The sequence below is a fragment of the Haliotis rubra genome, unplaced genomic scaffold, assembly GCF_003918875.1.
Source record: "Haliotis rubra isolate DU_JTF1 unplaced genomic scaffold, ASM391887v1 Scf76, whole genome shotgun sequence".
Taxonomy (NCBI): domain Eukaryota; kingdom Metazoa; phylum Mollusca; class Gastropoda; order Lepetellida; family Haliotidae; genus Haliotis; species Haliotis rubra.
The window spans coordinates 138,163-426,520 of record NW_025767479.1 but is presented as its reverse complement, the minus strand read 5'-3'; the positions used below and the strand labels follow the sequence as shown (position 1 = coordinate 426,520).

The window sequence follows — 288,358 nt, the reverse complement described above, 5'->3', positions numbered from 1 at the left end:
CGATGTTTCTTTATGTTCGGCTCGCCCATCGGGCTCAGGGAACATAAACAAAGATCGAGGGTACATCAGCCCATGTCCCCCTCGAGACCAGTGAACAACTTATAATTTATAGTTCAGTCATGTATGATGTCACTTCTTCTCATATATGACCGCCTCCGTGGTGTAGTGGTTAGAGCGTCCACCCGGAGAGCGGAAGGTCGTGGGTTCGATCCCAGACCGCGTCATACCAAAAGACGTTAAAATATGGTACTTGTTGGTCCCTGTCTGGCGCTCGGCATTAATGGGTACAACAAGGACTGGTCGGCTCGGAGTCAGTATAATGTGTCTGAGTGGGGTATTCGTGCTTCACTGCGGCATGGTATCTCAGTGGGCTAGCACTATAAAACCAGCTTCAGTCTGGGCTAGTACAAGCAGCCGCACATACACACGCATGCACGTCGTCATATGAGCGAAATATTCTCAAGCATGACGTTAAACCAAATTTCACCTCACCTCACCTCTTCTCATATATTGTCTACATTGTTCTCTCCAGTGGAAAAGAAATCTGGATAGGCAAAATTTTAATTCTGTTGCACATTTTAAAGAAATTTCATACTGTGATCATAATTTCTCTCTTTATTTTACCACCTTGCAGCTTGATCTAGAATGTTGCCATGGTAATGACTAGGGCTAGGACAGGTACAAATTTTGGTCCCGGATGGACCCAGATAGTGACAATTATTGACCTAACCTGACCTGGGTACTCTGGTAACTTGTCTCTGTCCTAGTAATAACCAACACAGTTTGTTAAAATCTTTATTTTCTGCTTCTATTATTATACATTGAATTTAACATTGATCATTATACATCTAATATTTATATCTAATTCCAGGAAACAGCATTTATCGGCAAATGACCTGACAGACAAAATTTCAACCAAGTGGCGAGAACCGGGTGGATCAGATGACTAAATGGCAACTGGCATTCCAAAGAATTTCATCATTTCCATATATTTCCACAAAACCACGAGAATCATATCGGCTTCCTATTGAGTGGAATAGTAAAACAAAATCATATCACTTTCCTAATTATAATAGTTTTAAATCATAATTTTAATATTATGTTTTCTGTTTATGTCAAAAATTGTTAAAAATTCAATGTTCATTTTTTAATGATGGAATTCTTTGCAAATTGTATTAGTAAACAAAGGCAGCATGTAGAACCTGATCTTGGATACTTTTATTTAAAAACTAGTGGTAAGCAAATTCTTATGATCTTATGTTGTATAATGTTTATATTATCTGTTTTAAAATAGAATGATTATCAGCTTCATTTATGTACACAGGCATTTTTCTGATAAATCAGAAATCTGTGATTTCTTTTGATCTTTACCTTATTGCATTACCATATATTCCCAAGATTTACTGAAGCTCTGGTCAAAGGGAGACAACTCAGTTGACTACTGTCTACTCATCAGTGTGTCAATCAATGATGCACCATTATATTATTGACCAATAACTGAAGAATATGTCTATGTAACATTATCTAAATTTCATTTAGAATAAAATTTGGTAATGTATTTATGCAAGTACAGTTGAATAGTATTTTTGCTACGATAGAATGAACATGCATAATGTATGAGAAATTATATATATTTTTAATAAAAGACAAGCATACAAACGTTTAAACCACATCAAATGAAGTTAATGACATAGACTGATTTGTTTTAGTTGTAGGATATTCATTTATATTTTAACTCCATTTCTGTACGTTGGTAGTACTTTCCATATGTCCTAAAGACCCCCAGTTTACAAATGAATGGGTTTCATTTAGTGGATATTTGATTGTAGTGTCAGTAAGTGCCTCTTGTAGATAGACCCTCCTACAGTATCTGTGTTGAAGGGGCTGTTTGTTTAAATATCACACTGCCGATTGTTTTCAAACATCACCAGTTCTAATGATCTATACCTGTTGATGAATAAACTATGAACATCTTTCATGAACAATGAGACCAGAATCAGAGACAGGATTCCATATAACCCATTTATAATATATATCATGTTTCTTCCAACTAGTTTCAAAATTGGCTGTAGGAAATAAGGATTTAATCCTTTTTTTATTGAACTGGTTACAGATCTGTAAAAGTAAACTGGATTTTGATGTTTCAGAACATCGATCACTTCAGTGGTATGAAATGAAACAACTTATGTCCTAATGATTGGAATATTTCTTGAAGCAGCCTTTACCAACCCATATCCAACAAAGTCACATCACTCACATGTTCAGTAGGAATATTTATCAAATTTATTCCAAAATTTTAATTCTTAATTATATCATACACTAATAACTATACTTATGTTAGATGCTTGATTGGCATTTTAGAAGATGATATTTAAAGACCATAGAGATTTTTTCTGGGTTACATCTTCTTTTTATTCTTGAGTACAACGTTTCAGGGCAGTTTCCCAACACATCATGAATAATCCTGATCATGAAATTGACTGGGAAACTGAAGTCCTCGCAAAAAACATCAGTGACTGGCGGAAACGCAAGTTGATTGAAGCTATCTTCATCAAACGCACGAAACCAGCAATAAACAGGGATCAGGGTGTCTATCTCCCAAATGCATGGTACATAAAACAATAAGACAATACCCTCGTCACTGTTCCCATGTATAAAGCATAATTTCTATATATACACTGCTATTACTTTACATTCTATACATTTATAAATACATCTCTGTACATTTCTAAATCAATCAACAATTTTGTATAAGTATCTGCACAGTTCTAAATTTATCCATTAATTTTGCAGTAAACGACATCTTATATATTCATAATAACATGTATTCTATTAGCCATGTCATCTGTATCTATTGACCACCACATGTATTGCGTCGTCATAGCATTGTGACGTCATAAGCATTGTGACGTCACGGCCAGAGTTAACAGTTACTGTTCAGTTTTACCTGATGATGGGGCCAGAACAAGCCCTGAAACGTTGTACTCAAGAATAAAAAGATGTAACCCAGAAAAAATCTCTATATACTTATGTTGTTTTAATTTATGTACATATTTTATACATTTTGAAGCTTATAATATTTTTTAATATTTTAAAATTTGAAAATAAATTTTATGAATATGAAAAAACATACCGATAAGCTTCACAATTTATCTAGAACCTTTATCAGAATTATTTGTTTGAAAACCTGCAGTGAGGATAGGAAATGAAAACCTAGGTAATACGCATGAACACAGATGTAATCCTTACCTGTCCATAATTACGTTCTGAACATACTATGATGCCTGAACACAGATGCAATCCTTACCTGTCCATAATTACGTTCTGAACATACTATGATGCCTGAACACAGATGTAATCCTTACCTGTCCATAATTACGTTCTGAACATACTATGATGCCTGAACACAGATGCAATCCTTACCTGTCCATAATTAGGTTCTGAACATACTATGATGCCTGTGCAGCCCTACAGCATGTTTGTACCATTACACACCCATCATACAGTTGTATGTCTAGTTGTTGATATACAAACATTGTACCCAGATAGTTCTTGTTTTACCTGTGTTAGTGCCTTTACGATGAATTCTCATGATTGGATCTATGATGTGAATGTTTTGTGTAGTTCTTCTGGCCTTGTAACTGACATCTGGTCTATGACACAAGCATAATCCTTATATAACTAATAATACTGTATCCTGGGATAACATTAGCATGTATAAATCAACGTGGTATATTTCAGACAAGGTGAAATATGTGATGTTACAGTGGCTTGGAGTCATTTGACACAGAGAGTTTGCAGAACATCCTCCTTCGCATTTCTGCAGTACAAGCAAAGAGATTTTATTTTAAATGTAACTTTTAAATTTCGTTATATGTATGTCGAGGCTCTATTGCAGACAATTTTTGTTGTTTTCATTTATCTTAACTCTTATTAAATGTACAAGAAATGCAGCAAATGTTTTGGACACAACTTTTGGTTCCAGTGGAATGACAATGTACACTGGGAATGATAGAAATAATAACATATGTATGTTAATACTGGGAATGATAGAAATAATAACACATGTATGTTAATACTGGGAATGATAGAAATAATAACACATGTATGTTAATACTGGGAATGATAGAAATAATAACATATGTATGTTAATACTGGGAAGGATAGATATAATAACATGTATTTTAATACTGGGAAGGATAGATATAATAACATATGTATGTTAATACTGGGAATGATAGAAATAATAACATATGTATGTTAATACTGGGAATGATAGAAATAATAACATATGTATGTTAATACTGGGAATGATAGAAATAATAATATATGTATGTTAATACTGGGAATGATAGAAATAATAACATGTATGTTAATACTGGGAATGATAGAAATAATAACATATGTATGTTAATACTGGGAAGGATAGATATAATAACATGTATGTTAATACTGGGAAGGATAGATATAATAACATATGTATGTTAATACTGGGAATGATAGAAATAATAACATATGTATGTTAATACTGGGAAATGATAGATATAATAATATGTATGTTAATACTGGGAATGATAGAAATAATAACATGTATGTTAATACTGGGAATGATAGAAATAATAACATATGTATGTTAATACTGGGAATGATAGATATAATAATATATGTATGTTAATACTGGGAATGATAGAAATAATAACATGTATGTTAATACTGGGAATGATAGATATAATAATATATGTATGTTAATACTGGGAATGATAGAAATAATTACATGTATGTTAATACTGGGAATGATAGATATAATAATATATGTATGTTAATACTGGGAATGATAGAAATAAAATATATAATTAATACTGGGAAGGATAGATATAATAACACACATGTTAATGTTAATACTGGGAAGGATAGATATAATAATATATGTATGTTAATACTGGGAATGATAGATATAATAACATGTATGTTAATACTGGGAAGGATAGATATAATAATATATGTATTTTAATACTGGGAATGATAGAAATAATTACATGTATGTTAATACTGGGAATGATAGAAATAATAATATATGTATGTTAATTCCTCATGATGCTACAAATTGTAAATGAAAAGGTTTCAGCAGTTCAGATTATTGTTATCCTGTGGAGAATTAAAACGTTACAAATTTACATATGGCTAATGACTGGGTATTAGTCAATCACACTTATTTTATCCTTTCTATCCACAATTTTGCATTCTAAGTGATGTGATCATGTGATCAGATAACTTTGTACCAGTATTTAGTTTGAGCACCCGAACTGTATTTACATGTCAGTTACTTAGAGCATGAGTACTCTATTTAAATGTCCAGTAGCAACCATGAATATATTTTTAGAATAGCTGTAGACCTTTCATGTGCCTTGCTCAAGCAGTGTTTGCATTATTACCAGTATGTAGCTTCATCAGCTCACCTGAACAGTTTCACAAACAAACTTCATGAAAACATTACAAGTTACTTTTGAGAAAGTAATATTTTTGGTGGATAAATATGTTGATTAAACTTCAAATGTTTTATCCCTATAGCAATAAGAAGAGAGAGGAAGTTTATGTATCTGTAGGTGATGTACATATATTTAAATTCAGATGTTCAGGTGAGCTGCCATGTTGGCAGGTGCTTTTAACATTGTTGCTTTCTCCACGTTTGGCCAGTGTTGCATGTGTTGTCAATGTGCACTATAGAACAAAATACTCATATATAGCACACATTCCTAAATGCAGAGTTATTATTATTATTATTATCTTTAGGGGCAGGGCTGGGTTTTGTTAGGTAAATGTATCATGGATGAAGAATTGTTTAATTAGTCATGCCTTCAATATACTTATGGAAACGAATAAGGGAACACATGAAAGTACAAGAGTTCCTTTATTCTTTTCCAGATTTCTTCACAAGGTATGTATTGCAATGTGAGTGAAATTCTGGAAATAAATAAAGGAACACTTGTACTTTCATGTGTTCCCTTATTTGTTTCTATGAGTATATATCTGATGACAGTGACAATATTTTTCTTAAGATAATAACTTGGCAGTACTCTACATCTTGTAGAATAATAATTTTATGGATATGCAACTTCTTTATTCTGTGAAATCCAACGTTTCGACATAGATCCTTATGTCGTTGTCATCACTTGCTTGATAATGACATTAGAATCTATGTCGAAACATTGCCTTTCACAGAATAAAGAAGTTGTATATCCATAAAATGATCATCATTGTTCATCACCTCACCTTGATGTCCATCAAAGACGTCTAGATCTTGTGTCTGAACATCTCAAAGAGATCTCATGACCTCCCAGGCCTTCCATTTCCTCTGTAACCATGCAATTATTATGGTAACCAATTACTATGGCAACAAAGGTAACTGTATTAATCAAGGTACACAATATTATCCTATTGGTCAGCTGTAGCAGCTGATGGCATTTTCCTGTCATTGTGTGGCCTCTATTGCTGAGCACCGTCACTGATATGGGTAGACTCTTGTAACGTATCCACTTGTAAAACTAATCACAAGGGAAAAGCATGGAAAGAACTTGAAGTGAACATTCAGTAATTGAACGCTAGAAGTGTTTGTCATAGCTTAATAACCTGGGCCCACTGGCCCACGCTATGATAATCGATAATCGTAACTCCTGTCCTCTCACATAGATGTAAGACTGCCTTATCACTAAGAATGCTTTGCCCATGTTGGTCATGAAGCAGAAGATGGAGGATGAGCTTTATACCCAGTCATCTTAGGTGCTGCAACTTGCTCTGCAGACTTATGTCCCTTTGTGCAACCAGGAACTGCTGATCATTGTACCAATCCAGTTACCTGTCAGTTCATTCCTGTGGGTTTCACCAAAGTGCATATCATCAGACTCCATCACGTGTGGCTTTCCTCCCCTATCCAGCAAGCTCCTCACTACTGTTATAACCATCTCAAAGTGACCACAAATGTTAGTTTGTTAATGTTGAAGTTTGTTACACGCATTTTAACTAAAATGAACATCAATTGTACACTACCAAAAATCAGTTTGTTATACGAGTCAGTTCGCTATAAGAATGTTTGTTATAGATGTGTATTTGTGTTTTTGGGTTTTGTTGGGTTTTTTTTCTCGCTTTTTGGTTACATTTCCATCCATTTCAGAACAACAATACATACATGAGCAAATAGATGTACACAAGATTATGTTCGTTATAAATGTTGTGTCCTGTTGAAAGTTTGATTAGTTAAATGCTTGAGTATGTTAACAATTGATTAACGCAATGTACATGCTTCTTTCAACAAATGTTGTATGTTGGTGTGCAGACATTTTAATTTGCCTGTAGCTAAGCCTGTATTATGGTATGTTGAAGTGTGGTGAGACAGTTGTTCCAGTCAGACTTCTTCACATTGACAAGTCAGATTTGTTTCTATATCATTGTGAACTGGGTTTCAATAAGCGTTTGATATTTTGCTGTTTTAAGTAAAATTCTGTTTTAATTAACATGTCATCAAAACTCCATATTTGCTGGATACTAAGTCTTTTTGTTGAGATTTTGTTGAAAGCTTTGATGTACCTTTGTTCAATTTGTGTTATAATGGGACCAAAGTGGCTAAAATAGGTAGAAAAGTAGGAAGTTGATCTTCGAACTCACAGTGCTGTGTCTACTGCACCACATAACTCCAGTTTATTGTTACCTCTAAAACCAACTCCAGCCACACAATCAACTAATGGCAACCTTGCGCTTCACACTAGTGTCACAGCTCTTAACCAGTGACCTTGAACATTTCTTAAGGTAAATCTGACCTGTCTTTGAAACCAGTAAATGTTGATTTGCCTAAATGTGTACCTGGACAGTATGCGAAATAAATTCTGATTTTCTTTAGATTTATTAAGAAACAGATAATAATAAATAATAACTTTAGATTTATATAGTGCTGGTATCCAGTGATCACTGCTCAAAAGCACTCCTTGGGAGTTCTACATTGACTGGAGTCTTTTCTAACACATCTGTGGTGAACACATGTCTTGAGATGTTTCTGGAAAGTGGCAACATGTTGAATGTTTCTGATGTCAGTGGGGAGACTGTTCCACAGATTAGGTGCAGCTGCTGCAAAGGACCAGTATCCAAACGATGCGTTGTGAGATGCTGGCACACAGAGCAGATTCTGATCCCCCAAACGAAGAGTTCTTGCTGGTGTGTAACTGGTTATGAGGCTTTCGTAATACTGTGGTGCAAGACCATGCTTTGACATGAGACGCATCGAATGACAATTGTGTTACTGATGACAATTGTTGTACTTGTGCTGTTTTGGCTATGTGATCATGAAGGTGTGATCCAAATAAAGGGGTCAGCCAGTGAAAGAATAGGCTGATAGTGTTTGAAGATGGGTCCATGTCTTGTCAATACAGTGCACAACGCTCTCCATGTATCTGTGCATGCCTGCTTCCCCCATTCTGTTTGTAGTTTTGTTTAGTTACCAGTGTCTTCTTTCAAACATTTAGCCAGAGGCCTTTTTATGTACTTAACTGGCCAGTGTTGCTTTTTTAATATTGTATGTAAGTTGAAGTAAAAGCGTTACTTTCACTGATATCATCATATTATATGATAGTGTCTTTGAATACAATGGTGTTATCAAGAGAATCCACAAATTAGTTCAGTGTTTTTATTGGTTTCATTAATATTAAGAAAATAAATAGATTATTTGGGTAATCTGAACATTTCTTTGAGTGATCTAACAAAGCAAATAGTTACTTCGTGAACAAATATCTATTTTGTCAGGTCACATAATGAGACAGATAGCATCTATTTGGATTTCATTTTTTATTTTAGCCATTTTCTAAAATGTCCAAATTAATGACACAAAGGAAGTAGTTCTTTTGAACTTTTACTTGAACATAATTTGAACATCTTGTTTTGAAAAACAGTAGCATAAAAACTTCATACAATCCTTTCCGAATGTTTTTACAAACTTCAAAGCCTTGTTTGATGTGTTTGTTTACAAATGGAAACTATATCCACTGGTTCTGTGTTGTAGTTCATTGTCTTGCACAGGAATGGTAAACTGGGAGGCATCCATAGCACGTTAGGATATGTTTCAAGTGTTTTTTCTGTATGGTATTGTTTCAGTGTTAACCGTTTTGTCTGCACTGCTGTGATATTTATGTCAGACTGCATCTAATTATTTGCTCACGTAGTCAGTTCCCTTCGTTGTTGTCAACTGTGGTTGCTCAGCCTGTATATGATATATTCTACCTATCAGTATATCAAATGTACCCAGTATGATTTGCAGAATTCAGTAAACTAACAGCCTAGTGTGTATTATGATCAAAGGGAGATAATCAACTCACTGTGAACTTTTTCTAAATTCATCATAAACTTTTACCTTTTAGAAATTTGTCATTATTAGGAAAGGCAATGACCTAGAATAATTAAAATTAAATTCTCTTTGTTTAAAAAACTAGAAATTCATCATCAATACTTCATGGGTTTGTATTCCTCTTGTGAATATGTACAAGAAGCAGTGCTGTTAGTGTAATGTAATCTGAGCACTCCATGTTTATTTGCTTGCTGGAACCAGTCTGTGGCTTGATTCCTACACTGGAAATGTACAAATGTCTGTACAAACACTAGAAATATTTATGCTGCTGTAATTACAGCATGTATTCAATCTAGCAATAACTGATTATTGTAAATAACAATGTCCAGGTTTTACACAAAACATGAACTGGTCGCAACTCGGGGGAATCTGTTGGTGATCCAATGCATGCACTTGTCACTCTCGTGTAAATATTACTGACCCACTAATCACTCTTTCAGAAAGCATTTACAAGCGTTTCCAATCAGAATGTTAAAACATGATTTGGGGAGACCATTGCTGCAGAAAGTACAGATGTTAACAGGATCAAGAAGTCACTAGTTCTTCATTTGTATTGGAACAGTTATTGTCTAATGACAAATCATATAAGTCAGGTAGGATTGAACTAGACTGTAACACAACAAAATGTCAATGTTATTTGTTTTGTTTGATACAAATATGTAATTACTGTGAAGATTTCAGTTTGTATGGATGTTTTGGTGTACAGAGGTACTGGTGTTAACTCAAACATAATGTGATATGATCTATCAGCAATAGTACTATGTACTCTCATGTTATGTGTTTCAGACATACTCCTCATATTAACCTATACATGTTTCATGTTGACCATTAAACTGTATATTAACATCAAAATGTAGTTGTTTGTGGTTGGAGCGAGATTACCGGACTGAACGGACGATCAGGTACTCACAATGTGTACCCTGGATTCCAGTCTAAGTGATAATACCTTAGTGTGTGGTTCAGTAAAGTCGGTAACTATTACTCAGCTGAAGACCGTTGCTGAATCAAAATTAATCGAAAGACAACTATGGTAAATAAGTCAGAAACATAAACAATGAATAACCATGTCTCTGTTGAACTTTTAATCAACATCAATCATGCTTCATATACTTTCTTTCTTATTGACTGACGGTCTTGTGGAAACATTAAAGAGTTTGGCATTAAATAACAAATAAAACAGTAACTATTACTGTGGTACCTGACATTTATAGGCTAGTTCAACCAATGTTGTTTTTCAAAGTTGGATCATAAATAAAATACATGGTTCCATAGCTCCACTATGGGTTGAGTGAGCATTGCGTAACGCCGCATCAGCAATTTTGCATGTATTCACGACTGCACCACAGAACATCATTATCAGCAGACATTAGATGGGATCATGTTGATATCAAGCCATTTCATCACTTTCTATTTTTCTGTTTCTATGATTCTTTTTCAGAAATGCAAGCTGGGACATTTAGTTACAGGCAACACCCATCTATTGCCAAAGATAGCATACTTATGTGATCTCTTTAGTTCCAAACCCATGGGGATTAAATTTAAGTATATCGTCCCTAGCAACTGTTGCTGGTAAGGGGCAACTAAACATATTGGTGCCTTGGGTGATTGCATGCCATTATATCCTGAATGTACTGCTCCTGATGGCATTCAACTAATTGTCATGTGAAGACTTCATTATACAAACCGCATCAAAGTAAGGAGTTCAAACAACAAACCAACATCACCTCCAAACTTTAAAACAGTTTCAATCTGTCATACAATATGAAAAAAAGACACTTTTGTAACAAAACTTGTTTAATGTCACTTGTCTTGACTTTCAAAGTAAATTTGGTTGTTAATTTGCAACCAAACAAGATGGAAAATAGTTATCATTGTAGACAGTTGCTAGAAACTGAGATAATTTGTTAATGGTTGGTGATATATTCACAAAGCATGTTTTGTACAACCATCTCAACATCATATGTTTTGGAATATGCATTTAACATCAGCAATCTGTTTTTCCATTCATTTACAAAAGCAGCAACTGCTCACCACCTCAAGAACAGCAGCACTGAAATATAGATGCAGCACTTTGGTACAGTTGTTCCATCTTGCAAACCCTTTTCAATGACATGAAACCTTGGAAAAAAGTACACCTACAACTAATATCTATCACTTTTTAGTGCCCTTTGCACTTGAGTCTTTTTTGTCAGCATCTTTCGTCTTATCTTTATCTTCCTTATCTTTATCCTCCTTCTTCTCTTTCTTCTCCTTGGGGTCCTTTCCTTCATTCTTCTCTGCATCACGGTTCTGGATCTTGTTATTGATGAGATTGTGGAGTGCAATAATGGAACGTATCAAAGATGCCAAGTAGACAACCAACATCTGATCATTGGTCTTAACATACATGGATTTGACAAATTCTTGCAGGTTCACATCAGGAAGAAGGTTGAAGATATCTTGAAGCTGGTAAATGATTTGATGGTTAATGGGGAGTTGCCCAGATGTCACCTTTTCCAGATATGAGCTTATATCATTGATGTGTGAATGGAGGCCCTTCAGTCCCATCAACTGACTGGTGATCCTTTGAGACAGTGTGCCCACAGTTGTGTCCTTAATGTCCCTGCAATCATTAAATAAACCCCTGTACCTACTGACTGGACAGCAGTATAGGCACACCCTGAAGATATACCAGTTACACTGCAGCACAATTCTAACATTGTAACACCAGAAGACTGGGTCACAATATTTGTTTAACAACTGTTAACATCTTTAACAAATAATCTTACGCACACATTTGTATTGCAGTACCATTGTACAGCTCAATATCCAGTCCTGCATGGTAACCAACCTGAGCAAATGTTCAACTCCCACTTCCTCTGCCTCTTCTGCACCAATTTCACTGGGTACATGATCGAATGTTTTTGAGGTGGGGGTTCCATCCTGAAACAGACAAATCAATAAGAGACGATGATATACAAGCATTCTCTTACCATATCATGTTGTACCATGGACCACTGTGCATAATGTTGGTTTGTTGTTTAACACCACATTCAGCAATATTCCAGCTATATGGTGGCAGTCTGTAAATAATCGAGCCTGGACCAGACAATCCAGTGATCAGCAGCATGAGCATCGATCTATGCAATTGGGATACGATGACATGTGTCCACCATGTCAGTGAGCCTGACCATCCGATCCCGTTAGTTGCCTCTTACAACAAGCATGGTTACTGAAGACCAATTCTAACCCAGGTCTTCATGGGGTGTGCTTAATGTGATCATGCTGATCTGTAATTATCTCACCAGAATTTTACATATGGACATGAATATGACATTCCTTAAATGTCAAATGAAATCTTTTGACATAAAATGTCTGGACAATACTGAACTGAGAGAACAGAGAAGAGATATTATGAGCAGTTATTGATGAGAAAATGACAACAGTACTGTATCCTGCATTGTGAACAGTAACTTACATCATGCACTTCTTCCACTGACACATAAGCTTCAGTAGGCAGTCCCAAGTCCTTTGGCTTTGCATCAATTACCACCAACACCTGAAGTCAAGGATTTACGATTGATACATTTGAATCAGTTCTTGAAAACAAATAAGCAGTTTTGTTTTATAGTGAGTGAGTGAGTTTAGTTTTACGCCACGCACTCAGCAATATTCCAGCTATATGTCGGCGGTCTGTAAATAATCGAGTCTGGACCAGACAATCCAGTGATCAACAGCATAAGCTTCGATCTGCACAATTGGGAACCGATGACATGTGTCAACCAAGTCAGCGAGCCAGACCACCTGATCCACCTCTTACGACAGTTTTGTTTCATAAACCATTGTAAAATATATTAAAGCTGGGAAAATAGTAAGTACACATTCAGTAGCCTCCATAAATCTAATCCAATGTCCAGTGTGTTCATTTTGATGAGCTTGGTGAGCCGAAGTGAGCAGAAAATCATATGTTTTAGTGTCAGACTGAACCATGACAATAGAGCTGTGACAATGTCTAATTGACACGAATAAACCAAATAAAGTGACACTTAAATTTTTGGCTTTATTTAGAAACTTCACTTAAATCAGTTCCATTCAATAATATGATTTGATCAATCAGAGGAAAATGACAGTAAGATGTTTGTTGTTCATCACCATAATCATTGATACATGGTGGTGGTACATAAATAATCAAATCTGGATCAGAGTACATCATATAATGTCGAACATCACACGTTGTTGGAATACTGTGATATGCCAGGTTACTGGGTCTGTCAACCAAATTAATTTAGCAGCCCCTTACAGAATCATGACATTACTTACTGAGTTGGGGTTGTATCTTCTCACAAGTTCATTGATTGCCACATCATTGGGGTGAAGTTTGGGGCCAGTATGATACCATCCCACAATCTTCTCACGGGCTGTTGGAACAAAAAGCTACATATAGAAAACAATAGCATATGAAACATGCACAATATGCTTGATAAGAAAATTGAAGCAGACTCCATAGAAAAGTATGCCCGTGATGCAGCCTTATGCAACACATCAAGCTTATTTTCTATTTCTCGAAAAGGCAGCCTGTACCTTGTTTTCTGTCTGAAAAATCCTGCTTAGTTTACGTTGAAAACTGTTTAAATTTTAAATGCAAGCCATTTTACTTGTAAAGTAAACATTTCATCAATGAACATTTTGATAATGTGATATTGATGACGGCCTAAAAAATTATGCTTAAATTGACAGCTTTCAATGTCAATACTCCTTTCTGTTAACCATGCAAATATATTACCATTGACTTTCTTGAACATTCCATACATATTCTCCAAGTAGTCATGGTCAAGGAACCACACATTCCTGTCCTTGTCATCTTCATCAAATGGAACTGAAAGAGAAGTTATCATCACATATAACATGTATAAGCTATAAAAAAATGATGCCATGATAGTCTATTCCAAATTCTACTAAACTCAATTCATGTAAATTTCTCCTTGTTAATCATTCTTAGGATGTGTAGATACAAATCAATGTTTGGTTTTCTCGCTAAAGAGATTAGTTGACAATACTTTACCACAAGCCCACATGTGCTGTCTTAAATAATCAGCGCATGTTGCAGTGGCGATTAGCATCCTGGACTGACACTTTGATGCACATGGGCAGTTGAGACCTCATAATAATTGTATGAACTTTCATCAAATTATATAGGGAAAAGATGTAACCCACTCTAACTAACAACTACTCCTAAGGACCAAAAAGGGTTGTGCCTGGTAAAAAGCAGTCTTTACATCATACTCAATCAAAACATTACAATTAACTGATCTGTCATGCTTGATAAAGATACAATATATAGAATGTCAACAATATAATATGTCTGCCACCTATGACATGCCAACAGTTAAATGTAATTCATCTGTAAAGTATGCTTATCTGGGACACCTGCACTTTATGGGTCCCACCACCTTCATACTTACCTGATACCTAACCCTCGCTAGAGTAAACAAAAAATGGTGTAAACTTCTGGGGACTTGTAAAGTGTACACCATATGCTCAGCAGCTGTATTCTTTCATTTGTTTACCCCTTGCAGCCAGCTGACTGGTACACAACACTACCACAAGCCAGTGACACCAACATGCTTTGTTTTGTAAGTTTAGGACTCCTTCTCTTTGTAAGGAACACAAAACACCAAGTCCTTTTCATGCTCTCCATAAAAAAGCCTTTGAGAACCAAGTTTAAAGTATCGAACAAAATCCGTATATATATGGTAGAGTCTTCCCATAATCATGATAATCATTATTAGTTAATAGTATTTATGACAATGAATGATTCACATACGCTTTGGGACAAAACCATCAATACGCATCATTTCACGTTGGACCTTCACGTTACAACGTTTCAGGAGGGCAAAACAATTAGCGTGGTCTTTACATACCTGCAAAGCTGTTTGATATGTCAAGAATTCCTTGTCTGTTGGCTCCAAGCAAGACACCGACAACGCGTTTGACGTTGCCGACTTTGCCCATACGATTAAAATGGTCCACGACGCTCAATAGGACAAGTGGATGAACGACCACTTTACTTATTTGTTTGCTTGGTTCCGTAACAGGCATTCTGTCTGTCTTGATTTGACTAAAGATGATTAAGATAAGCTTATATTTCTCAAACACCTATTAACGAAAATGCTTTCAATTTTCCTGAATCATGTCGGCATGGACTTCCGCCGGAAAACGGAAGCGGATATTTGATAGATCACTACACGGAAACTTTGATCAGTTTGAAAAAGCAAGAACAGTTTTTATCATATCGTCGAAACGGCTCTGGAAATAAATGAATGTACATGTGTTTATAATTACTAACTTTTGCTTTGCTTGCATGTACATAAATGGAAGGTATACGTTAGAACTATTTTCTGCGCGTATGTTCATGGTCACAAAAGTGATAAGGCGTTTTTGTTTACAGGTGCTTGGCAATGCATTGGAAGATGGTGGAGTAGCTAATGGGGTTGTAAATTATGCAGAAGTCAGTCTCACCTGAGAGAGTTCCGCGAGAAGCGCTTCACGAGCAGCATGAGCGACTTACCACGAAACACATTCAGACACTGTCGTTCGTACAGGACATTGTTAATGAGAACAAACAGCTCAAGGCCCGAGTGGATCAGCTTGAGGTGGTCTACTTTAACGAAAACTGTATTTAATATGATTATTGTTATGTCCGTAAATGTTGATATCGTTTTTTAATATGCAATTTCTCGAGCTTGACAGTATTGATAAGGTTAGATTGAATAACATCGAAGCGAATAAAAATAATAGCCCAAGCAACAGTATTGATGATGATGATGATAATAATAATCCATGCACAATCAAACTTTAAGCACTTCGACATTATCACCCTGGTCAATGTACTCACTATTCATTCTCAGCTGATGAGGGTGTATACAACATCAGTTGCCTGTGAGGTTCTAGAAATTTATCTGTCACATTAACAGATATGTCCTGTTACTGTTAGAAGCATCTAGTGTACCATAATAAGCATATGCTAGGGATGATGAGAAAATGACAGTAAAATATTTTTCAATTCTTGCTTAATGTCTCAACAGTATATTACAAAATCTTATGTGACATTGTTTGTGAAAGTATGGTATGTTTTCGTAAAATGTAGCTTTATCATTAGGGCATATTTTGTTTGGTCCAGTTTGATACTGCTTTCACATGGTGACATTTTTTTATACATTAATGTTTTAGATACAAACCATTTCCCTTTATATTTACTTTATGATCAAGGTGATTGTGATATGTATTTATGTCATCCTCCACAAACTTGTTACACAGGGAATCCACAAAGAGTATGAATTGCTGGAGAAGATGGAGGATGACCATCAGGATCGTATCAAGCAGATCCAGGAGCAGTACATTAACAGAGCAGACGAAATAAATGCCATGCTGGCAGAAAAACATAAAACAGAGGTTTGCCCTTAGAATATGATTATATATCACAGTTATAACAGTTAGAACATGGGTCATTTTCAGGGATTTAAACTGGTCCAGAAAGGGCTAGGTGTCATGCCCCGGTTGATTATACTACTTTGTTAAAAATATTGAAACTTATAGATATCAATTTCATTATTTCTGGTTAGAATAGGTCTCCAGACATGTATGATTGTGGAAGTTTACAGAATGGATAGAGTGGTCTGGCTTGGTCAGGACGTAAATATACCTCCAACACCATGGAAATATGCTCATGCTATCAGCTTCTGGATTGTGTGGTCCAGATTTCATTGTTTAATGCTATTAGCATGATCTATTGTGGGCTTTTGTTTTGAGTGACTTGATTTTGAGATTCTATAGAAAGGAGAGTCTGGCGCAAATAATGTTCTCTCTTTACATATGTATGTTGGAACCATGATGGATGCATTGGCGCCAATATGCATCTGTTTCTTTCTTATATTGTTAACAACATACCTATCTTATACAGATTCTACAGCTGGTGGATGAGAAAGTTGAAATTGAAAAGAATGCTTACCAAGAAATTACTACAGTGAGTTGCTTAAATACAAAAAAAGTAACAATGATATATAAAGTACATAGAGGAATCTCATTTTCAAGAGTATCAGACTGTTTTTGTTTGCTGTGTCAAGTTGCATGCTTGAACATGCCAGAAATCTATGAGCCCTGTTGGTCCCAAATGCATTCTGTGATACTGATAGCAAAACCGCATTGGGATTCCCCTCCCCTTATAGTAATGTATTCTCTGATGATATTCCTAATTGGGATTCCCTTCCTCTGATAGTAATGCATTTTGTCATAGTACCGTTACATACCTCATTGGTATTCCACTCACCTGAAAGTTATACGTTCTGTGATGATATACCTCATGGGGATTCAGGAAATAATCTGTTGTTATCATTAAATGCACATTTTATCTGCTTAGCCGCTCCACTAGTAACCATGCTGAGAGCTAACATATAGATGTTCAGTGTTTACTAAGTGTGTCCAGGGGCTCCTTTCACCAAGCAAACTTTACTAAGGTTATCCTTAACTCCAATTCTTTAACACTGCACTAAGGTTACCTTAGTGACTTACGATCACCTTAGTGCTTTGTAAAAGGAGGCCCTAGCTGATTGTGTGTCATCCCATTGAGTATGGCTCATTGCCCAACCACTGCTTGTTTACTGTGACAGACAGGGATTACACCGCCGCTTGTAGAAGGACATTGACTGGATCCATGTTATCCTGATTATCTGTTGCAGCTGAAGGCTGACATTGAGGTCCTACAACAGACCAACAGACAGCTCCTGGAGCAGCTGGGGCCTCTCACTGACCTCCAGGACGAAAACAAGGTGGGAATACAGTCATAGTTATGAATATAATGTTAAACCCAGTATTCAAGTAACCAGACGTGCATATTAGGATACTATCTGTGATTAGGAATGACTTATTATGACCACGGTCATGGTTTCACGGTCTGTTTTAACTGTTCCAGTGTTTTGTATTGACATTCTTGTTTGACAAAGTAGATTTGAATTTTTCTTATCCCATTCATGATCATTTATCAATCATTGATTGCTTTTTAAACCAGTGATCAACTCTGAAATTATTACCAATATAATATTTATTTGATAGGTTAAAACAGATATATAGACTGTTCTTTTTCCCACATGTTACAATGTTTGAAACCTTTGTCAACCTCCATCCTGGTACTGCTGGACTGTTAGTGAAGTTATAATAACACCCAACTCACTCAGACAATGAGGAAATACTGCTTCACTCATTAAAATATCAGTTATTTCACTGAACAAATACCTGTTATGTAACAAACTTATCCAATTCAGTCTTTATATATCTTCAGTCTCTAAAAAAAGATCTGGAAAATGCGAAGAATGAAAATGAAAATTTGAAGTCCGAATACACCAAGTTGGAAGAGACGTCTGACAGCAAGGTTGATGTACACCACCTCCAGGGACTAAAAGTTCAGAATGAGGCTCTCCAGCAACATGTCAATGAACTGGAGCAGAAGAAGCATGAAATGGAACACAGGATCTCTCGATTGGAGGCCGAGGTGGTTGAGAAGTCACAGGATGCGGACAAAGTCAAACTCATCGATAACCTTCGCCTCAAGCTTGAGAAACTACATAAAGAAAAGACCGACCACTTGACAAGGCTGACTGGTCATGAAGCTGAGATTCAGGACCTTACAAGGGAAAATGAACAGCTGAAGGGTTCGCTTATCCAGCTTGAAAAGGAGAAAGAAAAGCTTGTTTTGGAATTCCGGAATTTATTTTATGAACTCCAGTCACTGAAGAAACAGTTGTCACATGACCAGGACAAGAAGACATTCAGGGACTTTGTGATGGTGAAAAGAGAAGTGAATATGTTAAGAGAGGAAAATGCTGTTCTGAAACAGAAAAATAAATTGACGGTAGAGAAGCTGCCGTTCCTGAAGCCTGACCGACCACCCTCTGGCACCAAGGGCACAGAAGCCAGGGACATTAACAAGAAGCGTCAGTTAGCATTGCCGTCATCTGGGCATGCTTAATAGAAGTAAGTCACCATCATGAAGGCTGACGGGCCACCCTTGGGCATTGATGGGCATAATCTAGGGACACTAACAAGAGGTGTCATTAACTGTTTCCGTCATCTGGGCATGCTTGATAGCAGTTAGATTCCCTTCCTGGAGGCTGACAGACTATCTTCCACACCAAGGTGTGAGAATCCAGGGGCTCTTTACAAAAGGCATCAGTTAGCATTGCTGTCATTAGGGCATGCTTGATAGAAGTTAGATTCCCTTCCTGGAGGCTGACAGCATGCTTGATAGAAGTTGATGTAAGTGTATTTGGGGCTTCTGTCAGTGCTATGAATTTCAGTGTATGAATTTCTTATGTATTTCTGGAAGCAGTTTATGACGTCTTGATTTGAAACCTGTTCTCAAAGTACTATACTTGTCTAGACATTTTAAGAGATGATATTTTGTACATGAAATTGGTTTAAAACAAATTCTGCTTTCTAACTTCAGTTTTAGCCTGAAAATTGTATTCAGATGTAAGATATATTATATGTGCTGCCTTACCTAGGCTACCTACCTACCTGTTTGTATGTGGCCTTAACATGGAGAATATTAGTGATGCTTGAGATTAGCTACCTACCTACCTGTTTTCATGTGGTCTTAACATGGAGAATATTAGTGATAGTTGAGGTTAGCTAGCTACCGACCTACCTCGTTTTATATGGTTTTAGCATGAAGAATATTAGGGATAGTTGAGGTTAGCTACCTACCTACCTGTTTTATGTGACCATAACATGATGAATTCTTATGTCAGTTGAAGTTATCTGAGTCAACAAATTAACAATTACCCACATCAAAGCATTGCCCTGACTCTACAAGCATTCTTGACCAACTTCTAAACCAATATAATCTCTAAAGTTCTGACATGGGACTAAAAATTTGAAAGACAGTCCCCAGTTTCTTATGTAAATTACAGATTGTTTACAGCGGTCACTATGGTGAAGAAGGACAATATAATTTCTTTGTAGTTACACCAATGTGTGAGTTTGTTCTTCACCTCCCAGTTAATAAGCATCCCCAATACCAATCTGCTAAGTGCCTGGAGTGCATGTTAGGGTTTATACCAATCTTCTAAGTGCCTGGAGTGCATGTTAGGGTTTATACCAATCTTCTAAGTGCCTGGAGTGCATGTTAGGGTTTATACCAATCTTCTAAGTGCCTGGAGTGCATGTTAGGGTTTATACCAATCTTCTAAGTGCCTGGAGTGCATGTTAGGGTTTATACCAATCTTCTAAGTGCCTGGAGTGCATGTTAGGGTTTATACCAATCTTCTAAGTGCCTGGAGTGCATGTTAGGGTTTATACCAATCTTCTAAGTGCCTGGAGTGCATGTTAGGGTTTATACCAATCTTCTAAGTGCCTGGAGTGCATGTTAGGGTTTATACCAATCTTCTAAGTGCCTGGAGTGCATGTTAGGGTTTATACCAATCTTCTAAGTGCCTGGAGTGCATGTCAGGGTTTATACCAATCTTCTAAGTGCCTGGAGTGCATGTTAGGGTTTATACCAATCTTCTAAGTGCCTGGAGTGCATGTCAGGGTTTATACCAATCTTCTAAGTGCCTGGAGTGCATGTTAGGGTTTATACCAATCTTCTAAGTGCCTGGAGTGCATGTTAGGGTTTATATGGTTAATGAACATGAATACTTAGGTTTAACTGGTCAACGTTTGTTATTTCTCATTTATCATTTTGGTTTGGTCAAAAGCTGACCACATAGTGCACTTACCATGTTTAATGTGTCATGATTTACAGAGGATGGGGGTATTTTGCGTTTGGTCAAAGCCCGGTTCGACCACATAGTGCATTTCTGGTGTTCCAATAGTGCTAAAAGCGGCGTAAAACTAAACTCAGTCAGTCATGATTTACAAAGTTTGATAACATGTTCACAGGAAAAGAAATGTTTTTGTGAGCTGATTGACCATGTCCGACATGGCAAATTTTCAAATGTCAAACATGGAAACTGTTAATCATATGGATGAGATTGAAAAATGTGACAGAAAATGTTAACCACATGTTGAAGTGACAAACAAAGTGATGATTTTGATGATGTAAATTATTGTTTGATATCCCTTTATGAATTACACCTGTTATTTGTCAGCACATTCCATCCTGTCCAAGATGTCAAAAATATGAAATCTCTATCAAAGATATGTATTTTTATTGACCAGATTTATCATATTTTCAACCCTACAGAAATGTTATATATTTATTATATGTTTATTTCCTACTGTCAGCCGGTCTACGCAAGTATGTCATACATTATTTTACATCATTGAATGGTGTAGTATTTTCATTACAAACGTATTCTGTTACCATGGTTACCATAACACATTTACTGACATGTATCATGTTTGTTATAAAGATGATTTCATTCCACAACTTGTCTTTTTTCTGTTTTGATTTCATGTCACACAGTTGCAGTCACTGTCAAGATATTGCAGCCTCTTGTGGAGACTGTTGGAATTGGTTGCATATGATGGCACCTTAACTGTCTGTCAACCTCTGTGAGTGAGTGAGTTTAGTTTTACACCGTACTCAGCAATATTCCGGCTTTATGGCAGCGGTCTGTTAATAATCGTGTCTGGGCCAGACAATCCAGTGATCAACAACATGAGCACCGAACTACGCAAGTGGGATGCAATGACATGTCAACCAAGCCAGCGAGCCTGACCACCCGATCCTGCCAGTTGCCTCTCACGACAAGCATGGTTACTGAAGACCAATCTAACCTGGATGTTCATGGGGTAATCAGCCTCTGTGATTTGATTGATTGCATGTCAACACACTCTGATAGTTTGGCTCACAATATCAGTCAGTGGTTTGTTTGGTTCAAACTCCATAGCCTTTAGGCAGTATCTTTGTGAAATGGTACTATCTAATCTACAGTTCATTCTGGACTCTATAGATACCTAGAATCAGGAGGAATATGGATGGACAAAGACTAACACAGATGCAAATATATACTACTGGAATAAAGTAACTGTGCATTATTTGATGTTATGCCATTGTTTAATGCAAAACGATAATAACATGATTTGAGGTGTTTTCCTTAATTACTGTTTAACTGTTGACAGGTTAATATCAAAATATGTATGATTTGACATTAGGCATCATGGCACCCACTTGAAGAGATGTGGTGTCAAAAGACCGTTCACAAATTCAGTATCGTGTGTCCACAATTAGCTTGAAGCAGGCTTGACAATGCTGCCACATAGATGACACTTAGATTGAAGAAAGCATGGTGAATGTTGTTCCATGTCCCAAGCATTAGAAGACAGGTCCAGAGAAAGAGCTGGCCAGGGGAGTACCAGAATGTTCTGCTGTCTCAGGAAATCTGTTAAAACACGAGCGACATGTGTGTCAAAAAGCCTGCAAAAGGGGAGTAAGTTCATTGTGCACAAAGTGCAATCTAACCCTGATGGGAAAAGAGATTATATTTTCTCAGTTGATTTCACGACAGTGCGCGTTGATCTAAGGTAGATAATCGATGGACGTCACACTCATCACAGTGACTGCAAATTGGTCTCATGGATCCCCATGCGCGGATCCGGGGGGGGGACCCAAGAGTGTTCCAAATGTACATGTTTTATGCCGAGGATTCCCCCCCTCCCCCACGAAAATCCTGTATCCGCCCCTGGATCCCTGCTATTCAATGAAACTGCCAGCAAATTTCCCCGTGCGTGTACCATATTTCCATTGTTGTTGGTAAAGAATATATATGTCAGGGTAGAGATTGCGATCTGGTAGCATTGGAGATTCTACCAGTAGAGATTGCGATCGGAGTCTCTACCAGAAGAGATTGCGATCGGAGTCGTGACTGGTAGAATCTCCGATCCTACTACGTATAGTAGAGATTGCAATCGGAGTCTCTATACTGGTACAATCGGAGATTCTACCAGTACCAATTCCAATTTAAATGGTAGAAACTCTGATTGATCTGTGGCAAACAACAAAGATGACAACAATTGTACAAATTTATGGAGAGATGGAGAAGTGTAATAATACTTTGGGAGCAGGGCCTGACGAAGATTATTATAAAAATTACATTCTAAGCAGAAGTGATAATCAGACTCAATAATGGGTACAATGCAAAAATGGCATAATCTTTCGCTCCTTGCTAGGCCGATCTTTCGTCTTTCCTCGATGAGCAGTTGATGATTACAGAGTGCAATACGGTAAACTGGTACACTAATTAGCAATAAATAATCCTCACATTTAATTTCACTTTTAACAGATTTATATAACCGAAGTTTGGAATAACTTGATATACTTTCAAAGAAACACTGGTTATCAATAGCAATATACCTTTCCTTAAAACTTGAAATAAAACTGTTATTACAACCTACATCTTTATTAACCCATACATAGCCGAATACCTTAGTTTTTTCTATATTTACCTTTAGCCGCCATTTATCACAATAATTACTTTACTTATCGAGCCTTTTTGTAATCCCATAACTGTACTATAACAACAACAAAACAGGAAGGTGGGGAAATGACCGGCCAGATATATATTTGGGTTAGAGTTATATTTATTTACAATAACAATCATAAATGAAAACAAAGTAACAATGTTTTATTTTCATTTTGTTTGTAAACATCAAGTTGGACAAACAGTGTGCACTTTTCAATGGATGATGTCATTCTACAATATACAAAAATACATTTTGTTTTTCTAAATATTCACTTAGATTGCAATCTCTACTAGCAGGATCAGATTTGAGCTTCTACTGGTAGAGATTGCGATTGTATAGGTTATTCTATATAATCAGAGTCTCTACTGGTAGAGACTCCGATTGCAATCTGTACTAGTAGGATCGGAGATTCTGCCAGTAGAGACTCCTGTCGCAATCTCTACTGGAAGAGACTCCGATCGCAATCTCTACTGGTAGAATCTCCGATCCTACCAGATCGCAATCTCTACCCTGACATATACATTAAACAATTAAACTTATGGCTCGAATCAGTTGTTGAATGTTTAGTGATAATCGTTCTCCCACAGTGCTCACATATAGATAAAACGTATTAATATAAATTATATGGTCTCTGTATAGGAGAGTTTCATATTCCCAGATAGATATATGATAAACGGATGAGTTTCATGGTCGTATTACATAGGAGAGTTATATTCACAGATAGATATATGATAGACGGATGAGTTTCATGGTCGTATTACATAGGAGAGTTATATTCACAGATAGATATATGACAGACGGATGAGTTTCATGGTCGTATTACATAGGAGAGTCATATTCACAGATAGATATATGACAGACGGATGAGTTACTTGGTCGTATTACATAGGAGAGTCATATTCACAGATAGATATATGACAGACGGATGAGTTACTTGGTCGTATTACATAGGAGAGTCATATTCACAGATAGATATATGATAGACGGATGAGTTACTTGGTCGTATTACATAGGAGAGTCATATTCACAGATAGATATATGACAGACGGATGAGTTGAGTTACTGGTCGTATTACATAGGAGAGTTATATTCACAGATAGATATATGATAGACGGATGAGTTACTTGGTCGTATTACATAGGAGAGTTATATTCACAGACGGATATAGACGGATGAGACGGATTAAGTTTCTTGGTCGTATTACATGACAGACGAGAGTTATATTCGTACAGAGAGTTATATATAGATATATGACAGACGGATGAGTTACTTGGTCGTATTACATAGGAGAGTCATATTCACAGATAGATATATGATAGACGGATGAGTTTCATGGTCGTATTACATAGGAGAGTCATATTCACAGATAGATATATGACAGACGGATGAGTTACATGGTCGTATTACATAGGAGAGTCATATTCACAGATAGATATATGATAGACGGATGAGTTTACTTGGTCGTATTACATAGGAGAGTCATATTCACAGATAGATATATGACAGACGGATGAGTTACTTGGTCGTATTACATAGGAGAGTCATATTCACAGACTCGATAAATATATGACAGACGGATGAGTTACTTGGCCGTATTACATAGGAGAGTCATATTCACAGATAGATATATGATAAACGGATGAGTTACTTGGTCGTATTACATAGGAGAGTCATATTCACAGATAGATATATGACAGACGGATGAGTTTCATGGTCGTATTACATAGGAGAGTTATATTCACAGATAGATATATGATAGACGGATGAGTTTCATGGTCGTATTACATAGGAGAGTTATATTCACAGATAGATATATATTCAGACAGACGGATGAGTTTCTTGGTCGTATTACATAGGAGAGTCATATTCACAGATAGATATATATATGACAGACGGATGAGTTTCATGGTCGTATTACATAGGAGAGTCATATTCACAGATAGATATATGACAGACGGATGAGTTTCATGGTCGTATTACATAGGAGAGTTATATTCACAGATAGATATATGACAGACGGATGAGTTACATGGTCGTATTACATAGGAGAGTCATATTCACAGATAGATATATGACAGACGGATGAGTTTCATGGTCGTATTACATAGGAGAGTCATATTCACAGATAGATATATGACAGACGGATGAGTTACTTGGTCGTATTACATAGGAGAGTCATATTCACAGATAGATATATGACAGACGGATGAGTTTCATGGTCGTATTACATAGGAGAGTCATATTCACAGATAGATATATGACAGACGGATGAGTTTGAGTTGGTCGTATTACATAGGAGAGTCATATTCACAGATAGATATATGATAGACGGATGAGTTTCTTGGTCGTATTACATAGGAGAGTCATATTCACAGATAGATATATGACAGACGGATGAGTTACTTGGTCGTATTACATAGGAGAGTCATATTCACAGATAGATATATGACAGACGGATGAGTTTCATTGGTCGTATTACATAGGAGAGTCATATTCACAGATAGATATATGACAGACGGATGAGTTTCATGGTCGTATTACATAGGAGAGTCATATTCACAGATAGATATATGACAGACGGATGAGTTTCATGGTCGTATTACATAGGAGAGTTATATTCACAGATAGATATATGACAGACGGATGAGTTTCATGGTCGTATTACATAGGAGAGTTATATTCACAGATAGATATATGACAGACGGATGAGTTTCTTGGTCGTATTACATAGGAGAGTCATATTCACAGATAGATATATGACAGACGGATGAGTTACTTGGTCGTATTACATAGGAGAGTCATATTCACAGATAGATATATGATAGACAGACGGATGAGTTATCATGGTCGTATTACATAGGAGAGTCATATTCACAGATAGATATATGACAGACGGATGAGTTTCATGGTCGTATTACATAGGAGAGTTATATTCACAGATAGATATATGACAGACGGATGAGTTTCATGGTCGTATTACATAGGAGAGTCATATTCACAGATAGATATATGACAGACGGATGAGTTTCTTGGTCGTATTACATAGGAGAGTCATATTCACAGATAGATATATGACAGACGGATGAGTTTCTTGGTCGTATTACATAGGAGAGTTATATTCACAGATAGATATATGACAGACGGATGAGTTTCATGGTCGTATTACATAGGAGAGTTATATTCACAGATAGATATATGACAGACGGATGAGTTTCATGGTCGTATTACATAGGAGAGTTATATTCACAGATAGATATATGACAGACGGATGAGTTTCATGGTCGTATTACATAGGAGAGTTATATTCACAGATAGATATATGACAGACGGATGAGTTTCATGGTCGTATTACATAGGAGAGTTATATTCACAGATAGATATATGACAGACGGATGAGTTTCATGGTCGTATTACATAGGAGAGTTATATTCACAGATAGATATATGACAGACGGATGAGTTTCATGGTCGTATTACATAGGAGAGTTATATTCACAGATAGATATATGACAGACGGATGAGTTTCATGGTCGTATTACATAGGAGAGTTATATTCACAGATAGATATATGACAGACGGATGAGTTACTTGGCCGTATTACATAGGAGAGTCATATTCACAGATAGATATATGATAGACGGATGAGTTTCTTGGTCGTATTACATAGGAGAGTTATATTCCCAGAAAGATATATGACAGACGGATGAGTTTCATGGTCGTATTACATAGGAGAGTTATATTCACAGATAGATATATGACAGACGGATGAGTTTCATGGTCGTATTACATAGGAGAGTCATATTCACAGATAGATATATGACAGACGGATGAGTTTCATGGTCGTATTACATAGGAGAGTTATATTCACAGATAGATATATGACAGACGGATGAGTTTCATTGGTCGTATTACATAGGAGAGTTATATTCACAGATAGATATATGACAGACGGATGAGTTTCATGGTCGTATTACATAGGAGAGTCATATTCACAGATAGATATATGACAGACGGATGAGTTTCATGGTCGTATTACATAGGAGAGTTATATTCACAGATAGATATATGACAGACGGATGAGTTTCATGGTCGTATTACATAGGAGAGTCATATTCACAGATAGATATATGACAGACGGATGAGTTTCATGGTCGTATTACATAGGAGAGTTATATTCACAGATAGATATATGACAGACGGATGAGTTTCATGGTCGTATTACATAGGAGAGTTATATTCACAGATAGATATATGACAGACGGATGAGTTTAGGAGAGTTGGTCGTATTACAGACATAGGAGAGTTATATTCACAGATAGATATATGACAGACGGATGAGTTTCATGGTCGTATTACATAGGAGAGTTATATTCACAGATAGATATATGACAGACGGATGAGTTTCATGGTCGTATTACATAGGAGAGTCATATTCACAGATAGATATATGACAGACGGATGAGTTTCATGGTCGTATTACATAGGAGAGTTATATTCACAGATAGATATATGACAGACGGATGAGTTACATGGTCGTATTACATAGGAGAGTCATATTCACAGATAGATATATGATAGACGGATGAGTTTCATGGTCGTATTACATAGGAGAGTTATATTCACAGATAGATATATGACAGACGGATGAGTTTCATGGTCGTATTACATAGGAGAGTTATATTCACAGATAGATATATGACAGACGGATGAGTTTCATGGTCGTATTACATAGGAGAGTTATATTCACAGATAGATATATGACAGACGGATGAGTTACTTGGTCGTATTACATAGGAGAGTTATATTCACAGATAGATATATGACAGACGGATGAGTTTCATGGTCGTATTACATAGGAGAGTTATATTCACAGATAGATATATGACAGACGGATGAGTTTCATGGTCGTATTACATAGGAGAGTTATATTCACAGATAGATATATGACAGACGGATGAGTTTCATGGTCGTATTACATAGGAGAGTTATATTCACAGATAGATATATGACAGACGGATGAGTTACATGGTCGTATTACATAGGAGAGTTATATTCACAGATATATATATGATAAACGTCCCTGGTGACACTGAAACATTGTCTTAGTTTCATACATCATTGTGTTGTCCCTAGCTACATAAACGTTGTCTTATTGCGTGAATATTGCCTGTGTAGGGTATATTTCTGTGATGGCTAAATGTTGCTGATGCAGCAAAATATCGCTGTGATAGCTAAATATTGCTCTTGACTGGAATATTTCTATTATACCTAAATATTGCTCTTGACTGGAATATTTCTGTAATAGCTAAATATTGCCGTTGTTGCGGAATATTGCCTTTGTGCTGAAATATTGCTGTAATTGCTAGATGTTATTGCTTTGATAGCGGAATATTGCCGTGGGGCATATTTAGGTTACTACAGCGCGAACAAAATACCAATATTAACAAAGTAATGTAAGTAAACCTCCATGGCAACCTGGCTATTCTGGCACAGTAGGCTGCACAGACAGAATGTAAGTTAAACAGAAAGTTTACATTATCATAAACTGAAAAACGAGGCTTCCCATTACAGACCAGCTGAGATTACTGTTATTCTTAGCTTCACATTATCAGAAGATTCCACGTGTTGACCATCAGGAAGAGATTCCGAAGTTTTTATGGATTGTTTTCTCATTTACCGGTGATTGGGCTAATTTGTAGGAGACAGTACCAGCTGTTTCATTCGATTAATACGTAATTTGACTAAGATGGTATCAGATGTAACATTTCAAACGAAACTGTGTTTATTTTCATTCTCGAAGGTATTCTACCAATCAGTTTTAGATCACCTGAACTGAAGGGTTGCCGGCAGATATACAGATACATGTACATGCAGTTTTAGATCACCTGAACTGAAGGGTTGCCGGCAGATATACAGATACATGTACATGCAGTTTTAGATCACCTGAACTGAAGGGTTGCCGGCAGATATACAGATACATGTACATGCAGTTTTAGATCACCTGAACTGAAGGGTTGCCGGCAGATATACAGATACATGCAGTTTTAGATCACCCGAACTGCAGGGTTTAGATCACCTGCAGTTTTAGAACTGAAGGGTTGCCGGCAGATATACAGATACATGTACATGCAGTTTTAGATCACCTGAACTGAAGGGTTGCCGGCAGATATACAGATACATGTACATGCAGTTTTAGATCACCTGAACTGAAGGGTTGCCGGCAGATATACAGATACATGTACATGCAGTTTTAGATCACCTGAACTGAAGGGTTGCCGGCAGATATACAGATACATGTACATGCAGTTTTAGATCACCTGAACTGAAGGGTTGCCGGCAGATATACAGATACATGTACATGCAGTTTTAGATCACCTGAACTGAAGGGTTGCCGGCAGATATACAGATACATGTACGTGCAGTTTGTCATAGACGTTTAATAATCGACACTTGCTCATATTGAAAATAATGTATATTTTAATTGGATTCATGTAATATGCAGTAGATACGCTGTATGTGTCAAATTATTTTCTTTGTTATATGCACGCATTTGAATGTTTTGCTATGATATGGCATATGAGGCTCCTGTTTCCCCTTGATCGGAGTTAATGAAGATGGACCTTTGTTTATATGATCATTTAATGTGTTCTTAAAAATGTTAAAATATTTCCAGAATCATTCGTACTATGTATTTATGTATAAACCTATACATAATGTAGTTCGACTTCATTATTAACGACGTCTTCTATGAAACTGGTTTATGAAACTTAATATTTTTTTATAAACCAACACAATCAAAAGATGCTCACAAAATTGTAATCCGTTTTACTCTGCCCTGCGCTGACATGACCATAGAACGTGTGAATTTAGTCTGTCTCTGGCATATTAAAATGTTGACATTGGAATTAAATATTCTTTGATTGTATAATTTACAACATTCCAGCTAATGTTAAACAAATTATACAACCGTTACCTAGGCACATTAATATGAATATTTTCAAACGCGTTTTATATGCAATATCTGTGCAATGAACTGACAATACATCCAATGGTGTGTGTGTGTGAGAGAGAGAGAGAGAGAGAGAGAGAGAGAGAGAGGAGAGAGAGGGAGAGAGAGAGAGAGAGAGAGAGGAGAGAGAGAGAGAGAGAGAGAGGGAGAGAGAGGAGAGAGAGAGAGAGAGAGAGGAGAGAGAGAGAGAGGGAGAGAGAGAGAGCGCAACATGAATTTTAATTGTTTAAGTTCACACAGATATTAGAGAGAGAGGGATTCCATCTGTGTAACGCGCCACATATGCAGGTGAGCTGCATCCTTTCATTGTTCATATGCCCATGGAAAAACAGAACAACCATAAATATGATCTGATTAGAAATACAACGCATCTTATGTAATATTCCAACACAAGACTATCCACGGGTATTTGGCATTTAATGTGTAATTTGCCCATGTTTGTTACTGTTTCCAATGGCATCAAAGGAAATACAGCTATGCCATATATCAATAATGAAACTATTATCAGGTTTCAAATTAAGGAAAACGTGAGATCCATATTTTTCAATTTATTGTAGGCGTATTTTTCCACTCTACCTGGCATTTGGAATATTTGTGATTTCGTAAGATTTCTTCCTACTTGTACAAACAGAACTCGATTCTGCTGATGATATAACAGCCATTGTTACAAAATGCCCATGGGTGATATGACAGATGACCTGTTGATGAATAATGCATATTTAATCCCTATCGCAAAACCATCAAATGTCTTCCTATTAAGACACCGGCCGGATGTGTACTCGAAATCTAGCTTCTCTGATCAGTACTTCTTTAATGTGTATCATCAGAAAACAATTTGTTCATATTTATGTAATTATATGAAATAAAATAGATGAAATTACATTTTTATGTTCTTTTTTCCAAGCGACGAATAATCAGTATGATGCTCTCTGATGTATCAAATTGTAATGTGAGAGGTCTAATATCTTCTTTAATCTTCATTGCATGTGATCCCTTAATAAATGAAAGTTTGACCTTTTGTGTTATGACAATTTACAAGCAAATAATTGTAATGAATGGCTGTTTGCATAATTACACATATAATGGTTTCATCTCAGTACAGCCCAAGCTCTCGATAGATAGATAACCAACATGTTTTTCAACTGTTTCTGTTTCTGAGAAATACTCATAAAATACCCCCTAAATATTGTTGGGACACCTTTTTTGAATTGGCACAATGACGTCCATTGTCTTCTTTAGTGACTCATACCTATATAGTATCCGTTAAAAAGCGCCTATTTTAAGCTGTGAAGAATTGGGGATGCAAGAGTTATCTCCCATGGACTAGTTCTTCATCCCAAGTATGCGCAGCCCGAGACAAATCTCATGTAACGATCTCATGTAACGATCACTTGTAGTTGAAAACCACCTGCGACCACATTTTAAAAATAATACTCTCATATTTGTTATAACGAGTCCATTTTTCATTTTAAATGCCAGTTTCTTTGGCTATTTGAACTGAAATACGGCGTGGACTTGATCTAAATAATTCCTGTGGCTGGGTTAATGATGAACAACAAAAAATACTTAACCCGATCTTCATAAATAGGTTTTGTATGAGTATAATACCTAAAAGTGACGGAAGATGATTTACAGATGATGTAAGTTCTTTAAGTATACGATATACATTCAACAAAACATAAAATATATTAAACCTAGTATATATTTATCTTTTTATTCAATTCTTGAATCTCATTTCAAAACACTCGATTCTTTAAGGCTCATTCCCGTTCTATAAACAATTTCATAGCAGACATGTTACACTGGATCTTTATCTTATTTTTTAATTTCTTTTTGCGAAATCCGGAAATATAGTTTTAGTGGTGTCTTTTTCAGTGTATATTATCCAAGACTATATTATTCTTCAATCAGTGGCTTTGATGGCAAAGGGGAAGGAAGAATCTCATTAACACAGAATCATAATCCCATACAATTGGCCATTAGACATATCAGATCTCCCACACAAATCACCTTGTTATCTTACAGTAAAGCATAAACAGAACAAGATGTCGTTGTTCTTGGCTAACAGGAAACCGATAACATTGAGCATCACTTTAACTTGTGATTGATGCGGCGAACGGAACCTTTCTCAAAAGAACTGAAAATATATCGACTCCTCTAAAGAACACCGTATATATAGATCCATGCGAAAGACTTGTCGACCGTGCTTAATTGACGTAAACGATTACTAAAATAGTTGTTCATGATAAAAATATTTTAACAAGATATCTCTGGGCTATTACCCAAGCCAAATGAGATGGATGGACGGTATTTGAATTTCGTAATTGGTGTTGGATGAATTAAGTCTTTGAGAAGTCTGCAAATCACCAGTACCAGGAAATCGACTCTACGTCTGTCGGTGATACTTGTGCCTGTTTAAAAAGTCTGGTCGTGGGTCTTGTGTGAAACAATCGACCGTCATGATCAATTCATTCCTGTTTTCGCGGCCTCAGAAGAGAAACACATGAGAGAAAATATGCTCGCAATAGTCGTCTGCTTTGGCTATGTCGTCTGCTTGGAGGTGAAGAGAAAATGAAGAAAATAAACGATTTCATGACCCGGGTCCACAGAAGCCGTGGTACTTAATTAATCCCCCGACTTAGGCAATGTTGCATTAATGTTCCTTTGCAGTTAGCTGGAAGCAAATATTTGACTAGGCCGAGAAAGTGGTGGTCCTTGGGTAATTGCAGCTACGAATAGAAGATTGACTTACAAGTTAAGAAGGCAACGGGAGGGCTTATGAGATTACCCACAGAATTTTTCCATAATGGCTGCATGCGAGAGAACTCTGATGAAGATGTGTATAATTTGAGTAATTTCTCCATTCCTTGTGCTGCGTCAGCCGCCAGTCACTTCGATTTCACTGACATTACAAGTGTTTAAAGGAATTCGCAAACAAGTTTGCATGGACTGCGACAATAGACCGAGTGGGGAAATTCTGTTATAGCACCCTGATGGGTCGGAGCAAGCAAAATTTAGCTCATTAACAGCTGCAGGCGGACAGAGACGACGGAATGAAGAAACGTCCTTGTTTCACGGCCGTGACATCTTCTAGCTTGGCTAACAAGCGACTGCCATCTCATTTAATTAAAAGCCGGCTCTTTAGATGACAGAACCGAGAACAAATTTTCTTGTCTTGGGGCCAGGCACATTAAGGCCTTGAAATTAGGGATGGAATTATATCTTTACGAGAGTGCCGTATTGATCGTTTGCCCCTGTCATTACCACGTGCAAAACGTGCAGCTGTAGCAGTTGTCTCCCCTTGACTCGTGATCCCAAGCAATGATTGTATTTACATCATAAACATATCTACACAATAGCCCCGTGCTCTGGCTCAGGATAACTATATTATTCTTGCTAGTTATGTAGGGTTAGAGTCAAAGGTCAAGACGTGAATCAACAGGTCAACGACTCGAGTCAGGAATGAACACTTTATGACACACCGAAGCTGTTGACATGAAAGATTCTAAATGACTGACATTCGTTTTGTAAGTTCAAGAATCGGTCATCAGTATCGCATTAATACACACACACAAGGCGCACAAAAAGGGAACAGTTTTTCAGCCATTGTAACAAATATCAACCAAAGAATACAATCCAGTAGGGAGATAGTCAACATGTTATGATATTTTGTGCATACCGAGACAGACATGATAAAAAATAGTTGAAAATCATTGAAAGTATTTTGCAAAAAAAGATACTTTCTTCTTCTAATCATGGTTTGGTCGGATTCCTTGAAATACATCCTTTGGAAAAAAAGAAGTCTTTTGTTGTTTTTGTAGGATTTCCAGTTTTTCTCGTTCGCATTTTTTATTTTTATTTTTATTTTTTTGTGAGTTTGGGCTTTGAGTAAATTGTTTTATTAACTACGTGATTAAATGTAACTGACAATCGATCTTTCTAGACGAGCTGTTATTAAAAAAACAAAGACAGAAAAATGAAAATTTGCTTCATGCAAACCCTCCAAGCGTCTAATTACTCTGAATAATATTTGTGATTATGATAGATTCGAATTTCTTGAGCATATGACACAAATCGCGGTGTCGTCTCCGGTCAATGTAATGGTTATAGATCGCGCGCGTCAGCGTTCACCTCGACCGGGAGTCGAACCCCAGACCGCCCGCGATGATATGTGATTGTGACCTCTGACCCATGGGATGCTCAATAGCGCTTCACGTCACATGTGTGCACGAGCTTAACGCGCGGAAAGCGAGCGGTCGTTGTGAAGGTAGCCTCTTCGGGCCGCCATGTCATCGAATCAGTGCTCATTAACGCTGATAGCACCAACGCAACGATTTCCAATTATGTGTCGCTTGAGAAGGCACTTGTGGCCGAACTATTGCAATGCGTTTCACTGTCACACGTTTTGATAGGGGGACAAAATGAGGATTAACTGGTAGTACACAGATATTCAGACGCTTGTGTCTGAAATCAGGATCGGTGTCAACCATCGATGTCTAAAACTCACACGTTTGTTTTTTACTTGATTTGTGATAATGTTTCCAAAACAATCCAAACACTGCTAGATCGTTGTCGCGAAAACAAATATTTATATATGTGTGTATTAAACATTCATATAACTGATATAGGTACTAATATAATATCTGAGCGAACTTAACTTACTAAAATTCATGGGGAGTGTTGTGGTAGAAATAAGATATGGCAACCTACGAATATTAGTTGGGTAGTCCTTTGATGCCATTGGAAACAGAAACAAACATGGACAAATTACACATTAAATGCCAAATGCCCGTGGGTAGTCTTGTGCTGCAATATTACATAAGATGCGTTGTATTTCTAATTAGATCATGTTTATGGTCGTTCTGTTTTGCCATGGGTGTATGAACAATGAAAGGATGTAGCTCACCTGAATACGTGTCCGGGGCGTGATATCAGTGTGAACGTTACCTATTAAAATTCAATTAAAATTGTGCTAGAAATAAGATGTGGTCAACTACGAATATTCGTTGGGTAGTATCTCTCTCTCTCTCTCTCTCTCTCTCTCTCTCTCTCTCTCTCTCTCTCTCTCTCTCTCTCTCTCTCTCGTTTCTTGCATCATGTATCTAGTATCATCTCCCCTTTTCTTCATTTTCTCTCAACCTCACAATTTCGACTCACTTTGAAATTCTCCACTCACAAAAATTATTCACCGACTCTCTCTAATATTTCTACTCTCTTTTCTCCCTCATACATTTTTTCTGAATTTAATCATACTTGATTACTTTTTCTATTGACTCCGCCCACCCCCGGTACAAGACGCAGCTAGCCACCATCAGGGGGTCAGACGCAAATAACTCCCTTGATGTCATTTGGCTGGGAACGTCAGTGGCTTGAATATGATTACCAGACACTATCAGGAAACAATGCACCAGGCGAATTATTAAAAAAATAAAATCTTTTATGCGGGTTCCCTTAAATGTAGTATTTTTATGGTTGTAAAAATACCGTTAAACTATAGACAATACGAAAAAGAATTCTCAAATCGTTTGGTGAAATTCTTGCAATACGTTTGCAGACAGTCATAATATGGTTGAAAGGTGTCAAGTTCACATACAGTAAAATGTATTTTGACACCTATAGTTGCAACACTTATTGCAGACAAACGTGTTTGTATACACAGTTAGCTACTACAGACCCATAAGGTGCGGAGAATTCACTGACAAATACACGGTTTCTAAATGTCTTCTAATCTTTGATCCAAATAGGCATTCCGGACGAGATGACCGGTTCATGAGGATTGGTTGGTCGTACTGGCTGTGTGTCATCAGACAGCATGGAATGTTGATCACGATGTCTACCACTAGTTTGCCCATATCCATACACCTAGGCTATAGGCAGGGTGTGATTTCAACAAACAAAATCAATTTTAAAACTTAACTGAGAAAGCGAAAAAGTCAAATATCTCCCTCAGTTATTCTTTCAGTACTCTGATCATCACGACCACTAATGATAAGCACCATATATATCGCAGCGTCATCGTTGTCAAGTTATTATCAAACGGTTGTCAAACACGTTTATCCATTCGGTTTTCACTATGTAACACCGGATTTTCCGTATTAGTGTTGTAGAGTATGATTTTACATTTTGAAATTAAAAAAAACCCTATTTAATAGATGCAAAATGACTACATGCTGGTATATTGCCACGCTTGGTAGAATCTGGAGTCACAGGTGGATCAGTGGTCTAGGTTCCTTTCTTTGCTGACATGACAGGGTTCGATCCCAAAACTAACACCTTGGTCTGTAACCCGTGTTATCCAAGCGACTGTGACCTGCCCGACGTTGAATCACTTCTCGCCCAGTTAACTGACCCTCCGTGATAGAACTCAGCTACCATTAGATGCGGCTGTAAACCAGACTCACTCACTTAATGATGTCCATGCATGTAAAGATCTCGTCGACGCCATGATGAACACCGCACTAAATCGGCCTCCAGAGTACGGCATACCGGCGGGGATATCTCCCGGACTGAAATATTCTCGACACGCACTGGATGACTATTACGCACAGCGTTCGATCCCCTGGGTGAATGCCTTGGTGTGGTTATCCGCCTGTAATGAGACACGGAGCGTTGAGACATCCCCGCTAGTCACCTAAACGCTTGTCCCGGAGTTAGAGTGTTTATTCAGTCATACAATTCCACACACTCGCTCCACACAGTCGGCACCGGGGATCAAGAAGCATTGAAGACTGCTAATGTATTTCCTAATCCCAAATCACTGGGTTATAATCTCGGAAACAAAATGCCTCTGTTACTACTGATACCAGTGCTAACTACACCGTCAATACGACATCTACTTCAGCTACTAATGTTGCTACAACTACTGCACCATTTACAGCTGCTGCTACCACTACAACGTCTACTGATGCTACCACCACGACAACGTCTACTGATGCTACAACTACTGCACCATTTGCAGCTGATACTACCACGACAATATCTGCTGCTGCTACAACTGCTGCTAAGAAAGGTTTTCTGCTACCACAACAACACCTACTGTTGCTACTACCTCTACAACATCCTCTCCCGCTACTACTTCGATGTCTTCTGCAACATCTACAACATCTGCTGCTTTTGCAACTAAAACAACATCTTCTATCAACGTCTACTCCTACATACTATCCCAGAACTGTACCACTATCTCAGTGAAACAAGAACGGGATTGGGTGAAACTACTCCTTTACTTTGAAAGGTGTTTAGAAACAATTAGATGTGAGTGAGTGAGTGAGTGAGTGAGTGAGAGTGAGTGATACTGTTCCTCTTTGTGATTGTCTCTTTTGGAATCTGTTTAGAAACCATGATCTATGAGTGAGTGAGTAAGTGATACTGCCCCTCTAAGGTGATTTTCTGTTTTGGAAGGTGTTTAGAAACAATTAGATGTGAGTGAGTGAGTGATACTGTTCCTCTTTGTGATTGTCTGTTTTGGAATGTGTTTAGAAACAATGACCTGTGAGTGAGTGAGTGAGTGATACTGCCCCTCTAAGGTGATTTTCTGTTTTTAAAGGTGTTTAGAAACAATTAGATGTGAATGAGTGAGTGATACTGTTCCTCTTTGTGATTGTCTGTTTTGGAATGTGTTTAGAAACAATGATCTGTGAGTGAGTGAGTAAGTGATACTGCACCTCTAAGGTGATTTTCTGATTTGAAAGGTGTTTAGAAACAATTAGATGTGAATGAGTGAGTGATACTGTTCCTCTTTGTGATTGTCTGTTTTGGAATGTGTTTAGAAACAATGACCTGTGAGTGAGTGAGTAAGTGATACTGCACCTCTAAGGTGATTTTCTTTTGAAAGGTGTTTAGAAACAATTAGATGTGAATGAGTGAGTGATACTGTTCCTCTTTGTGATTGTCTGTTTTGGAATGTGTTTAGAAACAATGATCTGTGAGTGAGTGAGTAAGTGATACTGCACCTCTAAGGTGATTTTCTGATTTGAAAGGTGTTTAGAAACAATTAGATGTGAGTGAGTGAGTGAGTGATACTGTTCCTCTTTGTGATTGTCTGTTTTGGAATGTGTTTAGAAACAATGATCTGTGAGTGAGTGAGTAAGTGATACTGCCCCTCTATGTGATTTTCTGTTTTGAAAGGTATTTAGAAACAATTAGATGTGAATGAGTGAGTGATACTGTTCCTCTTTGTGATTGTCTGTTTTGGAATGTGTTTAGAAACAATGATCTGTGAGTGAGTGAGTAAGTGATACTGCACCTCTAAGGTGATTTTCTGATTTGAAAGGTGTTTAGAAACAATTAGATGTGAATGAGTGAGTGATACTGTTCCTCTTTGTGATTGTCTGTTTTGGAATGTGTTTAGAAACAATGACCTGTGAGTGAGTGAGTAAGTGATACTGCACCTCTAAGGTGATTTTCTGTTTTGAAAGGTGTTTAGAAACAATTAGATGTGAATGAGTGAGTGATGACTGTTCCTCTTGTGATTGTCTGTTTTGGAATGTGTTTAGAAACAATGATCTGTGAGTGAGTGAGTGAGTGATACTGAGCATAATCTATGGTGATTTTCTGATTTGAAAGGTGTTTAGAAACAATTAGATGTGAGTGGTGAGTGAGTGATACTGTTCCTCTCTTGTGATTGTCTTTTTGGAATGTGTTTAGAAACAATGATCTGTGAGTGAGTGAGTAAGTGATACTGCCCTGTATGTGATTTTCTGTTTTGAAAGGTATTTAGAAACAATTAGGTGTTTAGAAACAATGATCTGTGGAATGTGTTTAGTGAGTGAGTGAGTAAGTGATACTGCCCTCTATGTGATTGTCTTTTTGAAAGGTGTTTAGAAACAATGAATCTGTGAGTGAGTGAGTGAGTGATAAGTGATACTCCTCTATGTGATTGTTTTTGGAAACAATTAGATGTTTAGAAACAATGAGTGATAATGCTTCTCAGTGATTGTTTTGTGAAAGGTGTTTAGAAACAATGATATGAATGAGTGAGTGATGATGTGTGATGAGTGAGTGAGTGAGTGATAATGCTTCTGTGATTGTTTTGTGAAAGGTGTTTAGAAACAATGAGATATGAATGATGAGTGATACTGTTCCTCTATGTGATGAGTGAGTGATAATTTTCCTCTATGTGATTGGTTTGGAAGGTGTTTAGAAACAATGATATGTGTGAGTGATACTGCTGCACGTGTGATTTTCCTTTTGGAATGGTGTTTAGAAACAATGATCTGTGAGTGATTGATACTGCTCCTCTGTGTGCTTCTTTTTAGAAGGTGTTTAGAAACAATGAGTGAGTGAGTGATAATTCTCGTCTATGTGATTGTTTTAGAAGGTGTTTAGAAACAATGATCCGTGAGCGATTGATACTGTTCCTCTTGCTGATTGTTTTGGAAGGTGTCTAGAAACAATGAGGTGTGAGTGAGTGAGTGAGTGAGTGAGTGAGTGAGTGAGTGTGTGAGTGAGTGAGTGAGTGATAATTCTCCTCTATGTGATTGGTTTGGAAGTGTTTAGAAACAATGATATATGAGTGAGTTAGTGAATGATACTGTTCCTCTATGTGATTATTTTGGAAAGGTGTTTAGAAAAAAAATATCTGTGAGTGAGTGAGTGAGTGAGTGATAATTCCCCTCTATGTGATTGGTTTGGAAGGTGTTCAGAAACAATGATATATGAGTGAATTAGTGAATGATACTGTTCCTCAATGTGATTGTTTTGGAAGCTGTTTAGAAACAATGATATTTGAGTGAGTGAGTGATACTGTTCCTCTATGTGATGAGTGAGTGAGTGATAATGCTTCTCGTGTGATTGTTTTGGGAAACGTGTTTAGAAACAATGAGATATGAATAAGTGAGTGATACTGTTCCTCTATGTGATGAGTGAGTGAGTGATAATGCTTCTCGTGTGATTGTTTTTGGAAAGGTGTTTAGAAACAATGAGATGTGAATGAGTGAAGTGTGTGGGTGATACTGTTCCTCTATGTGATGAGTGAGTGAGTGATAATGCTTCTCGAGTGATTGTTTTGTGAAAGGTGTTTAGAAACAATGAGATATGAATGAGTGAGTGATACTGCTCCTCTATGTGATGAGTGAGTGAGTTAGTGATAATGCTTCTCGGGTGATTGTTTTGTGAAAGGTGTTTAGAAACAATGAGATATGAATGAGTGAGTGATACTGTTCCTCTATGTGATGAGTGAGTGATAATTTTCCCTCTATGTGATTGGTTTGGAAGGTGTTTAGAAACAACGATATGTGAGTGAGTCAGTGATACTGCTGCACGTGTGATTTTCCTTTTTTGGAATGGTGTTTAGAAACAATGATCTGTGAGTGAGTGATACTGCTCCTCTGTGTGCTTGTTTTGGAAGGTGTTTAGAAACAATGAGGTGTGAGTGAGTGAGTGATAATTCTCGTCTATGTGATTGTTTTGGAAGGTGTTTAGAAACAATGATCCGTGAGCGAGTGATACTGTTCCTCTTTCTGATTGTTTTGGAAGGTGTCTAGAAACAATGAGGTGTGAGTGAGTGAGTGAGTGAGTGAGTGAGTGGGTGATAATTCTCCTCTATGTGATTGGTTTGGAAGGTGTTCAGAAACAATGATATATGAGTGAATTAGTGAATGATACTGTTCCTCAATGTGATTGTTTTGGAAGCTGTTTAGAAACAATGATATTTGAGTGAGTGAGTGATACTGCTCCTCTATTTGATTGTTTTGGAAAGGTGTTTAGAAAGAATTATCTGTTAGTGAGTGAGTGATAATTCTCCTCGTGTGTTTGTTTTTGGAAAGGTCTTTAGAAACAATGAGATGTGAGTGAGTGATACTGTTCCTCTATGTGATGAGTGAGTGAGTGATAATGCTTCTCGTGTGATTGTTTTGGGAAACGTGTTTAGAAACAATGAGATATGAATAAGTGAGTGATACTGTTCCTCTATGTGATGAGTGAGTGAGTGATAATGCTTCGCGTGTGATTGTTTTTGGAAAGGTGTTTAGAAACAATGAGATGTGAATGAGTAAGTGTGTGGGTGATACTGTTCCTCTATGTGATGAGTGAGTGAGTGATAATGCTTCTCGAGTGATTGTTTTGTGAAAGGTGTTTAGAAACAATGAGATATGAATGAGTGAGTGATACTGCTCCTCTATGTGATGAGTGAGTGAGTTAGTGATAATGCTTCTCGGGTGATTGTTTTGTGAAAGGTGTTTAGAAACAATGAGATATGAATGAGTGAGTGATACTGTTCCTCTATGTGATGAGTGAGTGATAATTTTCCCTCTATGTGATTGGTTTGGAAGGTGTTTAGAAACAACGATATGTGAGTGAGTCAGTGATACTGCTGCACGTGTGATTTTCCTTTTTTGGAATGGTGTTTAGAAACAATGATCTGTGAGTGAGTGATACTGCTCCTCTGTGTGCTTGTTTTGGAAGGTGTTTAGAAACAATGAGGTGTGAGTGAGTGAGTGATAATTCTCGTCTATGTGATTGTTTTGGAAGGTGTTTAGAAACAATGATCCGTGAGCGAGTGATACTGTTCCTCTTTCTGATTGTTTTGGAAGGTGTCTAGAAACAATGAGGTGTGAGTGAGTGAAGTGAGTGAGTGAGTGGGTGATAATTCTCCTCTATGTGATTGGTTTGGAAGGTGTTGAGAAACAATGATATATGAGTGAGTTAGTGAATGATACTGTTCCTCAATGTGATTGTTTTGGAAGCTGTTTAGAAACAATGAGATTTGAGTGAGTGTGTGAGTGATACTGCTCCTCTATGTGATTGTTTTGGAAGGGTGTTTAGAAAGTGAATGATATCTGTGATTGTGAGTTTAGTGAGATTTGAATGAGTGAGTGATACTGCTCCTCTATGATTGTTGTTTTGGAAAGGTGTTTAGAAACAATGATCTGTTAGTGAGTGAGTGATAATAATGCTCCTCTATGTGTGATTGTTTTGGAAAGGTCTTTAGAAACAATGAGATGTGAGTGAGTGATACTGTTCCTCTATGTGATGAGTGAGTGAGTGATAATGCTTCTCGTGTGATTGTTTTTGGAAACGTGTTTAGAAACAATGAGATATGAATAAGTGAGTGATACTGTTCCTCTATGTGATGAGTGAGTGAGTGATAATGCTTCTCGTGTGATTGTTTTGGGAAAAGTGTTTAGAAACAATGAGATGTGAATGAGTGAGTGATACTGCTCCTCATGGTTTTGTCTTTTTTGGAAAGGTATTTAGAAGCACTGATCTGTGAGTGAGTCAGTGAGTGATAATGCTCCTCTATATGTTAGTTTTGGAAAGTGTTTAGAAACAATGATCTGTGAGTGAATGAGTGAGTGATACTGTTCCTCTATGTGATTGTTTGGAATGGTGTTTAGAAACAATGAACTGTGAATGAGTGATACTGTTCCTCTATGTGATTGTTTTTGAAATGGTGTTTAGAAACAATGATCTGTGAGTGAGTGATACTGCTCCTCTATGTGATTATTTTAGAAGGTGTTTAGAAGCAATGATCTGTGAGTGAGTGAGTGATACTGCTGCACGTGTAATTTTCTTTTTTGGAATGGTGTTTGGAAACAATGGCATGTGTATGAGTGACACTGCCCCTCTTCGCGATTGTCTGTTTTGGAAGGTGTTTAGAAACAATGATCTATTAGTGAGTGAGTTAAACTGCACCTCTGTGATTGTTTTGGAAGGTGTTTAGAAACAATGAGGTGTGAGTGAGTGAGCGAGTGACACTGCTCCTCATGTGATTGTTTTGGAAGGTGTTTAGAAACAATGAGATATGTGAGTGAGTGAGTGATACTGCTCCTCATGGTTTTGTCTATTTTGGAAAGGTATTTAGAAGCAATGATCTGTGAGTGAGTGAGTGAGTGATAATGCTCCTCTATGTGTTTGTTTTGGAAAGTGTTTAGAAACAATGAGCTGTGAGTGAGTGAGTGATGCTGTTCCTCTTTGTCATTGTTTTGGAAGGTGTTTAGAAACAATGAGCTGTGAGTGAGTGATACTGCCGCACGTGTGATTTTCATTTTTGGAATGGTTTTTTAGAAACAATGATCTGTGAGTGAGTGATACTGCTCCTCTGTGTGATTGTTTTGGAAGGTGTTTAGAAACAATGAGGTGTGAGTGAGTGAGCGAGTGAGTGATAAGTCTCGTCTATGTGATTGTTTTGGAGGTGTTTAGAAACAATGATCTGTGAGTGAGTGATACTGCTCCTCTATGTGATTGTTTTGGAAAGGTGTCTAGAAAGAATTATCTGTTAGTGAGTGAGTGATAATTCTCCTCGTGTGATTGTTTTTGGAAAGGTGTTTAGAAACAATGAGATGTGAGTGAGTGAATGAGTGATAATTCCCCTCTATGTGATTGGTTTGGAAGGTGTTTAGAAAGAATGAGATTTGAGTGAGTGAGTGATAATTCCCCTCTATGTGATTGTTTTGGAAAGGTGTTCAGAAACAATGAGATGTGAGTGAGTGATTGAATAATACTGTTCCTGTGATGAGTGAGTGATGAGTGATGATATATGAATAAGTGAGTGATACTGCTCCTCATGGTTTTGTCTATTTGGAAAGGTATTTAGAAGCAATGATCTGTGAGTGAGTGAGTGATAATGCTCCTCTATGTGTTAGTTTTGGAAGGTGTTTAGAAACAATGATCTGTGAGTGAGTGAGTGATACTGTTCCTCTTTGTGGCTGTTTTGAAAGGTGTTTAGAAACAATGAGATACGAATGAGTGAGTGATACTGCTTAGAAACAATGAAATATGAATGAGTGAGTGATACTGCTTCTCGTGGTTTTGTCTTTTTTGGAAAGGTCTTTTGAAGCAATGATCTGTGAGTGAGTGAGTGATAATGCTCCTCTATGTGTTAGTTTTGGAAGGTGTTTAGAAACAATGATCTGTGAGTGAGTGAGTGATACTGTTCCTCTTTGTGGCTGTTTTGAAAGGTGTTTAGAAACAATGAGATACGAATGAGTGAGTGATACTGCTTAGAAACAATGAAATATGAATGAGTGAGTGATACTGCTTCTCGTGGTTTTGTCTTTTTTGGAAAGGTCTTTAGAAACAATGATCTGTGAGTGAGTGATGCTGTTCCTCTTTGTGATTTTTTTGGAAGGTGTTTACAATTACATGTGACTGAGTGAGTGATACCGCTCACCTTTCTGATTATTTTAGAAGGTGTTTAGAAACGAATGATCTGTGAGTGAGTGAGTGATACTGCTGCACGTGTGATTTTCTTTTTTGGAATGGTGTTTGGAAACAATGACATGTTAGTGAGTGACACTGCCCCTCTTCGTGATAGTCTGGTTTGGAAGGTGTTTAGAAACAATGAGGTGTGAGTGAGTGAGTGATTGTTTTGGAGTGTTTAGAAACAATGATCTGTGAGTCCTCTACACACTCCTCTATGTGATTGCTTTGGAAAGTGTTTAGAAACAATGATCTGTGAGTGAGTGAGTGATAATTCTCCTCTATGTGATTGTTTTGGAAGGTGTTTAGAAACAATGATCTGTGAGTGAGTGATACTGCTCCTCTATGTGATTGTTTTGGAAGGTGTTTAGAAACAATGATCTGTGAGTGAGTGATACTGCTCATCTATATGATTGTTTTGGAAAGGTGTTTAGAAACAATGATCTGTGAGTGAGTGAATGGGTGATACTGCTCCTCTATGTGATTGTTTTGGAATGTGTTTAGAAAAAATGAGGTGTGAGTTAGTGAGTGAGTGATAATTCTCCTCTGTGTGATTGTTTTGGAAGGTGTTTAGAAACAATGATCTGTGAGTGAGTGAGTGATAATTCTCCTCTATGTGATTGTTTTGGAAGGTGTTTAGAAACAATGATCTGTGAGTGAGTGATACTGCTCCTCTATGTGATCATTTTGGAAGGTGTTTAGAAATAATGATCTGTGAGTGAGTGATAATGCTCATCTATATGATTGTTATGGAAAGGTGTTTAGAAACAATGATCTGTGAGTGAGTGAATGGGTGATACTGCTCCTCTACGTGATTGTTTTGGAATGTGTTTAGAAAAAATGAGGCGTGAGTTAGTGAGTGAGTGATAATTCTCCTCTGTGTGATTGTTTTAGAAGGTGTTTAGAAACAATGATCTGTGAGTGAGTGAGTGATAATTCTCCTCTATGTGATTGTTTTGGCAGGTGTTTAGAAATAATGATCTGTGAGTGAGTGATACTGCTCCTCTATGTGATCGTTTTGGAAGGTGTTTAGAAATAATGATCTGTGAGTGAGTGATACTGCTCATCTATATGATTGTTATGGAAAGGTGTTTAGAAACAATGATCTGTGAGTGAGTGAATGGGTGATACTGCTCCTCTATGTGATTGTTTTGGAATGTGTTTAGAAAAAATGAGGTGTGAGTTAGTGAGTGAGTGATAATTCTCCTCTGTGTGATTGTTTTGGAAGGTGTTGAGAAACAATGATCTGTGAGTGAGTAAGTGTGATAATTCCCCTCTATGTGATTGTTTTGGAAGGTGTTAAGAAGCAATGATCTGTGAGTGAGTGAGTGAGTGAGTGATAGTGCTCCTATATGTGATTGCTTTGGAAAGGAGTTTAGAAACAATTACGAACGATTGAATGGTTCTACCCTGGTTGGACTTTAGTATTGGTAAACGAGGTTTCGAAATGACAAAAAAGAAAATCACCTTTGATGATAACGAAATGGATGACTTGAATGGGGTTCCATACTATTTCAATGTTATTGCAACCCTCATGAGCTTGTGCGTCCGTGCGCATGTGTGCGTGTGCGCCTACCATTCCCAACTTACGCCGGTCTTAATGTGCTGGCCTATGTATATTCTTTGTATTAGGCGCCAGCCCTTGTTTTATTCCTCGTGCTGTTTTTGACAAAGACCTTTGACGGCTTTTGAACTGACGCGGCCATGGATCCAGCCACTGACCCCCACGAACTAATATGAATATGTATTTCTTTATAGCAATTATTGTAACACATAGCTGTGATGCTGCCCTGAACCGGCATATATAATAGCTGATCAATTCATTTGTACATTTAAAACGTACGAATATTCCGGATTACTCATGGGGATACAGATTTAGGGTCTCGAATTTTAGAATATGTTACTCTGGATTTAATTGCTATCGTTATAAATCGGACTTGGCAGGAAAATAACACACCAAGTTTATACTTCTTTTTATTAATCGAAATGAACTCATACCGTGCGTCTTTTTGTCAAACGGGATGCACTTTTTTCTGTTTTAATGGATGTGGAATACGGGAGTAATTCCGAATGCACAATTGAATTTTCCTTTGAATTTAATCAAATTCCCTTCATTTGGAAATAATTTGAATAAATTTAAGTGTTTAAGAGTTCGCTTGTTACTTAAATCATGAACATATCAGTTTGAAGTGATGTGCTCGCATTCCTTGCCGATCATTTTCAATCCAATTACGGAAACAAAACTAAAACATTTTTGGGAGTTCGGTGACTTGATAGCGCTCATGTCATGTAATTATTCCATCAACTTTTACTCCAATTTCGATATCTTCACTGATTAATTGAGGTGCTTTATTTCTCAATATCACTCCGCTAGCTTCTTGATAGTTACGGAAGCCATCGACCCAAACATTCGAGAAAATATTCCCAATATAATTAGAAAGGGAAAAAAATGGAAGTAAAAACAAATTCAATCTCATAAATCAAAAGTTAGTCACGGATCGTGCTCCCACGTGACCCTCACGTGACCTGCTCTCACCTCACCCGCCATCATTCCGGACTGTTACGGCATTTGCCGAAAAAAAGTCGATTTCTTCCCGGAAAAGATGACAGATTGACGATCGGTAATCACTGGCGAGGCCAAAGCAAGTCGCAAACACACGAAAGAAGGGGACTTTTGTTAGCTTTTAAAACCATCGCTCGGTCACGACTCGATCAACCTTCATCAAGAGCTGTCAACAGCTTCCAAAATTTAATTTTTATTTGTTTTTACCAAATATTTCTAGTACTTCAATGCCATTCAATTTTCGAAATATAGGACGAACTAGATTAAGAAATTATTTACGTCGATAAATGAAATGGTACTGTTGAATTTACAAAATACGGCCATTTTTTTACGTCGTAAACTTGTATATTTTATCTTATTTCATCTTGTGTTCACCAGTTTGATATGTGTTCGAAAACTTCAAAGACACGCACTGGTGCATTCATATGAATATCTTTGATGAAGTTCCTCGTTACGTGATCCAATGACCTTCACAGTCTTAATTATATATTGTCATTGATCGCTGCTGTCACTAAGTTCGGGTTTTGGGATTGTTTGTAACGTGGTACAGTTTTAATGAACGTTCAATTAAGAATAATAATAGCTCACTTCTTACGTGTGTTTGCAGAAGCAGATAGCAGAATAGTGCAAGAACAGGTAAATAAGAAACGTTCATGATCCTCGCAGTCAAGTTGGCTGTGAGGCTCCATTTGAAACATGTAAAAGATAGCTTCTCTTTCCGAACTGGAAAACATTTACCATTCTCTTTCTGACGCTAAAATCGCTGTAAATATTTAGGAAAAAAACAACTTCACTATTTTGATGCCAGTGTCGGCCATTATTATTCAACGGTTCATAAGAAGGACTAAACCGTAAGGTCCGTTAACCCCGTTGGTCGTCATATGTCGCCTTCCTGGCGCGGCGCGGGCTCGGTCTGGGGGTTTCAGCACAGACTGGGTGAGTGAGTGAATCAGGAGACGTAGTCTGTTATACGGATATACAACCAACAGACTGGTCACATTTAAACCGCACAGAACCAGTGGTCGATAACATTTAATCCTTCAACGCGGAATAGATTATCAAAAATATTAATAATCAATATAATGATCATGATGATAATAATAACAACAATAACAATACTACCATTGTTGTTGTAATAAAATCATTATACGGTTATCTAAAAACGAGATCATATAGTTTGACCCTCAATTATCCAGTATCTCCATTTTGACATGGTTATGCTCTGCTGATGAAGTGGTATACAGGATAATTATTATCAGGAAAAGATGGTATACTGGGTAATCTGGGGTGATATGTTTTGTAATGACCATAAAAAAATACACTGCCTTCAAATATAAAAAAAAGTAATCGCTTAGAAATTTCGATTAAAATACACAAACATTTCACAGGCGACACAGGACACATGTAGAACTATACATATCACTCTTTGTAAAATATCACATTTGAAGTCGCATTCCAATTTGAGTGTTAAATTTTGTTTATTCTACAAATAATCAACACAAAGAACTGAATTTATGGATTATGTATTAAATAATTTTCATCACTTTGTAAAAATGTCCATGGATAGTTTCGTGGCTATGAAGAAAATAAAAATAAAAATGTGAATATACAGGAAGATGAACGTGTAATAAACTATTACATGGGGACATAACCCCCGCCATGTCACCTCTATTGGCATGTTGGTAGGTATAGGGTCTGTTTATATCATGATAGGTGTGTACTTCAACGCACCTGTCTAACAGTAATATGACCGTCGCTACATCTGTGATTTCAAATAAACTCATTAAGTAATTCAACCGATCCCACAAAACGCATTAACAAAACCTTCCAGTCTGAATCATCAATATCACAAAAATACGTTTTCTTTGTGTCTAACAAAACTATAAAAAAGAATTTACATGATAAACTTCACGCGATGTGTAACATTTAGGAAGTATTGTTTTCACAATTCAAACAAAAATAATACGCGCAAGGCGTGCTTCAATTCAAAATGGCGGCAGTCATATTGAGAATTTATTGTCAGATTTCAAGAAATCAATATTGACTATTATGTGGCACGAGGGCTCGCTCAGCCCCATGCCTCGCTATAGGTTGATGGAGGGCTGGACGCGGTTAGCTCCCTTTGACCTGTTGTCGCGAGAAAAAGACATTATTTTTTCTACTGGGTTGTGAAAAAATATGGCGGAGCACAGATATTTTTTGTCTGTCTGCATATTTTACTTCGTGTAGTGATAATGTGTAATGTTAAACACGGAGCTTTTCAAATGGTTAAGATTAAGATTAGATACAACAGGGACGGACAAACAGATAAAAATAACACAGATTGGTCGACAATAATCCATATATGATACGCCATATGTTCAGCAGGGAGTGAGGCGAGGTATGGATTTTTGTAATCAGCCATTATGTCATCCGATGTAACTGAGGACAAAAAGTATTTCGCGTTTCGGCATATGATATTGTACGAGTGCGTACACATATATTTTATGTCTTATAAAAATATGTATCAAGAATTCTGAATGCAAGAAATATATAAAAACTGTTTTAATCACAATTCGCATTTCCTCTTGGGAATATACGGCATTGCGATTAATTATTTTCGTATCTATTGCAAAACTAAATGGATACACTCCTAAAATCGATAACTAATGTATGTAGGTTTGATTCAGTCTCCAATTACAAAACAATATATTTTGACAGACCCCTGTGTAATTTACAAATGGCCTCCATAACTGATATCATTTTTCTTTTTCAATTTTCATAAATTTGATAATGTTATCAAATTTGTCAGATCGCTGTAACACTCTCCTGAAAACTAATTGTAGCTACATGTCTTTCATTTGAACCCAGGTCTTTAGTTAGGCAGTTGTAGGAAAGTATCATCATAACGTATAACATAGAGATTAATGGTTATAAAGTAATTTCAGCGCGTCTTAGAAAATTGCTTTTCGTTGTAAAACTTTTGGAACAAACTCGACAGAAAGGTCAGGCAGCTAGAGGTTATGAGTCAGGGCAAGGGGACTCCCACTTTCAAAAAATTAATTCAAAGATTTATATCAACAAAGTTTCTGAGCGAAACAGCAATCGAAAAAGCCAATTGAAGCTAAATTATGATTTCTATATGACATTATGAAAAACAGACTGAAAAATGAGTGATTAATAACAGTTACGTTTCTCAGCTTAGACACCACGGCTGCATGCCATTGTGTTATAACGTTTTAAAGAAATTCGACTGAAAAAAACCCCCAACGCTCTCTCAAGGGTGATTCAAATTAAAATCACAGGAAACAAGTTATCTAAAATTTTATTTCGAAAGTTATGAATTGATAAATTACGAGCCATGTGCTGGCAGCGAGGGCGATTCACCCTGGCTGTCGGTGTCTGTCAAGTTCTAAAGCACCGACCGCCATCTTGGACTTAGAAGTCTAGCTGATTATGCATGGACATAAAAAAAATAAAATGAAATTGCGAACGACATGTCTAAATCAATATGAGGAGGTGTTTTGTATGGCGGACCCTGTTGCATGTATAGCTTGTCTTCCTTGACTTTATCTGGGGCCGCTATATGATGATACATCAGAATTGAGAAGCGATCAATCGATGGACTGATCGATACAAGGCAAGCATCCTACGCGTGAGACATCTATACACTGTCACATGTAAACCCACACATGTCGGTGTCAGTGCTCTACCAGCTATTGTTGGTGTAATACAGGACACGGTTCCGGCGGGTCAACTGTGACGGGGCTCAACCCTGTCTGTCTGGCTTCAGATCGAACTCCGATGATCGAAGAGGCAGTAATATACAATCGGGTATTGGTTTGTGATGTTGGTAAATGTTCATGTGAAATGTGTCAGCGTGCATTGAATTTCTAACCAGCACTTACACACTTAAGAATTTCGATTTATTTACACATTTCAACATCAAGAACAATCTTACACCCTACACGGCTCTCAACATACTCTGCGGGGCATAAGAACGTTTACACCAATGTTTGACGGTGACTTTTAATGAAATAAACAAGGGATAGTAATTCGGCGGTGGTGCATAGACAGACAGACAGACAGACAGACAGACAGACAGACAGTTTATTAAAGTCTCATCTTATGTACAACAATATTGTGAACAAGCAAAACGTACATATATACACAAACCTTCTTGTATTATGGGAGACTATGGTATATAGATTTAAAACAATACCTTTCTTCACACGAAAGTAGAAATATCTACATTAAAATATGCACGCATAAAACACCGGATATAAAGCACAGGGTATATAAAATTCCCTCACTTATGCAATGAAGTCCGTCGTGGAATATAATGTAGGGTTTGGGCAACGTTAAAACACATGTATTCATTCGACATTACAGAGCCGTATTTCTGTATATCAGGAAAAGTGAAAGATGAGAATTTGTAAAACAAACCAAACAATGTATTCGATACGGGTGTCACCGATGTGTGCTGGCCCTTGAGTTGGCAGTGTTTCGGCGACTATTTCGGCTATTAACGTTTGGTCAAATTAAATATTTTTTCTCTTGGCAGTTTGTTTAAGTTGTTCGCTCGATATGTTATAAACCGACAGATGGTTATTTTAGTCTTTTCTGTAAGGTCAGCAGAATACTTTTTGCGTTGAATCTAAGTTTATTGGCATATGCATAACCCAGTCACACAATCTTGGATGACGTCATGGAGAAGTGCCATAAATTGCTTGTGTAGAGACTTTGCCTACAAAGGACACTACGATGTCCAGTCAGTGAATTGTTTGTGTAGCGTTAAAGCCGAGTCGTATACTGCTGACGTAAGCAGAACACGAATTCCCTTGAGACGTATATTAAGGTCACGTGTTGTTTCTGGTCCTCTGACCTACGGAATAAGTCGATGACTATCTTTACTATCAAGCTAAGGCACGCGGAAAACAATAGCGTTATATTGAGGTAGCAATTGTCTTACGTTGTATAATGGGATGACGTCTGTCAATCAGTGTGGACGGTGGGGGTAGGACTTCAATGGCATATGTCTGAGAAGCCCAAACAGAGATAACTTCACGTTAACATTGAATTAATTGGTCAGTATATATTTTTAAAATTGATACAAAACAATCAAAAGTTCTGAAACTATCTACATTTAAGGATGTCTAATAAATAGATGCCAAATCGTTTTCAAACCTGAATCAGCGATAATATTCGAATATGTGGTTCCTTATGAATTATGACAGCGACCAACTACTGGCTAGGATATGGTCTTCGGTAAGAACTACATGCTATGATGAACATTTACCAAGCGATTAAACAGTGATGATGAAAGGATGATAGGGATGAAGACTGACACACAGTAAGAGTAGAATGATTAGGAAAATTGTTCATCTCGGCGTTATTTTCTGAAACTGGCACCCTCCTGATTTTCATTCTGGTACCATGTCTCTGGGCCGAACGGAAGGAGAAGCCTGAACCCGCGACATCGACAATATTAACCCACAAGGGTGTATACACTTATATACAGTGTAACTATGTCAGTCACTTCATCATCCAAACTTCATTATCCAGGTTCCTGTGTACTTGCCTTCCTCTGCCACAAGATTCGTTGTCTTGAAGTCATTACTGGTTACACATTACTGCAGATAGGAGTACTGGCTGGACATGTTTGACAGGGGAACTCAGTGTTCACACTGACCACGTGTCACCCCAATATGCAGATTACTCCTGGAGTATGTCAATATTGATTGCTATGGTTGTTATTGAGGTGATCACTATTGTTGCACCTGCGATTGGACTGGGGAGATGGTCGCGTCATTAGCACAGTGTTATAATGGTGTACACATATCTCGCCCAGCAAACCAGCTGTCTTCTTTAGCCTTTATTCCACTGTTGGAGTCAGACACAGTTATGTTTTACAAAGAAATTAAAATCTTACATAAGTGTGAAAGTGAAAACATGGTTTGTGGTTTAAAACGTATTGTTTGTGATGCCTTTATATGGTCTTAAAAAATGAAAAAGGAAAGAACACCATTACTACTACTACTACTACTACTACTACTACTACTACAACTACAACTACAACAACTACTACTACTACTACTACTACATATTTATTATCCACACACCTTAGCATGCTTGAAGTGCTGCATCATTACACCGGTCAGCGGATGATTCTCAGCTCCCTAGGCAGAATCCAGCTAAAGCTGCCTTAGATGCACAAGAAGGTATATGTCACATCATCATCATCATCACATCCTACCGGGTATCCATTATCTGCTGGGTGATTTGAAGAATACTTGGAACCATGCCACTTTCCTGGTGAGGTAACCGTTATACCTTTTCATCTAGACATACGAAAATCGGTAACGTTATGGAATTTATTAATATGCATTCTGTGGACCCCGTCTTGTCCGGAACGGTGGAATCACAATGGGCAGTGAAATATGATCCTAGTTTTAAATATTATTGCTACAGTGACTACTGTCATGAACATAACTGGGCTAATAATTTTAGTTCGTTACAACCATAGTTCGTTATATGAAGCTCAACTAAACTACAGCAGGTGGCCAGGACCCAGTTCGTTATGAACATTCTGTACTGAATACTATGATTAAACAACAATTATGCAACAATGCTCATAATAAAAATAACATGAGAATGTCGTTATAACAGACAGCTGTGTTAAAAACCGTACAGGAGGTGTACTAAATTATTTTTATGACGGATGTACATATCAGTGTCTCACCCAAAAACCCGGAACAAGGAATAAGTCAATATTCCAGAATCACAGAGTCAAGTGTTAAACACTGCAAGCAAGTGTCAAAGAGCGGGTCTTACACGCCGAGGACATCAGACCATTGACTCTGAATACATGAAGTCTCCAACGGTTAGGGTTATGTAAGAAGCATAACAAATCATTCGAGGTTGCCGAAAAATAAAAATTAGGTTAGAGGAGACAAATTTAAAGAATTTTCACGCCTGGAATAGAAATTAATGATTATATGTCTGCAGGGTGAATTAAGAAAGTCGTGATGGATGAGCGCCTAACAAGCCTGGCCTGACATGGGTCTATTAGCTCGGGCCCATTTGCTTTATTAGAGCGCTGCAGCTAAATGTTTGGCTATGGCGTTTGGAGACACACAGACGGCACCCTTGTCCTGTACCAGCCCCCCTTCTCTGATGGAATGCTAGACATAGCGCCTTCCAACACGACAGATGTAATCAATTTAACTGCTTATCTCAATTCGAGCAAAAATGAATAAATGCCATCAACTTTTGGTCTCAATTGTGTCATAAGCGGGGACTCTCGCTAAATGCGTTTGATTATTTCGCTAAAATCTCGGATTTCTCTCTCCCTCAGGATGTCAAGTGGAGGAAAGTAGTTCGTTCTCAAAACAATACTGGCATATTCACACGATTCTTGCAATTAATACTAAATGCGTCCAATGTAATTAAGGCATACACACGAGTCCTGGCGGAGACCAGAACTCCTTGCTTGAATAAACATGGATTATTCGAGGCGGAGTCTTCTCTCTTGACGACCTCGACGCTGAAATCATTAAAGTCTTCTGAGGATTAAAACTATCAATCAAGTTTTAGTTTTTGTGGAAATATCTATCAACAATTTATTGCATGTTAAAGTTGAACAATTATCTAAAGTGTCGGCCATACTTTGTCGCCTTAGGAGTCAAATACCAAATTGAAAATTGTAAGTGCTCCATTGAAATGGATACATTAAAGTTTCATAATAAAAAAGAAAAATAATCTACCGTTTAAACCTGAACATGGGCGTTTCCGATTAATTATCATTGATTTCTTTGTTGCTTATTCCTTTATTTCAAAGAGAATTCCCTGATGTGGTACCGACAGTTGTTGACCTTCGATCCACGGCAGTGTGAAGGTCAAATTCATGAATTACTAATATTGAGGTTTGATAGATGAATGGATGCAGCGACAAAGACGACAATATCTGCGCAACAACAACAACAACAGAAAAACACACCATACATATTTTTTATTCCGTTTGTTAGCAACACGATTAATGACCTTCAAGTCGATTCCCGGTTGTGAAGGTCATCTAAAAGGTCAATAGTTTCAATTGTAGAACAGAAATTAAACACGCGTTTGTGATATTATCGAAGATATACGAATACTCCTAGACATGTTAGTCTTGTGTTCTCTGGGTGAATATTTTACCAATCTAGTGTATGATACTGTGTAAAGTTGATCGAACATCAAGCCACAGTCGGCCATATTGTCAGCTGGTATCCAGTCGACATTTCCGCTCCGTCTGGTTTAGCCACGTTGACAGCGTTGTATTGATATCGACGTGAAACTATGGCACTAGTACCAGTCGTCTAACGACCTGACAAACCATGTGTGTAAGAAAACTACATGCATATGCTCAACTAGACACGTGCAACTAAAAAATGTACCAAACTCATGGATGTATACATAGTTTATTCCAGCTCAGCTAATCTGTAACAAATGTTTAATATTGGTTAGAACTTTCCGGGGGTCTTTTTTAGATCGCAAACTATCTAAGTACGGTGATATTTGCCTTTCACTGTCGAATGTCACAGTTTTCGCTTTTTGGAGGTAGGTGACAGGGAATGAGGGAAAATGATTTTACGCCGCTTTGCACAGCATTTCATTATTAAATCATGCAGCTCACAGTTGGAGGAAAGCTTAAAGTATATCGTGAGTAAAACCTAAAAAGAGTTTGTTTACCACGTCTCTAAACCTGTATGTGTAGAGTTTTGAAATCCCAACGTAAGGATCTTACTTTCGAAGCATTCGAGTTCCTCCTTTGGCAGTACAGGTGCTTACAGACCGAAAATGCCAACCCATGACAAGAAGATATGGAGGTTCCACTCATGATATCAATGGTTTGATGTAACCAAAAGGTTTAGTTGACGTGTATTGAAGGCCCACTCATGATCTCAACGGTTTGATGTAACTAACAGGTTTTGTTGACGTGGATTGAAGGCCCACTCATGATCTCAACGGTTTGATGTAACTAAAAGGTTTAGTTGACGTGTATTGAAGGCCCACTCATGATCTCAATGGTTTGATGTAACTAACAGGTTTAGTTGACGTGTATTGAAGGCCCACTCATGATCTCAATGGTTTGATGTAACTAACAGGTTTAGTTGACGTGTATTGAAGGCCCACTCATGATCTCAATGGTTTGATGTAACTAACAGGTTTAGTTGACGTGTATTGAAGGCCCACTCATGATCTCAATGGTTTGATGTAACTAACAGGTTTAGTTGACGTGTATTGAAGGCCCACTCATGATCTCAATGGTTTGATGTAACTAAAAGGTTTTGTTGACGTGTATTGAAGGCCCACTCATGATCTCAATGGTTTGATGTAACTAACAGGTTTAGTTGACGTGTATTGAAGGCCCACTCATGATCTCAATGGTTTGATGTAACTAACAGGTTTTGTTGACGTGTATTGAAGGCCCACTCATGATCTCAATGGTTTGATGTAACTAACAGGTTTAGTTGACGTGTATTGAAGGCCCACTCATGATCTCAATGGTTTGATGTAAACCCACTCCCATGATCTCAATGGTTTGATGTAACTAACAGGTTTAGTTGACGTGTATTGAATGATCCAATGGTTTGATGTAACTCACTGATCTCTCAATGGTTTGATGTAACTAACAGGTTTAGTTGACGTGTATTGAAGGCCCACTCATGATCTCAATGGTTTGATGTAACTAAAGGGTTTTGTTGACGTGTATTGAAGGCCCACTCATGATCTCAATGGTTTGATGACGTGTATTGAAGGCCCACTCATGATCTCAATGGTTTGATGTAACCAAAAGGTTTTTGAGTTGACGTGTATTGATTGAAGGCCCACTCATGATCTCAATGGTTTGATGTAACCAACAGGTTTAGTTGACGTGTATTGAAGGCCCTCCTTGATGTAACAAAAGGGTTTGATGTATTGAACTCAATGATCTCAATGGTTTGATCTTTTAGTTGACGTGTATTGAAGGTTTGAATGGTTTGATGTAACTAACACTATTGAAGTCCCACTCAATGGTTTGATGTAACTTTTTTTTTGTTGACGTGTATTGAAGGCCCACTCATGATCTCAATGGTTTGATGTAACTAAAAGGTTTAGTTGACGTGTATTGAAGGCCCACTCATGATCTCAATGGTTTGATGTAACTAACAGGTTTTGTTGACGTGTATTGAAGTCATGGAGGTTCCACTCATGATCTCAATGGTTTGATGTAACCAAAAGGTTTTGTTGACGTGTATTGAAGGCCCACTCATGATCTCAATGGTTTGATGTAACTAAAGGTTTTGTTGACGTGTATTGAAGGCCCACTCATGATCTCAATGGTTTGATGTAACTAACAGGTTTAGTTGACGTGTATTGAAGGCCCACTCATGATCTCAATGGTTTGATGTAACTAACAGGTTTTGTTGACGTGTATTGAAGGCCCACTCATGATCTCAATGGTTTGATGTAACTAAAGGTTTAGTTGACGTGTATTGAAGGCCCACTCATGATCTCAATGGTTTGATGTAACTAACAGGTTTTGTTGACGTGTATTGAAGGCCCACTCATGATCTCAATGGTTTGATGTAACTAACAGGTTTAGTTGACGTGTATTGAAGGCCCACTCATGATCTCAATGGTTAAATCTAATTAAAACGTTTTGTTGACATGTGTTTTGATGTTAGGTACTAATCAGTGAGTTAGTGAGTGAGTGGGTGCGTGAGTGAGTGGCTTTACGCTGCTTTTTCCAGCAATATCACGAAGGGGACACTTCGCAAATAAGGAGTCGAACCAAGGTCTTTGGTGTGACGAGCGAATGCTTTAACAACTGGGCTACCCCACAGCCCAACTACTCAGAGAACTACTGACTCTATATTATCGGCAGACATACGCACTACCCTCGTTAGATATATGAGCCAGGGTGTTAATATCTGAATGAGTGAGTGAGTTTGGTTTAACACCGTTTTGAACAATATATTCTGTCATGGCAGTGGGAACGTCATAAGTGATGATGGTCCCAGACGCATGCAACAGACTTGGTCCAGTGCTCGACAGTGATATCTTGTGACAACATACTGTTGTACACCTCTCCAAGGAGTTTATGTTCCTGATTCATTTATCAGGAACGTTGTGATATTAGAGGTATTTACCAGTTATATCTATCAGCAATAATCGGGCCCAGGAAATGCAGCCATAGATTCATGCATACAATAACCAACGATCGTGGCATGTTCACTGCAAAAAAAATGTCCGTTTGTTTGCAATCAGCGCTCCGGAATACATACATGTGATCCAGTCAGCTGAAGTGCATATTTCCCCGAGTTGCTTCCCTTGATCGCGTGCCAGAATCTGCTGTTCGAGGGTTGGAAGATGACTGGCAGCACCGTATCCGTGCTCATTGGTTTCATGTTTAATTTTTGGGGTAAAATTGACGATCTCCTTCAACATAAGGGATTGTTTTCAATGGCCACAATCGCATACTTCCAGTTAAAACACGTGTACCCGCAATATACTGTCATGCCGTAATTTGATGAGCGAGTGAGTTTAATTTTACGCCGCTTTTGGCAATATCACGGCGGGGTACACCAGAAATGGGCTTCACACCTTATACCCAGTGACGAGCGAACGCTTTAACCACTGGGCTACCCCATCGCCCCTGTGATGTATAAAGACACCAGTATGACCGTGCAGTCTTCCCACCAACTTGGCTCATCGTTTCTCATGGGATTCAACCCAACAGAAGTACTAAATTGGACCACTTTCTAAATGTCATTGTATATTCATGACTTATAGTTTCGTTGAAATACATTCGTCCCCGGAATAACCAATTGCGACGAAAATGATTCCATTCTGTGGCCTGATGAGCATCATTTTTAACAGTATTTTCAAACAAAAATATAACACATTAACATATAACACTGGCCGCCAGTACAACCTAGGGCTTGTCCCCACATTTATACGCTAGTATTTATCATATAATGGGCAGGATGGATAGAGTCAACCCATAAAAACGATATCCGCTGGGGTCATTTACGGATAAATATGCAAATATAACCGGTCACGTAAGTACTGCTTTTAGTGTTTTCAAACAAAAATGGCGCCTTTATCTCCGAATGAGTCAGAACAGACCATCGGGAATCTGAACAAATTACTGTTATCATAATCAAAATAAAAGTCTAAGATATCGAAAAAATCTGTCTATAATTAAAACAAAAAACTATTCAGTTTTAAATATAATAAGGCGCACTTGCAGTGAAAGGAGTGTAAGCATGAGAAATACAGTTTTAAATGACTCTGAGAACGATATTTTATGATTCAGAAGCTCTCACACCTGTGTGTTTAGGGATGGTGGATATTCTGTACAGGTCGGGTCCAATACGTTTACCAGTGCATACTGTATATATACAAGTACTTATTTCATCTTGACAGGACAAGACGGGGTCTGGTCCGACATGTATATATACAAGTGTTTATTTCATCTTGACAGGACAAGACGGGTCTGGTCCGACATGTATATATACAAGTGCTTATTACATCTTGACAGGACAAGACGGGGTCTGGTCCGACATGTATATATACAAGTGTTTATTTCATCTTGACAGGACAAGACGGGTCTGGTCCGACATGTATATATACAAGTACTTATTACATCTTGACAGAACAAGACGGGTCTGGTCCGACATGTATATATACAAGTGTTTATTTCATCTTGACAGGACAAGACGGGTCTGGTCCGACATGTATATATACAAGTGCTTATTACATCTTGACAGAACAAGACGGGGTCTGGTCCGACATGTATATATACAAGTGTTTATTTCATCTTGACAGGACAAGACGGGTCTGGTCCGACATGTATATATACAAGTGCTTATTACATCTTGACAGGAACAAGACGGGTCTGGTCCGACATGTATATATACAAGTGCTTATTACATCTTGACAGGACAAGACGGGGTCTGGTCCGACATGTATATATACAAGTGCTTATTACATCTTGACAGGACAAGACGGGGTCTGGTCCGACATTACCTCTTGACAGCACTAGACGGGGTCTGGTCCGACATGTATATATACAAGTGTTTATTACATCTTGACAGGACTAGACGGGGTCTGGTCCGACATGTATATATACAAGTGCTTATTACATCTTGACAGGCCTAGACGGGGTCTGGTCCGACATGTATATATACAAGTACTTATTACATCTTGACAGGAGTAGACGGGGTCTGGTCTGACATGTATATATGCAAGTACTTATTACACCTTGGCAGCACTAGACGGGTTCTGGTCTGACATATATATATATACAAGTGCTTATTACATCTTGACACGACCGCGGGGTCTGGTCCGACATGTATATATACAAGTGCTTATTACATCTTGACAGGACTAGACTGGGTCTGGTCTGACATGTATATATACAAGTACTTATTACATCTTGACAGGAGAAGACGGGGTCTGGTCTGACATGTATATATGCAAGTACTTATTACACCTTGACAGCACTAGACGGGTTCTGGTCTGACATATATATATATATATATACAAGTGCTTATTACATCTTGACACGACCGACGGGTGGTCTGGTCCGACATGTATATATACGCTTATTACATCTCATGAACAGTACAACACGTGGATGTATATATACAAATATATATCACAACTTGACAGGACAAGTAATATGGACGGACGGCCCTCACGTAATATCAAGTATATATATCATCATCCAGTACAACATCTTGACAGGACTAGACAACTGGGTCTATCATCAACCAGTCCAACGTGGACGGGTCTCTATATATCAAGTAATATATATCATCAGACAGGTAATACAACAACGTGGACGGGTCCGACATGTATATATCAACTGCTATATATCATCAGCACAGTACAACACTGGACGGGCCCCTCACGTATATCAACTAATATATATCAAGTCATTAGTACAACACGTGGACGGGTCCCTCACGTATATCAACGAATATATATATATCAATTACAACACGTGGACTCCCTCACGTATATCAACTAATATATATCATCATAGTACAACACGTGGACGGGTCCCTCACGTATATATACAACTATCATCAACCAGTACAACACGTGGACGGGTCCCTCACGTATATCAACTAATATATATCATCATCAAGTACAACACGTGGACGGGCCCCTCACGTATATCAACTAATATATATCATCATCCAGTACAACACGTGGACGGGTCCCTCACGTATATCAACTAATATATATCATCATCCAGTACAACACGTGGACGGGTCCCTCACGTATATCAACTAATATATATCATCATCCAGTACAACACGTGGACGGGCCCCTCACGTATATCAACCAGTACTATATATCATCAGCCAGTACAACACGTGGACGGGTCCCTCACGTATATCAACTAATATATATCATCATCCAGTACAACACGTGGACGGGCCCCTCACGTATATCAACTAATATATATCAGCAGCCAGTACAACACGTGGACGGGTCCCTCACGTATATCAACTAATATATATCATCAGCCAGTACAACCAGTACACGTGGACGGGCCCCTCACGTATATCAACTAAGTATATATCATCAGCCAGTACAACACGTGGACGGGTCCCTCACGTATATCAACTAATATATATCATCATCCAGTACAACACGTGGACGGGCCCCTCACGCATATCAACTTGTATATATCATCAGCCAGTACTGGTATACACAGGGCCGTGTTACCCTGTTTCCGTTACTCTGGCGTGGTAATGGCCACTTCCCTCTTACTTTCCCCTGATGAATAGCAGAATGCTCGTATATACCGCATAAACGACAACCTTGCTCCGTATCCCGCCTCCTACAATGACAATACTCTTCAATCTGCTGGAACCGCGACTTACGTTCCGCGACATTCGTCGTTTCAACAATGTACGTAAGCTGATCGTTTGATGGTGTCTTCACTGTGATGCAATCACCGGTAGCATGACGGTGGCGTGGGGGTTCTCTCACTCATCGGCATTCATACTGTAACCCTAAACATCAAACATTCTTCGCTGAAATGTCAGCCAAGATATCTCTGCAATGTGTCGGCGACTGGAGTCGCCACGACTCGGGATTGCACATGGTAAATGTCACCGTTAAAACATGGTATTATATAACATCAAACTAACCGCTATGTACGAGTGTTTTAATATATTTCATTACAACCCTGCAAAAGATTTCTATGTAGAAGCGAGCATCCCCGGCACAGTTGTTGTTGGTATTTTGGCTGCTGCTGTATCCAGACGACGTGGGGTGATAAACGTATGATACCAATCATGGGTTTGTCTGGTTCAGGATACTAGTATCTACAGGTCGCTGCCATTTTGGCTGGAATATTTCTACGGAAACAAATGAATTGATTCGGCACCAGGTATACTTATATTTAGTCAAAGAGGAATAGTGATTTGGATTTTCCATAACTAGGAAAGAGAATTCGTCCCACTCTATACTAGATCCTTCAAGAGAAATATTTCTGAACTCAATATACCTTTAAAAATAGTGCCATAAGGAGTAATCCTTATCCAACTTCTGACTGAATGTCGTATAATGTCATTGTCACCAAAATTCATGCTTCATGACGCCAGTATACAGTAGAGTCTGGACCAGACGAACCGATGACTGACATCATGTACAACATTAGAGTGGCCGGGATTGGAAAACACAAACAGGATCCAAGATCCTGGGTGCCAGTTCCACCCCAGACCCTCCATAGGGTCGCATCTGGTCTGTCTCAGTTTCATCACATTATTTTCCCTACTGTTCTAAATGAAGCAAGTCTAGATTTCCCCAGAATCTCCAAACTCACTGGGGCTCTTTTTCAGTTCAAATGGGTTCATTTGTTACCATCAACATTATATATATTCAGGGACTATAAGTGTTAGTCTAGGTCGCATCTTAGTAGTCGCATACACTCCAACGTTAACTTTGCTGTTATAGGATGAAATGATAAGCAAATGTTCCACAAAGTGACCTGTCTGTCGATCAGTTTGTGAACAGAGCCCAGGTCCCCGATGCCTCACACACTGAAACCAGCTCTTGTCTTGTGTATGTCTGTAGCTTAGAAAAGTACCATTATCAGTTTTTAAACGCCACACATTTAGACCGGAGCCCCAGTGTGAGATTGTTCCCAGCTGGTGGTTGAACAAAAAAGAGTCTGGAGACGTGTGATGTCACTTTCAAAGACCTGTCTGTAGTCCGCCTCAATTAACACGAGTCAAACACACTCCTAGATTAATTTAGATGAAAGAAACACACGATACGATACTCTGTTTCAGGAAAACTACAGTGAAAATGCCGACTGGAATGTCACACGACTGTGACAGAGCTATCTTGTAACCAGCTTAAGTCAGGTCCTGGTTAAGTTAACACAAGGTTTAATTACAATCTGTGTGAAAATAAGGACACATTCCTGAAAACACATTCTTCAAATATATTGTTCCAAACTCTTAACAAACGTTGTCCATCGTCCATAGTTGTGACGGGGTTACATTGAACTTCATTTATAAATGCAGGTATACACAGTTTCACATGTGACTTCACATAAGTATCGGAGTGAATGGTAAACGGGCTTAACCTTTCTAGAGTGCCAAGTCACGTGGTATTTAAACCTAGATTTGCTATAGTTGTATACTATAACATAAATTACCGAAGCTGAATCTGAGTTTATTTTTGAGTCTGATTCGTTAAAAAATGACACAGAGTATATTTCATTTCCGAAGTAACTCAGTACCCAGATGACACCAATACAAAAAGTGGATCTTTGACCGAAGTGGAGAATTAACTTTCTGTTTGCTTCTTGAAGCAACAGACGCCAGCCATTGCGAGGTCCGGTATAGTCTATTATGTTGGTCAATGGCTAGTTGAGCTAAAAAACACATGTGGTGCTTGGGAAGATGAAGTTAGTGTAATCACCTAACCAGATTAGGACCTAGCCCGTCTATACTTACGTCCATCGACGGAGAGCACTCCTGGTCTAAAACACTCTCCCTCGACAGCTCTGTACCCCGATATGCCCTTATATGTCTAGTGTCGACATCAAACCTATTGGGAACCATTTACACATTCACAGCTACATCTAACAACGTCTTCGGCACAACACCAAAGCTGTTTATTATTTATGTACATCGACGTTTTAGCATGTCTATTCTTAAAACGAATTGTGTTAGAAAGATGTCATGTATGCAAGACGTTTTTCCTTTGTCGGTGTAACAGGCATGGGGTTGATGATAGGTAAATCAGACAGGGAGTAGATGGTGAAGCAGCCAGATGTGACATGTATCCCATTTATTAGCGGCTGGTCACCTGACTGTGACAGGTAACGAGTGCTAGCACTGGCTGTTCACATGTTGGTGGGGCTATAGGGACAAGGACGGGCAACCAGTGATAGGACTGGGTGTTCACATGTTGGTGGGGCTATAGGGACAAGGACGGGCAACCAGTGATAGGACTGGGTGTTCACATGTTGGTGGGGCTATAGGGACAAGGACGGGCAACCAGTGATAGGACTGGGTGTTCACATGTTGGTGGGGCAATAGGGACAATGACGGGCAACCAGTGATAGGACTGGGTGTTCACATGTTGGTGGGGCTATAGGGACAAGGACGGGCAACCAGTGATAGGACTGGGTGTTCACATGTTGGTGGGGCTATAGGGACAATGACGGGCAACCAGTGCTAGCACTGGCTGTTCACATGTTGGTGGGGCTATAGGGACAAGGACGGGCAACCAGTGCTAGCACTGGCTGTTCACATGTTGGTGGGGCTATAGGGACAATGACGGGCAACCAGTGCTAGGACTGGGTGTTCACATGTTGGTGGGGCTATAGGGACAATGACGGGCAACCAGTGCTAGGACTGGCTGTTCACATGTTGGTGGGGCTATAGGGACAATGACGGGCAACCAGTGCTAGGACTGGCTGTTCACATGTTGGTGGGGCTATAGGGACAATGACGGGCAACCAGTGATAGCACTGGCTGTTCATGTTGGTGGGGCTATAGGGACAATGACGGGCAACCAGTGCTAGGACTGGCTGTTCACATGTTGGTGGGGCTATAGGGACAATGACGGGCAACCAGTGATAGCACTGGCTGTTCACATGTTGGTGGGGCTATAGGGACAATGACGGGCAACCAGTGCTAGGACTGGCTGTTCACATGTTGGTGGGGCTATAGGGACAATGACGGGCAACCAGTGCTAGGACTGGGTGTTCACATGTTGGAGCATGAGTCTAGGACTGGGTGTTCACATGTTGGAGCATGAGTCTTTGTGGAGTTGAAGGACCTTTACACTGTAGACAATAGTTACTGCACAGGATCGTGTACGGAATCGTTCTTACACCAGTTGGCGATAGCGTGAACACTGACGAGTTTACGGAGGGCTTGACCGGACAGCAAGGGGCTGATACTTTGAGCAATGTCTAATCCACTGTGACCTGTACAGAACAGAACATGGACAAGAAAAACAATAGTATCAGCGAAAAGAAAAAACGACACTGTCAGGACACTAGCAATAGTTCCTATTTTGGTGTATTTGCCCCCTGGTGGCCTCCCCAGCCGCAGGGTAACATACTGCTACAATGAACTGCTGCTGTCGCTCATAGACCGCCTGGATAGAGGACCAGCCCCGAGAGTAGAAGGTCGACAGTTCGATCCCCTGACTCCGTCATACCAAAAGACGATAAAGATCTGTCTGGTTCTCCGTATTCGGGGCATAAAACAAAGACTTCTGGGTTCGGGGAGAGCATACCTATCTAACCGGGATATATATTTCAACCCCATGCGATATGGAGTCTCAAAGCGCTAACGCAATAAGCGAAATAAAGCTAGACTAGTACAGACGGTCACACACACACACGTGCATGCACGTCGGCATTATATGTAATCTTGAGTACGACGTCAAACCCCATTGCTCTACCACCCACTATTGCTGAGATCAGTGCAAGGAACAGTGGTGTCAGCCCGGGACCGCCACATTTCCCTATTAGTATAGTCCCAGGAGCGCCACAACTGATTTCACTGCAGTTTGTGGCATTGTGGGCATTATATGGTTGAGTGATTACCGTTTTCTGAAAAAAGAGCTCGCTGCTTAAGTCTTGATGACCACAGGTTATCTCTGCCTTTGTGTTGTTACAACACTTAATAACTCACAGTATTGACCAAAGATCAATAATGTATATAAATTATGTATATGTATATCAATTATGTGAGTAATCAGGCGTGTATATAAAGACAAATCAGTTGACACTGAGTTAATGTTGCTAAGTAAACGACCATATAAAAACTTTTGTATTTCAAACACTTATCACCATTATGGCTGATGTACAAGTGCAAATAATAGTATTCGAGAACGTAAGAGGTGGCCACAATGTTTGCTTTGATGGCCACAGATACCGTTGTCGCAGCAGTCGCGGCAATAAGGAGTGTTGGAGCTGTGCTGTCTCACAGTACACTGCACGTATTTCTACCAAGGATGGAAAATTACCCTGTCATTCCTTTTGAGACTGAAGCTAGCATCTTTAAGTCTACACTAATCCAGAGAGCGAAGACAGACAGCACCCCCATTCCTACCATCTATGCCGAGGAGATCGCCGCCGTGAGTCGTCAGCATACGACTTTCTGCAGGCCCTGTCGTCATTCCAATCCATGAGAACCATCATGTACAAACAGAGATGCACCATCGTCCCTCGGCTGCCTACGTCAAGACCAGAGATCGTCCTGGAAGGCAAGTGGACCCAGACCCATGGAGGAGACCAGTTCCTGTACCGCCTCAACAACAGCATCCTGCTGTTCACCACGCCCAAGAACATGGAGTACCTTACTGCAGCGAATACCATATTTTGCGATGGCACCTTCTACACTGCCCCACGTTTGTTTGACCAAATCTTGAATGAACAATGATCTCATGATATGAAAATTAGGTGAACCAAAAGGTATCATTATCATTACACATTTCCACCAGAGAGTAAATGTTTATTGTCTACAAACAATGCCTTGTGTTTTTAAGTGCAATATATTGATGCATTATTTGACTATAAATAGCGTTGTGTGTCCAGCTTATGTTATATTATGTAATATGTATATTATGATCGTCATATGTTCTATTAATGTTCTATTATTCAAGTGTTAAGTTTATGTCAATCTAGAAATGTTATATTTTAACTCTTTGTTACTTTTATGTCTTGCATTTGAATAAAACTGACTTGCATAGTCTGAGTTCTGTTTTCACTAAGTACACACTTGACTTGAATGTGTACGGTAATCTAATTACTCACCTGTGAACGGTACCGGGACCGCCACAGTTGTATATCAGAGAACCATTCACTACGCCCAGGAGCGCCACACTACATTTCGCTCCAGAAACTACAAATGTGGCGGTCCTCGGTATAAACCGGAACAGTGGGGGTTGTCAACGCTATCTTCACTGTTGCGGTAGTCCATGTCACATGTATAACACAATACAGGCACAGCTATTGTAACGGTAAGGAGATAGCATCTTTCACACATACGTCATGGCGGGCGAAGATGTACCTTGGGTTAAGGATGCACCTGATTATGGTCTGATAACGCTATGCACGCTGTCTGAATGAAAACATATTATTTAAGCAAGGTGTATATTCGATCAAAGAGAATTGAGAAGTTAACTGTTAATGCCGTTTTTCACATTATTACGTCTGTCGATATTATCGATAGTGTGGCGCAACATCCCTAGCAACTATTGATGTCATGGATGTATCGCCATCGGGCCATAGAGAGCTGCGATGCAACCAGTCGTTACGCCCTTAGTTGCAAGTATGAGAATAGCCTTAGCATCCTCGCTTATCCAGAGTATCAATTATATCCCCATCCTTCTGTATTTGCAACACGCTGTATAATCGATGAGTTCTGTGCTTCGTGCACAATGTAATTCAGATTGACAACACGAATGGCCCACCACTGATGATGCTCACACCATCAGCCACTGGTTTGACCGTTCCAGGTCTCAACACCGTACAGGTGGTGGGCTGGTTTTAATGTACCAAACGTCTATACGAGAAGCTTCTGGCACCTCCGTAAAGTCAGATTTCGTGGATCCGAGGAGATGTTATAACTCTTTAATCTACGACAGCTATTCAAACTGATGACAACAATTATAACAACTACGATAATAATTCATAAATCCTGCCACTTTCATGAGAATTCTCGAAATAACATGATACAGGAGCTGGCCAAAATGTGGCCTTTGTGCGTCTTTATCAGGGATCAAACTATGGCTTGATTGTTTTTAATGAGTAGGTCATCTCGACGGTCAAGTGATTCATGGACGTCATTAATACAATGTCTGACCGCTCACCCTTGTGTGAGAACAACTCGTCCCCTTTTATCTTAGAGACTTGGGCCGTGTGACTGCGCCATTTGTCTTTTGACGAGAATCAATCTGGAAGTAGACAGATGGATCCGACTATATGAGAAATGCCCCTTTCAAACAATGACCTGGCCCGCAAGCATGCACAATTGCAAGAAGACAAAAGGTTTCGAGCCAGAAGACATGTCCATCAAGGGGTGCCGTTGAAAGAGAAACCATTCCCCTAAAAAAACCTAGGAGGTTGACATTATCGTTCGATTCATCAACACAAGACAAACAAAACAGAAGCCGAGATGTCTAGGTCTTGTGTCCTGGCGAGGTGAACCCAACGGGGGTCATCCGAGACCATAGTCTTATCTCCTCAGTGGACAACAATAACTGTCCCCTTGGCCCTCTTGACCCTTTACCCCGCCCCCTTGTCACCTCGAGCCACCCCATACCCGCCCTTTCACCTCAATCTAACCGATAGCCGGAATACCCACCTCAACAAATCTGCTGTCTCAATTACAGGTAACGCATACGCGGATTCCCCACAGCGTTTTCAGCGACCCCCATAATGACCAAAAACAACGACACAAGCATAATTAGAAGTCGGGATATGCAAAGATAATACATAAATGTCCACCTGTACCCTGACCAGGGCAGGTGCGAGGTCATGTCACGTGGTTACTACATCTGGACATCTCTGAGGACACGACCGGTCTGCTTATTAATCATACATTGACCCCCAGGCCTTGAACTTATTACTCTTGGTAATGAAAACAGAACTAATCACCCACACTGTGTCCCGTGGGAAAAAAAGTGATGCCCTCGAGTTTATGGTTTTCTCGTCGTGGCGACATGTTTGTGTTTTGTGTGTTTAATATGTGGTTGAGTGGGTACTTGAGAGTAGGGAGGTGAGACCCTTGATTGTGACCTACACTCACTCTTATTATAGGTTATTATAATTCTTCTCTGATTATTAACATTTCGACACTAGATGCGCAGAGAACACACTAACTATATATTACCGACATTGATATATGGCCAAGTTTTTGAAACTGTTTTGGTTGTTGGTTAACGCTGCGCCAGCGATAGTCTAGCTATAGGACAGTGGTCTGTGAGTATGCGAGTTTGGACCAAGCAAGCCAGTGACTGACGTGATGCCCGCCGTCCTGCGCTAGCGGGGTCCTACGCCTCACAATCGATCAGGTCACTGAGCTGGGCCACACCCTGTATTCTCGCCCGACCTGTACACGCTGCTGGAGACCCAGGCATACAATCCTGGAACCCAAGGGGGGAGAGTGAGTGAGTCAGTGAGATAATTAGTAAATAATACGTTATCTTTTATTTTCCTTCTGTGATAGTTATCTCATGGAAGCATGGTAACCACAATTATCTACTGAGCCAGTTCCATGTTAGTTATCTCATGGAAGCATGGTAACCACAATTATCTGCTGAGTTAGCTACATGTTAGTTATCTCAAGGAAGCATGGTAACCACAATTATCTACTGAGCCAGTTCCATGTTAGTTATCTCAAGGAAGCATGGTAACCACAATCATCTACTGAGCCAGTTCCATGTTAGTTATCTCATGGAAGCATGGTAACCACAATTATCTGCTGAGCAAGTTCCATGTTAGTTATCTCATGGAAGCATGGTAACCACAATTATCTGCTGAGCAAGTTCCATGTTAGTTATCTCAAGGAAGCATGGTAGCCACAATTATCTGCTGAGCCAGTCCCATGTTAGTTATCTCATGGAAGCATGGTAAGCACAATCATCGACTGAGCCAGTTCCATGTTAGTTATAACATGGAAGCATGGTAGCCACAATCATCTGCTGAGCCAGTCCCATGTTAGTTATCTCATGGAAGCATGGTAGCCACAATCATCTGCTGAGTGAGTTCCATGTTAGTTATCTCATGGAAGCATGGTAGCCACAATCATCTGCTGAACCAGTCCCATGTTAGTTATCTCATGGAAGCATGGTAGCCACAAGCATCTATTGAGTGAGTTCCATGTTAGTTATCTCATGGAAGCATGGTAACCACAATTATCTGCTGAGCGAGTTCCATGTTAGTTTTCTCATGGAAGCATGGTAGCCACAAGCATCTATTGAGCCAGTTCCATGTTAGTTATCTCATGGAAGCATGGTAACCACAATTATCTACTGAGCCAGTTCCATGTTAGTTATCTCATGGAAGCATGGTAACCACAATTATCTACTGAGCCAGTTCCATGTTAGTTATCTCATGGAAGCATGGTAACCACAATCATCTGCTGAGCCAGTTCCATGTTAGTTATCTCATGGAAGCATGGTAACCACAATTATCTACTGAGCCAGTTCCATGTTAGTTATCTCATGGAAGCATGGTAACCACAATTATCTACTGAGCCAGTTCCATCTTAGTTATCTCATGGAAGCATGGTAACCACAATTATCTACTGAGTCAGTTCCATGTTAGTTATCTCATGGAAGCATGGTAACCACAATTATCTGCTGAGCCAGTTCCATGTTAGTTATCTCATGGAAGCATGGTAACCACAATTATCTACTGAGCCAGTTCCATGTTAGTTATCTCATGGAAGCATGGTAACCACAATTATCTGCTGAGCCAGTTCCATGTTAGTTATCTCATGGAAGCATGGTAACCACAATCATCTGCTGAGCCAGTTCCATGTTAGTTATCTCATGGAAGCATGGTAACCACAATTATCTACTGAGCCAGTTCCATGTTAGTTATCTCAAGGAAGCATGGTAACCACAATTATCTACTGAGCCAGTTCCATGTTAGTTATCTCAAGGAAGCATGGTAACCACAATTATCTGCTGAGTCAGTTCCATGTTAGTTATCTCAAGGAAGCATGGTAACCACAATTATCTACTGAGCCAGTTCCATGTTAGTTATCTCAAGGAAGCATGGTAACCACAATTATCTACTGAGCCAGTTCCATGTTAGTTATCTCAAGGAAGCATGGTAACCACAATTATCTACTGAGCCAGTTCCATGTTAGTTATCTCAAGGAAGCATGGTAACCACAATTATCTACTGAGCCAGTTCCATGTTAGTTATCTCAAGGAAGCATGGTAACCACAATTATCTACTGAGCCAGTTCCATGTTAGTTATCTCATGGAAGCATGGTAACCACAATTATCTACTGAGCCAGTTCCATGTTAGTTATCTCACGAAAGTTTGTACTGCTGAAAGTACTGTGGAATCCTGACAGGATAATCCCAGTTTTAATTTGCCTCTTTTCCTTTACCTAATCAAGGGTACACTTATGAAAACTGTGGGGATCTGTCCCCTGAAGCCGACAACAGCGACGGATAGCGACGTGATCTAAACCGTCTGAGTAAGACGTTACGCCAAAGCAGCCACCTCACCTCCGACAGCCACTCGGGTTGGTTCAGTTACATGTACTAAATTTAACCGTCACATCAATCGCTACTACGCGGGAATTAGTCCCACATCCCGGGTCTGGTGTGTATTCCCCGGCAATCCTTAGTCCGTACAGTCCAACTCTATACACACTCCCATATGGACACCTTCCTTGGTCGGTTGGTTGGTTTGTTGTTTAACGCCGCACTCAGCAATATTCCAGCTATAGGGCGGTGGTCTGTAAATAACCGAGTCAGGAACAGACAATCCAGTGATTAACAGCATGAGCATCGATCTACGCAATTGGGAGCAGATGACATGTGTCAACCAAGTCAGCGAGCCTGACCACCCGATCCCGTTAGACGCCTCTTACGACAAGCATGGGTTGCTTAAGATCAATTCTAACCCGGACCTTCACGGGTCCCTTCCTTGGACCAATCGGGTGGCACAGGGGCAAGGTAACAAAAACATCACTGAAGAGAACACAAAGAACGAAACCATTTCCAGAAGTTCAGAAACAACACACATAATCATTTCGCACCTTCAACATTCAGATAACAAAACCATGGTTTGTTTGATTTTCAAACAGTAGAACTCAAGAAGAGTCATGCAAAACGGACCCTTTTGTTGAAGGTCATCCAATAATGACGTAAGACGCATTTGGCGCCTGGCACCTACATGAAGCCATGGCGTCATTCCCCACCAGACTTGCGTGTGTGTCTCACTGAAGGACTTGCCAAGGTGACATCCTCATTTCACACAGACAACGTCTTACTTCTTGGATGATAGATACACACTTTACCTACGCTGCCGGCGGCCATATTGTTGAGTGCCATCTCTGTGACGGGGCTTGTGGCACTAACAATATATTTATTATCTCATCTCGGGAAAAATATGTCTCCTTGTTTCATATCCATTAGGAGCCGGTCTCCCTCTCGCGCCTTCAATAGTCCATATATTCATTATGTATGTTAGGCATCTACACGTGGTATATGGTAGAGAATGTGTATAGATGTTTTCTGTCGCATTAACCAATGATTACAATGGGAACAGTGTCTAGCACTCACTGCTTAGGTAATCCCATTACATAGATGTAATGTTTTTATGTACAATATCTTCGGTCATTTTTTAAATTTCATTTCAACTTTTATTTAACTATAAGGAAAATGGTCATCTCCTGTAAGTAGATCTCGGTAAAGGGAGAAAATTGTTAATTTTACTCAAGGCATATGTTACGCGTTGTCATTCAGATCTGAATAGAAAAGTTCTGACGTCACATTTGTGTCAAATTCGGAAATCGAAATTATGAAAATTATTTGAAAATGTGATTAAAAACCTTGAGGGACCAAACAGCATAAGGCTATGATCTCCAATGAAACTGGACACTGCACCCCCTTAGTATTACCAGAAACGCCGAGCCTTTAATTAGCATCGCCTCGTATGGGGCTTTGTCACATTTGTCTGAGACAAGTTGAAAACCGCTGTCCTCCCACTGTGAATTTACTCCGTTGTATTCAACAAGCTCCTCTTGTATTGGCTGTCCATAAGCTCATTTGGTACACGATAACCAAAACTGGTGTAAAAACATGATAATGATTTCAATCGATTTCTCCTAATACAACACGTGTGAGGGGGAAGTAATTAGTTGACTATGGTGCCCTGGGCAGACCTTTTGATGACGATGTGCTGTACTCGCGTGAGGTTGAGGCCGGTGCTTGTGGTGTGGTAGACGTAATGAACACCGAGGCAAGGGCCGGGTGAAAATTGCTTGTTGATAACCGAGGATTATCACAATTGCGGAGTGACATGTTGAATGCAGGAAGAAATAAACAGGGACGACCAGCCCGTGTGTCTAATGATGAATGACACAGGTAAAATAACTGTTATCAGTCATGTTTTACGTGATTCTCCGATGGCTAAAAATCAGTTAGGAATGCTGATCCAGTGGGACACATATACATGGTTTGGGCCCGTGGTGAAAGGAGTACGGCCCTTATTGTGGACATGTAAATGTTGTGGTGTGGGACCGGCGCCAATACATGGTTGTTGGTTCAACCAGCAATTAGCAAGGAGAATGTATGTCTCTTGATTCCATCCATGGGCGTGGAAGTCAGACCCTGTGTGTGAAGTAGGTCTCTATATACACTGCTGGTAAAACGTTTACGCAATGACGAATAATGTCAAGCAAGATGGTTGAGACTGATCTCTGATATAGATTGTAATGAAAACGGTCTCAAGATTCGAAAGCACGATGGTACATATTCTACATACAAACATGCAACGTTATACTAATATAACTTAACTTTTCATTTAATACATTTTTTTATTTAATGAAATACTGAAGACAGGCATAAAATATGATCACAAGAGTGAATGATATGAAATTATTTAGTAAATGACATAGATAAACTTTGTCCATTATTCAAAGTATAAAACACAACACAACAGTTGTCGGTAAGAGTGTAGCTTTAAAGAATCAATTTAAGGAATGCTATTTTGAAACATTTCTCGAAAACTTACAATAAACACGATAAATCATAATTGTTCATTTACCGTAGCAAGCACTGAACATGAAAATCATCGACGAAAAAATGAGAAAAGAATAAGACACCGTTTAGCCGCCACGTTTCTTTGCAGTTGAGCACAGGTGGGCGAAACATAAGAATCACGTGACAAATCACGTGACTAATCACCTGCAATGATCCTCTAATCGCATTACTCGAGACAAAAGGAAAGTTGATTGAAATAATCTAATCATCGTGTACTTCTTAAAAACATTAACTGAAGCCAGTCAAGCAGAACGACAACATGTCCAAAAAGTCATGAGTCTCAAATTGTTATAAGGGGTGTATGCTTACCAAATATAGAGTTATTTTTATTGACGGTGTTTGATGTTAAAAACTAGATTCAATGAGGCAGCGAATGAGAATTTTTGCTTAAGCGGCTAACGAGTATTTTTACAGACATATGCAAGGCTTCGGTGCCTTCGCCTTCTCCGGGGAGACTAAATATCAAAGTTGAGTTTAATTTGATACGCGTGTAGTGTACAGGGGAGCATGCCAGCTTAGTGTAATTGTGACGAAACAAAAGATGGAGAGAAATAATGTACCAGTATTTTAGGACTACCTTTCGCTTCATTTCAGGATATATCTTTTGGGTTTCCCAGACCCCTCTGGTGATTTAGATCAAGATGTATGTCCAAGTGAAAGGCAACCTTTGGAGTGTGCAGCTAATAATACCATTCTAACCACTCTTACAACATTAGGTGTGCTTTATATTGGCTTGTCAGAGTTTTGATTGCCACCAGACACCGTACTAACGTGACACCGTACGCACGTGACACCGTACTCACGTGATGCCGTACACACGTGATGCTGGGGGGACGTTGCAGTGTCGTGGCGAAGACCAAGGTCATATGTAACCTTCTTCCTCCTTAACTTTTTAGTCTTATTCTCTCACTCACTCATTTTCCGCATGCGCCACACTCCTGACTTTACATGCACCCGTGTATACTTCCAGACCACCATTTTGGTAGTTCACTAGAAACCGGTGCACGCAAAAACATATTAACTTGAAGTCAAAATTTCTGCTCGGATTGCCAATATCAAGACAATAGGACTTAAAGGCAAAATAATGGTGAACATTATATAAAGTGAAAATGAGTGAAAAGGACAAGCAAGTCCTGATCTATACCACCTTAGGTAAAATGTTACTGCTGTCTATGTATTTGAGTAAGAATAAGATATTTCGATTCACAACTTCTTCATTACAATTAGGAGCGCCGTTCGGGTGTAGGTTCTAACACCGTGATCACACCGGTGGTTGATAGCATAAGCACCGTCGTCGGAATGAGAGGCACGGGGCGTTTGTGACGATGGACATCCCTGGTGGTACATAAAATCGCAAGGCAAATGAAATAATATAGACCATATTATGGTTCTTTAATGCTTGGCATTCCGAGTATGCATTGAACATACCTGAGCACTGAAAGAAGTCAGTGCATCAATGGCGGTAAGAACGGTCAAATCGACCGATAATAACAGTGACCACTGAAGGTATTGTTTCACACCAAGTGAAAATTTGAATTGAAAATACAGTACAACCAGAAATTATTGAGAATTTAAAGATTGTAATTTTTTATTTTTTTTCACTCATTACTCACGTATTAAATGTGAATATTAGCAGAACATAACTCAAGATTCGAAGACAGGTGAACAGTTAGTATTTTGTCAAGTCACCATGGGCAGCAATGCAGGCTTCAATGCGGCGGGGCATACTACTGATCAAAGAAGTTAGAAAGTCGTGGTCCATGCTGTCCCAATATCGGACCACCTGTTCTTTCATTTCAGCAATATTTGTCAGATTTTTCTTATTGACACTTTCCTTCATAAGTCCCCAAACATTTTCTATTGGATTTAGGTCAGGGCTATAGCTTGGCCAATCTAATAATGTCATATTTTGGGTCCGAAACCAGGGCTGTGATGCTTTGAACGATGTTTTGGGTCGTGTCCTGCTGGAATATCCAAAAATTTCATAAAACACGTGAGCAAATGGAAGTAAATGTCCCTCGAGAATATCTGTGTACCGCTCACTGTTCATATACACGTTAAATTCGGACTGTACTTTGGGCGCTGATACAAAGGTTTTTCAGTTTGTTTGGTCCAGAATTTCAGAATTTCAGTGTATTAGGAAACAGCCACACAGAACTTTCATCTGAGAAAATCACATTGTCCCAGTTAAAATTTCTATTCTATGCTGTAAGCACCAGTTCAACCTTTGCTCCTTTTGTTCAGGTTTCATGATCGGTGATGGAATTCCTCGACTTTTCTGCCAACCCATTGCATGCAGCTCAGTTCTAATTGTCTCCTTACAGACAGCCACAGTTCCTCTATCAATCATATCCAGCCTTAAGTTTTCTAAACTCCTTCGTTTGTTTTTAGAAACAAGAATACCAAGCCGCCTCCTGTCACCGACAGTCAATTTTCTGGGCCTACCTGCGCCTCCCTGGTGCTCAGTGCCATATCCATTTGCAATATTTTTCAAAACACGATAAACAGTGGAGAAAGGGATGCCTGTTCTACTTGAAATCACTTTAGCTGATCTGATGTCCTTGTTATAATACTCTAAAATCAACTTCCTCTTCTCTAAATCATCCATACTGAGGATCACTGAAAATGTCGTCTGCTAGCAAGTAAACAAAGGGGGATAACTCTTCACGAACTAATGGAAAAAGGATTAACGGAGTTGTCTCTCTTGAATGAAACCAAGCACTTGATAAATGGTCAAGGTTGTTTATACTAGAAATCCAATTAAACATATTCCTAAAATTCTCAATAATTTCTGGTAATACTATAGCATTACAGTGAAACAAAGAGCGGGTTTATGATCAAAACATTAGGTCATTTTAAACATTCAGCTAACTCACTTTGGGTAAACCGGGTTAATAATGTCTGCACTTTGGGCATAATTTGTCCTTAGCGCCACTAAGAAATCTTTGGGGTGGATATGAGTCTCTCTACATATGTATCATTATATGATCTGGACCGGTGTAGCAATAACGCATTATACTTATTACATAAAGATAACTCACTAACAGCAATGTCCGGAAATACACTGGCCGCGGACAGTGGACTATTGCACCCGACCACTCATTAAATATCAAAAAGTAATATTTGACGTGAAGTATGTTGGGTCTGTGAAGTGAAATCATTAACAAACTATATATCATTTAACACAGCTGATATTCAAGATATAAAGTATAATTTGATATCTATTATGTTAAACAGACTATATGTCATTTGACGTTACTGATATTCAGTGCACAACGTATAATTAGATATCAATTATGTTTAACAAAAAAAAATATTGTTTGCTATAGCCAAAAGATTCAAGACATAAAATATAATTTGATATCAATTATGTTTAACAGACTATATATCATCTGACATCGGAGATATTGAACCCACTGGATATTGGGTACACAGAACACCAAAACTACTATCTGTAATGAAAATGACATTTGAACTCGAATGAATAATTGATGGTATGTAATGAATATCTAAGGTGGACAATACTATCAAACATCAAAAGTACCATTAGATATTTATGATAACCCGGAACACCCGACTATAAGATTGAGTATTAAACTGTCATCAGACATCAAAAGCACAATTTGAATCGAAATTAACATTCCCCATCGGGCGTACCATTTGATAACTTCCCTCTTTTATTTCACGTTAACAATCTGAAGGGAGGACACAGAAGACAGGGTCGAGAAAAAGAAATTATATCAAAGAAACTAATCGTCACCTCAACACGAACAAATAGGATTGACATCCAAATACCGGCTTCGGTGGACCGGAAGGGAAGCAGACGACACTCGGTTTGTTGAAAAAAATGTCCAATGTGATGTCACTTCCTCGGTGAATCTGAGCCTGACAAGAACGACACAACTGACCAAAGCAGATGTCGGCTGAATTAATTTAGTTACTTATATAATACGCAGAATTCTTCCACTAGGCGTTATCAAAGTAGCCTATTACATTTTGTTTTGCCTTTTCGTTCGTAAATGTTTTAAGGAAATGACGCAAAAACTAACTTAACACCATTACCGTGCTCATTGAACACCATGATCTAAGGGGTTTTAAGGATGTTAATGAACATTACAAGATTTCCCTCTTTTACACTTTCTTTGATATCCGTTATTTGCCAAAGGCATTAAACATGATTAGAAGTATTTGCAAACTGTATTGTTTTAGTCATTATCGACTGGACATCAAATCTGTATTCAGCTCCGCGCTTCAGACAGCAAAATGGCGGCACGAAAGAACTGGCTTTGTGTCGTCTGCAATGACACTGATGTCCAATTCACGTGATGCGAATTGTTTTTTCGCGTCTGCTAGTTTGAAAAATGCTTTCATGCCAGTTATTGCCGTTTTTTAAAGACATGTGCTTAAAGTATCGTGTCACTGCGCAATTTCAGACAAAATTTACATGTTAATATTCTTGCCCGCGCAATCATAATCGGAAAAACTGACGTCGGAGATTGTTTCTTTTTGTGCCGTCCAGCAAGGCGCACAAATCGTGATCGTCATAAACATGGTTGATTTGCCAGCAGACGACCGTTTTAAAACAATATTAAAGCGGATCTGACATTTTTGATCATATTTGGAGCTGGGGTTGTATCCTTAAGCGCATAAGTCTGCCAGAGTCCCGATTAAACCTTGTCCATGGTGGCATCAGGGGTAAGATCTGGCCTGCTGGCAGGCAACACAGGGCACCATTGACCAACCCGGTGCAGTTGATCGCCAAATGTAGCAGGCAGTGGTAGACATGGGCATCACGAGATGGTTAAACGATTTTATAGAAATTGAATACAGCGTGATCAATTGGTGCTGATATGACCTGTTTGGAGCGGAGCAGTCGTAATGATAGTTAGAGATCTAGGAGCGGCGAATGATGTAATTTCAAGCCCTAACCGCGAGAAACAAGCACACATATAGATTACTGAGCTATGCCTGAGGCCTGGCCTGGCACTCCGGACGGTGATAAGGAAAATGAAAGGATTATGAGATCTTATGAAATGTGAGTTCCGATCAATAAAGGAGCAGGGGCTAGCAATTACACGGGCCAAAAATATCGGATTAATTACCTGGCCAGGGCAGCGAGAGCGGGAGGCCTCGTTATGGCGACACAACCTTCACATATGACGTCTAAATACGGCGAAAAAATGTTTGTAATTGGCGGCTACGTACAATGCAAACTGCATCCAACTGATTTTGGTTTCTGTGTAATTTTGACTATCCTATTGATGTCCAAAGTGTCATTTTGACTTCGCTAATAGCGGTCTAAGGCTGACGGGCTGTAATTTTTTGATTGGGTGACACCAAAGTAGGTTTCTGGTCAGTCGTTTCCACAGGGATTAGCCGCACCGAACCGGACATGGAATTATTTTCTTCAGCTGCAGATGGAATTATTTTCTTGGCACGCTAATAACATTTTCTTGCAAATAACGTGTGAATTTCATCTATTGAAAAAGGCTAATATGGCCATCAATCGAAACTCATGTCAGATTGTTTTATATTTTATATCATAATTTGTCGAAATATTTGTATTTGAAGACAGATTTATGAAACAGCAAATTGAGTTATTTGACGTGCTGCCCCGTGAGCTCATGACCACGTGACCTCCGAGCTTCCGAGACCCGTTAGAATCTCAATTCCGACACACGCATCGTTCATAATCATACCACAGAAAATAAGCAATTGGTAGATGGCTTAAATTATATCATCCTCAATACCCAGTAATACATTAATTAAACTGACAAGCTATGGCAGGAGAGAAAATCTGCGCACATGTGCCATGGTCTTTTCACAACGCGTTGAGCACGAACGACAACCCAATCAAAATATGACGATTGTTTTATATCAGTTAAATTTCCAAGTTTTAAAATTTAAAAACCAACACATATCATAATTATATAAAAATAAATATTGAAAACAAAATATATAAAAATCAATTTGAAGTATAAAGACATACATTAAAAACGTTTCCGGTATATTAAGACAGATATATAATTGCAAATTAAAACAAACTAGCGTGATATTTCTGTTCATTCATTAAATATTTATTTACCTTCAATAAAGGTATGAAGAGTAAAGTCAACAACTATATAATAAGAACAAAAACCAGACGTCATCTGGGTGACATGCACGTTATTTCGAGACACTGTGGTGAGTTATAAACCAACAGCTTACGTAAACTGGGGGCCTGTCTCTCGTTACAGGCACAAAGCAACACCAGTTATAGTACATCCATATGCTAAACAGGCCACATATGTATTGGTACATTTTGTTTTCGAAAGAAAATCATCCAAATGCTATGAAGTGTTTGTATGACACAGAACACAAACATCATCCAATACAAAGTCCCGTGTCATCATGCGACCAAAACAGTGAATGAGTTGCCGTTTTTGTTCCATGGATACAATCAAGGCTGGAAATTGATGTCGGCAAAAAAATGAAAGAAACATTGTATCTTCCAGAAGGTGCATTCACGCCGAGGGAGAGGCAATGTGGGTTTACTTCTGTACTAAAAGTGGTGGTTACAGAACACGTCAACGCTAAGAAAACCCAGTCTAGATTGTCTGTCGAAATATATACCAATGGACATGGAATGAAAATAACACGACTGGCCCACTAAAGATCGGTGATAACACCGGGTGGTCGCCAAAAGGGTAAACATAGCGTCACCTACTGGTACCACCCGCCAACCACACACTTAGTAATGGATACTTTGTATGCATCTTCTTCATGCAATACAACTTCCGGTTTTCTCCAAGAGGAACAGTTTCAAGAAGGATGGATCTTTACATTCAGCTTGGATAAACATTGTATGTTTAGACAAACTGCTTTCTATATCAAACACCCCAAAAATAGAAGTGACATTTTTTGTTTCACAATATGTATTTAAAACAATGTATGTCAGCCATTTCAACGTAACAAAGGCACAAGCTCTTCGATTCATTTCATTTCTACCAAGCACTTCTCATCACTCCGTAACATGAACATTCAATAGCAAGGATCATATCCAGATTAAGCCAAATATGATTACGATCCTCTCCCCCGGCCTCATCTCTCATTTCTCTATCCCCCCATTCTCCATGTATTGACCCCATTTCTCTCTGTGACCCCAGCTGGCCCTGCTGAAAGTTGATTAACTATTCCCCATTATGTCTGATTCTTCTCTGCCATTGTTTGCCATCGATGGCCGACCTTCTTTCGCGCATCTTGTTGGGCAGGACTGTTTCCTGTGATTGTGGGTTAATATAGGCCTCTTGTTCTGAAGTTATTGTCACTGACGGACAAGGTGCCCGATATACATCTCCGACTATCTAGACCGCGATGGATGTCATCGTGCTCTAATACATGCATTGTCTCTCAGTTCAGGCGATACAGTTTATATACACTTTGACACATATTAATACCGATCTCTGACCGGGGATATATAGCTGAGTTACGAATTTTTTGTTAATGTGGCTGTGCTCAAGAACATGTTTGTCTCAATGCTCTTATGGTGTTTTCTGTAAATGTCAGATGAATTTCTTGGCAAGACAGACAAGGTCGATGTGTTCTATATTTTCAGGGTGATAATGAGAGAAGGAATTAGCGTTGTTTGACGTTTATGGATATGTTGTGTGCATCAATGCCATCTACTACGTTAGAAGATGAAAACTCGGTAAGAAAACATGGCTTTTCATCATGAACAAAGAATAAACCAAACTTATTAGCTGGACGGTCTTTGTGTCATCGCAAGATGACACAGTTCTACACCCGACAAAGGAAACAGTGGCACAGTTCAGTTGTATGCATGACGTTAACCGTAAATAATCAGGCCAGAACCGGAATTAGCCGCTGTCATCTTGTTTGGGCTTTTCTTTCAAAAGACACAGGCGATTATATTTACACATACGTGCAATAGAAACAAATATAATATCAATCGATCTTTTCAACGTGTTTTGCGAGTGAGTATTAATCAGTTTCTAAACCACAGTGCGTACTTTGAACTTAAAAATTATGAAATTCTATTGGGTAATTATATGATTCCACTGAATAATATTAACCAATTTAACGTTTGGAAAGGAGCAGAAGGATGGGAATACCTTCTCATCAATAACCGCTTAAAACATTCTAATCTTCCGGCTAAGCGGCCTGAATACTGTCATCCAGGCAGGGTTAATCAGAGCGGGGCCAAGTAATCAACAGATTCCTGATTTACTCGCAGTCTCAAATTATATGTCTCACATTAAACATTTCAGCCGTGCTTTAACGAGATGACGTCTCTCTGCCTTAAAAGTATTCAAATTAGGTACCAGATGCAACTACACAAGTGAGTGAGTTAAGTTGGATCGGAATTTCTGTTACATCACGGCGTGTCAATGATGAGTCAGTTTTTTAATCAATATTTCAGCAGTGCCCCATGTGGGGAATCGAACCCGGGTCTTCGGCGCGACAAGCGAACGCTTTAACCACTAGGCTACCCCACCGGCCCGTGTCAGTGATGATATCTCAGACGAACCTATATATGTTCACGAAAATGGTGCTGACAGCCCATAAGTTAATCATAATCAGGCGAGTGCCGGCATTCGGACCCACGATCTATGTTCCTGGCACTCCTAAGGGACGCAACTCTGTCAACCAAACAAACTATACCTGCAGGTATCAAAGCACAATAGGCCATTTTCACACAACACAGATGGACAGTTTTTCGAGACCAGTCCAAACATCGTCACAAGAGGTCGCAGTGTGTTGACGTTCGCAGTGCTCGAGTGAAACTGGCTGTATTGCCGTATTTCATCGAATCTAACACCTGAAACTAAAAAGACAAACGATGACACATCAATAAAAGAAGCAGCACGTAATTTCACACTGTTGTGAAAGCATAATAATTCAATTCCTTATTCTTAAAAAAGAACGACAAAATGTTTACCACATCCATAAGTAATCTCTGCTAAAACAGTCGATAGTACAATCCCGGCTACATGGTGAGTGAGTGAGTATGGTTTTACGCCGTTTTTAGCAATATTCCAGCAATATCACGGCGGGGGACACCAGAAATGGGCTTCACACATTGTGCCCATGTGGGAATGGAACCCGGGTCTTCGGCGTGACGAGTGAACGCTTTAACCACTAGGCTACCCACCGCCCCGGCTACATAATGAGCATGTGTTTATGATACACTATAAAAAATAGTGATGAATCGAAATTCAAAGAATTTTTATAACAAGTAACACGATGTTATCTTAACTATTGACATTTGTTTACTCCAACAAATATTTTTTAGCGAAAACCGTTTGTAATGTAACTAAATACATTAAGATGCCTTACATCAATATGGTTTATATATAGACGCAGCGTTACCAGTGATCAGCTGTTAGCTATGTGAATTGCACCTGACCTACTCATAGTGTATTATAGGTGTTGGATTACATAGGTAACACAGTACATTTCGTTATTTAGTCAAGTGTCGCTATTTAATATGATGAAACATAACCAGTGTCATATAATCATATGTGCACACATCACTTTTGCCTTGCAACCATTGTTTCTGTATTTCGTCGTCTCTGACGTCATTAAACAATTGTTAACGTGACGTCAATGAAGAGGGACGTCACACTTGCTTACCGTGTTTTACTGCACAAATGTACATGAATAAAATGGATGATAAAGAAATCATCAAACTCGCAAGTGTGCCAATCGAATTATACGAAACTCGCGCAAAATTATGTATTGCGATCGCTCTCGCTCGGGCAATACAACATTTCACACTCGTTTCGTATTTAAGTCAGTTGGCACACTTGCTTGTGTAATAGTCTCTATATAATACATCCTAAATACATACAACACATTTGAAAGGCCATAAATATACCCCCGGTGTTTGTCTATAACTTCAAAGTCTCCTAAATAAGAGCTTACAGTGCCAAGTCGTGTCACACCGAGACTAATTAACATGGTTCCGACATCGTCACCGGCCATGGTGCCACGCCACCATCCACATCAATATTCACGACATCCCCGCGACAATATGGTCAACGGTTAATAAACACATCATTGTTATTTCATCTCTATGTATATGTTTTCTTGATAACCGATTAACCTTCGTACCCCCCTGCCCCCTCCCTCCCTTGTCTCATTGCTCTGTCCAAATGTCTGACCCTTTCACAAATATGACCGCCGACTATGATCTCTTGGTCATTAATCATGCATTTATTTATCCCAAGAAATCGCCCCTTGACCGATTAGATCTGACGATGTCAAAAGGTCGGGTACTGTCTGACGTTGCTGCAAGTATGCAAATGGAGACACAGCCAGCTTAATTAACCCTCTTGGTAAAGCCTCGATCTGTTATGGCCCTTTTAATAGCCATAGGTCCGCGCAAATTTATTGCCAACCATAAGATATACACTTTATCACCAGCAATCAATTCATAAGCGTATACATAACGGCCTGTAGTGGAGGGTGTAGCTGTACATGGCCGGAATGAGGTAATTTCGATGAGTTCTTTATGATCGCTTATGAGAAGGAGCAAACAGACCGTGCTTTCAAAATGTCGGCTTTATGAACAAGAAACAACGGCAGGAGGCTGGCAATGTGGTATGCATAATCTGTAAACGGTGAAACTATTTCATCGCCCATGTTGATTTGTCTTTAGCTTATTCGTTGAGCTAGACTAGGCCTTGTCTTATCTCAAGTATTTCGTGATCACCAATGGGAAATGCCGCAGTTTGTTTAATTTTCTGTGACATAAGCATCAGAAGCAGGAAAGGCAAGTTGTTGGTATCTGAATCACTTGCACTTCTCTGGGATATTGTGTAAGGAACTGAGATTATGGGTAACGTCACACACAACCATATATACACCACACAAGATGCCTTAGTCAGCGCTTTGGAAGGACACAGAAATAAATCAATGTTCAAATAAAGTGTGTTCAATGCACCAGAAAAAACATCACAACTGAAAATGTAAATACTTCTTGGGGTAATCGTTTCAGTTTAATTTGACAAAAAATAGTTTGATAATGAATTTCCCTATCTTTTCTTTCGTTTATTTTTTGTAATTGACGACCATAAATAACACTACTCTTTTTAAGTTTATCCTTTGTATGGTTGCCCTTGGAAACCTCATCTCAAAACAAAGGGACTAATTCCAAACAGTATACATAGCTCGCAGGCGGTTGATACACCTTTTTAGCCAAGACGTCATAAGGTCATATCAGTGAACAGTAAATGGGGATTTCATATCAAGCAGTTTGTCCCCGCCTTACTTGCAACAGACATTCAACGTGCGTTCAAACAGAGAATAACAAATGAGAACACGAGCGGGAACAATGACTAAACCAGGAGGGAATTAATCAAAACTGTGTTGGAACCCTGAACACTAAACTGTCTGTGATAAAATCAGCTAAGCCATTGCCGTCCAGATGAAATAGCAGCCTAAATATCTCTGCCAATACTCGTTATGTCGATTTTCAATCATTAGCATCTTCACTAAACATGTAATGAGTTCACTACAGAATTGTTAAAAAGTGATATGACGCATTTTAAAAAGACCTGTCCACATAACTGGGAAAACCGTCTGGAGTTTCTCGAGTGTCCAGAATGACATGTCCAGCCACTTTGTATTGGCAGGAAGGTACGTTCAGAATGACTGGAGTTGGGAGAGGGGCTTCCACAGAGGGGGGATGTGGAGGGGTGAGGGGGGTGAAGGGGTGAGGGGGCAAGGGTAGTCTACTCATCAAATGTTACCAACGTTAATTCTGACAAAAGATTGAGAGTGTCTGATCACCAGTGACAAGCTTCTTTCATATGAGTAGGGAATCCCATGTTAAAACATTCCTATATATATCGTAACAACGTCGAGTTGATAAAGACGTAGTCATTAGCCAATTGGTCTTGTGTGCTCCTGAGGTATTTGGTTCTCACTTGTTCATTAATCAACATTTCGTCAACACATTCTTGGTACAGATTAGGCTGAATGGCCGCATTAGGGTGACGGTTTTCACTAATGTTTCCAGACGGATGCCGGAAGGTGGGATGAGCTGCAGCGAGCAAACCCTCTCTCTCCCTTCCTCTGCTTTTCATTCGGGATTAATACCAGTCTACACACTTGTACTACATAAATGGTAATTTTAGGTGTTTTGGCATATCTCAGCGTCTGAAAGTTAGTTAGAAAATGATTGCTAAGAGCCGAGGCGAGAAATCCAAGATTTATCACTACCATCGAGGCGTTAAGAATATTGGAGGAGTATCTTAATTAGAAGATGAATAGTCATCTTAACAAATTCCTAATTTGTTTGGAAGAAAACCAACCATTTCTGTATTGAAACGTGGAATAAATATTACCGCCTGAGGGGGAAAGGGTTCCAAGGGATACTGAGGATGGATGGAGACACACTTACTAAACCAACATGTAGTTATTGCGTGGTCTGAGCAGCCATGCAGTCCTGCAGTGGCCAACTATTGTGAAGTCGAGCTAGGTGTAGTTTGCAAACTTTCAAACTTACTAAAACTTGGATCGTATCATTTTCTTTCACCAAAGCTATGACTCTATTGGGATATCGTGCGAGGATGAGTCTCATCATTGCGGTACCCTTTGTATTAATTTTGAAAAACGTCTACTTTTGTTCGTTGATGTTGCCGACTTACGATCTAGCCTGAATGTAGTACGGCCAAATGTGACTGGTGACACGGGCATATTGAATATCGGGATCAGTTAACAGTTGTTAAAACGAAGGTTCTAAATACTCAGCAGAAAATACTTATACTATCTGTGGCATATGTCAAACATCGCCTAATTTGTATTCTGTTAAAACGGCGCTGGGCACTTTTACACATGCAGACTTCAGCACGTAAACCTAAACAGAAATTACAATACGAACAACAGTCCTGAATAACAGTTACAACATGAAAGTCAATGTATATCCAAACGACCCTATCATAGCACTGGAAATCAATAGGTCATACAAAACTCCCACATGACACCAAAGACAAATCTCCATATTCATCAAGAACACAAAGATGAGATCTTGGCGACACACCTGTACATTCTATATAAACGCCATATTTAACAAAAAATAAAAATGTTCCGAAACATATCGATATAAAACCATGAAATAATGTCAAATGAACAGTCACCAAGACGCATAACAGACAAAACACGCAGTACTGGTTTTGTTTCCATATAGCTGGCGTTCGACATCGGTTGCATATTATGGAGAAGGCTCTAAAACATTACAATATGATTAACATTAACAGAAGACTAATAGCAAATTTACGGGTAACTACTGAATCACTGATCATATTAAGAAAATATTCATATGACGCCTCCGCGTTTCTTTGGTAGTTGTGGTGACACTGAGTTAACCTGTCCCTTGACAGCTAAACGGAGAATGATTCCGATAGCTGTGTCTAGCCTGTTTAGATTGTTCAAGGTTGTATGATTAACAATCGCTAAGGTCTGTCTGGAGAACCAAATAAGTCACTGAACACCACCCGACATCCTTGTGAATATCTCAGAAAACCTAAATTATTTTAAACAAAGAAATTAATCTGTCGACGTAAACGCAAGACTGAATATCATGATCCCAAAGACGTTAAGCGTCATATTATGGAATGTCGTATCAAGTTATCTAAAATAGTTTTTATTGAAGTGCTTTACTGGAAAAAATGGCTTTATCATTAGTGAGTGTCTCGTACACATATTTCCTGTATGATTACCCGATGCCAGTTAGAAAGTGGTCAAATGTAAGGTTATATTTGGGATTACACCTTCTTAGTAAAGTACAGATTCTAGTACTTTTTGGACTAGCATGGGACCCAACAAAAGTACTAGAATCTGTACTTTACTAAGAAGGTGTAATCCCAAATATAACATATGTTACATATTTCCTGTAGCTTCTATAAGAACAATAATGGACTTTTGTTCGTGACATTCCACAACACTGGTCCCAACTGTTTTAGAACACTATTATTAGCAACCTTTCTGAGTTTATTAATTCAGGTCATTAGAAAACGTGTGTCCATGAAGAAAATAAACTTTCCAAAAGTAAAAAATCAATTCCTTCCAGAAACTTATTTGCCAAAACTGTGTTCAGATAATTTCAATATATAGCATTATGTTTGTTTTGTTTAAGACTTCACTCAGCAATATTCCAGCTATACCATCTGTAAGTAATAATTCTGGATGGGACATTCCAGTGATCAACAGCATGAGCATTGATCTATGCAACTGGAATACAATGACATGCATCTAGCAAGTCAGTGAGCCTGAGCACCAATCCGAATCTGTTAGTTGCCTCTTACAAACATGGGCTGCTGAAGAGCAGTTCTAAACGGGTGGGCTCCGGGTAAGTGAATGAGCTTGGTTTAGCATCAATATTTCAATTATGAATGGGCATGTCACCTTGTCATTGAAAGCCTGATGGGATTCTGGTTCAACATAATGTCAGCAAAGCTTTCATTTCAGCTAATGATCATATATTTCTGGGAAACGCTTCAACTCTCCACAGCGAATTGTCCACATGGCAACCCGAGACTAAGTACACCCTCAATAGATGTATGACACATATACCACATGCAAATACCTTCAGCTCAAAGCTTTATGAAAACTGAAAAACAACAAACACATTCTTTGATTGGTAGTACCATCATTTTTATTGGCACAAGTAACGAACTAGTAAGAAGCAGTGAAAACAATACAAGTAAGCAGAAAAATAGATTTTGTTCTCGAGATTCACAAAACATAACAAAATGCTCAACAGTGAATAACAGCAAAGACAACGCAGTGAGAAGACTAGTTTGATGTGAAGCTCAATACATGCAAATGTATATATATATATATCATATAAGATAAAAAGCTGAAGTATCACATTGGCTAGTGAGATCGCAATGCACACAACACTGCTGTATCATAGCGACAATGGCAAAACATTTAAACTTAACAGATACACTCAGTCAACTGACAGTAAAATCAATATGAAACATTCCATCTCAAGGTGTCAGATGATCCCTCTCCAGAAGATATGTCATCAATCAATATGTAAAATACCTAGTTTTTTATGCAAGTGAATTTCATTTTCAGTTATGATTTTGTTAATTCAAAGGTTTCCTTATGTTCATGAATTTCCAAAATGTAAACCAAAATATTTATCCAAAACTCTCAAGTATATTTTACATGTAACAGTTCAAGGAACAGGTGTATTTCAGTTTTGACTCATCTCAGATTGGGAAACCATCAGCATTATTTGTGGATTCCCTCGGAAAACACATACAAACCCTACACTATTAATGTACTATCACTAAGAAGTATATCACATCCCCTCTCTCCTGCTACCTGATTAGCAAACAACTAGCACCTTTGGTAAGTGATTTCTATGAAAATAATGCCTAAACCTTGTTTTAAATAAACTTAAATATATAAAAATACAATGCTATTAAATGTACTCTATCAGTCCTAGTTTGACTGCAAAGAAATAATAGCAGTTAGTAACACACAGGCCACAGTAAAAGAGCAAATGTTGCTATACATTTCTAACATGTATTGGAACCATCTGTTTCAAGGACAGACCCTCTTAGACTGAGATGCTGGGAGGAAAACTGAGACAGCAGCAGGTCGAAGTAGTAAGTAATATTGTAATTCTAATATCAAGATGGCTTTCAATATCCAGTGTGACGGAACTGACAATGCATGGCCGTATTGCTGCAATTTTACCAAACAATAAATCCCATTAAGTGTGAATGGAATGCTGTGAAAGTGGTTACTTGTTAGTATAAGTCATATAAACTAAGTATGCAAAAAATAGAAGAGCAAATGTGTTGATAACAAGCAGTATACTGGCAAGAAAGTAAATGCTTAAACAAATTTTACAAATAAAATCCCATAATATAGCATTTTGTGACTTACAAGAGAATAACAATGAAATAATAATGACATGGATTGGCAAGTTTGGTTTTGTTAAATGTTGGGCAAGTAATGTTTGTGCTTGTTGAATGTTGGGGTATGTGCTTGTTGAATGTTGGGCAAGTAATGTATGTGCTTGTTGAATGTTGGGCAAGTAATGTATGTGCTTGTTGAATGTTGGGGTATGTGCTTGTTGAATGTTGGGCAAGTAATGTATGTGCTTGTTGAATGTTGGGCAAGTAATGTATGTGCTTGTTGAATGTTGGGCAAGTAATGTATGTGCTTGTTGAATGTTGGGCAAATAATGTATGTGCTTGTTAAATGTTGGGCAAGTAATATATGTGCTTGTTAAATGTTGGGCAAGTAATGTATGTGTTTGTTTTTTGTTGGGCAAGTAATATATGTGTTTGTTTAATGTTTAAAATGTAATTGTTAAATGTTGGGCAAGTAATATATGTGCTTGTTAAATGTTGAGCAAGTAATGTATGTGTTTGGTTTTTTGGGCAAGTAATATATGTTTTGTTTAATGTTTAAAGTAATAGATGTGTTTGTTTAATGCTTAAAGTAATGCTAGTATATGTTTATATATATGAGTGACAAGTAATATATGTGTCTGTTTAATGTTTAAAGTAATATATGCTTATGTGTATGAGTGGCAAGTAATATATGTGTTTGTAATTCCAAATGACCAAATATTGAGTTTAAACATGTCATATTTGTGTAATATGGATTAGCAACTCATTCATAGTGTTTGAGACTCATTATACAAAGTGTGCTGATATTACAATAATAATACAACCCAGTGATTAAGAAAGACATTGGACTGAAATAACTTTCATGTAAGTAATCTACATATCACAGCCATGTCAGATTTTCAAAAAGCATGAATCTCCCTTTCCATGAATGTTTGCACTTTTTCCTTGGGATGTAAGAGATTGTAAATCCACTTACAAACAAAATAATTGCAGTCATCAAAACATTACAGAAAAATTCAAAATGTGTACCAGTTGAGTGGTATTTGAAAGTGGTCCTAGGTACCAATGTAGAGGGCACACCTATCATATCCTCATGCGAGACATGTTGCCTGTGTTCATAACGACTGCAGAGTTATCCATTACAGTCCTAGGAGATATAGACAGGTACTGGCTCAAAGTATACCACAGTTTGTCATTAAGCTACATCATTCACAAGGAAAATATACAGAAGCAAAAACATATCATTTAGATCATGTTTTGAATTTGCTGTTTGTGGTGTCATGGCCGAGGGTCAGTTTCACAGTGTATATGGAATGTGCATGTTAACACAGACAGAGAACCAACATGATAATACACATAATGTACATGAAGCAAGAGTACTGGTACCTTTGTTACATCATATTGCATTCAACCATGTAACATAAGCATGCAGGGTGTTACAGTGAGATATGAACTGTACATGTACTGGTCACAACAAACATCTGTTGTGGACACAGGACAACCGGCCATGGTCCATGGGGACATAGAGGAGAAGGCAATTAACTGTCAACAGTTTCTAAAACATGCCTTTTAGAGTATCATTTCAAATTACTTAGACACTATTAAAATTATTTTTGTACATACAAATGAAAAGCCAGAGGTAAAGAATGCAATATCAAGCTGTTCTTAAGTAATCTGAAATTCTTAAAATTTATACACACGTAAGAGAAGAAAGAAAATTTTGGATGTGATGATCATCATATTAATCTTTCTGTATTCGTTAAAGATATAAAGATTTAGCAAGACACAACCATGGGTTTTAAGCTTACATTTACTGTTTAAAGAATGAATCAGTACACTTAATACCTAATGAATCTACCAGCTTGGCTGATTCATGCTTAAATATAAAGTACCAAATAACTGAAAGTCTATTCAGTTGGTTAACTGATGTGTATATATATAAAACAGTTTTGATACTTTCACCAATATCTATTGGTATTTTGAAACATTTATGTCATCAAGAGCTCAATGAATAACAGTCTTATAAACTTAGCCAATCAGATAACTGACATCACTTGAAAGTATATAAAAACCTACTGAACATTTTTATGATTTTAACATTGTTTGTCTCTGGCAGTTTGGTAGACACAGCACTACAGACGCTTTTATTTATGCACATTTAACATTCAAATGTTCCATTGTAATGAAGTGACAGTTAGTAATAATTCTTGACTAAGAAACGTTACTGTCATTAAGACTTCAACAGGGCACATCCACATACATTAATGTTCTGTCAAATTACAGACCAATCAGACGACGGAGATAGTTCAGTCAGCTAAATCAATAACATAGATATCTTGATCCATTATCATGTTAAGGGCTCAGAGCTTAACATATAAATGTTGCAAATATCAAATATTTATTGTAATTTTGATTAGGATTCATTTAACAACCTAAAGCTACAAAGTATGCATTCCTCTCTGGAAGGTAAGATCACGCTTACTCTGACATATTAGCAAAGATGTCCGACAGCAGCCATATTGTGTTTCTAATCAAGATATCTCAAACTATTCATGAACACAAACCTTTAAGGCAGTTGAGTAAAATGTCTTCTAATCTGCACCTGCTTGAGAAGACTAACATATGCATCTGCAAAATGCAAAAGTTATTAGAAGCTTGCACAAGTATACAGGGCAGATATGTGACAAAAAGGTTGTATCTTAGGCAGCTCATTAAGTCATAATTATATAACACCTATTGAACAGGCCTAAATGAACATTTTATGCATAGTTGGAAAGAAAATATAGAAATATTGGCCATAGTGATACATAAACTGCTCTACAGAACACCATATCTCAGCATCAATGTAGGCACATATATGCAAAGGCGATACATCAATACATGTATAAAATACAATAATATCATTTACATGGACACTCTAATGAATACGTTTATTTGCAATATATGTTGCACTGACATAATATTTTATAGTGATAGTCTATACTTATTGTAAAACAAACCTTTTGCCATAAAACCATCTAGAAATATAACTTATATGGTCTAAATATTAGTGAGATAATTTTCAGTACAATATATCTAACTATAAACAATGTCAAAAATATCTATCAAAGACAATGACAAAAATAAGTGTACAAAAGGTACATTTTCATCAATATTCATGTTGGCATTAACACTCACAATCAAACTTGTTGCTCAAATTTCCTTAATCCACATACCATTTGGCCTAAAATTGAGCATTTCAGTTATCTGCTTCTTCAAATGGAGAAAGATAAGATTCCAGACTTTTAATAAAGTTTTGAACTCCATCAAATAACAAAACATTAACAATAGCAGTCTATGTTTGATTGCAAGAGTAAGTACGGACCCTCTGGACAAAAATTACATTACAATGGACACAGTGTATCAGATCTATTAAGAGGACACATCGCAAGTATCGGTAACCAAGGATTTTATATGCCACTTTGCACTATAACACTAAAGGCGATGTACCTCCAAATGGACAAAGATCAGGCACAACAAACTGTCTCCCTTCAATCTGGAGAATTTCCTCAAGCGGGGTTGTTGTGACACGATAATGCACCGTGAATCTTTCTTTGGTTCTCTTACAAATTATTACATGTAGTTAACCAAATAGCAACAAAATATATTCATTCACATATGTATGTCAAGAAAGAAAATACCGGTAAGTACTTTGAATGCTACTTAATTTACAAGCTAAGATTTAAAAAGTAACATATTTAAGACTGAAACTCATATCTGTAGTAATGATTACCTAACTTATGTATTCAAACATTTCACGAACACCTTCAGTATATGAATGATAGATCCACTAGCTCGAAACAGTGTCTTTCTGGGTTTACATTAAGATGCCGTCTGCTCTCCACCCTGGCAGACTCAAGAGTTAGACCGGGTGTAAAAACCTTGGAGTCAACTTTGTGTGCAGACTCTTTCAGTGTTGTCACAACCCCTAGTGTACAGTACACAACCCTGTGCACTTAAAAGAACCCACAAATCCGTTGGTATATGACCAGATGGTGGCCACATGAATACGTGCAAACACCTAGTTGCGGGTACAGCAACGTGCAGTGAACTTGGACAAAGTACTGTGACTATGTGTCCCAGTCCACCCAGCTGTGAATGGGTACCTCGTTAGGATGAGAAAGCCACATTAACTTGGTGCGCCTAGTGGCTGCAAGAGTTGTAGACTCCCCAGGGAGTTGAGATTGATAATACGATGTACCGTTGAGATTGACATCCAATGATTGAGGGGAAAATACCAGCGCCTTGAGCATGCACAAGCTGCCTGGATATGTGCGCTACATAAATATCCTATAATAATAATAACCAGGAATTATCAGCATGTGTTTCTGCCTGGCTGCTACACACCTGAAAGACATGGTACACAGAGAAGCTTGTATATACAGCTGGAACAATGATACCCTGTGTGACACTCAAGCTCTGGTGTGTCACATGACACTCACATGACTCCATGTGCAGTCATGTGACCTGTGGGTTGAACTGTTTCATAATGTCCAACTCAGGAAAATTAAATGCTTCGATGGTCCTGCATTAAATCACAGGCTGGCCATATGATCCCTGAAAGTAGGCGAGAACAAAAAGACAATAAAGCGACCAATATCATGACACTGGTGGTCCTATGACATTGATAGCACTGTGATCTGGACACAATTTGGTTCCATGACAAATGACTGAGCATCTCTGTTCCACAGACATGCGGTATGACACGTGACTGCCCAATGATACATGTGGCATCATTTAATGCTCAACAATCATCAAACTGATTGTGACATTTTACATCCAACCCATTCACAATCCAATCAATGCAAAATTTACACAAATAGTCCAACAAAGGTACATTAAAATGTCTAAGGTCAGTGACATGCTGTCATGTGACTGTCACATGATATGCTGATCTTATGCCAACAACCTGTTAAGTCACATTTGGGTTCTTATTACAAGAAACAAAATGGATGAAACACATTTGGAATAAAATGTAGCACTTGCTCACTAACCCAAGATATTGTGCTCAAGGTACCTTGACATACAGTCTTCTTTAACATTCCCCCAAATTTCAATGTGTGCATGGCCAGAAGCAGGAGTATGTCTGGTATGCTTCAAAACTTCAGTGGTGTTTCATGTCATCACAGGCTTTGGGATAAGAATTCGGACACAAAAATAAAGAAAGGAAAAAAATGGCTTGTCAACCTTCAACACTTCTGAGGGTGTAAACGTAGAAAGTAGGAAAAGGATGTGTGCTTATCTTGAAGACTTCTGAGGATGTAAACGTGGCAAGTAGGAAAAGGATGTGTGCTTATTTTGAAGAGGATGTGTGCTTATCTTGAAGACTTCTGAGGGTGTAAACGTGGCAAGTAGGAAAAGGATGTGTGCTTATTTTGAAGACTTCTGAGGATGTAAACGTGGCAAGTAGGAAAAGGATGTGTGCTTATCTTGAAGACTTCTGAGGGTGTAAACGTGGCAAGTAGGAAAAGGATGTGTGCTTATTTTGAAGACTTCTGAGGGTGTAAACGTGGCAAGTAGGAAAGACTTCTGGATGTGTGCTTATTTGAAGACTTCTGAGGGTGTAAACGTGGCAAGAATGCTTATCTTGAAGACTTCTGAGGGTGTAAACGTGGCAAGTAGGAAAAGGATGTGTGCTTATTTTGAAGACTTCTGAGGATGTAAACGTGGCAAGTAGGAAAAGGATGTGTGCTTATCTTGAAGACTTCAATAAGTGTATGGCTGGCAAGCTAGGAAAGGCTGACTGGTTCGCTTCCACGAGGATCCACAGGCAGTGGGAGAAGTGGGAAGTCTGGTAAGTTGACAAAACCAACAACATCACATACTTTCCAAACATAGGATGAAAACCAAGTCTGATATGTAGCATACCTACAATCAGGAGACTAAACCCTTGAGTACTGGCAGTACACGGGCCACCAGGAGGCTGAACCCTTACGTACAGGCAGTACACGGGCCACCAGGAGGCTGAACCCTTGAGTACCGGCAGTACACGGGCCACCAGGAGGCTGAACCCTTGAGGACCTGGCAGTACACGGGCCACCAGGAGGCTGAACCCTTGAGTACCGGCAGTAAGCCTTGAGTACAGGCAGTACACGGGCCACCAGGAGGCTGAACCCTTGAGTACCGGCAGTACACGGGCCACCAGGAGGCTGAACCCTTGAGTACTGGCAGTACACGGGCCACCAGGAGGCTGAACCCTTGAGTACAGGCAGTACACGGGCCACCAGGAGGCTGAACCCTTGAGTACAGGCAGTACACGGCCACCAGGAGGCTGAACCCTTGAGTACTGGCAGGGCCACCACGGGCCACCAGGAGGCTGAACCCCACCAGAGTACCCTGGCAGTACACATCGGCCACCAGGAGGCTGAACCCTTGAGTACTGGCAGTACACGGGCCACCAGGAGGCTGAACCCTTGAGTACCGGCAGTACACGGGCCACCAGGAGGCTGAAGCCTTGAGTACCGGCAGTACACGGGCCACCAGGAGGCTGAACCCTTGAGTACCGGCAGTACACGGGCCACCAGGAGGCTGAACCCTTGAGTACCGGCAGTACACGGGCCACCAGGAGGCTGAACCCTTGAGTACCGGCAGTACACGGGCACCAGGAGGCTGAACCCTTGAGTACCGGGCAGTACACGGGCCACCAGGAGGCTGAACCCTTGAGTACCGGCAGTACACGGGCCACCAGGAGGCTGAACCCTTGAGTACCAGCAGTACAGTACACGGTACAGCCACCAGGAGGCTGAACCCTTGAGTACCGGCAGTACACGGGCCACCAGGAGGCTGAACCCTTGAGTACTGGCAGTACACGGGCCACCAGGAGGCTGAACCCTTGAGTACTGGCAGTACACGGGCCACCAGGAGGCTGAACCCTTGAGTACCGGCAGTACACGGGCCACCAGGAGGCTGAACCCTTGAGTACAGGCAGTACACGGGCCACCAGGAGGCTGAAGCCAGTCCTAAGTGTACAGGACAACATACTGGCCACTATAAAACTAAACCGAGGTCCCTATTGCAGGTAGGCAAAGTTGCTTCAGCCAAGAAGACAGCTGTATTAGTAATTCACAATCATGTTCAGGGGCTTCTTTTCACAATCTTGTAAATGAAATGCTTTCCCAATAGGCTTGGGTCAGTCTGTTTCAGGTTGTAATGGTTGCTAAAATGGAACAGTTTACCAGCAAAGCTAACACAATTTTTCTTGTGTGTTATCTGTAGACATGTATGTTTCTCACTTACAGTCCATTGCAGTTTAAGGGATGTTACCAAGAGCACATTTGTCTATGTCATAATCTGACAAATCTACTTAGTTGGGTCTTCACAACCAGGATGCTGTCCCTGGACGGAGACTCTGATCTCCCTCTCTGTGATCAAGGACAGCCATGTCTGTGCAGGAATCAGCAGACAGTATAAACAGAATTAGGTGATGCCAGACTCGTCTGTTTCATCATCTGACAAAGCTGACATGAGGACATATCTATTAATTAACAGTTTGTTGAAATGTGGATTTTTCCGTTTCAGGTAATCAGTCATTTTTCTGGGGATTTTCTTGTTCAAGTCCAATCCTGAAACAAGAAGAAAGCAAATGAATCTTAAGTTACATCTGTGCCATGGTTCAACACCTTCAACAAAAGAGTACGATGGAAACAGTGCCTTCCCTGTACGTAGGGAGGTGTTTACTGTCTGTACATAGAGATGTGTTTACTGTCTGTACACAGAGATGTGTTTACTGTCTGTACATAGGGATGTGTTTACTGTCTGTACATAGGGATGTGTTTATTGTCTGTACATAGAGATGTGTTTACTGTCTGTACATAGGGATGTGTTTACTGTCTGTACATAGGGATGTGTTTACTGTCTGTACACAGAGATGTGTTTACTGTCTGTACATAGGGATGTGTTTACTGTCTGTACATAGGGATGTGTTTACTGTCTGTACATAGAGATGTGTTTATTGTCTGTACATAGAGATGTGTTTATTGTCTGTACATAGGGATGTGTTTATTGTCTGTACATAGAGATGTGTTTATTGTCTGTACATAGAGATGTGTTTACTGTCTGTACACAGAGATGTGTTTACTGTCTGTACATAGAGATGTGTTTATTGTCTGTACATAGGGATGTGTTTATTGTCTGTACATAGAGATGTGTTTATTGTCTGTACATAGAGATGTGTTTACTGTCTGTACATAGGGATGTGTTTACTGTCTGTACATAGAGATGTGTTTATTGTCTGTACATAGAGATGTGTTTACTGTCTGTACATAGAGATGTGTTTATTGTCTGTACATAGAGATGTGTTTACTGTCTGTACATAGAGATGTGTTTATTGTCTGTACATAGAGATGTGTTTACTGTCTGTACATAGAGATGTGTTTACTGTCTGTACATAGAGGTGTTTACTGTCTGTACATAGAGATGTGTTTATTGTCTGTACATAGAGATGTTTACTGTCTGTACATAGAGATGTGTTTACTGTCTGTACATAGAGATGTGTTTATTGTCTGTACATAGAGGTGTGTTTACTGTCTGTACATAGAGATGTGTTTACTGTCTGTACATAGAGATGTGTTTATTGTCTGTACATAGAGATGTGTTTACTGTCTGTACATAGAGATGTTTTACTGTCTGTACATAGAGGTGTGTTTATTGTCTGTACATAGAGATGTGTTTACTGTCTCTACATAGAGATGTGTTTATTGTCTGTACATAGAGATGTTTACTGTCTGTACATAGAGATGTTTACTGTCTGTACATAGAGAAGTGTTTATTGTCTGTACATAGAGATGTGTTTACTGTCTGTACATAGAGATGTTTACTGTCTGTATATAGAGGTGTGTTCATTGTCTGTACATAGAGGTGTGTTTACTGTCTTTACATAGAGATGTTTACTGTCTGTACATAGAGGTGTGTTTACTGTCTGTACATAGATATGTTTACTGTCTGTACATAGAGATGTTTACTGTCTGTACATAGAGGTGTGTTTACTGTCTGTACATAGAGATGTGTTTACTGTCTGTACATAGAGATGTGTTTATTGTCTGTACACATAGGGTGTGTGTTTTACACTGTCCAGAGATGTGTTTACTGTCTGTACATAGAGATGTGTTTACTGTCTGTACATGGAGGTGTGTTTATTGTCTGTACATAGGGATGTGTTTACTGTCTATACATGGAGGTGTTCATTGTCTGTACATAGAGATGTGTTTATTGTCTGTACATGGAGATGTGTTTACTGTCTGTACATAGGGATGTGTTTACTGTCTGTACATAGAGATGTTTACTGTCTGTACATAGGGGTGTGATTATTGTCTGTACATACAGATGTGTTTATTGTCTGTACATAGAGATGTGTTTACTGCCTGTACATGGAGGTGTTTATTGTCTGTACATAGAGATGTGTTTACTGTCTGTACATAGAGATGTGTTTATTGTCTGTACATAGAGATGTGTTTATTGTCTGTACATAGAGATGTTTACTGTCTGTACATAGAGATGTTTACTGTCTGTACATAGAGACGTGTTTACTGTCTGTACATACAGATGTGTTTATTGTCTGTACATAGAGATGTTTACTGTTTGTACATAGAGATGTTTACTGTCTGTACATAGAGATGTTTACTGTCTGTACATAGAGATGTCTATTGTCTGTACAGAGATGTTTACTGTCTGTACATAGAGATGTTTACTGTCTGTACATAGAGAAGTGTTTATTGTCTGTACATAGAGATGTGTTTACTGTCTGTACATAGAGAAGTTTACTGTCTGTACATAGAGATGTTTACTGTTTGTACATAGAGATGTTTACTGTCCGTACATAGAGATGTTTACTGTCTGTACATAAAGAAGTGTTTATTGTCGGTACATAGAGATGTGTTTATTGTCTGTACATAGAGATGTTTACTGTCTGAACATAGAGATGTTTACTGTCTGTACATAGAGACGTTTACTGTCTGTACATACAGATGTGTTTATTGTCTGTACATAGAGACATTTACTGTCTGTACAGAGATGTTTACTGTCTGTACATAGAGATGTGTTTATTGTCTGTACATAGAGATGTGTTTACTGTCTGTACATTTGAGAAGTGTTTATTGTCTGTACATAGAGATGTGTTAATTGTCTGTACATAGAGATGTGTTTACTGTCTGTACAGAGATGTTTATTGTCTGTACAAAGAGATGTGTTTACTGTCTGTACATAGAGATGTGTTTATTGTCTGTACATGGAGGTGTTTATTGTCTGTACATGGAGGTGTTTATTGTCTGTACATAGAGATGTGTTTATTGTCTGTACATGGAGGTGTTTACTGTCTGTACATAGAGATGTGTTTACTGTCTGTACATGGAGGTGTTCATTGTCTGTACATAGAGATGTGTTTATTGTCTGTACATAGAGATGTGTTTACTGTCTGTACATAGGGATGTGTTTACTGTCTGTACATAGAGATGTTTACTGTCTGTACATAGAGTGATTATTGTCTTACATACAGATGTGTTTATTGTCAGAGGTGTTTTATTGTCTGTACATAGAGATGTGTTTACTGCCTGTACATGGAGGTGTTTATTGTCTGTACATAGAGATGTGTTTACTGTCTGTACATAGAGATGTGTTTATTGTCTGTACATAGAGATGTGTTTATTGTCTGTACATAGAGATGTTTACTGTCTGTACATAGAGATGTTTACTGTCTGTACATAGAGACGTGTTTACTGTCTGTACATACAGATGTGTTTATTGTCTGTACATAGAGATGTTTACTGTTTGTACATAGAGATGTTTACTGTCTGTACATAGAGATGTTTACTGTCTGTACATAGAGATGTCTATTGTCTGTACATAGAGATGTTTACTGTCTGTACATAGAGATGTGTTTACTGTCTGTACATAGAGATGTGTTTATTGTCTGTACATAGAGATGTTTACTGTCTGTACATAGAGATGTTTACTGTCTGTACATAGAGATGTTTACTGTCTGTACATAGAGATGTTTACTGTCTGTACATAGAGATGTGTTTATTGTCTGTACATAGAGATGTGTTTATTGTCTGTACATAGAGATGTTTACTGTCTGTACATAGAGATGTTTACTGTCTGTACATAGAGGTGTGTTTACTGTCTGTACATAGAGATGTTTACTGTCTGTACATGGAGATGTGTTTACTGTCTGTACATAGAGATGTGTTTACTGTCTGTACATAGAGATGTGTTTACTGTCTGTACATAGAGATGTGTTTATTGTCTGTACATAGAGATGTTTACTGTCTGTACATAGAGATGTGTTTATTGTCTGTACATGGAGGTGTTTACTGTACATAGAGATGTGTTTACTGTCTGTACATAGGAGTGTTTATTGTCTGTACATAGAGAGGTGTTTACTGTCTGTACATAGAGGTGTGTTTATTGTCTGTACATAGAGATGTGTTTATTGTCTGTACATAGAGATGTGTTTATTGTCTGTACATGGAGATGTGTTTATTGTCTGTACATGGAGGTGTTTACTTCTGTACTGTCTGTACATAGAGATGTGTTTACTGTCTGTACATAGAGGTGTTTATTGTCTGTACATAGAGATGTGTTTATTGTCTGTACATGGAGATGTGTTTATTGTCTGTACATGGAGATGTGTTTACTGTCTGTACATAGAGATGTGTTTATTGTCTGTACATAGAGATGTGTTTACTGTCTGTACATAGAGATGTGTTTATTGTCTGTACATAGAGATGTGTTTATTGTCTGTACATGGAGGTGTTTATTGTCTGTACATAGAGATGTGTTTATTGTCTGTACATGGAGGTGTTTATTGTCTGTACATGGAGATGTGTTTATTGTCTGTACATGGAGGTGTTTACTGTCTGTACATGGAGTGTGTTTATTGTCTGTACATGGAGGTGTTTACTGTCTGTACATGGAGGTGTGTTTATTGTCTGTACATGGAGGTGTTTACTGTCTGTACATGGAGGTGTTTACTGTCTGTACATGGAGGTGTGTTTATTGTCTGTACATGGAGATGTGTTTACTGTCTGTACATGGAGGTGTTTATTGTCTGTACGTGGAGGTGTTTATTGTCTGTAGATGTTTACTGCCAGCATTCTGCATCATGACACGTGTAGCCATGATGTATCTGATGAAAGTTTACAGAAACTGTGCAAACAATAATTTACAGTACATTCATCAAAATCTCTCTCCAATATGCCTACTGCCTTGTTGAAGTTGGTGTCGTATATTTCCTGCTACAATTAACACACTGGCAGTCCATGCTATCAGGTAGAACAGTATTAATACATCTCCGGCCTATGTGATCAACAAGCACAGAAACGAGGTAGAACGTACAGCAAGACTACACCTCACCGTAAGATATATTAAGCTAAAACTATTGTGTGCATAAAAAACTTCCAGACGTTGATGTTGTTAACACTGATAAATGTGAAACACATGGTATGGAGACAAATGTTTTTAATCTTGTCTTCCTAATCAAAGAACAGAACTGGAAGGTGAACTTTGATTGTTTTTAGATTCATTGCAAATGTTCACAGAACAGTAATCCCAGCGGAATTAAATTGGGACTTCACTGCGATTACTCTTTCAAAACCTCACACACTTTCCAACATTTCAATTTAAAACTTATGATCCAATTTTAATTGTGCAGCACAGATAGAAATTTGCATAGTAATTGGATGTTGTTTATGTAAAATGTATCGCCAAATTTGATAAATCAAATCTAACAGACAGAAACAAATGAGAAATATGTAATTGTTAAACAGACATTTCAATTTCAATCGACAAGGGAATGGCCTCAAAGAAAAAAAAAATTACGACAAACGTTTTCCGTTGATACAAAATCTGTGATATTCAATTTCTAGTCCCATTTGAAACAACAGTATAACTGAATTTCAGGAAGGTTATAATTATTCATGCATATTTGCATGACATCACTGGGAAAATTCACAACAAAAAATGAAAAGAATCATTGCTCATTTGCATAATTTGCAAATTTAAAATCGTCAGCAGGGTCTCTGTGGAAATGGTGAAAGCGCCTTGCGTTAATGACCAACCGGGAAATGTACGCTACATTAGACGTAGGTCGTACAAACACATTAGAGCCCTCAAAAACCAAAGCGTTAGGTCTCGTAAATGAAGAAACAGTTGATCATTGTAAAAAATTAATCTTCATCCCCTCTTCGAACCAGCTGTTTTTAGCTGCCTGGTGCAAATAATGGTTCGACAGATACTGGGAGCTCAGATGGGCACACAAAAATTCATTTGGTAGACTGACATTTTTCCAATTTCAATTTACACCTAATTAACCTGCCCAACGCGCTAAGTATGCATCCGTCACCGGCTCGTTAATTAACAGAGGTGCGAGAGTGTTCTCTGCAATAATCTGTCAGGAGAAATATTCACCCCGCATTGATTTTCACCACAGAGATTGAAAATTTTCAGGCAATTAGCCCCACTTTAATTGTCTCTACGTCTCCAGCTTAATTTTCGTAAGTGTGAAAAGCCTTTAGATGCCCAGTGTTCACTGTTATAAATGATTCACATGCCACTGCCTGACAGATATGGAGCACATTTGCCAAAATCTCATCATTTCAAACATTTTACCCCAAGAAGCGACAAAAACTGTGATCTAAACAAATGAATTTCTAAAAGTTCATGCAGGAGTTTTTAAATTCAGAAATCATCCAGTGACATTTCGATGTGTAACCGATCCAACATCAAACGTTGGTGAGAGACTTCTACACCTAGCTACAGCTATCGCATCCTTCCACGACATAATAATTTGCCCATGTGCATGTTGCAGACGTAATGGAGGGGCAACTGCACACCAAAACAACAGGATGTGTTAGAATGCCTCCGCCAAATGATGTTAATTATTTTCGTGTGATTAATGACGCTTCTCTACACAAAGGAAGTCAGCATAAACAGTCCTTAGTTCAAATGAGGATCTTGTGGGGGTGGACTCAGTACATACATATACATTTGTATAGATAAGCAATACTGTTTCTCCTCCTCGCAAACCATTTCCTGTTATGTAACAATCTCAAACACAGACAGACTTTCAACACATGGGGTGCCACAATTATCATTAATTTCCCAGGCCAAGAATATCTTGGAGATATTGTACAATCTACCATGACAGTTGTCTGTAAGTAGTTTACTGTGGAAACTCTCTAAAATACTTCTGCAGTGAGACAGAATCCCATGAAATGATATGAAAAAATACAAGGAATTAATATTTTAAATGCTTTCTATTTTAAATGAACTTGAAATATTGCAGAGAAATAATTGACACTTTTCCATTACATTTATCAGCATTTGAAGTAGCTCGTGATAACCACCAACAGGTCTGGTGCCTTTATCATTAACCTCAATGTGAAGTGAAGATAGTGCTACGGTTCTGGAGCTCACCTGCACTCATCGTAAATTGTCCTCAATGGGCAAGGTATTTTACATTTTTTAAACATAACTGAATCCAGCTTTTACATGCTGATGCTTTTACCTAGCAGTATCTGTTTATTGAAAACTTCCTCCTGCATTGAAGTATAAGTAATTATGTGATAACAGTGTGCTTTCATACATCTGTTACTGTATGAAAATGATATCAATTGATTTTCAATAAACGTAAGATCTCATGCACTATCACTGGAAACACAAGAAAGAAATCCATTTATGAAAACAATAGTCTCCTAAACTGTAACAAATGACTTCAATGGTAAAATTTGAAAAAATGAGGTCACTTACAGCAGTTATTACCATTTTCAACAATATACAATCTGCACCTTGCTTTTGAATAATGACCACGACAGACTTCATTCATCATGTTTTAGAAGAATATGCTATCAGGTACAGTAAGTGTATTCATCATGCAATACTATATAACCAATATTTAATCAGCCTTTGTAGATTTACAGTTACGATACAGAGTTTTGAAATTGATAGCGGTATATCACAAGCAGAAGTACGTTCATTATACATAATGGTTTATGATGACAGTGTGCTAAATAGTTTCCAAATTTTGCTAGCCAGTCGGGCTAGCTATGCCTGAAAGTTAGTCCGAAATTTTAAAGTAGACACGGGTTTCATCATTAAGCTGCTGATATGATGAGCATTAATCAGGCCATAATCTTGCATGATTTAAAGTATGGTATAACTTAACAAGTCGGAGAGAGTGATATATTTACAAAATGACTCCATGAAAATTCACTAGCCAGTCTGGCATGTGACTGTGGAGATTTCCTGGCCTGAGTGGATTTTTTACTAGCCACGTGCTAGCGGGCCAGGGGCTATTTCACACACTGTATGATGACCAGACATTTTCATTGACAGTGATCTTCATATCCTGAGTCTGTGTACAAAACAAGTATTTTGAGACAGTTCATCTACATCCGTATACACATTTCTCAATGACTTTGTCTTGTCTGCTGCATGCGGTCATGTATATCATGTTGACTGGGTGAGTACAGTGTCTGCTGCATGCGGTCATGTATATCATGTTGACTGGGTGAGTACAGTGTCTGCTGTATGCGGTCATGTATATCATGTTGACTGGGTGAGTACAGTGTCTGCTGTATGCGGTCATGTATATCATGTTGACTGGGTGAGTACAGTGTCTGCTGCATGGTGTCATGTATATCATGTTGACTGGGTGAGTACAGTGTCTGCTGTATGCGGTCATGTATATCATGTTGACTGGGTGAGTACAGTGTCTGCTGTATGCTGTCATGTATATCATGTTGACTGGGTGAGTACAGTGTCTGCTGCATGCTGTCATGTATATCATGTTGACTGGGTGAGTACAGTGTCTGCTGCATGCTGTCATGTATAGCATGTTGACTGGGTGAGTACAGTGTCTGCTGCATGCTGTCATGTATATCATGTTGACTGGGTGAGTACAGTGTCTGCTGCATGCTGTCATGTATAGCATGTTGACTGGGTGAGTACAGTGTCTGCTGTATGCGGTCATGTATAGCATGTTGACTGGGTGAGTACAGTGTCTGCTGCATGCGGTCATGTATAGCATGTTGACTGGGTGTCTGCTGCAGTACAGCATGTTGACTGGGTGAGTACAGTGTCTGCTGTATGCGGTCATGTATATCATGTTGACTGGGTGAGTACAGTGTCTGCTGTATGCGGTCATGTATATCATGTTGACTGGGTGAGTACAGTGTCTGCTGTATGCGGTCATGTATAGCATGTTGACTGGGTGAGTACAGTGTCTGCTGTATGCGGTCATGTATAGCATGTTTACTGGGTGAGTACAGTGTCTGCTGCATGCGGTCATGTATAGCATGTTGACTGGGTGAGTACAGTGTCTGCTGCATGCTGTCAGTATATCATGTTGACTGGGTGAGTACGAGTACAGTGTCTGCTGTATGCGGTCATGTATAGCATGTTGACTGGGTGAGTACAGTGTCTGCTGCATGCGGTCATGTATATCATGTTGACTGGGTGAGTACAGTGTCTGCTGCATGCTGTCATGTATAGCATGTTGACTGGGTGAGTACAGTGTCTGCTGCATGCTGTCATGTATAGCATGTTGACTGGGTGAGTACAGTGTCTGCTGTATGCGGTCATGTATATCATGTTGACTGGGTGAGTACAGTGTCTGCTGCATGCGGTCATGTATAGCATGTTGACTGGGTGAGTACAGTGTCTGCTGCATGCGGTCATGTATAGCATGTTGACTGGGTGAGTACAGTGTCTGCTGCATGCGGTCATGTATAGCATGTTTACTGGGTGAGTACAGTGTCTGCTGCATGCGGTCATGTATATCATGTTTACTGGGTGAGTACAGTGTCTGCTGCATGCTGTCATGTATATCATGTTTACTGGGTGAGTACAGTGTCTGCTGTATGCGGTCATGTATAGCATGTTGACTGGGTGAGTACAGTGTCTGCTGCATGCGAGTCATGTATAGCATGTTGACTGGGTGAGTACAGTGTCTGCTGCATGCAGTCATGTATAGCATGTTGACTGGGTGAGTACAGTGTCTGCTGCATGCGGTCATGTATATCATGTTGACTGGGTGAGTACAGTGTCTGCTGCATGCGGTCATGTATAGCATGTTGACTGGGTGAGTACAGTGTCTGCTGCATGCTGTCATGTATAGCATGTTGACTGGGTGAGTACAGTGTCTGCTGCATGCGTCATGTATATCATGTTGACTGGGTGAGTACAGTGTCTGCTGCATGCTGTCATGTATAGCATGTTTACTGGGTGAGTACAGTGTCTGCTGTATGCGGTCATGTATATCATGTTGACTGGGTGAGTACAGTGTCTGCTGCATGCAGTCATGTATAGCATGTTTACTGGGTGAGTACAGTGTCTGCTGCATGCGGTCATGTATATCATGTTGACTGGGTGAGTACAGTGTCTGCTGCATGCTGTCATGTATAGCATGTTTACTGGGTGAGTACAGTGTCTGCTGCATGCAGTCATGTATAGCATGTTGACTGGGTGAGTACAGTGTCTGCTGCATGCAGTCATGTATAGCATGTTGACTGGGTGAGTACAGTGTCTGCTGCATGCAGTCATGTATATCATGTTGACTGGGTGAGTACAGTGTCTGCTGCTGCATGCAGTCATGTATATCATGTTTACTGGGTGAGTACAGTGTCTGCTGCATGCAGTCATGTCATGTATAGCATGTTTACTGGGTGAGTACAGTGTCTGCTGCATGCATGTATATCATGTTGTACATGGGTGAGTACAGTGTCTGCTGCATGCAGTCATGTATAGCATGTTTACTGGGTGAGTACAGTGTCTGCTGCATGCAGTCATGTATAGCATGTTTACTGGGTGAGTACAGTGTCTGCTGCATGCTGTCATGTATATCATGTTTACTGGGTGAGTACAGTGTCTGCTGTATGCAGTCATGTATAGCATGTTTACTGGGTGAGTACAGTGTCTGCTGCATGCTGTCATGTATATCATGTTTACTGGGTGAGTACAGTGTCTGCTGCATGCGGTCATGTATAGCATGTTTACTGGATGAGTACAGTGTCTGCTGCATGCTGTCATGTATAGCATGTTTACTGGGTGAGTACAGTGTCTGCTGCATGCAGTCATGTATAGCATGTTGACTGGGTGAGTACAGTGTCTGCTGTATGCGGTCATGTATATCATGTTTACTGGGTGAGTACAGTGTCTGCTGCATGCTGTCATGTATATCATGTTTACTGGGTGAGTACAGTGTCTGCTGCATGCGGTCATGTATAGCATGTTTACTGGGTGAGTACAGTGGCACACAGTGGTCACCAATATTCCAGTTATACCACAGAGGCATGGGAATAATGGACTCTGGGCCTAGCACATCAGTGACTGATTGGATGAGCCAGATTTTCTAACCATGACCCAATTCCTGATCTTAGGATGACAACATGGGCCTGAAAAGTTCTGAGCCTTACTATGAAAGATGCAGCATGATTGTCTGCAGACCTCCATGTCACTATACATTCTTGTTGATGAAAATAGACAACATTGGGAAACACACAAGTATCAATAAGTATCTCCAACTGAACAGGATAACAACAATAACTATCCAAGCAAACATGCTGTCACCGTTAAGAGTGAGTGAGTGAGTTTAGTTTTACCCTGCTTTTAGCAATATTCCAGCTATATCACGGCGGGGGACACCAGAAATGGGCTTCACATATTGTACCCATATGGGGAATCGAACCCGGGTCTTCGGCGTGACGAACGAACGCTTTAACCACTAGACTACCACACCGCCCCCACTGTTAAGAAGTGGGCAGAGCAGCTAATGAGGAAAAGAGAACAAGGGGAATATTCAGCGGTATGAATTGCACGTTAACAAAGTTTTCAGAAGGTTGGGTTAAGAAGTATCTGACTCCTGATCAGAAACACTCCAGGTTCATCATCTATTGTGAAAATTTACAATTTTAAAATGGACCTGACTGACTTTGTTGAATGACTGGGCACCATGGATGAACACCAATGTCAACCAGAGTCAGTGAAAGCATCACAAATGTGTCCTCCTCCAATGCTGACAAGGTGATGGGCTCAGTTTCTGGGATTCCCAGTGAATCTTGGTGTTGGACTACCTGCGGAGAGTTACGACTAATAATGGCCCATATTCCACTAGTTTGCTTTCACAGTTGCTTGATAATCCACCATGACATGCTCACTTAGGTTGTTCAACCAGGGACATTCACCTGTGCATGAGCATGTTGCCATCATGGCTGCAACGCATGACTGGTTATAACCCACTGAAGATATTCCACATTCACCATATCTGGCACCAGTGTGTGTCTGGCTAGCATTCTGCAAAAGATGCTGACACACCACCGGGAGGAAAACCTTAGACACCAGTGGGGTGCAGGAAGTCGAGCAAACACTGGAAGTAGTGGGTTCTGTCGGTAATAACATTCTTCTAAGAGGTAAAAGGTTGCATCACATCACCTCAAGAGTACTTCCACTTAAATATATGTCAAGAATCAGACAAATATACTGAGAGAAAGAAATAAAGTATCGCAGGAAAATTCAAGCGTTCCTTTATTATTTTCCAGTTTTCATTACCACAGCGCTATACAAAGCTGGTGATGAAAACTGGAAAATATTAAAGGAACGCATCACATCATCATTCTCTCAGTATATGTGACACTAAAATAGAATTAATGCTGCACTTGGCTGACATAGACAGGTAGATGGTTGTTCATACATGCCACAAACATCCAGTGTGGAGCCTCACAGTTTATCCAGTCAAACACATCCAAGTGAAACAAGCTTTCCTGTATCACTATTTTGCCCAGTTGGCTGCTTGGATGTCGGATTTCCCAGGAACATGTTCTGCTTCCTCTGGCTACTGACAAGTCTGCCAAGTCAAACAATCACATTGTTCTGGGTGCCGTTGTATGAAGCAATCTTAGCTCTAAGGTGACCATAACTCCCATACCTTCACATAGACTTAAGGTAGTCTTAGCGCTAAGGTCACTAACTCTCATACCTTCACATAGACTTAAGGTAGTCTTAGCGCTAAGGTCACTAACTCTCATACCTTAACATAGACTGAAGGTAGTCTTAGCGGTAAGGTGACTGTAACTCCCATACCTTAACATAGACTGAAGGTAGTCTTAGCGGTAAGGTCACTAACTCCCATACCTTAACATAGACTTAAGGTAGTCTTAGCGGTAAGGTCACTAACTCTCATACCTTCACATAGACTTACGGTAGTCTTAGCGGTAAGGTCACTAACTCCCATACCTTCACATAGACTTAAGGTAGTCTTAGCGGTAAGGTCACTAACTCCCAAACCTTAACATAGACTTAAGGTAGTCTTAGCGCTAAGGTCACTAACTCCCATACCTTCACATAGACTTAAGGTAGTCTTAGCGCTAAGGTCACTAACTCCCATACCTTAACATAGACTTAAGGTAGTCTTAGCGGTAAGGTCACTAACTCCCATACCTTAACATAGACTTACGGTAGTCTTAGCGGTAAGGTCACTAACTCCCATACCTTAACATAGACTTAAGGTAGTCTTAGCGGTAAGGTCACTAACTCCCATACCTTAACATAGACTTAAGGTAGTCTTAGCGCTAAGGTCACTAACTCCCATACCTTAACATAGACTTAAGGTAGTCTTAGCGCTAAGGTCACCAACTCCCATACCTTAACATAGACTTAAGGTAGTCTTAGCGCTAAGGTCACTAACTCCCATACTTTAACATAGACTTAAGGTAGTCTTAGCTCTAAGGTGACCGTAACTCCCATACCTTAACATAGACTTAAGGTGGTCTTAGCGCTAAGGTTGTTTTGTACAACAGCACCGTACCCTGATAATGAAGAATTGCTTCTGAATGTACTTTTACCTCCATGCTCTGGTCTGTAGTAATAAGAAATGAAGAACCACCATTATATGATCTTACTGAATAATGAAGGAATAATAATTGTGTTCTAGTATGAAACTGGATGGCATCTATACTAATGTTGGGATTTGGTTAAACTCTTATAATTGATGATTGGTTCATTACAACCGATCAATTATCGAAAATAGTTGGTTAGCGTTATTTATCAAATGGATGGGTTATGTTTGTTAATGCACAAAAAATAAAGAAAAAAAACATGTAGTTCTTTCAGTTTTTTGGGGCAAATTTCATGTCTTTAAACGATGACTAATATGTTAGGAACATAAATTACCTGGAGTCTTCTAGATAAATTTTAATCATGACTTGGAACGAGCTTGTAGTGCTTATGAAACGTAACAAACAAAACCAACCGTGTGATAAATATTTTTAATGCAAACAAGTGTTCCAAAATTGTTTGTGTTCGATTATGACAAAATGTGATCGATTGCTTGGTCGTTTAGTCATTGCGACCAATCTTCGATTTTTTCAATCAGTTGGACCACCACTAATCTATACAAGGGTGTCCAAAGTCTGTGTCCTCAGTGAGACGACCCAGCTTAAGAGTGAATGTAACCTCAATCTCCTTCTGTATGTGATGTCTTGAACAGAGAAGTAAGGTTCCCTGGTAGGGACATCCACCACTGAAAAGAGGGAGTGGAATCATCGTCAATATGTTGAGAAAATTATCTGCTGGGGACAGAGATATCTGGTAAGTAGTTGAAATCAGGCTCCAACACAACAATGTCCTGCAGAGGGACGATCTTTGCCTTGGAAAGGAAAATCAAGTTGGCTCGCTGGACACTTGGATAGGAAAGCTGGACCATGATTATGACCAAATTAACAGTCAATACTTTGATTCACTCCTTTGTGTCATCAATTTGTCAAGTTTGTTGTTAACTATCACACAACCATCCTTTCTGATTAATGTGAAATCTCCCTTGAATGTCCCTGGGAATGTCTTGAACGTCTCTGGGTGGAAAATAGTTGAGACAGGATTCATACTTATGTTGATAATAAATCTTCCTGCATCAACTCAATTGTGTGAAGGAGACTCTGGATGAAACACACCTGGTATGTACCGGTAGTGTGTGGTGTGTTGTCCCAGATCCCTTCCAACAGGTCCTGTAGTGCTGGCATGACCTTGCAAATAACTGAGAAAAACACACCATGATGACTGGATAGTTTGTCAGCAAGGAGGCATCACTGCCTGAAGCCAAAGGTAATGTCTCTCTGCTGGTAGGTGTACAGAGCTAGTTTGAAAAAATCTTCATCCAATGCTTGAACGTTTGGGAGAGGGCAGTCACCAGTCTGATGTTATGGCCATTATAATGACGGAAGATGGAGATGATAATCACGTTTCTGCTTTTGAAAATGTTAGAGGCACAGGTAGGTACTTTATGGAAACAATGGAGCAACAGAGGTGTATGGTGATGGAGGAGTCCGGGCATGTCAATATGTCAAGCATTTCTGGTATCTAATCTCACAGTAGAAGGTATAGTTCTTCGAAAAGCTCAACGAAGGACCTGGTTCAAATCTTGAAGAGACGAGCAATCAGAATCCATATGATAATCCTCCAAAATATCTGATTTGGACTTTGTAGCGTCAAAGTTAAGTCTACAAGTGTTGACGGCCATGTGAAGTGAAACTGGCCACCAGTTCAAGTGCGCACTGATGGCGACCAGGAATATTTACCACATGGAAGTTGACTCAAATTACACATGCAGCAGTTAATGGTATCTGGATGAGTTGGCGGACTGCTGGAAGAAATGCTGGGGATGCCAATCCACTTTCCTCCAGTCATTTCAGAACAAGTGAAATAGATCTATGTCTCCTTGTTTTCATTTAAAGTTCTTCAAGCAATACCAATCAGCAGACGTAAGTATTTCACCGATCTTGTTCACATAAATGACTTTTGAATCTTTAATTTTATCTGTCCAGCATTTTTCCAGTGCACTTTATATTTATAACATTTGACAATTAATGATCTTTTGATCTTCTGGAGGGTCTGTAATTTGCCTTGACTTCAGAAATGTCGATGAGGAGTAATTCTCAGAACTCCTACATAAAGTTCTGGAATGGACTCACTAGTACTGACTAGTTTTCCATATGGCAAACCGCAATTGTTAATACTCTTCCAGTATTCATGTGAATTTGCATGCCCTACAATCAAGCACTGGGTTCATGCCAAGAATTCATGACCTTATGCTATCTCCACGATAATGAACACTAAAATATTTGATTATAATTGTGATGGAATATAATAAAACAAACCAGATTTAGTCTTTAAAGTCTGTCTCAAATAAATCGAATTCAATGGAAGCTTAAATACCAAAATAGTTCTTGGAACAGTAATTTCAAGAAAATGCAAAGTTTTACTGTTTAACATCAGTGGCTATCAGGTGTCAGTTGACATCGGCAGTTGAAAAATTAATGAGAGATCTTCTACTCTGTGTATAAGGCAACCCCTATAGTATTAAGTACAAAACTCCCACATCTTATATGTTGGGATATACAGTATATGTAATGCAGTGGAAATAATGTAATAGGAAATACAGTTTACATGAATCTTCTTTCATTCCTGTCTCCAACTTATAACAACTCCATGAATATTCATAACATTACAAAGAAACAGTAATGACTGAGAGACTAGACGATGCCTTCAGATTACAACAGCATGTCAACATTAACCATCTCAAATGTTGAGATCCTTGCTAGAGTGCATTTGGTTCAGTTTCCTTCTATTATTTTGGTCTGAAGGTGCATGTTTTGTGACTTGTTTTGCTCTTTTATGACCAGTATATCACAAAGTGGGTAACATTTCATTGGTCAGTTCCTCAGTACCAATGACTCGTAATGGCTCATCGGTTCCTCTAACAACTTGACCAAAGATAGATTATACTTATCGAGGTCAAACAAATTCTGATCCAATATCCCAATTAACGAGGAAAGATGTGATTTACGAAGCTAATTACAATGTCTGACTGTGGTCATTTCCTGCTGCCGTTGTCTGCTTTTTTCACTAATCAGTTTACACAAAATCTGAGGCAGTCAGGCATGATGGGAAATTTTTTAATGAACTAACATTTCACACTTGAGCAAAGATTGCAAAAAAAGTGGCCAAATCACCAGGCTTTTGATCATTTTACAGCCTGCAATTTTTTGCTTCAATGTTGATTCTACTATATCTTGGAGGCTCAAACTATACACTTGGAAAATGGGTGAAATTCAATCTATTTTTTTGCCTTCCATGACAGTCTCTGAAGGTCGTCTACAGATTCAAACAAAGCTAAAACAAAAAAGTAAACTCAAGCTGACAGCCACCTTCTTCATTTCTCTTTCAGTTATTTTCTTAAAATATATTTATAAAAGTAAACAGTACAGATGAATGTAAGACAATGCTTTCTGTCGATAGATCATTTGCAGTGGAGGAAATGGATAACATATCATGGTTACTGAACATATGCAAAGACATTTTTTTCAAAATCCCATTGCAATTATTAAGATGAAAATATCGTTAACAAGGAAGATATTGGTACTGGTCTGTCATAATCATGTTCTTCATCTGTTTATTATTATTTCCATAATACAAAAAGCAACGTGTATCAAAGAATGTCATGAACATAATACGGGAAGGGACAACATTCACAAAGAATCCACAATAGCACTGCAATTTGTACAACATTCCGATTAAAATCTGTTTATTCAATGGCATAAAGGATACTCAAGCAACATGCAAAAGTGACACCAAGGCACATTCTAACCATGAAGATATGAGTCAGATCTTCAGTAACCCATGCTTGTCGTAAGAGGCGACTAACGGGATCAGGGGGTCAGGCTTGCTGACTTGGTTGAGACATGTCATCATATCCCAATTTTATAGATCAATGCTGATGCTGTTGATCACTGGATTGTCTGGTACAGACTCGATTATTTACAGACCGCCGCCATATAGCTGGAATATTGCTGATTGCGGCGTTAAACAACAACCAAACCCAACCAATCCTGGTTCACCACAGTGACGTCATATACAGCTTGTCATCAATGGAGAAGCTAAATGGTTTGAAGTAATAAGCACAAGGCCACATGGCGTCGTTAAACAAGGAGAGGGATGTATGTAAATAGGTATATGCCAACATACTTAGCAAAATTTTCATTCTTATCTTAGCTTTCATGACTAGTTCATTATCATTTTTCAAAGCCATTGCACTTATTTGGTAGTACCATTAGAAGGAACAAAGGTACCTGCAACTTTCATATTTGTCTGATTTCTGAAACCACCAAACTTTCCAGGCAGCGATGACTAAAGACATGCCATCATCCCAACATGTATAAGGTCATGTCACAAGGCGCACAAGGAAGATGTAATATATGAATGTCATGCATTTCTGCATCGTAGTGCAGACACTGCATCATATCAAAGACACAGAGGAATAAACTGATCTGCAGAATGTTGCACAAATGGTGCCTTCGGGCTTTCTTTATTGTGAATGTTGTCTTCCAGTGTATCGTTTCTGTTTGTGTGCACCGATGGTCTTTAACACGAACTGTTGTTTCTTTTGATGTCTATTCTCTGCTACCTATATGATATGTCAGGTATTTTATTTGTTTTGTACTTTGAGTTTCATTATTTGTAAACAATAACCTTGTTCATAACATTTAACTTCTGTTGCATACTGGACATCCGTATTTCAGGTGATGTATACAGTCATCCCTCGCAATAACGCCCTTTGCGATGTATTTGGACAGAATGGCCACTCGATAGTCCAACAGAATCAGAGTCAGCAAAGTGAGGTTGGTGCAGACAGACAAACTACGAAACTCTTCCATGAGCATCAGCCAGTGACAGTGGACTCCGTTCACAACTTTGTACATGGAGTATATTGCACTTTACATCCTGGCTTCGTTCTGAGCAGTGGGAACTGACATAAGCAATTGGCTATTTCCGGCAACAACACATTTACTAGGTGTTACCAGATTATCACATCGACATGACTACTATTTCAAGTTACTGACAATATCATGTTCAGAGTTACTTCAGACCACATAACCATACACACCTGAGATACATGGTTTGTGAGGTATAACTGATATATAACGCCTGTCTCTGGTACACAGAACCAACACAAAGTGCACCCGCATGTTCACAACAGCTCAAACATCAATGTCAATGAGTGAGTGAGTGAGTTTGGTTTTACATGCTTTCAGCAATATTTCAGCAATATCATAGAGGGGGACATCAGAAATGGGCTTCACACATTGTACCCATGTGGGGAATCGAACCCAGGTATTCGGTGTGATGAGCGAACGCAATAACCACTAGACTACCTAACCGCCTCTACAATAATTGATTTCTGGAGCGGCTAAAGGAGGTAACTCTGCACAGAGGGAACTGAGATAACTGTGTCCCTGCAATAGTGTAATATTCAGGTGAGTGAGTGAGTGAGTGAGTGAGTGAGTGAGTGAGTGAGTGAGTGAGTGAGTGAGTGAGTGAGAGTGTGAGTGAGTGAGTGAATTGGGTTTACCACTGCTTTCAACAGTATACTAGTTATGTCGCTGTATCTCAGCTTCATGTGGAAGGTAAGTGAAATGTTTACCACTGTGGTGAAACCTATCATCATTCATATGGTGCTGACAACATTGAAACTTGAAAGACATTAAGATAAAAAAGGGTGTTAGTAAGGAACAGATACAGTGTGAAGACATAAGGTGTTAGTAAGGAACAGATACAGTGTGAAGACAAAAGGTGTTAGTAAGGAACAGATACAGTGTGAAGACAAAAGGTGTTAGTAAGGAACAGATACAGTGTGAAGACAAAAGGTGTTAGTAAGGAACAGATACAGTGTGAAGACAAAAGGTGTTAGTAACAAATATAGTGTCAAGACATAAAAGTGAGTGAATCAGTTTAGTTTCATGCTGCACTCAGCATTGTATCCATGTGGGGAGTCGAATCTGGGTCTTTGGCGTGACAAGTGAACACTTTAACCACTAGGCTACCCCACTGCCCCTAATCCACAATGAAAATGGGTGTGTTACTGGAAAAGATATTTAGGAAAATCTTAAGATTCACGCTCTTGATAATAAGTTGTAAATTCTGACAGGTAAGGGAGGCAACTTTGCACGGTAAATTGTGGAGCAAGGTCACAAGAGTAGTACTATCCTTGCCACTACTTTCATATTGTTTTAGTCATGAGATGTTTGGAGTGAGTGAGTGAGTTTAGGTTTACGCTGCACTGAGCGATATTCCAGCTATATGGCGGCGGTCTGTAAATAATCGAGTCTGGACCAGACAATCCAGTGATCAACAGCATAAGCATTGATCTGCAATTGGGATACGATGACATGTGTCAACCAAGTCAGCGAGTCTGACCAACCGATCCCATTAGTCGCCTCTTACGACAAGCATGGGTTACTGAAGATGAATATTCTAACCCGGATCTTCATGGGTGTTAGCAGGGATACTCTACAACAGGGATAGGTCACTCGCTTGCTTTCTTTACCATTTGTACTAATTAACGTGTGCCTCGTCATGCTCCAACGCACACAGTGACTTGGTTCGGTCCCAACGCAACTTCGGCTGCGTTTAACAGTACTTCAGCCAGTGTATTGTATTAGTCGGAATTTTACAATGAATGAATGAATGAATGAATGAATGAATTAAGAGCAAGAATTTTATGTGAATGAATGAAAGAAATTAAGAAAGAACAAAAGAAAAAGAACATATGAATGAATGAAAGAATAAATGATACACCACGGCCATCCCTCCCCAAACATGTTAAAGAACGCTAAACTATCGGTAGAACACAAATGTTAACATCAGCTGTCCTTTTTCAAAAAATTACTTTGAGACATTTTTTACATTAGTAACTAATTCAGATATCTTATTGCATGTGGAATGACATGGGCATTGACAGAATGTTAACTGACACTGTCACAGACCCCTCAAGAACAGAAAGTTTAGAACTATCACAAAGCGTTGTAAACACCTTTCCAGTTTTGTCAAATACTAAGATCAACAAGAAAGAAAGAAGTTTTAGAACTATAACACTCAAGCATCACAAGCACCAATGGCGATATGTCATATTTTCACACACCTCAAATACACACTAACAAAAAAAAAAAAGTATCAATGCTACTTGCAAAACTTTTCACCTGATGGTATATTCCTCATAAAAATTGAAGGTGTATGTGAAAGATGTTTTAGAACAATAACTAGAAACACTCAAACAACGCCCTGTAGTATTTCAATGGCAGATCGTGATATGTCATATTTTTCACACCTCAAATACACACTAACAATTTTTTAAATTATAAAACTATCACTATTACTTGCAAACACCTTTCAATGTGATGGTATATTCCCTCATAAAAATTAAAGGTATATGTGAAAGATGTTTTGAACACTAACTAGAAACACTCAAACAACGCCCATGTAGTATTTCAATGGCAGATCGTGATATGTCATATTTTTCACACACCTCAAATACACACTAACAAAATTTTTATATTATAAAACTATTACTATTACTTGCAAACACCTTTCACCTGATGGTATATTCCCTCATAAAAATTGAAGGTGTATGTGAAAGATGTTTTTGAACACTAACTAGAAACACTCAAACAACGCCTGTAGTATTTCAATGGCAGATCGTGATATGTCATATTTTTCACACACCCTCAAATACACCCTAGCAATTTTTTTAGTTATAAAACTATATTACTTGCAAACACCTTTCAACTAAAGGTATATTTCCTTCTAAAAATTAAACGAATATGTGAAGAAGTTTTTAGCGATATAAGTTAGTCTTTCTTCGGCTGTGTACTGAGAATTGAAGCCAGTGAGCTACAACATGCCCACTTGAAACTTTACTACAAAGCTACTGTACTTATACTGACACTAATAACAATTATTTGACTTGAAATGAAGTGACAGAATAGGTAACTTATCTTCTACATGTAGGTTTTCAGTCGTCACAACACTCAGCGTATGTAATCAGCTGTTGAAAATAAACGGGCTCAATCTTAAAAACCACGCTGCCGCCATATTGTAAGTAACAGATTTAGTTTCAAGACAAAAAAATGGTCTGAGTAAAGAATAGAGATAGTGTGGTTATAAGCATAATATCAGTATCATTTTGCAAACATGTTAAAGCTGCAAATGCATGAGTAAACCAATCACAATGGTCTGAACAAAACCCAGTGGTTGATGATGTGAGCAACTGAGCATGTCAGTAGGTTGTAGCCATTGTGACTTATTCATTGTGTTGTAACCATAGCAACAAACAAGGCCAACAACATGGATGATCTGAGGGGACATGGAGGGCAAGGAGGAAGCTGTTACATACACAGGGCATGCAAGTTTATAAAAATATGAATCACAACATAGCTTTGTATAGTGATTTGTTTACAATATATTTTTCTGAATTAGTTAAAAAAAATCAAAATGCTCCATAAAAATAGAAAAAAATCCCAACAGAACATTTCAGTTCTGTTCATTTTCAAAGCAGAAAGAAGATTTAATGGCAACAAAGCACATTTACAGCCAAATGCTGATTAAATCACTTTAAAGAGTATTTTGTTCCACCATTTTATTAGAACAGAAATGAGATCAATTTTCAATGATTTCTTCACAAAGATGGCATAGGGTCTTTAGAAGACATGTCTGTAAGAAGTCCTTATTGAACAGGTCAGGATGCTAACTACGATTACAGGGTCGATTACAGTTTCATGCACACATGCAATAGAGGTATAATAACAATGCTGGAAATATACAGTATAACAGTTATCTCGTACCTCTCTTATGTCAGTCTTAGTAACGTCAAATCTGAAACAAATTAGGTTAACATCACATGAAGAAAATTCAGAATTACAGCATGATTCTCACATTTCTTGTTAATAGATGCTGTTTTCAAAGACTTTTGGACCTAAGTCCTATTTATTATTCTTGGCCTGAATAGCCAACCACATAAGTAAAACGTCAATGAGGCATTTAGAACTTTTTTCATTAGATTTGGAATCTATCCACACATGCTTATGTTTCCAGAGTTAAACTCCATCCAATAACTGATGCTGAAGATATGCAAAGGATGTGTAAATTGTTGCCCAGGAGAAACTGATTTTGGTGGTGAGTGAGTTGGTGTCAATCAGCCTCTGAAAGTTTTCAGTTGAATCACAATATGTCAACTTGCAGTGTTCCAACCTAAGATGCTTATGACTTTGGTGGAACCCACAAGCAGGGATAAACACACGGAAACATCCCCAGGAAGAACCAGGGATTTGAACTCATGACAATAGCTATCAGGCACGTCCAAGGGACACAACCCTGCACAGCCAATTGTGGGGCCTTAGACAACGGGCCCATGCTGCCAAATGGAGGTAGAAAGTTAATTCTCAAGCCTTGGAACCAAAAATGTCTTCAGCAACAGGACAAATAACTCATGGAAAGTAACACATTATGATGTTCTGACAGAATTGTGTCCCTTAGATACCAGGATCTGAGGCGGTTACAAGCCAGGGCCACGTTTCACAAAGATCTTGTAGCACTACGACTATCGTAAGTCAATGCTATAGTATAGGAAGTACGAATGCTACAAGAAAAGGCTTACGAGAGCTTTATGAAACAGGGCCCAGATGTGACCTGGAAGTAACCGGAACACTTTGGTACAAAGAATTAGATAACCATGTGACATGGCCCTCACAGAAAGAGCACAGATAGTTAGCCTGTTACTTCACTTGTCCTCCCAAAAAAGTTACAGAAGACATTTTGGTCAGCATGATTTTAGCCAGATTATAAACCACAATGAGTGAGTTGAGTTTTGTGCTGCTTTTGGCAGTATCCCAGCAATATCACGATGGGGGGACACCAGAAATGGGCTTCACACATTGTACCCATGTGGGGAATCGAATCTGGGTCTTTGGCGTGACAAGTGAACACTTTAACCACTAGGCTACCCCACTGCCCCTAAACCACAAAGTGTGTTACTGGAAAAGATATTTAGGAAAATCTTAAGATTCACGCTCTTGATAATAAGTTGTAAATTCTGACAGGTAAGGGAGGCAACTTTGCACGGTAAATTGTGGAGCAAGGTCACAACAAGAGAAGTACTATCTTTGCCACTACTTTCATATTGTTTTAGTCATGAGATGTTTGGAGTGAGTGAGTGAGTTTTAGGTTTACGCCGCACTGAGCGATATTCCAGCTATATGGTGGCGGTCTGTAAATAATCAAGTCTGGACCAGACATTCCAGTGATCAACAGCATGGGCATCGATCTGCGCAACTGGGAACCGATGACATGTGTCAACCAAGTCAGCGAGCCTGACCACCCGATCCTGTTAGTCGCCTCTTACGACAAGCATAGTTGCCTTTTGTGGCAAGCAGACCTATTCTACCCCGGATCTTCACGGGTCGAAGATGTTTTGAATCTAATTGATAGTCTAATATCCTGAATTTTTTACATTTCTTGTAAATTTCTTAGCATATGGACTGGAGGCAGCATGTGTTAACCAGGCCCAAACAACTTTGACTAGAGTCCATTTTCACATTACCAGGAGATTAAAGTTGTTGAGCGTAGTATGGCTAGATGATCACAGATTGCATTACTAAGTATGGTTGTAGGAAAATAATCTGGCAAACTGACAAACTATCTGCGCTGGGATAAATATTTCTTAACAGTAATTATACAAGAAAACAGATGACTCCTATGTTAATGTTTTCCTGCATTGTAAGGCAACAAATGACACATGTGTTTAACTGTGATGTAAGTCTAAAGAGGACACCTTGTGTTTCACTGTGATGTAAATCTAAAGAGGACACCTTGTGTGTTCCACTGTGATGGGAGTCTAAAGAGGACACCTTGTGTGTTTCACTGTGATGTAAATCTAAAGAGGACACCTTGTGTGTTCCACTGTGATGGGAGTCTAAAGAGGACACCTTGTGTGTTCCACTGTGATGGGAGTCTAAAGAGGACACCTTGTGTGTTTCACTGTGATGTAAATCTAAAGAGGACACCTTGTGTGTTTCACTGTGATGGGAGTCTAAAGAGGACACCTTGTGTGTTTCACTGTGATGTAAATTTAAAGAGGACACCTTGTGTGTTTCACTGTGATGTAAATTTAAAGAGGACACCTTGTGTGTTTCACTGTGATGTAAATTTAAAGAGGACACCTTGTGTGTTCCACTGTGATGGGAGTCTAAAGAGGACACCTTGTGTGTTTCACTGTGATGTAAATCTAAAGAGGACACCTTGTGTGTTTCACTGTGATGTAAATTTAAAGAGGACACCTTGTGTGTTCACTGTGATGTAAATCTAAAGAGGACACCTTGTGTGTTTCACTGTGATGTAAGTCTAAACAGGACACCTTGTGTGTTTCACTGTGATGTAAATCTAAAGAGGACACCTTGTGTGTTTCACTGTGATGTAAATTTAAAGAGGACACCTTGTGTGTTTCGCCGTGATGTAAGACAATCAAATACACCTGTGATTTTCTGTAATATGAAACAGGGGACATGTGTTTTAGTGTCATGCAGGGTGTAATTGATTAAATCTATCAAGCCATGACTGTCATCTGATCTTCAAGGTAGTGCGAGAGAAAAATTACGCAGGGACCTAAAAACAGCTTACATTCTAATACTGTAATACCATATGTTGATATGAACTTGTCTTGTAAAAACGTAAGTACAGCACTTTTTTGGCACATTCATTGTCCGTGTTATATATATACTAAACACAGACTGTAACAAATCTGTCATCATTGTTTTCCCATCAACCAACACTGTTCCCAGTACACTCCAGTTGTCTCCCCCTAAGTTACAATCCTGGTCTGCTACAGTCATTGGTGATCCCAGCACCTCTTCTCTCTCCCTTTCCCAAACACCAATTCCACACACTTCTAATAACAACTGGCAATTTAGATACCATATGTAAGAATCTATATTTGTATGTATTGCAAACATTGGCTTGTGAATCATCTGCCCCTGGAGCAGTTAAGGGCATTAAGTGAGATTACAAAGAAAGCTCAATCAGAATAGATAGAAGGAGGGGAATCCTGGAGTTGGAAAAACTTGGCTATCTTGAGTAATGAAGTCCTAGAGGGAACAGATCACAAGTTTGCTCAAGATTATGATTAATGGCTAAGATTATAACGCCATCCCCCGAATCACTTTCAAATCTCAGTAATATCATATCCAAGGACGACTGTGTCATTTACAACTCCCAAACTGCTCGTTTTTCACCAAACTGGGATGCAGACATTTTTTTCTTGGTAATTTTCCAATCTAACTTTCGTTATTTAGGACACTTTTAATTATTCGGGGATAATAATCCACAGCGATGCCTGGAATCCTGCTGCAATTTCCTCGCTTTTTGACGTTTATAGACACAACTTTTAATCATTTGCTGATAGTGTTGGTGGGATAGACCCTAGCAAAGAAATTTCCCCATCTTATGACAGTTATTTGTGAAAGTTTTAATTATTCCTTGATGATCGTCTGAAGCTACAGGGACTTAATCGGGATCTTTGCCAGCAAAATGAAAATATTAATCACTATAATCTGTAATATCCATGATGATACTGGGGGGCAAAATTTAATCATTGTGCGAAAATTGGGGATTGTGTGTCAGTGATTAATAGTCCAACAAAACGTCAGTGTGCTAGCTCACCCATGATAAGGAAGATAGATAACTCACTGGGGACACCCCCGGAGTTGACCCTCCCCTCAGGGGGACCTCTCTCATTAAAACCACACTCCACCAACACTTTCAGAACTCCACAATAAAATACATTTCTTAATGGGACAGAAATATTTCCATTTCAGTGCAAACATTCTCAAATGTTTAAAATGAATGATCTAAATAAGGAAGTTGGATCCTTCTAACATCTTGGAATCTTTGATTGGTTTGAAAGAGGAAGTAATACCTATGTGCTTCTCTACAGATACATCCACAAAGTGCTAATTCTTCATGCGACTGGCAGATGAAATTTTGAATTCTAAAAGCATTAAGAGAAAGCTTATGTACATCATCTCAGATTTTGGTCTCATAATAATAGCGCTACATGCCATTATTGCATCAAACAAAGCTACTGTAATTGTTTATTGTCAATTAGTTTTAGGAAACACACTTTACTCTTCTGATCATCCTAATATTGAGTTGACTAAACTAATTCTAAAAAAATGTTTACTGCTTTTGCAAACTTATACTTGGAAAGAGCAAATACTCATAGGAAGTTTTTTTTAACCTTCTCGGTGAGAGTTCTATCAAGGGAGAGAGTACCCTCAAGAGGTCAGCTGATAAATAGTAGATTGTGCTCCAGCTAAATGAAATGTCATTTGATAGATTAGAAATTTTAATAATGGAGCGAAGTAGTCTCTAAGAGATTTAGTGTTTCATGCTTTAGTTATGCTTGGAGAAATAAACACCTTCGGCAATAAATTCACTTTTTTCGTTTGTTAAAATTTGTGTGAAGTGCCCTCAAATGTCATTTTAAAAAGTGCTGTCATTAATTAATAATCAGGTGATTTCAGGAATCAAATTGATATTTGACTTGCAAAAAAGTACATATATTGTGGGAAACAGTGTCTGTATGGAATCATAGGTTTTTTTAGATTTAAATGTAGTGATTTGGAATCCCAGACCTACACCAAGATTAAAGACCCCGTTTACCTCAGTGGCCCTTTTTGTATTGACAGGGAAGTAATATGATGTTTATATGGGCTAAATGTGAACAATCTGACTAAAAGCATACACTCATTGTTCTTTCAATTACATTTCACCAAAAGTTCAAAGCACTAAAAAGCTTAAAAGATAAAAAAGATTTTGATGAAAAGAATGATTCACAGCATGATATTCAACAAACCTCAACAGTACACTTGTATATCCCTGCATGAAAGCAGTCACTCTCGGTTGATTACCTACCTTTATACACAAAAATAACTGAAACATTAAATATACAATTGCCTAGCCTTATTCCACTTTGAATTTTTAATTTGAAAATTGTCTTAATTATTAAGTAAACAAATATCTTTTACTCAGGACTGCCACATTATTTAAACATTCTGGCAATATTTCAAAATGGTCAAGAATGAAAAGTCCTAGAAGTAGACAGCAAATTCAATGAAGCATTTCTTGCCATCTGAGACATAACCCGAGGCTGTAGACAGGAGTTTTCTCCCTTTGTGTGAGAGGCTGCCATGTCCCTCAGCTTCCATGAGAGGTAATAGCCTGTATCAAGTTTATTGTTTTTGTTACCGAGTTCAATCTGTTATTTGAGTCTTTCACTTCAAACAACATCAATTTATTGAATATGGTGGAGTCAAAGTAGAGAGGTGACACATTTTTTCACTGTATGCAATTATTTCCATCAATGTTAAACTATTTAATGCTAATGGCCTTGTTATCATATTACAGTTAAACTATCTGTTTACATTTCAAATATTTTTTATATGCAAATTCTATCAACTTTGTATGATATAAAAACAAAGTACCATAAGAGAATAAGTAATGTTGGAATAAACAGGCTACAAAAAAACTCTAAACACAACATATTCACACAACAGAGTATTATAATGGTTTTCAAAATGTGATAATTCCACATTTTAAAGGGTACTTTGGCACAATTACATGACTAATGTATTCTGATCATTAACCAAATTCAAACTTTTATTCTAAAGGATGTCACATTCAGTTTAAAAAGCATTACAAAAGAAATATATGGAAAATGTTGAATTTCATTTGAATATTGAAATGATTATCAAATATTTGTTATGAAGGAAACGTATTCGAGACATTAGACATAAATGTAATCCCGATTAAGTCCCTGCATGCTGTAGTTCCTCCAGCATGTCCTGCATGTCTGCCCAGTAATGCAGACAGGCTGATCACATCTGTTGGATGTATTGACTAACACACATATACTGTTAGTTAGTTAACAGGCCTTCATTTACCATTTTTCAAAATATGGAGATTTTATCAGCATTTGCAAATCAGTCAGCTGAAAGATTACTTCCATTTTACAAAATTATATTTTCCAACAAAATTAATTTGTGAAGTAAAGTGTTATTGGAGTCACGACTGACGCACAAGTAATCTGAATTTATACCTGATATGGATCGACCAATCAATTTGATTGTTTTTAACAGCGTGTGTCGTGGACGCCATTGCTCACAGTGGAAGCAGGGGCTCTATTACTGTAAGGTATTTAATATTCAACGCATATAATATTACATTTGGGCGATAAAAATCAATATAATATTCCTTTGCCTATTTATTCTCTTGGAAAAATCTGATTACGCATTCCGCCTTTTCCTTGACTAATTTTCCACCAACACTGACCACATGGCTAAAGGGACTCAAGTCCAATGCCAAATTCCATATCAGCTCCCCAAATTATTTCCAAGCTTTAACGTTATCCAATTAGTGATCTTTTTGACTGATTACACAATTTTGAATATTCCTGGTTTATCTAAAGGACCCTGCACTTTCGGTCAATATAGAAAATGTGCGTGAACTAGATTCTCTCAATCTTGACTTATTGTGAAAAGATAAAAAGCCTGCCTGTCTATGAGGAATACAAATTGATTAGAAAGTGTGCGGCAACTGTTTTTCGCATCACATATATGTTAGATTTATATTCAAACCTGAACTCTGACAGAATTCTAAAGAAATATAGTCAAAAGTATTGTTCTTTTTTCAAAAGATGATTGTTAAAAGTGACCAAAAAACAATGGACCCAGGAAGCCTGACCTTTTGTCCAACATAACATTTCTTGCTGCACATGATGGTCAGTAATAGCAACAGTTTGAAAAACCTTTCCTTTCTCTAAACCTTTCCTTTCTCTAACCCTTTCCTTTCTCTAACCCTTTCCTTTCTCTAACCCTTTCCTTTCTCTAACCCTTTCCTTTCTCTAACCCTTTCCTTTCTCTAAACCTTTCCTTTCTCTAACCCTTTCCTTTCTCTACACCTTTCCTTTCTCTAAACCTTCTGTGTCTGAAGTGAATTCTGTCTTAATGGCAGATTTGACACAGTGAATTTGACCTTAGAACTTGGGTGAGATCTGCATGAGCACAATACATGACCTTCACATTCAGTATCATCCAGGTAAACTGGAACAAGTAAACCAATTCAAGGTTCAGATCTCGTTATCATTTATGAGATTGAAAGTATGTTATACATTAAACTTTATTACTTTTCACAAGCACATGATCTGCTTTCTGTCCATTGCTCATTTGCCAAGTATGTTCTGGCCATCAACAGGGAACCATCAAGACCCATCACAAGCAATATGTTATATGAACCTGATACACTTTTATGATTGTGGAAACACTATAGCAGAAGCAGTTGCTTATCATATCATACACAGCATATATAATTTTAAATCAGATTTAATCTATCTCCTCTTATTAGACATAGAGTATTATAAGCATGTCTAAGCAAGAAACCATTCATGAAAAATGTATTTGTTTTTCAGTGTAACATCTGCAATGGCAACAATACATGCAATATACTCTTATGATATTCCTCTGAAGTAATTGTATCAGTTTATTAACCAACCACTTCAAGCTAGATTGCAACACAAAACTATTCATATTATTAATCAAATTCCACTGAAACATTTATTCTTATTTCCCAGCAACCTCAAAAAAAGTATGATTTATAACAATAGTTATGGAATAAACAATTAAGTGTTAAATAATGTATCATTGTATTATTTCATAATTAAGTGTCGTATCACATTCATATATACTACTTCCCAATCAAGTGGCATGCATTGTATGAATATATCTGATGTACCGAAATAAATTACTTTATTACTCCGGAACCTGATTCTTCCAATTATTGAAGACACATTTCAACATTAAAATAATCATAAATCTGGGTCAAACAAGTGTTTTCCATCAACGCAATTTCAGTTAAAATTACAAATGTTCAATATGTTTCCAAATATTCCAGTATAATTTCTAGGAATATGAGAATGTATCCATTGTGAAACACAACAGAAAGTATCCACAACTGATTAGAGAATAATGCCTTGTCTTGAGGAGCTGAAGGACACTTGAGGGAAAAACATAAAAGTACATAAAAAAATGTTTCAGACAAGCATGTCATTGTGAATGATAAAAAATATTTAGCCAACTATAAATGTGTATCAAGTATGAGATATCTCTGACACGTATTCAAGTGAGCATGTGGTAGACAGAACTAAATGCCCACTTGATTAATAATTGATTTGTTCAAAGTACACAAAAAAAACCAGTTGAATGTTGAGAAGCTAAGATTTTAAAAACATCCTGTCCAATTGTCGGATGGTTTCAGAACAGAAAACTGACACAGAGATTGTTTCGTCAGCTGCTTCGATCACCTAAAATGAGAAGTCTACTTAGTTGTAGCTGGGGACGTGTCCAACATGTTGTACAAACATGATGCTGTTACTCCCCCAGTCAGAGTAAGATTTACCAGACCCGTTTACAGAAGGACAACACATGGACATTCATACCAGGATCTCACAGTAATCATGTTAGTTTATAACATATAGCAACGTTAAAACTGAGGTTTAATGCAGTGACAATATATTTCCCCTTGTTCAAACAAAATTTGACATTTTGAGTAATTTTTTTGTAATCTTAGCTTTGTGGTGTATCATGCCTTGTACTATTAGGACAGCATGAGTGAGTGAGTTTTAGTCCGCTTTTATCAATATTCCAGCAATATCACAGTGGGGGCCTCCCCAAATGTGGGGAATCGAACCCAGGTCTTCGGCATAACGAGTGACTGCTTTAACCACTAGGCTGCCCCACCTCTCCTAGGACAGCATGATATAAATCAGTTAACCTATATGATGTAAAGAAAGTAGTGTTGAGGCTTGAATTGAAAGTTATTTAATAATATGATAAGAAATGGCTATTTGTAGAGCCTATAGCTCATGTGTGGATGTAAGCTCACAAATACTAACACCATAGGCCAAAACAAAACTGACTAGCTGTACAAAATGCTTCTGATCCAAATGCTGCTCACTATCAAAATAATTGTTTTACATTTACTATGTCATTCAGAAATTAAACTATAGTTAACATCATGAATAATTCCAAGAATACTTCCTCCACTAAATCAAAGCAGGTATACAGCCGAGGTAACAGTGGGATCTAGCTATGGGGTTCATTAGGAAGTTGGCAGCAACGAGGTAGGAATACATATCTATAAACTGGAGAAAACAGAAGTATCTTGCCTGACATTTTGTTCTAGATCTTCCTGTTTGGGCATTTTATGAAGTCTCTTCCCTTCCTATGACATCAGATTTTTTCTCATTTCCAGGTATTCTGTTGTATTTACGATGCCACTTCCTGTTCTAATAACACATGCGATATCACTTCTGGTTCACAGTACGGTTGCATCTTTTAAGTCAATGTAACAGAATCCATTACCATTTCTTGTTTATTATAAATATCATATCGTTACAACTGATGACGTCAACTTTTGTTTCATGTAGGTGATATTAAACATCCACTGGTTGTGAGGTTGTGAAGTATACATGGCTTAATACAATTCCAAGAATGATGCTATGACTTGCATAAATTGTTCTGCACAAAGGGCAAATGCTGGTAAGACAAACTTCGTAGTTGGTGGTTTCAATTTCACAAAGAAAGTCTAGCTATAGAATTTTGAAGTGTGAAACACTTGCACTGCAGTTATTTGTAAAGACAATCCCAAAGAAGTCCATAAGAAGGATGTTTTCAAAAATGCTCGGAAAATGCTTTCATAAGACACTTTGAAATGTTTCTGGCTACTTATCACGTTGGTTGGACTTCTAAAAAATGATCAGTTTTTGTATACTTGTGGCAACTTGTTTTTGATATGAGGCAACTTTGTCAATGAGAGTCATGAAGGTCAATACCATCAGTATATCCTCTGACCTCTGAGGTGCTGAGATACCCTGGTAGAGCAGTAATCTTGTGTCTGTACAGACCATGTCTCCACCAGCAATCCCAGGTACACTAGTAGTGGGGTGAAGAAGGATGTATTTGGCTTGATTTGCAACTTGTCCTGATCTATCGACAGGAGGTCATTGACGTAGCTGTGTAGTGTTATTAGCTTCCGAGGATCAGAGCTTGTGATTCTGGAGAACAAGCTAAGGAGTAATGGATATGCCAGATGGTAGACATTGAACTGATGCCTTTGCCTGTTGACAGCAAATTGTAGATTGTGATGGTAACTTGGATAAATGGGGAGATGAAGATATTCAACCTGGAAGAACAGATTTATCACCAGTCTTCTAATCTGAGGACCATCCTTACCTTCTTGGCTGATTCCATTTGGAACTTGGGAAACAAAACTAGATAAGTCTTGTTGAGCACTTGATCATCATGTGCATTTCAGATGTATTTTTCTTTAGAACCAGGGAACCAGCCTTGAGTTGAGTCTCCATTGAGCTGATGGCTCCCTTGTCAGGAACTTGAGAAAGGAGCTGTGGCTCATCTGTGGAGTCCAAGGGGACACCTGCAGGTTCATCAGTTGGAAGAATGAGGTGTCTGATGCCAGCAGGTACCCAGTTAATTTAGGTATTGATGTTCATCATCTGTTTGCTGATGTGGTCACGAACCTATGTGTCTTGGTGTGCCATCATCTAAGTAGAACGCCTCATCACCAGCTCTTGGTAGTCCTCGCCAATGGTGGACGAACCAGGTATAGGGCTTCTTGCTCGTGTCCACAGTCGTTCTCCCACAATATGTTTGTAACTTTGGAACTTCACCAATCTGTATTCTTAAACTGATAGACATGTTGACAGAGAAGAGGTCATCTTGTGAAAGATATTATAGTGTGATTCACAACCATAACAGGACTTCATGGCTATGACATTATAGAGACAGGTATTTGAAGGAATTATGCACTTCATATCACTTGGCTGTCTCATAAGACCTGTTGGAGGACAGTATGGCATCAGTTTAACTAAGAAAGGAACGGAAACAAACTGTCTACATACATCACACACTCAACTACAGGTTTATGCATTACAAGGTACAGCAGTGTCAGAAATAAAGAGTCGTGTAAACTTGGCAATGGCCAAACACTTGGTTTCAGGTTTCAGTTTGATCACTGTAAGTTGTGGACCCCCAGACTGTTATCTTAAAAGTTGTTTTCAAATGGATAATTTTTAAAACTTTGAATAAGTACACCTAAACATTTTGTAAAAGGCCATTACACTGCGATTTGCAACCAGTTTTTCATGTTTCTCCGAGTGGTTTCTGTGAAAAGAAATTAAAAATTCACAATTTCAATGATAATTGGAAAAAAAACCCAAAACTTTAATAAAAACCAATTTAATTTGTCATGCTGTCAACAAATTCTGAAAACATTATGATTATCAATATCCTCATAAAGTTTCATTTTTCTGGATGCTTTGGTGTAAAGTGTCAGTCTAAATGTTAGCTATTTTATAGAAATACTGAGTGGGATGTGATGAACACCCCTTTGATGAGCATCAAGGCTTTACAAATGGCATCAGATTAATGTAGGTTGGTTGGTTTGGTTGTTGTTTAACGCCATACTCAGCAATATTCCAGCTATATGGCTGTGGTAGATTAACGCAGGAGGAAAGGTCAGTGTGTTGCATTCACCTCAACACAAGCCGATGGAACTCTTCATATGATGTTTCCAGCTGGGTTGACATGATGTCACTTTACCTTCCAATGTAACGTCTGGTTCTGTTGGTATCTAGGTGAAGTAGAACTTGATTCCAAGAGCTGAAGCAGGACCTGGGTCAGGTAGGCTTCAATCCAAGAATTGATTCAGTTGTACCCTATGCGTGTCGCGGCACATATCACATGATAGGTTACAAAAAACCCAGAATTTTCTTGCTTGCAGACATAACTTCTACAAACATCCCGATAATGTTCAGATTTTGTGGAAGGAAACAGATCTACAAACAGTTTTATGAATGCATTAGAGTTAAAGTGTAACTTGTATGAACATCTGAATCTAGGAACAGTAACTCTTGCATAAATTGGATGTCCCTTCGTCCAAGTGACAAAGCTCTTCAAAGCCCAGGCAAAGACAAGGTCTACATGCCAGGTATAGAACATGACCCTGGACAAGTGATCCCTCATCAGAGCTGCTATGAGCAACACAATCTGTCGGAGAGGCTCTGGAATGTTGTCAACAAAAATTGGATGCAGGTCATGTGGGCACCAATGACCATTCTAACACTGTTGTTTTCTTTCTTCACCATTTGGAGGATTGATGAAAACCACAGAGATCTCTGTTGATTATTGCCAAGCTCACTTGACCAACAACTTTCAGGACTGCATCCATACAACGTCCAGCTATTTTGATGGTGAGGATGAACAAGAACAACTAGCAGACAACTTCAATATGAAGAAGTGGAAACAGAAGACCACGACGAACTGACACTGGGCATCTTTCCTTGTATGTCTCAGGTACAAGGGTCCAGTTTGTACTGGTCCTACAGCAATCAGGTCAGAAGGGAACCAAGGGCAATCATAATCACCTCTTGTACATGGCAATAGATCAGGGACAACAATCAATGAAAGAACAGCTGTTGTTCTAACTAAGCAATGCTGAGGTGAAGACTTGCGTGTATAGACTGTTCCACAGATCATTTTGATATTTATTTACTTCCATGAACTGGCAAGTCTACATTTGAGTAAAGCGTGTAAACCAATATTTTTTAAAACCTGTTCCTCGGCTTTTAGCAATACTGTAGCAATGTAATATTGGGGAACAGCAAGATTACAGATTCACAAATGCGAGCCTTGCAAGAACTGAGACCCCGCAGGGCCTTGAGTGTGAAGTCTGAAGAGAAGGAACACAACAACTGAAGCTGGTCTACCAATATGAAACTTAATTATCTGAACAAATGCCATAATTCCTCCTGAATCATCCAGCAAGAACAACATCATTGGATGCTGCAAAAACATCACCCACACCGATGTGATTTCTGTCTATTTATAAGGAGAACAGAGAAATACATTAATCAAAATGACCACTTCAACAAAATGTACAAGTTTTCAAAAATATTTACTCAAATAAGATCTCACCACCATTCATCCCAATCAATCTACATGAAAAGAATTCAGCAAAAATATCCTTTTGGTCAACACGTTTCCAGCCTAAACAATCTGAATGGTGACCTAAAAAAGCGAGGATGGTGAGCAGATATTGACCGGAGCTCTCAGTTTCCAATATAATTACGCCATGTCCAGATTGTAGTTTTAAGTAATACTGTAATTACACAACTGCAGGCAAGCCTGGGCCACCTTGTCAAATATGTCTGCATCAATATGGCATATGCTCCTAGCAATTACAAACGACCCACTTTTTTCGGGGCGCAAATTTGCATGGAGATTGCAATTCCTTCACAGAGTAGCGTGGTGGCACTCACTCGATACTAATTATTTTGCGTTTCGCATAGAACACTTGTTATCAGTCATCAGTGCAATACCGCCGTGATCCCATCATTTGAGGAGTAATTCAGATTTGCATTTGCATAATTAAATCTGCTCAAATAAAATGCAGCCTGTAATACACATTTTCTTCCAAATCTTGTTTGAATTGCCTCAGTAATTATGATTGATTGTGGCATTTTCTCATCTTCTGCCCGCCAGAAATATGGTAACATTTCATCTATATGCACAAAGCAAATAATGCTTACATCAAAACCATGCTTAATTTTGCACACTATTTCCATACTGGACTGTTTGCGGCAGAAATAGGTTCCATTCAACAATATTGGAAGTCCCTCATAATTTCCACAAATTGTATTAGATCTACTTGTGGCCATATGACGATGACATTTGCATATTATATCCTTTTTGTACCGGCTATTATTAAGCCAGACAAGACTACCCCCCTCTCACACGCCTGCCTGAGTTTCCGAGCACGATAGCAGAGAAAGGCGACATCTCGCAATGAGGAAATCGTCTAAATTCAACGTTAGCTAAGACTGACATAAAGCACTCTTAATAATTTCAGATTTTTTGGTTGAGATTATTCAATTTGGTGGCATTGCAGGATTCTAGATTACAGTGGATATATCATTAAATCTTGCACATTCTTTTGTGTCTGATGGACTTGACAGGTCGGCCATTTTGAAATAGATTAGGATTTCCAGACAACCAATTACCATGTTGATGCATTTTTTCTGAATCTAAACAATGAAGTATTTTATGTTTTCTTTTCACACCATGGGTACTTTTGTTGAGATATAACCATCACTATTTAATTATTTTATTTCATGAAAGTATGAATTCTTGCAGACATGTTGGATTACAAGCAGGATCATTACTTATCTAATTAAAGGGCTGAAAAACAACTATGTTCAGCAAATGAATTAGTAAGATCTGTCTTACATGTTATACGGAACCGCACTTTCATGGCCACCTAAATAATCCGACAATTTCCTTAAAGTGTTTTTTTCCCAGTTTATTGTTCAAACTCACACCAATCAATCTGTCACACCACATTAGTGTGTGAAATGAACAAAGCCGTTTTCAGTATAAATAGTTGTTCTAAAATCTTTAATGCATATCGAACAAACCATCTCCTTCCAGTTTGTTAGTGCTAAAATAATTTGATCAGTTATTTCAAAGGCTTCAACAAATACCATAAGACAGAAGAGCAAATGAAATTCATATATATGATAATTTCACTTTGCATTACTGATTAATTACCCTGGATGGTTTGAGGGGTGATTGATATGTTCTAAGCCTCACACAGAAGGAAATGTGTAACAGTAAACTCTTTAGTTTCCGAAATTACATGTGAGATAGGTGTACCCACACAAACGTAGCAAGTTTCAGTGATACTGGAATGTTCATTATCCTGGGAAGGCCTACTGAACTAGCCATAGGCTGATGTCACAGGCCTTCCAGGTTAGGGTGTTTTTCAAGGCCTTCCAGGTCATGAGTGTTCTTCAAGGCCTTCCCGGTGAGGTGTGTTCTTCAAGCCTTTCAAGGTCATGAGTGTTCTTCAAGGTCTTTCAGTCAGGGGTGTTCTACAAGGCCTACCACATGAGAGGTGTTCAAGACCTTCCAGGTCATGAGTGTTCTTCAAGGCCATTCAGGTCATGAGTGTTCTTCAAGGCCTTCCGGGTCATGAGTGTTCTTCAAGGCCATTCAGGTCATGAGTGTTCTTCAAGGCCTTCCAGGTCATGAGTGTTCTTCAAGGCCTTCCAGGGGAGGAGTGTTCTTCAAGGCCTTCCAGGTCATGAGTGTTCTTCAAGGCCTTCCAGGTCATGAGTGTTTTTCAAGGCCTTCCAGGGGAGGAGTGTTCTTCAAGGCCTTCCAGGTCATGAGTGTTCTTCAAGGCCTTCCTGGTCATGAGTGTTCTTCAAGGCCTTCCAGGTGAGGAGTGTGAGGAGTGTTCCTCAAGGCCTTCCAGGTGAGGAGTGTTCCTCAAGGTCTTCCAGGGGAGGAGTGTGAGGAGTGTTCCTCAAGGCCTTCAAGGTGAGAAGTGGTCTTCAAGGCCTTCCAGGTGAGGAGTGTTCTTCAAGGCCTTCCAGGTGAGGAGTGTTCTTCAAGGCCTTCCAGGTGAGGAGTGTTCTTCAAGGCCTTCCAGGTGAGGAGTGTTCTTCAAGGCCTTCCAGGTGAGGAGTGTTCTTCAAGGCCTTCCAGGTGAGGAGTGTTCTTCAAGGCCTTCCAGGTGAGGAGTGTTCTTCAAGGCCTTCCAGGGGAGGAGTGTTCTTCAAGGCCTTCCAGGTCATGAGTGTTCTTCAAGGCCTTCCTGGTGAGGAGTGTTCTTCAAGGCCTTCCTGGTGAACCTTCCAGGTCATGAGTGTTCTTCAAGGCCATTCAGGTCATGAGTGTTTCTTAAGGCCTTCCTGGGGAGGAGTGTTCTTCAAGGCCTTCTAGGTCATGGAGTGTTCTTCAAGGCCTTCCAGGTCATGAGTGTTCTTCAAGGCCTTCCAGGTCATGAGTGTTCTTCAAGGCCTTCCAGGTGAGGAGTGTTCTTCAAGGCCTTCCAGGTCATGAGTGTTCTTCAAGGCCTTCCTGGTCATGAGTGTTCTTCAAGGCCTTCCAGGTGAGGAGTGTTCCTCAAGGCCTTCCAGGTGAGGAGTGTTCCTCAAGGCCTTCCAGGTGAGAGTGTTCTTCAAGGCCTTCCAGGGAAGGAGTGTTCTTCTAGGCCTTCAAGGTGAGAAGTGGTCTTCAAGGCCTTCCAGGTGAGGAGTGTTCCTCAAGGCCTTCCAGGGGAGGAGTGTGAGGAGTGTTCCTCAAGGCCTTCAAGGTGAGAAGTGGTCTTCAAGGCCTTCCAGGTGAGGAGTGTTCTTCAAGGCCTTCCAGGTGAGAAGTGGTCTTCAAGGCCTTCCAGGTGAGGAGCGTTCCTCAAGGGCTTCCAGGTGAGGAGTGTTCCTTCAAGGCCTTCCAGGTGAGGAGTGTTCCTCAAGGCCTTCCAGGGGAGGAGTGTGAGGAGTGTTCCTCAAGGCCTTCAAGGTGAGAAGTGGTCTTCAAGGCCTTCCAGGTGAGGAGTGTTCTTCAAGGCCTTCCAGGTGAGGAGTGTTTTTTAAGGCCTTCCAGGTGAGGAGTGTTCCTCAAGGCCTCCCAGGTGAGAAGTGTTCTTCAAGGCCTTCCAGGTGAGGTGTGTTCTTCAAGGCCTTCCAGGTGAGGAGTGTGAGGAGTGTTCTTCAAGGCCTTCCAGGTGAGGAGTGTTTTTCAAGGCTATACAGGCCAGGGGAGTACTTCAAGCCCAGGAAAGATATGTTCTACAGGTATTCCTTGCCTTGCCATGCTTACATCCTGCTGTCCACCTGTTTACTCATATATTCAGGGATAGTTCCTCACATGTGTCCATTTTCCACCCTGCTCATTGTACTGACAATTATTTTACAAAATGATTTATATGAAATAACTGACGGATGTACCTGTATGACATGTGATTGGCAACAAATGATTGCACCCAATAACTGTAATTCTCAGAAATTATCAATGACCCCTTGTAGATTACATTTTAAATAAGGGGCAGTGGGGTAGACTAGTGGTTAAAGCGTTGGCATCGATGTCGTGCCCATTGACACGCTTTGTTCACTAACGGAGTTCATCTTTGTCTTCCGCTCTTGTGCATGACCCATGCTTGACTGATCATATGATGAGGCATTGGTCTCGGTTTGACGGTTATCCACAACCTTAAAACACATGTAAAGCTCAGAAATTATCAATGAACCCTTATAGGTTACATATTAAATCAGGGGCGGTGCGGTATCCCAGTGGTTAAAGCGTTCACTCATCATGCCGAAGACCCTGGTTCAATTCCCCACATGAGTACAAAGTGTTAAGCCCACTTCTGGTATCCCCCACCGTGATATTGCTGGAATATAGCAAAAAGTGGCATAAAACCAAACTAACTAACGAACATATCAAATAATGTCTGTTCATGAATTGCCAAAACTGTGTTGTACAATAAGCAGCATGCAGAAGTCTTGGGGTTGGTAAATAGACATGTGAGTGAATGAGTTTAGTTTTATTCCTTTATTCCTATCTCTCTCTTTCTAAATAATACTTCAAGTCTCGGATTTAGATGAAGCATCCATGCACCACAGAGACATCTGTGAAGAGGAAAGCATGGCAGTCTTCCTCAATCAAACATTCCTAACTAGGAAAGACACTGCCTGTGTGAAGGGGTTAATGACTTCATCTTGCAGAGGGTTAATTATTTTATGTTGCATGCACATGAACAATACAAAGTCAGGATTCCAAAAACACTTGTTAAATGTTTGCTCAAAAATTGCCCTCAATTGGAAATCTTGTAATGGCTTGTATGTTTTCCTTGACCAATGATGATTTGATGCCATTAACAAGATGGGAGGGTCACTGGCTGCTCCCCAAATCAGAACTGTAGGCGTCAGCTCATTGAACACGACAAACTACGAACCTAATTACAGAAAAACCTCAAACAAGTTGCAATAAAGCAACAGATGAGAAAGTGATTTGATGATCGAAGTTGGCTAAAAGTAGGCACTGCAACAACGCTGATACAAATCTTTATTAGCAAGCTAGTGTAATGTCCCTATCGCCCTTAGCTCTTCAATATTGTTTTACGATTAGCTCACCGAATTGATTGAGGTACAGTGATTCCGTAGTTAAATTAGCCAAGATTCCAGTACAAACAATGGTGTCACGATGTGTCATATTTCAACCAATGTCCTTCGAATAAAGACAAGCGATATCAAAAGATGATATGGAGGCAGCTGTTTCAGCTAAAAACCTCCCTCTTTAGGATATCCTCATTCTGCCTCTAAATAACATTTCTTAACACTTCTCAGTTTTTGTTCATTCCCATTCAATACAATCTTTGACATGCCATTGCTTTTCTTTGTATGTATTGAAGTACCTAATGCAGGACATTAACAGAGCTGTACAATAAAACCTGACAGCTGGAAAACAGGTAAACAAAAAACATTCTAGTGACTGCATGAAAGCCTGAAATATGATTCTTGGAATCAGCCTTACTTTTAAACCAGCTATCTGGTTCTTCGATCACACTATATAACAAATATCTCTTTGCTTAATCATGAAATTAGCAGTCAAGCCTTATGACATTATTCACAGATCCTGCGATTTCTCTTAAGCTTCAAGAGTTACAAGTCCAACAACTATGATAATGTGCTGATATATGGTCTCTTTTGCAACCAAAATCTCATCAACAACAAAGAGTGTATGCATTTGATCTATATGTTTGTTCATGTCACATCAAAACTTCAGTGATTCATCCCATTTCCCTGTAATAAGTGTAATTTAATTCATTGATCTCGAGACCTCACTCCCATACCTCTACTGAAATTGGGAATCGTCAGTAATAACCTTATATATCTCTGATTATTCTACATGGTGAATCCAAAAGCTTACATAACACACATCACAGTATACATACCCAGCTTCCGGGCCATATCATCTATAGTCTTGATGGCAGCAGGTATTTGGGCCGAAGATGATGCCATCACTTCAATCTCGCCAACTTGGAAACCATAGTCAGAGAGGTCAAGGTCAATCGTGCAGTCGGCTATTCTGTAACTTTTATGGGTAGTTGATACTGTAGCAAATTCTGACATTTCTGCTGACTTGATGAAGTCCTTTACCTTAGAGCATTTGTTGGCAATTTGGAATTTAGATTTAAGACATGCAACAATTTCCTTCTCATTTGTGAGTTCCTTGTACTGAGTGACTCTGTCCCTGATGGACATGCCTTCTGATGCAAGTTTCAGCTCCCACTTATTCTCCCTCCTCCGCAGCCAACTATCAGACAGGGTCAGACAATAATCACAGTTGTCAAAATATATGTCGGAAAAAGACCTTTCTTTTAGTAACTTCCCACCAAGTTTCTTTATTTTGCTTTCAGTTTCTGCTGTAATGTTAAACTTCCGTTCCACTTCAGTTGGCTGTGAGATTGGTTCCTCCCTTGAGGGACTCCACGATGTTTGTTTTTGTGCAGTGATCTTGGAAACACTTCCTACTACAGTTGCTGAACTTGTCATCGATGTCGTGCCCCTTGAGATGCTTTGTTCACTAAAGGATTTCAACTTTGTCTTCAGCTCTTGTGCATGACCCATGCTTGACTGATCATGTGATGAGGCATTGGTCTCGCTTTGACGGTTATCCACAACCTTTGTCATGGACGGTGAGTCTGTGATATCAGCCTCTGCAGCAACTTGCTCAAGTGAGAGATTGTCAGTTCTGATTTGCTGAACCTTGGAGGACACTTCAGAATAAACAGCATCAGAAATATGTTTCCTTTCAGTGGGACCTGTCACTGCTTGTGACACTTCCGAGTACTTCACTTCAGTTGACTGCCCACTTTCTGTGGGATTCACTCCTTCTTTAGGCATTTCAGAGCGGTTGTTATTTGCAACTATTGTTCTTTCCTTTGCAGATGCATCTGAAAGTTTGGTTTTGTGGGATTCTCGATGTACTGATGCTTTACTACCTGGAGACATCTCGGAGTATTTGGTGTCAATTCTTTCAGTAGACCTTGTTCGTTCAGACATTTCAGAATACTTATCATCAGATGCAAGACCAGGAATAATAGGAAAGATCTCCTCATTAACCTCTTGACTTTCAAACTTCATTCTATCATGTTCTCCGAGCATCTTCATCATATCATCCATAGACAGACTGTCAATAATGGCATACTCTTCCTTTTCTTTTCTCAGACGTTCCTGTTCCCACAAGCTTGTCTCCTGCATTGCAATTATCTGGGAGATTCTGTACCCCTCAGCGGGAGTCAGGGAGGCCTCTTCACCCAAGGTGCTGGCATCTCTTCCAGCAGTCTCTGTCTGCCTTCTATCCTGTTGCTGCATGTTATTGTTTTCAGCATCTTCCATGATTCCCTCTGGAGCTCCTTCTGATGACCTTTTCTGTTTGATTTCTTCCACCGCATAGCTCCTGATAGCAAGACCAGGGGTGTAGGTAATCCTCTCATACAATGTGGCATCATCCTTCTTCTTCTGTTCAAGCTCTGCGCTGGACAAATGAACCAAATCTTCCCCCTCTGAAGCTGCTGAATCGCGATTCTTGGATGCCGGCTTTGAAGAAGTATCCTGGTCCAGTAGATAAGCAAAATAGGACTTCTTAGGCTCCGGTGCAATAGACTCCTGTTCGTTATGGATCTCTGTTGTCTCCACTCTGTCAACGTAGTTAACGTCCTCATTCTCAATGAAGACATACTCATCAGAAGGATCACTGCCATCATCTGACAAACCTACGGCACCATCAGTCTTACCAACGCCAGTGGTGAACTCTGTGGAGGATACAAAGGACCTCCTTCCTGGGGAAGATGTTGGAGACACAGAACCAGAACTGCCAATGTCAAAGTTCATTGTTGAAACCTTCTGACCTGTTTTGACCTCATCGGTGATCTCGGTTGTCTTGGTGATCTGCCAGGAAGTGGAAGAGACCCTCGTTTTTGTTGAGGTTGTCTTCTCTGATGTATTTTCTGTCAAAATTACGGTTGTTTTATTCTTGTTGATCTTTACCTTCTCTGGACTAGCCAAATATGTTTCCGTGCGGTCCACAAATGGGCTTTTGTCGGCCATTTTCCCAGGTTGTTTATTGATATTTTGCCTGTGGACAAAAACAAGCATCTGGTTACTTCACAAATCTCTTTTCATGCTGCATTGATTGATGATTGATTGATTGTTGTTTAACGCACGCACTCAGCAATATTCCAGCTATATGTCTGCGGTCTGTAAATAATCAAGTCTGGACCAGACAATCCTGTGATCAACAGCATGAGCATCGGAAATACGCAATTAGGATATGATGACATGTCTCAACCAAGTCAGCGAGTCTGACCACCCGATCCCCGTTAGCTGCCTCCTATGACAAGCATGGGTTACTGAAGACCAATTCTAACTGAGATGTTCATGGGTTCTTTATGATGCAATTTAACACTGTTGAAGAATATTGATAAAAGTTGCAACCTTGAATGAACTTAAATGAATATTGTAAACACATAACATTATTTAGTTAAAGTAATAATAAAGACAAACGTTACATGGTTACACAAGGGGGTTCATAATTTTTTGACACTTTGATATTTAGTGTGGAAGTTGTGGGAACAGTGCTGCATAGGCCAGGGGAACAGCGATGTAGTTGTTAGGGGAACATTATGCCAGTTGTTAGGGGACTAGTATCACAGTTGGGAGGGGTGTCACAGGTGAAAGGAGAATAGTCTTGCATCAGAAACTCTGTATGAAAATGGCTAAGTTTCTCTATGCCAAAGGGAGATGTACCCTGGACTGCTGCATGAGTGTTAAATTGGAAACATGATGATGATTCACTCACAAAGATAGCAAACATATGAATATCTATTTCAGGGCAAACCTTTAAATGTAAGCAACAAACCCTTATCACCTTCATGAGAAATCAATACTAAAAGCGGAGTCAACTGTACCTGTTTCTATCTGGGTTTAATGTCAGATTATAGATATACATATGCAATTGTTTATTTATAATAGTACAGCATTTAGATACAACAAAAAGTTACAGTAAGAAAAAATTGTCAGAATATGTCACGGTTTCAAATAACTTAACATGTTTATCCATAAAACTATCTAAACAAGAAGACATCAATATCCCCCGCAACAGTGCCAACTTTGATATGGCAATACAATATTTGTAAGGCAATTACAACAGGTGATGCCACAGCATATCAAGTTTGGTAAAGCTAGCATGGAGAGTTTGGGAGATTTTCTCCAGACAAAATGACTTCTTCATTGAGCTACAGTTCAAGTCATGTTTCCATGGATATCACAAAAAATAAAATTCACACACTGGTGTAACCCCCAAAAGGCACATCTATGGATCATGATGAACATGTGTACCATGTTTGATAAAGCTAGCATGTATAGTTGAGGAGATCTGCTCCGGACAAAATGACATCCTCAAAGTCACAGCCTAAGTGAATTTTCCACGGAAACCACAAAAAATAAAATTCGTATCTGGGTCTAACCATCAAATGGCACATCTATGGATCATGCTTGATATGTGTACCATGTTTGATAAAGCTAGCATGTATAGTTTAGGAGATCTGCTCCGGACAAGATGACATCCTCAAAGTCACAGCCTAAGTGAATTTTCCACGGAAACCACAAAAAATAAAATTCATATCTGGGTCTAACCATCAAATGGCACATCTATGGATCATTCTTGATATGTGTACCATGTTTGATAAAGCTAGCATGTATAGTTTAGGAGATCTGCTCCGGACAAGATGACATCCTCATAGTCACAGCCTAATTAAAGTTTCCATGGGAAATGCAAAAAATAAAATTCATATCTGGGTCTAAACCCCAAAAGGCACATCTAGCGATCATGGTTGACATGTGTACCAAGTTTGGTTAAGGTATCACAAATAGTTTAGGATATATGCTTCGGACAAAGTGTGATGAATGCACAGACACATGGTCAGACGGACGCACCGACGGACAGACGGATGGAACTCGTTTCTATATAAACTTCGTTGTTGTGGGGGATAACAAACCAAATAATATCCTGACAGTGACTCCCCAAATAGAAGACCACACCGGGTTAAACAAATTTGATGTGGGAATTTTCCCGAGTTCAAGAGATGTATTTTGGGACAATTCTCGATAAATTAATAATTTAGAAATATAAGTTTGTACTGCATCTCTCCTAAAGATATGGAGGGTGATTCCCATATTAGAAAACAATCAATTCAAATGTTATTGGTTGAACAGAAATTCCCTTGGTTTTTTAAAAGGTGAAATATGTAAATTGACACACCTCTTTCAAAAATTAGAAAATTGGAACCGCTGAACCCTTCCTCCTGACCAAGAAGGTGGTACCCGAATTTGAAAACAAACAAACCAATGGTTTTCTAGAATAATGGTTGAACAAACTTTACTAAGTTCAAACTTGTAAATTGCTGTGATTCATGAAAAATTAAAATATCTTATGAAAATTTGCAATGCGCCTCTCCTTTAGGCGAGGAAGGTGACTTCCAAATAGCTTATGTTTGGTGATGACAGATCCTGGTTAATGGATTGTGGGTAGGGATATCTGACTATGGTCTATAGGTTATTTATGGTGATGACAGATCATGGTTAAAAAATCATGGATGGAAATACCATGGTCTACAGGTAGTGTACGGTGATCACAGATCATGGTTTATAGATCATAGATGGAGATACCAGACCATAGTCTATAGTTCGGGTGTAGTGATGACAGATCATGGTTAATAAACCATGATAGCAGACCATGGTCTACAGGTAGTGTATGGTGATCACAGATTATGGTTTATAGATTGTGGATGGAGAAACCATGGTTTATAGATTGTGAATGGGGATACCAGACCATGGTCTATAGCTTTATGATTACAGATCATGGTTTATAGATTGTGAATGGAGATACCAGACCATGGTCTATAGCTTTATGATTACAGATCATGGTTTATAGATTGTGGATGGAGATACCAGACCATGGTCTATAGCTTTATGATTACAGATCATGGTTTATAGATTGTGGATGGAGGTCTATAGCTTTATGATTACAGATCATGGTTTATAGATAGACCATGGTCTATATGATTACAGATCATGGTTTATAGATTGTGGATGGAGATACCAGACCATGGTCTATAGCTTTATGATTACAGATCATGGTTTATAGATTGTGGATGGAGATACCAGACCATGGTCTATAGCTTTATGATTACAGATCATGGTTTATAGATTGTGGATGGAGATACCAGACCATGGTCTATAGCTTTATGATTACAGATCATGGTTTATAGATTGTGGTGGATGGAGATCTATAGCTTTAGACCATGGTTTATAGATTGTGAATGATTACACCATGATCATATAGTTTGATTACAGATCATGGTTTGTGGATTGTGAGATACCAGACCATGGTCTATAGCTTTATGATTACAGATCATGGTTTATAGATTGTGGATGGAGATACCAGACCATGGTCTATAGCTTTATGATTACAGATCATGGTTTATAGATTGTGGATGGAGATACCAGACCATGGTCTATAGCTTTATGATTACAGATCATGGTTTATAGATTGTGGATGGAGATACCAGACCATGGTCTATAGCTTTATGATTACAGATCATGGTTTATAGATTGGTGGATGGAGATACCAGGTTTATAGATTGTGGATGGAGATACCAGACCATGGTCTATAGCTTTATGATTACAGATCATGGTTTATAGATCATGGAGATTAGATCATGGTTTATAGATTGGAGAGATACCAGACCATGGTCTATAGCTTTATGATTACAGATCATGGTTTATAGATTGTGGATGGAGATACCAGACCATGGTCTATAGCTTTATGATTACAGATCATGGTTTATAGATTCGTGGATGGAGATACCAGACCATGGTCTATAGCTTTATGATTACAGATCATGGTTTATAGATCGTGGATGGAGATACCAGACCATGGTCTATAGCTTTATGATTACAGATCATGGTTTATAGATCGTGGATGGAGATACCAGACCATGGTCTACAGGTAGTGTACGTGGATTACAGATTATGGTTTATAGATCGTGGATGGAGATACCAGACCATGGTCTACAGGTAGTGTACGTGGATTACAGATTATGGTTTATAGATCGTGGATGGAGATGCCAGACCATGGTCTACAGGTAGTGTTGATTACAGATTATGGTTTATAGATCGTGGATGGAGATGCCAGACCATGGTCTACAGGTAGTGTACGTGGATTACAGATTATGGTTTATAGATCGTGGATGGAGATGCCAGACCATGGTCTACAGGTAGTGTAATGGATGGATTACAGATTATGGTTTATAGAGATGCCAGACCATGGTCTGCAGGTAGTGTGATCGTGGATGGAGATGCCATAGATCATGGATGGAGATAGACCAGGTAGTGTCGTGCATTACAGATTATGGTTTATAGATCGTGGATGGAGATGCCAGACCATGGTCTACAGGTAGTGTACGTGGATTACAGATTATGGTTTATAGATCGTGGATGGAGATGCCAGACCATGGTCTACAGGTAGTGTACGTGGATTACAGATTATGGTTTATAGATCGTGGATGGAGATGCCAGACCATGGTCTACAGGTAGTGTAAGTGGATTACAGATTATGGTTTATAGATCGTGGATGGAGATGCCAGACCATGGTCTACAGGTAGTGTACGTGGATCACAGATTATGGTTTATAGATCGTGGATGGAGATGCCAGACCATGGTCTACAGGTAGTGTACGTGGATTACAGATTATGGTTTATAGATCGTGGATGGAGATGCCAGACCATGGTCTACAGGTAGTGTACGTGGATCACAGATTATGGTTTATAGATCGTGGATATAGATGCCAGACCATGGTCTACAGGTAGTGTACGTGGATCACAGATTATGGTTTATAGATCATGGATGGAGATGCCAGACCATGGTCTACAGGTAGTGTAAGTGGATTACAGATTATGGTTTATAGATCGTGGATGGAGATGCCATATATGTTGATTGCATGAGCAGTGATCCACATGGTCCGGACACAGAGACATACAATCAGTCTTGGAACACCAGATGACCATATCAGCCAGCTTGTACAAGAAGCACCGCTTACAAACCATACATCTTATAGATCATAATCAAATTCTTGCAGTGGTGAAGCCAGCAGAGACATATAGAGCTTGGAGGTGGAAACACCCTCTGTTAAACTCTCACAACCTGACCCCAGTGTAAGAATGTGTGTGGGTTCCATGGTGGAAACAGTAAGACATGATGGAACAGAAGAGATAAGAACGACCATAAATAATCTAATCAATGGAATAGACCGGGAAAAGATGTAGCTTTTCAGAGGAACCACTATACAACTAGAGAAGATTGTGGTATTAGTTTCAAACTCCATGACACTCATGAAACTGGGTTAAAAACTGTTGACTATCACAGGTATGATGAGAGGTGATACGTGTAATTACACACACAAACGCCAGAAAGGTGTGTTGGGATTATTCCAGTTTATGAAGCGTAATAGGGCACATCTTTGATGGGAACAAAAGACACTGTATACCTTTCCCTGAAAGGGTTGGGCTGAGAATAACATTAATGAATGCCGACTCTGAGGGGACATTAACAATAGTTGCATGACTGACTTTAAAACAGTTGTTTATAAAATCTTATACATACATGTATGAGTCATAAAATTAGTGAGCGTAGAAACGAAAAATTGGAATATAAATGGGCTAGCTAACAATTGTGGTGTAAATGGGGATCCTTCCATTTATGTATGTAGTGTCTATTAATTTAAAGATGGAAATGCTGAAAAGAGCAAGATCATAAAGGCAACTAAATAAAAGAAATTTCCTACTGGGTAAAAGGGTTCATGAGAGGCCACACCATGTTGAAAACTAAATCCCTATGTTGCTTTTAATTCATGGGTAGGCCACACTGCCTCAGTCACAGCAGGATATTAAAATATCTGCTGATCCATATATATGCTAATTGATCTTTTTCTTTACAAATGTCACCTAGTAAATTCTTTCACGCTGGTGTGAGAAAACGAAATTATAAAGCGCCTTAGTGTCCATCTAGCCCACTGATGAATCCTTCGTCTTGAAAAAGTCTTCATTAACTTGTCTTGCAAACGCATGAAACAACTATTGAGGCATTAAACCTCTATTCAAGATCCAGCCAGCGGGCTCCCTTGCATTGTAAATTCAATATCAACCTAAATCTCTCACAAACAAAAGCTTGGACCGAGAGGTGACATTCCACTGACGTTGGTGATCAACTAGGCGCGATGAGGTGAGATTCCTTAATTGTCAAAGTTAAGAAAGAAAAGCTGTGTACCCATCAGCCTCTGTTCGTGTCTTTGTTACCCACCTGAAAGGATACCGTCTCGGGGTACAATTAGGAAACAATCCCCTCTTTGTTTGTGATGGAATGCACTCAGACTCAGATTTTAATTGGCAAAATTTAACAATTATGTATATGTTCCGATGTTATCTGGCATACTTTCGGCAAGCAAAAATGATAAGGTAGTCATCAAAAGACCACATTGAAAAGAGACGCAAATGCAATTATGAGTCGTGGGTGAAAAGCCCAATTTGACAATTACCTGAAGGGCTTCTAGCGCTTAATAGCAACTGACTCTGCCTCAATGTAGCCTGCATAATTCCTTTGATTGGCTGAGCTACCCCTATACCCAGATTACTGGGGCTTGATATGGTATAACTGATTTATCCACATGTGGATGTCCCGACATAACAGGGTAATATTGTTGGCCAGCGTCATGCAACACAAGCTCCGTCATATTTCATACCATACCGCTTTCACTACACAGTCAGAACAACAATCAACTTTAATGAGGAATGTAATATTTTATTCCTAAAAAGAAGATTGAGAAGTGTGGAACGGTGCTGGTGTATGCTTAGTAGTGCATGGGGATATGTTGGGTAACAGGTTTTAGGTGGGATTCTTCCTGTTGAGTCACTAGATAGCTGGCCAAAGTGTAAAAAAATGATAATTAACATAAGACGTGGGGCTGGCAAGTCAACAGCTTCTAGGCTGTTAGTAGTGAGTGAGTGAGAAATGATGATATAAGAGAATGAGTGAGTGATAAGTGATGGGATACGAGAGTGAGTGAGTGGGTGAGAAGTGATGGGAAAGGAAAGTGAATGAGTGAGAAGTGAAGGGATAGGAGTAAGGTGAAATGGGGTTTAGCGTCGTACTTCAGATTATTTTGCTCATATGACGATGTGCATGCGTGTGTATGTGTATGTGTGGCTGCTTGTACTAGCCAGGACTGAAGCTGGTTCTATAGTGCTAGCCCATTGAGATACCATGCCGCAGTGAAGCATGAATACCCCACTCAGACACACTATACTGACTCCCGAGACGACCAGTCCTAGTTGTACCCATTAATGCCGAGCGCCAGGCAGGGACCAACAAGTACCATATTTTAACGTCTTTTGGTATGACGCGGTCGGGGATCGAACCCGCGACCTTCCGCACTCTAGGCAGACGCTCTAACCACTACACCACGGAGGCGGTCGGAGTCAGATGGAAGGAATATACAGTCTTCGTTGTGTTCTGTGCTGCCGATCAGACCCTGGGTGAAAGAGATGGTTTTTGAGGGGTCAAATACTACTGTACACAATGAACACTGTTAACAGTTGTTCTGACATTTTGTGAAGAGCACTGTCAAAATTATTCCCCGCTGTCTCTGTAAGCCTCCACTGGTTGGGTCAACAGATAACGCATAAATAAGTCGAGCAAGATACAGACTTTCATGAAATATATGTACATGTGATACCAGCTTGTACTAGCCAGGACTGAAGCTGGTTTTATAGTGCTAGCCCACTGAGATACCATGCCACAGTGAAGCATGAATACCGCACTCAGACACACTATACTGACTCCGAGACGACCAGTCCTAGTTGTACCCATTAATGCCGAACGCCAGTCATGGACCAACAAGTACCATATTTTAATGTCTTTTGGTATGACGCAGCCAGGGATCAAACCCGTGATCTTCTCCAGGTGAACGCTCTAACCACTACACCACGGCGGTCTGATGGGATAGGATAGGATAGTAAGTGAGTGAGTGAGTGAGTGAGTGAGTGAGTGAGTGAGTGAGTGAGTGAGTGAGTGAATGCACAGAAGACTGAATGTAAAAGCAGTGAATGTGACTTTAATGGTAAGTGAGTCAAGTAAAAAACAGGTTTTTTTAAGCGGCAGTTTTCTGTGTTAGACGTGGTACCCAGGGTCAGTTATTCATATCTGTGATAGACGTGGTACCAAGGGTCAGTTATTCATATCTGTGATAGACATGGTACCAAGGGTCAGTTATTCATATCTGTGTTAGACGTGGTACCGAGGGTCAGTTATTCATATCTGTGATAGACGTGGTAAGATGGTGACTTGGACCTACCATGTCAATGTTAGATGGTGGAATGGACCTACCATGTCAATGTTAGATGGTGACTTGGACCTACCATGTCAATGTTAGATGGTGAAATGGACCTACCATGTCAATGTTAGATGGTGAAATGGACCTACGATGTCAATGTTAGATGGTGAAATTGACCTACCATGTCAATGTTAGATGGTGAAATGGACCTACCATGTCAATGTTAGATAGGACAGTCATAAGCTAAGAAGTGAAGATGATATCGCTCTATCGGATTATGTGTCTGATGAGACTTGTTGCTGTGGATGGATCCTAATTGTTATACCCATCAAGTATTTTTAGGGGGAGCACGGCACAAGGGACAGTGGTGGAGACTCAGCCAAAACAAAGGGGTGGAAAACTACCCGGTGAAGCAGGAGACAATGTTGTGTTGGCCAGAGAGATCTTTGTGAGATAATTGGGCAAAAGGACATGTTGTGTTGTGATGTATGACTGTTATTGCCGGTGGGTGTGAAACATGGCAGTGAATGAACTGATTGCTGGTGAGAGAGGTGGCTGAGTGAGAGACTGGAATGCCAAATCCTATAATAACAAGTTACATATCTTTCACATGTCCCTTCATATCAGGCAATAACCAGACCTGGGAAAGGACTGGGTAAAAACATCAGAGCAAAAATGTTGATTTTGCAAATTTGCTGTTGTTAGACGAGTTACAAGACCTGAAAATGACTAATTCAGCTGGAGAGCTAATTGGAACTAATTTGCAACAGGTAACAACTTAATGACCGTGTAACCAGGTCATCACAGTAACACAAGCATGGAAATACTTCCTTATCGGTATCTGTCATCATGTACGCTTTACCAGTCATCAGAAAAGAATAATATGCAAACGTAATCAAGTTAAATTGGCTTTCATTAAGCCGACATAAATAACTTTACACTAATTATTGTTAGTGCTTCAAAGGTAAATATTTGAATATGAATATTTGCTGTTGATGTGGAAATATTAAGTGTTATGTACTGAAGGACATGCTATTGGGTCCCTTCCTTTCACGTCCCCATTTGTGGAATATATTTAACTCAGATTCTGAATGACCCAACTTCTTAAGGCTCCTTCTCAATTTAAATTTGATCAAACTTATACATTTTGAAAGAGGAAGTGTCAGTCTACTGTTAGTCAGAAGCGGAGTCTGGAATAACACTTAACTTTGGAAGTGTGTAAGTTCGAAACCTGGGAACAGCAATTGACAAGAAAATGATCTTCACAGGATAAAAACTGATGTAATTCTCAAAACAACAAATAAAGACAAGAATGACTATTTGTTAGTTGTTAGACTTTGGACAATTTCTGTTTGGAATGTAGATTCATCAGACAATAAGTCTCATATCTGAAGATTTATAACCAGTATATATTCACAACGTTGTCAGCAATATCTCACAAGTACAAAGGTGAAGCACGAAAAAGTCAGTCTCAAGCTTAATGAGCACACATGTCAATTGTTGGGCTAGCACACTGGTACTTAACACTTAGTGCAACCAACTTAACGGAACCACCCAATCATGTTACTTTACATGTTTTGGTTTTTTTAAACTTAACTCCAAAATGAGATGTTGATGCATGTAATGAAAAGATGTGGACATATGACTACCATTAAAAATCGTAACTCATATGCTGTAGAATATACACACTTCTTAAGTAGTAGTAAAACTACTTTTCTCTCTCAATACAAATCTGGAAATGAACAGATAAATACAAAATCTCCTTGTGCATGTATGAACATTAAGAACTTCCCTTTTCTAATTCCAACACCACCATTGAATGCTAACATTACACTGGGTGACAACACGATGCCTCACAGAGGGCCAGGGTGTGCAATAGTGAAAGAAAAAGATCAAATGGAGACACTTTTTCACTTGTTAATTCGCAGGTGTGAATCGGTAAACAATGTTATGAATAACTCATCAGAGGCTGGGATAAAGGGACAGTAGCGGGAATGATATATCGTGACTTCCCAGTAAACATGACAAAGACTTCCTCTGTACCATTGAGTCTCCATAGGATCAAATTTTGCACCCTGATGATTTCAAATACACCTCATTTTCACCTGAGCTTGTGGAATAAAGGGGCTGAGCGGGGTATGGCAAGGGTTACCTGTGCCATCAATTCCATTACATGCTGAAACTCACATTGAGTAAAAGTTGAGGCTAATATTTAACATGGCTGATGTATGTAAACTGATGCCATCCCTCATCACTTCCTGTGGAGGACAACAATCCGTATCCTCTATTATCACATGGGCCTGATGAATACCACTTAACAAAAGGCCACCACTCAACAGGGTCATAGGGTGCAGCTGTACATCTTGATGACTTGGCTTCTTGATGGTAACATCAAGGCAATAGACACCCAGCTGAGGAAGGATGAAAATACTAAATCATATTTAACCTACAACTGTTAACAGTTACCTTTATATTTCCCTACATAATTATTTCAGCAAAAAATCTATTTATCATATATTTTTGTGAAATGCTTGTTTTATGGTTACACACAACTATTTCTATGCCACTTCATGCTTTCAGATTAAGTACTCAAAGTTTAACAAACCAGTAATGAAACTTTGTATGAAATAATGTGTTGTATTCTAAGTATTAGAATATGTTTCACCTGTTACAGGTGTGTCGAAAGTATATCAACCAAGCAACACTTTCATATATAAACATTTAAGTTAAATGTACAGCTTATGCAATGTGACAATACTATATTCCAGACAACCAATTCAGACAGCAGCAATTTAGATATTTAGACAGAGGAAGTGTAACATACTTTGTGGATGTTAGGGACCTCAATTCAAATGTCAACGCTTCATTAAGCAAATCACTTTGTAATTCAGCTGATAAAATGATACTTAATTCAGTGAGGAAACAGCTAAATGACAGCTGTTAAACTATTATGAAATTAACAGTTTTTATAGATATTTTTATCCATGTGAAATATAGCAATGTATATAACTTTTTGACAAGACAAATTCATGATGGACACTCGTAGCTGCTCACAGTAATTGCCTTCAGCTAAATAACTTTCATTCTTTTTGTAAATTAAATCGTCCAAATTAAGTGAAACGAGCAGTGCATTGGAAGTCGATACAATCTAAAATCTAAAACCAAAATGAATGTCTGTGTGACTGTTAAATATAGGAAGTCTGGCTTCAGTTTGAAATTAATGTCTTAAACATAAGTAGCCTAGATTTTATAACTATCCTATCAGTTTAATGAGCCTTTTGTTGTTTTACAATAAACTCTTGTTTCCCATCATGTCAAGCCATATGATATTTATTAATCAAGAAGCAAATTTGATGCATCTATGTCCACAGGAACTTTTCAGCATTGTCATTTAAACAGTCAAATATAATTTTGTTAAATAAATACATTTTATTGACTTGATAAAAAACCACTAGAGAGGTAAATGTCTGCCTTGGTCGTCTTGTTACAGTATAACCTACCACACAGGATCACGTCGTGATCGGACCTAGATTGACCTGTGTTGCCTGAAGATACACACTTGGCTCACATTTCTTTGAATTAGTCCTGAATATGTTCCAATAGATAATTTGAAATTGAATATGATATAAAATCAGCATTACAAAGGTTCATATAATAACAATGATTAACAATAATAAAGTTTTTCCTGTCTTGTAACAGAAAGTTACCATGTTGGTTGACTGGTGGGAGTCAGATGGAAGGAATTTACAGTCTTCGTTGTGTTCTGTGCTGCCGATCAGACCCTGGGTGCAAGATGGTTTTTGAGGGGTCAAATACTACTGTACACAATGAACACTGTTAACAGTTGTTCTGACATTTTGTGAAGAGCACTGTCAAAATTATTCCCTGCTGTCTCTGTAAGCCTCCACTGGTTGGGTCGACAGATAACGCATAAATTAGTCGAGCAAGATACAGACTTTCATAAAATATATGTACATGTGATAAGAAACATATGTGATACTTCTATCATGCTTCTAAACATATCAAGTGGTCAGCAAGAGTGGTCAACCAACAACATCAACAACCTGTCTCTCAACACAACACGACTGACAGAGTGAATGAGGGGATGACAGTGATTACGTGATGTTATAAACCATTTACTCATATAACACAGCATATATACAACAGTTGTACACATATCCACAACATATTGTGACTTTTGAACTGTTATTGCAGGTAACCTGTTGTACCTATTGTTTCTGGTGAGTGAGTGAGTGGGTGAATTAAGTTTTACTCCACTGTTAGTAATATTCCAGCAATATCATGGCAGGGACACCAGAAATTGGCTTCACACATTGTACCCATATAGGGAATCAAACCCGGGTCTTCGGAGTGACGAGCGAATGCTTTAACCACTAGGCTACCCAACCATACATTTTCTTTCTGGGAGTAATTTCTAACTGAAAGGAAGCATAATTTATTCCTTTCCATACAAGTGACTGTTTTGTGTGTCTGTGCTTGGCTGTAAAGCCTTCAACTCCAGTAGTCTGTGTGGTTTGTGTGGACAAAAACGGAGTGTGTGAGATGTGTCTTTTCTTACCAAATATCAGACTATACATAATTTCCTTGGTTGAAACAGCAACTCCATTACTAGTTGCATCTGTCTGACATTCTGATATCATAAAATCTACATATTTCTGGTGCATCCAGAAATGTTATGATGGTATAAACATTATGATGCATATTTGATAACTTAAATTTCATTGCCTCAACAAAATTTGTCCAAACTTATCGTGAGTGAGTGAGTGAGTGAGTGGAAGGCTGGAAGTGATGCAGGCCTGAGTTGTTTACCATTTGGTGAAACCCATGAGTTGAGAAACTTAGAATGTAATTGAGTCAAACCTGGATTCAAACTCACTGCCATAGATTTCTGGTGTGCCCAGGGACACAACTCTGCACATAATATTGAGGCATCTTAGACAGGTGAGCCAATACTGACAATAAACAAAACAGTGTGTGAGTGAGTGCGAGTGTGTGTGCAAATGTGTGTGTATGTGTAGGTGTGTTTTACCATCAAAATTAGACATAATAGATGTCAAAACAAGATGCAATTCCAATTAGTGTCAACCAAAATCCCAATGAAGTCAATAATATCGAACTGCTATCCCTGCTATTAATATCAAGAGTAAAATTTACAAAATTTCAGTTCTTAGCAACAATAAATGTCTCATGAAATTTGTAATAATGTTTCGAAGCTATTATTTGTCACATTTCTGTCAAAATGTATTAAAACACACATAAAAGAGCTAGTCAATTTAGCAAATTATACTTCCAAATGTAAGCAATTTAAACTTCCTAAATCTAAAGATTGAAGAAGCAGGTAATATTTCCTTTCATGGTGATGAGGTTTTTTAATCATGTTCTTTGAAAAATTAGATTGTCAAATTCTCAACAGTCCTGATGGATTTCTAATTGTGATGTAGCAACATGTAAGAGACTTGTGAACATTGACACTGCCCATCAGCAGTAGCTTGTTATTATCACGGACACCAAACACAAACATAGCAGAACTGTGTGACATTTTTCATGGTACAATTTTGATACATTTGGAAAGTCTCTTCCTTGTGTCATATTTTTTTTTCCACCCTTAATATCTTAACACTCATTCCCCCAATATCTCTTGTATCTAGACATGTACATATTTGGCCTAAGTATACTCACATCTGACTGCTTGCCATGCACTATCCATCAATAACGAAAGGAAAAAGTCTGATACATTTGCAGTAATGAAATACAATGACTGCATTAAAAGTCCATAGAAACTACACTTTCTCATTTCAAAGCATCACTGAAAATAATCAGGATGAATGGTATTAGGTTTCTTAAAAGATAAAAGAAACAGTTTTCTGATATATAACACGTCTTAATGCCTCAGATAATGTTTCTTGAATATCTGAATCTCTTTCAGAAAAATATCAAAATTTGCCTCAATATCAATGAACAAATATTTGAAGTGAAAGATGAGCACAGTTGGTCATGATGTTAACATTCTTGCAGTAACAATTCTCCTTTTGATTCAACTAATGATGTTTTTGCCAGTGAAAACAGAACAGGGTCTTGTCTTCTCAGAAAATACAAAAAAGAAAAAAACTAATGTAGAAATCATGGTTTTAACAGAATGTAACACTATTCAATATAAACAGGTCAGGTTAATAGCTATTTAACCCATCACCTTTCTAGTGGCGATCAAATAGAGTGCACGGAGGAGTTATCTTCCTTTGCTCTATTAGTACAGTTCAGCATCTAATGCTTGCAGTTATGGTGCATATGTAGAAAAAAAATTATTGATCGCACGACATAAAGAACAGACAGACATCACACGAGAGCAAAAAAGATGTGGCTCTGCATCAACGATATCGTCTGGGTCTGCACAGACGAACACAATCAAAGCGCACGCTTAAAATTCTAACAGACATAACAAGAAAAGCAACCTGTTTGGCTGAATGTTGGAAGGAAATTTGTATTTTAAGCATGTTTGAAACAAAGGCATCAATCAAAACTGTCAACTACATGCAAAACTGAACATATTTCGCACAAATTGTGTGAATCTTATTAGCAAGATGTCTCGAATAAGGGTACATTTTACCAAGAGACGCTTGGGCGGGATCATGAAAATACACTAACACAAGACCAACAAATGAACACAAGGAATCTGTGTGGTGAATAACATTTTGGGTACAGATATGGACACAGGCTCGAAGGCATTCATCAAACGAATCCACTAAATGTCAAAATGGTAACCTGTTGATAAAGTAAAACAACTGACTAATGAAGTAGATAAGGCATTCAATTAAAGGCACAGAAATCTTGGATAGACTTGATTTCAACATGAAAATATCCAACGTATATTACAACCTTCTGTTATGACTGGCTCATTTAATCTGCATAAAAATGGAACAAGATAATGAGACAGACGTATTGCAATAATGTTACTGATTTCTATTGATAAATGTTTTAGACTGCGGAGATATCTTGGTCAAGAGAGGAAGGTTGGACTTCAGCGTCCAATGTGGGAGGCTTATTTACATAATATGGAGATCTGCCCTTTGCCGTAACATCAGTTCATAACATTAGCATACTATCTTTATTGACAGGCTATCATGATGTTCCTCTTTAAGTAACAAACAGACTTGGGAAAATTGGCTTTTTGGCCGGAAACTAAAGGCAAAACACAAGGCAACATGAATATATTTTTCCCAGAGTGAATTAATTTATCCAGTATATTCAAAAGGAAGCTTGAACTACTAAGGTGAAAACTGTTTGAGATTTGCATTGGGTGTTTAACCTTCCACACATAAGGACTTCATTTGGGGGAACATTTCCCTATGTGAGAACTGCACTGTCTGGTATCCTTCTCCATGTGAGACACTGATGGGTATCCTTCTCGCTGTGAGACACACTGAGGGGTATCCTTCCCCATGTGAGACACACTGAGGGGTATCCTTCCCTATGTGAGAACTGCACTGTCTGGTATCCTTCTCCATGTGAGACACACTGAGGGGTATCCTTCCCCATGTGAGACACACTGAGGGGTATCCTTCCCTATGTGAGAACTGCACTGTCTGGTATCTTTCTCCATGTGAGACACACTGAGGGGTATCCTTCCCCATGTGAGAACTGCACTGTCTGGTATCTTTCTCCATGTGAGACACACTGAGGGGTATCTTCCCCATGTGAGACACACTGAAGGGTATCCTTCTCCATGTGAGACACACTGAGGGGTATCTTCCCCATGTGAGACACACTGAAGGGTATCCTTCTCCATGTGAGACACACTGAGGGGTATCCTTCCCCATGTGAGACACACTGAGGGGTATCCTTCCCCATGCGAGACACACTGAGGGGTATCTTCCCCATGTGAGACACTGAAGGGTATCCTTCCCCATGTGAGACACACTGAGGGGTATCTTCCCCATGTGAGACACACTGAGGGGTATCTTCCCCATGTGAGACACACTGCGGGGTATCCTTCCCCATGTGAGTCACACTGAGGGGTATCTTCCCCATGTGAGACACACTGTGGGGTATCTTCCCCATGTGAGTCACCCTGAGGGGTATCTTCCCCATGTGAGACACACTGAGGGGTATCTTCCCCATGTGAGACACACTGAAGGGTATCCTTCTCCATGTGAGACACACTGAGGGGTATCTTCCCCATGTGAGACACACTGAAGGGTATCCTTCTCCATGTGAGACACACTGAGGGGTATCTTCCCCATGTGAGACACACTGAAGGGTATCCTTCTCCATGTGAGACACACTGAGGGGTATCCTTCCCCATGTGAGACACACTGAGGGGTATCTTCCCCATGTGAGACACTGATGGGTATCCTTCTCCATGTGAGACACACTGAGGGGTATCCTTCCCCATGTGAGACACACTGCGGGGTATCCTTCCCCATGTGAGTCACACTGAGGGATATCTTCCCCATGTGAGACACACTGATGGGTATCCTTCTCCATGTGAGACACACTGTGGGGTATCCTTCCCCATGTGAGTCACACTGAGGGGTATCTTCCCCATGTGAGACACTGATGGGTATCCTTCTCCATGTGAGACATACTGTGGGGTATCCTTCCCCATGTGAGACACACTGAGGGGTATCTTCCCCATGTGAGACACACTGCGGGGTATCCTTCCCCATGTGAGTCACACTGAGGGGTATCTTCCCCATGTGAGACACACTGAGGGGTATCTTCCCCATGTGAGACACACTGAGGGGTATCCTTCTCCATGTGAGACACACTGAGGGGTATCTTCCCCATGTGAGACACACTCAGGGGTATCTTCCCCATCCGAGACACACTGCGGGGTATCCTTCCCCATGTGAGTCACACTGAGGGGTATCTTCCCCAAGGTGAGACACACTGAGGGGTATCTTCCCCATGTGAGTCACACTGAGGGGTATCTTCCCCATGTGAGTCTCACACTGAGGGGTATCTTCCCCATGTGAGTCACACTGAGGGGTATCTTCCCCATGTGAGTCACACTGAGGGGTATCCTTCCCCATGTGAGACACACTGAGGGGTATCCTTCCCCATGTGAGACACACTGAGGGGTATCCTTTCCCAGATTGAACACTTGAATTCATTGCAGACTAAAATCATATATAGGAGTAATCTTCCCTCTTGAACCTTGATTAAAATTTATATCGACAAGTAACCATCCCATTGAAGACTTGTATTTATGAGAGACTAATTTGATAGTGTAACCTGTCCCCTGAGAGTGAGTGAGTTAGTTTAGTTTTACGCCGCACTCAGCAATATTTCAGCTATATGGCAGCGGTCTGTAAATAATCAAGTCTGGACCAGACAATCCAGGCATCAACAGCATGAACATCAATCTATGCAATTTGGATACGATGACATGTGTCAACCCAGTCAGCGTGCCTGACCACCCGATCCCGTTAGTCGCCTCTTACGACAAGCATGGGTTACTGAAGATCAATTCTAACCCGGACCTTCACGGGTTTCCCCAAGAGACCTGCATTAAAGGTATATACATGGGTAACCTTATTAGAGGCTTGTACTAAATTTATAACTTTGGGTAACTTCCCTTGTGTGACTTGTTCTAACTGGGTGTACTTAGTCGAGTTCTAACATAATGCTATATATTTTATGTAACTACGAGTGTGACATGAATAAAATTATCTCTCTGTCTGTCTGTCGAGTGGTTTCTGAGGAAACCAAGCTGACACTGATGGCCAAGGTGACATGAACTCACTTGTATTAGACATGTCAGCTAAAAATGGTACCAGTCACTGCATCTCCATATAAACAATAACAAATGCTGTATCACATGAACTTATAACATGTGTTTTACTTAATCAATTATTTAATAATGCTATTATTTCTTCTTCAACAGTGACTACATAGCACTGAAATAGAGGCAACATGACCTTCTGAGAGCATTGTTGATTAGTTTAACTGATGTTCGTTCTGATTAAGTTTTAGGTATTATGAAACCTGTTCTGCTGATCTGACACTAGTGAGACGAATGGATTGCTAATTACCAGACATTGTGACAGACTCAGAAGTACATAAAATGTCAGCGTATTATATTTTCATTACTGCTCTGTCTTAATTTGATATTGAGTATTGATATCTGTAATTAGTATGCATTGCCATGGATACAAGACTCCATTATAGCAAATCAAATCACACCAGGAATATATAAGTATAATCACAAATCTCAACTTTCTAATGGTTCAATCTGGTCATATTAACCTAAATCCTTCAGGCATGGTAGTAGGAAACTTTCATTAGCCACAAGTTCTAATTTCGCCATTAACTGGCACAATGGCACCACATTACAGAGTTGATAATGTGCCAGAAATTGATGAATCTTTTTTAATAACTCTGAAAAAGAATCACCAAAAGGAAAAAATCTGTGAGTTGACGCTTGAATATATTGAAAGTTGTGCTTGGAAAATTGACCCCAGTCAAGCAGAGTGAGTGAATAGATTTCTTTTTAAATTACAGACTGGGATTACCCAATGCATCAAGTAATGCCCAACAATGACACAACTTCGGACAAAAAATGTCGTGTTTTTAGGTCTGACAGGAGAAAAACAAACAATTCTCCATAAGATGATTGATAAAATAACAATATGGGGTCCAAATTAGTTAAATGACATGCTTCATGACGTCAAAGAAGCTAGTAATTTTTTGCTGTGTGATCATAAACAATGGTCCTGAATTACAAAAATATCACGCCATGTAATGCTAGGCCCCTCAATCTGGAGTAATTCACGTCTTTTAATCTGTATGATATGGAAACCATGTAGACCTCTCTACAGGAAGGGACTATTTTCACAACTTGATTATTGACATTATTGTGTTTTGGTCAGTGTTAATGCAGTTCAGATGTCCAATACAAGGTCACAGACTCACCCCTAACACTCTTGCAAAATGAAAACACTTCCTCCAGAACAAAAGCGCTTCAGCTTGGTTGTATTCTTAATGAGGCTCTCCATGATAGACATCCACGTGTAATCAGTTCCAAAATTCTTTTTACATTTTCTTCGCTTTTATAACAGATGGACGATCCCAAAAATGATAATACTGAATTGACTGTGCAGCAAATATGTAAGTTTGCATGATCAAGAAAATAGTTTTTGTTAAATTCAAAGGTTTTGTTGTATGATGATTACAATTAAGGAATCAGTGGCGACATAGAAAATATAACAAGGCCATGATTTCATTTTGGAAGATGACTTTAAGTATTCAGCTCCAGTAGCAAGAACTTTAAGACATATGAAGACACATACTAAATATATAAAATATCACTGCAAGAGAATAACCAGCCGAGATTATCCAATGAAACCTATTCCGTTCGGTATCAAAAGTTAAATAACACTTAAAAAGATTCTTCAGAAGTGGTGTGATAATTTCTAATGCTGCTGTTTCAAAATCAAAATCCTCCAAAGGCCAAATGTGATTCATATCCACTGCACCAGTATATAATCCAAACATGATACAGTCTACAAGGTAATCACTGCCAGAGGTGATGACTGTACAAACATAAATACATAAAGTTTTAGGTAAGATAAATTGGACTGAATTCAAACAAGTAAGATTGTCAGGATGAGACTGAACCTGTCCATAGGTGAACTGTTTTGGGCTGAACAGGAGTGTCTACAAGATATGTATCAGGTCTGATAAGGACAAAAACCAAACTGATCTGAACAGGAATAAACAGTGACTGGAATATTTTTTAACTCAATCCTTCCAAACTACAGTGAACCTGCTTTCTCCATCATAAAAGATTCCTCTAACAAAGCTAAGCACATAAACTGCTGTTGTAATCTATTTTCATTCAGTTTCTAAAAGCATTCACATATCTAAATAGTATCTGCAATTTTTCTGAAACAGAATAACAATTAAATTTTCAAGTAGTTAAATGCACAGAATTTTGTATAGCTTAACTTTAAAGTATGTTTTAACCTCTGGCATACTGAAGTTTGGCCACAATATATATAAACAGCAATTGGTGTTTTGTTTACACTTAAGAAACTCCTATTTACTGCATTTGCACGTAAAATACTCAAACCTGTTGCAGTTGACACATGGCAGGTTTTAACATTGAAATTACCAGCCACTCAATGCTGTTTTTAAATGGATTAAAGTATTCAGTTTTGGGGCAACAATAATAAGGGTAAATTTCGAACACCTCCAAGACAAGGGCCTCTCATGGTTTGCCACACACACAATGCGGCAAAGATATTTTCTTTCCGAGGCCATGCTGCTTTTGAACCCCGACATATGCGCCTCAATACACGAATGTTTGCCATCTGGGCAATTGAGCAACGCACCACTTCCTGGCATTCTATCACATGATTTTGAAACCTACACGATACGTAAAAACATCCAAACCATTGTTTGAATCGGCTTTCATTAGACACGTTTTCTATTCAATCATAGTGAATTTATTTCACATGTAGGTTTTGCCCATAATGCTTATAGAACACACTTAAAGTTTACCCCAGTACATCTTCTCCCTTGTACCCAAAGTTTCCTAATGAAATGAGTTAATCATTAAGGTAGTCCAACTATTTTTTATCCCCCTGTCCATCCATCTTTCGGTTTTTGTGTGTGGTATATTCTAATTGCATTGGAGGGAACCTATACCACAAGTATGTGGTTCCTTCTTTAGATTCTGTCAGCATAAATACCTCATGGCTGTAAAGGACAAACTGTTTGCTTTAAGTAAAAATATTCCTACCTTTCTGGAAGAACATCTATCTTTTACAACATTACTTCAATTAGACATACATCATTTTTCCTTTTTTGAACTTAAAGTTGAGTGTTGCATTTCTTTGTCTGCCCATTAGATGAAAACATAAACAGAAAATTTGAAACTAATGTATGTAATTGTTTTTGTTTCAACATAACTTAAATCAGTTTCATGACCTCACGTATCACCCATCTTGAAAAATATGTTCAGGCAAGATGAACTTTAATATGTCTTATAGTGTCATTAATCTCAGCATGTGATATACAAAAGAAATTGGAGTTAGGACCACATTTTCTCCCTGGGTACCTTAGCCATGTGTTCATGAAGTCTCCAAACTATATCAAACACATGTTCCTTTGTACTACACCCTCTATCTGTTCCTAAATAACTTATACAGAGCTGTATAAGGGTTTAAATTTCAGTCTGTGGGTTCAAATCTAAGTCTGTGGGTTCAAATCACTGCATGAGGGTTCAAATCACTGCATGAGGGTTTAAATCTCAGTCTGAGGGTTCGAAATCCCAGTCTGAGGGTACAGATCCAATCTGAACGTTCAAATCACATGCTGAGGGTGCAGATCTCAGTCTGAGGGTTCAAATCCCAGTCTGAGGAGACAGATCCCAGTCTGAATGGTTCAAATCCCAATCTGAAATTACAAATCCCAGTCTGAGGTTTCAGATCCTAGACTGAGGGTACATATCCCAATCTGAGTGAACAAACTATTACATGGCTACGCTCTCATCCTTGTAAGGAATCAAACCCATTAGGTAAAATATGAAGTCCATGACCTTCTTGTATATTCTAAAAGATAAACTATGTAGATGTATAAGGTCACGAAAAAGACAAGTCATTCTTCCTTCCAGTTCTGTACCTGTTCTGACTGCCTCCATACATTATCTATACATCCTAGGATATGCACCATAATGAAATAAATTCAGAAGCATTAGCTTCAGGCCTGACTGAAAATCTCCTTCTAATTGAAATACTATCACATGTGGTGGTAGTCTACAGGAGAAACTATGCAATATCAGAGGCCCTTGAATAATAGTCCGTTAAAGTAATACATTCCCATAACACTGGAAACTCTCAAGAAGAGATCAACACAGATTCTTGGCAAATGTACAAAAGTATTTTCTACTAATTACTTCCTAATGAAGGTAACTTTTTCTTGAGGAAAATAAGTGATTGCCAACATCAAATAACAGCACTCCTGATTATCTTCTCACACTTCAAAATATGAAAACTTTAAATCATGGAATTAAAGTAAGGTCGTCAAATGTTGATCACAATTCTGAACAGCTGCTTCAAATAGATATGTTAATTTTGTATTTTTCAATTTAATTTTCTTATGATGAAGAAGGCCATGATGAGGATGAAAGAACCATTATTTAACATACATAAGGAATGTTGGTTTAACCCTCGTGGTTTCAAGGAGTTTAAATTCAGTAATTTACAAAAGCATGATAAAAGAAAAGTTTTTAAAATGTAACATGATTGCTTATATTCTATGCAGCCCCATCACGTTATAAGTGAAGAAGAAGCCCATGTATAGGCAGCTGTTTATTTTATGATTTCAATCTGTTGAGTAAACAAGCCCCAACATAGACCTTTCTAACATATAGTATTACACTAACAGTTTCACACTCAGCTAAGGTTTTTTCCTGGCTGTAACCAACACACAATGAATACAATATGGCCATTTTTATGATTGAAATGAGAGGCTTGTTCCTTACAAATTAACTTGATGGAATTAACAGCAGTGAGGAACTTCTTTAAAACATTTTAAAGCCATTTCTCATTTACTCGCTCCTAAAAAAGGGGGATCTTTATGGTCTAAACTGCTTTTGTAAACATTGTTTTATCAACTTGGTGGCCTGGAAGAAGCTACCCAGTCTTTCCCACCCTCCCAAGCTTGTTTGCACATCTTAAATTTCAGCTAAACCTACAGGCAGTTGTCAAGCTAATATCATATTCTGTGTTTTCTCATTGTGCTCCCAGACACTTGGTAATTACACACACATCCATTAAAGAGTCCTCATACTTTGTACAGATTGAAAGCAATAAATTGGGTCAACTGGTAGGCTGTGGTGACCCTAGGTGACCCCTAGGTAATTACATTCAGACGCGGGGAGGGTGATTAGACCAATCAAAACAGGTGTGCCTACGTATTGACGGCTGGTGACATTCGAGAGACGCACAGGTATTCATTAACCCGGGGTTCCTATAGATATGCGACTTGCAACGAAAGAATGTGTGGCTACTAATTATGAGAACAGGTTTTGAAGTTGGGGCTGTGGCAAACCCCCTTTTTTTTGTCCAAGCAGTGAGGTTACTTTTATCTTCTTCAGAAATTCAAACTACCTGATAGAGTGCAATTTCAAATGGACAAGACTATCTTTCCAAAGAACATGAATTTACCTCACCTTTTCTCATAAGGGGACTTATCTAATTTTGTTCATTACGTAAATCTGGTAAAGTCATCAAAACTTATATACAGAGAATATCTTCTCAATTTGTAACCTGGAGTAGGCTGCCTGAAAGAGCTGATCCTGGAGGGACACCATGATAAGCCTTATCCCGAACTGGGAGTTATGGTTAGCTCTTCAACAAAGACAACCCCTGAAATGTTTCAAGGAGGGTCTAGACCATGGCCCTCCATTGGGTGGGTTCTTTACTTCACTCTTCATTTGTGCAACAGTCAGGTGCAAGGTTCAAGTGCGGCTATTGATATGTGAATGTTTATGCTCAGTGGAAACATACTGCAAACATAGTGTAAACAGTTGTCAAAATATTAGTGAGTGAGTGAGTGAGTATGGTTTTACGCCGCGTTTAGCAATATTCCAGCAATATCACGGCGGGGGACACCAGAAATGGGCTTCACACATTGTATCCATGTGGAGAATCGAACCCGGGCCTTCAGCATGACAAGTGGATCCTTTAAACACTAGGCTATATCAACGCCACTCAAAATATTAAGGAATTTGTCTAACAGAGGCCACATGTTAACTGTATTGTATCCATCACCTCTCTTTTCCTGGTTTGTTTTTCACACAACTTTCGGCAATATTTCATCAATATCATGGCAGATGGTAAATAATAGTGAAGACCAGAAAAAACAGTGATTGATAATGTGAACAAAAAACCATATCATTGGGGTACGATGACAGGTCATCTACCCTGCCTGACGATCACATTCATTTAAGATGGTTGTACAAAAAGCACAGAATGATGAGGACCAACCCTAATTCTCAATCCCCTTGAGGTGTCAATCCACCATTTGCATTTATCCGGCACTTGCGTTAGCGTGGAACAAAGTAATTTTGTGACATGATGTTGAAACAGAACAGCAAAGACAATAAGTGATAGTTACATAGTCCTTTCAACATGAATTGTTAAACGAATATCAGCAACGTGCACTTCATGCAAAGATCAGTATTATCCTCCACAGCACTGAGCAATAATGATTTGTTAGCTTTTGATAAAACATTTATAGATTAGGAGGAACACCAACATAATCTGGTAATCTCTTCACTATGGTAAAGGTGAACTGGATGAGATGGAGGAGTAAAGATGCCTCAAGTCTAACGTTTCTACCAAACTATTTCAATCTTCTTTCTCACTTTATTTTGTGCTTGAAAACAATCATTCTGACATTTCTTCTTTCTACAGCATATCTTTTGGAATCTTTAACATTTGTACCCAACACAGGTATCTGATTGCTTAACTTGCTTCCAAAAGATCAGAGACTTTCACTTTCTTCAAATGCAATTCATGAAGGCATATTTGGTTAAAAGTAAAGCAGTGATAGTTTCCCACATTGTGCATATCTTTATATATGAAATGTAAAGAATTACCAACCTGTTCTGACTAAAATGACTGGATGAGGGTACTTCTGCTCTGAAAGCAAAAAAATATATTCTTAAGATTGTGTAATGAATATAAACCTTTATAAAAGCATTTCATCATAAGTCTCGATTCACTAAAACCAAACCAGAAAATGTAAATATGTTTATTACTACCAATCCTCTCAAAAGACCTAGCCCACACACCATTCAATCTTATCACAAGACCTAGATTAGAATGTCCATGTATGCAGACTTGGTCTCGTCGTTAAATTGCTAAGATAGTGCTGATGCAACGTAAAACTCAGCTCATTTCAACAACAAGACCTAGCCCGCCCACCATCCAATCTTATCAAAGGACCTAGCCCACCCTCCATCCAATCTTATCACAAGACCTAGCCCACCCACCATCCAATCTTATCACAAGACCAAGCCTCCCACCATCCAATCTTATCACAAGACCTAGCCCACCCACCATCCAATCTTATCACAAGACCTAATCTTATCACAGGACCAAGCCTCCCACCATCCAATCTTATCACAAGACCTAGCCCACCCACCATCCAATCTTATCACAAGACCAAGCCTCCCACCATCCAATCTTATCACAAGACCAAGCCTCCCACCATCCAATCTTATCACAAGACCTAGCCCACCCACCATCCAATCTTATCACAAGACCTAGCCCACCCACCATCCAATCTTATCACAAGACCTAGCCCACCCACCATCCAATCTTATCACAAGACCAAGCCTCCCACCATCCAATCTTATCACAAGACCTAGCCCACCCACCATCCAATCTTATCACAAGACCTAGCCCACCCACCATCCAATCTTATCACAAGACCAAGCCTCCCACCATCCAATCTTATCACAAGACCTAGCCCACCCACCATCCAATCTTATCACGAGACCAAGCCTCCCACCATCCAATCTTATCACAGGACCAAGCCTCCCACCATCCAATCTTATCACAGGACCTAGCCCACCCACCATTCAATCTTATCACAGGACCAAGCCTCCCACCATCCAATCTTATCACAGGATCTAGCCCACCCACCATCCAATCTTATCACAGGACCAAGCCTCCCACCATCCAATCTTATCACAGGACCTAGCCCACCCACCATCCAGTATCCAATGTCATCACAAGACCGAGCCCACTTATTGTCTAACCCATGACTTAGCCCACCCATCTTCCCGCAAGCCATTTCCATTTCGACTGAAGTATAATTTTCTGGTTCACTGCCACATAATCACTACACAGAGAACTTCAAAACATATTTAATGTCATTAAACCAAAGCATCAAATAGAGTCAGCTCCTCCATGATATATATGATCATTTATGATCATGACTGCGTTTAGTTTATTCCAATCTCCAGCCTATGAAATAGCCACTTAATGGGAATATTGTTGTGCCTTTACCTCACAACAGAATTATCAAATACAAATAACACAACAATATCAAACGTAGAAACAGGTCCACTGTGAACTGTCAAAAAGATACAAAGCTTCTGGTTTAATGGAAAAGCAAAGCCACACTTAGTTCACGACAGTCAACTTATTCCTGAAGTTACGATCAAGAAACCACAGATGGACAGGCACTGAAATAACAACATATTTCAGTGTCTGACAAATATTTTGTTTATGCACGGCTGACACCTTGTTTTTGTTTTGTACAGCTTACACCCTGGTCTATATAAGTGATCCCATCTGGGAGGGGGAGGGCCAGGTAGGTGTGATGGGAAAGTAACATCGATGACATTACTTGAAATGCAGGATGAGTGAGTGAGTGAGTATGGTTTTATGCCGCTTTTAGCAATATTCCAGCAATATCACGGCGGGGGACACCAGAAATGGGCTTCACACATTGTACCCATGTTGGGAATCTAACCCGGGTCTTCAGCGTTTTCAATCTAACCATTAGACTACCCCACTGCACAAGGTCAGGATGACAAAGAGAACCTTCCTGCAACTAACTTATTTGAGTGGCATTTAGAAGTTAGTGTGATGACTGACTGACTGACTGAGTTTGGTTTTACGCTGCTTTGTAATATTCCAGCAACATCACGGCGAGGGACACCAGAAATGGGCTTCACATAGTGTGATGAACAACGAGGAGAGTTCTATGGATATTCAACTTCATATTAATGACTGACGGACTGACTAGGCTACCCCACCGCCCCTCATATTAATGATGTTGTATATCCATAGAACTCTCCTCGTTGTTCTCCCTGCAACTGACAATAGTATGGCACTGACACTGCTGTACAGCAGCTAAGTTATGTACTGGGTTGGGGGAAGCCCACAGTGATGCTTCATGGATATCTTCGGCAAATCAATGGCGCTGATAAAACCACTATTATAATCAGGGCTGACCTGGGATTCAAACCCAAGAACAGAAGATCCTGACATGATTGAAAGATGCAAATCAACATGGTGAAGTGCAGCAACTTGAACCACTGGACCACCTGTGCCCTTCAACTGACATATCAATAATGGACGTATCCCTTCTCCTTGCTTCCTCCAAACAAAATCATTAATGTCTGCAACAAAAATTAATTGCTACTGAGCGGGACACTTGAAATAAATTTACAACCTTCATAAAATATTTTTTTACCGAACAATCTAACTGATAGAATGACACAACTGTTACTACAGAGAAACATTTATAACATCATTTTGCATGATTTATTTCTGCCAGAGAAAGAGCTCCCTAAATACACAAAACACTAGTTTCATTGCTGATTCATTAAGGACCAGGAAGACTGGATAAACATGACTGACATACAAAAGCAGTTGTTGGTTAACACTACATAGCTATGATGTAACCAACATATGCATTTTGTTTTATTGCTAGACTTACGAAACTGAAGCAATTTATGTCGTAAGCCCAATGCCATAAATATTCCATATAAAATGCTTGGTTTAACAGTTACGAGGGGTGTTTCAAAACTGCCATACAAATGGCCTTTATTAAGTTACAGGAAGCGATACAAAAAACACACCATGGAACTCCGACATTGATGTAGGAAAGATTAGTACCAAAGCAAATATCAGCCTTGGCAGTTGGGCAGGTGGGAATACCTAAACATTAAGGTCATATTTTGATATGAAAATAGTTAATCTACCCTTCCCTTCCCCAAGCCCTTCATCTATCCTCCACTATTTGTAGGCGATGGATTTAATTAGAAACTGTGATCCACCATGGTGGTCTTGGGGTCTAACATACTACATCTGGATGACTAATTATAAGACAGGCATAACAAGCAAGCTCATATTGTGCTGCAAGTTTTAATCCCTTTGAAAATGCTCATGTAGTTCATTTTCTCTTGGGCTGACAGTGAAATAGAGATTGCTTTTTCTCTGAATCGACAAATTATTCTTTTATGATTGCTCTGAATCGTGAGAAAGAGCTAGGGAGTTGAGGAAACGACATCCAAATCTGGATATGTTTTTAAAAGGTAAAATGAATGAGGCTGTTGGCAAAAGGTCCAAGCACCTTTCATTACAACACATGGATTACACATTCATTTATTTCCTTGCATACTCAATATCAATTTCAAATGGATTTTGCAATAAAGTTGATAAGAATAATTCATTATTATTATTTCTCTATCAGAATTCAGATTAAAAGAAAAATTGAAACCTTCTGAAACATTCTTAATATTTACGGGTCTTACATTGTCCTGGGATGTTATTTCATTAAATGATATTAATATCATTCCTAAATAGAATTTTTCAAATTAAATATTATTAACTGATAATGAACTTAGAAGAAGTATGTTGAAAAATTCTCTTGATTATATTAAATATTTTTTACTATTTTGTTTTGTATTTGCACATCACTGTATATACAATAGTATGATGGCATTCACAGAACCTTGATCCAATTACTGAGCTGGATGACACAGCTGACAAATTCAGAGACAGATAAATCATACAATCATCCATCTTTTCAAGGGTCCATGCCTGTGCATTAACAACAGATCGGAGCTTGAAATGAAATAATTTTATATTAATTACAGAGTGGAAACAGAAAAGAACTCAATTAATACCAACCATGAGTGTGACTGAAAAGCTGGAAGAAGAAATTCAATTTAATTGCAATGCAACAGTCCCGACAGGCATATTTCAATTCACACATATTATTGAATATTATACACCTTCCAATGCAAGTAATAAATATTACCACTAGCAATGTAGTGCATTCACCATTGTATCGGTTACCATTATTTACACAAACTCAGGATCTGTTGAGGTCAAGGCTTCCTCTAATTATCAGATGCCCAACGGTTGAGGGAAGTTATTTTATTACTGTAATAAAAGCAAGTGTGGATATGACGACTACATCTAAAAACACCACCTGATACCCTGTCTTTAGACACCTCAATCAACTTGACCAATGTCTAGAAGAATGTCTAGTCATTTTGTAAGTCATGTTGGGACAGTCATGTTGAAATTTATTTCAATCCTGGTATAGGTCAGTCAAATTTTATGTCTTTTGTGATACATTCCATAAAATGTTTGTGCCCAAATTCTTCAAGTTCTTTCGCCTCAACTTGTCACTACACTTAATTCACGGCACTTCAGGCTGAGTGAGTGAGTGAGTGAGTTTAATTGCTGCTTTGAACAGTATTCTAGTGTGTCTACTTGATTTCAGAAGAAAGCCAGAAGTGATAGTTGATCTTTTTCTCAAGCATGCATATGGTCCTGACAAACAGAAACATGATTAGGTCCAACCAATATTTGGTTTGCAATCACACAAAACTAATATTCAAAATATTCAACAGAAGATCCTTTCACTGTCAACAACACATAGGTAGTTATCAACATAACAGTACCGCCAGTGAGCAGCTAGCTCTTCAATTTGATGAGGCAGGAAATCCTCACTTCTTTCCTGTGTGTGCTAGAGTCAACTCCAGTTTACTAAGTTATGTCTCTAGCCCATCAGTCACACCAGGTTACCAACATTGAGATAAGTTGAGACATATTGTTAAGGTTCAACACTCACAAGTCCAACGCAGGTAAAGATGTACGGGTTGTTGCTTGGCATGTAAGTATTAGCAGTTGGTTTTGTCCGAGCCCCAAGATGGTGCCAGTGACCTCTACATCAACTTAAATATCATGCCTTGTGTTTGCTGCCACAGGATTTATGGCAATGATATAAGATTCATAAGAATTAGGGAAAACTATGGTTATAATGAACTCAAAGGGCCCACAAACTTTAGCTTGTTCTAACCTTTGTTTGTTGCACACATTTCGACTAATATAAGCAGCGAATGTCCTGTACCAAGAAACCCAAGTGTGTCACAGCTATAGTTTACTGAATAGGTTTCTTCCATCAGTAATGCATGCATCTCAGCCTTCGAAGACTTGGCAAGCCCGGCCCCTAGGGAGTGTTGAGAGACTTCAGACAACCGGGGCACCATGCCACTTGTCAATGAGTAAAGATAGGGCAGGCCCTGTCAAGGTCTTGTGCACCAGTACCTGGGAAACCCTTCTAATCTCAGCTGTACCATTCTAATCTCAGCTGTACCTAGTGACAACATCAACAGCCAGTTCATCTTTAACACGTCAAGTTTTTCCAAAGTTCCAGTGCTTGCATATGTCTACCATAATGGCAGTATTGAAATATGGATACAGAAGAAAAATAGATGTTTGCTGTGTTTCTCAACATGGTTCCTGTAGCGGCCATATTGAAATGCCAACATATTACATAAGAACAGGCTCTGTTGAGCCTCATCCTCCATGACAATGTGAGACATTAGATGTTGAGCCTCATCCTCCATGGCAATGTGAGACATTAGCTGTTGAGCCTCATCCTCCATGACAATGTGAGACATTAGCTGTTGAGCCTCATCCTCCATGACAATGTGAGACATTAGCTGTTGAGCCTCATCCTCCATGACAATGTGAGACATTAGCTGTTGAGCCTCATCCTCCATGACAATGTGAGACATTAGCTGTTGAGCCTCATCCTCCATGACAATGTGAGACATTAGCTGTTGAGCCTCATCCTCCATGACAATGTGAGACATTAGCTGTTGAGCCTCATCCCTCCATGACAATGTGAGACATTAGCTGTTGAGCCTCATCCTCCATGACAATGTGAGACATGCTGTTGACATCCTCCATGACAATGTGAGACATTAGCTGTTGAGCCTCATCCTCCATGACAATGTGAGACATTAGCTGCTGTTGAGCCTCATCCTCCATGGCATGAGACATTAGCTGTTGAATCCTCCATGTGTGAGACATTAGCTGTTGAGCCTCATCCTCCATGACAATGTGAGACATTAGCTGTTGAGCCTCATCCTCCATGACAATGTGAGACATTAGCTGTTGAGCCTCATCCTCCATGACAATGTGAGACATTAGCTGTTGAGCCTCATCCTCCATGACAATGTGAGACATTAGCTGTTGAGCCTCATCCTCCATGACAATGTGAGACATTAGCTGTTGAGCCTCATCCTCCATGACAATGTGAGACATTAGCTGTTGAGTCTCATCCTCCATGACAATGTGAGACATTAGCTGTTGAGCCTCATCCTCCATGACAATGTGAGACATTAGCTGTTGAGCCTCATCCTCCATGACAATGTGAGACATTAGCTGTTGAGCCTCATCCTCCATGACAATGTGAGACATTAGCTGTTGAGCCTCATCCTCCATGACAATGTGAGACATTAGCTGTTGAGCCTCATCCTCCATGACAATGTGAGACATTAGCTGTTGAGCCTCATCCTCCATGACAATGTGAGACATTAGCCGTTGAACCTCATCCTCCATGACAATGTGAGACATTAGCAATGAGATCCTCCATGACAATGTGAGACATTAGTGTTGAGCCTCATCCTCCATGACAATGTGAGACATTAGCTGTTGAGCCTCATCCTCCATGACAATGTGAGACATTAGCTGTTGAGCCTCATCCTCCATGGCAATGTGAGACATTAGCTGTTGAGCCTCATCCTCCATGACAATGTGAGACATTAGCTGTTGAGCCTCATCCTCCATGAATGTGATGTTAGACATTGAGCCTCATCCTCCATGACAATGTGAGACATTAGCCGTTGATCATCTCCATGGCAATGTGAGACATTAGCCGTTGAACCTCTTCCTCCATGGCAATGTGAGACATTAGCTGTTGAGCCTCATCCTCCATGACAATGTGAGACATTAGCTGTTGAGCCTCATCCTCCATGACAATGTGAGACATTAGCTGTTGAGCCTCATCCTCCATGACAATGTGAGACATTAGCTGTTGAGCCTCATCCTCCATGACAATGTGAGACATTAGCTGTTGAGTCCTCATCCTCCATGACAATGTGAGACATTAGGTGTTGAGCCTCATCCTCCATGACAATGTGAGACATTAGCTGTTGAGCTTCATCCTCCATGACAATGTGAGACATTAGCTGTTGAGCCTCATCCTCCATGACAATGTGAGACATTAGCCGTTGAGCCTCATCCTCCATGACAATGTGAGACATTAGCTGTTGAGCCTCATCCTCCATGACAATGTGAGACATTAGGTGTTGAGCCTCATCCTCCATGACAATGTGAGACATTAGCTGTTGAGCCTCATCCTCCATGACAATGTGAGACATTAGGTGTTGAGCCTCATCCTCCATGACAATGTGAGACATTAGCTGTTGAACCTCATCCTCCATGACAATGTGAGACATTAGGTGTTGAGCCTCATCCTCCATGGCAATGTGAGACATTAGCTGTTGAGCCTCATCTCTCCATGACAATGTGAGACATTAGCATGTTGAGCCTCATCCTCCATGACAATGTGAGACATTAGCCGTTGAGCCTCATCCTCCATGACAATGTGAGACATTAGGTGTTGAGCCTCATCCTCCATGACAATGTGAGACATTAGCTGTTGAGCCTCATCCTCCATGACAATGTGAGACATTAGCTGTTGAGCCTCATCCTCCATGACAATGTGAGACATTAGCCGTTGAACCTCATCCTCCATGACAATGTGAGACATTAGGTGTTGAGCCTCATCCTCCATGGCAATGTGAGACATTAGCTGTTGAGCCTCATCCTCCATGGCAATGTGAGACATTAGGTGTTGAGCCTCATCCTCCATGACAATGTGAGACATTAGCCGTTGAGCCTCATCCTCCATGACAATGTGAGACATTAGCTGTTGAGCCTCATCCTCCATGACAATGTGAGACATTAGCTGTTGAGCCTCATCCTCCATGACAATGTGAGACATTAGCTGTTGAGCCTCATCCTCCATGACAATGTGAGACATTAGCTGTTGAGCCTCATCCTCCATGACAATGTGAGACATTAGCCGTTGAGCCTCATCCTCCATGACAATGTGAGGCATTAGGTGTTGAGCCTCATCCTCCATGACGATGTGAGACATGAGCCACTGAGCCTCTTCCTCCATGACAATGTGAGACATTAGCTGTTGAGTCTCATCCTCCATGACAATGTGAGACATTAGGTGTTGAGCCTCATCCTCCATGACAATGTGAGACATTAGCTGTTGAGCCTCATCCTCAATGACAATGTGAGACATTAGCTGTTGAGTCTCATCCTCCATGACAATGTGAGACATTAGCCGTTGAGCCTCATCCTCCATGACAATGTGAGACATTAGGTGTTGAGGCAGTTGGTGTATGTAATCTTCAGCTGTGAATGGAAGTGGAGAACTTATCCTCAAGACAACCCTCACCCTGCAAGAAATCAGGTAGAAGTTTCAGGGAATGCCAGACAAAAGTGTACTCTCAAGACATGACGTCAGACACAGTAATAGGGTCTCCTTGATAGGTGGCAACTCATCCGACCACAGGAATCGAAACCTGTGGAATACATGTCTGTTTCATTCAAATGCAAATGAAATAAGTGATAAAGAAGTAAAAAATTCACACAGGAATAAAAAAAACCAATACTCCTCTTTTCCTTGACTGTCTATGTTTTAAAGACATCCCCAGAGTGTATTTTCTTAGTCTAGTCTCACTCCAAGTTAGAACTGTGTCAAAGGCGTATTATTGCTAATTATCAACATAGGGGTTGGTGCACAGACATTTTTCTAGGCAACTTGAGAGTAAACATACTGGGTCGCTCATCTAGCATTTAGATACCCATCTAAATGAATTCTGTAACATTTATTACATGTCAAACGTACATGCTGCAAACTCATGATAAACTACTTGTTTTTTAGTTGATCATACTGAGTGTGTGAAATGTTTGAAATTAGGACAAATGGTTCCACATTCTGACTTGGATGCAGTATCAAAACCATTACTATGATTACAGTGGTTTTATTGTATTAAAAGACTTGCAAAAATAGTTTGTGGAGTATTTTAGTCCTGTGTGCAAAACTTTATAGTTGATTACAAGCAGCATTGTTGCATAATTACAGGTTAGTACAACGCCATCAGTTTTCTTTGTCGATAGTGTAATTATCAGTTTATGAACACATTACAATCTTCAAATAACAACAACAAAGTACTTCTGTATATGGAAGACCATCAGCCAGTCAACCATTCAAATTAAGGACAATCTTTCATAGGCTTTCTGTCACCAGTTTCGTCACAGTATAGGCAACAACAGCATCATTGTGCCCGATATTCTTGTGTATGTTAGACAATAACAGGTCCTTTACATTGATGTGACTGCCTAACACAAATTAAGTTTTCATAAAATGTATTTTTTGAGTGAAACATAGTTTGGCTGGTAACATTTTTTGTAAGCGAGACAGACAACTTGTTACTGTACATTATTACATATTACATCATTATGTAGAGGATTTGGTCTCTCAGAAGAAAAAACCTCACATGGCTTCACCTGACATTTTGGTTGTTAACCGTACCACATGTGCATCTGCATAATTCATCATTGCTTTCTTGTTACACAGTACATATATTGACAAAATCCTCCCGTTTTTCCTGGCGATCAGGACACACAAGTACCAGTACCAAGACAACAAGCCAGACCTTCTGGAGATGTTCTAATGCATCCATTTTATTACCATTTTTTTTCCATTTCAATGAATATGTGGGGGATACTAAACTGGAGGTTGAGGAACTGTTTATCAATAATTCTGATAAAGGACCCCATTTCAAGGTCTGCTGTTGCAATCTTTACAAGTAGAAATGTTGTGAATAGTTTTGCCAATTTTCACATGTATGTAACTGAGAGATAATAAGCAAGAATGTTCTAAATGAAAACCTTTTCTGTTCTTCTGCATGATTTTTCATATATGAATATATAATTGGTTTACAACCCATGATCAATTTTTTTTTTTTTTAATGAATTCCCCAAACTAGGCGACATACGGTAAGATGACATAAAACTAGATTATTTTTAAAAGTGAAGCAATCTAGATTTGACAAACATTCTAGGCTTGAGTTGGATTCATATTGTGAGTTAATGTCATGGGTGTGGGAGACAGACAAAATATGCCTTCAGATCAATAACATACCGGTAGGCACTTTCATTGTCCTCCCCAATTAACACAAGTATATAGATGTGATCTATCCGTGAAGATCCTGGCTTGTCTTAAAAGGTGATTAACAGGATCGGGTGGTCAGACTCGATGACTTGCTTGATGCCATTGTATCAAAATTTCATATCAATGCTCATGATGTCAATCACTGGATTGTCTGGTCCTAACTTGATTGTTTACAGATTGCCACCATGTAGCTGAGTGGTGTTAAACCACAAACAAAGCATAGGTTTAATGAGTTTTAACAGTCATGGAATCTGGTGGTATGTGTGTGACAACTGCAAACACACTTCCATAAGTGCTTTAGTTCCCTACTGTAACTACCATGATAGAGGGCGTCGCCCGAGGCACATCATTCTATATGCAAGAGCCCATGTCAGTTACTAACAACACACAGGGAAACGACTTATTGACCACAAATCAATTACATACTGGATGCACTATTGATCTGCAATTAATCACTTTGTCAATGTCTGTACTGTAGTTACCAAGCTTGTTATACCTTACTTGACCTCCGACCCATTGACCTTAAGAGAGGAATATCATTGGTCTGAATGAACTCCCAAGAAACCTTATGAGAGATAAATTGACAAACTAAACTTCAACAGTCCTTCAGAGGCAGAGCAAACTATTATTGATGTACAAGAAGGTTACAGACCTAAACAGTCATTATGTCTTTAATTGCCATACTCAACCAAATTGTTCCCATATCAAAAGACAGGGTAATGCACTGTTAGATCTAGACATTCTCTGCATGGCCAAGGAGACATACACCTGATGAAGCCACTTCATGCAGAATAATTGACAGTTTTTTAGTTTGCATAATTTTCTTCATCAGCAGAACCAATGCATTGGGAGATATCAGGACTTATTAAGCCACATTCACTACACAAGCACTTTGAGTGCTTCCAAAACTAGAATACTAATTAAACAACATGAAGTTTCTTCATACATATAGCGAAGCAAAACCCTACCAGAATCTTAATTTGTATGCTGTTAAATAATGAGGTGATGAAGGCTGGGGATCTTCTAGCTTCCAGGGTCTCCCTAGAAGTGCAGGCACAACCATGCTTCCTAAGCTGAAACAAGCAGCCAAGCATATTTAGGATTGTCCAAGCTGAAGGCATGTGTAAGTATCTCTAATCCTCCAGGTTAGTGGATCTGTCTGGGTGACCACCATCACAAACCAGCAGCTACTGGTCAGTACAATGACATTTCTTAAATTTGCTTATTTCAATGGTGAGGATGTAGGTGAATTTTGAAGTAAGCTATAGCACAGGATTTCAGTTATATCACTGCCTGTCAGATTAGTTTTGGAGGAAACCTCATTGCAAAGCAGGTAGTTGACATTTACCACCATGATGAAAACCAAGGCCATGGTGCTGACAGACCATTGATCATTATAAGGATCAAGTAGTTTGTTGTTTACACCTGACTCAGCAGTTTTCCAGCTATATCATAGCAGTCTGTAAATAATCAAGTGTGGACCAGACAATCCAGTGACTAACGTCATGAAATCACCAGATCTGTGGTTTTTGGAGTGAGTGAGTGAGTGAGTTGTGTTTTATGCCGCTTTTAGCATTATTCCAGCAATACAACGGCGGGGGACACCAGAAATGGGCTTTACACATTGTACCCATGTGGGGAATTGAGTCCGGGCCTTCGTTGTGACGAGCGAACGCTTTAACCACTGGGCTACCCAACCGCCCCTGTGGTTGTTGAGGATCAGGAGCCATTGACATATTGGTGTTTATCAAAAATACAGATAAAGAAAGTACAGGTGCTTACCCCAAGTTGGGGTAGTAAAATTACTGGTCTGCATGGACTGAGGTGATTAATGTTCGACATATTTCTGGTTCACATTTCTACTACACTTCCATACAATACATTTTGAAAAATGACGATCTTACAATAGTTGTGCAATTCTGATGCAGGTATCGGTAGAGACAGGCTTCTTTCTACAGAAGTATCTAGGTTCTGGATCCATTTGAGAGTCATTAACAGAAACATTGACTGGCCTGCTCCTTGTGACCACAACACTGACTTACTTTGATTCCCTCAATGTATTTATTCCAGAGCCCAACATGACTCACATCATACCAAGTTCATCTGTACAATTAATATGGTTGATATCCTTAATATTATAGACACTAACTTACCAGTGTATACGCTTCCTTATACAGCATATATGATTACATTTCTGTTATCAAATCAACATGAAACTAGAACCCAAAAACACATCGGATGAAAATACTGCTAACAACGCTAAAACAATGAAAAAATGTCTTGATTTTGCCCAAAAAACATAAAAGCTGATGACTTTTTGATTATTTTGGAGGCATGAAGTACTCATTAAGTCAAGAACTGAATCTGAAAGCTCCTCCAGGTGGACAGAAGTTCATGCCAAGAAAGTACATATAAATGTGTGTTTTTCGTGCTAATGACCATCAGACATAGGAAAATCTCATTTCCATTGAATTTCTGTCATAAATGAACATTAAAAAGAAAGTAATTAAATAATTTCTCTCGCAAATGTTAATAATTGCAGACTGAATTTAAAGATAACGTTTTATCTGATGAAAAATGTAATATTTCAGCCCTCCTTCATGCTAATGGGAGATTTCAAGTGTATGCACATAATCCCTGATGAAATTCAAAGCAATTTATGTTCTCTTACAGTCCTTTACAGCATTAAGACACCCAGATCAATAGAATAATGGATCAATAACTAATATAAAATAGGAAAATCTACAACTTTTGACAAATTAGAAACAATATTTAACCAACTTCATCGCAGAATTTTTGTCAGTAGCTTTCGCTATCCTCATTTCACAGTAGTGATTACAAGAGCTCCCTGAGACATGAAATAATCATTATAAAATGATGTACGATCCTTTCTGACCCCCGAAAGACCTCAGTGGAATTAATGTCACCAGATCCTAGTTACAAAAATATTTGTTTACTCCAGATTTCTCAATTTCAAGGCAAATGACACTTCTTATAGACAAAACGCAAGCGGACAAAGCACATTCTAATGCCAATGTGAACCTCCATTAATATCCCGATGGCTAGAGGTTCGTACATATGAATTCCCCTACACTGACGCAATAGCACAAGTAGCACCATTAGGGTGATTGGGGGGATCTGATTAATCGCAGAAAATTTAGCCACGCATACGGGTTTGGAGTAACCAAATTTGACAAGGCAGGTCATTACCTCCTCGCATGATGAATAATTTGAGGTCCTGGGTAAAGCCTGTTCACTTTCATTATACAGATGGAATATTAAATTCATCTATATCAGAGGTCGTCCTTCATTTGCCATGCTAGAATAGAAAGGCTCTTTCTATGGCCCAGGGGCAGATGGGAAACTCTAGGTCCATAACTCTCGAAACAAACTGACTCACTTAATGTAATAATATGGCTGCTACGTTTGGCCGACCTTTCGGACCAGGGTGATGTCTTTTCGGCATATGAATAGAGCCAATTAATGTTCTTATAGGTTCGGGACAAATAATTGCCTCTGCATGATCTTATAGAGTCTTAGGTCCTTCAAACGGACTAAAGATTGCTCCTGCGATGACCCTTGATGACCCTCAATAACATTTCATCTCGGCCGTGATGAAATATAGATAATTATTAGGTTGTGCGCCCAAATCTAAGTAATCTGATGAGGACAGACAACCAGTGACAGAAGGGACACACTTTCAAAAGGACAAATCAATGTGATGTCTAACTAATCTCTGCTTGTCATTTTCAGAGAGAAAAATTAGTCTAGGTGTCATCTATGAAAAAGATGGAATTATACGTTTTGTGGGTGAAAAGAGTGAAAGGATACATGGCGTATAGGAAACACAAGAACTGATTACACTTAGGGCACACTTGTCAGGACCTCTATCGACCCAAATAATCAATAGAAAATTACCAGTTTCTTTGGCCATATCTAGTACAGAATTACATTAACTTTAATTCACTCTTAAGGAAAATGAACAGTTTGATCAATATATTCGTATGAAGGGAGAAAAAATTTGCACAAATTGTTTGAAACTACATAAAATTGACAAACATGATAAATCTGATTCTTTTTCTAGTGAAAAAAGTAATATAGTTAGTTTGATTAGGTTGTTAGTACATTGTTTAAGGTCACAGCTTTTGATAATCACAGTCCATGATTCCAGCATTACAAATTCTGACAGGACTAAAAATGATAATGTTGCAATATGGTATTTTTAACTCACCGAAGAACTACATCTAACAAATCACTTCATTATATATACAGAGGGATTGCCAAATAAGCCATTAAGATTAATTCCTCTTAAATCATCTTCATATAATCACTACTACGGATTGTTGAATAACTCATATATCATCTTTAAATAAACAAGAATTCAAAACCACACCATGAAAACCTATACAAAAGAAATTCTGCTGTGGGCTCTTTTTCTAATTTTCTTTTATTGTCGAAGAAAGATGCAATCGGTTAAAGACACTTGGGAATGTTGATACAAACTGCATACTAGCAGCAAGCCAAACAGAGGGAGTAAACTAATGGCGCGAGTGGAGGTTTGAGTAACAAAAACATGGGCCACTACAACGTTTAGTCAATTAATTGTTTGTTTGCATGATACATTTGATCAAGATTATGTACTGCGTGCAGAAAGGGAATTTCAATGTGAGATCATGTGTCACTTGAAATCTTCTAGTCTCAAATCATGACTTGATGACCACCTTGAGGCAGCAGTCAGTAACGTTCCTGCCATATCAAGACACCCTATAAGTAATAAAGTCTGAACTAAGTGAGTAAGATTTTACGCCACTTTTACCAATGTTCCAGCAATATCATGGCCGGGGGCTACCAGAAATTGACCTCATACATGGTACCCATGTGGGGTCTTTGGTAAGTGAATGCTGGGCAACCCTACCACCCCGTCTGGATCAAAAGAAAACGCTGCATATATAGGAACTTACCTGCACAGGACAATGCAATGGCTCCAAATACCAACAATACTAGGCTTTTAACTAATACTTCGGGTAGATCAAATTTATCAATTATACATATTTTTATCTTTTCTGGTTTCTAAACTTCTAGGAGGACAAGCATTTTCAATGAAAATAATCGGATGAATTTCTTTTCAATTGACAACAGCTATTTTCAAACTCTGATGTCTGCAAAAAACAAACATTCTGTGATAGTCAGGGAACAACCACAAGACAAATCAGCTCAATCCATCAAATGTTTTAGACATGAAAAACAAACTTAAACATTATTTTCTATGTTCGAAGTTGATTGCCAATCAGGATGCTTTGAACAAAACAGACACAACAAAAGGACAGTATCATTAATGCAGAGTTTCAGGTTTCTAAGCCTTGTGCTTTTTCAGAAGAATGTCATTTCTAGAATGAAGCAGTTTTGGAAAAGGTGGTGGAAATACAAGCATTTTACATACAAGGGACAAATGGGCCCTTGGACAAACCATGCCCCTGTTGACTCTGGGAGAGTTTATGGCACTGATGTTCTAAAAACACTTTTATTATCAAAATAAATGTCCACATGGTGAATATTTATCAAAGCTAAGAACTTACTGTGGCACCCAAAACATCATAGCCCCTTGTTTCAGAAGAAATGTGAAAATTTCAGTCACAAGGCCCTGCAGTTCACGAGACATTTCAGGAATATCAATTACATCATACCAGAGACATCTTTAATGATTGTTCACAGAATTCATGGTACACACATAACTGGGATGTACTGCTCCAGATCAGTACCACCCCCAGAACACCAGTCTTCTGTGGCTGAAGTTGTGACAAGCACCACAAAACACAAGAACACATAACATGTGTTATTTGTCATGCCATACAATATTATTACTGTACATCAAAATTAAACATCATGCATGCCGTAATAGTGAGCAATGTTTGAATTTATATTATTTGAAAGCAATGTCTTTGGTTGAAATCAGAATTCTGTGTGCCCACTTCAGAGACAACACTGCTGGTATCACAATCATAAAATGGCAGTTTAATAAAATGAGAGATTTTAGAGATGTTGAAATGCAGTTTAACTAGATAAATGATATCAATTGAGGATCAAACCTTGTAGGTTTGTAAAAAATATGCACAAAAAATGCTTCCAAAGTTATTCCACACATCCCATACTTGCTGCATATCAAAGTTCCTAGTACATGCAGAAATGGCTAATAATGGGAAAAATGATATTTTCAATATGGCTGCATTGACAAACATGTTTAAAATCAGATCTAAATGATATGAGTACTTTCCAGAGACACCATAGATGGGATCATTCATGTACAGTTTCAGTGAAGTTAAAGTACCAAAAGTTAAAAGTCAGTTTGACAAATGTGCTACGTGTTGGAGGTGTATATCAATAATAAATTTATCTGTGCACTTGCAGGACCCTTTGGCCTGATGAATAATGTGCCCAAAAGAAAAGAAGCCAGGATATATGAGCATATTTCATATTAGTGATTTCAGATGATCAGTTTTTTCACTGCCATTAATGGATCTGCTTGAACTTATTATAAACAAAATGCACAATCATTCATTAATAAAATAGTTAATAACATTTTATGGGCATTTTGGCGTTTCTCTTTGCAAAAGAATCTGTGCTTTGTCTGTAGACAATAAATTTTCTAAAATGAAGAGCATTCATGCATCTGGAAACGTATAATAGGCTAATCAGACCATAGTTGCAATTTTAAAGGGTAATATTGTTTATTAAATACTGAAACACAAAACACTACTATTGAAACTAAATCACATTATTTACCAGCATCTATGCTGCAACAGGTGGGACTGCCTGTTGTCATGGGACTTAATTGCTTCCAGTTTTTGTTATTGACTCCATATATTCATAAACAAAGCCTGATAATTAATTTTGGTAATTTGTGCACTGATGTTCAACCACATTGATGAAATTATTTCACAGCTGCATGGCTTGTGTTGAGAGTGTGTCAACAACAAGAAGAAAGCTCAACTTGGAATACTATGAGGGGTGGCTGAAAAGTTCTGAGCCTAATTATGGGGACTGTGTGATGGACTTGTTTGCTAATTATATTAATCATAATACTCTCTGAGTTCCAAATACAGGAAGGATTGTGACTGCAAAATCAGGGGAGATAATGCTAATGAGATATCAGCAGCCAAAGACGATTAGACTTAACCAAAATCTGACATATATTACATCATACACTAGACATCTTAACTCTAATAAGGCACATACCCTGGATACCCTACCCCCAAACACCCTATTCCCAAATAAGGCTTACACCCCAAACAAGGCACACTCACTAGACACCCTACCCCCATCAAAAGCACACCCATAAGACACCCCACCCCTAAAGGCACACCTAGACACCCTTCTAGACACCCTACCCCATCAAAGGCACCCCCCTCAAAACACACTGGCACACCCACTACCCCAACAAAGGCACACCCATTACACCCATCAAGGCACAACCTCTAGACACCCTACACCCATCAAAGGCACACACACTTACCCAAAATCTGACATTTATTACATCATACACTAGACATCTTAACTCTAATAAGGCACATACCTTGGATACCCTACCCCCAAACATCCTATTCCAAAATAAGGCATACACCCCAAACAAGGCACACACACTAGACACCCTACCCCCAACAAAGGCACACACACTAGACACCCTAGCCTTAAAAACAAGACACACACACTAGACACCCTAGCCTTAAAAACAAGGCACACACACTAGACACCCTAGCCTTAAAAACAAGGCACTCATACTAGACACCCTAGCCTTAAAAACAAGGCACACATTCCAGACATGCTACCAGTCATGAAGTACACACACCAAATACCCTTCCCCCAAACAAGGCACACACCCTGGACACCCTTCCCCTGTTAAGGCACACACACCAAATACGCTCCCCCAATTATACACACCTTGGACACCTAACAGGCACACACCATGGACACCCTTCCATGAACATCACACACATCCTGGATGCTCAGACTCCCAATCCAACAGTCTCTGGCCACTCTTCCCCAAATATCACATAAGACATTACCACATCCCAATGAAACACCCTTGAAGCTTCCATCCACATGATCCACAACACCTAACAGGTGAAACCCCTGAGCCACACCTTCCTCCTTCAGTAATTAACCATGCAAACTGACCACCATTACCCCAGGTACCACACACCCTGTCCACCCTCGAAACATCCTGGCCCTCTACGCCCATGTCAACACACCCCCATGCCTCCCCAAATACAGCCCAAACACTGACCGAACCAACAAAGTATGCACTCATGCCACCATCCTTAAAACACTATTTCCCACAACCTTTGCAAGTCCCCTTTCTCTTCTTCTATTACAAAATTAAGTTGGTCATGTGTTAAGCCCGGCAGGTGTGTTCCCTAATATGCTGCATCTTAAATCTACATTGACACTGCTCATATTTCAGGGGACAAATTCTCTCCTAGCTATCTCTCGATCTCAATAACACCTTTCTTCTCAGACAAATCACTCATTTTTTTGTCCAACAAAATGCCTGGTAGTGCCGTATATTCGAAAACTATGTGCAAACAAAACCCAAGCCATTTGTTTACTTAGCTTGTAAATCATTAAGATCAGTTCTACCCTGGGGTAGATGGTTAGAGATAACTGCCTCATTGTGCAGTAAACCTTGCCATCGAGATACACCTTTATAAGATGCATGTTAATAATACAGCTGGTCTTTTGCTATCATCGTTTTCACTCTGAAATTCATCTTGATAATTCAAATAACAGGATAAGAATGACTACTTAAAAGCTTGCCGCTCCCCCCGAACAGATAGTGTATTCCCAGGCAGATCAACAGGGGTGTAGATTCATTACACTTGTCAGTTATCTGTCCCAGAAACGACTTAACCAGAATACATTAATACATATGTTGGAAGAAATTAATAATTAAGTACCAGTATGTACTTTTATCCTGCTCTTAAACATCAAGCAAGTTAATGTACAAACTAGTTCAATAATCTGATCCTGAATAGATTGAAGAGCTCATGATGATAATACCTTTACTGATGATGTGACTTGAAATTTCCTTTTAAAATGGCCGCTAATACAATTTGATTTGAGAATCAACAATCAGCTGTTCTCTGAGTTTAACCTCACACATTTGCTTGGTGGAATATGAGTAGCACAACAGGACCATACATCAGCTTTCATACTCTGATTGTTTAAAAGTAAGTTAAGACATTGGGTAGTAGATCAATTTTGCCATGTCTGAACATTTAAGTTCATGATAAGAGTTAAGGTTGCAGTTTTTAGAAAGTCCATAGTGGTTCAAGGTTTGAATAGTCCACAGCAACCCATACTGGTTGCAACAGTTGGGTTAATGGATCAGACGGTCCACACCAACCCATACTGGTTGGAACAAGGGAGTTAATGTATCAGACGGTCCACACCAACCCATACTGGTTGGAACAGGGGAGTTAATGGATCAGACGGTCCACACCAACCCATACTGGTTGGAACAGGGGAGTTAATGGATCAGACAGTCCACACCAACCCATACTGGTTGGAACAGGGGAGTTAATGGATCAGACGGTCCACACCAACCCATACTGGTTGGAACAGGGGAGTTAATGGATCAGACAGTCCACACCAACCCATACTGGTTGGAACAGGGGAGTTAATGGATCAGGCGGTCCACCCCCACCCATACTGGTTGGAACAGGTGAGTTAATGGATCAGGGGTCCACACTAACCCATACTGGTTGGAACAGGGGAGTTAATGGATCAGGCGGTCCACACTAACCCATACTGGTTGGAACCAGTGAGTTAATGGATCAGGTGGTCCACACTAACCCATACTGGTTGGAACCAGTGAGTTAATGGATCAGGTGGTCAGACTCACTAAGTTTGTGGATTCTGAGTCATCATACCCAAATGGTGTGCATCACTGCTGACAATATCCATCTCTGGTTTACCTGGTAGAGTGTTGAGTATTTACATGTCCATACCATGTAGCTAAAACATTGCTAAGTATGATAAAAACAATAAACAATTACAGAAGATCTTCAAGGTCAGAATTATGTTAGTCTTAAAATAAGATGACTTGATTATAAAATATTGGCCAAAAGAAATTAACAACAAAATACTAATGATCTTTCATACTGTGTTTCTCATATCACAAAGCTGGTTGTTCACCACTAATGTAAACTATACGAAATATCACAGTAATAAACACCTATTCTATATCCACAATTTACAAAGTATGTCACAATACAATCCTATAAAGAGCACCTACAGAGGATCCGTATACAACACAGAGGCACACCGACAGCATACACTTGTATGAAACAGACAAGGACATTCTGTCAAGAGGCCATGGGTCAACCCTATCTGGCCTGTGTAACAGTATATCTCATAGTTTGCAGAAAGTATAAAATCTCATTTACTTTGTTTACTGTTTAGATAATGATGGGCTTTATGGAAAACAAGTTGCTTTACACTTCATCCACAACCCACACAAACACTGCAAGGAACCTTACGTTAAAGGATAAAGAGATAAAGAATAACCAGTAGCTAGTTTAAAAGAAATTATAGATAAATAGTGAAATTCAGCTTTAAATGAACATCCTGAATACAAAGAAATATCCATGAAGTAGTATACACAATGGGGCTACGGGACCAGGTCCCTAATCCCGTAGCCCCATTGTGTATACTACTACTGAGGTGCATGCAAAATTTTATAACAATCTCATTTTCGCTAGGGCTACCCATTTTTTTCAGCAACCACCAACCCCATTTTCGACCCGATACCAAGACAGGTATGCAAAAAAACTGGCACCAAGGTTGCTCGAACTTTCCAATTAGACATATGGAGTTGCTACAGTATACAGGATACACTCCGACAACAACAACTATGGCAAAACAAATCGCAGCAACTTTCCAAGAAATGGGCATTCGATGCAGCAAATCGATCGCACACCACCTCCTACTGGAAAACACGCACGACAACAATCTCGTGTCCAATATGTCGATGGTAGACTATCTTGCCGGAAATCTTGGGGAAACCCACCTGCAACCACTCTCCGGTCTTCCAGCCTTTGTTGACGACCTCTACGTGTTTGGCTATCTATCTCGCAAAGACATCGTGCAGCACAAGGGAAGCGTCCAGTGTACGACGGGAGAGCACGGCCACGCAAAAAAAATCGTCGGACTACTCCACCGGATACTGCGCACTACCTACAAAGAGCATACCGAAGCCACCAAAATGTATGCGACACTTCTCCACACGGTGCAAAAGACGAGTGCAGGAGCTATTGCCAGCACGATGCAAAAGATCGAAAGCGAAGCCCGGCAGAAATCGCTATGAGCTACCCCTTTTGCAGTCTTCGTGGCCAAAGTGGACGTCTCCGAAATCACGATCGACCGACTCCAAGAGAAATGGTCCAATCAAGAAACAAAACTACAAGGCAACGGACTAGGGATCTACAGCATCGACTACATCCGAGACTATTTGTTGAACAAGGCGATCTCGTGGGAGCCATCGAAAGCGGAAACCCACCATCCTGGACAACATCCACTCGGTCGGCAACCATGTTTGCACGTGGGTAGAGACAACAAAGTCCGGCAAAACGATTCGCACCAAGCTGTACAACAAAGTCGTTTCGCAACTTCGAAGCCGGAGAAATCCGAGAACCGATTGGCGGCCATCTTGCCGACTATGTGGATTGTCCAAACGAGCATCTCCGGAAAACCTATCTCCACCCAGACGTACAACAACGAGGTTGCACTCGCATAGAAGTGTCCTTGTACGCCTGCCAAGACACCGACAGGTCCACCAACAGAGCAGAAAACGTTTTGCAAGATGTGTTGGAGCGGGTTTCGGCAGCAGGCGATGGTCTATTCGTAGTACAACCACCAGCAACGCAGTGGCTTCGTCTCGAAGAAAAGATAGATCGCTGTTTGGTCCTAGCCGACCGTCCACAGCAAACGATCTTCGTTGAGTAGTACGCACATTCGAAAACGGGTCGCGTGTCCGGAGTACACATTCGTCCAACCAACACAGAATCCTGGGAAAAAAACATCGACTGGGCCATAAGAGACTTCGGTTTTTCGAATGGTTCCAATATTCCGCGTGGACATCCTATTGGTAGGAGGAGATACAGTGGAACTAGGCCCACTCCGATGCATCGTCCTCCAATCGCCAACGGGTGAAACGAGAACTGTTTGGACTATGGCAGGGCTAGAAAGATTACTGCGACAACACGACTCCTACTTCGAGAGAACGAAGACAGACTGTTTCGAGCGATAAACGTATTGGTTGGTAGAAAAGGATTTCTCTCGAGACGAAGTGTACGAACACACCCTGCAAATCGAGATCGAATCCTCCGAAAGATCGTTCTTCGACAAAACCGGCAAAGAGATTCGTTGGAAGAAAATACAGACAGTGGCATCTCCTATGGGAAAGGAGTATCTGGACGAGCGCAGGACGATAGAGGAAATAGATAACATGTCCGAATACGAATATCTAGAACTACAAAGGGCTACGAAATCCATCGCCCAGGTATCGTCGCCAAAAACGCCCACCATCCAGAAATGTCTAGACTTTCCAGAAGTCAATATTTCAGACTTTCCAGAAAGTCAATATTTCAAAACTATTGAACCGATTTTCATCAAATTTTACATGCACCTCAGTAGTAGTATACACAATGGGGCTACGGGATTAGGGACTCCTCAAGGGCTCAGTTTCTAAATTGAGCCCTTGGGGGGGGGAAGCTGGTCCCGTAGCCCCATTGTGTATACTACTCATGAAAATAATACTTATATCTTCTCAATAATGTTATAAGTAAATAATTTTCTCTTTAAATATGTCTGCTTCGTTCTCTAAATACACTGAAAGGATGAATCTTATTTTGTGAACAGGATGAATTTTATTTAAAAGCCAACCAAACAGGAAGAAAGTGCTCTTTTTGAGTGAAATGTGCTAAAATATTCGAGGTACAAAGTTTCATCCCTGAAGCAAGCAATAAAAAGATATTAATGTAATATATTTTACTGCAACATGAGTGTCCTCCTACAGCAAGCGACCTGACTGATGTGCACCATTACAAAGGATCAACTAAGGCAAACTTTCAGAATCTTTACAGCATTCAAAGCCCAGGGACCTACAGGTGTGATTTTGACGCTAATTAAAAGGTGCCGCATTCCATTCAGCCATCGAATAAACATGGAGAACAATGAGAAGGGACAAACTCCCCCTTGTTTAAATGGGGTTACATGTCGAGCTTAGAGCTGGCACCGAGGTAAGTTTTTACAATGAATTTTACTGGATCACACAAAAGTCATAATACAAGCTTTAGGTAGCTGATAAAATTGAAGGAGGAATTAGAACTGCACCCTAACAAAAAGGGTGAAAGGCTATGCCCATTAAAGATTGCTGATAAACTAAATATCTCCTGTCTCACAGACTTAACAAGCGTGATTCATACCTTAATGTGTACCTGTCTATTTGTGTTATCAAAAGAATGCTAAATTAATGTGACAGTGAACCAGCTAAATGGGTTCGTGGGCTATTACATATTGTTGTGTCACCTGGTGAAACAGAACTTTACAGGGTATAATCTGGTCCACACATAGTAAAATATACAGGATCCAAATCACTATACAGGTGAAAGCTAAACCTATGTCTCTTTGTACACTGTTTCAATTAAAATTAGGTATAGATTCATGTAGTGGAACAAAGACTTGGTTTTGAATGCATGTACCATATGTTTTATATCCTGATGCTTCTGTAATGGCAGGGAATAACATGGACAGTGATACTGCTTGTTCTGGCACTGGTGAATGGTTTGAGTGTCCTTGAGTACAATATCCATCAGGCATCAGAGGTTTCTTGGTCCACAGAAGGAGAGCTATAGTTCTGAGATCACTTTGTGTAATGAGGCCCTGTAATTTACATGGAAGTGTTGGATCAATATTTAGTATACCAACCACTGAACTGGGCACATGGAATCAACAGGTTCCGATTTCATCAACTTATTTATATGACTGCAAAGTTTTGTCAAGTCTTATTGAACATAAAACCAGTTTACTGAGCAATGAGCCTTTCTCATATATTTGCAATGAATCTATAAGAGCGTATGCAGCAACACAAACGAACAGGTCAGTTTACAAAAGCTTTGAGAGACTATCCTTATGTGACAGTTGCTTGGGAAGAGCAGCAACACAGAATCAGGGTCATGACATTCTCTCAGACCTAAGAAAAGCTTTACACCACATGTGATTCTTGGATAGGTTAAATACACCCTGAAGGAAGGTGATAGGCATATGTTAGCATGCATTGTTTGAGTGCATAATTTCTGCTGAAATCAAATGTCTTTAGTTTGTATCCTTCACTGCTAACTGAACACAACTCTTTGCATAACCATGACAATATCTTTTTGGTAAACTGACTGAGTGAGTTGGGTTTTACACCACTTTTAGCAATATTAGAGTAATATATAACGGTGGGGAGACACCAGATATGGCTTTCAAACATTGCACCCATGTGGGGATTCGAACCTTGTCGGTGTGACAAGCAGATGCTTTAGCCACTAGTCTACCCCTCCGCCCGATGGTAAGGTGAAGGACACATGGACACATTTTCTCTGGATTGTGACAAAGCAGATTCAGAAATATTATGACATCAACAAGTGATTCATTTTTACATATTGCAAGCTGTCTGATTTAGTGTTAAGAGTACAAAATTACAAACTCTTGAAAACTGTCTTCCATAACTCTTTCCAAATGTGGAAAAGTTGAAATTATGTGAGTGAGTGAGAGAGACAGTTTAGTTTTACACCGCCTTCAGCAATACTCCAGCAATATCACGTCGGGGGACACCAGAAATGGGCTTCACACATTCTACCCATGTGGGAAATCAAACCTGGTCTTTGGTGTGACGGATGAACCTTTTAATCACTAGGCTACCCCACTGCCCTTGAAATTAAGTGGTGATATATAGTGACCACTAAAAATTTGATGGTGAAACCAAGAAAGTGTGTCACTCATTTTTTAAATATTCAAGACTGACAGTCAAGATATAAAGGAGTTGACTTGCAAGAACACCCTAAGCCAAAACAGGAACCTGGTGACCTGCAGAGAAGGAAAGAACCACTCTTGGGCACATACAGAGGCGACTTGAATGCCACTCTGATGCCAAGACAGAAACGTGATCTGGACAGAACAAAGGAATTCCTCTTGAGGATATACAGAGAGAATGTGCAAGGATACTGTGAAGCCAAAACAGGAACTGTGGGATCTGCAGAGAAAGAAAGGTGTCTTCTTGTTGGTGTGTCAGGTGACATGTAGGAGCCCCAGGATCTGGGCAGAAGGAAGGAACTCCTCTTGTTGGTGTGTCAGGTGACATGTAGGAGCCCCAGGATCTGGACAGAAGGAAGGAACTCCTCTTGTTGGTGTGTCAGGTGACATGTAGGAGCCCCAGGATCTGGACAGAAGGAAGGAACTCCTCTTGTTGGTGTGTGAGGTGACATGTATGAGCCCCAGGATCTGGACAGAAGGAAGGAACTCCTCTTGTTGGTGTGTGAGGTGACATGTAGGAGCCCCGGGATCTGGACAGAAGGAAGGAACTCCTCTTGTTGGTGTGTCAGGTGACATGTAGGAGCCCCGGGATCTGGACAGAAGGAAGGAACTCCTCTTGTTGGTGTGTCAGGTGACATGTAGGAGCCCCAGGATCTGGACAGAAGGAAGGAACTCCTCTTGTTGGAGTGTCAGGTGACATGTAGGAGCCCCAGGATCTGGACAGAAGGAAGGAACTCCTCTTGTTGGTGTGTGAGGTGACATGTATGAGCCCCAGGATCTGGACAGAAGAAAAGAGCTCCTCTTGTTGGTGTGTGAGGTGACAAGCAGGAGCCCCAGGATCTGGACAGAAGGAACTCCCCTCTTCTTGTTGGTGTGTCAGGTGACATGAAGGAGTTCCAGGATCTAGACAGAAGAAAGGAACTCCTCTTGTTGGTGTGTCAGGTGAAGGAGCTCCTCTCTTCTTGTTGGTGTGTAAGGTGACATGAAGGAGTCCAAGGATCTGGACAGAAGGAGCTCTTCTCATCTTGTTGGTGTGTGAGGTGACATGAAGGAGCCCCATGATCTGGACAGAAGGAACTCCTCTCTTCTTGTTGGTGTGTGAGGTGACATGAAGGAGCCCCAGCATCTGGACAGAAGGAACTCCTCTCTTCTTGTTGCTGTAAGAGGTGACATGCGGTAGAGACACAGGATCTGGACAGAAGGAAGGACCTCCTCTTGTTGGAGTGTGAGGTGACATGCAGTAACCCCAGGACCTGGAAACAAGGAAGGAACTCCTTTTGTTGGTGTGTGAGGTTACATGGAGGAGACCCAGCATCTGGACAGGAGGAAGGAACTCCTCTTGGGTATTTTCAGAGGTGACTTGCAAGGTCAGTCTGAAGCCAAGTCAGCAATCCTGTAATCTGAAGAGAAGGAAACATCTCTCCTTGATAGTGGACAGAAGTGACTTGCAAGGCCAGTCTGTAGCCAAGACAGGAACCCATGGTTCTGAGAGAAGGAAAGATCTTGTTCCATTGTTGGTGTTTGAGGTGGTTTGCAAGAGTGTTGGGATCTGGATAAAAAGGAAGGAGGTGATTGAAGGTCATGCCCCACCCATCCCAAGGCGAGATAGGTCTGCCGAAATGCCAGCAGGCTAAGGCGACCTCCAAAGCATATAACCAAAGAAGAAGATGAAGCCAAGACACAAACCCTGGAATCAGCAAAGAATGCAAGATCTCCTCTGGGTGCCCAGAGGTGGGGTGCAAGCCATCCTGCTATACTAACCATTGTGACAAAAACATTCAGGTGACATATTGTAACCAAATAACTGATCTCCATTTAATCAACTCCAACAACACGGATGAGGCAGTTGGAACCTCTTCCGTTTCAGTATCTATACATGTTTGTCCAATAGTACAAAAGACACAAGAAACACCTGAAGCGTAAACAATGTTCCTATCACATGCTCTAAAGGACTACCTGATGTACATCAAGACAACCAGTACTCACAAAACAAAACCATTTACAAAACTGAGTTGCTCGTCAGTCGTTAGTGAGTGAGTGAATGAGGTTCAAAGTGTCTTTTTTTAACAACAGACTAAGGTGTTAACAAACCTTGAAATACAATCATTGACATTTCTAAATTAATAAATGTGCAAATTAATAAATTGTGGCACCATAGACTCCTTGGTCAGTGCCGTCATTGTCATCCATTACCGGTGGATGCCCAACATGAAGAAAATATACCTACTGACGACAAACCACGTAAAACTCCATATTTCTGTGACAGTTTTGGCAGACATGTAACACATGAGTGAATGAGTGAGTGAATTTAGTTTTATGTCGCTGGTAGCAATATTCCAGCAATATCACGGTGGGGGACACCAGAAATGGGCTTCACGCATCGTGCCCATGTGGAATCGAATCCGGGTCTTTGGCGTGACGAGAGAACACATTAACCACTTGGCTACCCCACGCCCCTACAACACATAGTGGCCAGGGTCTAGATTTTCGAAGCTCTCTTAGCGCTAAGATATTTATAAGTTAATTTTAAAGAATGGCACTTATGACTATCTTAGCTCTGAGAGAGCTTCGAAAATCTAGGCCCAGAAGTACTAAGTGATGGTTTTCTTTCACAGTGCACATTAATACCTTGCTATACGTCGACACTTTGCTGTCGGGACATAATTTATATATCATCATGCAGTATTCATTAAAGTCATGTGTCATATTTCTCATTGTCACAATGAATCAAAAGAATGAATCATCATGACCATGATACCCTAAGCACACACTTTCAGACAAAAGTCGTCATTCAAAAATAGCTGAAAGATACATGCCAGTGGCTTTCATATTGGCATTGTCATTAGGTAAACAGCAAGTTCTGATACACTTAATCTCGCCATTATGGAAACTCACAAGTCATAAGATATATACAAACTGAAATAGAAAACTGCCTATGTCTTATCACAAAAAATATCTTTTTTATCATGTGAAAAATCTTTAATAAAACCTTCACCCTTTGATCTTAGACAACATACATATGTTCACATACCTTTATACAGGTAAGATGACAAGTACACTCCTTGATCTGAAAACAATAAATAAGGATAATAACACACATATTTAATGTATCAGCTTGTTAAGACCCCCTGTCATTCCCATTCAGTATGATATGAAGTCCATATACCAAAAAGACAATTTGCAAAAAGAATAAAATAAAATTGAGACTTGATTAATTCAAATAGGTCATCACCTTGGGTAGTTAGTTTGCAAGGTTCATAGTGTACTCATATGACCCACGTTTATCTGGATTAGTACACTACAGTGTGTTACGGTCGACTTTAATGTTGGAGTGATTATCTGTCGTGAAGAGACAATGCATCTGAGTCACCACCAGAGGTCAAAATGAAGAACACATTCAATCTGCAATCAATTGATTGATTTAGTTTTACGTCACTTTTAGCAATATTCCAGCAATATCACGACAGGGAACAACAGAAATGGGCTTCACATACTGTACCCATGTGTGGATTCGAACCTGGGTCTTCGGCATGGCGAGCAAACACTTTAACCACTAAGCTTCCCAACCACTCCTCAGTCTGTAGATCAACATGTGTGTAGATAGTCACTGTGACACTGTACATATCATGCATATTGTATGCTATCGTCAGGTTGCAGATAGAATTGATGAATGAGTTTTAGTCGAGGTATTCAGACTGTTCAAGATGAACCAACCAATTGTTGATAGAGTGAGCAAGAGTAGGTGTTTCCATATTGTTTTCCCTGTAGATCTGTCCTAACCACAGCTACTCTGACAAACTTGAGTTGTCTTTTAGGTTCAACCTCAGTACACTGGTTTCCCACAAAGACTGACCACACTTGGACTTAGATGCAGCGAGCCAGAAAAGAACTGGCTCAGAATATTTATGTACATGTACCGCAAATTACCGTCTATAAGCCGAATTTTGTGGATAAAAAAAAGCAGTCTGTAGAAGGGGTCGGCTTATCTATGAGTTACACTTTCGTCAAACTTTTTTCCAGGGGTAAGAAAACAACATTGTATCACTTCGCTTGAACAAACAACAGAAGACAACTTTGTCAGTAAAGACATCAAATTTGCAATTAAACATCACTAGACAAGATTATTTACCTTTTAAGTTCAAAGTTGTTTTTGCTGGGCATTGTATTATTTGCAGGGATTAAGATTACCGTGTGTATTTGAGCCAGAAATAGCAATCAGCTGTGCACACGTTTCCCAGCGATCAAGTTCAAACATGCACAATAATATAACGGGACGAATTCTGACGCAGTCATCAGTAAAATATAATACAGAACACTATAATTTAACCCAAAGAAATATACCCTAGCATTGCGTAATTTTAATTACAGTTTTTGTTCTATATATGTAAAATATATATAATCAACACTAAGGTTATACTGACCCTCATGAACGTGGTAAGCGGAAGTTGTAGGCACATGGAATGGGGTAAAATAAGCAAGCCATTTAAATTCACACATTTTTACCGATGTTACTGTAGACTAGCAGTCCATGGAAAACAAGGCGGTAATCAGTTCGTGATTGTTGATAATATGATGTGAAATTGGCTATCGCGGTTGGAGCAAAAAACGTACCTCACGAATGTGGTAAACGGAAGTTATACGCACATGGAATGGGGTAAAATAAGCAAGCCACTTTGTTGACATGTGATCGTCCAGCTACAATAAGTATGATATTTAGCGAAACAAAATATATTATCCATTTTCTGTCAGCTACACTTCATTTCGATCCGTGAGTAGACGCAATATGATTGTAAATTCTTTGAATAATGTGGACCAAAGTTATAATAATTGGTAACTGCCAGTTGTCTGTTGTCTGTGTTTGCCAGGATTAGGACCCCATCGCGGGGGATCGGCTTATGTACGAAACATACCATTTTGACACTGATTTTAAGGGTCAAGATTGGGGGTCAGCTTATCTATGGGGTCGGCTTATAGACGGTAATATACGGTAGATTAAATCTGGTACAGGTAGACCACACATAAGTGTACCTCGATTAAGGAAAGCTGTCGGGATAAAAAAATCTTAAGTCACTCATTTAATGCTCGATGTCCAAGCCAGCTGAATTTAGACTTGTGTCTTGTTCTGCCATATTGGTGAAAACATCATTTTTAAAGCTAACAACTGGATTAGCCAAGTGGTTCAAGCGTTTGCTTGATGTTGATAGCCTGGGTTCCATTTCACACTCTTCAAGTTACCACTGCCGTGACTGTGCTGCAATTTTGATACAGATACAGGCGTTTAGCAATATTCCAGCAATATAACGGCCGAGGACACCAGAAATGGGCTTCACACATTGTACCCTTGTGGGGAATCGAACCTGGGCCTTTGACATGACGAGCCGATGCTTTAAACACCTCGCTAACCCACTGCCCCTGATACAGGTTGAGTAAAACCACAATCTCTCACACACCTTAAGGTGTCACACTTATGATACCTGACTGCAATTGATGTAATTCATAAAGTATCCATCCAGTGCCACCTGCTCTTTAGGGGCAGTGGGGTAGCCTGGTGGTTAAAGCGTTTGTGAGTCACGCCGAAGACCAGGGTTCGATTCCCCACATGCGTACAATGTGTGAAGCCAATTTCTGGTGTCACCCACCGTGATATTGCTGGAATACTGCTAAAAGTGGCGTAAAGCTAAACTCATTCACTCACTCACATACTTATTCTACTGAGCCACCAAAATCACCCAACTGCTTGTTCAACTAAATGTGTCACATAGGACACTTTCGGACAACTTAAAAATCTTAAACCCATTAATATGCTTGAAATAAAAAGCCAGTTTGATAATAAAACATTAAACGTAAATCACAAAGTCATGTCAAAATATACAGTAAACAGCCAAGATGACATCTGGAAATGATTGGTCTTGTACACAGAGGGGGTCCTCTACCTCCATTGATAAGCAATAGTTCCCAAACATTCAAGGCCTGCTCAATAATTACAGAGCATTACTGTGATTATAAATCTGTAACATAGCTTTAATCTTATTCACATATAAGACATATAAAGTTACGCTGAACGATTCTCTTTAAGTTTACAGTTACTGAACCATGCTTTAAACACACACAATATCCTAATGATATAATTACATAAAATGTAAAATTTAATTGACTGAAACCTGATTTAAACTGGCAAATAATTGGAGGATCAGTGCTTCATAAACAGGGCCAGTATTTTGAAGAGAGGAAGGGACAGCTCAGTGCTAATGCAGTAAAGCATTAAGTACTTGTGACTCTTGTCATTATTCCCTGACATTGAATAATGTTAATTACAGAATACTGTGAGAGACTAGAAGTCATTACAGCTAAAATTATAACCTAAAGAGCACAATAACAACAGATGCAGTCATCCCTTAATATGCAAGGTGAATAACCATCAAAGCTTCTCAGACACTCCGTTTCTTGTCAAACTCTGAACTGTCTCGCTTTAACTTCTACGCTTTGAAGCAAATAATCAAGAAGGATAAACATTAGGTGAAATGTCCGTAAAAATTCAACAATCAGTTCAAGCATGTTAGAAGCCTCAATGAAACAAAGACCAGGATGACTATACCATGAACACTTTACCTATACTTTACACTTAATTGAGGTAGGGCATTTTCATTTTTATCTACAGATGTCTTAACAACTCTGAGGCTAGGAAGAAGCCAGACCCCTTCATGTTTATATAGGGTTTCCTGGGAGGTTTTCACAATCATGATTAATTGCTTTGCACCTCAAATTGGCTCAAACCAACAGAGGATAGCAGTAAACCCTGGACTTACAACAGCCGATATCATTACGTCCATATCTGTACACAGCTTTCTCAACAAAGACTCTTCACACAAAACCATTATGCTTTGAAAAGCCTCAGATATGTTGGGTTTTTTTCAACAGATATATTACCCAGTTACATTACTTCAGTAATGTCTTCTTGAGTTTAATCTTATCAAAGTCAGGCGAGTCATCTTTCAAAATGTGTGAATTTGAATCATCATGATCTACAATATCTCCTGTGACAGTATTTCCTGCAAAATGAAATAGTTTAGCAGCCTTTTTGACTGAAGTTGAACTTATCTCTATGTAAAGGAGCTCATAAAAATCCTGCGAGTGTATTTAAAGTAACTTTTACTTCCTCATAAACAAGAACTGTTTTAATCAGTCTGTTGAAAAGAACACGGAAACTCCATAAGGTCATTCATTGCACGGGAGCTCCATGAGGTCATTCATAGCACTGAAACTCCATGAGGTCATTCATTGCACTGAAACTCCATGAGGTCATTCAGTTCACTGGAACTCCATGAGGTGATTCATTGCACTGAATCTCCATGAGGTCATTCAGTTCACTGGAACTCCATGAGGTCATTCATTACACTGAAACTCCATGAGGTCATTCAGTTCACTGGAACTCCATGAGGTCATTCAGTTCACTGGAACTCCATAAGGGCATTCAATGCACTGAAACTCCATGAGGTCATTCATTGCACTGAAACTCCATGAGGTCATTCAGTTCACTGCAACTCCATGAGGTCATTCATTGCATGGAAATTCAATGAGGTCATTAATTGCACTGAACCTCCATGAGGTCATTCATTGCACTGAAACTTCATGAGGTCATTCATTGCACTGGAGCTCCATGAGGTCATTCATTGCACTGAAACTCCATGAGGTCATTCATTGCACTGAAACTCCATGAGGTCATTCATTGCACTGAAACTCCATGAGGTCATTCATTGCACTGAAACTCCATGAGGTCATTCATTGCACTGGAACTCCATGAGGTCATTAATTGCACTGAAACTCCATGAGGTCCAATCATTGCACTGCAACTCCATGAGGTCATTCATTGCACTGAAAATCCATGAGGTCATTCATTACACTGAAAATCCATGAGGTCCATTTATTGGAAACATATGTGACTACTGAATGACATTCAAAAATTCTGTATGACATAAACATGGAGATGATACTGTGATATGAGATGATGAACAGACCTCAGAAGAAGGCCATCGTACAAAGAGTTAAGGAAGGCCATCATACAGATAGCAGAGGAAGGCCATCCTACAGACAGCAGAGGAAGGCCATCCTACAAACAGTTCAGGAAGGCCATCATACAGATAGGAGAGGAAGGTCATCCTACAAACAGCAGAGGAAGACAAACCTACAGATCTCAGAGGAAGGCCATCCTACAAACAGTTCAGGAAGGCCATCATACAGATAGCAGAAGAAGGCCATTGTAAAGACAGCAAAAGAAGGCAATCGTACAGACCTCAGAGGAAGGCCATCCTACAAACAGTTCAGGAAGGCCATCATACAGATAGCAGAGGAAGGCAATCGTACAGACAGCAGAAGGCCATCGTACAGACAGCAGAGGAAGGTCATCCTACAGACAGTTCAGGATGCCATAGTACAGATAGCAGAGGAAGGCCATCGTACAGATAGCAGAAGGTCATCCTACAAACAGCAGAGGAAGGCCATCATACAGACCTCAGAGGAAGGCCATCCTACAAACAGTTCAGGAAGACCATCATACAGATAGCAGAAGAAGGTCATCCTACAAACAGCAGAGGAAGGCCATCCTACAGACCTCAGAGGAAGGCCATCCTACAAACAGTTCAGGAAGGCCATCATACAGATAGCAGAAGAAGGTCATCCTACAAACAGCAGAGGAAGGCCATCCTACAGACCTCAGAGGAAGGCCATCCTACAAACAGTTCAGGAAGGCCATCGTACAGATAGCAGAGGAAGGCAATCGTACAGACAGCAGAAGGCCATCCTACAGACCTCAGAGGAAGATCATCCTACAATCAGTTCAGGAAGGCCATCGTACAGATAGCAGATGAAGGTCATCGTACAGACAGCAGAGGAAGGCCATCCTACAGACAGCAGAGGAAGGTCATCCTACAGACAGCAGAGGAAGGTCATCCTACAGACAGCAGAGGAAGGCAATCGTACAGAAAGCAGAGGAAGGCCATCCTACAGAAAGCAGAGGAAGGCCATCGTACAGAAAGCAGAGGAAGGCCATCAGGCAATCCTACAGAGCAGAAGGCCATCAGGAGCAGGCCAAGGTCATCCCATAACAGATAGAGGAAGGCCATCCTACAAACAGTTCAGGGAAGGCCATCCTACAGATAGCAGATGAAGGCCATCATACAGACAGCAGAGGAAGGCCATCGTACAGACCTCAGAGGAAGGCCATCCTACAAACAGTTCAGGAAGGCCATCATACAGATAGCAGAAGAAGGCCATCATACAGAGGAAGGCCATCCTACAGAAAGCAGAGGAAGGCCATCCTGCAGCAGAGGAGGCCAGAAGGCCATCCTACATAATAGCAAACAGAGGAAGGCCATCATACAGATAGCAGAGGAAGGCCATCCTACAGACAGCAGGAAGGCCATCCTACAGGCAGCAGAGGAAGGTGATCCTACAGATAGCAGAGGAAGGCCATCCATCCCACAGACAGCAGAGGAAGGTCATCCTACAGGAAGGCCATCAGAGAGGAAGGCCATCCTACAGACAGTAGAGGAAGGCCATCCTACAGACAGTGCAGGAAGGCCATCATACAGACAGAGGAAGGCATCATCCAGTGCAGGAAGGCCATCATAATAGAGGAAGGCCATCCTACAGAATAGAGGAAGGCCATCATAATAGAGGAGGCCATCCTACAGACAGTGCAGGAAGGCCATCATAATAGAGGGAAGGTCATCCTACAGATAGTGCAGGAAGGCCATCCTACAGACAGAGGAAGGCAGTGCAGGAAGGCCATCAAAAAGAGGAAGGTCATCATAATATAATCCCACAGACAGAGGAAGGCCATCCTACAGACAGTGCAGGAAGGCCATCATAATAGAGGAAGGACATCCTACAGACAGTGCAGGAAGGCCATCATAATAGAGGAAGGTCATCCTACAGACAGTGCAGGAAGGCCATCATAATAGAGGAAGGAAGGTCATCCTACAGACAGTGCAGGAAGGCCATCATAATAGAGGAAGGTCATCCTACAGACAGTGCAGAAGGCCATCATAATAGAGGAAGGTCATCCTACAGACAGTGCAGGAAGGCCATCATAATAGAGGAAGGTCATCCTACAGACAGTGCAGGAAGGCCATCATAATGAGGAAGGTCATCCTACAGACAGTGCATGAAGGCCATCATAATAGAGGAAGGCCATCCTACAGACAGTGCAGGAAGGCCATCATAATAGAGGAAGGCCATCCTACAGACAGTGCAGGAAGGTCATCATAATAGAGGAAGGACATCATAATAGAGGAAGGACACCATAATAGAGGAAGGTCATCCTACAGACAGTGCAGGAAGGCCATCATAATAGAGGAAGGACACCATAATAGAGGAAGGTCATCCTACAGACAGTGCAGGAAGGCCATCATAATAGAGGAAGGACACCATAGATAGAGGAAGGGCCATCATACAGAGACAGGACACCATAATAGAAGGCCATCCTACACAGGCAAGGCCATCATAATAGAGGAAGGCCATCCTACAGACAGTGCAGGAAGGTCATCATAATAGAGGAAGGACATCATAATAGAGGAAGGACACCATAATAGGGGAAGGTCATCCTACAGACAGTGCAGGAAGGCCATCATAATAGAGGAAGGACACCATAATAGAGGAAGGTCATCCTACAGACAGTGCAGGAAGGCCATCATAATAGAGAAGGACACCATAATAGAGGAAGGTCATCCTACAGACAGTGCAGGAAGGCCATCATAATAGAGGAAGGACACCATAATAGAGGAAGGTCATCCTACAGACAGTGCAGGAAGGCCATCATAATAGAGGAAGGACATCCTACAGACAGTGCAAGAAGGCCATCATAATAGAGTAAGGTCATCCTACAGACAGTGCAGGAAGGCCATCATAATAGAGGAAGGACACCATAATAGAGGAAGGTCATCCTACAGACGGTGCAGGAAGGTCATCATAATAGAGGAAGGACACCATAATAGAGGAAGGTCATCCTACAGACAGTGCAGGAAGGTCATCATAATAGAGGAAGGACACCATAATAGAGGAAGGTCATCCTACAGACAGTGCAGGAAGGTCATCATAATAGAGGAATGTCATCAAAATAGAGGAAGGTCATCCTACAGACAGTGCAGGAAGGCCACCATAATAGAGGAAGGTCATCCTACAGACAGTGCAGGAAGGCCATCATAATAGAGGAAGGACATCCTACAGACAGTGCAGGAAGGCCATCATAATAGAGGAAGGACATCCTACAGACAGTGCAGGAAGGCCACCATAATAGAGGAAGGACATCCTACAGACAGTGCAGGAAGGCCATCATAATAGAGGAAGGACACCATAATAGAGGAAGGTCATCCTACAGACAGTGCAGGAAGGCCACCATAATAGAGGAAGGTCATCCTACAGACAGTGCAGGAAGGCCACCATAATAGAGGAAGGACATCCTACAGACAGTGCAGGAAGGCCATCATAATAGAGGAAGGACATCCTACAGACAGTGCAGGAAGGCCATCATAATAGAGGAAGGACATCCTACAGACAGTGCAGGAAGGCCACCATAATAGAGGAAGGTCATCCTACAGACAGTGCATGAAGGTCATCATAATAGAGGAAGGACACCATAATAGAGGAAGGTCATCCTACAGACAGTGCAGGAAGGTCATCATAATCGAGGAAGGCCATCATAATAGAGGAAGGTCATCCACAGACAGTGCAGGAAGGCCATCCCACAGACAGTGCAGGAAGGCCATCATAATAGAGGAAGTGCATCCTATCATAATGCAGGAAGGTCATCATAATAGAGGAAGGTCATCCTACAGACAGTGCAGGAAGGTCATCATAATAGAGGAAGGTCATCCTACAGACAGTGCAGGAAGGTCATCATAATAGAGGAAGGTCATCCTACAGACAGTGCAGGAAGGTCATCATAATAGAGGAAGGTCATCCTACAGACAGTGCAGGAAGGCCATCATAATAGAGGAATCATAATAGGGAAGGTCATCCTACAGACAGTGCAGGAAGGGAAGGCCATCATAATAGAGGAAGGTCATCCTACAGACAGTGCAGGAAGGCCATCATAATAGAGGAAGGACATCCTACAGACAGTGCAGGAAGGCCATCATAATAGAGGAAGGTCATCCTACAGACAGTGCAGGAAGGCCATCATAATAGAGGAAGGAAGGTCATCATAAGGCCATAGAGGAAGGTCATCCTACAGACAGTGCAGGAAGGCCATCATAATAGAGGAAGGACATCCTACAGACAGTGCAGGAAGGCCATCATAATAGAGGAAGGACATCCATAATAGAAGGTCATCCTACAGACAGTGCAGGAAGGCCATCATAATAGAGGAAGGACATCCTACAGACAGTGCAGGAAGGCCATCATAATAGAGGAAGGACACCATAATAGAGGAAGGTCATCCTACAGACAGTGCAGGAAGGCCATCATAATAGAGGAAGGACATCCTACAGACAGGCAGAAGGCCAGGATAGAGGGTCATCACAGTGCAGGAAGGCCATCATAATAGAGGAAGGACATCCTACAGACAGTGCAGGAAGGCCATCATAGGAAGGCCATCATAATAGAGGAAGGTCATCCTACAGACAGTGCAGGAAGGCCATCATAATAGAGGAAGGACATCCTACAGACAGTGCAGGAAGGCCATCATAATAGAGGAAGGTCATCCTACAGACAGTGCAGGAAGGCCATCATAATAGAGGAAGGCCATCATAATAGAGGAAGGTCATCCTACAGACAGTGCAGGAAGGCCACCATAATAGAAGGTCATCCTACAGACAGTGCAGGAAGGTCATCATAATAGAGGAAGGTCATCCTACAGTGCAGGAAGGTCATCATAATAGAGGAAGATCATGCTACAGTGCAGGAAGGTTATCATAATAGAGGAAGGTCATCCTACACACAGTTGAGGAAAAGTATCATTCAGACCATCACAAAACAACATGACTACCGTTATATCATCCTCGATAATCTGCAGGGTATACGTTACGACTACTCTCCACTATACCCTGGATGCATTCACGGCTATGCACGATAATTATATTACCTCCCTTTGCTGGCTCCGCATTCTCACAGTAACCAATCAGCGAAGCCACCGTTACATCTGCGCTTGCCAGTGTCAACAAAGATAGCGGTCACAGTCGCGAAGGTTTGTTCGCAGTGCCACTCAGATTTGGGGGGAAATAATACTGACAAATTGACAGATTTGAAACTTTAAAAAAATATATGAAAGAACTGCTTCTACCTCTTTCAGAGTACCTGTGCATGATCAATTGTGTTGCCAAATTTAAACAGTTAGAAAATTTAAGAAGCGAAAGTGAGTTGTAATTGGTTCACTCAACTTCCCAGCGTAGTCACCTGATTGGATAAAAAGCCAGCAAAGGGAGGTAATATAATTATCGGGCAAAGCCGTGGATGCATCCAGGGTATAGTGGAGAGTGATGGTAACATATACCCTGGAGATTATCGAGGATGCCGGTATATTTGACCTTCGAGGATGCCGGTATATTTGACCTTACAGCAATTAAATGTCTCCAACTACACTCTTGACGCAAAGTAGCAACTGGCAGCAGGATCAACATTTTCAGTTGAAATCACCTCCTATATGGATGGGCAGAATGAAGATTGTACAACCTGCTCATTTTCATGTTATCAGCTGATTTGTAGATAGGTAAACAAGCTGCTGCCATAAAGAAAAGATTAGCAGAGTTTGGTGAGTATTACTGTTGCCAACAAAGACAGCAATGGCAATTATTAGGCTTAGTACTAATGGAAAAGGCTTTCTTTACTAATTCACGACCTTAGAGTAACATGACCTGTGGTGCAGAACTAAAGCAATTACACAAAATTACAAGTCCTCAAATTAAAACACAGGGGAACTATGTAAGATAAAAGCCTGTATCAGAGCAGGCTCAATTAGGGCACATTCTGCATAAAATATTTGCTGACATGCAAAGTGGCTTTTGTTTTCTTTGTTAGTTCTGCTTTGGCAAATAATTTTATTAAGATATCTTTCATAAAGCTTCAGACAGTCAACAAATCAGGGTTATTTTTGTTGAAATTAGTCTCCTAATACCCTGAAGTAAGATAGTGGTATTTGACATCTGAACAGAACTGCCTAATTAATACAAACAGTCTCAGGATTACCATGTTGATAAGTTACACTAAGGGTGCCATTGGACATTCTAAAACAGGCAAACCAACCTGAGTAACGTCCAGGAGGATATTGGAGATTGAAGATGGCATGAAAGCCTTGTTTACTTGTGTCCATACTTAGAAAATCCACACCACAGAAGGCATGAAAACAATTTTTTTTAAATTGGAAAAAATCATAGGGAACTGTTTATGATGCAAATCCAAGGCTGTATTTAAAAGGAAATAGAGTTATATCAAACAACCTCTTTGTACCTTCTAAATTTACCTGAATCTTACCAAACAAAATGACCGTATAAAATAGTGTGAATACTTAACAGTCTTCTCTTGGACAGCAGAAGGTCTATGAACAAACACTGCATAGGCCAAAAATGGGAAATATTTACATTGCTTGATTTGAGCAATAAGCTTACATCAAGGCTTTCTGAAAGCATCAATTTTCTGCAAGCACATCTCTTAAGTTGTGAGTACATTGGGATCAGGCAGCAACAGCAGCCATATTAACCCCCTCCCAACCCCCAACATTGCAACTGTATTAAACCATATCACCTGCAAAATACATATGCAAGGGCGGTGGGATAGCCTAGTGGTTAAAGCGTTTGCTCGTCACGCCGAAGACCCGGGTTCGATTCCCCACATGGGTACAATGGGTGAAGACCAATTCTGGTGTCCCTGCCGTGATATTGCTGGAATATTGCTTAAAGCAGCATAAAACAATACTCACTCACTCACTCACATATGCAAAGTTTACTACACTGCAGCAAAAGGGTTAACATAATCTCAAGTCAGTGAGTTTTACACTAACTAGCACTGGAATACTGGAATACCAACAGACAACTTTATAAGTGCTGATTTCATATTCTTCATTGGTTGATATTTGCCTCTGAAGCTGAAGATGTATCAGGTATCTGAACACACATGAGTTATACACTGTAAGTTGCAGTCTGGCTCTCTGTCTGTGATTGTTAATGTTTACTAATTGCTAATATGAATATTGTCGACACTGCATCTATTCAAAGCAGCCTAGATGACAGCCATAACCATCATTACATCAGTGAGCAATACTTTTCCATTATCGACAGACACTTTTTCAAGAGTAATTATTCATACTATTTTCCAGTTCTCTGCACAAATAGTAACAGGATTTGATTTGCTGGCAAACTAATGATACTTCTTCCAACTTTTTAAATACATTACACAGTTTATGGAAACATACCTTCTTTCTAAAATCTACATAGTTTTCATTGCAAGCCTGGTACACCATTCTTAATTTGAGAAAACTGGCAAATCGGAATGAGAGGGAAAAATAGAGACAAGTGTTTTTGACGTCTTGAGTGCTTCCTTTCTTTACACACAAATACCTTGGTGTTACATTTTAGAATAGGATATCAAACACACTTTTTTTTCCATCAACCTAAAAAGCTGTACCTGACCAACCTGCTCGCCTGAGAAAGTGGTATTCATTTTTTCCAAATTATTTTCTCAGGTGAAGTCTGCATTTAAGAAGCTTTGTCTTCTAACATCAAGGTTTGCAAGCAACATATTATCTATTCCCTACTAAAATGTATGAGAAAAAACATTAAATATTACTCTTATTACATATCACAGCCATTTCTTCATAAACCATTGCCTATTTTTTCTTTGATGTAGGAAGGACAAGGCTATTAACGTCTGAAACAAGACATATGATCTGCTCCGTTGCTAAATGAGTTGACTGAGGGATCTACAGTCACTGACTAATGTGCAATACAAAAAGTATTTGACAAGTGTCAAGGTGAAACCAACACCTTCAACCATCAAGTGATATAACGGTCCAAATAAATTAAATCGGGGCTACACGTTTCAAATATTGTCTGAGATGTGTTCATGTTAGTGATCAGACTGGGGCATTAAGAAAGTGCAAAGAAAACATGAACTTAATGTCCTAGGATATTAATCCTTTTGTCATGCAGAAAATGCCACTGAAGGCAAACACCCTACATAGCTCCCCCCTTTGATTTTCACTACTTCAGGTGGAGGATACATTCATCAATTTATCAAGCAAACAAAGAAAGCAGATTTTGTACTAGGTCACACCACATAAAGAAAACTTGTATCACTGCTAAGCAGAAAGGGATCTATTGTAAATTTTCAGCTTGGAATTAAAGTTCCTTGAGTCCACCAGTGATCCCCTGACAAGATGGAATGATCTTATTAAATCTCGCGTAATAAAGAAAGTGACAGGCGACATTGAAACATTTCCTCTTGCATTATACTGATATCATTTGTTTATTTTTTGTTCAAATTTTAATTTATTAAATTCTGTTTGATTAAATGAAATGCTATCTGGCATTAAGAATTCATCTCATTACAATTCATAACACACACAGTCATCACCTGCTCAATAAATAATCTAGTATATTGCACTTATTCATTGAGTTTATACACCTTAATAAATATCAAAAGTTGGGTTTCTTATATAAATAGAACTCTCTCTTAAGCTCTTATAATTCATTTAAATGAGATTTCCAGGCCATCACTTCAACAAGTCATATGTTTTATTGCTTTCCGTGAAGGAGAATGGCATTTCAGGTCATTTTCTAGTAAACCATCATTCGTATTAGTACATCAAAGTTTGTACTTTGAAACATGATATGAATAATATCATATAAAGCAATCCAAATATTTTACAATGCTCAACATCAATTGAAACCGTAATTTGAAGAAATTTATAAAGAAAAGTAAAACAAGGATTATTTCAGATGTATCTCATTTCATAATTTATATGACAGACTATTATTGTACATCATCCAAACATAATGAAATATACTTACATGAAACAAAAAGAAAACACACTGGATGAAAGTTGAGACTGACTGACTGACTGAGTTTGGTTTTACGCCGCTTTTAGCAATATTCCAGCAACATCACGGCGGGGGACACCAGAAAAAGGCTTCACACATTGTACCCATGTGGGGAATCGAACCCGGGCCAACGCTTTAACCATTAGGCTACCCCATCGCCCCCTGAAAGTTTAGAAGTCCTAACTGATGCACATACAGTTACAAAGAGATGGAATTGTCACAACCTCAAGGCATATTTCTGTTACTCAATTCTGGTTACAAACAATTTGCTGACAGTGCAATAAATGGTCCATAGATTGGGTACTCCTGTATGAGTCAGACAGCCACCAGTTCACTAGTCCGAGAGTAGTGTAAGTCTGGAAGGACAACACGCTTTCAGCCAAAAGTGTGTTATGTTACAAATTCCTAAGTCTGAAACGATTGACAATTTGGATGAAAACAGTCTGTGCCTGCATATTTGGAATATGATGTTGTGTCATTCATTGTTGTGTATTTTAGAAATGAGTGAGTGAGTGAGTTTAGTTTTATGCCGCTTTTAGCAATATTCCAGCAATATCACGGCGGGGGACACCAGAAATGGGCTTCACACACTGTACCCAAGTGGGGAATCGAACCCGGGTCTTCAGCATGACGAGCGAACGCCTTAACAACTTGGCTATCCCACTACCTCTATTTTAGAAGTGATATATATACTGAGGGAAACAAATAAAGGATCATAGGAAATGTGTATTGCAGTACTCAGCAATATTCTAGCCATTTGTACATGAAGGAGTGGACCAGACAATCTGGTGACTGACATCATGAACATACGCATATGGGATGATGATGACTTCCATCAACGAAGTTACACAGCTCCAGTCTCTGACCTTCCTTGACACATGTAACTTGCGACTAGGTAATGGAACCTTTCATCTGTGTTACCTGTCAATAGCTAATGCCCCCCTGTGAGGCAACAAGGCTACACATAGACTTCATAACAACAGCTGCTAGTCAGCAAATGAATCCCTGTAAGCAGGGTCTAATCTCACACCAGTACAGCCAGCCTCAGGGGCTAATGTCACAAAGTGTGAAGAGACAAGGTTGAACATCAGCAATGAAACAATGGCTGCAAACATCAGTTGCTCTTTTCAGGGTCTAATCTCACACCAGTACAACCAGCCACAGAGGCTAATGTGACCCCATGTGAAGAAACAATATTGAACATCAACAGCCAAACAATGGCTGCAAACATCAGCCCCTCCTTTCTGGGTCTAATGTCACACCAGTACAACCAGCCACAGAGGCTAAGGTGACCACCTGTGAGGAGATGGGGTTGAACATCAACAGCCAAACAATGGCTGCTAGTCAGCAAACATCAGTCCCTTCTTTCAGGGTCTAATCTCACACCAGTACAACCAGCCACAGAGGCTAATGTGACCCCATGTGAAGAAACAATGTTGAACATCAACAGCCAAACAATGGCTGCAAACATCAGCCCCTCCTTTCAGGGTCTAATCTCACACCAGTACAACCAGCCACAGGGGCTAATCTAAATGTGACCCAATGGGAAGAGACAATGTTGAACATCAACAGCCAAACAATGGCTGCTAGTCAGCAAACATCAGCCCCTCCTTTCAGGGTCTAATCTCACACCAGTACAACCAGCCGCAGAGGCTAATGTGACCCCATGTGAGGAGACGAGGTTGAACATGAAGAGCCAAACAATGGCTGCCAGTCAGCAAACATCAGCCCCTCCTTTCAGGGTCTAATCTCACACCAGTACAACCAGCCGCAGAGGCTAATGTGACCCCCTGTGAGGAGACGAGGTTGAACATGAAGAGCCAAACAATGGCTGCCAGTCAGCAAACATCAGCCCCTCCTTTCAGGGTTTTAACATACACCACTAGAGCCAGGCTACAGTTTTCTTGATTACTAATCTTGTTAATAGCAGAAATCTCATCCATGTCATTTACTGGAGCATTATTTCACCTCAACATTAGCTGAATATGGAACAAATGCTAGCTACCAAAGAATCATTTAGGAATGACGTGTAATTGGGCATTTCATTTCAAGATATATTTTCTACTGCCATTCTTCTGACTAATGTTTTCTGACCTGTGTGGAAGAACATACATTGAATCAGTATATGTCATAGTTTTTGTTGTAATTTTCCCCCTGCAATTTAATATGGAGTGTAAGAATATAACAAAATTTAGATATTTACTGTTACCTGAATTCCATAACCCATGATAAAAAAGATAAAATATTTGGACCCTTGTAGATAACAATTTGTTATCAAAAACAAACTTTGCTCAGTCATTTTCTAGATTGACACAATACTAATCAGTAAAAAGAAAAGTTAATGGTGTCATGACTGGAAAAGACAGGTGTTATGAATCCTCAAGGCATGTACAATCAGTAGGTCGATCAGTTATCATAGGGACATCTCCTTTGTGCATCCACATATGCAGGCCTACCAAAGAAAACTTGTGCAGAAAAATACAGAAAAGCCCACATTAATCGTGGAAACAGCAACATAAACATAATACCTCGCTACTGAAACAGTAAAAACGGCAACTTTAAATCGCTAACACTGCATCATAAAACGAGGAGCCCGCAACTTCGATTTTTCGCATGCGCACATGAAAGAGGAAGTCTCAACCACATGTTGACATTTTCCAGCTTGGACAAAAGTTACATTCCTGTTTAAGTATTTCTATTGTGTTATTTGGCATTTATCATCATGATACTTGTGTGCACACCTGTTTAGTTTACTTTCCATTTGTATGAAACGATTGACAACAATTATTTCAACATATTTAATACTTTTTCTACGTGAGGCGATTCACGGTTGCTCGGAAATTGGAACAAAGCCCGGTTCGTAATGCGCATGCGCAGTAGCGGTCAAAGTTCGCTGATATAAAAATGTTGCAGTTTCATAGTTTTTCGTTGCCGTTTTTACTGTTTCAGTAGCGAGGTAATGGGTTTATGTTGCTATTTCCACGATTAATGTGGGCTTTTCTGCATTTTTCTGAACAGTGGGAAAGTTTTCTTTGGTAGGCCTGCATATGAAGGGGTCCTCAGACAGACGCTGTTTAACAGGTAAAACAGACACTGTATACTGTTAGTAATCATAGAAATAACTTTTTGAAACTTAATACTCTAAACAAAAGAACTCACTAAATAGGACAGCGGTATCAAAACTTACTTGGTGGCTTGTGAGCTGTATCAATGTCTTTGTGACTTGATTCTGCAATGAAAGGACATTAAAACACATATAAGGATCATGCTTGAGATAATTATTATTCTGAAATGGATATCTTAGTACGTACTGGCGAAGTTGAAATAAAGAGACCATTAATTATAAAATAGATTATGCCTTTTTTACAACCTTGATTTTTTCGTTTAACTTCATTAAATGTAGTTTGATGGGAGACATGACACACCCTGATTCTGGAGGGCATATAAGAAATGCGAAAATAAACCCCAAGTTTGACAACCATGGATTTGAAAGGTTTCACATATTGCAGAATCTACAACTAATATTACTGAACTCAAAGAAAATGGAACTATACTTGAAATATATGGACCATTACTGGTTGAAAGATTCTACCAATAAAAGACACAATTACATGAACTTGATCACAAGACGAGTATGGTGGCTGTTTGCGTGGGAGCATGTACACACTTTCCCAGCAAACTAGTGTCCATGGTTGTTGGCAGTGTTGCCAGATTGTAAATACATTTTCTTGTAAATAGAACATCAGGTACTGTAAATAATCAAATCTGGACCAGACAATCCAGTGAATAAAATCATGACTATTTATCTATGTGTGTCAACCAAGTCAGCAAGCCTGACCACCTGATCCTGCCTCTTACTACAAGCACGGATTGTCAGAACACACTGTGCACCAAATGAACAATACATACCATCCAGTATCAATACATACCATCTGGTATCAATACATACCACATGGTATCAATACATACCACATGGTATCAATACATACCATCCAGTATCAATACATACATGGTATCAATACATACCATCCAGTGTCAATACATACATGGTATCAATACATACCATCCAGTATCAATACATACATGGTATCAATACATACCATCCAGTGTCAATACATACCATCCAGTGTCAATACATACATGGTATCAATACATACCATCTGGTATCAATACATACCATCGGTGTCAATACATACCACATGGTATCAATACATACCATCCAGTATCAATACATACATGGTATCAATACATACCATCCAGTGTCAATACATACCATCCAGTGTCAATACATACCACATGGTATCAATACATACCATCCAGTATCAATACATACATGGTATCAATACATACCATCCAGTGTCAATACATACCACATGGTAAAAATACATACCATCTGGTATCAATACATACCATCCGGTGTCAATACATACCATCCAGTATCAATACATACCATCCAGTATCAATACATACCATCAAGTACCAATACATACCACATGGTATCAATACATACCATCCAGTATCAATACATACCAAATGGTATCAATACATACCATCCGGTACCAATACATACCATCTGGTATCAATACATACCATCCGGTATCAATACATACCATCCGGTACCAATACATACCATCTGGTATCAATACATACCATCTGGTACCATACCATCCAGTACATACCATACATACCACATGGTACCAATACATACCATCCAGTATCAATACATACCACATGGTATCAATACATACCATGCAGTATCAATACATACCATACAATACCCATGGTATCAATACATACCATCCAGTGTCAATACATACCATCCAGTATCAATACATACCATCTGGTATCAATACATACCATCCAGTGTCAATACATACCACATGGTATCAATACATACCATCCAGTATCAATACATACCATGGTATCAATACATACCATCCAATACATACCATCCGGTGTCAATCATACCATCCAGTGTCAATACATACAATACATCATCTGGTATCAATACATACCATCATGTATCAATATACAGTAATCACAATACATACAATACATACCATCCAGTATCAATACATACCATATCAATACATACCATCCAGGTACAATACATACCAATAAATGGTCCAGTGTCAATACATACCACCATCATATCAATACATACCATCATGGTATCAATACATACCATCCGGGTATCAATACATACCATCTGGTATACATACCATCATGGTATCAATACATACCATCCAGTATCAATACATACCACATGGTATCAATACATACCATACCATCATGGTATCAATACATACCATATCAATACATACCATCATACCATCTGGTGTCAATACATACCATCGGGTACCATCAATACATACCATCCAGATCAATACATACCATCTGGTATCAATACATACCATCCAGTGTCAATACATACCACATGGTATCAATACATACCATCCAGTGTCAATACATACCACATGGTATCAATACATACCATCCAGTATCAATACATACCACATGGTATCAATACATACCATCCAGTATCAATACATACCACATGGTATCAATACATACCATCCAGTATCAATACATACCATCATGGTATCAATACATACAATACATCCACATGGTATCAATACATACCATCCGGTATCAATACATACCATCCGGTACCAATACATACCATCTGGTATCAATACATACCATCTGGTACCAATACATACCACATGGTACCAATACATACCATCTGGTATCAATACATACCACATGGTACCAACACATACCATCTGGTATCAATACATACCATCTGGTATCAATACATACCATCTGGTATCAATACATACCACTCAATGCATACCATCTGATATCAATACAAACAGTTTGGATATCAATTGTTTGGTCGCATTCTATCAGTCTGGCTATCGATAAACGATGTCTGAATATCAATAAACACTGGTATCAATACATACAGTCTGGGTATCAATACATACTGACAAGATGTATTGATACCAGTGTTTATTGATATTCAGACATCGTTTATCGATAGCCAGACTGATAGAATGCGACCAAACAATTGATATCCAAACTGTTTGTATTGATATCAGATGGTATGCATTGACACTCAGTGTGTATTGATACCAAGTGTCAATACATGCTGTGTGGTTATCAATACATACTGTCTCAGTATCAATACATACTGTCTCGGTATCAATACAAACTGAGTGTCAACACATACAATGTGGTACCAATACAAACAGTCTGTGTATCACAACACACTGTCTGGCTGGGAATCAATACACACTGTCTGAGAAGAATAAATACACACTGACTGTCAATACACATTGTCTGGGAATCAATACACACCATTTCAATGTCCATACATACTGTCTGGAAAGCAATACACACTGTCAATACACAATGTCTGAGAATCAAGACACACTGTCAATACACAATGTCTGGGAATCGAGTAACACTGTGTTGGAACAAAAAAACACTGTCAATACACACTGTCTGGGAATCAAGACACAGTGTCTGGGAATAAATACACACTGTCAATACACAATGTCTGGGAATCAAGACACTGTCAATACACAATGTCTGGGAATCAAGTAACACTGTGTCGGAACCAAAACACGCTGTCAATACACACTGTCTTGGAATCAATACACACCATTTCAATGTCCATACATACTGTCTGGGAAGCAATACACACTGTCTGTGAATCAATACACACTGTCAATACACAATATCTGAGAATCAAGACACACTGTCAATAAACAATGTCTGGAAATCAAGACACACTGTGTCGGAACCAAAACACACTCTCAATACACACTGTCTGGGAATCAAGACACAGTATCTGGGAATAAATAAACACTGTCTGGGAATCAATACACACTGTCAATACACAATGTCTGGGAATCAAGACACTGTCAATACACAATGTCTGGGAATCAAGTCACACTGTGTCGGAACCAAAACACACTGTCAATACACACTGTCTCGGAATCAAGACACTGTCTCGGAACCAATACACACTGGAAATCAATACACTGTCTCGGAATTAATACACACTGTCTGGGAATTAATACACTGTCTGGGAATTAATACACTGTCTGAAGACAAACTGTCTCAGAATCAATATACACTGTTAGGGAATCAATACACATGGACTGTCAATACACACTGTTTGAATGTCAATACACACTGTCTGGAAATCAGTACTTACTGTCTGGGAATCAATACTTACCGTCTGGGAATCAATACCCACTGACTGTCAATATACACTGTCTGGAAATCATGACACACTGTTAGGGTGTCAATACACGCTGTCTTGGTGTCAATACATACTGTCCAGGAATCAATACTTACTGTCTGGGGATCAAGACACACTGACTGTCAATATACACTGTCTGTCAATATACACTGTCTGGAAATCAATGCTGGGTGTCAATGCATACTGCCTGTGTTTCAATGAATAATGACTGGGTATCAATGCTAACTGAATGGGTATCAATACATACTGACTGGGTATCAATACAAACTGTACTGGTATCAATACATACTGACTGGGTATTAATACAAACTGTACTGGTATTAATACATATTGACTGGGTGTCGATACACACCGTCTTGGAATCAAAACATAATGGCTGGGTGTCAATGAATAATGACTGAGTATCAATACAAACTATGGGTATCAATACATACTTAGTGGGTATCAATACATACTTAGTGGGTATCAATACATACTGAGTGGGTATCAATACATACTGAGTGGGTATCAATACATACTGAGTGGGTATCAATACATACCGACTGGGTATCAATACATACTGAGTGGGTATCAATACATACTGAGCGGGTATCAATACATACTGACTGGGTATCAATACACACTGTACTGGTATCAATACACACTGTACTGGTATCAATACACACTGTACTGGTATCAAGACATACTGAGTGGGTATCAATACACACTACTGGTATCAATACACTGTACTGGTATCAATACATACAGACTGGGTATCAATACACACTGTACTAGTATCAATACACTGTACTGGTATCAAGATATACTGACTGGGTATCAATACACACTACTGGTATCAATACACTGTACTGGTATCAATACATACTGACTGGGTATCAATACACTGTACTGGTATGAATTCATACTGACTGGGTATCAATACACACTGTACTGGTATCAATACATAATGACTGGGTATTAATACAAACTGTACTGGTATCAATACAAACTACTGGTATCAATACATACTGAGTGGGTATCAATACACACTGTACTGGTATCAATACACTGTACTGGTATCAATACATACTGACTGGGTGTCAATACACTGTACTGGTATCAATACATACTGAGTGGGTATCAATACATACTGAGTGGGTATCAATACATACTGAGTGGGTATCAATACATACTGAGTGGGTATCAATACATACTGAGTGGGTATCAATACACACTGTACTGGTATCAATACACACTGTACTGGTATCAAGACATAGTGACTGGGTTTCAATACACACTACTGGTATCAATACATACTGACTGGGTATCAATACATACTGACTGGGTATCAATACACTGTACTGGTATGAATTCATACTGACTGGGTATCAATACACACTGTACTGGTATCAATACATACTGACTGGGTATCAATACACACTGTACTGGTATCAATACATACTGACTGGGTATCAATACACTGTACTTGTATCAATACATACTGACTGGGTATCAATACACACTGTACTGGGTATCAATACACACTGTACTGGTATCAATACACTGTACTGGTATCAATACACTGTACTGGCATCAATACACTGTACTGGTATCAATACACTGTACTGGCATCAATACACTGTACTGGCATCAATACACTGTACTGGCATCAATACACTGTACTGGCATCAATACACTGTACTGGCATCAATACACTGTACTGGTATCAATACATAATGACTGTGTGTCAATACACAATTGTTGGGTGTTAATACATACTGACTGGGTATGAGTGAGTGAGTGAGTTTAGTTTTACGCCGCACTCAGCAATATTCCAGCTATATGGCGGCGGTCTGTAAATAATCGAGTCTGTACCAGACAATCCAGTGATCGACAGCATGAGCATCAATCTGTGCAATTGGGAACCGATGACATGTGTCAACCAAGTCAACAAGCCTGACCACCCGATCCCGTTAGTCGCCTCTTACGACAAGCATGGGTTACTGAAGATTAATATTCTAACCCGGACCTTCCCGGGTAGACTCGTCATGAATTCATAATGATGGGTATCAATACATAATGGTTGGGTATCAATAAATAATGGCTGGGTATCAATACACACTGTATGGGTATCAATACATAATGGCTGGGTGTCAATACACACTGTACGGGTATCAATACATACTGAAGCAATTTCAATATGCAGATTCCAGATATTAGCGATGGCTATTGCCCTGATTTTCTTGAACTTATTGCAAAAATGACTTATGCATTGCAATGTCAACATGGAAAGGTTAGTATGAAAAGGTGAAAGGCAGGTGGAACGATGTCAGCATGGAAGGGTCAGTGAAAATCAAGTGATGGGCAAGAGGAACGATATCAGCATGGAATAGTCAGTGATTACCAGGTGATGGGGAAGAGGAATGATGTCAACATGGAATAGTTAGTTATTACCAGGTGATGGGGAAGAGGAACAATGTCAACATGGAATAGTTAGTTATTACCAGGTGATGGGGAAGAGGAACGATGTCAACATGAAATAGTTAGTTATTACCAGGTGATGGGGAAGAGGAACGATGTCAACATGAAATAGTTAGTTATTACCAGGTGATTGGTGAGTGGAACGATGAAAACATTGAATAGTTAGTGATGCATAGGTGAAAGGCAGGTGGAACTATTTCGGCATGGAATAGTCAGGGAAAACCAAGTGATGGGCAAGAGGAATTATTTCAACATGGAACAGTCAATGATAACCAGGTGATGGGGAAAAAGGAATGATGTTAAAATGGAAAAGTTAGTGATGAACACGTGAAAGGTAGGTGGAACGATGTCAGCATGGAATAGTCAGTGAAAACCAAGTGATGGGCAAGAGGAATTATTTCAACATGGAACAGTCAGTGATAACCAGGTGATGGGCGAGTGGAACAATGTCAACATGGAAAAGTTAGTGATGATCAGGTGATGGGCAAGAGGAGCCATCAAAACATGGAATAGTCAGTGATTAACAGGTGATGGTGAAGAGGACCAGTGCACCATTACAAAGGTTTCTGTATGTATATCGTCTGTGAGCACTTTTGCAGTCCCACCTGCCTCATAAGACACTATTTTTCTGCAAAAATCAAACATCATGACTGACAATAACAACCTTTCGACCAATGCATTCATGTGATTTAGATTAAACCTGATTGCTTTTGATACCATTCACATCAACAGGTGCTGGAATTTTTGATGAGGTAATATAACAAACCATTTTTTCAACATTTCTGTTTCCTTCCAGAAGATCATAAATGACAATGTATTTTTGTAATACACACACATTTATTCAGATGCTGTACATTGCACTTTCTTGTGTTTGCATATATGACTGAAATTGGATAGTCATGGTTTCTGAAGCTGGGTATTTCTTAAAAAACATTTCCTTAGAAAACACTTCTGTTGTACTTCGGAAACATCTGAATTTTCTTACAAGTGCATATGTCTAGATAGATGACAATTAAATTCTGAGCATTTCATTCTCCTAAAATGAGATTCATGCTATTTATATTTTCCTGAAATATTTGAATGCAGAAATGTGAATTTGATTTCATAATGTCCATGTGATCATTTCTGTGAATGTGCTATTCACTCTATCATAACATTACATGCCTGTTTTCATCACTGGTTATTTAAGAAATTACTTATGAAATATGTTAGTTTGTTCTCATCAATGTATCCGAATACATCGCAATGGATAAGTGAACCATATGTAATAAAAAGTGTCACGCAAAATGTGAAATTACTGGATTCATTTCCTTGACCTATATATGACAGTGTTCATTACAAGATGAGGTTCAATGGGATATGATTGTTCACAATCAACAATAAATGAACTATATATCTGTATACTGCACTACTGTATTGGGTGCTTGACGAATGCAATAATAGATGAACTATCTTCAATCTCATTAATTAAGCAGGCTCGTCTCGTGTTGCATGAACACCACACGTTGTCATAATCACTCGACAATGAATTATTTTCTGTGTCATTTTCCACAATAGATCGGAAAATGTTCTGAATGACCTACTTACATATTATCTTGGTCACCTGTCATTTTAGTTCACATTGAACAGCGTGTGATGCTGAATAACACCCTTTGAGAAACACGTCGTCTGCATGAGTTTTGTCAACATTCGTGTTTGCCATGCGAGGAGTCGTGAATAGATTTGGTGATTGCGCTTGAGATAAATGTTTAATTAATTGCTGTATGTGTCAGGTATGTAAAGTGTACTTGTTCGGATGTATATGCGCCAATGATTTGGAATTCAAATACGTTTATTTGCTACTTTTTCTCATTTTTCCTCACTCACCGGGCACCTGCTAGACGGCTGCCATTTTCTATCCCACAATTCCGCTTCCGGTTGAGTCTGGTTAATTGAAGCATGCGCAACTCATTCCAATTAATTTTTGAATAATTAATTAGCGCAATAAAATATCCACTTTTCATTTACTGTTATTTTTAGCTGCCGTTTTGAATGCTTGCAAGTCGCCAGAGACGCTCGAGCTGTCGAGACAGAGAGGTGCGAATACCGGCAAACCTGACCTCCTAGCGATCCAGGGGGCTCGAAGCGGCAAACTTCAACCTGAAGAAATTAACAACGTGACGGATTTTGAGGCAAGTTTGACCTAGACCTAGCTTGCTCCACTCCATAGCTAACAGCACGCTTTCTAATTACTGGCTGTAATTAGTCTGTAAGTCGCCATGATCCACAACTAGCAGATCACACAGCGCGGCCTGGCTTTCACCGTAGGTCTTGTCATATTCTTCTTTTCTTTCTGTCTTGCATTGAAGGGTTGATAGCATGTTTTTAATCGAGTTTGTATTGCAATTTGCTGCGATATCAATAACAATCGGATTGCGTATTCGGCTAGTCAATATTTCTTGTCGATGTCTGAGGCAGTCACATCTTTGTTATGCAATAGTGTTGCTTGCCGTGCGATAAGCATTGGTCGGAGTGTTAAAACCGCAACGGTTTAATACCTCTACTTTCCATTTCGTGTTTATTCACCGGTGTCGGCATCAAGGTATATTTTTTTAACTCTCTATTACAATAACGTGATTGAACTGTATTGTCATATATCGTCTGCTTGTTTAGACATTTCGGAAGGTCTATTTTATTTTGTTGGTGGTCCGTGTAAAACCCATCCCACACGACGGGTTAATGGCATGCGATCGTTCAGTCATTGGAACCAGTTATAGTGATTGAATAATGTTCAAAAACGCGCGAAAGTGTTTCACACGCTTACATCGCATGCTGATTGCTTATGAATACATGTGCATGTTAGGTGTAAAGCTATGACACGGCAGCGAAGGGGAGGTCGCGGGGGGTCGGGGTTTCTGATTTTACGCGACCGGACAGAGAAATGGGACCTCGGCTGACCCCGCTTTCATCATAGGCCGATAATGTTACGAGGGATATACTCGAGGGAATTCCGTGCGGCTACCGTGTATTGCACAGAGATTTGGCTCACACGCGCGGTCAATGTGTTTCACGGGATCGTTTTGCTGTGTGCTTTATGCGTGTAATACACACTGTGTGTTCTCCGCACGTGGAGCGCGTGTGGAGAGTATTGCATGTTTATTGCGGACAAATAGAAATGTGAGGATTAGACCGTAATGGTTCAATGCTGTAAGAACTCTTTACTTACAAGGGAAGTAAATGTATCGACACTTTTATGTGATTTGTTTGCATACTTGTGTAATAAGAATCATTTAGAAAATAGTTGTATCTGATTTATTAAAATATAAGTAATTCTGGTATTTTGATGGCTGTAAAATCTATGCAACAATATGAATTATTTTTAATTTCAGGTGTTTAGAAGTGAAAAAAAGGATTTTATTTTAGCAAATAGTGTTGGGATTTTTTCACTCTACTTTATCACTTGTGAAATATATAGAAGTAAATCTTGTAGATGGTATATTGAGAGCTTTTGTTCATGCATATTACCTGTGTAAAGAACTGACTCGAGAAGATTTTGTTGTTTGTGTCTGAGAATAATGCATGTTTTGTCCAACACATAAGAAAACATGTTTAGCTTTATTTACTTGGAGTTTTTTCTTCTTTTGTGAAGTATCCACAGAGTTTGTTGCAGTACTAATATGAGCCTGAATATGATGATCTTATGTAGGTTGCAGTTTGAATGAATTTGGCCTGTCAGTACTTTTGTTTGATAATGTATTGGTCAAAACAGTACTAAATCTAATGAGGAAAACATGAGGAAATCTTCAGTTTATCATGCAAGATAAAACATAAACACAAATAAGGCATTTGCTTGATGGTGTTAATTATCACAGGCTGGAGTAGCCTCACTTGGGTGTAAGGCATGAAGCCCATTTCTGGTGTCGCCTACTGTGTTATTGCTGGAATATTGTGAAAACTCACTCACTCACAAAACCTTACAATTGACACTGTATGACAACTAGATGGTACTGAAGAATAATACCTGCTAGATGGTATTGATGACTAATACTTTCTTGATGGTGCTGTTGTACAATACCTGCTAGATGGTACTGAAGAATAATACCTGCTAGATGGTATTGAAGAATAATACCTGCTAGATGGTATTGAGGACTAATACTGTCTTGATGGTGCTGTTGTACAATACCTGCTAGATGGTAGTGAGGAATAATACCTGCTAGATGGTACTGAAGAATACTACCTGCTAGATGGTACTGATAGAACAATACCTGCTAGATGGTACTGAAGAATAATACCTGCTAGATGGTATTGAGGACTAATTCTTTCTTGATGGTACTGAAGAACAATACCTGCTAGATGGTACTGAAGAATAATACCTCCTAGATGGTAGTGAGGAATAATAACTGCTAGATGGTACTGAAGAATACTACCTGCTAGATGGTATTGAGGACTAATACTTTCTTGATGGTGCTGTTGTACAATACCTGCTAGATGGTACTGAAGAACAATACCTGCTAGATGGTACTGAAGAATACTACCTGCTAGATGGTATTGAGGACTAATTCTTTCTTGATGGTACTGAAGAACAATACCTGCTAGATGGTACTGAAGAATAATACCTGCTAGATGGTAGTGAGGAATAATACCTGCTAGATGGTATTGAGGACTAATTCTTTCTTGATGGTACTGAAGAATAACTAGATGGTAGTGACTGCTAGATGGTACTGAAGAATGCTAGATGGTACTGAAGAATAATACCTGCTAGGTGGTGGTAGTGAGGAATAATACCTGCTAGATGGTACTGAAGAATAATGAATAAAGAATAACCCTGCTAGATGGTACTGAAGAATAATACCTGCTAGATGGTAGTGAGGAATAATACCTGCTAGATGGTAGTGAGGAATAATACCTGCTAGATGGTACTGAAGAATAACACCTGCTAGATGGTACTGAAGAATAATACCTGCTAGATGGTAGTGAGTACTGAAGAATAACACCTGCTAGATGGTACTGAAGAATAATACACCTGCTAAATGGTACTGAAGAATAATACCTGCTAGATGGTAGTGAGGAATACTACCTGCTAGATGGTAGTGAGGAATAATACCTGCTAGATGGTACTGAAGAATAATACCTGCTAGATGGTACTGAAGAATAATACCTGCTAGATGGTAGTGAGGAATAATAACCTGCTAGATGGTACTGAAGAATAATACCTGCTAGATGGTACTGAAGAATAATACCTGCTAGATGGTACTGAAGAATACTACCCGCCAGATACCTGCTAGATGGTAGTGAGGAATAATAACTGCTAGATGGTACTGAAGAATAATACCTGCTAGATGGTACTGAAGAATAATACCTGCTAGATGGTAGTGAGGAATAATAACTGCTAGATGGTACTGAAGAATACTACCTGTTAGATGGTATTGAGGACTAATACTTTCTTGATGGTGCTGTTGTACAATACCTTCTGTAGATGGTACTGAAGAACAATACCTGTTAGATGGGACTGAAGAATAATACCTGCTAGATGGTACTGAAGAATAATACCTGCTAGATGGTACTGAAGAATAATACCTGCTAGATTGTAGTGAGGAATAATAACGGCTAGCTTGTACTGAAGGACAATACCTGCTAGATGGTACTGAAGAATAATATCTGCTAGATGGTAGTGAGGAATAATAAACTGCTAGAAGGTACTGAAGAATAATATCTGCTAGATGGTATTGAGGACTAATACTTTCTTGATGGTACTGTTGTACAATACCTGGTAGATGGTACTGAACTACAGTACTTGCTATATGGTACCGCGGAACAGTGCTTGCTTGATGCTTCTACTGTACAATACCTGCTTCATGGCCTTTATGATCTTGATGTAGTAGCACCAAAATTATATGCTCACTAACACCATCAAACAGGTATTGTGCTACAGTATCATCAAGCAGGTATTGTGCTACAGTACCATCAAGCAGGTATTGTGCTACAGTACCATCAAGCAGGTATTGTGCTACAGTACCATCAAGCAGGTATTGTGCTACAGTATCATCAAGCAGGTATTGTGCTACAGTACCATCAAGCAGGTATTGTGCTACAGTACCATCAAGCAGGTATTGTGCTACAGTACCATCAAGCAGGTATTGTGCTACAGTTTCATCAAGCAGGTATTGTGCTACAGTACCATCAAGCAGGTATTGTGCTACAGTACCATCAAGCAGGTATTGTGCTACAGTACCATCAAGCAGGTATTGTGCTACAGTACCATCAAGCAGGTATTGTGCTACAGTACCATCAAACAGGTATTGTGCTACAGTATCATCAAGGTATTGTGCTACAGTACCATCAAGCAGGTATTGTGCTACAGTATCATCAAGCAGGTATTGTGCTACAGTACCATCAAGGAGGTATTGTGCTACAGTACCATCAAGGAGGTATTGTGCTACAGTACCATCAAGTCCCCGGTATTGTGCTACAGTATCCATCAAGTCAGGTATCATTGTGCTATTGTGCTACAGTATCATCAAACAGGTATTGTGCTACAGTACCATCAAGCAGGTATTGTGCTACAGTATCATCAAGCAGGTATTGTGCTACAGTACCATCAAGCAGGTATTGTGCTACAGTATCATCAAGCAGGTATTGTGCTACAGTATCATCAAACAGGTATTGTGCTACAGTACCATCAAGGAGGTATTGTGCTTCAGAACTCACAGCGGATCAAGGCAGGTATTGTGCTTCAAACCAAACTCAGTCAGTCAGTCAGTATCATCAAGCAGGTATTGTGCTACAGTATCATCAAACAGGTATTGTGCTACAGTATCATCAAACAGGTATTGTGCTACAGTACCATCAAACAGGTATTGTGCTACAGTACATCAAGCAGGTATTGTGCTACAGTACCATCAAGCAGGTATTGTGCTACAGTACCATCAAACAGGTATTGTGCTACAGTATCATCAAACAGGTATTGTGCTACAGTTGACCATCAAGGAGAGACACTGGCATTACTACAGTACCATCAAGCAGACTGCAGTACTGTCAAGCAAGTATTGTTCTACGGTACCATCAAACAGATACTGGACTGCAGTATCATCAAACAGACACTGGACTGCAGTACCATCAAACAGACACTGGACTGCAGTACCATCAAACAGACACTGTACTGCACCATCAAGAGCAGACAGTACTGCACAATCAAACGAGACACTGTACTGCAGTACCATCAAACAGACACTGTCACACAGACACTGTACTGCAGTACCATCACACAGACTTGTACTGCAGTACCATCAAACAGACACTGTACTGCAGTACCATCAAGACAGACTGCTGTACTGCAGTACCATCAAACAGACACTGTACTGCGGTACCATCAAACAGATCAAACTGTACTGCAGTACCATCAAACAGACACTGTACTGCAGTACCATCAAACAGACACTGTACTGCAGTACCATCAAACAGACACTGTACTGCAGTACCATCAAACAGACACTGTACTGCAGTACCATCAAACAGACACTGTACTGCAGTACCATCAAACAGACTCTGTACTGCAGTACCATCAACACTGTACTGCAGTACCATCTGTACTACTGCAGTACCATCAAACAGACACTGTACTGCAGTACCATCACACAGACTCTGTACTGCAGTACCATCAAACAGACACTGTACTGCAGTACCATCAAACAGACACTGTACTGCAGTACCATCAAACAGACACTGTACTGCAGTACCATCAAACAGACACTGTACTGCAGTACCATCACACAGACTCTGTACTGTGGTACCATCACTGGCAGTACCATCAAACAGACTCTGTGCTGCAGTACCATCAAACAGACACTGTACTGCAGTACCATCACACACAGACTCTTTACTGTACTGTACTGCAGTACCATCACACAGACTCTGTACTGCAGTACCATCACACAGACACTGTACTGCAGTACCATCAAACAGACACTGTACTGCAGTACCATCACACAGACTCTGTACTGCAGTACCATCACACAGACTCTGTACTGCAGTACCATCAAACAGACTCTGTACTGCAGTACCATCAAACAGACTCTGTACTGCAGTACCATCAAACAGACTCTGTACCATCAAACAGACTGGAGTACCATCAAACAGACTCTGTACTGCAGTACCATCAAACAGACACTGTACTGCAGTACCATCAAACAGACACTGTACTGCAGTACCATCAAACAGACACTGTACTGCAGTACCATCAAACAGACACTGTACTGCAGTACCATCAAGCAAGTACTGTGTTCTCGCTTCCTCAGTCATTGTGATGCAGTGTCATTTGGCAGGTATTGTGACCATTAAGTGAGGGCAATAAATTTCCAAATAAATTAAATGTATATTTACCATCTCGACCGAAGGAGAGGATAAAACCCAACACCCTCACATAGGAAGGATAAACCCCACAACAGTATATGAGACAATCATAACCCCCAACACCTTCACATGGGGCGGTGGGGTAGCCCAGTGGTTAAAGCGTTGTCTCGTCACGCCGAAGACCCGGGTTCAATCCCCACATGGGTACAATTTGTGAAACCCATTTCTGGTGTCCCCCGCCGTGATGTTGCTGGAATATTGCTAAAAGCGGCGTAAAACCAAATTCAGTCAGTCAGTCAGCCAACACCTTCACATAGGGGGAGTGTAAAACCCCTAACACCTTCACATAGGGGGAGGTTAAAACCCCCAACACTACATGTTACAAGGATAAACCCCACACAGGAGGAGTGTGGTTGGGTTCCCACACAGGATTCACCCTTATAGAGAGATGGGTTGTCACACTTTCTGTGTATATTCATAACAGACAGGTGCCATCATGGTAATACTTGTTGGGTGTTCCAGGAGAGACACTCAAGAGTTTTGTTGTCAGTAGCAACATGTGACTGTCATGGAGATGTGATTATTGACACTCCATTACTTCTGTGGAATGTCTCAACACAAATCAGCACAGTACAGGCTCATGGCTCATGTAGGGATGGATTAAGAATATGGCCCATTGAAGCCATGTGATCATTGAGATTTAAGTCAAATCACAACTTGAATGTGGAATGTAGGGATAGAAATTGAGCATAACGAAACATGGTGCCAATTATGTTTTTAGATTTGATGCTTAAATTTACTGTATGTTTATTTCTGTTGCAATACGGATGACATCTTGTGTATGATAAGTGTCATTTGGACATCTTATGTGTGGAGGAGGTGTGTGTGTGTGTGTGTGTGTGTGTGTGAAGGCATATCATGCTACTTCTTGTGTGACGTACATCTTGTGTGTAATATGTGACATTGACAATTAGTGTGTGTTGTGTGGCATTGACAACTTGTGTTATTCCGTTGACAACTTGTGTGAGTTGTGTGACATTGACGACTTATGTGAGCATTGACAACTTGTTTTTGGCATGGACAACTTGTGTGAGTTGTGTGACATTGACGGCTTTATGTTTGGCATTGACAACTTGTGTGAGTATGTGTGACATTGACGAGTTATTTGGCATTGACAACTTGTGTTTGGTATGGACAACTTGTGTGAGTTATCTGACATTGACGGCTTATGTTTGGCATGTACAACTTGTGTGAGTTGTGTGACATTGACAACTTGTTTTGGCATGGACAACTTGTGCAAGATGTTTGACATTGACAGCTTGTGTGTGACTTTTAAATTCAAACTTGTGTGATATGTGTAACATTGACAACTTGTTTGTAATATGAGACATTGACAGCTTGTGTGAGCTGTGTGGCACTGATAACATTGACATCTTATGAGTTAAATTTCTGCTACGGACATCTTGTGTGTGATATTTGTGTGACAGACGTCTTGCGTGTGATGTGTGTGATGGACATCTTGTTTGTGATATGCGTGATAGACATCTGCGTAACTGATATGTGTGATGGACATCTTTTGTGATATGTGTCGACTAGACATCTTGTGTGTGATATTTGTGCGACAGACATCTTGGCGGTGATGTGTGTGTGATGGACATCTTGTTTGTGATATGTGTACGTGTGACATCTTGCGTGTGATGTGTGTGATGGACATCTTGTTTGTGATATGTGTACGACAGACATCTTGCGTGTGATGTGTGTGATGGACATCTTGTTTGTGATATGTGTACGACAGACATCTTGTGTGTGATATTTGTGCGACAGACATCTTGCGTGTGATGTGTGTGATGGACATCTTGTTTGTGATATGTGTACGACAGACATCTTGCGTGTGATGTGTGTGATGGACATCTTGTTTGTGATATGTGTGCGAAGGATATCTTGTGTGTGATGTGTGTGCGGCGGACATCTTGTGTGTGATATGTGTGCGACGGACATCTTGTTTGTGATATGTGTGAAAATGGACATCTTGTGTGTGATTTGTGTGCGACGGACATCTTGTGTGTGATATGTGTGAGACCTGGACATCTTGTTTGTGATATGTGTGCAATGAACATCTTGTGCGTGATATGGACAGACATCTTGTGTGTGATGTTGTGAGACGGACATCTTGTTTGTGATATGTGTGAACGGGACATCTTATGTGTGATGTGTGTGATACATCTTGTTGTGATATGTTTGAGAATGGACATCTTGTGTGTGATGTGTGTGACAGACGGACATCTTTGTGTGAGACGGACATCTGTCTGATATGTGTGATGATGTGTGTGTGGATATCTTGTGTGTGATATGTGTGAGGACGGACATTATGTGTGTGATGATGTGTGTGTGTGATGTTTGGGGCCGGACATCAGAAATTTTGTGTGTGTGTGATGTGTGTGACGGACATCTTGTGTGAGAATGACATATATATGTGTGAGATGGACATTTGTGTGTGATACGTGTGAGATGGACATCATGTGTGTGATATTTGTGTCACGGACACCTTGTGTGTGATATGTGTGAGACAGACATCTTGTGTGTGATATCTGTGCAATGTACATCTTGTTTGTGATATGTGTGAGACGGACAACTTGTTTTTGATATGTGTGAGACGGATATCTTGTGTGTGTAATGTGTGCGACTGACATCTTGTGTGTGATATGTGTGATATCTGTGTGTGATATCTGTGCAATGTACATCTGTTTGTGATATGTGCGGAGACGGACAACTTGTTTTGATATGTGAGACGGATATCTTGTGACGGACTGACATCTTGTGTGTGTGGACACCTAGTGTGTGATATCTGATGAGACGGAGATCATGTGTGTGATATGTGTGAGACGGACACCTACTGTGAGACGGACATATGTGTGATATGTGTGCGACGGACATCCTGTGTGTGATATGTGTGCAACGGACACCTAGTGTGTGATACGTGTGAGATGGACACCTAGTGTGTGAGATGGAGATCATGTGTGTGATATGTGTGAGACGGACACCTAGTGTGTGAGATGGGGATCATGTGTGTGTGTGTGTAACAGACACCTTGTGTGTTATTTGTGTGAGATTGACATCTTGTGTGTGATGTGTGCGATGGACATGTGTGTGATATGTGTGAGACGGACATCTTGTGTGTGATATGTGTGATGGACACCTTGTGTGTGATGTGTGTGTGAGAGAACCATCTTGTGTGTGATATGTGTACGACTGACATCTTGTGTGTAAAATGTGACACTGACAGTTTGAGCGAAAGGACATCTTGTGTACGACATGGATGTCTTCAGTGTTATGTAGATGTGTTTGAGATGGACATCTTGTGTGTGATATGTGATGTTGACAGTTTGAGTAGAAGGACATCTAGTGTAGACATTTTGTCACCTTCATTCCCAGCCATACCCTGCTCCAGATGAGCTCCAGTTTCTTCTGTTATTGATGAACTATATTAGCAGGGTGTTTCTTCTTGTGATGTTGCATTGATATGCATAGAAAGTAGCGTATTATTACATCTCATCCTCCTCTGTCAGTCCTATTGTATTTCACCATTCACTGGCATAAATGTGAAATAATTATGTCTCGTAGTACCAGCTGGTTTAATAATTAATTTTGCAAAATCCTACTAGTCGGTTACCATGGCAAAATCCTGCTCTAAACAATTTAGCCACATTTGCATGTTCTATCAGTTTTTTTCGCGGGTCTAATGACGGATCACGAACGCAGACCGCCATTTACAGAGGAAGAAGTCAAAGTCTGCTTGCTCTAGCCTCTGGCTCAAAGTAGTCGGCATGTTGCAGATGATGGTATTTTTTCTCCATGGTCATTGCTAAACTTCAGTCAAGAATTATTGTTCTGATTGAAACAATCCTCATCATTATGATGCGGAACATGAGTTTGTGTAGAGTTTGTGCCAACTCACTGAAGATTATTCACACATGACTATGGATTCGTTAATGGGTGAAGACTGTTGAATAAAATATTTTTTGAACATTTTTAATAATGTCAACTTTTAGAAATATTAAAGAAAATCTTGTGTGTTGCCCAAAAATATAGGTTTTTTCACCCATGAAGAAGATTCTTAAAATGGATTTTTTTGCTGTCAGCGTGATTTGGATTTGACGAGGTTTTCATAATCAGACATCGCAAGCATGTAAGGGCCTGATTGCGTAGACTTGGTCTGCTGATTGGGTATTTCTCAGCATCCAACAGTAGGGAGGGTGTCAGTGGAGGCAGGAGGGGTAGGGCCAGGGAAGAGGGGGAGGGAATGTTTAGGTGTTGGTGTGTGGCTAGTTTTCACCCCCGGGGACCCGAGTATAATCAAAGGCTTTTGCATTAGGTTTGGAACAAGTAAGCTCATTTTGTGAATGTGATCGGGAGGGGGAATATTGAAGCGGGATTATTATTGATTGGATGGCAGTCTGCATAAACGAATATTTCCCAGGCTGCATTTGCATAAATATGGGCTATGGAAGATTAACATTGTTATGTGACATTAATAACTGCATTGTGTGGGGCTTTTTTACTCCACAAAATGCAGGAAGTGGCATGACAACATTTCACGCTCTCTGGAAAATGAGAAAGAAAATTAAGCTGGCCGGAGAGTTGACTTGCGCGACATTCGTACATCCAGGACACCAATGGGTCGAAAAAGCTGAATAGAGATGGCAAAAATTCTAGATTCCTAATACAATGTGTTGATTAAGCGAAGTATCTTTGAATGGTCAAGGCAGTGATATGATTTTCTGGTGGGGAGTCCTTGTTCCATCAGGGTTATTAGCTGTTTGTCAGCCGAGCCCTTCAATGGTCGTCCTGTCACCTTAGTGTGTGCCTTAATGAAATACGTCAGTCTCTTCTCTCCCCTTTCACTCTCAGTCCATCAGGGGCTGCACAATTATTATGGTGACAAACCCTTAAGCTTTATAATTTTGCTGTTTTATAGATTAGAATGTTCTAGTCCCAGACAATTTGACAAGCCCTCCATAATGGTTTTCTTGAGAAATTGAAAGATCGGCAATAGTAGCAAGTCAGTTTTTGAGATTAAAAATGGGGACAATGTTTGTGAAGGTAAGATTTCATATTAAAAATATTAAGGTTACAAAGGCTTTTCAATAAATTATTTTGCTTGATTCTAGATTCAGCAATATTTTGTTAAAAATTCAATAAAGTTATCATTCTGACTTCAAAATTAGGCTGCAGTAATTTGTTTTAAAGATATGATTTTGTGAAAAAAGGCCAACATGTTTTTGTGACATAATGCTGTTTTTTTGTAAGAATTACCTTTCCCATCTGCGTTTTTAGAGGGCCTTTTTGTTGGTTCTTAGTTGACTTGTTTTTATGATTTCATTTTGGACATTTTCTTGATATAAATCATCTCTGGCCTGCCATGACAACATTTGTAAAAACTGTCTACTGCCAATTGGAATGTTGACATGAAAAGTCTGTCAAAAAACCAAATGGCTTCATCTTGCTGCGGTTATTTTCATTTGTTCATATTTGATATGCACATACTGTAACTTACGAATAAAAACACAAACTATATACTATATAATCTTTGTGGCCTGGATTGTGATATCTCCTTAGACTTGTGTTACCATGTTTTAATATCAGCCAGTTGTGTATATGCTGGCGGTGAGTCTGTTTAGTAGTGTATAGGTAAGCTATGGATAAAAGCTTGCCTGAGTAGTATTTAGGTCATCACTTTGTGTCTGTAAGATTGACACATATATAAGTAGCTTTACCTTGTGCACGCCAAATATATATTATTTTACATGGAGGAAAAAAATGGTGTAATACTACTCAAACATTCTTGACTGTCTATACAGATTTCACTGTCAAATCTGATTGATGTAACATATCCTTAGTTATTTTAGTCAGTAATAGACACAAAAACTTCTTTTCTTGTAATACGGTTTCCCTAAGTAATGAATGCTGCCAATTATGTGTTCTGTTAACAAGAAATGTCTGACTGGCCCAGGAACTTGTGACCAGTGTTTCGTACAGTGTCATGGCAGCTGTGCTTCTTTTGTTGATGTCTTACTGTTTCATATTTCCTTGCCATTGGTGGACAAACTTTTAAACAATGGTGCCAGACAAGCAGTGAACAAACTTCTGATTTCATTTCAGTGGCTGGACATGTTATTGACTTGTTCCATGTTTACATGCCAGGAAAGAGGACCTTGAAAGCAAGGAATAACAAAATAATTTTTTCGTTTTGGTAATTTTTCTTACTTTTTGTTAAAAATCAGACGATGTCCATCTCTTGAAATCGTGGGCCACAATGTACATGCAATTCTGTAATCGGGGAAAAGAAAGACAGGACTCATATTATTACTTAGTAACCCAATGAATTTGTGTGGAATTGTGGGTCGAAAAGAGTTGACAAGAAGTGATTTACCAATCATTATATTTTAATACCTTCGGCGTCGGTGAAACAGAATGTGAGTTGTTTCTATGCTCTTGACAGATCTGTGGGGGGAATAATGTCACTCTGAGAAGTAGTTGTACCATGCTAGTTTCTTTCACTGTTTGGAACAAGTGGACACAGTCTTCAAGACTTCACAATGATTTTTTTGTTCACAAGTCCTTACATTTACCAAAATAACAATACCCTATGTAATTAAGAAATTAGTATTGATAAAGAAATATGCCTTTTAAAATTTATGAATTCATGAAAAAGTTTAAAATATTCAAATGTTGTTGTTCTGTTGTACTCAGTTTCCTCTGAGTCTGTAAATGCTGCTGCTCTTTATATATGGGATGAATATATGATTGCTTACTCTCAGGCATGAAGGTATGGCAGGGTATGCTGAGATGGTTGCATGGTGAAAGATGAATTTAGAACTGTGAATATACACGTGAAGACATCAACATGCATATGAACAGGGTGGTCAGGCATTGAGGCATACCCTTACAGGGTGGTTTAGTGAGTGAGTTTAGTTTTTTGCCGCTTTTAGCAATATTTCAGCAATATCACGGTGCGGGGGACACCAGAAATGGGCTTCACATATTGTACCCATGTGGGGAATCGAACCCAGGTCTTCGGTGTAACGAGTGACTCTTTAACCACTAGGCTAGACCACTGCTCCTACAGGGTGTTTTAACACTAATCATTTCATAACTTGGTGTTTGGGACTGATATGTTACCTGAATATCAGTTCTAAGATTCATGTAACTACATGATCATGTTTGAAAGTGCATTTCTGTTGAGCGTCTCAACTTTTCCTCAATTAACATGGTAATGAAAACAGTACAGATGCTTAAAACGATGACTCTAAATGTCAGAATATGATTTAGATAATGTGCTTAAAACAGCTGAGATGACTCCATCCAAAGTCATTTATGTTGGCTTATCGCATCAAATTCATAAATATATGCATGAAAGTAAGAACAAAAGATCTCAAATAGATCTTTTGATATCAGATGACCAAAAGACCCTCTCAGTTGAATAGATCAAATCTTAATGGAGCAGATTGCCAATACTGAACAGTAGAAGCCAATTTAACATTTGTATGGATTATCAAAAGTTAAGAAACTTTTTTTTTCAAAGATTTTAGTTATTTTTATTGACCTTCTACCCATTTTGTTGAGGCTTGATCACGAGTTAAATTGCCATCTCATGTGACAGAAATTCTGTTGTGTAAATTTACATGAGAAGGAGACATGCAGCAGTACTGTGTGTCATTCTTACAGCCTTCAGTGATGAATGTAATTAGAGACAACTCTTTCAATTTTAACTTTTTTTAGTTGTTAATTGTCATACAAGCTGGAAAATTAGAATATGTGGTGTCATATTGCTCTTGTACATAAATGTTCAAAATATAATTGACTACTGGAAAGTCATTTTCCTCATTTGTTGGTCATCGCAGTACCATTGAAAGGTCATTTACCGGTATGTGTTTATTTGTGTGAATAATGGGGGTAGGAAATGTACTGTTTCTGTTTTTGTAAACCTTTTTCCAACATTGACAAATCTAGTATGAGCTGTGTTGAGATGCATCCATTGGCTGAGTTGGCTGATCCTGATTCAGATCCCTGATTGAATACCCATACTGTATTGGAACACCCTCTGTAGAGGTTCACCTGATTGGTTCACCTGCTTGGTTCACTGACACATCTATGAACTCTCCACTTGCAGCTTCCTTCCCACATTCAAAGGCTGCCACTGTGACTGAAGTACTGAGCAGCATGACTCACTTACTCCGCATTAATAAACTCATATACCTGTACAGTTTCCACCTGAGTACAGGTGTTTCCTGAACCTACCTGGTACACAACCCCTATTACCTGAACCTACCTGGGTACACAAGCCATATTACCTGAACCTACCTGGGTACACAAGCCCTATTACCTGAACCTACCTGGGTACACAAGCCCTATTACCTGACCTTACCTGGTACTCAAGCCCGATTACCTGACCTTACCTGGTACACAACCCCTATTACCTGACCCTAGCTGGTGCACAAGTCCTATTACCTGACCCTACCTGGGTACACAACCCCTATTACCTGACCCTACCTGGGTACACAACCCCTATTACCTGACCCTACCTGGGTACACGACCCAAATTTCATTATCATACCTGGTACACGACCCCTATTACCTGACCCTACCTGGGTACACGACCCCTGTTACTGACCGCACCAGGGTACAAGACCCCCTATTAACTGCCCCTAGCTGAGTACAAGACCCCTATTACCTGACTAGGGTACACGACCCCTGTTACCTGACCCTACCTGGGTACACACTGTAAGTCAGTCTGACGAGTTTGGTACATGTTGTCCCACTGGGAATTGTTTTACTAGAGACTGATAAAAACTATTTAGGTATACTTATGAAATGATCTTATGCATACACTGACGTTAATTGGAGCCCTTTAACTTCCAACATAAAAGTCCAACAGTATAAGTCACAAGAAGGGCTGTGTATTGGCAAATATATTGTATTACAGTATATTGTGATACAGGTATCCTTATTGCATTCCATATTGCAATATTGGGATTGAAGTGACACTGACTGTACATGCAGATTCTATTTTTCTAAATACAAAGGCCCTTAAATATAAGTTATGGTTCTGATAACAGAAATCTCAAAATTAGGTTGGATAGTTAGGAATTCTTTCTTTTTTCATACAATGTAAGAATGTAAAGTATGCTAAAAAAATATTGCAAAGCATTTTGTTTGAAAAGCATATTGTTATATACCGGTATTACTCTGACAAGGACGGTATGGCTGAAGTACTGCCGATGTGACTTTAAGTGACAAGAATGTCACAAGAAATGAGAAAGAAATGCAGACATTTGCAACTATGTAACCATGGAGTTTTATTGACCTGAGAAGATCTGGGTTACAAGTGGTCTTTAGCAACCCATGCTTGACTAACAGGATCGTGAGGTCAGGCATGCTGACTTGGTTGACATGTTATTGTATCGCAATTGGGTAAATCGATGCTCATGATGTTGATCGCTTGATTGTCTGGCCCAGACTCGATTATTTACAGACTGCTGCCATAAAGCTGGAATATTGCTGAGTGCTGCGTTAAACAACAAACAAACAAATGAATGGTCATTCAAAACCATATGACTAACCACAGGTTGAGGAGTCCTGTGGGTACCTGGGTCCTGCCCACAATCCAACCGACCAAAGAACCCAAGATACCTGTTCCACAGGATACACTACTGCATGGTGAACACATACTGTACTACTTGTTCAGAATCAATTGATTCAGAAGTCTTCATTGGCCCGAGAGAGAAGTATGTCGTCAGTTAAATTCTAGCTTATTATTCAAACTGTTTGCACACATTGTCTGTTTTTTCTTTCGATGTTATAATTCTTGAATACTTTGGTTTGTGTATGTTCAATGCTGTCTATGACTGTGTAGTGTTACTGAAATGACATTTGAACTGACATTCAGGAAAGTTTCAGTGCCATTAGTGACACAGAGCTTGGTTTCTGTACATAGTTGATGGCTTGGAGAGCATCTTGTATTCTGAGTAAATGGATTGACACCATAGTTATTTAATGACTGAGTATAGCCTCAGTCCTAGGTTCAGTACAGCCTCAGTCCTAGGTTCAGTACAGCCTCAGTCCTAGGTTCAGTACAGCCTCGGTCCTAGGTTCAGTACAGCCTCGGTCCTAGGTTCAGTACAGCCTCAGTCCTAGGTTCACTACAGCCTCAGTCCTAGGTTCAGTACAGCCTCAGTCCTCGGTCCTAGGTTCAGTACAGCCTCGGTCCTAGGTTCAGTACAGCCTCGGTCCTAGGTTCACTACAGCCTCAGTCCTAGGTTCAGTACAGCCTCAGTCCTAGGTTCAGTACAGCCTCGGTCCTAGGTTCAGTACAGCCTCGGTCCTAGGTTCAGTACAGCCTCAGTCCTAGAATTGTATAGTAGTGTTTCGTTTGCATTGAAAATTCAACTGTCAACTTCAGAAAATACCATTAGTTTCATAACTTTAAAAACAACTTAGACTTGACAAACTCTTCACAGCCTCTTGGCCTCTTCAGTAAATTGAGACAAAGAATTTACTTTGATAGATGAAAAATTGAATGACATCATTGAGTTTATGCTGCTGGAAGCATGCGCATGAAACATAGTTTCCGTTGAAAGTACATTCATTGTACAGTAGGTAATAAGGCCATTGTTTCTGCCGGATATTCAGAGCATGAAGCCCTACCGATTATTCCAAATCATTATATTTGCAACAAGTCTAGACAATTACCACAACTATCTATTATCACCTGTGTTACAATGGTAGTCAGTTGTCAGGGGAATAGCACCTAAACAATTTCCGTCACTGGTGCATTGTTTCTCGGTCTATGCGTGAATGCCATAAGTGTCTTCAAAATTGCATAATGTTATGAATTAATGATGAGAGAAAACATTCAGTTCTGTATCATCAAACAAGGGTTTTCTTAATGATTTGCACACGGGGGACAGTGGCTCAGAATGTTGGTAATTACTGTTATGTAGAAGGTTTCTTTGCTGAGATAATGACCATGGATGTACAATGTGTGAAGGTGTTTGTGGGTGGGGTGAGTATGGGGGTGGAAATGAGGAGGGCTGGAACAGAGATCAATATCAGAACTAGTTCCCTTGAGCACCAACAACAAGTTGGAGAATACCACACAATCATTTCTTTCTGACAGTCCCAAGGATATTTGTTACAACAGGGACAGGATTGTGAAAGCAATTCTTTGATTCCTTCATTGTGAAGAATTCTCTTTGTTGTTTTATGTTGGTTTGTCTGTATGTCTGAGTGAGTGAGTGAGTGAAATATTTGCAGGTTGCAGTTCTCAGTTGTGTCATAACTATTGTAATGTGCCGTTTAACCATGTGTCCTTTAATAAGTATACACCCTAATGTATAAGTTATACCACAATACACCCTTATGTATAAGTTATACCACAATACACCATTATGTAAAAGTTATACCACAATACACCCTTATGTATAAGTTATACCACAATACACCCTTATGTATAAGTTATACCACAATACACCCTTATGTATAAGTTATACCACAATACACCATTATGTAAAAGTTATACCACAATACACCCTTATGTATAAGTTATACCACAATACACCCTTATGTATAAGTTATACCACAATACACCCTTATGTATAAGTTATACCACAATACACCCTTTTGTATAAGTTATACCACAATACACCCTTTTGTATAAGTTATACAGTGTAGCATTCTTACTAATTACTTATAAACATTACCCTCTTACAAATATTTTCTACTACATTGCCCTCTCACAAATAATTTATACACATAGCCCTCTTACTAAATAAGTTGTCCCACATTACCTTCTCACTAATCATTTAAATCACCTTGCCTTCTTCTGAATCATTTTAGTCACATTATGTTCTTGCAAATGATTTACCAATCATTCTCAGTCATACCACTTAGCCTTCTTACTATTAAGTCATACCACTTTGAGTTCTTACCAATCATTCTCAGTCATACCACTTTACCCTCTTAATATTAATTATAAAAAGGACATTTTTATCGTTCTGTTAGAGTCTGAGTATACTGCAAGGTGCTGTGGTATATAAAGTAATCAGTTATATTGCAGGCGTCTAAGTATTCATGGTATAGATACTGGTTATAACAACTCATTACATAGTTATGTTCTAGTATTCAGTTATATATGTGTATATCTTGCTGAATAAACCTTTTGAAAAGTTTGATTATCATTTGATTACACTCCTGTCCCATTTTCCCAAAGAATAGTTGTGTTACCTAGCACAACTGTGGTGACAGCTGGTTACTTGGTATCCAACATGTGCAGGATGACAAGATGAAGAGACAAAGATGAAATGTAACTGTTGGACAAATATGGCAAGTGTCATATTGTTCATTTTCTTAGGATATAAAAAAAGAGAAACTACAACAATTTTATCTTAAATTATTTCTATACTACTCAACATTGCTCAGGACCAGACCTATGACAAATTATTGGTTTTTTTTAATTATAATGTTAAGTCTATAAGAAGATGTTATGCTTTTGGATTCCTTTGTCCTAAACGAAAAAAAAGATACAAGGAAAAAAACTGTTCTTGCTTTAATGTTTATGTCATACCCATTTAGAAGAAAAGAAGAGAATGTGCAGCTCCTTAAAACTTATTTGATTCTGCTCAGCTACAATTTCATGTAGTGTGCCCTGCTTTTATTATAGATATGGACGTTTTAGGTCATGTTAAGTGATCACTGTTGCCGTAATGGAATGAAGTACACTTTCATCATCATGCTTTGGACAGAAAACTCAAAACCAGGGCCGTTTTGGCTCATGTGGCTTCAGCAATATAGCCCTATATTTTCAATTAATGACCACTACCATGTAGTTTAGGATTTCTTATATCCAGCTTTGAGAAGCCAGATTAGTTGGAGAAAAAACGGGAAGGAGAAACAGTTCGTTAAGATGATTAAGTAATGACATAACTTGACTCCACAAACAATGGCGTCATCGTTAGGCACACGTTTGTGAAAAAGCATCGGAATCAATACTCATTAAAATGCGGCTGTCATTGGAAAATGTAGTTTAAGTAAAGGATAGCAAGATAATTTTGATTTATGAGTTGGAGCTATTAAAAGTTATCGAATTTCTGTATTAGAAATGAACCTAACTCGGTATTCTAGTAGAGGGTCATTAATATGTGGACCCTTCTTCCAAGATGTTTGCGATAACCACATTTACTTTCCAGATGGAGCGGAATTAGCTGTATGTAATTTCTTACAGAAAAAACGGCAGATTTTCTGATTAAATCTTGCGTTTCTTATCATGGTCCTATTCCTCTGATGTTAAATGTTTTTTTCAAGGCAGGTTTAATTAAACAGATAAGATTATGAATTTAGGAAGTTCATACAGTTTGATATCATGGACTTGTGAGCAATTAGGATGTGAATTATATCATGGACGCAGATAGTGGAGTGAAAATGGTCCTGCTGCTGGAAACTTTGACATTGTTGACTGTGGCAGTGGAAGCTTGTGGCCAACAGGAAGGGGTGCCAGGGGTGTTAGGCTGTACTGATCAACAGATAGGCATCAACATTTGTATTTTGTCAGGTATTCACTTATAAGGATGGTGTTCATCAGTTGTTCTGAGTTCTGTCCCTTTAGTTGCATGGAACTACAGGTTGTGAGTGAGTGAGTTGGGTTGGGTTTAAAGCCACTTGGTATAGTAGCTGACTTGAAGTGTCACTGTAGATGGTGGGAGGAAATCCCCAAGTGATGCAGGTCCTAGATAACTAGATGCAGGGCATATATACCTAGATGCAGATCCTAGGTACCTAGATGCAGGACATAGATGTCAAATGCAAGTCCTAGGTACCTAGATGCAGGACATAGATGCCTAGATGCAGGTGCTAGATGCCTAGATCCAGGTCCTAGATACCTAGATGCAGGACCTAGATGCCTAGATGCAGATGCCTAGATCCAGGTCCTAGATACCTAGATGCAGGTCCCAGATGCTAGGATGCAGGTATTTAACAGTTTGGTGAAACCATGAAGTTTGTGAACAGTGCTGGGGAAACTCTGACTCATCGGATCATGGTGAGTCTGGAATTAAAATACATGGGCATGTAACTAGCATGGAGTAATCATTTATGAAAAATACACCCCCTAGTCATCATAGAATAAGTATACTCATGGAAACAAATAGGGAACACATGAAAGTACAAGTGTTCCTTTATGCTCTTCCAGGTTTCTTCACAAGGAATGTATTGCACTGTGTGTGAAATTCTCAAGAAGGCAAAAGGAATTGTGTGTTATCATTAGTTCTCCATTCTTTGAATGGAAGCAATTAACTATTGTCATCAAGATTCCATGGAGTTACAGTTCTGCCCAGCTGGTGTGCAATATTTTGCGTGCATGTGTTTACAAAAATATACTTGCAGTTGAAATGCATGGTTGAAGATGTGTATGTGATACATGTCTGAACAGGGACCATAAATGTTGGTTTTATATTTTTAGAGTTTGTACCACAAAACTATTGATAAGAATATTCTCGGTGTCCATGTTAGGGCAAATACCATCAATGCCAATGAAATTAATAACCTGTCATGTTGCAATATTTTGTCATATTGATCCAGTATATTATATAATTGATCTTGAGTCCACATCATTGCAAACACATATGAATTATGAGGATTTTAGTAATATGAAACTTGTCAACTATTGGTATCCTGTTCGTCGACCCTGTGCGTTTAAACATTAGTAGTCCAGCACAGCAGGTTGTGTGTTTGCCGTTTGAAAATGAAATCCAGATTAGAACATGACGGGACAATGCTGTCTGTAGATGTCTGCTGTGGACATTGGTTGTGAAACTGTTGTCTGTAGATGTCTGCTGTGGACATTGGTTGTGAAACTGTTGTCTGTAGATGTCTGCTGTGGACATTGGTTGTGAAACTGTTGTCTGTAGATGTCTGCTGTGGACATTGGTTGTGAAACTAGTCTGTAGATGTCTGCTGTGGACATTGGTTGTGAAACTGTTGTCTGTAGATGTGTGCTGTGGACATTGGTTGTGAAACTGTTGTCTGTAGATGTCTGCTGTGGACATTGGTTGTGAAACTGTTGTCTGAAGGTGTCTGCTGTGGACATTGGTTGTGAAACTGTTGTCTGTGGACATTGGTTGTGAAAATTTTGTCTGTAGATGTCTGCTGTGGACATTGGTTGTGAAACTGTTGTCTGTAGATGTCTGCTGTGGACATTGGTTGTGAAACTGTTGTCTGTGGACATTGGTTGTGTAACTGTTGTCTGTAGATGTCTGCTGTGGACATTGGTTGTGAAACTGTTGTCTGTAGATGTCTGCTGTGGACATTGGTTGTGAAACTGTTGTCTGTAGATGTCTGCTGTAGACATTGGTTGTGTAACTGTTGTCTGTAGATGTCTGCTGTGGACATTGGTTGTGAAACTGTTGTCTGTGGACATTGGTTGTGAAAACGTCTGTAGATGTCTGCAGTGGACATTGGTTGTGAAACTGTTGTCTGTAGATGTCTGCTGAGGACATTGGTTGTGAAACTGTTGTCTGTAGATGTCTGCTGTGGACATTGGTTGTGAAACTGTTGTCTGAAGGTGTATGCTGTGGACATTGGTTGTGAAACTGCTGTCTGTGGACATTGGTTGTGAAACTGCTGTCTGTGGACATTGGCTGTGAAACTGCTGTGTTTACCATCACTATTGCTGATGCAAGCATATGACAAGTTCGTTGTGATGTATTGAGTATTCTGTCTATGCTCACATGAAACGACACACTCCAATCTTGCTGTATTGTTCTCATGTCATTTCTGTGAAACTATTTCATTCATTTTATGTTCTGCATTGCACAAATATACACCCCAAACACCATCCAAATCCCCATCTAAATGATGACAAGCGGACCTTACCCCATCTTGCACCTGAAGACATTGTCCGACTTTTTCAAACAACCTTGACTTATTTCTTCTGTGCGATATTTTCACATAAGCAGCCATGAAAATTAGTAATGACTTATTAGGACTGGAGATGTTGTAATCTAAAATGTAGCTTGTTTCCGTGCTGGTGTATGACAGCATAGTCATTGACGGAGTGATTGTTTTTAAATGTGTCAGGTTTCAAGTTTCAGAACAATACCTAATTACTAAGTTTTTCATTTCAGATGGTGGCAAAGTGACAGTTACGCCAAGTGTATATTACAGCTTCCTGCTCATAGGTGAGAAATAGTGCCTTTTGTAGTCCTCAGACATGATTGAACAGCATCAGGCAGTAGCAGACCAATTGGGGGTTGTTCTAAGAAGTAAGGCGATAATCACTGCAATTATTCGTTCGAAAATAGAGAAAACATTTTTCATCAAATTTAGATCAGACCTTTCAATATATGTTATAATTAGGGATGTTTTATCAAAACTAAATTGAAGATCTGTTGTGAATCTGATTTCTGCTTTTCTTTGACATTTAATGGTTTTTGATGTTGTTAATATTACATCTCTTCTGAAAGTAAGAGGTTACCATTCTACACAAGTCAAACACACAACATTTCTTTTCTTGGATTTAATCTTACCTTTGACACGGAATCAAACACACAGCATTCTTGCCCTTGGATTGGATATTACCTTTCTTGACAGAATCAAACACACCACATTCTTGCCCTTGGATTGGATGTATGCAGAGGCCAATTGTTGTTTTTATCGCACTGTACATTAGACTACCGGTAATTAAACTTCATATTTTAAAGACTTTTAAAACAGAACTGACAGATAAAAGAATCTGTATTAATTGGATGTGTCTGTTGTTTCGTATCTTGTGTTTTTTGGTTCAAAATGTAAACCTTTGTTATATCTGTTACATTATTCAGATATTCATATTCTTCTGTTTATGTTTGTTTGTATAATAACAAATTAATTTACCAGCCTGTAATTTGTGACTCTGTCTGATACACATACCGACCCCTTTGTCATGTTGATTTGAGAGCATGTTGCCAAGTTAATAATGTTGTCATCAAGTCTGTATTAATTTTGAACAATGTCAAAAATTTTGGGTTTTAATGAAAATATAGAATTTGCATGTGATATCCCAGATGGATGAATTTTTGACATGAAATGGACATTTAATTAAATTATTATTCTCTATTCAAACAAAGAGACTTTAATAGAGGATTGTTGTTGTAAATACTACAGTTATACCAAGATGGACTGTGAATTAGTAGGTTCTGTTTGGGAATGGATGAGTTAGTGAGTGAGTGAGTTGGGTTTTACGCCGCTTTTAGCAATATTCCAGCAATATCACGGCAGGGGACACCAGAATTGGGCTTCATGCATTGTGCCCATGTTGGGAATTGAACCCGGGCCCCTTTGTGTCATGAGCGAACGCTTTAACCACTAGGTTACCCCACTGCCGCACCAAAAGTAAAGAAAATACTCCCATCACAATAATCGTTCATAACCATGCCACTAAATTATAACTTCAGTTGCACCTCATTTTCATTCAAATTACTTTTTCAAATTGAACAAAGTTTTCTATTACTGTTATCCAAAGTGGTCACTCCCAGCTATCCATGCAGATAACCAGGATACAACAGAGGTCAGCCATTGGTCAGTGTCCTGTGGATACACCTGGTTGGAACAGCTACCCAGCAACTTACGATGGTCATGAGAGATGTTAATGATCTGGTGGTCAGACCCCGTGATTACATATCTTTGTACCCCGATGGTCATTGCTTGCTATATCGATCACTGGAGTTTCTGTCCCAGTCTGGGCGGTGGGGAAGCCTAGTGGTTTAAGGATTTACTCGTCACGCCGAAGGCCCGGGTTCGATTCCCCACAAGCGTACAATTTGTAAAGCCCTTTTCTGGTGTGCCTGCCGTGATATTGCTGGAATATTGCTAAAAGTGGCATAAAAGCATACTCACTCACGCACTCTGTCCCAGACTTGACTGTTGACACATAGCTGGAATATTGCTGAGTGTGGCATTAAGCCTCATATCATGCAGTCATTGTTGTCATCACAAACATACAACTCTGCAGTCATTGTTGTGATCACAAACATACAACTCTGCAGTCATTGTGGTCATCACAAACATACAACTCTGCAGTCATTGTTGTGATCACAAACATACAACTCTGCAGCCATTGTTGTGATCACAAACATACAACTCTGCAGTCATTGTTGTCATCACAAACATACAACTCTGCAGTCATTGTTGTCATCACAAACATACAACTCTGCAGTCATTGTTGTCATCACAAACATACAACTCTGCAGTCATTGTTGTGATCACAAACATACAACTCTGCAGCCATTGTTGTCATCACAAACATACAACTCTGCAGTCATTGTTGGTCATCACAAACATACAACTCTGCAGTCATTGTTGTGATCACAAACATACAACTCTGCAGTCATTGTTGTGATCACAAACATACAACTCTGCAGTCATTGTTGTCATCACAAACATACAACTCTGCAGTCATTGTTGTTGTGATCACAAACATACAACTCTGCAGTCATTGTTGTGATCACAAACATACAAACTCTGCAGTCATTGTTGTGATCACAAATCTCTGCAGTCATTGTTGTCAACAAACATACAACTCTGCAGTCATTGTTGTCATCACAAACATACAACTCTGCAGTCATTGTTGTCATCACAAACATACAACTCTGCAGTCATTGTTGTCATCACAAACATACAACTCTGCAGTCATTGTTGTCATCACAAACATACAACTCTGCAGTCATTGTTGTGATCACAAACATACAACTCTGCAGTCATTGTCACAACATCACAAACATACAACTCTGCAGTCATTGTGGTCATCACAAACATACAACTCTGCAGTCATTGTGGTCATCACAAACATACAACTCTGCAGTCATTGTGGTCATCACAAACATACAACTCTGCAGTCATTGTGGTCATCACAAACATACAACTCTGCAGTCATTGTTGTCATCACAAACATACAACTCTGCAGTCATTGTTGTCATCACAAACATACAACTCTGCAGTCATTGTTGTCATCACAAACATACAACTCTGCAGTCATTGTTGTCATCACAAACATACACCTCTGCAGTCATTGTTGTCATCACAAACATACAACTCTGCAGTCATTGTTGTCATCACAAACATACAACTCTGCAGTCATTGTTGTCATCACAAACATACAACTCTGCAGTCATTGTTGTCATCACAAACATACACCTCTGCAGTCATTGTTGTCATCACAAACTCTCTGCAGTCATTGTTGTCATCACAAACATACAACTCTGATCATTGTGGTCATCAAAACATACAACTCTGCAGTCATTGTTGTGATCACAAACATACAACTCTGCAGTCATTGTTGTCATCACAAACATACAACTCTGCAGTCATTGTGGTCATCACAAACATACAACTCTGCAGTCATTCTGTCATTGTTGTCATCACAAACATACAACTCTGCAGTCATTGTGGTCATCACAAACATACAACTCTGCAGTCATTGTTGTCATCACAAACATACAACTCTGCAGTCATTGTTGTCATCACAAACATACAACTCTGCAGTCATTGTTGTGATCACAAACATACAACTCTGCAGTCATTGTTGTGATCACAAACATACAACTCTGCAGTCATTGTTGTGATCACAAACATACAACTCTGCAGTCATTGTGGTCATCACAAACATACAACTCTGCAGTCATTGTGGTCATCACAAACATACAACTCTGCAGTCATTGTGGTCATCACAAACATACAACTCTGCAGCCATTGTGGGCATCACAAACATACACCTCTGCAGTCATTGTGGTCATAACAAACATACAACTCTGCAGTCATTGTTGTCATCACAAACATACACCTCTGCAGTCATTGTTGTCATCACAAACATACAACTCTGCAGTCATTGTTGTCATCACAAACATACAACTCTGCAGTCATTGTGGTCATCACAAACATACAACTCTGCAGTCATTGTGGTCATCACAAACATACAACTGTGCAGTCATTGTTGTGATCACAAACATACAACTCTGCAGCCATTGTTGTGATCACAAACATACAACTCTGCAGTCATTGTTGTCATCACAAACATACAACTCTGCAGTCATTGTGGTCATCACAAACATACAACTGTGCAGTCATTGTTGTGATCACAAACATACAACTCTGCAGTCATTGTTGTGATCACAAACATACAACTCTGCAGTCATTGTTGTCATCACAAACATACAACTCTGCAGTCATTGTGGTCATCACAAACATACAACAACACTGTTTTAATTGCAGCCGCCTGTGGTTCAGTATGGTTCCACACTGGTGGGTCTCTCACACACAGTTTTAGTTGTAGCCTCCTGTGGTTCAGTATGGTTCCACACTGGTGGGTCTCACAGACAGTTTTAGTTGCCTCCTGTGGTTCAGTATGGTTCAACACTGGTGGGTCTCACACAGACAGTTTTAGTTGCCTCCTGTGGTTCAGTATGGTTCCAAACTGGTGGGTCTCACACAGACAGTTTTAGTTGCCTCCTGTGGTTCAGTATGGTTCCACACTGGTGGGTCTCACACAGCCAGTTTGGGTTGCCTCCTGTGATTCAGTATGGTTCCACACAGGTGGGTCTCACACAGCCAGTTTTAGTTGTAGCCTCCTGTGATTCAGTATGGTTCCACACTGGTGGGTCTCACACAGACAGTTTTAGTTGTAGCCTCCTGTGATTCAGTATGGTTCAACACTGGTGGGTCTCAGACAGAGAGTTTTAGTTGCAGCCTCCTGTGATTCAGTATGGTTCCACACTGGTGGGTCTCACACAGACAGTTTTTGTTGTAGCCTCCTGTGATTCAGTATGGTTCCACACTGGTGGGTCTCAGACAGACAGTTTTAGTTGCAGCCTCCTGTGATTCAGTATGGTTCCACACAGGTGGGTCTCACACAGACAGTTTTAGTTGTAGCCTCCTGTGATTTAGTATGGTTCCACACTGGTGGGTCTCACACAGACAGTTTTAGTTGTAGCCTCCTGTGATTCAGTATGGTTCCACACTGGTGGATCTCAGACAGAGAGTTTTAGTTGCAGCCTCCTGTGGTTCAGTATGGTTCCACACAGGTGGGTCTCACACAGACAGTTTTAGTTGTAGCCTCCTGTGGTTCAGTATGGTTCCACGCTGGAGGGTCTCACACAGACAGTTTCCTCGCCTCACCTGACACGTACATCTCTGAAGGAATGGGCTTGTGAAACTGTAACCAATCATGAGATTATGTCAGGATGTAAGGAAGGAAGGTGGGGTGAATTAAGAAGTGGATATGGTATGTCAGAACAGTAATGTCTGCTATTTGAAATTCGCCTAAAGCATATCACACAACTAATAATAATCAACTGAATTGTACTTAACCACAGACAACTGGACTACTGAATTCTTGTTGTCCATGGACAATAGAACTATTGAATTGTTTGGTCCAAGGTCATCTGAAGAAGTAATCTACCTGCAGAAAACTGCTCCACTGAATTCTGCTTATCCATTGACGACTGAATCCCTTAATGCTAGTCTGTCAGTTTTTGGACACAGGTGTGATGTGTAAATCGTCATAATTCTGCAGGGCTGCATCTTTTTGGCCTTCCAAAATCCGAAGAATCTTGTTTCAATCAGTGATTCACCCCCAGTACTCCGGAGTTGAATCTCTTTGGCGTGCTGGAGATCTGTCATGTGGGTCCCCATCCCAGTGTAGCCTCTTTATGTTTGAAGGTTTGTCAGTGCTTAGACTGCCTCTCACCGACACTCCAGGATGTAACAGAACTGATTCTAAACATGGCACAAAACAATACTCACTCTGTCACCATGACACTCAGACGCTTGAAACAACAGAAGCTGGAATAGTTAGTATACAGCCCATATACGAGCCATATGCACACTGTGTTAGTACAGATTGCTTAACATTGTAAAAGGCATGGGGTCTGAAATCCCTACCATGTATCAGTTAAATATTAATGTCTCCCAAAGGAAGTTGTATGTTCCAATCTGGCCAAGACGAAGGGAATTGTTGACTAGTTTATGTTTCAACCTGAATATGATGAGAGTTGCAGAAAGCACCAACACAAAACGTTCTTAATTCGGTAGATTCTTCATGAACAGGTTGATAGAAAAAGGTACCCCGGTCATGCACCAAGACTACGTCTTTGATTGCTAAAATATAGCATATCTGTGGTAACACAGAGTGTATATCTAATTGTAAATAATTGAGTATTTTTCTAAACCCATATCTCATCTGAGAAGTCATTGTCTTCAATATTTGAACAATCACTTTTCTAGATTTTTGCCCCAAAATGTTGTCCCCAAATTTACACACATTTTGTTGACGTGTGACATACATGAGTTTGGGTTGACATATTATAACTAAAGCAGGATCTACAAGAAATAACAATGATGAAACGTGTCGATGACTTGTCGTCAAAGAGTGTCAATGAAGGGTGATCATGCCAAGGTTCAGCACAGTTGGTACTGATGCTGTTACTGATGATGGTGTGGTGCACCACTGCATTCTTGTCTGTGGCGCAGCGGTTCCTGGAGACTGTTGCATGTAGTTGCTTTAGTTGTGTAGGAAGTAATCGGTGGCTATAACAAGTACTGACAGAATTCATCCTCGTACAATGGCTTAATGACAGACCAAGATCCCCAAAGCCTGGACGGGCATGTAGGCCATGCAATACATGTATTTACTCATTGGCCAATTTCACCATGCTATTGGGTCAACACTGATTGATTGATTCAATTATAATCAGTGTCAAATTTACGTACATGCCCAAAACCCAGGATTCCATTAGGCAATAATCGGATCATCATGTGACCAGGCAATGTTATTATGGAAGAAATGTTTTATCAATAAAGCAGAATTTTATTTTATTGTGTTTTGTCACTCTGTCATGTTGAGATCAATACGGCCGCGTCGACACGGGATCACAAATGGTCATCCGGGGACAAGCGAGTCACATGACCGGGCCCAGATGCAAACGCGTTAAAAATTCATCTTGTGACAGCTCTTGTCAAAATAGCCTCTTAGGGATCTATTTGAAAATGGGTTTTGTTGTCGACAAGAAAATGTCTGCACTTAATTCATACATACAGAGAAATTTGTTACTTTTTGTTCATAGTTTGTTTGATGTCATCGGGATAAATTACTCTTACCTTTAAATATAAAAGGCAAATGTGCTTTGAAATTTCAGTCTTTTCCAAGTAATTTGATGGAACTACTTTTAACTGGTATACTTCCCTAAAATTGAATCACATGAAACAAAGGAAATGTAAATTTGTTTTAATGATGTAAAATGTCTTGAGAGTCAATTTATCTTGATAACTTTACAGATAATTGTTGGAAAACTTTCTCTGAGAATATATGCAAATAAAACTTTTTTTGGATAAAATCCATTCCCACCTTGGTATTCAACTATACAATATAAATTGATCCACCTCTTTCCTCAGCAAAATTCTCTTCTTCAGATGCAAATACCATTTATCTCAATTTAAATCATTTCATAACAAAGGCAGGAAATTTATTCTTGTTAAGTTTTCATGTTGATTGAAATATTTTTTAACGTCTCTCCAGTACGACAGAGTAATAATATCTCAGTGTTCTGCTTTCTCCAATGACATCATGTGGGTGGTTATTTATTCTGAGAGTCATTACAATGTCGAAGATAATTGAGACTGGTTCGACTTATTATGTATTGAATATATTGGCGCTATTTTCCTAGGGAATATTGTCGTTTTAACGTCCTACCTGCCCTAGCCTGTTGTATTGATAAGTGATGCAGTAAATTGCACTAAATGAAAAGAGTATGGATTGTAGTGTTGACAAAGGCGGAGAGAAATTCTAGTGACATAATTAATCGATAATCATCAGTGATCATTAGAGCCCAGATTATTAATTATAGTTGTCATTAATTGATTTCTTATTTGGCAAAATTCTCGGCCTGCTTCATTTCCGGAACATTGAGACTGTGATTGGGTCGGTGATGTTGCCATGGCAACCATGCAAATGACTAGGGTGTGTTTCTTTCGTTTTAATGAAGAATTCTAGGTGTTGTTTTGGAGCACAGACAAACAAAGAGAAAAAGGGATTAATTGGGAGTGATTAGGCTTTGTGTTCGATTATTCTGGCCGTGGCAACATGTATGGCTAATGAGGGATTATATATGTCATCAGGGATGGATGATATCACGCTAAATGCAGCTTTTGGTGACAAATACCATTTAATATTTGATTACTGATTATTTTTATTCTTGGTTGTTTTGGGGTTGATGTGAACAAAACTGTTGTATACAGAGTGTCCTCCCCCTTTGCTTGAACTGCCATTTTGGATTTAGAGTCAGAACTTTTGAAAAGGAAAAAACAACTATGTATGTTTTAGTTAGTGTTCAATGGGTACATGTATATAGCCGAACTAAAGACCTTATCCAGCATGTATTGTACTTATTGTTATTACAGACTGGTATTTTACCGCCGTGTATTAGCAATTCACTTCAACTGTAGTGCATATTTGTACGTGATCCATTTTTGTTGCAATTTTGAAAAATAATCTCACTCAGTCTTTAAATTTATTGTTGTGGTTGTTTATTGGCCTTTTGTGCAAGTGTCTGTGTTTGTGTGTGTTGGAAGGGGACTGGGGTAGGTATGGATTTGATATATGTTTCTGTGTTGTTCATTGTAATGCAAGAGGTATTTTTTTAACTGGAAACAATACAATACAGGCATATAGAAGTCATTGTTCAAACTCAGTGAATTTCATTTTGTTCATTTGGACAAAGATTTAAAGGTTAAGAGTTTCATGTTTGGACCATGTCTATACACAACTGAACACAACTCTGATAAGATTACAATATTCAGTTGATAATGCTTCAGATATGATTAAGAGGAACAGTATGTATGTAAATAGAAAAGGAATTTGTGTTTTGGAAATGGGTGTGGCTGAGGTTGATCTAAATAGTGTATGCCTACCCCTACTTATATCATATTACCCTCATTAAATCGCCTGTTTGAATATTTCAAATAAAGGAAAGCTTCTAACAAGTGTCTCAAGCACATATCCCTTGATAAACATCACTGAACAAACAACCTCTGCATTTCTCACAAAATCTGTTCCTTTGTGTGAGTATGTGTGTTAATTATACACCACTAGTCTGACCAGTTGGGTTATATTTATCTGAGGAAGAACATCAGCATAACATTCTTTCAAATCATAATGATGAATACTGGGCAATGTTTTTGCTTCACACATTTAGACGATTGGACCAGACGCCTACAGAAAAAATGTCTCCCACTGATGTTGAGAAAATATGAATATAATTATACAGATGTTGACAGGCATATCGGGTGTCGGTTGATGGGAGCGTCTCACCAGCGATTGTCTTCTTCCTGTACAACTGTGACGAGGGGACTTCATTGTGTGAGAACAATACATTAATACCAGCACCAACTTCCAGTGCCATACAGCTTTTTTCCGAAAACACAAAAATAGCCACAATTACAAATCTTGCTCAGCGCGCCACAAATGCTAAAACAGGGGATCTTTTCTCAGTTTTCATTTGCTATGATGGTTAGACGGAGAAGAAATGTTTTATGCTATCATTGACAGACGTTTAAAACCCCCACCTCAGATATTGATCTGTTTATTGCTAGTGAGCAGACGAACTCGTAAACTATGAATGGTGAATAAATACCGAATCGGTTTTACTAGGCCACTGTTCTATTTATACATGGACTGGTCAAAACACAAGTGACCAGGGCGATGACCAATTTACCCTGGTTTCTGTCGATGACCTAAATATGGACCTTTGGACTTTTGATTAATCAGCTCGGCGGCCATGTTTGTTTGTCTCATCTTGGAACCATTAGGTCTCCGAGGACTCTAATAAATTGGTAGTTTTCGATAATTTGCCTGTTCTGATCAGAGGAATTAATGCAGTTTAGATAGGTTGGAAATTACGGATGAAATCGGACGTAGCTTAGTTGTTATAGCTGTCCAGTTTGATACAATTTGTCTAGTTAATACAAGAAAGAAAGGACCAATGTTGATAAGGGATGGGCTTTTCCTCGAGATAAATAATGACATATGTCCACTTAAATTGCAAGAGTATCTGGTGGTCAGATTCAAAGATGAATTATCTCATCTCAACTTCATTTTTAGTCCTCAGCAAAACTTCTACAAGGATGATACATCATATACTGTGATCGTAATCTCACCAGGAACTATAACAAGCTGATTTGAGATCATGTTTGTTAATATTGTACCCATTGCATTGATAAACCTAGCAAAGAGTTCCTGTTCATTTTCATATTTCATAAACTGATTGTTGAAAAGATTTAATCTCCAGTCCCATATGACAGTCCTGTCATATAGTAAGTCGGATCCACTCTGTTGTAGTATTTTCAGTGATAAATTCATCATGATTGCAAATGACAATGAACTGCCTAAAATACTATTTACTAAAAAACCCTGGATTATAGAAAGTATACTTTTTCTGATAGGAAAGTATGAAATGATAGTACGAACTGGATTTTGAGGAAATATTTACCCCTTGTCAGTTTGACAGTCATATTTGATTTTTCTGTGTTGATTGAACTAGAAAACACACTGAGGTGTGTATTTGGTGGTCAGATTATAACATGAATGCCTTCAGTTATTGAGTGAATACTTTGCATAACAGCAATAGGAAACTTTGTTCAGTTTGAAAAATGTAATTTGAATGAAAATGAGGTGCTATTGAAGTTGTAATAGAGTGACATGGTTGTGAATGATTATTGTGATGTATTTTCTCTGCTTTTGGTGTGGCGGTGGGGTAGCCTAGTGGTTAAGCATTACCTTGTCACGCCAAAGATTCAATTCCCCACATGGGTACAATGTGTAAAGCCCAATTTTGGTGTTCCTGTCGTTATATTGCTGGAATTTTGCTAAAAATGATGTAAAACTCACTCACTCACTCTATTGTTTACAGTAGATTACAGATACAGATTACAGATTATGTACTGGAGTATACTTACATAACATGAACGCCTCTCACTGAAGTTGGTGCTGCTCTCAATAATAAATGGAGCGAAGAATGGAACAAATCTTGTACCCTGTGCCAATTCACAAGTTTTACTTCAACACAATTGGTCATTCTTCAGGCATGTATTATTTCAGATATTTCAAAGTTTCTTCTTAGCATAGGATATTTTAGAAATTTAGTGTGATCAAGCTTTTTGAGTGAGTGTTGGAGTAATTAGCTGCCCACTATCAGGAGTGTATTTGTCTTGGAGCAGGAATACAATGTTTTGAGAGCAGGTTCCGCTGGTCTTGATGATGCCAGAGAAATGAGTCTGGTATTTAGCCTTGCACATTATGTTGAAGACTTTTTCTCCAACCAACACTTGCTGAGGAGAAAAAAGCCTTTTCTGACAAATACATATGCATACATATGTTATTTTAGAATAAAGAAACCTTATGAAATTACATGAAAAGTTTAGATCATTTATGTTCTTACTTAAATCTTCCCATTGTTGAATTCTGTCAACCATAACATGAAGAATGTAACATACACATGTTATATATTTTTAACCTATGAAATTGGTGACAAATAGGCAGAGCTATAACTTAAGAAAAGAACATTTGTTTATGTTCTTTCAGACCTGTATAATTGGTGAGTGAAAAGTTAAGCAAAAACGAAAAATAAAAATGACCGGATTTAGTCGTTTTCATGCTTTTGATGTATCAGGGAGAAATGATCCTGACATCCACACCTACAGTGATAGATGAAACAAGGGATTTATCTCTGTCCTTGAATCTTATGTGGCCTGGGTTGTAGAGCAATCTTTATATGGTATAATAGTGTATGCCTTTCTTCACCGAAGGCCATTAGAATTAAATTTCTATGAAGTTTGACAAAGTACACCATATATATCTGTCCAGTATACACGTCTCATAGATTTGGGTGTCATTATTGCATGAATTAGTAATACGTGTTTAAGAATATTTTAGACATCCCAAGGAACCTTAATACTGAATATTTGTTCTGGAACTATTCATAGTTTGTGTTTTATGTGGACTGTGGACATAGGCAGCTTAGGATACACAGATCTTTTCTTCTTGAGGGAAGTCAGTTTTGTTGTTTTCGTATCTTGTCTTGTCAGATAGTACAAGTTGGTAAAGATTGTAAATTCAGTCCAGCATTTGAAACCTGTTATTTGATTCAACCTTGAACATTTTAGAAATTCAACAAAATGCCAAGGAAAAGCTTTACATTTTTCATAGATAACTAATTGCATCATGTGACAAATGTTTTTGAGAGTACACTTCTGTCCTACTTTAACCATGCAAAGTGTTATGCTTTGAAAGAGCCTTATATCTGGAGGATGAGGCTTGCCCTGAATGATGAATGTAAATGGGTAGAAGTGTCTAGTATGTTGTGACTACCACTTGAGTGAGTGAGTGAGCCACCACTGCTGGTTCTGGTGTTGCAGCTCACACACTGAGGGTTCGTCCACATCACTGGCGGCCAGACCACTGCAGTAACCACATTGAGTGAGTGAGTGAGTGAGCCACCACTGCTGGTTCTGGTGTTGCAGCTCACACACTGATGGTTTGTCCACATCACTGGCGGCCAGACCACTGCAGTAACCACATTGAGTGAGTGAGTGAGTGAGTGAGCCACCACTGCTGGTTCTGGTGTTGCAGCTCACACACTGATGGTTTGTCCACATCACTGGAGGCCAGACCACTGCAGTAACCACATTGAGTGAGTGAGTGAGCTACCACTGCTGGTTCTGGTGTTGCAGCTCACACACTGATGGTTTGTCCACATCACTGGAGGCCAGACCACTGCAGTAACCACACTGAGTGAGTGAGTGAGCTACCACTGATGGTTCTGGTGTTGCAGCTCACACACTGATGGTTTGTCCACATCACTGCAGACCACTGCAGTAACACATTGAGTGAGTGAGTGAGCTACCACTGATGGGTTTGCAGCTCCACACTCCACATCACTGGAGGCCAGACCACTGCAGTAACCACATTGAGTGAGTGAGTGAGTGATTGAGTGAGCCACCACTGCTGGTTCTGGTGTTGCAGCTCACACACTGATGGTTTGTCCACATCACTGGAGGCCAGACCACTGCAGTAACCACATTGAGTGAGTGAGTGAGCTACCACTGCTGGTTCTGGTGTTGCAGCTCACACACTGATGGTTCGTCCACATCACTGGAGGCCAGACCACTGCAGTAACCACATTGAGTGAGTGAGTGAGCTACCACTGCTGGTTCTGGTGTTGCAGCTCACACACTGATGGTTCGTCCACATCACTGGAGGCCGGGCCACTGCAGTAACCACATTGAGCTTGTTGTCTAGTTTGAAATGTCTGTATTTTCCCTGATTATAACTGATACATGGCTTTAGTGGCACGAAAGAATCTGGGAATCTGCTCCGAGAGCACTTCTAGAAATCTCCAATATTGGAGAGTTCTCACTGTTTGATAATGCAGAAGGCATCACCTAAAAAAAAACAAGTCTGGCAAAGTGTTCCAGACACCTTGACAATTCTTGAAAACTGTGGAATTTGGGGTTGCTTAAAAACTGACAATGAGTTTTAAACTTGCCGTTTCAAGTTAAAATCACGAAATTAGAGGTTGATGCCGATGATGTGAAGTTGGCTGTGATATGTGATGTGATATAGAATGTCATACGGGGTGTGATATGAGATTTCATATACCGGTAAAATATCATGGGGTGTGATATGGGATGTTATTTTGGACGTCATGGGGTGTGATATGGGATGACATGTACAATGTCATGGGGTGTCATATGCTCACCTGCCTTGTTTTGTGCATGTGTTCACTCTTTGGAAGTATGTGTTGAATATGTGGAAGTACCTGGTATGTATTGAATATGTGAAAGCATGTGTTGAATATGTGTTGAATATATGGAAGTGTGTGTTGAATATGGCGAAGCATGTGTTGAATATGGCGAAGCATGTGTTGTGTCTGTGTTGAATTGTGGAAGTATGTGTTGAATATGTGGAATCATGTGTTGAATATGTGGAGGGATGTGTTGAATATGTGGAAGCATGTGTTGAATATGTGGAGGTATGTGTTGAATTGTGGAAGTATGTGTTGAATATATGGAATCATGTGTTGAATATATGGAGGTATGTGTTGATTATGTGAAAGTATGTGTTGAATATGTGGAAGCATGTGTTGAATATGAGGAAGCATGTGTTGAATATGTGGAATCATGTGTTGAATATGTGGAAGCATGTGTTGAATATGTGGAGGTATGTGTTGAATATGTGGAGGTATGTGTTGAATATGTGGAAGCATGTGTTGAATATATGGAATCATGTGTTGAATATGTGGAAGCATGTGTTGAATATGTGGAGGTATGTGTTGAATTGTGGAAGTATGTGTTGAATATGTGGAAGTATGTGTTGAATATATGGAATCATGTGTTGAATATGTGGAAGCATGTGTTGAATATGTGGAGGTATGTGTTGAATATGTGAAGGTATGTGTTAAATATGTGAAAATGTGTTGAATATGTGGAATCATGTGTTGAATATGTGGAGGTATGTGTTAAATATGTGAAAATGTGTTGAATATGTGGAATCATGCGTTGAATATGTGGAGGTATGTGTTAAATATGTGAAAATGTGTTGAATATGTGGGAGTATGTGTTGAATATGTGGAGGTATGTGTTAAATATGTGAAAATGTGTTGAATATGTGGGATCATGTGTTGAATATGTGGAGGTATGTGTTAAATATGTGAAAATGTGTTGAATATGTGGAATCATGTGTTGAATATGTGGAGGTATGTGTTAAATATGTGAAAATGTGTTGAATATGTGGGATCATGTGTTGAATATGTGGAGGTATGTGTTAAATATGTGAAAATGTGTTGAATGTGTGGAAGCATGTGTTGAATGTGTGGAAGCATGTGTTGAATATGTGGAAGCATGTGTCGAATATGCGAAAGCATGTGTTGAATATGTGGAAGCATATGTTGAATACATGGAGGTATGTGTTGAATATATGGAGGTATGTGTTGAATGTGTGGAGGTATGTGTTGAATATATTGAGGTATGTGTTGAATTGTTGAAGTACGTGTTGAATGTGTGGAGGTATGTGTTGAATGTGTGGAGGTATGTGTTGAATATATGGAGGTATGTGTGGAGGTATGTGTTGAATATATTGAGGTATGTGTTGAATTGTGGAAGTATGTGTTGAATGTGTGGAGGTATGTGTTGAATATATGGAGGTATGTGTTGAATGTGTGGAAGCATGTGTTGAATATGTGGAATATGTGTGAAATCTCTTTCTGGTGTCCCCTGACCTGGTACTGCTGGAATATTGCTAAAAATCTCACTCACCCACTCACTCACTCACTCAACACTCACTCACTCACTCACTCACTCTCACTCACTCACTCACTCACTCACTCACTCACTCACTCACTCACTCACTCACTCACTCACTCACTCACTCACTCACTCTCACTCTACCACCCAGACACCCACCCACCCACTCACTCACTCACTCACTCACTCTACTACCCAGACACCCACCCACCCACTCCACTCACTCACTCACACTCACTCACTCAATCACTTGCCCACTCACTCGCCCACCCATCTTGACACAAAGTCTGATAACCCCTGGATTATTATTTTCAAAAGTGTCCAGATTGCATGGGTTTGACCATACATGTCCAGATTGCATGGGTTTGACCATACATGTCAAGATTTCAAGAGTTTCATGATTCAAATCAGTTTGTGTGTTACCAGGCAGCACCTAACCCAATCACAGTTTTATATGCATGTATGTAGATGTATAGATCTTTTGGTGTTGACGAAGTGCCCAGGATCTTTTGGTGTTGACGACGTGCCCAGGCCTCCATCTTACATGTCTTAAAACCATTGAGTAACCATGGATTCAAACCATTTTACGAATTCAGCTCTCCTGATGAAATGCATATATCCAGTCTCATCTTGTAATATATTAATTGTTTTCGTGGGGCAAGGACCAATACCCAGGATTCCATTGCAATCAATTTAAACATGCCGATCATAAAAGCTCTGTTTTCTATGAAAGTCATTTTAGGAAATGTAGGTTGGCATGTGTTGGTTAGTGGGCTATGCCGGTTCCCACAGAAATGGACAGGCAAATTTTGATAGTATTTAGCCAAATTATTCTGAGAGGAATCAATTGATTTACCATTTTGGTGGCAGCGGGTTTACTAACCCGATTCTGCGGAGGGCGATCAACTTGGGGAATCGTAATTGGTATACTTACGCAAAAGCAACCGTCATTAATATCTACAATCAAGTTATTAGGCTCGATGAAGGTGGAGCATTACATCTTTGCTGTGAGTCGACTGGTTCAACTGTGACAGTTGTTGCTTGTTTGTCAGCTGCTTAAATGGAAGGCGTTGTGGCCTTTCCCCTCCATCATGCCTAATGTGTTGTGTGGTAGATAGCATGTATCTTGTATAGCAGATCAACTTTTAAAATATTGGCCTCATCGTTCAGGCTCAGTTTGAATTTGGTTGAAGTGTGTATTTGTCTTTCAGGATGTAGGTAGTCTTATCTGAAGCTTATGTATGTCTTGGTGGAGAATGAAGGGGTTTTGTCAAAAAAGGAGAAAAAAACTCTTAAATTGTGTTGTGTGCAGATAAGAAACCATTGCTTGGCTCCACTATGACTTTTGGAATTTTTCCTTCATATTCCTTGAACAACCACCCTGCACTGTTAAAAGCGTTATATAGTACCTCAGTGTTTTGTACCACCATTCTCTTGTATGACAAGGACCCTGGGGATTCAGTTAGTCACTCTATGACACCATCATGTTTTATACTTCCCCTCTAGGGCATTACCAGGGGCCCAGTTAGAACCAGCTTATAAATACCACTGGTTTATACCTCCACTCTATGATATGTCCAGCGACACTCGGGGCCCAGTGGTTGATGGTGCCATGATTTGGTGTGAAGTATTGTGTCCTTTTGTTGTATATAAGGGCCTGATGATTGGTTGAATCATAGATGCTGCTGAAATATATTTATGATAATATAAATCTTTAATCTCTTGACAAAGTGATAAATGGGTTCTACCTGTATCACAGCACACACAACAGAAGATGCAACTCTTAATTCCATCCTACAATATTATAAAACCTCCACCCCATAACTACACCTGAGCATTATACCACTCTTACACCACACAACTTTTTATAAAATATCAGTTCATATAACACCATCTGAAATCTTTATAAGTGGCGGTGGGGTAGCCTAGAGTTTAAAGCATTGGCTGGTCATGCCAAAGGCCCAGTGTAACAGGCCAGAGTATACCCCTGTCCCAGACTATACCCGGGGTTAAACTAGGCTAGCCCAGACTATACCCTAGGTATAATCTGGGCTAGCCTAGTTTATACCCCGGGGTATATTCTGAACTAGGCCATAGTATACCCCCCTAGCCCAGATTATACCCCTACAGAAAACAAGTGATTACAGATACTATTATAATTTTATTGTACTTCTCACACAATTAAACACTGGTTACAACATTGAAATGGTCTGATACATTTTCCATGTACAAAGCATAATCAGTCTAACATTGCAACTGTATTAAACCATATCACCTGCAAAATGCATATGCAAAGGGCGGTGGGGTAGCCTAGTGGTTAAAGCGTTCGCTCGTCACACCGAAGACCCGGGTTCGATTCCCCACATGGGTACAATGTGTGAAACCCATTTCTGGTGTCCCCCGCTGTGATATTGCTGGAATATTGCTAAAGGTGGCATAAACCCATATTCACTCACTCACTAACTGAAATCTTTATAAAACATCAGCCCTATAACACCGCCTGAAATCTTTATAAAACATCTGCCCAATAATACCACACCACACCTCATAAAACATCCATTCTGTATCAGTACCTCCCACTTTATAAACATCTTAGCTATAACACCACACCACACTTCATTACACCACTCTACACATTTTGAAACATCCACCCTGTAATGTCACCCCACATTAAATAAACATCCTCTCTATAACATCATCCCATTGTTTTCTGGTGTCCCCCGCCGTGATATTGCTGGAATATTGCTAAAAGCGGCGTAAAACTAAACTCAGTCAGTCAGTCATCCCATTGTTGTATACCACCCTGTAGAGCCAGCCCACAATAAACAAAACACCCATTCCATAACATCATCAGATTGTTGTTTACCACCCTGTAGAGCCAGCCCACAATAAACAAAACACCCATTCCATAACATCATCAGATTGTTGTATACCACCCTGTAGAGCCAGCCCACAATAAACAAAACACCCATTCCATAACATCATCAGATTGTTGTATACCACCCTGTAGAGCCAGCCCACAATAAACAAAACACCCATTCCATAACATCATCAGATTGTTGTATACCACCCTGTAGCCCAGCCCACAATAAACAAAACACCCATTCCATAACATCATCAGATTGTTGTATACCACCCTGTGTAGCCAGCCCACAATAAACAAAACACCCATTCCATAACATCATCAGATTGTTGTATACCACCCTGTATAGAGCCAGCCCACAATAAACAAAACACCCATTCCATAACATCATCAGATTGTTGTATACCACCCTGTAGCGCCAGCCCACAATAAACAAAACACCCATTCCATAACATCATCAGATTGTTGTATACCACCCTGTAGAGCCAGCCCACAATAAACAAAACACCCCATTCCATAACATCATCAGATTGTTGTATACCACCCTGTAGCCAGCCCACAATAAACAAAACACCCATTCCATAACATCATCAGATTGTTGTATACCACCCTGTAGCCAGCCCACAATAAACAAAACACCCATTCCATAATATCATCAGATTGTTGTATACCACCCTGTAGCCAGCCCACAATAAACAAAACACCCATTCCATAACATCATCAGATTGTTGTATACCACCCTGTAGAGCCAGCCCACAATAAACAAAACACCCATTCCATAACATCATCAGATTGTTGTATACCACCCTGTAGCGCCAGCCCACAATAAACAAAACACCTATTCCATAACATCATCAGATTGTTGTATACCACCCTGTAGCGCCAGCCCACAATAAACAAAACACCTATTCCATAATATCATCAGATTGTTGTATACCACCCTGTAGCCAGCCCACAATAAACAAAACACCCATTCCATAATATCATCCCAGATTGTTGTATACCACCCTGTAGCCAGCCCACAATAAACAAAACACCTATTCCATAACATCATCAGATTGTTGTATACCACCCTGTAGTGCCAGCCCTAAACAAAACACCCATTCCATAATATCATCAGATTGTTGTATACCACCCTGTAGCGCCAGCCCACAATAAACAAAACACCCATTCCATAACATCATCAGATTGTTGTATACCACCCTGTAGAGCCAGCCCACAATAAACAAAACACCCATTCCATAATATCATCAGATTGTTGTATACCACCCTGTAGCGCCAGCCCACAATAAACAAAACACCCATTCCATAACATCATCAGATTGTTGTATACCACCCTGTAGCGCCAGCCCACAATAAACAAAACACCTATTCCATAACATCATCAGATTGTTGTATACCACACTTTAACAGTACCCCACATTATAAGCTCAGCCCTATACTATATCTCTCCATTGACATTTACGATTATGATTGGGTCTGATATTAAGAATGTATAAGTAAGATACTATCTGGCTGAGATACAGGGCTGCAGAAGGAACTGATCCAGTGCTGATATGTGTTTAGTCACCATCACAGCAACACTGTTTGACAGTCATCAAACCGTTATAATGTTGATAAGCCCTGATACAAAGGTGGTGAAAACAAGGTGTCAGTAAATCTGGTTCCCCTTTGACCTTATTCCAATATGTACCTTGTCTGTATTGTACATTATGGGGCAGTGGGGTAGCCTAGTGGTTAAAGCATTCACTTGTCATGCCGAAGACCCAGGTTCGATTCTCCACATGGGTACAATGTGAGCAGCCCATTCCTGGTGTCCCCCGCTGCGATATTGGTGGACTATTGTTAAAAGCGGTGTATAACATGCTGACTGCAATAATTATACATTATAAAACTACTGTCTCAAGACAGCATCATAGAGTGCCTTGAAATCCACATATATATTTGTCCCATAATGGGCATGCCACACAAAAGTAACACCTTCAGAAGGTGTGGTTCTCAGGTTATTGTGGAGCTTAGAATCTTTAGTTAAGTGCATATTGCTGATTTTTAAGATATGGGGAAATTACCTTCTCTCCATTGATTGACAAAACTTTATCTGTTAAAAAGTGTGTAGTGAAATGTACAGTTTGTTTATGTCGAGACAAAGCATTATATTACATGAATAATTCATGAGACACTGTGTCTCTTTACAAGTAGCGTAGTACTTTGAAGTCTACAGTTAGTCAGGACTTGTACTGTCAAGTAATGTCTAAAACCTAACTTCAGGTGTGAAAGCAGCCGATTTTTATAGTTCATGCATTTTAAAGATTTGCTCTTTGTTGGAAATTATACACTTCAGTTATGAATAAAAATGGATTATATAGGACTCAGTTTTTGACAATGCATGGAATTATGTATGAAATAAAAAATTGCCCTCTGTTGTTGCAGAATGTGGCAAATATGGTCATGCAGATGCCTGAATGTCTTTCCGATGGAATACAAACAATGTATGTTTTGTGTACGCAGTTGGTTCCAGGAGAAACCTATGCTGTCAGTGTGTGCAAACTTCCCCTTGCGATTTCATGGTGATTTTTGTCACCTTGCTAAACCGAACCCGATCTCTCCTATTTGAGTATTCTCAAACTTAATTCAGGGTTTGTGGAATTTCTAAATCCTGTGAATCCGCCAGATTGAACTGGGTTCATGAAGAGCCATTAGTATGTGAAACATTGCAGTGGGTCCTCCCTTCCTCTATGCGGGTTATAAATATTGTATGCACCCACATCCATATTATGTGTAAAGTTAGTTATCTATGATGTTTTTTATGGCTGCTCTGGTATTATTTACAAGGGATTAAGCCTCGAGGTCCAGAGAAGATCCTGCCAACACGATGCTGTGCCCACGAGGCAAGCCAAACAAAACACAAACACCTTGCAGTTGGACGTTTATTGACGATTGTTTGTTTTGACGGAAAACAATGCCGGTAAACAGAAAGGACAGAGGATCAAAAGAAAGCAGTGTAGACAGTCCCAATAAACAAATTTAAGCAGCGATAACGTGAAGCCGTTGCAACGTTTATCTTGACACGATGAAAGCTGCCTTCTGATTGGCTCATCACTTGTGCCCCTATCATATATACAAGTAACTTCAGCTGAGTGACTGTGTGTTCTTCTTGTGTGGGTCGAGGGTTTTATTTGATAATATACTTTTCCACTTCTACATTCAGACGTTGAGATTTTTTCACAGGTTGTGATATATGGTATACTTTGAAGAAAATGTTGTAAATGTTTACTGGGCCACAGATCAGTGATTTTTGATGGAGTAAATCTATGTGGTAAACTTTTTGCTCTGAAATTGTAAAAGAAAATCAAATATGCAAACATTTGATTACTGATTGTATGAAGGGACAGATATGTCACATTTTTTATGTATTTTTTTATTTCAGTGTAGTCCTTCTTGGCTTATGTAAGAAGTATGTAAGATAAACCAATAGGAATATTGAAATAAGCAGATCTATAGAGTATGGGTTTGATTTTTTTCTTGAATTTTTTCAACAAATACATTTTTGAATGATATGTTAAAAAATAGAGATGGGAAAAAGACAACCCTGTTTCAATCACAGATGTAGAACCGCACTGAGCAATCTAAAAAACGGAGAAGGATAAAAAAGTGACATAGAGAAAAAGACAAACACAGAAAAAAAGGAGTCCTGCCAGCAAAGTAAGAAACATGCGTCATGTAAGTTTAAATTGTGGGAGATTGCTGGTCTCCATCAGACGCTGGTGGCTGCTTTGGCTAGTATGGGGAAGTTTAAATGAAGAAACATACGTGTGATAATGGGAAGCTAAATTTGAAATATTATCAGCCATTCCTGTCTATTTTTCATTTTTTTTATCAAAAGTGTATTAATTATTGGGCCTGAAACCTCTCCGAAGCAGCAGTAGATAGCGTTTATTGCAGCTGTAATCTGTGTCACATGATAACTGGCAAAAAAATAATCTTCATAATTCATACTTAAAAAAACTGATGTTGGTTGGGAAGATGTGAGAGTCAGACCTCCATGAAGTGTTATGTTGATTTGATTTCAATAAGGGAACACGGTATCATGTATAGCAGACGTTGGCTGTGGACTGGAGTGAGGAGCTTTCACAAATATTTCACCTCTTTAATTTCCATAATTGTCAGAATTGCAGCTGTGTTTTTCGGGTTGATATTTGTGTTTCAAAGGTGGAATGACTGTGTACCCGACTCTTCCTTCAGGGTAAAAAGTTGGTGACAAAGAATTGGGGAGGGATTGGTGTTTAATAGGTTATGTTTCCATCGTCAACTTGAAAATTGCCTGAATTCAACACTCTGTTTTGTTAGTGACTTTACATCACAATAAGCGTTTGTGGTAATATTGTTTCATGGAAGTTTGCCAGTTGTATTGCCCAGGAGAAACATTTTGTTCCATTTGGAACATCCACCACAGCAGAATATGGTTGCTTTTCTTGTTTTGAAATGTTTGGTAATAAAAAAAAAATTAAACTGCCACCTGGTCCCTCCATGTTCCTGGTTCTGTCTTGTCAAAACTTATATTTGATCTTTATTGAACTCTCAACTGTTGAGTGACACGCGGAGACAGACATGTAAAGTAAGGAGTACTGTCATACACCACGTCAGACATTTGACTGCTCATTGCGGCTAAAAAGGAGATAGCAGATGATACTGAGATAGAACCAGATCAATATCATAGCGTTTCTAATTGTGTCGATGAAAACGCAAAATCTTGATGACTTTGTTAGTTTAGGTAACCAATCCGACAAAAAACGGCATATTAGATGTTATCTCCACACTTATGACTCCATACTTACCTTGTAAGACAGGTTTGAGATAAGGGAAGTTTTGTTGTTGATGGAGTTGCAGTCTGAGACAAATAGACGTGTCAATGTACCAACTCAGATCAATACAGAACCCTGTTCAGATATTGTGTGATTTTACTTTTAATTACACCAAAATTGATTGATGTACCTTTTGTTCATATTAAACCTGCAATAAGTAAAATCAAGTTTGAGTTAAATGATGATGATTCTTGTTTACTGTGGATCTACATACGACATGGAGATTGTCCTTTTAAAAGTACTTGTAAGTAATCTTGTCATAACTTGAAGAGCTGTGGGTATGCTGGAATGTTGAGATTCCATGTTGGAGATAACCTGAGGTGACTGTACTTGACATTTAAGTTCCAAACTGTTCAAAATTTCCTAGGAAATCTTCAAAGTTGATTGGTCGAAAGGTAACTTATGTAAAGGACAACTAACATTTCAACTTAAAAGTTTAGAGAAAAGGAGTAACCATTCCCGACCTTGAGAGGATCATGGTTGCTCAATGGAACTAATTTCTTTAGAGACTTGCAAAATAATTGGTTTAAATTCATTAATTTTGCAGACTATAATGAAATGAAAAAATAATTCGATGAATTTGTGATAGTGTATTAGTATGCATGTCGTGTTTATGTAGAGAGGAGCATCTTCATTAATTCTGATCGTCCGTGATGGTGAATTGTCCATAATGATCCACCATTAGTCGGTTAGTCCGGCTACATTACCAATTGTAAATAATGAATGCAATTTTATGGAAGGGTCGTCTTATGGCACAACCGCACAATGATACAGTAATTGTTGCCACAGAGCTCGGGGCTGGCTTGTTCATATGTGAAACATGATTTGCAATCCGATGGTGAACGGCATTAATTACATTAGTGATGTAAATATCGTGGGGCTACAGTGCTCCCTCGCTTGAATCCCAGACCCGAATCTGCGACTTCCGCACTCAACGCGATTTCTGTATATAAAGACATCCACATGTGGACTCTCTGAAAAGGTAGCACCCGGCATTCCAGTAAACTGAATTCCCCCTGCCCCCTTCCCCCTCCGTTGTTCTTCAATGAATCCAACTGCTGCCACCAGCTTGTGTACCATTGAGGATTACCCGAAGCTGACCTAATGTGGAGAAGAAGGAGTCTAATTAGAAATGCGTGTCAGGTGCTCCCGGCTCTGATTCAGTAAAAGGCTTTCAGCGCTTAACAAAGCCGTTATTAAGATGGAGGGAAATAAGATCAAAGGCTAGCTTTGCCACTTTAGTTTTTCTTCTTTTAAATCTATGGAGCAGTAGGGAGACAAAGCAGCGGGTAGGTTTGTGTCTTGTGTACCCCAACCACCAATACTCCCTTTCCCGCCACCACAAACAATGAGTCTGTAATTTATGCAGGTGATGGTTTCATAGCAGGTCGAGGGGTGACCTATTTGATTAAACGTTTGCGATCAGCCCGAGATAAGGTGACGTGCATTTCATTAGGGCTTTATCGATGTCTGCTCGGAGAGAGAGTTGGCTGGCTCATCGTGTCGAGGGTGAGTTGTGTGTTGACAGTTATACAGGTAGCTATTGTTTGGGGATAGATTCGGACACACACTTGTTGAGTTTGATCCAAGTTTTGTCCGCTTGTTCAGTTTGGAGTTTATGTGCTGGTGTATACAGAGGTGTTACTGTCAGGCAGAAGCAAGTTGTCAACGTTCTGATTGGTTATCGAGGGTGTGAGTAGTGGCGTAATAAGGTATGTGTAACATTTTATTCCATTGTTCTCATTGTCAACAAGTGTGCACCGTTTCATCACCAGCCACTCATACAAAGCTTTACTCTCAATTTTGTTGAATAAATCACCTTTCTCCTTCTCAGCCGATTCGTCACAGCTTGTAGTCTGTGAAGAGCTGCGGTCTGATGACTGAAGGAAGCCTCTTTTGTTGCTCAGTAGTATTACAGTCAGTGAATCGTTGACATTGCATGGCCCGCTGGCCACAGGGGGCGACATTGCGTGGCCTTTTGACTGCTGGAGGGTGGTGGTTGTGATTGACGGGGGGAACACAGTGTTTGGTTGTTTGACGCCTGTTGTTACATGCTGTCGCTTTCTTCAGCTGTTGTACGATTGATGCTCCTCCCAATGCTGGGCAAGTGTCAGCCTCTCGCCACTCTACTCTCAGTAACCACGCTCCTCTCAGTAGCTGCTCTCTTCAGTAGCCACGCTCCTCAGTAGCCATGCTCCTCTCAGCCACACTCCTCTCAGTAACCACGCTCCTCTCAGTAGCTGCTCTCTTCAGTAGCCACGCTCCTCAGTAGCCATGCTCCTCTCAGCCACACTCCTCTCAGTAACCACACTCCTCTCAGTAGCTTCCTGCACTCAGTAGCCTCCATACTCTAGTAGCCGCACTCCTCTCAGTGACCACATTCCTCAGTAGCCACACTCCTCTCAGTAGCCTCCATACTCTCAGTAGCCGCACTCCTCTCAGTAACCGCTCTACATCAAGTAGCCTCATATGCCAATACTCTTTCAGTGATACTGTAATATTGCAGGCTTAGCAGTGTCACAGTCGAGTAACAGTTTGTAAACAGATTTTATTAAATGAAACTGTCCCCTCCACCCAAAAAAACACACTTTCTCTTTCTTGTATGAAGATTGTGTTTTATCAATGGGAACAGTGTCCTAAAAATGGCCAAAGTCTTCATTGTTACTTGATGGCTGTACCTCAGAAGGGGAACCTGCGGACAGAGGCTAGGCTGAGTGCAGCATCTAGAGGGGGGATTCAACCGGGGAGATAGAGGGGAAATAAACAAGGGATTACGTATCCACAAGTTGAGATTAGGATGGGAATGACTGTGGGAAATGATAAAACTGTCTCCATCCATGGCTAAGATAACATATGCAAGACGGCCACTTAACATGTGCTTGTTCTAAACCTTGATATCAGTCAGAGACAGTCATAGCATATCATAGCATATCCATGTTCCTAGCCCAGATATCACTTGTCATTCAGAGACAGTCATAGCATATCCTAGCATATCCATGTTCCTAGCCAATATCACTTTGTCAGTCAGAGACAGTCAAAGCATATCATAGCATATCCATGTTCCTAGCCCAGATATCACTTTGTCAGTCAGAGACAGTCATGGCATATCATAGCAGAGCCATGTTCCAAGCCCAGATATCACTTTGTCAGTCAGAGACAGTCATGGCATATCATAGCAGAGCCATGTTCCAAGCCCAGATATCACTTTGTCAGTCAGAGACAGTCATGGCATATCATAGCAGAGCCATGTTCCTAGCCCAGATATCAGTTTGTCAGTCAGAAATGGACATGTTCCCAGCCTTGTTCACAGAAAATACTACATTTACAAAGTCATATTCACATGTATTCCAAGCATATCTATGACGGGAGTCTACAAGTGATGTTTCTATTGCCAAAGATTAAGTAATCATAAATACAGATAGAAATTAGAAAGCATGCCTTCGGTTTATTCATAGGAATGCGTATCACAACGAATTATATAGGCTTACGTACCATAGAGAATTACAGAACGAGAGGATGAAGTGGAGCATCAGCAACACATCGCTGTTGTAGATGTGACAGTTGGACACATGTCTATTACTGATGTTTGGACAGATATCTAGTATCATGCAGTCTCAGTGTGTTTAACTGAGCCTCTTCTGACCCTTGAAGCATCCTGACTGTATGGGGCCGGTCGGGTAGCCTAGTGGTTAAAGCGTTGGCTCGTCATGCTGAAGACCCGGGTTCGAATCCCCACATGGGTACAATTTGTGAAGCCCATTTCTGGTGTCCCCCGCCGTGATGTTGCTGGAATATTGCTTAAAGCGGCGTAAAACCAAATTCAGTCAGTCAGTCCTGACTGTATGTAGAGACCCGATCTACACCTTTGTCCGGGACACACGCAGTTCAACTGTCCACAGCAAGGTGAGGCAACTGTCCCTTGCTGACGACGGGGTGTCCAGCACACACTTCTATTATCGTGAACTGTAAGTTTGGTCGTTGAGGAGAGATGGACAGTAAGACACGACACCATAGCCCACACTCCCACATTGTCATACACCCACAAAGTCAGATGTCCACACAGTCAAACGTGCACATACAGTAATGATGTAAGATGGACTTTTCACCTGATAATGATGTAAGATGGACTTTCACCTGATGATGTAAGATGGACTTTTCACCTGATAATGATGTAAGATGGACTTTCACCTGATGATGTAAGATGGACTTTCACTTGATGATCATGTAATATGGACTTTCACCAGATGATGTAATATGGACTTTGATCTGATGATCATGTAAGATTGACTTTCACCAGATGATGGACTCTCACCCTCGGCGATGAAGGCACTTTCACCTGATCAAGCGTAAGATGGACTTCTGGCCCATTACGGGCCATGATGATGGACTTCACCAGATGAGATGATTATGGTTTTATACTCTGAGAGAATTTGAGCAGCCCTTAAATCATATCAAGATTATGAAAACTCAAGTTTACGAGAGGTCAAGTTGTAAGATATGAACTCCAAATTCTGACAAATTATTCTGATTTCGAATCTCAGCAAGCATCTCAGCAAGCATCTCAGCAAGCATCTCAGCAAGCATCTCAGCAAGCATCTCAGCAAGCATCTCAGCAAGCATCTCAGCAAGCATCTCAGCAAGCATCTCAGCAAGCATCTCAGCAAGCATCTCAGCAAGCATCTCAGCAAGCATCTCAGCAAGCATCTCAGCAAGCATCTCAGCAAGCATCTCAGCAAGCATCTCAGCAAGCATCTCAGCAAGCATCTCAGCAAGCATCTCAGCAAGCATCTCAGCAAGCATCTCAGCAAGCATCTCAGCAAGCATCTCAGCAAGCATCTCAGCAAGCATCTCAGCAAGCATCTCAGCAAGCATCTCAGCAAGCATCTCAGCAAGTATCTCAGCAAGCATCTCAGCAAGTATCTCAGCAAGCATCTCCTTAAGCATCTCAGCAAGCATCTCAGCAAGCATCTCAGCAAGCATCTCAGCAAGCATCTCAGCAAGCATCTCAGCAAGCATCTCAGCAAGCATCTCAGCAAGCATCTCAGCAAGCATCTCAGCAAGCATCTCAGCAAGCATCTCAGCAAGCATCTCAGCAAGCATCTCAGCAAGCATCTCAGCAAGCATCTCAGCAAGCATCTCAGCAAGCATCTCAGCAAGCATCTCAGCAAGCATCTCAGCAAGCATCTCAGCAAGCATCTCAGCAAGCATCTCAGCAAGCATCTCAGCAAGTATCTCAGCAAAGCATCTCAGCAGAACATCTCAGCAAGCATCTCAGCAAGCATCTCAGCAAGCATCTCAGCAAGCATCTGTGTATCTGTCATGCATCATGAATGAGTCCAGGGTCAAGTTTAATTTCTTTCACTCACATAAAATTACTTGTATATAGTTTCATTAAGAAAACCTTGCAGTTTGATATGAACATTTCATATTTGTAACACCACATTATTTTATGAATTGTAATGTCCTCATCTGATGGAGCACCTAGAGGGGCATACTGTATTATTTAGGAATCATGAGATTGAAGGTCAGGGTCATTGAACTGGAAGTGGAGTTAGTTATTAATGTCTTGGGAGGTATTGTCATTTCTGTTTCAAATATGTACTGCGCTGAGCCTGTGCCATCAAATTTAAATGTCACCAGGAAAATCTTTAGGAAAGTTATGTCAACTCCATTGGATCTTTCTTATGTATTCACCTTTTAACAAAATGTGTTACAACTTTGTATGGGGGTATTCACATTGAAATGTTATGCATGAATAGTTATGTGATATTTCAAATGTGGTAGTACTGCATCAGTTTTTGATCCCTGCTCTGAGTGAGCTGCAGTAGTTGTGTCAGTCACTCATCAGCGTCTGTGTCGGACACCTGCTGCAACGACTGCCGGCCTGACCTGGCAGCTGGAGTGTCCCATGTACACATTGACCCACACTTGAGGTATAAACCATGATATAACTTATTGTTGCAAATGGTGCAAAATAGTACTTCACCCTTTATCTTGGTTGGTTGGTTGGTTGGTTGGTTGGTTAATACCGTAATCAGCAATATTCCAGCTATATGGCAGCGGTCTGTAAATCATCAAGTCTGGACCACACAATCCAGTGATCAACAGCATGAGCATCGACCGGTGACGTGTCAACCAGGTCAGCGAGCTTGACCACCCGATCCAGTTAGTCGCCTCTTACAACAAGCATGGGTTGCTGAAGATCAATTCAAACCTGGATTTTCAGGGGGCTCTTTATCTAGAAGCATGAGTGGAAAAGGTGGTGGATCTATTATCTCTGTTGGAGAGGCATCGTCATACAGTTAGCTTAGGATGATGGCACAATCTGTTTGATGACATTTTGCCCATCTGATCCCCAGAGTGAATCAACAAGCATGATATACTGGGTTCTGTGTTGGTATTCCACTGGTTCTGCAGTCAGCCCTCAGTTCATGGGTTGGGAGCCCTCACTGCCCCCTGCTGCTGAAAGTATTGTCACTGTACTCATTCATTAGTTCATGTTAATTACTTCAGTGTGAATCCCTACATGGCTTAACTGGGTCAGGGGTGGCAAGGTAACTGAAATACTGCTCAAGGTGGTGTCCAAGGTGGTCAGGTTAGCCAAAGGGAGGTTGGGGCGGCCAAAAGCTGGTTGGAGGTAGCCATGAGGTGGTCATGGTAGCCATAAGGTGGTTGGGGCGGCCAAAAGCTGGTTGGAGGTAGCCAAGAGGTGGTCATGGTAGCCATAAGGTGGTTAGGGTGGCCAAAAGCTGGTTGGAGGTAGCCAAGAGGTGGTCATGGTAGCCATAAGGTGGTTGGGGCGGCCAAAAGCTGGTTGGAGGTAGCCAAGAGGTGGTCATGGTAGCCATAAGGTGGTTAGGGTGGCCAATAGTTGATCAGGTTAGCCAGGATTCCTCATGGATGGAAGTGGAAAGCCTGTCCCCTCTCTATGATGTTGCTGAAAGTTAGCTAGAATCAGTGGATACTGCATCTCTCACTATTGTCAGGGATGGCTAATTCTACATACATGCTCTGGAAACAGTAGGACCTTCATAATAGTTTATAAACTAAGATGGTAGAATGTGTGTCCCAACTGGCAGTGAGGTTCCTTGTCTGATACTGGATTGTAGTTCCTGTGTAAAGTTTAGAATGTGTATGTGAATACATTTGTTGGATCTATCACATGGACATACTTGCGAGACTGCCGCTGTTCGATTACAGTGTGATGGTGATTGTTGCTCTCCAATACTTATTCACTGCAACAGCTAAACCTGTATTCTGCAGCTGGCATTAACCTTCATCTTGTGACTTTCATATTAGGGTGCGGAGTGCAAAAATTGATCTGGCCAGTAATTGGCGATTGTCTGTGCAGCACAAGCAATGAGGCTGTATGAATTATTGTTTTAATGATAGCATGCAACACGTGTGTGCTTTACAGAATCTTTGTGATGAAAATGCATAGTTCAATTAACTGACAATTGCATATGTGTCTGGGCGACTGGAGCTGATACTGGTGCATACATTATAGGATTTCCAGTCAATGTGGAAAGGTGGTAACAGGCATGAGGAGTTTCTTTGTATTATGCATCGAACATGTGTCGAATAACTTCAGAGTCAAACATACTTAACTGTATTGACAGTATTCATACACACTGTATGCAGTTAAAGATTTTGATCAATAGACTCTCCTCAGCCACTGTAACAAGCAGAGTGATTAAGGACTAGGAAAAGAGCTGGATGAATGATGCTCAGGATGGGTTGGTAGTGGTTACTTCACAGTGTTTAAGTGAGGATGGGGTATTAGTGGTGGGGGTAAGAATATACATGGGTCCTAGTCCTAGTGGTAGTGGTGAGAATATACCTGGGGCACTAGTAGTAGTGGTGGTGGTGAGAATATACCTGGGGCACTAGTAGTAGTGGTGAGAATATACCTGGGGCACTAGTAGTAGTGGTGAGAATATACCTGGGGCACTAGTAGTAGTGGTGAGAATATACCTGGGGCACTAGTAGTAGTGGTGAGAATATACCTGGGGCACTAGTAGTAGTGGTGAGAATATACCTGGGGCACTAGTAGTAGTGGTGAGAATATACCTGGGGCACTAGTAGTAGTGGTGAGAATATACATGGGGCACTAGTGGTAGTGGTGACAATATACATGCCACTTTGGTGGTTGTAGTAGAGTGGGATAACTGTTATCAGGAGTGTGGTAGTAGTGTGGGATAACTGTAGGCAAGAGTCTAGTAGTAATGTGGGATAACTGTAGGCAAGAGTCTAGTAGTAATGTGGGATAACTGTAGGCAAGAGTCTAGTAGTAGTGTGAGATAACTGTTATCAGGAGCCTGGTAGTAGTGTGGGATAACTGAAGCTATTAGTCTAGTAGTAGTGTGGGATAATTGTAGCCAGGAGTCTAGTAGTAGTGCGGGATAATTGTAGTCAGATGTCTGGTAGTAGTGTGGGATAACTGTTCCCAAGAGTCTATTAGTAGTGTGGGATAACTGTTGTCTGGAGTCTAGTAGTAGAGTGGGATAACTGTAGCCAAGAGTCTGGTAATAGTGTGGGATAACTCTAGCCAGATGTCTGGTAGTAGTGTGGGATAACTGTAGTCAGATGTCTGGTAGTAGTGTGGGATAGCTGTTACCAGGAATCTGGTAATAGTGTGGGATAACTGTAGCCAGATGTCTGGTAGTAGTGTGGGATAACTGTTACCAGGAACCTGGTAGTAGTGTGGGATAACTGTAGTCAGATGTCTGGTAGTAGTGTGGGATAACGGTAGCTAAGAGTCTGGTAATAGTGTGGGATAACTGTAGCCAAGAGTCTGGTAGTAGTGTGGGATAACTGTAGCCAAGAGTCTGGTAGTAGTGTGATAACTGTAGCCAGATGTCTGGTAGTAGTGTGGGATAACTGTTACCAGGAACCTGGTAGTAGTGTGGGATAACTGTAGCCAGATGTCTGGTAGTAGTGTGGGATAACTGTAGTCAGATGTCTGGTAGTAGTGTGGGATAACTGTAGCCAGGAGTCTGGTAGTAGTGTGGGATAACTGTAGCCAGATGTCTGGTAATAGTGTGGGATAACTGTTACCAGGAGTCTGGTAATAGTGTGGGATAACTGTAGTCAGATGTCTGGTAATAGTGTGAGATAACTGTAGCCTGGAGTCTGGTAGTAGTGTGAGAATAACTGTAGCCAGATGTCTGGTAGTAGTGTGGGATAACTGTTACCAGGAGTCTGGTAATAGTGTGGGATAACTGTAGTCAGATGTCTGGTAGTAGTATGAGATAACTGTAGCCATGAGTCTGGTAGTAGTGTGGGATAACTGTAGCCAGATGTCTGGTAGTAGTGTGGGATAACTGTAGCCAGATGTCTGGTAGTAGTGTGGGATAACTGTAGCCAGGAGTCTGGTAGTAGTGTGGGATAACTGTAGCCAGATGTCTGGTAGTAGTGTGGGATAACTGTAGCCAAGAGTCTGGTAGTAGTGTGGGATAACTCTAGCGAGATTTCTGGTAATAAATAGCTGTAGTGGGATAACAAGAGTCTGGTAGTAGTGTGGGATAACTGTAGCCAAGAGTCTGGTAGTAATGTGGGATAACTGTAGTCAGAGTCTGGTAGTAGTGTGAGATAACTGTAGCCAAGAGTCTGGTAGTAGTGTGGGATAGCCAAGAGTCTAGTAGTAGTGGGATAACTGTCCAGTAATAGTGTGGGATAACTGTGTCTGGTAGTAGTGTGTTAAGATAACTGTAGCCAGAGTCTAGGTAGTAGTGTGGGATAACTGTAGCCAGGAGTCTAGTATATAACGTGGGATAACTGTAGCCAAGAGTCTGGTAGTAGTGTGGGATAACTGTAGCCAGATGTCTGGTAGTAGTGTGGGATAACTGTAGTAAGAGTCTGGTAGTAGTGTGGGATAACTGTAGAAATCAGATGGGATCTGTAGTCAGATGTCTGGTAGTAGTGTGGGATAACTGTTCCCCAGCCAGAGTCTAAGTAGTGTGGATAACTGTAGCCTAGTAGTTGAGTGGGATAACTGTAGCCCCAGAGTCTGTAGTAATAGTGTCTGGTAGTAGTGTGGGATAAACTGTAGCCAGAGTCCTAATAACTGGTAGCTAAGAGTCTAGTGTGGGATAACTGTAGCCAGAGTCTGGTAGTAGTGTGGAAGATAACTGTAGCCAAGAGTCTGTGTAGTAGTGTGGGATGGATAACTCTGTGAGATAACTGTAGCCAAGAGTCTGGGTAGTAGTGGGGATAACTCATAGTAGTAGTGGGGAATAGCTGTAGCCAAGAGTCTGGTAGTAGTGTGGGATAAATCAGGATAGCGTCTGATGTCTGGGAATAACTCTGATGCGAGTTTCTGGGATAACCGGAATAGCTGTGAGCCAAGAGTGGATAACCCAGTAGTAGTGGGATAACTGTAGCCAGGAGTCTGGTGGTAGTGTGGGATAACTGTAGCCAGGATGTTCTGGTAGTAGTGTGGGATAACCTGTAGCCAGGAGTCTGGTAGTGTGTGGAGATAACCGAGCCAGGTCATGTCCGGTAGAGTAGTGTGAATAACCGTAGCCAGGAGTCTGGTAGTAGTGTGGAATAACTGGACAACGATGTCCGGTAATAGTGTGGGATAACCGTAGCCAGGAGTCTGGAGGTAGTGTGGTAAGATAACTGTAGTAGATGTCTGGAGTACCAGATGTGGGATAACTGTAGCCAGGAGTCTGGTAGTAGGTGTGGGATAACTGTAGCCAAGAGTCTGGTGGGGATAACCAGCCAGGAGTCTGGTCATAGTGTGGGATAACTGTAGCCAAGATTGCCTGGTAGTAGTGTGGGATAACTCCAGCCAGACAAGTCTAGTAGTAATGTGGGATAACTCTAGCCAGATGTCTGGTAGTAGTGTGAGATAACTGTAAAGGATAACCCAGAGTGTGGATAATAGTCTGGCAGCCCCCAGAGTGTAGTGTGGGATAACAACTGAGTCTAGTAGTAGAGTGGGATAGCCAAAAGAGTCACAGTAATAGTGTGATAACTCTAGCCAGATGTCTGGTAGTAGTGTGGGATAACTGTAGCCAGGATAACTAGGATAACTGTAGCCAGGAGTTACAGGAACCTAGTAGTGTGGATAACTGTAGCCAAGGAGTCTGGTAGTAGTGTGGGATAACTGTAGCCAGATGTCTGGTAGCCAAGGAGTCTGGTAGTCACTCTGGTAGTAATAGCTGTAGTGTGGGATAACCCAAAGTCATGGTGTTAAGGATAACTGTAGCCAGTAGTAGTGTGGATAACTCTAGTCTGGTCAGCCAGAATAGTGTGGAGCCAAGAGTCTGGTAGTAGTGTGGGATAACTGTAGCCAGATGTCTGGTAGTAGTGTGAGATAACTGTAGCCAGGAGTCTGGTAGTAGTGTGGGATAACTGTAGCCAAGAGTCTGGTAATAGTGTGGGATAACTGTATCCAGATGTCCGATAGTAGTGTGAGATAACTGTAGCCAGGAGTCTGGTAGTAGCGTGGGATAACTGTAGCCAAGAGTCTGGTCATAGTGTGGGATAACTGTAGCCAGATGTCTGGTAGTAGTGTGAGATAACTGTAGCCAGGAGTCTGGTAGTAGTGTGGGATAACTGTAGCCAAGAGTCTGGTCATAGTGTGGGATAACTCTAGCGAGATTTCTGGTAATAGTGTGGGATAGCTGTAGCCAGATATCTGGTAGTAGTGTGGGATAACTGTAGCCAGATGTCTGGTAGTAGTGTGAAATAACTATAGCCAGGAGTCTGGTAGTAGTGTGGGATAACTGTAGCCAGGAGTCTGGTAGTAGTGTGGGATAACTGTAGCCAAGAGTCTGGTAATAGTGTGGGATAACTGTATCCAGATGTCTGATAGTAGTGTGAGATAACTGTAGCCAGGAGTCTGGTAATAGTGTGGGATAACTGTAGCCAAGAGTCTGGTAATAGTGTGGGATAACTGTAACCAGATATCTGGTAGTAGTGTGGGATAACTGTAGCCAGATGTCTGGTAGTAGTGTGAGATAACTGTAGCCAGGAGTCTGGTAGTAGTGTGGGATAACTGTTATCAGCCAGATGTCTGGTAGTAGTGTGGGATAACTGTAGCCAGATGTCTGGTAGTAGTGTGGGATAACTGTAGCCAAGAGTCTGGTAATAGTGTGGGATAACTGTAGCCAAGAGTCTGGTAGTAGTGTGGGATAACTGTAGCCAAGCGTCTGGTCATAGTGTGGGATAACTCTAGCGAGATTTCTGGTAATAGTGTGGGATAGCTGTAGCCAAGAGTCTGGTAGTAGTGTGGGATAACTGTAGCCAGATATCTGGTAGTAGTGTGAGATAACTGTAGTCAAATGTCTGGTAGTAGTGTGGGATAACTGTAGCCAGATATCTGGTAGTAGTGTGGGATAACTGTAGTCAGATGTCTGGTAGTAGTGTGGGATAACTGTAGCCAGATGTCTGGTAATAGTGTGGGATAACTGTAGCCAGATATCTGGTAGTAGTGTGGGATAACTGTAGTCAGATGTCTGGTAGTAGTGTGGGATAACTGTAGCCAGATGTCTGGTAGTAGTGTGGGATAACTGTAGTCAGATGTCTGGTAGTAGTGTGGGATAACTGTTACCAGGAGTCTGGTAATAGTGTGGGATAACTGTAGTCAGATGTCTGGTAGTAGTGTGCGATAACTGTAGCCAGGAGTCTGGTAATAGTGTGGGATAACTGTAGTCAGATGTCTGGTAGTAGTGTGAGATAACTGTAGCCAGGAGTCTGGTAGTAGTGTGGGATAACTATAGCCAGAAGTCGGGCACTAAAATCCCTAATGAAGCCCAAAAGGGGCTACGCTGTGTAGGCCTTGGGTCAGCAGGGAAAGGACAGTGGTCACTGGACCGTGAAGGGTCTTGTTTTGTGATCCTGCAACACTGACAGACAATGCTATGTTTTAATTTCAATGAGACTTGAGAATGATCTCAGTGAGAATTATTTTCTGTAGTCTTAGGAGTGGAGATGCCTGCAGCAGCTTCATCATCTCAGACAAAATTGCTGCAGTCTGCTTGTGAGTCGTTGGTGTTTTCGAATAGTCTTTACTATTAATTATGTAATCAAAACGTCCCTGTAGGTAATAGCATACAAATACAATCATTCATCTTATGTTCGTCATGGTGTCATATTTATGCAAGTAATATGTTGGAAACGTTACCCGCTGTATTATTATTACCTCATTGGGGAAGTGTGGACTGTTTATGATGCATATCATGGAATATGGGGCCCTCATTAATATGCTAATAGGGTCCAGGTACTAATTCCTGACAACTGATTGTCATTAAGAATTACCTTACACATAAAATATGGTCTTTCCAGTAGAATATGAAAGGGGAAATTCATTTTGTTCATTTGGTGTTAGGAAGGTAGCATATGCTCTGCATTCTCAGGTTTGATTTTTGTACATATAGATGTATTTCTTTCAGCAACAGGTGATGTGATTGGGATATTGAATGATACGTGCATGTTTTGTTCATGTTTGTTCTCTGTCTTGCAGATGGTCTGATGTGGGTTTGGATGGTTGTTGTCACAGCAATACCCAGCTCTCGAGCCAGTGAATCTGTGCACAGGTGAGTGGCCATTATGATCAAATGGTTTAAATCAAGCTTAACATAAAAAACCTGGCAGTTGAATCTGTGGCCCCTTGGGATGACCAGAAGTGACGCTTGGATGGAGATGTTGTGACCACAGGATTAGGTCCAGGCAGAGATTTCCGCCCATATTGTAATAATGGGCAGCATTTTGCAATGAAGAAAACCAACTTCCACATGATCTGGTATGAGACGCCTTGTGCGGGATTCAGTCTGACAAATATCATGTATTTTGGGTTGATTCTAACTCTAGACCTGACTCGGAACCTCCCGGGATGTCATTGTGGAATTGCAATCGTTTATATTGCTACTATTCACATCAACTTTTGGATTTCTCATTTTGAATTGACATATGGGTATTTCATGTAGAACTAATAGAATGGGGAGAGTACGGACTGTTTCATCGTGCAGGGTTTAGGCCATTACATCAACTAGGACAAATGTGAATTTAGTATGTTGTGAAGGACATAACGACCTAGATACGTCCCTATTCTGTTGAATGTCAAGAATTAAATAATGACACTTTTGTGTTAAGACCAATAGTAATCAGAGGTGAGTATCTTTTAAAGAGTGGATTCAAAAAGGGGGAGGGTTGATGGTTTTCGGTTAGAAGATTAATTTTCACATATTGTCATGGATTCTGTCTGTGACAGTCGGTCTTGTTATTTTGATTGGAATATTTGGTTTTGACAGGAGTTGATCATGTTTCAGTATTTATGGGTGAGATGATGGTAGGTGTGGGTGAGGTGATGGTGGGTGAGACAGACGTAGGTGTGGGTGAGATGGTGGAAGGTGTGGGGGTGTGGGTGAGATGATGGTAGGTGTGGGTGAGATGATGGTAGATGTGAGTGAGACAATGGTAGGTGTGGGTGAGACTGGTAAGTGTGGGTGAGATGATGGTAGGTGTGGGTGAGATGTGTGTAGGTGAGATGATGGTTGGTGTGGGTGAGATGATGGTGGGTGTGGGTGAGATGATGGTGGGTGAGGTGATGGTAGGTGTGGGTGAGACGATGGAGGGTGTGGGTGAGATGATGGTAGGTGTGTGTGAGAGTGGTAGGTGTGGGTGAGATGATGGAAGGTGTGGGTGAGATGATGGTAGGTGTGGGTGAGACGATGGTAGATGTGAGTGAGACAATGGTAGGTGTGGGTGAGACAGTGGTAAGTGTGGGTGAGATGATGGTAGGTGTGGGTGAGACAATGGTAGGGTTGGGTGAGAGATGGTAGGTGTGGGTGGGATGATGGTGGGTGAGGTGATGGTAAGTGTGGGTGAGACGATGGTAGGCATGGATGGTAGGTGTGGGTACAACAAAGGTAGATGGCGATGAGGCACTTTTATATGGTGGGTTACAAAATGAATAGTGGAGATCAAATAGTGGTAGTTGGGATCAGACAATGATAGGTGAAGATCAGACAATGGTAGCTTGGGGTCAGACAGTGTCAGCGGTCCAACAGTGGTAGGTAAGGGTCAGACAAATATTGGTACGATGAAACAGTGGAAGATGTTAGTCATGCAAGGATTGTTTGTTTGTATGTTGATTAACGTCACAGCCATACAATGGTAGTTGGGTGTCAGATTGCTTTTAGAATAGCAGGAATGGAAGACAGTCATGAATTTGACACCAGTTTGTACATAAGATTTTTACTGTGGATGCTGCAGATTTCAGTTCAACACAACAAATACATCTGGATAATGATGTGTTAAAATAAATGTACAAGTTAATAGAAATAGAATATCCACTGAGTAATTAATATAAGTTCCATTTTATTTGTGAGCTAGTGCAATGTAATTAAAGTATAATGTAGGCTTGCAAAGTTAATAACGGCAATTTTGAGATGTTGATTTGAAAAGGTATATCTTATGATTAAGCAAATGGCAATTTCTTGGAAAGAAATTAATTGAATTAATTGAAATCTGAAACCAATTTCTTGTTAGACACAATCAGTAGTTGACTCCTTGACTATATATACGTTGAAATGAAACAGTAAGGTTAATTTAGGTAAATCAATTCAGTACTCCGCTAATATGTAACTAGGCCCACCTTAGTAATTAAGTGATTATTTGCTCGTGAAAGACAAGCCATGGACACTAGTGTATTTGTGTTTCATCCATTGCAGTTAATTTTCTTAATCACTCCTACAGAGACAGACTCATGATACTGAATTGGTTTGGGGCAGTGTGTCAGGTAGATGGCAGCCATTTTGAATTTGAGATGCTTCATTACCTTTCCCGTACTGATTGAGTTGGATTACTTTTTGTCTGTTCTAGGGTAGATAATTATTTGGCTGTTGTTGGAGATTTCGTCAGTATTTGCTTGATGTTTTATTAGCAGTACCTGTTGAGTGTCGTGATAGTACTTGTTGGATGTTATGACAGTACTTTATGGGTGTCGTGACAGTACTTGTTGGATGTTGTGGCAGTACTTTATGGGTGTCGTGACAGTACTTGTTGGATGTTATGACAGTACTTTATGGGTGTCGTTACAGTACTTGTTGGATGTTGTGGCAGTACTTGTTGGATGTCATGGCAGTACTTGTTGAATGTTGTGGCAGTACTTGTTGGGTGTCGTGGCAGTACTTGTTGAATGTCATGGCAGTACTTGTTGGGTGTCGTGGCAGTACTTGTTGAGTGTCATGACAGTATTTGTTGGGTGTTGTGACAGTACTTGTTGGGTGTCATGACAGTACTTGTTGGCTGTCATGACAGTACTTGTTGGATGTTGTGACAGTAGTTGGATGTCATGACAGTACTTGTTGGATGTCATGACAGTACTTGTTGACTTGTTGAAATGTGTCGTTGGACAGTAATTTGTTGGATGTCATGACAGTTGTTGGATGTCATGACAGTGTTGATCATGACAGTACTTGTTGGATGTCGTGACAGTACTTGTTGGATGTCATGACAGTACTTGTTGGATGTCGTGACAGTACTTGTTGGATGTCATGACAGTACTTGTTGGATGTCATGACAGTACTTGTTGGATGTCGTGACAGTACTTGTTGGATGTCACAGTACTTGTTGGATGTCATGACAGTACTTGTTGGATGTCTTGTTGACAGTACTTGTTGGATGTCGACAGTACTTGTTGGAAATCGTGACAGTACTTGTTAAATGTCATGACAGTACTTGTTGGATGTCATTGACAGTACTTGTTGAATGTCATTGACAGTACTTGTTGGATGTCGTGACAGTACTTGTTGGATGTCATGACAGTACTTGTGTCATGGTATGTCATGACAGTACTTTGTTGGATGTCATCGACAGTACTTGTTAATGACAGTTTGTTGTTGTTGGTGTCATGACAGTACTTGTTGAATGTCGTGACAGTACTTTGTTGTTGATGTCATGACAGTACTTGTTGGGTGTCGTGACAGTATCATGACAGTACTTGTTGGAGTGTTGGATGTCATGACAGTACACAGTACTTGTTGAATGTCATGACAGTACTTGTTGGATTGATGTTGATGTCGTGACAGTACTTGTTGGGTGTCATACACAGTACTTGTTGAATGTCATGACAGTACTTGTTGGATGTCATGACAGTACTTGTTGAATGTCGTGACAGTACTTGTTGGATGTCGTGACAGTACTTGTTGTGTCATGACAGTACTTGTTGGATGTCATGACAGTACTTGTTGTTGGATGTCATGACAGTACTTGTTGGATGTCATGACAGTACTTGTTGAGTGTCATGACTTGTTGGTACTTGTACTGGATGTCATGACAGTACTTTGTTGACAGTACTTGTCGTCATGACACAGTTGGACTTGTTGAGTGTCATGACAGTACTTGTTGGATGTCATGACAGTACTTGTTGGATGTCATGACAGTACTTGTTGGAGTGTCATGACAGTACTTGTTGAATGTGGATGTCTTGTTGGTACTTGTTGGATGTCATGACAGTACTTGTTGGATGTCATGACAGTACTTGTTGAGTGTCATGACAGTACTTGTTGGATGTCATGACAGTACTTGTTGGGTGTCATGACAGTACTTGTTGAGTGTCATGACAGTACTTGTTGGATGTCATGACAGTACTTGTTGGATGTCATGACAGTACTTGTTGGATGTCATGACAGTACTTGTTGGATGTCATGACAGTACTTGTTGAATGTCATGACAGTACTTGTTGGATGTCATGACAGTACTTGTTGGATGTCATGACTTGTTGTGACAGTACTTGTTGAGATGTCATGACAGTACTTGTTGAATGTCATGACAGTACTTGTTGGATGTCATGACAGTACTTGTTGGATGTCATGACAGTACTTGTTGGATGTCATGACAGTACTTGTTGGATGTCATGACAGTACTTGTTGAATGTCATGACAGTACTTGTTGGGTGTCATGACAGTACTTGTTGGATGTCATGACAGTACTTGTTGGATGTCATGACAGTACTTGTTGGATGTCATGACAGTACTTGTTGGCTGTCATGACAGTGCTTGTTGAGTGTCATAACAGTACTTGTTGAGTGTCGTGGCAGTACTTGTTGGGTGTCGTTGCAGTACTTGTTGGGTGTCGTTGCAGTAGTTGAGTGGAGTTGGGCTTTACGTCACGTCGGCATTATTCCAGCCATATAGTGATGAGATAAAAACAGAAAATGTAATAGCACCAAATTCAAAAGCAAGCAATTCGTTAATCACATTACATAGTTACAATTTATGATACAGGTAGATGATGAAAAGTCAGTGATAGGTCGGTGATAACATTTGATTATAATTGCCTTCAATGGAGGTGGCAGTCTTCTTAAAATAATTTTTTTTATATTCTAATTGATGATATTCATTTTAATTTGAGTTCTGTGTTATTATTGTTGTTTTCCAATGTGTACAGGTGATGTTGGTGATGGGGCTGTTTGGTTGTTAAGGAAAACATTCTTCAGTTGAAGTCTTTACATTCTCAAATAAATTTAGAATTTTAGCAGTTCTGATTTAAATCTGTGATGTGTACAATCAAACATATTTTTTCACACAATTGTTTAAAGCAAGTGACTTTGAAGAGCTTTAGCTAGCTGATGTGAAAAGATGAAATCAACTGGCATTATAATAGAACCCTTCAATAACACATTTTACGACATTTCCCCCAAGCAGCCTACATTGAGTCTATCATCAAACCTCTTAGTTGTAGACATAGACTGAAACTCACAATCCTCAAATATTACAATTTCCACTTTTTAACGTTTTGGCTCTGCTTTTAGATCTACCTCCCTGCCTCTGTATACAAGAGTTATCTTGAGAAATCTTGATGTTTATGAGTTATGTTTTTTGCTTTGGGAGTTGTAAATGGGTTTATTACTAGGTGCAGACACTTTCTGTGGGCATGCAGTGCCTGGTCCTGCTGTCAAACATGATAAGAATATGTGTCGGATTTCTCACTCACGAACCTTTTCCTATTATGAAGCCATTTTTTCACCCACGTTTTAGGAGTGTAAATGAAAATTCAAGAAAATGATGAATGGATTTATAATTTATTGCTTTAGGTTCGACTTTGTTGATAGATTTGGGCTCCTCAAGAAGTTGTTGCCATGATAGCGTGATTAGGGCTGCCTGCTCGCCCCAATTTGCTCTTACCACTTATATTCAATTTTACATATCAGTTGATTTCACATTGGGGGAGTTTAATTAGCTTCGTTAAAGCCCATGGACTGGTGTGAGGGTTTCATGGCTTTTGATTCTGTGAATATTGTTTATCAATACCTACCATGTTAACACATATGTAGGGGTTGAACCGACATGAAATTTAGGTTGCTCTTAAACATCATTACACTGATTTGAATGTTTTATGGTTGCTCAAACATTACTATACTGAGATGAAATAATTTCAATTTGGAAGGTTATAAACATTGCCCCTTAGGTCTGATATGCTTTTGATGGGTTCTGAAAAGAGTGTTACATATAGATATTATGCTGACTGGTCATAATTTCTGTAACATTTTGAAGTAAGTTCCTATAATTTGTGCTGAGTTGACACATTTCTCTGCCAAATGGAGGCGAAATGCATATTTTCCTTGCAACAATTAGTTTGTTAGCTAGTAGTATTTCAAAATTGGTAACCCTTTTCAAGGGCATTTACCCTCAGTGGTATTTTACACTTGTTGAACCAGTAATTTTGATTAAAATCATTTATCATGATTTGTTAAGAGGTACAAAAAATAATATTTCAAAAGGACTCATGGTTGGGTAGCCAATGAGTCTCTTTATGGCTGTACCACGTGATTACATTGTTGGGAGTGTGATGGGTAGGTTTACAGTAGCAGTCCGACACATGTACAGCTTTGTTATTGCAGCTTTTTAATTGAGCTACACACGGGCGTTGCATTACATACAGTTACCAAATGTTACCTCAATCATTACTTTCCTGCTCATTCATATATAATACAAAGGTATTGTGGTATTATATTCGATGATAAATATATGTGGAATGTTCTCGTTGGATGTATTTTGTGAGGAATTAGTGAGATTCATTTATTCGCAGTGTTGCTGAGCTCTGGTGATGAATCAGAGTCAATAAGGCAATATGGCAGCCAAGAAAAACAGTCCCAACACAAAGAGCTGTCATGTTCTAAATATGGCCCATGTCAGATTGCAAATGGAACCAGTGATATACCAGAGTGATGTGTATAAAATGATACCAGGTGCCCATAGTCTTGCTAGGGCTATCAAAACCCAAGTGGAATTCCCAAGCAGGAAGACTTAATTAGGCCTTCTGCCAAAATATCAAGTATTTCCAACTGTGGAAGGTTAGGGGAGTCGACACACGCCCATCCAATGTAAGACAATATCGGCCAACTTTTAGCAAAAAGTGCCAATCTGCTAATATCCTTTCATTGAGAAGGTGCTTGCAACATAGTTGTAAGTTCTTTATCAGAATTGAAATTGACTTGTTTTTAAATAACAGGGTCTGAAGACGTTGGGGTTGCTGATAATATCTTACATGATATTTGGTGGCAGGCATTCTCAGATATGGATTATCTCCCTTTCCTGATAAACTCCCTAAGGTATGGCCAGTTAGGGAGAAAGACACAAATATACGCTGCATACTAAGAGGGCGAAAAAAAATGAGCAAAGTGAATATGATTATGGGTCTGTAGATTACTGGGAATTAATGTCAGTTTTTATCAGTACTCCTGGCGAGATTTTGCCGGCCTAAAAGCTGTTGGAGTCTGGCCTAATGAATCTGATGTTCGTCAGTGACACATTAATCAACAGGGCTTCTTTAGAGACTATAGGTGGAATCAGATACTTGTACAGCTTGCTCAAAATTAGCAAAATCTGATTCAATGGAAGTAGTGTCCCTGTGATGGTTACACGCCTTTGTGTAGACTGAAGTCACTCTATAGAATTACTAATGAAATCACTCGTCGCCAATGACATTTTTAGCTCAATGAAGAATATTAATGGTGTTCTTTTCATTTCGGACTGACAGAAAAAAACCTGGTGCCTTGTTTCTTCAATTCTATGTCCGACTTGATCCAAATAATGCAGCGAAGCTAATGCAAAAAAATGTCTTCTCTGTGATGTCAATCAGGAGATGGAAATAGACTGACATCAGCGTTGTCTTTCTGGGTGTGATTACGTAAATGACCACGGTTGTCTTCACTGTCACATGACAGGCCAAACAGCCTCACAGTTTCATAACTGGTTTGTCAAACAAATGGAAAGTCTAGCACTGACAATGCAGCCTACATGCTTCCTGTTTCAGATATAAAGATATTTGGAGGATTTCATTTACGATGTAATTTGAGTAACATATAGAATTCCATGGCAATTGTTTTGTATCATGCAGATCAAGGAGGCAAAAAAGTCCCCAAACACTGATTGGTTTTGAATATGTGTCTTTTGACAAATTCTTTCTGCGAGTCAAAATCTGACATATAGAGAATGTTGTACAGTGGATCGATTATTTAACCTCATCAATTCTGTTTGATATGTTTGTGTAACAGTGTGATACTGTATATGCAGTGTGTTCTAATGTAAGATTCCTGTGTTATCTTACGGAGCTTTAAATCAAACACTATCAGCAGTGATCAACCAGGGCCAATCTTGCCTCCATCCCCCATCACTTTACTCCCCTCCCCTCCCCTGCCCTCATATTTACCAGCAATCTGCCGCTCCCATTCCCCTCTCTCCCAATCCCCAACCCCCTCTACCTCTAACTGCCAATATCTGAATTGTTTTGTCCAGAATTCACCTCCATCAGGTGTCTTTTTGTCATACTTTGAATTTAAACTAAACTGTTTTACCAATATTTCGCAACAACTAATCTAGGCCCACCCCTTTACATTGAGAGACGTTTTACCTGTAATTATATCAATTCTTTACCGAATTCATTTTCCAACTTGATAATAAATGCAAATTTTCTCATATAACGTTTCATTTAATCTGCTACATTTTGTAAGCATCTGTAACTCCTCCTCAAATATACACGGAAACCTGGAGTACT

General features: G+C 39.6%; 4 protein-coding genes across 6 annotated transcripts; 1 reads left to right on the top strand and 3 right to left on the bottom strand.

Moving 5' to 3' along the window:
• Positions 1 to 10,452: 10,452 nt before the first annotated feature.
• On the bottom strand, positions 10,453 to 15,581 carry LOC124260297 (26S proteasome non-ATPase regulatory subunit 7-like). Its single transcript, XM_046694574.1, has 6 exons — positions 15,286 to 15,581; positions 14,148 to 14,240; positions 13,685 to 13,782; positions 12,843 to 12,923; positions 12,216 to 12,307; positions 10,453 to 11,987 (listed from the first exon to the last, which is right to left on the bottom strand). The coding sequence occupies exons 1-6, from the start codon at positions 15,461 to 15,463 to the stop codon at positions 11,537 to 11,539; spliced, it is 993 nt and encodes a 330-aa protein (XP_046550530.1). The 5' UTR covers positions 15,464 to 15,581; the 3' UTR covers positions 10,453 to 11,536.
• Positions 15,582 to 15,688: 107 nt separating this feature from the next.
• On the top strand, positions 15,689 to 19,642 carry LOC124260296 (myosin heavy chain, clone 203-like). The gene is made up of 5 exons (XM_046694573.1): positions 15,689 to 16,017; positions 16,682 to 16,816; positions 17,325 to 17,387; positions 18,100 to 18,189; positions 18,699 to 19,642. Exons 1-5 carry the CDS (start codon positions 15,865 to 15,867, stop codon positions 19,383 to 19,385), a joined length of 1,128 nt encoding a protein of 375 aa, XP_046550529.1. The 5' UTR covers positions 15,689 to 15,864; the 3' UTR covers positions 19,386 to 19,642.
• A 77,840-nt stretch (positions 19,643 to 97,482) lies between these two features.
• On the bottom strand, positions 97,483 to 221,217 carry LOC124260353. 3 transcript variants are annotated; one of them, XM_046694643.1, is made up of 7 exons: positions 220,787 to 221,217; positions 212,372 to 212,413; positions 195,189 to 195,224; positions 166,609 to 166,647; positions 139,482 to 141,667; positions 120,404 to 120,434; positions 98,282 to 98,308 (listed from the first exon to the last, which is right to left on the bottom strand). In XM_046694643.1, exons 5-6 carry the CDS (start codon positions 141,637 to 141,639, stop codon positions 120,409 to 120,411), a joined length of 2,184 nt encoding a protein of 727 aa, XP_046550599.1. In that variant the 5' UTR covers positions 141,640 to 141,667; positions 166,609 to 166,647; positions 195,189 to 195,224; positions 212,372 to 212,413; positions 220,787 to 221,217; the 3' UTR covers positions 98,282 to 98,308; positions 120,404 to 120,408. The 3 variants fall into 3 exon arrangements, with proteins under 3 accessions (XP_046550597.1, XP_046550598.1, XP_046550599.1); XM_046694641.1 differs by lacking the exon at positions 120,404 to 120,434 and having other exon boundaries at positions 97,483 to 98,308; XM_046694642.1 differs by lacking the exons at positions 120,404 to 120,434; positions 195,189 to 195,224 and having other exon boundaries at positions 97,483 to 98,308.
• Positions 221,218 to 242,054: 20,837 nt separating this feature from the next.
• LOC124260304 lies at positions 242,055 to 242,906 on the bottom strand. Its single transcript, XM_046694583.1, has one exon. It carries the CDS (start codon positions 242,904 to 242,906, stop codon positions 242,055 to 242,057), a length of 852 nt encoding a protein of 283 aa, XP_046550539.1.
• Between the last annotated feature and the right edge of the window lie 45,452 nt (positions 242,907 to 288,358).

Bases quoted from the DNA above. Each gene is read 5' to 3' on its own strand.
- LOC124260297 (XM_046694574.1), bottom strand. From the start codon at position 15,463: ATGCCTGTTACGGAACCAAGCAAACAAATAAGTAAAGTGGTCGTTCAT. The intron at 14,241-15,285 runs GTATGTAAAGAC...CTTCTCTTTCAG, and splicing joins CATATCAAACAGCTTTGCAG to TTCCATTTGATGAAGATGAC. The intron at 11,988-12,215 runs GTTGGTTACCAT...TAATGATTGCAG, and splicing joins GGAGTTGAACATTTGCTCAG to GGACATTAAGGACACAACTG.
- LOC124260296 (XM_046694573.1), top strand. From the start codon at position 15,865: ATGCAGAAGTCAGTCTCACCTGAGAGAGTTCCGCGAGAAGCGCTTCAC. The intron at 16,018-16,681 runs GTGGTCTACTTT...CTTGTTACACAG, and splicing joins CCCGAGTGGATCAGCTTGAG to GGAATCCACAAAGAGTATGA. The intron at 16,817-17,324 runs GTTTGCCCTTAG...TATCTTATACAG, and splicing joins CAGAAAAACATAAAACAGAG to ATTCTACAGCTGGTGGATGA.
- LOC124260353 (XM_046694641.1), bottom strand. From the start codon at position 141,639: ATGGCCGACAAAAGCCCATTTGTGGACCGCACGGAAACATATTTGGCT. The intron at 98,309-139,481 runs GTATGTATACTG...TTCTTGTTTCAG, and splicing joins TGATATGGCCCGGAAGCTGG to GATTGGACTTGAACAAGAAA.
- LOC124260304 (XM_046694583.1), bottom strand. From the start codon at position 242,906: ATGTCCACAGACAGCAGTTTCACAACCAATGTCCACAGCATACACCTT.